This window comes from Monodelphis domestica, chromosome 2 (genome assembly GCF_027887165.1).
Source record: "Monodelphis domestica isolate mMonDom1 chromosome 2, mMonDom1.pri, whole genome shotgun sequence".
Taxonomy (NCBI): domain Eukaryota; kingdom Metazoa; phylum Chordata; class Mammalia; order Didelphimorphia; family Didelphidae; genus Monodelphis; species Monodelphis domestica.
Genome location: NC_077228.1, coordinates 327,342,714 through 327,597,160, shown reverse-complemented (window position 1 = coordinate 327,597,160; position 254,447 = coordinate 327,342,714). Strand labels below are relative to the sequence as shown.

Genomic DNA, 254,447 nt, shown 5'->3' with positions numbered 1-254,447 from the left:
GACCAAGGGATGGGAGGTCCTGGGTTCATAGCTGGCCTTGAATACTTTCTAGTTCTATAACCTTGGTCAAGTCACTTAACCCCTATCACCCAACCCTTATAAATTTTATACCTTGGAACCAATACATAGTTTTTATTCCAAGAGAGAAGGAAGTGTTAAAAAGAAGAAAAATATGGTGAGGAGCCCTAAAATCAGAACAAACTGAGAATAACAAGGAAAGCCAAGGATAATACAACCTTTTTGTTTTGTTTCAGTTTGAGCTATATTAGAGATGAGAAAAACATCAAAGGAAGCTCAAGACTACTTCTCAAAAAGCTTTTTTTTAATTTCTTTTTTCTGTGCCAAGAAGAATGATCTTTGGACTGGAAAAGACTGAATAAAAATGGCTAATAGGGAGTCAAACCCAAGAGAAATAAGGAGATACTAAAAGATTACCTGTATGCTCTTGATGAGTTCATGCCTAGTTCATGCCTACATTGAGTATGGAAAAAAACTGGCAGATAGTATGGTTGAATCACCAGTCTTTAAAAATCTGAAGAATTGGGGAGGAACTTTTAAGTCTGGAGAAGGGTAAATATTCAAACTTTCAAAAAGAATGGAGTTTTCATGAAACAGACCATCAAGATAGATTGCTAGAACATGTTATTAAAGAGATTTCTTCTTCATTTGCCCTTCATACTCCAAGAGAAATGATGACATCACAATGTTGGGGTCAAGTACAGTGTGTTCAACTGGAGCCGATCAGTCAAATGTGAGCTGGGAACATTTGGGATGGAGATGTCTCTAGATTTGTGCATCTCCTGTTTGCTTTGTGCTGCTTCTGACCCTACTTCTGGTAAACCATTTAATTTGAAAAGCTATGAGCCAAGACTAAAGTAGAAAGAGAATTGGCAACCCACTTTTTGTTTGTGCTCTCAACACACCATTGGAGGTTGAAATGCCAGAGTCTGGATTCATTCTATGCCACTTATGCTAATTCTGGCCTGGCAATTCACACCAAGAAAATATGGATTCTCCAAAGAAATGTCTAGACATCTAGAAAAGGAAGTGTCAGTCACAAAGAACTCATACAGCTTTATCAGAAGTCATGAGTGGAGAAAGTTGGTCCTTGGTTCAAATGTGGCCTCAAACACTTCCTAGCTGAGTGACCCTAAGCAAGTCACTTAACTAATTGCCTAGCCATCAGTTCCTCTTTGCCATGGATTGTATATTTGGTATTTATTCTGAGACCAAAGGTAAGGATTTAAAAAAAAAAATCATGTGAGACTAAACTCATTAACTCTTCCAATAGGACTACTGGGCTAGATAAGAAAAATGCTATTTAGGTAGTTTCCTAGATTTTTAGTAAAGCCTTTGACAAAGTTCCTCATGTCCCATCAGGTGAAATGAAGAAGTGAGGACCAGGTAAGAGCAGTTAGATCAATTTGGAATAGGTTGAATGACCAGACCTACAGAGTTGTCATTAATGACTCAATATCCACTGAGAAAGATCTCGCTAATGTACTACCAACTCTGGGATCTGTAGCTCATATTTTCCTGTTTTTAACAATTGTTTGGATAACAGCATAATGTTATCAAGGAAAAGCATAATACAAAAGGGGGCATTTCAGCTGAGTCTTCAAGGAAACCAGGGATTCCAAGAGGGAATACATTCTAGTGCATTCTTTGTGCCCAGTACAAAGGCACAGATAATGGAAGCAGAGAATCTTTTGTGGTAAAACAGCAAGAATACAAGTATTATGGGTAACCTTTATAATTTCCTGCCATGTGTCTGCTGGGGACCATCTCAGAAAATTCCAAGAGCCCAATGCATAAAATTTGAAATAAAAAAGTCTCAAATGTCTAGGCTTCCAGAAGCTAAGATAGAAAAGGAATTCTGTCATGTAAACAAGCTTCTGAATGTCCTTACTAAATTGCAAATAGAAATGTCTGTTTTAGAACAGCATATATGCGGTTGTTATTCTATTTTTATAAAATACTCTAATGGTGCTTTTGTCTTTGCTATCTTTGCATTCCTTGATATGACTTCAAGGTCCTGCTTCCTTTAGCTATAGCCCTAAACATAGTTAAGTCACTGTACCAGGAAAAGACAATTTATGGTGTGAGCAGGTATAGAAAAGAGCTGTGTGGTTCCCTACTCAAGGCCACTGAATAACAAAAACATAAGGAGAAAGTAAATTGCCCCCTTTAATACTTCTACCATTATATGGTATGACTGGTGAGTGTTAGTGCTTATGTGGCTACCAGTAAATATCTCTATCTACCATCGATTATAGGGAAATACATTTTTTCTTTGGAAACTTAACTATGGTGTGGCAAAATGTGGCTGTTGAATAGAAATGAAAGCCACTGGAACTGACCAGGTTAAAGAACTGGTAGACCAATGTATTAAAATGCTGTCACTAATATGGTTGAGGTTGAAAATCAATTTATCAACAAGCATTTATTAAGGGTGTATTATTTTTTCTAATATTAAGAATTAACAAAAAAGGAAATATTCCCTGCTCTTAAGAAGCTTACATTCTATCAAGGGATGATGGCTAGAGACTATGCTGAGAGAAGTCTATTTCTCCAATGTTGTTAAAGATACTGAGGAAAATGTCTGAAGTCCAATAAACAAACATAAAGGATAAGAGAGAGTGGCATCAAAAGTGCAGCTGGCTCTTTTTTTGGGGGTGGGGTGGGTGTGTTCCCAATGCTTAGCAAATACATTATAAGCATTTAATAAATACTTGTTGACTGATGGTAGAACAACTTGGGAGCAACAATTAAAAGCAAGGAATTCAATGATCCCTTCTTCTAAACCCAAGAGTTAGGAAGATAAGTAAAGAAGCAGCCTCAATTGGAAAATGTTGCAAAAGATGTGATGTCAAGGGAAAAGACAAGTGATGAAAAAATGAAAAGAAAATTGAAAAGCAAATTCAAGGATACTGGGAGTGGGAAGTTTGACTTACAATAGGAAAGGAATACCAAAGGGAACACTGGAAGGAATTCATAAAACGTTTGATATATGTGGAAAAGGCTCACTTGTCTTCCTTTTATTCCATACTATGAAGAATAAACATTTATTAATTTATTTTTAAGTGTAATATACTACATTGGGCCTTGGGGAGATCCAGAAGTTCAAAAGTACTTACCCTTGAAGGGGTTCATAATCTCACTGGGGAGGCAAGAAATCTCTTTAAGATAAAAATATAAACCATGGTTTATTTATTTCTAAAGGTTTATTGAAGTCCTATCATGATGTCTTCCTGGTAGCACGACTGCTGGAAGGCCAGCCAGTGGAGTACAATTCAGAAGTTGATACAGTTCAGTTGCAGGCATTGCAACAGATTAAGATGTCTGTCTGAGACTAGCCTACCAAAAGGCAGACTCCTTTGGAAAGTGTTTGCCACAAATGACTTCCTGTTGAAGGGAACAACTGTAACCCTTAGGACAGAAAAAATACTAATTATTACTCAGGTTTAGGTGGCCCCCTTCTGTTTCCAAAATCAGTACAGTGAAACCTGATTTAGGAGAAATTCTAAGAATTGCACAATTCTTTGGCTGAATATAAACATAGTTGGGATTGTCAATATGTGATCTTATCTATTTGCCAATATGAAATACTATTAGAAATACCACCCATATTTATGTAGACATTTCATATAAACAAGACTAAAAGGTATAAAGAAGTTATTGCTAGATGAAGGGGTAGCCCACAAGTTTTCCTTGAGGAAGTAAATAAAGGATTAAAGGGGTTTGCTGTGGAAAAACAATGAAACTAATAAAAATTATAACATCATGAGATTCTTGACGATCTTTCTCCTTTTGCAAAGTTCATGATTTTAAGATAATCATAAATATTATGTCTAAGGCACCAACATTTTTTAGAAATATTAATGCCTTTTTTATACAAATTATTTTCCAATAAACTACTCCCTCCCATTTAATCTTCCTTTGTAATAAAGAAAAACAATCAAGAAAAAATGATCAATAAAATAGCTGCATCTGACAAAGTAGACAAAATATATAGCTCCTGGCTCATACTTGATCACAACTTTACTAAGAGGAAGAAAATGTGTTCTATTTGTTCTCCTATACCAAGAGTAGTCAATTATACACCAAGTGCTCTTATAAGGATGAAGTAGAGAAATAGTAAAAGCTTGACTAAAGCCTCCAAACTGACTTAATGTATACTTTGATGTTTTAGCCAAGATGGCCTCTTGCTGTTCCTTGCACACAACATTCCATCTATGTCTTCATACAAACTGTCCCTTGAGGGGTGTGCTATTGAATGTTTAACAACCTGCTCTCCAGAAAAGAAAAAAAGTATATTTGATATGGATTTTATATCCCTTAACATTTTCTTCATCACTTTTAAGTCTAGACAATTAAAACTATAAATCATACCCTAATTTGCAGCATTTGTAATTTCCAAGGTGTAAATGCTCACAATGAAAATGTGAATGTTTCTTATCTTATACTTGTGCTTACATATCTTGGAAATGAGGTCTCTATCAGAGACCTGGAGCAAATAAGTTTTCAGTTAGCTTTCATTTCTACTCAACAGTATTGGGTTTATGTAATCAATACTGTCCATCTTTTCGTGTGATTCTCTTTTGCATTTACTCATGAACTTGGCTTTTAACTCATACATCTGGAAGGAACTTCCTTGTTTTTATCAATTTATTGATGTGACTTTTTATAATTAGATCAGGTATTCATTTTGGAGCATTTGACATGTTCTGATTTCAACTAAGATCAGACTGTTTTCCAGTTTTTGTCAAATATTAAATCCTGCCTCAGATACTTCCTAACTGTGTGACCCTGAGTTAAGTCACTTAGCCCCAAAATGCCTAGCTCTTACCATTCTTTGCCTTGGAACCTGTACTTAATATTGATTGCAAGATAGAAGGTAAGAGTTTTAAAAAATTTATTAAGTCCTCACTCTAGCAGCTGAAGTTTGGAGATTATTGAACATAATCCTAAACTTCTGTTACCTAATCTATTACACAGACTTAAGTTTTCTAACCAGTGCCAAAATGTTTTGATGATTAATGTTGTGTATCATTCTTTGCATAGGTGAAATATTTCATACAATTTGCATTAGTTTTAAATGGGATTTCTCTTGATTTCTTTCTACTTGGTTTTTGTTATTATATATACCAATAATTTATGTCAAATTATTTTGGATCCTACAAATTTGTAATTACTTTCAATTGATTTTTATTTCACTCAGTGGAGTTAAGTACAGTGCCAATTTTGTTTCTTCTTTAATTATAATGGTTCCCTTTTTCTTGTTTTGTTGCTACAGTCAACACTAATTCAAACAGAAATGATGCCCATGGAATTTTTAATTTTCTCCTGATATTGGAATTCTATTACATATAATACTGGTTCTTGGTATTTGATTGATATACTGTTCAAGATGTTAATAAGCCTAGTGTTTTCCATAAAAATGGATACTCTTTTGTCAAAGCAATTTTGGTAACTATTAATTTGAATGATTTTTGTTGCCTTGGTATTAAGGCAATCTAGCATAGTTTTAACATTTCTAATACTAAACCAATCTTATATTCTTGGTATAAAGCAAACCTAGTCATAGTGTATAATCTTCATGAAATGTTGCATTCGTTTTCTTACTTATATTTTAATTTTTTGCATCAATATTAAGGATGTTGGGCAATAATTTTGTTTTGAGTCTCTTGATTTTGATACCAAAACATCATATAAATAATTTTGTAAAAACATTTTCCTATTTTTTCCAAACAGTACACGTAATATTGGGGTAATATATCTTTAAATGTTTGATAAAATCCACTATTTTCATTGTAAATCCATTTTGGTCCCAAAATTCTTTTTTCTTTAGGAACTATTTTATGACTTTAGTATTTTTTTTTCTGTGATTAGGGTAATTTCACTTTTCTTATTCTAATAACCTCAGCATTTTATTTTTGTAAAGATTCATGCAAACATCAGTTTTATTAGTTTATGATTGGGCAAAATACTTTCTGAAAATCTTAATTTCTTCATTATTTGCTGTGAACTTACCTTAATTTTTTTTTCTTTTATGTAGTGAAAATCACTAACTTTCAATAGTCATTGAGGTAAAAATGTTGGGTAACTTGCAGGGGTGTTTAATGATATATATGTACATATACATATATATATTTTACATTACACAAACACAGAATAACAGCTTAAATTGAAATGGAAGGAGGAGATATATCAGTTAAGTAAATTCCTTATCTGAATTTGTATATCTTTGTGGTAACACATTTATTTATCTATTAGCTGATATGACCTGGGATTTAGAAAATCAACAACAAAACCTATGCAATGTTCTTTAGGGGGCTATTTAGAATAATACATTCTATTTGCAGTACTTTACAAAAAGACAGTTGATTACTTTATAATCCAGCTATAAAAGGACATTTAGTTGTACACAGAGGAAAATTTCATTAGGAAGCTGATTATTATTCATTAGAAAGCTGATTATTAAGCCAAGGAGTTGGTGTCAAAAGATAGGATTATAGTTCAGATATTTCTTATGCTCCCTAGTTAATCTACTCTGGCAATGGTACATTACACATTCTTTAGCTTTGTATTCTAAGCCCTTCACAATCTGCATCTTTTCTTCCTCATTCCAGTCACCGTTCTATCTCCCTCAAACCCCAACCTTGTTTTCCATGCTTGTATCCCTAGTTCTGATAATAATCTTTCAACAATTCTTGCACTTTGAACCAATCATCCAAACTTCCTGGCCATTTCCTTCACCATATCATTGAACCACTCACTATAAACTCTTGAGTTCACTTGTACTTGTATCCCCATCACTTAATATTAGGTCTGGTAATCTGTAAGCAATGTATTAACTCCTACAACTCTTATTAACTTTCTGCTCCAGACAAATTAGCCTACTTGGAACATGCCTTTGCCCATACCATTCCCTTCACCTAGAATAACCTTCCTACCCACCAATACCTATTGAAATCCTACCCATCATTCAATGTCTAGATCAAATGCCAGTACTTTCATGAAGCCTTCCCTGATCATTCCTTGAAAAATGATCCTTTCCTCTTTTGCACTTTCAGCCTATGCTACTCATTTGGTTCTTGCCATAGACTGCCACCTATTTTAATTTTGTACTTATGACATTCACCAGATCATAAAGGTCTACAATGTAAGGGGAAGTGAGTACTTTTGCTTTTATCCTCATGGTTATCAGGAAAATACTATATAAACTTTAGATGATTATATAAAAAATCTGATTTCCCGAAGTGAAATATACATATAAAAAAGTAGGTCCACTACTCCATCAGCCTCAAGTTAAAAGACAAATTGATACATTGTATCAGTCTTAGGAAGCAAAGTCATTCCCCACTTTCATGGTTAAAGTGTTTGGGGAGGCAAAAAAGACTGAGGCCAGCTCTCTGGCAGTTTGAACTCAATTCACCTCTGCTTACCACTATCAATCTGAAGAAGTGTTTAGTCTTCAAAAGTCTATCAACTTTTGAATGGATAGGCATGAATACTTTAAAATAAATCAAGATAATTCTATAAGAGTATAATTTTCTTAAGTCATGAGAAACTACGTAAAATATTCTTGAATAAGAGCAAACTGAATGCCAGAAAGCTAGGCTGAGCAACTAAATCAGTCAATATTACTATATTATCTTATCCATCAAGGGAATATTCCATTCTCCTTTTAAAGAACTCCAGGATTTCTTATATATTCCCCATAGAAGCAAAAAGGTAAACATAAAATGATTAAAAAACAGTAAATTACCCTTTAATCATGGTTACCCTTATTTCTAATTTGCAAATTTGGTTCTATAAACACCTATGTACTTATCAATCTATTAATTCTCTACAGAAGTCTTACTTCATTTTCTTGCTGTGATGTGGCATTATGGGTTCTCAAAGAATGCCAGGAGAGTGTAAGTTCTGGTAGGATATTAAGTTACAGAGGTTTACAATATAGGTTCATGTGACTTTCTGAGGATTAACTTATATACCAGTGATTAATTTGATACTCTGCCCAGCCTCTTCAACTTCTCTGCAGTGGTGGTGGCAAAGCAGTAAAAAGATAGAAATCACAATTTTAAGATCGACAATTTATAATAATTCATTAGCAGTCTCAAAAAGCCATATCCAATGAATTGGCACCTTTTTGAAAGAACTGAACCTCATCCTTATCTACTAACCAAAAATGATAACAAGAGACAAAATTGCAGTTAAATGGAAATGGTTCCCAGGTTTTCCGAAATATTTTAGAACCTAAGATTTAGAGTTGGATTATACCTCAAAGGTCTGTCTAGTATAATCCTGAATTTTACAGATGACAAATTAAGAGTCCTAGAAAGGTCAATTTCTCAAGCAAGTATACACCTGATATTCTAAGACAACATAACATAACTGACTCCAAACCCAGGATCCGTTTGACTATATCAGATGTCTCTCCATTTAGTAGTTTCCCAAAGATAAATATAATAAAGTCACTGGGCTTTTTGTATATCTTATACAATGCTAATGACGAACATAAGCAAATAAATCATTAGTAAGATAACTGGTATTTACAAAGTTTTTCTGGAAGATTATGTTGAGATCCTAAAAATGGCCAGAAACGACAGCACTAATCATATAGACAATGGAATTTGAATAGGTTATACATGGTAGCAATAAAAACATAAAATAATAAGTAACATGGCACGGAGTAGAGAGGAAGAGAGTGAGAGAGTGAGAATATATTTTCTAAAAATCCATGTTCATTTGGGTGATTTTTAAAAAACCCATGTAATTAAGAGATTAGAAATTATTTTCTTTATCCTCAACAAGGTAAAAACTAATTTTTTTAGAAAATAATGGTGACTTTGAAAATTAAAAACAAAATCCAAGAAAACTAAGGTGTATTAACTGGAAACAACACTATTTTGGTTTTTCAATTTTCTTAAACATCATAAACAGCAGTGGCAAAGAAAACAGAATATTAAAATGCCGCTACTGTTTCTGAACCTCTAAGCAAACATTTACCTGAGATGCATACATTTTTCATGTTAAGTAATTTAAAACTCTTCTAAGAATTATTAACCAGTTATTCTACCCACCAAGGAAACCATTATCTAATTGGACACTGGATACGTTGAATGTATAAGTGAGCCATGCTGCTTCAAGTATCTCATAACAAACCTTCAGATCTTTTAAAGAAATACTGGTCAATAACTTCCAAATACAAAAACATCAAAATTAACACAATGTCTAATATTAGTTTTCTACCTGCAGAAAAACACAATTGAACCCTGACCCTGTGTCCTTCTGGACAGTTTTGAGACATTTCACAATGTCTCCTAGCAGTTCAGGAGAAATCACAATGAATACATTCAAAACTAAATTAATTTTTAAAATGTTCTTTTAAAAATAATTTTGTATAGCACTTAGAAAAACCATATTCAGTTTCATACCTTTAATTTGCGGGGGGGGGGGGGAAGCATTTATATATTTAATATTTTAGGATCCATGCAATCCTACAGGCTTTATGGTTAAAAAAAAAACACAACCCCAAAACTTTTAACTGAACTTTAGCAATGTAGAGTAGATCCAAGGGTTAAGATAGATTTTGTCTAATCAAGGAACAGAAGTGACAAGTTAATTATAAAATTAAAAAACTTTTCCTTGAAATAATGCAAAAAAGATAAATCTGCAGTTCTTTTATATTTATACTACATATTTATATTTAGAAAGCATGTGTAACATTTTTAAAGAGGTTAAATGAATCAATTTGCAATTTTCTATTAAGTTCATTTTATTAAAAAAATAAGTTCTATGTTCAACATGTATATTAGCTTACTGTAAGACTGCAGCTCTAAAAGCATCTTACCATTAACATTTATTAAGTGATAATAAAATTAAACTTTTTTTCCCTTCCATCCTGAAATGTTCCAACTAGCTCTAAGGAATTTCTAACAATTAAATAAATTTTAACATGTCACTAGAAATGAAATTTTATAATGGAGCATAGGTGTTAGCAAAGAAAATTTATAGTTGACAAAATTCTAACACTAAACTTTAAAAAATATGCAATTCTCTACTAAATAAATTTGCCAAAATTGTTCCTGCAAGGAAAGGACACAAAAGACGATGAAGAAGAAAATAATCTATGCAAATTATAATTAATTTGTCTTAATAGTTTCCTTTCTTTAAATAATCAATCTTTTCCATCCACAAACTATAAGTATGAGAATGGTCCTTGAAAGCTGCAAGAGATGCCCAAACTGAAAGCACTTAAAAAAAAGTAACTATAATTATTTTCACACTTTCTTCTTTTCCTTATAATCTATATACTTCCAATTCCTTCATAAAATACATGATGAGTGTGAGGAATCCTATTTCAATACTGAACAAAGCCTAATTTTTCTTTAGATGTATCAAGATTTCATTGGAAATGTAATAAATGATAGGGTAGAATCATGCAAGTTCAGTACATGACAGATATCGCTGATATGAATACTAACTACCTTTCCAAATTGTAAAGGAGAATGTAAAGTAGGAGCTTATTCTGCATTTTACAATGATTTACATCCTTCACATGTAAGAATAAATCATATTGTGAAAATATCTTGATTAAAAAGCTTAATTGTCTATCTAAAACCCAAGAAAAATCAATGAACAATGAAGATATTTTAAAGTAGATATTACAAAAAATAGTAATCCTGTATTTATATATGTATGCTTATACAGATTTTTTTTTAATGTTCATTATTTAACTACAGCACGTAAATTGTAGTACACATTTGGGGCTATAATATAAAACTGTAACGTGGGTGATTTTGCAACTCTAACCATACTTACCAAACAGTTCTATATTGAAAGCTTTCAAAACTTTTCAAAATACATTTGTACAACTACTATAGTATATAACTTAGGTCTACTTGAAATTATTCTTAACACTGGTTTTGATTTAAAGGTTGCCTGTGAACAGTTACCTATTAAGAGTGCATGAAATGAAAATCAAAAGGATTTGAAGCCTTTAATTTTTACTGCTACAGTATTTTAATTTGTGCCTTATAGTTCTGAATATTCATAGTTTTTACTGGGTCTCAGATGAATTTAGACATAATCTAATACCATTTAAAAACTGTCCTAATGGCATTTTAAAAACAAATGTAAAAAAGGTCAAAATAAGATCATAAAATACTGAATAGTCCCTTGAATTACATACATCACACTCACTGGGGAAATTAATATGAATTTACTAAAGAATAGCAAGTTAACCACTTTATCCTATAAGTATTTTCTTTTTATTTTGTCTTATGTTTAGAAGTTGCTATTAAGCACTATTAACAGAAAATACATAACAAAAGCTTCCTAACAAGTGAAAAAATTAATTACAAATGCTGGAAAAATTGGCTTCATTAACATATTTACAGAATTTTTCTTAATACATACTCCTTTGGGAATCAGTTATGACACATTTGTACAAACATTTTTTTAAAACATTCCCAATCTATTTTTGAGTAGTGAATACTTCAGTTCTTTAGTCTATTTAGCTGAAGGTAAAAACATTCCGTTTCTGACAGGAGAGCTAACATGCAACAGAAATGTTCAGTCTGAGCTGCTGTTGATATATTGATCTGCTTTTTCCTGTAAAGATGCTTCTGATAAATTAATATCCCTATGTCCCTTCTTCTCTTTACTCTGCTCTTCCTGTAGCTTTAAGATTATGTTTCGGATTTCTTCTCGTTTAGTTTTCATTCTTGGGCGAGGAAACCAGTCTGTCAAATTCATTGGAAGTTCAAAATTCAAAATTGGATTCTAAATATAAAAATACAAAAATGAAAAAGATGTCTATTAGAAAATAGCAAAAACTATTAACTTTTACCTCACAAGACTGTTATGAGATAATTGTTTTGTAATAAAATACCAACACTTGAGTGTATATGTTGTGAATTTCAAAACTACTCAAACCTGTTCAAACCATTCTTTAGAGGATGGGATTTGGCTATTTCCTGATCAATAACAATAGAGATACTTGGAATGACAGAATCAGGTCTTGGAAACTACAATCTCCACCCTACTCAAGCTAACAGGATTTAGAAAGGACTGCAGCAAAGCTCAAGATTTAATTATTTGAGAATATGGCCTTCAACAGACATGTGCAAAGGGGACAGACCTCTGGGGGGTCCTGGGTTAAGCTAGAGCCACCATTGGCACAGGTGAGACACAGGAAGTGAGGTAGAGGAGAGCTCAGGAGTGCTGGAACTTCCTGGGTGGAGGAGAGGGTGGTTGTTGGAGCTGGTGCTTGGAGTGGAGGCCCTCAGACTGTTTCTCCATTTTGGTCACATGAGTGAGAGGGACTGATCTCTTTTCTTTGCCTCGGCTATCCAAGGCCTTGGGCCTTTGGCCCAGCCTAAGCAGAGTGGGTATTTAAGCCCTATTCCCTTCCCTCCCTCCCCCCACCCCCCCCTTTTTCATTTAGGAATTACATAGCTGAATTCCTTGGCGACCTTAAATTAATATATATCAGTCTTTTAAAGAGATTTCCATATCACAATGTACATATGTTTGCTGTGTATAACAGAATGTAATGAATTTTTTCCAGAATTTCCTTTACCATTTGAAATGAGGATACCATTGTACTTCAATAAATAAATCAAAAGTAAATGTAACAAAATTATAAAGATCAAGTGGGTTCAAATCTGGCTATAGCTATTTCCTAGATGTGTTACCCTGGGCAAGTCAGTTAATCCCCACTGCCTAGCCCTTACCATTTTTCTGACTTGGAACCAATGCAAAGTATTGATTCAAAGACAAAAGGCAAAGGTTAAAAAAAAAATCAAGTGGGACTCAGATGAAAAAAATATAGGAAACATTCCCAGCTATCTCTTGGTGAAGATGGAAGGTTCACTGGTGATAATTATAATGCACATATTTTCAGACTCTTCCAATGTATTGATAAAGTTGTGCTAGCTTTTCTCCTCATCTCTCAAAAAAATTCTATTTGTCATATGGGGTAGCTCTCTGAAAGGTATAGGGATACATTAGATACTACAGCAATGTAAAAAAAGAGAACACCAACGAAAATAAAGGAAATTTATAAGAAAAAATCTGGTAAAGTTATCAGTAAATTAAATGTCATAGAATCTTCTGGTTCTCAATTTTATCTCTTTCTGTCAGATTTTTTAAAAAAGTATAAAATCCTGGTTGCCTTAATTTTGAATATGATTAAAAAATATATTAAACTGCAACTGTTAAATGAATGAACTGAAACTCACCTCAAAAAAGCTTTCCACATATTGTAATACATACACTCCACAATCACTGAAGTTGTTTTGTTGTGGTACTTTTGGATTAGAGCCTTTCATGAGATCTTTGGAAAAACTTCTTTTACTTCCTTTTCTTACTTCCCATTCCACTTCCAGATACCTGTGATATTGCATACATAGTAAGGCTATTTTCCTACTTGCTCCGCAAAATTTATTATTATGTAAAAGTGCAAAGCATGAGATTTAGAACTTACTCTCTAAGTGTTTTCACAACATTTGATCGAGAAGGGCCTCGAAGTGAATCCATAAGCAAAATACAGGGTCTTTTTTGTGTGTATGAGGGTAGAAAGGAAAGAAGGGAAGAGAAAAAAATTAGTCATTAAGTGAAATAGCTAATCTGCAAAGATGTGAAAAATTATACTAAAAAATAAAAAGTTTAAAGATAAAACATTACTAATTCTATAGCCCTTAATAAAGACATTAAAGAGAAAATAAACTCTTATAAACTGTTTACTTAATTATTTAGGGCTTCAAAGGAAATTTAACATCTTAATATCATATGATATATCTTAAAACTTCAAGATCTGTATTTGGAGACTGTATCAAAGATACTCTGCAATTATAACAAAGTTTTTCTAGTCTAAATTCAACTTCCCACCTGCAGGTAATCCTTTAATATCATGAAATACAAAAGTTGATGTTTACACATAGAAAAATCCTTAGAACAATTGAATCACAGATTTGGAATAAACATCTCTACCTCTAGCCCCACCAAAAGAAATGCTTAAAAATACTGTTCTTTTTTAAAGAACATACCAAAACCCAAAATAATTTCTATTTCTAGAATTTGAACTGAATTGAATTTGAAGGGCCCTAAAAATTCAGGGAACATGCTTCTTTTTCAAATGAGTTAACTAGAAGAACAGGGTGTCTTGCTCAAGATCACAGTAAGCATCAAAAGTAGGAATTCAACTTGGGACTTCTGACTCTAAAGTAGTATTTATTTCATTGTAACATTACTTTGGAATTCAGGTTATGGACTAATTCTAAATTTAAAAAAAGGGTAGCATAGTACAAGATGAATTAATCTATGTAAGGTTCCTTATCTATTGCTAGCTAATATACTGATATATGTGTTCAGCAAAAAATTCTTAATTCAAACTAAAAGTTGTTATAATTAATTACCAAAGAAATTTCCAAAGAAAAATACACATTAGCTGCGGGAAGTTCTATTTCTGTAGTATCTTGTTACCCAAACTGTGCTACAGTGTACATAAGATATGCTGAAAAATAACTAGCTCAAAGGAGCTTTCCAGTCTTCTGTACCTATCAGCTTGGTTTTAGTTAGGGACGTCATGGAAGTGTCAGCAAATCAAGTGTATTTGGGAAAGAATGAAAAAGTCCATATATAGAAGAAATTCAAAATTAACCTTTCAGTGACAGGAAATGTCTATTAAAAAAAATCCAAATCTTTTATGAGTCGCTCAGATCAGAGAAAGTCAAAATCAGTCTATGTGGGGCTGGAGAAATATAGGCTAGAGAAAATACTTGTGAAATACTCTCACCCATCAGAATAATGATGGAAGCTAAGGATTCTCACTTTTATCTTTTAATAATCCGGCTTTAAAAATTTTTAATCAAATATTTTCACTGTGTTGATTGTAAATGAAATGGTGATGAATATTTGACTATTTCTGATGAATGAAATGAAACTCAATCTAATTCACTCAGGAATGAAAGGAAAATTCACATATTAGAGTAATCTCAAAGCAAATGTTCAATGAGGTGGAGTCTGAAAAAGGATCCTACATCCAAAGAGTGAAAATGGCTCTGGAACAAGTCTAAATTGAGATGAGCTAGAAATCCATATGTCTAAGGATTTTCATCTCATGTTACTTCTCTGCTTCCAAGTTGTTATTTAAATTCTCTATCAATTTTTATTGTCTATCCTATAGAGCTTACATTTTGTTTTTAGATAGTCTCACTTTGTACTCAAGAAATATAATTTGATACTTACTGTTTACAGATTGTAGGCTTTAGATGCCATTGTCCTAATTCAGAACTGCAGGTATCATCAAGACCCCCATCATCACTGCTATCTTCCTATAAAAAGAAATCATATTATTTACATTTGTAAAATATACAAAGCTAAACACTGTTTTGTCAAAATATTAAATGTAGAATCTTTCCTATAGAAAATAAATTTTAAAAAGTATATTTAGTTGAAGAAATATTATATAATTTCATGACCAATATTAGACGTATGTCTTACATTGGTTAATATTATTTTCACCTAATCCAATTCCACACATGGCAGTGTCAACATATAAAAAACAAGATTACAAACCAGATGTCTAAGAAGCTTTTTTACTAAACCATGAATAAGATCCAAAGAAGTGATTCCTAAAGACTACTAATAGTTATTAGATTGTAAAACACAGGTATGGCCTTCCACAACTGCACAGATTTTAATTTTTAAGAGGTAAAAAAAAAATTATACCAGTGGTTTAGATAAAACTATTTTACCACAGGATATAACCTATATTAAAAACACATTTTTAAAAAGAAAAAAAAGTAATATCAGATCTGTCTAGAGTAGTAATACTTATAGGATTTCTAAAGAAACTTAAAGGATTTCTAAAGAACGATTTATTTTTCTTACAAGGACAGGCCAATGAGAGGGCAGCTTTTTAAAAAGTATATGATAGATCTAAAGTTGAAAAGGATCTCAGAATTCATCTAGTCCAATTCTCTGATGTGAAGAAACTAAAGCCTAGGCATATAAAATAGACTGCCAAAGATCACAGAAATGTTAAAAGGTAAACTTTGAATCCAGCTGTTCTTATCCCACATTGAATGCTTTTCCTACTGTACCATACTGTTTTTAATAGTGCTCATATTTCATAAGTTCTTGCCTATCCTTGTTGCAAGGTCCCTTTCCCCCCAAAATCATTTTAATGGTTTTTTGGCTTACATAGGGAAGCAGCTCAAAACAAAACAAAATGCCTCCTAGTTTATGGAGTGCTTTAACCAAAAAGCAATGCCATTAAGCCAGTCAGGAGAATAATTGTTGGACTGTTGTTTAAGGTTGATTAGTTTTTAGAAGCAATGCAAAGACCCAGGACAATTCTGAGGGACGTATGAGAAAGAAAGCTCACCACATCCAAAGAAAGAACTGTGGAAGTAGAAACACAGAAGAAAAACATTTGCTTGATCACATGGTTCGATGGAGATATGATTAGGGATGTAAACGCTACACAATCATTCTATTGCAATTATTAATAATATGGAATTAGGTCTTGATCAATGAAATATGTAAAACCCAGTAGAATTGCTTGTTGGCTACAGGAGGGGGGAGGGAGAATGGGAGGGAAAGAACATAAATCATGTAACCATGGCAAATATTCTAAATTAATTAATTAAATAAAAGGGTTTTTTTTTTTTAAGATATTGGTTAGTTTTTAAAGGAAAAATTCAGATCTATAACTAAATGCAATTGGTGGTCCAAAAAGAAAAAACAAAAGAAAGTAGATGGCCCTCAAAGGAGATGCCATCACCAGTACTGAAAAACAATTCAAAGACAGAAGTATCAATTATTATTAGCATTCATTAGCACCATTAGGTGGTGCATCAAATATATAATAACTCACATAAAGTGATTCATACACACACAAAAAAGCATTCAGATAGTTTCCAAGAAAAGATGTCGGCATCTTCCCCCCTAATTGTATGAACTTCAATGTTTTAGGGAATGTAACTGATTGTAGGAATAATCACATGTAAATAAATTGGGGGGAAATTTAGCAAATATGCGAAAAGTGAATAATATAGATTATGACAGTCATTCTAAATAAACCAAGTTTAAAAAGTCATTGGAGAAACCAAAATGAAAAAGACTAAAAAATTGTCCTATGTTTCCTTCTCCCCTCATTCCAAATTTGAGATCATGTTCAACTCTATCCAGTAGCAGCCAAAAGGCTAGATGTGAAACAGAAATACTCCCGTAGGAGGAAAGTAATCTAATTAGCATATGCAAGTTTAAGTAGCTATTTAACATTTAAGATAAATTAGTTCATAGAACCTAAAGAGAATTGTCCTAAAGACTTATAAAGAAATTGAGGAAAAGTAAGTAGTTTTGCTTTGAAATTAACCCAAATCCATATGCAGAATAATTTCAAAATTTCTTTTCTTTATAAGAACAACTTTAAATTGACAGCAAGATACTATAGTCCTCTCTTTTTTTCTACCAAAGTATTATTCTTCACCTGGTTATCCTGATCTTCTGAGAAGTCAATAAGTTCATCTTCAAGCAATTTATTACCAATATCAGTTGGCTCATCACTGTAGTTTAATCTGATTCTATTCAAACCATCTATAAGTAAAGAAAACAAACATATGAGAAAAAAGTCACATATATACTTCAAGAATCCTATGGGTTAGAGCTAGGCCTAGAGACAGGAGGTTCTAGGTTCAAATTTGGCCTCAGACACTTCCCAGTTGTATGACCCTGGGCAAGTCACTTTACCCCCATTGCCTAGCCCTTACCACTCTTCTGCCTTGGAGTCAATACAAGGCAGAAGGTAAGGGTTTAAAAAAAAAAAAAGAATCCTATGGGTTAAATTTCATAATAGATAGTTATTTATTAAATTCTTTATGTGTAACTATCAATTTCAAGTTAGAACCACATAAAAACTGGACCTAATGAAGGAGAAACGTGCTTAACTACTAGCACTATAAATACAATATAATATAAAATATACCAAGTTGGGAAATATCAACACTAATAACTACTATAAGAAGGCATATTATTACAACTATAAAATATCCTTTATAGAAATATTTAAATAATATAGTGGTACAAAGTGCTCATGGTTGGGATGTGTTGACATCATAAAAATGACAGTTATAGTTTTATAGATTAACACAATTTAATGCCATACCAAATTATCAAAGGGTTACTTTATAGAATGGACCAAAATAACAATAAATTCATTTGGACAAATGAAATGTCAGAGGAAATGAAAGTCTAGTGGTAGTAGGTTTCAAATTATACTACAACATAGCAATTTTAAGAATTACATGAGGGGGCAGTTGGGTAGCTTGGTGGATTGAGAGCCAGGCCTAGAGATGGGAGGTCCTAGGTTAAAATCTGGCCTCAGACACTTCCCAGCTGTGTGACTCTGGGCAAGTCACTTGACCCCCATTGCCTAGCCCTTACCACTCTTCTGCCTTGGGGCCAATACAAAGTATTGTTTCCAAGACAGAAAGTAAAGGTTAAAAAAAAAAGGAATTACATGATATTAGCAATAAAGAAGAAAGTTTATCTGTAAAACAGATTAGTCATGTGAGATCCAGAAGTAATCAAACAAAGTAATAGAATGTCCAATAAACCCACAGACAGACAGACAAATGAATGGCTTTGAGTTAGAGCCTCAGAGTTGTTTTAATTTAAATTTCTCTTACTACCACCTTGGGTTCCGCCCCCCCCCCCCAGACATATAATATAATAAACCCACAGACAGACAAAAACTGCAGGGAAAACTAGAAAGCAGTCTGGCAGATATACGGTTTAGAATAACATCTCAAATAATATTAATAACAATACAAATAGTTTTTTAGGGAGAATATGCCATGTTCCTTTCTTCCCCAAATGCTTAGAAAGGTCCATAAAATAATAAGTCAATGTTGATTACATAAAACTGAAAAAGCTTTGCACAGCAAAATCAATACAATTAAAATTAAAGCAATTAAATGAGAAAAAACTTCTTATAGCATTTTTCTAATAATTTTTGATTTTTAAGATCTATAAAAAATTGACATAAAATTCATGAATAAAGATTATTTCCCCAAATATAAACTGAGAGAGCATATGAACAGGCAGTTTTCAAAATAGAAAATTCATCTTCATCAACAATCATTTGGGGGGGAAAAAAAACAACCCAAGGTGGTAGTAAGAGAAATTTAAATTAAAACAACTCTGAGGCTCTAACTCAAAGCCATTCATTTGGTGAAGATAATAAAAAAGGAAAAATAATAGTTGGAGGACATGCATTTTAAAATACTCTTAGTGGAACTCTGACTTGGTGTAAAACTTAGAGAAAGCAATCAATGCAATCAATCAATATTTACTGAAAGTCTACTAGGTGTCAACAGGCAACATGCTAGGTTCTGGGAATATAAGAATAAATAATGAAAAAATCCTCATCTACAAAAGTCTTACATTCTAATGAGGGAGATCACAAAAATATAGAAACACACATCATGCATAAAAATAAAATATAAATATAATGTGAATAAATAAAAATATATACAAAGTACTAAAGGAGGGCTGGATACAAGAAGTTTGGAGATTGCGGAAGGATTCATTAACAAAACACACTACATGACATGTGTTAAAGGAGGGAGAGAAGGACTACATGTGATAGAGGTAAAGAGTAATGCATTCCAGGAATATAGGGTTAGCCAGTTCAAAGGAAAGGAGTTGGCAGACGGAAGTATTGTGTGTGAAAAACAGAAGGCCAGTTTGCTGTATCAGAGTATGAGAGGGAAAGGAATGTTTAATTAGGTTGGAAAGACAGACTGGTATCAAATTGTGCGGGGTTTTAAAAGGCAAAAATAAGTTTTTACATTTTATCTTGGAGACAACAGGAAACCACTGAAGATGACTGATTTTTGAACAGGGCAATCGTGTGTGTGTGTGTGTGTGTGTGTGTGTGTGTGTGTGTGTGTGTGTGTGTGTGTGTGTGTGTGTGTGTGTGTGTGTGAGTGAGAGAGAGAGTGTGACAGAGACAGAATAGGAGGAACAGAAAGGGTCTTCCTTTCTCAGTCAGGTTAGAAATGTGGTGGCTATTCAAGGGTCTGGTTCCATCTACTGATAGGCATAACAATATTTTTATCTCATGGAAACTTTGACCTACTAAGCTTCCAACTGAGGCAGATTTGTCCCATCTTGGACAGCTTGGTGGCATCCACTTTTGAGGACTATGATATTGGTGATGAATTTAGTAGTGCTTAATGTAATGCAGTTCAGAAATTCCTAGATCACATGACCCATTGGACTCAAGCTCTCTAACAGCATAGATAATAAATAAGAGCCACCACTAACAGAGGTCTCCTCTGTCTTTAAGGAAAAGTATCTAGGCAGTAGTGTGTAAGATAGATTAGAATAGGGAAACTTATGGAAGGAAGACAAATTAAAAGTCAGTTGAAATAATGAAAGTGAGAGGTGTTGAAGGCCTTAATGAAGATGGTAGAGAAAAGATACAAAATATTATATATGCTGGGAAATATCTGGCATTTGATTCAATATATGAGGATGAGGGACACTGAGGACTTAAAAAATAATTTCACAGTCATGATCCTGGTAGTGCCTTTGACAGAAATAGAGAAGTTATATAAGAAGATATTGTTTGAGTAGAAAGATAATGGATGTAATTTTGGACTTGTTGAGTTTGCTGTGTGAAAGAGGTAAAGGAAGAGTCTAAAATTGACAATGGAAAGGAGTAAGGAATGCTCCTGCTCTCCCTTCCAGGAACAAAGAAACTAAAATGTGCATACTCTCTGAAACAATATCATTACTGAGCATATATGCTGAAGAGGTAAAAGACAGATGGAAAGAACTCATTTGGTCAATAATTATTATATACATATCATTGGGGAAGGGGGGCAGAAAACACCTAGAAGCAAAGTGAGTGTACATTATTTGGGGAACAGCTAAACAAATGAGGGTATTGAAATATAATGGAGTATTATTGCTCAGTAAGAAATGATGAAAGATACAGAAAAACCTGACAAGATTTGTACAAAATGATGTAATTATGAGTAGAACAATTTACAAAATGACTATAATAATGTCAAGGAAAATACCTTTGAAAGATTTAAGAAATCCTACCAATTATGACTTGAGAAGACGGATGAGGAAGCATGCTTTCTCACCTCTTAGTAGAGATGTGATGGGCTATGAGACATAGAATGAGATATATATTTTCAGACACTGTTAAATCAATCTATTGATTTATTTTGCTTGTTATACTTATTTGCTTCTATTTGAAGAGAGGAGGAAAGGTGGATAGTGATAACAGTGCCAGAAAAGAGCAGCAATGAAACATTTCTAAAACACATAGGAGAGCAAAAGGAAGTTAAGAATGATAGAGAAAGCAAGGCAGTTTTGTTACTAGCATGTTAACTTCAAAACAGTTATGGCAAAAATAGATATCAGAGGACATCTAGGTAGGCCTGAAGATAGGAGGTCTTGGAAATGTGGCCTCAGAGTTTCACAGCTGTTTGAAACAGGGCAAGTCATTGAACACCCCCACTGCCTAGGCCTTACTGATCTTCTACCTTAGAACCAATACACAGTATTGATTCTAAGATGGAAGGCAAGGTTTGTTTGTTTTTTTAATGGAGATTACATGCTTTTTATAAAATACTGAAATGTTCATTATTACTAATGCTTGTTGAGTTCATAGAGAACAAGGAAAATATTTTTAAAAGTTAAAAAGAGCAAAAGAGAATTACAAGACCATAAGCCTATATTAGCATTTGATATAATTTTCTATAAAGCCAAAATGTTTCAAGGAAATAAAAGATGCTTTTAGTGCAGCTTATTAAAATTTTTGCAAATTCTTAATTTAGTCAAGGTTAAACTGATCTTACCTTGATTCTATTTTGTGCAGAAATGGTTTGCTAAGCAAAGAGTATAAACAAGATTAAGGTAAGGATTTTATTAAAGATATACCTCAATTTGCATGATATTGGGTCTTGAAAAGTTGCATATTAACTGTACTTGTGAATAACTCCACTTTAAATGTACAACTGCTATTTGAAGGAGTACTAAGGCAAATTCTTTTAGAATGTAAACAAATACCTCCATATTTATATTTTCTGTGAAGTTATATCCTTTCCCTTCAGGTTTATACAAAAGCAAGGTTCAGTTGTAATAAATTTTTCATAAACCCACAAGAAATTTAAAAGCATTGATTTATACAGAATTGATAAACTTGTTCTAAATTTTAACTCTATGTTCATTCATTATGAATGGATATTGAAGGAGAGAATGACCAGTACTAGAAGTAGCACCTGAGCTGTGTTCTGAAGGAAGACAGAGAGTTTGTAAGGCAGAGGTAAAGTTAAGAGCACATTTAGCTATTTTTATTAACTTACTCCCATTTCTTGTATGTACTTAATACTTTCCCTCAAGGTACAGAGCTTAACCTGGAACTTCCATTTAAGGAGGATGCTGAAGCAGACTGTGTCTCATTCTTAGGGGCAGCTAGATGGTAGAGTACTGAGTTCAAGGGATCTGAATTCAAATCCAGATTCAGACACAAGATGTATAACCATTGAACCCATGTCTGCTTTAGTTTTCTCAAATATAAAATGAGGATGACAATAATAGAATGTCCCCATCCCTCAATAACTGAAGGATAACATAAAGCATTTAATATTTATACCCTTCCTCTTTTCATCTCTCTAGACTTCATCTCAGACTTTCTCTACCATGCCTCTATCCCAATTATCTTCATTTTCCCCAACCCCTGCTAATATATGCCTAGTTCTACTGGATTTCCTAAATTGTCCTTATTACTTGAATATTCAGCAACTTGCACCCCAAATTAGCTGTAAAATATCTGTTGCAAACATCAAAACTATTATATAGCTGTCAGCTTTTTGTGGTTTAATTTCTTAATTCTCATGAATTCTTGAATTTTCTAAGAGGGATAGTTCATTAACATCTTAAAATGTTACAAGCATAAAGGGAATTGTCAAAAAAGCAAACTTTTAAAATAGATAAATATTTCAGGGATAACTAGGTGGCTGAGTGAGTAGACAGCCAGGCCTGGAGAAAGGTCTTGAGCTCAAATTTGGCTTCAGGAATTTCCTAACTGTGTGACCCAGGTTAAGTCACTTTATCCCAATTGCCTAGCCCTTCCTCTTCCTCTTCCTCGAAACTTATCAATACTTAAGTATTGATTCTGACATAGAGAATAAAGGTTTAAAAAAATTAAATACATACTTCAAATCTGGTCTCAGATACTTCCAAGCTATGTAACTCTGGGCAAGTAACTGAACCCCAATTGTGCAGCCTTTAAATGCTCTTTTGCCTTGAAAACGATACTCAGTATTGATTATCAGAAGGCAAATAGAATAAAATAGATAAACACAAGGCAGTCATAGGATCAGTAAGATTTCTTTCTCCAAAACCCTTCAACCACAAAATAAATTACTTGCCAAATGTAGGGTAATTACAACTAAATTTTTAAAAAATCATATAACCCTCTAGGAAAAATATTTAATTATTAATACCAGAGAACTGTAATGGCAAACCTTTTAGAACTTTTTAGGGACCCAGTAGCCTGGCCCCCAATCTCCTCTAGATTGAGTACATGTGTTCAAACCCCCATTGTGTGCCATGCCCTGCCCCCAACTGTATGCAGTACCCTACCAACCCCTGCACTCCAAGGGGAGGCTGACATTGTCTCATACCCTTCCTTTGCATTTGGGAGGCAGGGCCAGGCTACCAGCCCCTGGGATGGTGGAGAGAGGCTACAATGTCCTACCCCAACCCCACCATGTTCAGGGTGGGGCCAGGCTCCCCAGGCAGCCAAGTCAAGGGCCTGGGCATACTCACAGAGAGGTCTCTGCATTCCACCTTTGGCACACCATCATAGTCAGAGAACTTTAAATATTAAATATTTAGGATGTTCCTTAGCCAGGTAAAGGAAAAGAAAAAAGAGCAGACAAATGGGGAAGGCTGAAAAAGTGCTAGCTTAGGCAGCAGTGTCAAGAGAGAATCAGATGAGTTTATTGAGGGGGCAGACTTCAAACTTTCTTCTCCCCAAAGATGAGTAAGCTGAAGTTATCCTTTAAGCCTAGGCTTTGGTCATTAATAAAGGTCATTAATAAAGTGACAAAGAATGATAATTTAAAAACTTAACAAAAATGAAAAGATCTTAATAAATTCCCGATGTATGAGCAGGTAAACCAACAAAAAGAATCCTAAAAACAGAAGGAAGATTGAATAAAAACAAGAGAAAATATCTTGGCAAACATTATATGAAGTGAAATAACCTGATAAAAGAAAATCCTGTGAATGGCCCAGAGAGCAAAGAATAATAACATGGAAGAAAAATAATGGAAAAAGAAGTAACAAATATTAGTCAGAAAATTAAAGCTCTCAATACAGAAATTTTTCTTTAACAACAGCAGCAACAAAAATAAATAGCAGATGAGGAAAACTGAACTAGACTGATCTAACGGAAGTAGAATGCCTGAAGTAGAGAATGAGGTACCTGAAAAATACCAAAATGGAGGCAAATACAGAAAAGATGAAAAGGAAAAAAATGCTAAAAGAACATGATTTTTATTCAGGTCTAAGTGAATGATCTTAAAGATAATCTACAAAAGAACATTAGTATCCTAGGGAGTAAAACAAAACAGAAAACATGAATGCCACAAAAGGAAAAAATTACTAAAAGAAAATAATCCAGAGAACTTCTGAATACAGATCATCAATGCATCAAATGGATGGATCTAAATTGCTGCCAGTTAAAAAAAAGCTTCAAACTTTAAGACAAAATAGCTAAATTTAACAGTTTCAGTGATAAAAACCACACTTTTATAAAATCCAGAACATTAAATATGAAGGAAATCTGAATAGGATTAATCTGCTTTCAGGGGAAAAAAAAATCACAGGTGTGGGAAGTAGAAGGAATGGTGGCCAGAGGGTCTGGGTGAAGAGCTTCCCCCAAAGGTGAAGCAAGACTAGTCAAGAATAGATGAGCAATTAGTGGCTTGCTGGATTGAGTCAGTCCTAGAGATGGGAGGTCTTGTCAAATCTAGCAATTAGTGGCTTGCTGGATTGAGTCAGTCCTAGAGATGGGAGGTCTTGTCAAATCTAGCCTCATTTACTACCCAGCTCTATGACCATAGGCAAGTCACTTAACCCCAATAAGCTAGTCCTTGATCTTCTGCCTTAGAATACATCTATTCTAAGATAAAACTTAAGGGTTTTTAAAAAAAAAGATTGTTGAAAAGCATCTTTATTGGAAGTTGGGGCAAGGAAAATGGAAAGATTGGTTTGAAAGGAGTTTAGATGGTGGTAGGCTATTTTCTCTGAGTACTGTGCCTCAATGACCCAGAGGATATAAGAGTATTTAGGGAAACCTGTTCATGGGGAGGGCATGGTTGAGACCAAGCATCAGAATCTGGCTACACAGTAATTTCTACCACCCTACACTACTGCTTCCCTCAGCTGACATTTTCAAAAGTGAGGGATCTCTGAGTCATGTCAAGAATCTTTTGGTCAAGAATCCTCATGACTTCTCAGACCCACCGAAAACATAAATTATGCATCAAAGACAAAGTAATTTGAGCTGTCTCTATGTTCTAAGACAACCAAAATCCAAAGGAAGGTTAAAAAGCAAAGCAAAACAAAAAGTCCTAACCTCATGTACAGTGACTCTAAACTCACTTAGTACCCTTCTCATTCTTAATAGCATATAAAAGTCTGTAATAAATGACTCAAGGATACAACAACAACACAGTCTTACATCAAAATCTACTTCTATGCTGAGTTCACCCCAACTGCCCCTCCTCCCAACGTCCTGGAAATACTGAAGTTTGCTTGAATTTCATGGGATGGTAATCTCTGGAAAAAAGTCTGTCTCTGTCTCTGTCTCTCTCTCTGGCAGCTGGGTAGCTCAGTGGATTGAGAGCCAGACCTAGAGATGGGAGGTCCTAGGTTCAAATCTGGCCTCAGGCATTTCCCAGCTCTGTGACCCTGGGCAAGTCACTTAACCCCCCATTGCCTAGCCTTTATCACTCTTCTGCCTTGGAACCAATATACAGTATTGATTCCAAGATGGAAGGTAAGGGTTTAAAAAAAAAAAGAACTGAAAATAGAGTAGATATCTATCAATTGGAAAACAACTAAGCAACATAAATATAATGGAATACCACTGTACTGTGAGAAATTATCTGTGATGAATATAAAGAAGCATACAAAGATCTATTGCTAGAAAGTAAAAGCAGAGCCAAGAAGCAATATACACAGTTAATTACAACAATGGTAATAGAAACAATAGAAAGAATGGCACATCAAAAAAAAAATCAAAAGTATATGGAACAAAATTAAAGGTCAAAAGGAAACCAGTGAAGAAGTATGAAATGACATTTCTAATCTATTTCTTCATAGAAGTGGGAAGTCTATAAGTGTAATTATAGACTGTATGTATGTTTGGGGATTTTTTTCAATTTTCACTTGTGCTAATTCCCCCTCCTCCCTCTAAAAAATTGTATTTTTAAATAAGGGATGGTTTTCTAGAAGGGGAAAGCAGAAAGAAAGGGTAGGCAAATGGGAGCAGGATCAAAGCAGCAGGAATAGAGTAACCTCAAAATAGTTTAAGCAAAAGTAAGTCCAGGCATCTAACCGGGGGAAGGGTTTTTGAAAACCAGAGACATACTATTTTATGACCAAATATTAAATAGCAAAAACTTTCAGAAGAATGCTAACATGTAGAAACAAAACATTTTGGAATAGTGGACTTATAGATCACATGGTCCAAAGGTCCTAATTTTTTAATAAAGCTTTTAATAATGCCAGAAAATAAAATTAAAGCAAAGAATAAAATTCAATAATGCCCAATTGTAATTAGGTGAACTTCAATTAACATGCCCAATACTTAAGTTTCTAATCTCGTCTCTATATACATAGTTTTTTGTCTTTATAGTTATAATCAATATGTTATGATGTTGCCTTTTGCCTTATTGCATTTTTTAAACATAAATTCACCCTTTACTTTAAAAATATCAAGTTAGCATAAAGGTATACATAATTCCTGATAACTTTATTTGCATATATGATGCTATATCTCATTTATGATTTTGGTGAATTCTCTCTCCAGTCTGTTTATTCTTTATCAGTTTTGATGACATTAAAGTAATGGGCATTAAAAATTCATTTTTTCCTTTGTTTTCCATCTTATTAATTTAATATTAATCTTAAAGTTCTGCCTTCTGCTCTCATTTACTTTATTAATGTGTTTCTGATCTAGTACATTCTTATTATTTTAAGAATTCAATGTTTTAGAAATAGGTTTTGATCAAGGACACATGTAAAACCCAGTTTAATTGCACATTGACTATGGAAAGGGGTAGGAGAAGGGAGAAAAAGAATATGATTCTGGTAATGAAGGGAAAATGTTCTATTTTGACTAATTAAATAAAATTCTCAAAAATAAAAAAAAGAATTCAATGTTTTAAATTTGTCTCTAATGATTTTGCTATGTCAGATATTTTGAGAATATTAAAATACTACTTTAATACTGTTACAACTATTTCTTGAAAACAAAATTTCCAGAAAGTCCTATTATTTTTCATCTTGGTCTGGAAGTGAGCCTACAGTATTGAAGGCTATGCTAGAAAAGTACAAATGCTAATAGGAAAATCTTCAAATATAATTCCAGTACCAGACTGTCTGCTTTCCAAATACTCAATTAGCTTCATTGAGAACATAGTATAGAGAAGCCCTTTGTCAGTAAATCAGTCCATGGGTGACCAATCCTTTGGCCATGCCAACTGATAAAAAGAGAGAAATGAAGTAAACTGCCCTCATTCTTGAGTAAGCTTTCTTTATGTTTCATCAGTATTCTTTCCACAGGTGGGAAAAGGAAAGTGATATAAAGATCATCTCTAAAAAATGAGTGCTACTTTAATAGTGAAATTTTAATGACTAATCAAATAAGCATTTCTTAAAAGCCTTCTTCTATATTCATGAGGTTCTATTCTATGTACTAGAGATGCCAAAACAAAAATTAAATAGTACTTGCTTACAAGGAAATAATCCTGGCTACAGAGCTTACAACAAATAGAAAAGCACACCAAAAAGTAAATTAAAGTGATTCTTAGAAGGGTTACAGTAACAGCAGGTAGGAAACAAGAAAGCTATCATATAGGAAATGGCACCTGAGCCTAGCTTTGATTATGAAAGACACATATTTAAGGCTATTTCAGGCATGGCGGTCTATATTTGAAGGCACTGAATGAGAGAAGGAAGGCTGTATGTACATCAATAGTGGTAAATCAGTTAGGCTGGAACATAAAGTGTGTAGGTAACAAATTTACTTGGAAAGATAGATTGGGAAAAGGATTACAAATGCCAAGCAGAGGAGTTTTTATTTAATCCTAAAGAAAAGTGGGAACCACTTTAGATCATAGGGCTAGGTATAGCCATTAGGAATGTCAATTTGGGACATGTAAGAGAGGAAAGAGACTGAATACACTAATAGAAGGCTATTGTAGTAATAACAGTTAAGTGTGAGAAAGACTTGAAGAACTTGGGTGGTAGCTTTGTGAGTTAAGAAAGGGAAACAGATGTGAGACTATGGAGGTAAAATTCCAAAAGACTGAATACTGTTGGGGGTGGAGGGTAGAGGGAAACTGGAGGATAACTAAAGATTATTCTGAGGCTAAAAGTAAGAGAGCTTGCTTACAGAGAAAGATAATTAATTCTATTTGGAAAGGTTAAATTTGGGTAGTTATGGGACATTCTGGACATGCCACAAATAACTGAATGATATAAGTCCAGAAATTATCCCTCATGAAAGATCAGAGTACAAACATAAGCAATCTAAGAATTCAGTAAATGTGAAAGTTGTGCAAAAGCTGTTTGCAAATAGCACTTGATCATCTTCTTACTTTTGCATAAGCCATCTTTATATTTGGAAAGTACATCCTTACATCCCCTTTACTTCCTTCAAGACTTAAGTATCATCTTCTAGAACAAGACTTTTCTAATCCAAATGCTAGCCTCCTCCCTTCCTAAACTACTTTGTACTTATGCTGTGTATACCTACACATGCACACTTATCTTTCCTGATTGGAAAAAAAGGATTAATTTTTGTCTTAGTATTCCCAAGAACCTAGCATAATGCCCGGCAAATATACTGGTGATGAATGAAGGGAGAAGAGGATAGGAAAGGAGAAGAAAAAGAAGGTGTAGGGAAGTTTGAACTGATTTAAGAACAGGGTAGGTTCAAAGATATGAGTATCCCTGTGTTTGGATGAAGTATAAAGTTAAGAACACAAAAGATTGACCTACTGGGAGACACTAGCAGTCTCTTTCAAGCCTCAGCATGGGTTGAAGTGAGGCAGTTCAGTGGCAGCAACACTGAGAAAGTCAGTCAATTAGCACTTATTAAGCACCTACTCAGGCATTGTGCCATGGGAAAGAAATACAAAGAAAGGCAAATGACAGTTCTTACTCTCAAGAAGCTTACAATCTAATGAGGGAGAAAACTTGTGATTAATTTATATATAAACAAGATATACACATGATAACTTGGAGGAAAAACTTGAAATGGAAGGCACAAGAATTAAAGGGGAAGGCTTCTCTATAGAATGTGGGACTTTAAGACTTGAAAGAAACCAGGGACTAGGAGGCAGAGATGAGGAGGAAAAACTGGGAAACAGTTTCTAGTTCAAAGAATAGCAAAAGAAGCCAATATCATTGGATCACAGAGTATGTAGATGGGTGAAAAGTGTAAGAAGACTGGAGAGGTAGGAACCAGCCTGGTTATGGAAGGCTTTAAAAGCTGAACAGAAGATTTTATATTTGATCCTGGAAGTGATAATCACTGGGATTGCCTAAGTAGATCAGATATACTTTAGGAAGATTAATTTGACAGCTGAGTGGAAAAAGCACTAAAGTGGGATAAGCCTTTGGGCACTGAGACTTACCAGAAGAATAATGCAATACTCAGGCATGAGGTGACAATGTCAAAGGAGAGAAGGGGGATATATAAGAGATTACAAAGATTAAAAACCAATAGAATTCAGCAATTGATTTGGGTATAGAGGTGGCATTGGGGTTGAAAGTAAAGTGCTGAGGTTGATGCCTAGGCTGAAAGTCTGGGTGACTGGAAGGATGGTGGCAGTAATATCAAGAGGGAAGATGGTTGTTTGTTTGTTTGGAGAGGAAGGGGAGAGATAGGGTAATTCATTTCAGGACATGCTAGGTTGGAAGACAGTAGAAAAGGTAGACCTGCATGAATAGATATGAAAATCATCTTCAAAGATATGATAAATGAATCCATGGGAGCTGAGGAGACTACAAAGTCAAATATTGTAGAGCAGTGGTTCTCAACCTTTCTAATGCTGTGAGACCCCACAATACAGTTCCTCATGTTGTAGTGACCCCAAACCAAAACATTATTTTGGTGGCTACTTCAAAACTGTAATTTTGCTTCAGTTATGATTCGGAATGTAAATACCTGATATGCATTATGTATTCTCATTGCTACAAATTGAGAAGTTGAGAACCGCAAAGATGCTGGTAGGGATCAGAATAGATATTCATGGTGTGCCATGTGGCCTAGTTGAAGATCCAGATAAGATGGCTAAGATGTAATGGTCAAAAACAAGTGGGAGAAAAACCAGCAGAGAACAGTAACATAAAAAACTATAGAAGAAAATATAAAGAAATGGCTGACTGCAAAGGATGCAGTAAGGTCAAGAAGGATGAGGATTGAGAAAAGACCATTAGATTTGCAAATTCAATTGGTGACTTTGTAGAGAGTAGTTTCAATTGAAGGATAAAGTAAGAGGAAAATATAGAGGCACATATTGTAGATGGCCTTCTGAAATAGTTTAATCATGAAAGGGAGGAAATATATAGACAAATACCTAGTGAGGAAAGAAAGATCAAGTAAGGGGTTTTTAAGGATAGGGGAATTCATCAGAATGTTTGTGGGGAATGCAATGGAAAAGTAGACAGCAGATAGAAGAGATCAGAATAGGAGTGGTAAGGGAATAATCTGCTAGAGAAGACAGAATGGAATGAGATTACTTATGATATAGAAGAGATTTGCCTAGACAAGAAGGGACAGACACCTCTTTATGCAGAGGAAGGCATTTGAGTGATGTGAGATGAAGTAGAAAAAGTCAGCTCTCCGTGAATAGTCTCAGTTTTCTCAGTAAAAGAGAAGGGAAGGTTTTTAGCTCAGAGGGTTGAGGAAAGGGGAAACTATGCATGGAAGATTAGAGAAGAAAAGATTTAGAAGTGCCACTGTCATGAGTAGGATAGTGAAATGATTAGAAAGATTTAAGAACTGTTGCCTTGTCACAGTGAGGGATCAGATGAGATTATAAAACATAAATTTGTAGTGGACCTAGTCAGCACAGTATGTTTAAGAATAAAATCAGCTAGCTAATGGTAAGAATAATCAAAATTTGGAGTTTGGAAGGGCAATATCAGTGATAGGATAAGGAGACAAGGAATGGTGGAGAAGAGATATAGAATTTTTTTTAAAATTCAAAAATGGGTAAAAATACCTAAAAAAATAAACAGATTGGGTTTTAAAACTTTTTTTTTTTAAAATCAGGTATATTTGAAACTCAAAATTTCTTTTTCTCATATCAACACTAAAAATGATCATAGTAGGACCTGGAGATGCACAAATGACCTTTTAGGGAATATTTCATACCATATGCATCATCAGTTTTCAAATGAGAAATGGAGTGATGAGCATGAGTAAAAACAAAAGATAAAAAAAGAATAATACCCCTCTAACTTTTCTTTATGTCTTGGATTAGCAATGTCTAGGTATAACATCAAAGTTAAGGTTGTATACTGACAGGCATAGACAAGTTTAGTATGCTCGATATTATTAGTTTCTTCAAATTCCAAATAACCAATTTAAACTCATATTCTATAGAACATAATCTGCAAGCCATCTACAAACTATTCATGTAAAACACGACAAAAGCCTCTTGCTAGGAATGGCTGGAAAACTTATTAAGGCTTTACATATTAAAAAACTCAAATGGAAGGTATTTTTTAAAATGGGAAAGGACCTGTTTGTACAAAAATATTTATAGCTATGTTTTTTGTGGTGGCAAAGAATTGGAAACTAAAGGGATGTCCCTCAATAGGTTGGAATGGCTGAACAAATTGTGGTATATGTTGGTGATGGAATACTGCTGTGCTATAAGGAATGATGAACAGGATGATTTCAGAAAGAACTGGAAAAGACCTATTAAAGAACTGATTCAGAGTGAAACAGAATCAGGAGAACACTATATATACTAACTGAAATATTGTGAGACAATCAAATATGATAGACTTTGCTACTAATAACAATACGATCCAGGACAATTATAGGGATTTATGAAAAAGAATGCTACCTCTAAAGAAAGAACTGTTGGGAGTAGAAATGCAGATGAAAACATATGATGTCACTTTTTTATTTGGGTATATGATATGGGGTTTTGGCACAAAAAAATGAATAATATGGAAATATGTTTTGAGTGATAATACATGTAATAACCGAGTGGAACTGCTTGCCAACTCCAGGAGGGGACAGGGTAAGAGAGTGGGAGATAACATGAATCATATAACTTTGAAAAACTTCATAATAAAATAGATTTAATAGACTAGAAATAGATTTAGAAATGGAATAGAATAGAAAATAGATTTAATAGAATAAAATAGATTTGTAAAAAAAAAAAAGGAATTGCTTGTCAAAGCCAAATTTTCAAAAAGCTAGCAACTGAATAAGAAACATAAACTACATATTTTACTATGCTTTTAGCTAAGTAAAACAAATAAAGATATAATAGGGTAATGATTCTGACAGATAAAAAGCAGTCAAGTTATAGAAAACAATGATGAGATGAGGTTTCATTAACATCAAAATCATAGACTTTAAACCATCATCAACACCTAAGTATTTTAAATTTTCAAATGTAAGAAGGTCCATTGTTTTTCATCTCAAGGAAGTGTGCTCAGGAAGTCAAAAGAAGAGGGGGCTCAATAATATTCATTCATTTGTCAAATGGATTATCCATGACTTCAATGCATAAAAAAGGCTCCTTTTTGCTTAAAATATTCGTGTCTCCCCATAAATAAGCTTATTTCATATTAATCTCTTTCACATAATCTACACCTACAACATAATCTTAACTGTTCCCTGAACTCAACATTCTAGTTCTTATTTCTATCTCTTGACATAGGCTGACATCTCTGGAACATTCCTTTCTCAATAGGGTCTCTTGAATCTCTATTTTCCTGGAAGTGTTAATACAGAAGTCTTTCTGGACTGCACCCCTTACCCCCTCCCTGGAACTATTTCTCTCTTTTCTCAAATGATCTTATATTTGTTTATCTGTGCATATTTTAGAATGCAAGCTCTTTGAGCAAAGTGTTTGTTTCCTTTGCTTTTGTATTCTTAGCACAATGTCTAGTACCATAATAAATACCTAACAAGTATCTGCTAAACTGAAAGAATAGAGGCTTAAGAATTTGGATCATCTACCCTATTCTTCCTTATTATTACTATTTTTAAACCACCCCCATTTTATCTACCTTTGTTTTCTCTTTCAAATATATTCATCTTCTATTTTCTGATACATATTCTCTTCCCTAATTACTATTTTTTGCTGCTGTAAAGTTTAAGTTATTATTTATAAAATGCTTCAAATTCCTGAGAAATAAGCAGTATATGTTGAAACTTTTTAATCTGCCTTAAAGTATTTGCTAAAATCAATACATTTTACTTTAATTCAAATGAAGAATATATAAGCATTTGAGGTTGTGTATGTGTGTTTAAGACCAAATATTATATATTTAAACCATTAATTATATTCAACTCTAATACATGGCTTTCTGGAAAGAAGCAAATTGCAATAAAGCAAACAAATTACAAAAATTACTCAAAAAACAACTTCTACAATCATATATGCTAGTGGATACTGTCAACATGGAAATCTAGAAATCCCCAATTTAGTTAGGAGGTAGAAACCCCAGGTTTTGACCTTGTCACAGGAGTTTTCTCCCTGAGGAAAAGTCCTACTTCACTGGTCTCAGGCTAACAATAGACAATCCACTTCAGATGGGAGCTAATCCCAGTGAAGAAGGACTTCCCTCAGGGAGAAAACTCTCCTGTGACAAAGTCAAACCCTGGGGTTTCTACCCCCTAACTAAATTGGGGATTTCTAGATTCCAACATTGACAATACTACAGACTCCAGGGAATCTTCCACCTTCTCCATTTTGCTACTCTATAATAAGAATGGATATTAAGAAGTTATCTCGAAGCACTATAAAGTCTTTTCTTACCAGAATTTCTTAAAACAAGACTAAAATAGAAATTAACCAGTAATATTCTATTCAGTAAGCATTTAGCTTAAAGTTTTATTCTACTTCATTATTGAAGTATTTATTTCAAAAAATATTCTTAAATGTCAAAATTTCAAAAAATATTCTTAAAAATTAAATGGAATTTATTTATAATGTAGATATCATACTACTGTAATTAAATGAGAAATTCTTTCTTGTCATTTGAAATTAAATACATTTTCCATTATAATTCATGACAAATTTCAAAAAAGGCTGAATGGAGAAGGGACTAGCCATCTTAGGGCTCAATATATGAATGAGAATGAGGGAGATGAGAAATTAACATGAGGGATATTTTAAATAATTTATTTTTGGTAATAAGCAGCCTTAATATCAGCTATTTAATTTACACTACATCATATGCTATATTGAAGGTTCAAAGAATTACTGAATTTGATTTTTCTTTTACCATTTTTGTACAAATACTTTGTTCTGGCTTTGATTCCAATGCCAATATGATTTTGTTTCCATTTTAAAACAAACCTTAACTCCTAAATTTGCTCATAAAAACCATCACAATTACTCCTAATTTTAGTTTAAAAAAATAAAAACACGTACCTGTATGATGTGATGGTAGAAATTCATTCTGCATGCCGTTCTCATCTTTAGTTCGATTATTAAGTTTCTGACAAGCAGACTCTACTTTAGTTTCACATTCTATATGATTTGTTTTTTTCAAAATACTTTTCCCACTATAAGAACTTCTTCGACAGTACAAGTCACTTTCTTCACTTATAATGCTTGAGTCAATTAAAGCCATGTTCTGTTTTTTGTTTGGTATTTTCTTTATTACAGGCTTGGCAGGAGAGTTTTGCAAACTATCCATTTCATTTGATGAAGAAGAAGAAGTACAGCTGTCCTCTACAGTTGAACCTTTTTGGTTTGCAATATTTTCATGGTACTGAGGATTTGGTTCATACTTGGGTTTTTCCAAGCCAGGAAAACAAACAACAGCCAAAAACCAATGTGCGCTACAAACAAATTAACAAGAATGTTTCAACCACAACAAAACTATTAAATGAATTACTGCAATTTAAAGTTAGAAATGAATTTCAGTAAGTTGTTTTTTTCCTGCTCTGAACAAATTAGAAAAGCTTAGTATTTTAAAAACTAATTCATGTGTTCATTTCCCTAACCAAGTTTTCCAATTAGGCAAATCTTCTTTAAAAAGACATCTTATATCTATGTATTTTTAGGTTTATGAATAATACAAATATGCAAAGTTTTTCAAACTATGGTCATTTTTCTATTTAAAATGCAACCACACTATAAAGTAATCTTCATCTGTAAGCATAGCTATATTAATGCTCATCCACCAATATCTAAGTCAGATGAAGGTAGTCATCATTGCGGGGTGGGGGTGGGGGTGGGGTGGGGTGCTGCCATGGTAATTAATTTGAGTGAACTGAAATTTTTCACCCTATACAGAGTCGGACAATTTCAATGTCTGTTTAAATTGGCATATGCTATCAATATGTTGATTATTCATTTGTCTGATCCTATATAGATGACCTTAATTTCATTTCCACCTTTCTAGAACTTAATCCCATGATCTGCTTGATATCCTAGTCATAACACTATGGACCAAGATATCTGTCAAATCCACCATACTAAAGTGACTTCTGGGTCTTTATCCTCTGGTAAGCCCTTCTTCTTTCCCTTCCTCATTCTTTACTAGCATTTATTTTCAAACTTCTGGTTTTGCCCTGGTAATTTTAATTCTTGGCATCTGAGTGACCATAAAACCCTAATTTTTAGTAAAACAAATCATAGGAGGTAAGAATGGTATACCTATTAATAGAAATTAATTTTCCAGGAAATCACCTTAATATTTCTCTATCCAACTATTTTGTTGTCTAAATATGCATCTGCAAGAGTCAGGATTATATATGTATTTATTTGTGAGATATATGGAGCATTTTATAATTTCACAAGGGAATACTGAGGAGTTAGTCCCAACAAATCCTTTCACTGGCAGCCACCAGGAAAAGTCTTAGGCTCTGGTACCACAACTAACTATAATTTCTAATTATTGATCTTCATTCTTATGGGTTCAGGGTAGCCTGGTGTGGAAAGCCAAATGGCACTCAGAACCCACAAAACTGGCATCCTAAACTTTCACTTTAGTTAAAAATAATAGTGGCTACCATAATAATATATGTGCATTTATAGCATTTATAAAGTGCTTTAAGTTTCATAAGTGCTTCATTCATTATTTTACCTGATCCTCACAATAACTCTCTGAGGCAGGTGCTTTTATCAATCTAACTTGATGGATAAAAAAATCGAGACTGACAAGGACTAAGTGACTTGGCCAGGATCACATAAGGAGTAAGTGATAAAGGCATAATTTGAACAAATTGAGACCTTTGAACTTTTCTTTCCCTAATCTTCTGGCAATTTGGCTCTGATTATCTCTTCTCCTTAATTTTTATCTCTCCTTGCCAAATAATTCTTTCTTTGTTGCTTCTAAATATGCTCAATTTCTCTTATAATTAAAAAGCTTTGATATAGTTATCCCCTCAAGCTACCATCACACATCTTTCCTCTATAGAGCCAAAGTGCAGAATTAAAAAAAAAAACAACAAAAAACATTGCCTACATTTATTGCTTCTACTTTTTTAACCCCTTCCTGAAATTCACATTTCACCCCTCCCTTGGCAACTGAACTTTGATTTCATTACTTAACTGAAGTTGTAATATCTAGATGAGGGTTCAAACAGCTTTTCTCTCAGGGTTTTCTTCATACTACTCTATAGTTCTCTTTTCAGTACTGGGCTTTTCTTCTTTCTCTATTCCTTCAGTGCTCTCATAGCCTCTCCTTGATTCAATCATCACTTCTGTAAAAATGATTCCCAAATCTAAATATTCAGCCCTCAACTCTCTCTTGAGCTGAATATATTCAAGACTATTCCAAATTCTCTATTATCTGTCCCATTCTCTCTATGTCAGCATCTCTCAAATGTATTGTTTCAACAGAGGTCTTTCTACAATCCACATAGCTGCCAAAATGATATTCTCAGAGCAGAGGCCTGATTGATTATATTGCTCCTCAAAACAAAATACTTCAGTGGTTCCTTTCTGATCTGGATTTAACAATACTGGAACTATTTAAGAAAGAAGATATTGATTGATAGCAAGGGAAAAAATCCCTATATTTGAAAATGTTTACAGTAGCATTTTTCATGATAATAAAAAGATGGAAATAAAGCTATGTGACCATAGCTAAAAAATGCTTGAATCAATTATGCTATAGTAATGTGCAAAAATGTTAAAATCTATAAATGAAATTTTCTACTTAATCTCAATATGAGAAATTCTCAATGAGAAAATTCTCAATAGCTTACAAAACTAATGAGACAACAAGAGCATACATAAATTCTTACTAAAAAAGTTATTATGTTAAAATAACTGACAGTTTATTTGCATTTACCTAAAAACAAGAATTCTAAAAAAACTGGATACAAAGGAAATTTCTACTCACGCTTCATTGAGGGGAACAAAAATAAAATCTTTTTCAAAAATATCTACATGCCGAGTCCATGTTTTAACACGCCCATGTCGCTTTTGTTGTATCCTATAAGATTAAATAAATGATATAAGTATTTTTTATTTATCAAAAGGTCTCTCAACTGTTTTATAGCTATATTCATTAAACAAAACAAAACCTGTTTACCTACTGTATTAGTATTAATTCTAAGAAAGAAGAGACAAGAGGGCTAGGCAATTGGGGTTAAATGACTTGCCCACAGTCACATGACTAGGAAGGATATGAAGCCAGATTTGACCTCAGGCATGTCTGCCTCCACTGTGCTATCTAGCTGTTCCCATATTCATTTTCAAACTAAAACTTACATCCTCCATGAGCTATAAAACTTTTAGGAGTCAAACATGGAAGAAAGAAAGGTTGAAACCAAGTAAAATCTTCAAACTAATATACTTCTGGGAAACTAGGATAATAAATATGCCCTTTACTTCTTATTTGTTATCACAAAAATTGTCATGCCACCTCAGTATTTTGTCTCTGGTGTGAAATACTACCCTCCCTCCAAAAAACCAAAACTCATCATAATACATAAACTGCTTTTAGTTTTGGAAAAAAAAAAAAAAAACCAGGCTGCAGCGTAGCACTCCTTTTTTATTTTACAATCTAAACTCAGTAATTAGTCTTTGTGATATTGCCAAAAACAGTTTTCCAATTAGAATATATTAATGATTTTTATTAAATTGTAAATTAAAAAAGCTTTTCAATCCAACTTACGAGAGATTTGTTGTTTCATGAAGATTTCTCCTCTCTCTTTGATTAAGGCGTTTATAAAAAAAAGAACTAAATATATGAATTCGGTCAGCATCTTCTTTATTCAATTTTTCAAGTACCAAATACCTAGTTCAGAAAAAGTAATTTCATTGAGATTCCCTGTGTTAATTTATTATTTTGATGAAAACTAGATCTAAATGCAGGGATCAAATAGGAATTTAATTGTGTGTGTAGACAGATTTAGAAAGATACACACACACACACACACACACACACACACACACACACACACACACACACACACACACTCACACACACACACCCCTTTTCCTGGAATGAAAGTGACTGATGTTTTACTTAGAAATAAACACAAATATAGAGAAGTGAAACAATGACTTGGAGATTTTAAATATTTTTATGATCCTTTAAACTATCTATTCTTACCAATTTACATTCATTCTTCAGTCATAAAGTTGGTATCATTAGATCTAAAGCCTTTACAGTTTAATTCCATACCCATACTCAGCACTGAGTAGATACTGAGCAGATATTCAGGACTTTCTACATTAAATAGGGCCACAAGATTTAATATTCATGTTTTTATCATGGAGTTGCTTATGGTTTAAATGGGCTCCCTCCAAAAAGTCATTCTACTTGCTGTTTATCATAATATTTACTGTATTTTTAATGCTTTTAACTCTATTGCATCCTTCAACTATTACTTTTTTCTGGTTTAAAAATAAATAGAGCACTATAGCAAGAATGAGGAGGCAGAGCTCTACTCTTGACACCAATAATGGTGCACAGTATTTTAAAAATCCCAGTTTCGTTTTCTGTGTAATAGAAACAACAAAAGCTACTATATCTCATTTCTTAGCAGGACACTGTGGGAAAAAGAAATCAATGTCTGTCAATATGTTCTGAACACTAGGATTATTTTCTTCATCTGTAAAAAGAGTTTGGATTAATCAATGGATCCTTTTTAGTGCTAATTCTTTGCTCTTTAGGAACAATACTCAAATTCCATTAATCATTTAAAAAAAATAATTTATGAAAAAAGTACTGAATCTTATGTAAACTAGCATTTTTGAATATTCATTGAATTGTTTTGATATTATCACTGAAATATGATCCCTATAAATTTCTAGTATCACATTTGAAAGCCACACAAACTGGTAACTAGTTCAAAAAGGTATAATACAAAATACTTCTAATTATAGGTAAACCAATGCTTCATTTCTTATGAATTAGGAATCTGAATGCATTTCTTAAATTTGCAACAATATAATTCTACAATATAACTCTGAATTCCCTGAGCAGCTTAAGCACTGAAGCCTAGAGCTTATTGTTACTGAGAAAAGCACACCACACATATCTGAGCAAATAAAAGAAAGGAAAGACCCTGGAGAAGTATAAAAAGTGCTTCCGACAAAAAAGCATGTATTTCTCCCTCTTTCTCTAAATGGCTGAGTTCAGAAGCAAAAGTTGTTTCATAATTCTAAATATTAAATGGTAAATAAGGAAACTAAACTTGGAAGAATGAAAGATTAGAGCTGGGAGGCATCAACTGGGGTGGAAATGTGGAGTCTCATTACAAGTGACACGGTACAAATTTCCATTTGCAATCAAAATCTGCTCTAGTCATAAGAATGCCCATTGTCAATCTCTAGAGGCCTTTGGATCTTGTTTTTGTATCCAAAGCAGTTTAACTCCATCTCTAATCTTTCTTGAACATTGTTTCTATATTCCTTCTATGTAAACAGATGCTAGAACTGAATGTTTCCAAAAGAATGGATAGTCATATAGATGAGAAAAATAGCTCTGATTAAAAAGAGGTTCATTTTATAGTCAACTTGTTAGGATTGATTTATTTTGTGGTTGGAAAATAAAGTCAATATTCTTTTCCATTTGTTTGATGTATTCCTTTTTAATATAATTTAGTAAAAAGTATAACATATAGAAAATGAAAGACAAAAAAGTTACAAGAATTTTTCATTACACTGATTCATGTCACTAAAAATATAACAAAAAATTAACTTACTTTAAATAAAAATCTATAATAACATCATTTAAAAATTCTCCTTCATTCAGACAGTGTAGATCCTCATTAGTAACACAGATGCCTCCCTTAGCTGGAGGTGGTGGATAAACTATTAATCTGAAAGGGAAAAATAAATAAATATACACATACACACATAATACATATGTGCATGTCATAAAGAGAAAATAATATAATGCCACTTAAAGAGTACAGAAACTTTCTCACTTTTGTATAGGACCAATAAATACAGTATGTGGTTCTCCAATTTCCTCCTCCTCATCAAAAAATTGGAACTGTGATGTTACATTTCTTAACTGTATTTTGGGTTCAAACGAAACCTTGTAGAGAAAATAAAAGTAAGAATTAGTTTCCAAAGCTGAGAAAAAATTCTTTTCTTATTTTCATTAATAATACAAGTGAGTGGAGAAGAATCATTTGGATTTTGTTTTTAAAGCCAAATAACTAAGGCTGGAAATGAATCAAGAAAACATTTTTCTGTATTAAGACTCAAAACAGGCAACAAATATACTAATTTTCTCTATTTCTGATCAAGTTAAATTCGACCAATGTATACTTAAGCATTCATTACCTGAAAAGCATTGTACTGACTGCTAGATCTCCAAAGATAAAAAGTAAAACAGCCCTTTCTTTAGGGGAGCTTACCATTTACTGATGAGGGGGAAGGTGAATGGATTATTTACACTGAAAAATGTGGTGCTATGATACAAGGAAAATATGATAGGAAAAAGGAGAGTATAAGACAAAATATATTTGAAAACTTATGTACTTTTGGATGGTTAGGATATGAAAGATTACATTTGTTCTTCTGGGAGAAATTATATTCCAGCTTGGCTGTTGAAGAGCAGTCACAGCAGATACTTCAAGTTCTCATTTATCTTTCTTTTAACAAGGGTTTAAAAGGGGTAAAGATTCACTTCCACTGTTTCTCTGAACTCACTCTTCAATTTTGTGGGTTGTTCAACTTTGGCCTGTGCCTATATTATTAGTACTTATTGAATCTATTCTATTTATTTAAATCTATATCATTTCTAATGAACCTAGATCTCGAGTCCAGAAGATCTGAGTCCAAGTTCAACTCGGGCACCAGGCATTTACTGGCTATTGTGTCACCATGGGTAAGTCATTTTACTTCTATTTGCCTTGGTTCCCTCATCTGTAAAATGGGGATAACAATAGCACCTACCTCTCCCAGAGTTATTGTGAGATCAAATAAGATAGTAACTGAAAATGCTTAGCACTGTGCCTTAGGACTAGATACATATTCACTAAGACAGTCAGGTAAAGCATGTGACAAATAAATATGTTCGCTAAATTTAGCTTTGCCAAGTATTGTAACCTTTATAAGTAGTTGGCTATATTTAGTTGCAAACTTAACATAATTTTATATTTGGCTCTTTTGGTTCAAAATGACTGCAAATATATCTCCAAAGTCAGAGAAGCAAATTTACTGCCAAATAAAAATACATAAGTTATCATTTTACATATTACATCCTGCACATGATAAAGAGATGAAGTATGCCAAGGTCAATGTCATCTGCAAGCTGAGGTATGAAAGAAAGGGAAAGTAAGAGGAAATAGGTATTTTTTTTTAAAATGAGTGGGGGAGGAGGAAACAATAAAAAATTTGAGTGGTATTTGTGACCAGTAAAGTACCAAAAATAAGAAGCTCTGGTGTGACTATTACCATACCCTACCTGCACAAGAAAAACTTATCCCTAGACTATTTAATACAACAAAAAGCTTTCTGATAAACTATATTTATGATTTTAAAATAATAAGTATTCCAAGAAAGGCACCACAATTATAAATCTATTTTTCCAAGAAAATACATTACATTTTTTATTTTGCTTTCTTTTTGTAGAGAACTTGCTTTGGAAACTTCTTCATAGGTTTTTGTAAAAGCAACTAGTCTTCCATTGGCTTCTTCAAATGAGATTTTCACAAAAAAATCAGGAATGTTATTTCTGATACCAATTTCGGTAATGATATTTTCAAAAACTATATTTGCCTGGGTATCAAGACCAGTTTCAAAAATTAAAATAATATATTGTTCTTCAGGACCTAAAAGGAAAGAAATATGGACATTAACATATTTTGCTACTTCTAACTGGTAGCAAATAAGTACACTAAACTAACTGCAGGGTCCTTTGTCAGGGACATCCAAGAATAATATCTAATTGCTCATCACAGAGTAAATATTGAGTATTTTTTGACTAATTGCAATAGCATAAGGATAGCTGTTAGCTAGAAAGGAAGGAACAGGCTTGTGGTCAAAGACCTTTTGAGGTATCCCTGGAGTAATTAGAAAAGCTGGACCAACCTACAAAGATCTATTATTTGCTCACAAGTTTATCTACTTCAAACAGTCTTACTTTCCCTAAACAGACTTGGTGAAAATTCTATCAAGTATTATTCAACAGCAATAATAATATATGTGACATATCCAATACCTTAAAATATACACTGGTAAGCTTGTAGTAAAAGTTTAAGAGGCTACATACAAGTTGGTTTCAAAATATTCTAAATAATTCTGTCCAAAGGGCTATGAAACTGTCCCTATTCTTTTGATCTCAGTCTATTAAACCTCAAAGAGATCAAAGAAAAATGACTTATTTGTGAAAATATAGGACCACATTTTGTCATGGCAAAGAACTGCAAACTGAGGAGATGGCCATCAATTGGGAAATGGCTGAATAAGTTGCACTATATGAATGTGATGGAATACATGGTAAGGAATGGTGAAGAGGATGGCCTCTGGAAAACTTATATGAAATGATACAAAGTGAAGTAAGCAGAACCAAGAGGACAATCTACATATTAAGAGCAAAACTTTCAAGCTAACCCAACAGTGAATGACTTAGGAAATCAGAACAATACAATGATCTACCACTACTCCAAAGGACTCATGATATAATAAAATGCTATCCAACTCCAGAAAGAAAACTACTGGACTCAAGAGTATTGACTAAGGTCTGTCTGTCTCTGGAAATAATGTTTTTTACATGACTTCATATAGGTATCATTTCTTGCTTTTTCAATGGGTAAGGGGGAAGCTGAAGGGTAGGAAAGAATTTGGAACTGAAAATTACAAACAAAAAAAAAATTAAGAAAATATCTTATCATTTTAATCACCTTATTTCGAGAGAAGCTGAAATAGTAGTAAAATTGGACAGATGTCAGCTCACAAATACTGAACATCTGTTATGAAGAAAGGACTAAACTAGTGCTAGCTTAAGAAAAATGGTTTCTGATCTTATTTAATCCCCTCCCCTCTACACCAGTCAGAAGACAAGTTTCCTTTGCCCACCCCAACTCTCCATTTGCTAATTTAACTTACTTTCTCCTTCACAATCATACCAAGAATTATCTCTCTCTCGACTCATCTTCAGTTGCATTCTGAGGCTATGACAAGCAGCTGGTATTGTTTGTAGAAATACTACAGGTAACTTTCTGACACTACACCATTCACATTTAGTAAGTTCAGAGGTTTTCAAATCAATCTCTTGTATATCACCACTTTCAAACTCTGGAGGGAAAATCAGAAAAATATTCAATTCTTTGTAAAATTTAATATAGAATTATTAAGAAAGTAATAGAAAAATAAAGCAAGAAATAAACAATGAAACAGACGAAGCAACTGTCATGATTCAATTTTCACTTCAACCATTTCTTAATACCAAATTCTAAAGTTTGGAGAATTATAAATCATGTGTGCAAATTTATGATTTATTATAGCGGATTAAATGAATTTTTTTTTTCAAATTGGTTTTAAAATGTGGTTGCCATAAAAACTGAAATAGATGAAAATACTTATAGGCACAAGGAAAGTGGCTTTTAGGAAACAAACTAGCAGATCTCCATTTACAAATAGGGAAAACTTTTCTAAACAATACTAGAATGAATCAAAAAGTGAAAAAGTTACACAATTATATAATTAGTACCTATGCTTAGGGAATATTGGCTATAGCTACAAATCAGAGAAAAAGGGAAGCCAAGTTCTTTTTATTAAAGAATATTCTTAAAAGAAAAAAGTATGTTGCTAATGGAACTCTTAAAATAATAGTATGGGTCAGCTGGGTTGCTCAGTGAGAGCCATCCCAAGAGATGGGAAGTCCAAGGTTCAAATCTGGCCTCAGACACTTCCCAGCTGTGTGACCCTGGGCAAGTCACTTAACCCCCATTGCCTTTCCCTTACTGCTCTTCTGCCTTGGAATCAATAAACAGTATTGATTCCAAGATGGAAGGTAAGGGTTTAAAAATAAAATAAAATAATAGTAAGAACTGATACTTTAAAGTGTATTAAAACCGACAATTCTATAGAAGGTAAATGCAAATACTATCACCTATATTTCAGAGGTAAGGAAACTGAAACTTGAGAAGGTTAATGGCTTGAAGCACTGTGATCAAGTGGAGATGACACTGGATTTGGAGCCAGGAAAATCTGAGTTTCAATCCTACCTTAGACACTTTATGTCAACCCAGGCAAATCACATAACTTTTCTAGGTCTCAGAAATCTCAATGTAAAATGAGAGTACTGAATTCAATGTCTTATAAATTCAAGTCTAGCTCTAAATTTACAAGATAACAAATTGATAGAACTTTTATATCAATAAGTTATAAAGATCTAAGTCTTGAATTCATGTCTTCTAGCTTTGACTAGCATTCTTTAGCTTATACTATAAGATCAATATTAATCATTCTTCCTGCTTTAAGATGATTCTTTATTAGACTACCTTATTTATCTTTGTATTCTTCCTTATAAAGGAAATATTATATTTGAAGAGTACTTAAGCATCTAGTGGATGAAGACAACGAATTGATTAGTTACTTTCAGTAAATGCTCCTTAGCATCACATCTAATAATGTCTTTTTATAAAATATACTTTAATTAATGGAATGATAATGAAAACAAAAAAGCAAAAGACCTTACCCTCTAGATGAATCTTGATAAAATCTAAACAAAACTGTAAAAAAGGGATAATATTAGCACTTCATATTGGCTCAGCTATAAAATTTAAAAACAATGATAAAGCAAAAATAGTTCATGTTTCTAAAGTATTTGACTCATTTTTTAAATAACAGGCATTTACATGTATGTCATGCCATGTAATCAGAATGAATCCTATATAACAAGAAATATCAGCTAAAAACCAGATAGAACATGCAATATTAAACAGTTAAAGACTATTGTTTCATCTTTTGCCTACGACCAAGACTTAAATACAAAGAAAGGAGGTTAAATTGCCTTTAAGTGGTCTCACTTGCATTATAATACTTATTATTACTTCACTCCCCATTAGATCACACAAATCTTCCCAAATTTCTCAGAATTCCTCAGATTTCTTATTTTTGTATAAGTAGTATTTCATTACACTAATTACACATTACACAGTCTAATCACCTATTCCTGAATTTATGAGCAACTGCTTGTTTTTTCAATCACAAAACATGTTATGACAAATTTTTGTATTTATAGGGTTGCTATTTCTGTCTTTGAAGTAGGGGGTAGTAGCAAATAATAAGAGATTTAGTAAATCTATACAATATTCCAAAAATTTTTCTAGAACAGCCTAATGGGTTTTGTTACTATACTAACCCTGCAGTGCCCCTTCAACACTATTTCCATCTTTTCTCTTCTTTGCCACTTTTATCATTGTGAAGTAAAACTCCACAGTTGACTAAACCTTTATTTTGCTTATACTGATTTGGAAGACATTTGTTCAAATTACAGTTTTCATACTAACTATGGGACCCTGGACAAGTTGTTTCTTCTGAGACCTAATCTTTTTTAAAATTTCCTTACTTTTGTTTTATTTTATTTAGGTGACAGAGCTTGTACTGTAAGAATTTCATGGGAACTCCTGCTATGGAAGGAAAATTTCCTATATTGTTACAGAATATATAAAATACTTGGTCTTCTAAAACTGCCTAATTAAGAGAAATATGAATTCCTTGGGGGAAAGCTATGTCACTATAATAAAAAGGACAATACTATCTATTTTAATTTGCATATTCAGTATCACCTCAAACTACCAGAGTATTACTATGTAAACTTCAGGAAAAAATTTCACTTGGAGGTGTAAATGGTAAAAAAAATCTCAATAGAAATAACAAAAAAATGCTAGGGAAAGGAGCACAGAGGTACCAAATCTCAAACAATGCTACAATGCAAAAATCACCAAAATGAATTGATGTTACTTAAAAATTAAGATTTTCAAGTGGAACAGACTCATTAAATTACATACAAAAACTAATGAATTTTGTAGTCTAGTGTTCAATAAACCCAATAATTCTAGGTAAGGAAGACCAGAAAACTATAAAGCAGTTTAGAACAATGTATCATACATACATATAACCAAAGTAAGCTCTAAAGTAGATACTAATATTTAGATTTTAAAATGACCATAAACAAACTGGAAGAGTAAATAAGAAATTAGCTTTCAGAGTATATAAACGGGGGAAGAGCTCATGACCAAAAAAGAGAATATCACAGAGGACATAATAGACAATTTTAATAAAATTTAAAAGTTTTTGCAAAAACAAAATCAATGCAGATGAAAATCTATACCAAGTTTTGTCTCTGATAAACATTATAAAAGATTCAAATCAGAAATAAAAGCTATCCCCAATTGATAAATCGACATGGGTATCTTTTAAGGAAAAAAAATTAAGCATTTAACAGCAAGATGAAAAAAAAATGAACTCACTAATAATTAGAAAAAAAGAATAGGACTTTTTTTGACATTTCATGGGAAATTAGGAAGGGGAGAAAATAAATTTTTCTTTAAGAAATAAATAAAATTGGGACGGGGACAGAAAGAACTCACCACTACCAATGTAGATTTGTAACTTGTAGTCTTGGAAAGTTGTACAAGTGTAGTAAGAAATTACTCTCCTTTAATCCTCACAATAAATTGGGGGAAATCAGTGCTATTATTATCACCATTTTATAGATGAGGAAACTGAGGCAGCCAATGCTTAATTAACTAAGATTTTAACTAGGCTTCCTAGATTTCAGGTATAGCATTACATTTTTTATGTCATGTAGTTATTTTATCTAAGATACTCTTAAGTACTGACTAACTTAGCTAGTGACTGATCAAAGTGATCAAAATATCTATTATCAAAGTAAGCATTTGTTTTTTTTCCTGACAATTATTTGGCCACTTTCTTTTGTAAGGCCATAGATTTCACTGAAGACGAACTTATGCTTTTCTGAGCCCAACATGGCCATTTGCAAAAAGGAACTTCTGGATGAACCCAAACATTTACAGGAATTGCTTCATTTGTAATGTAAGGCAATCTCACTAGTGATGATTTCTTGAACATATCTCCCTCTTGATCATGACAGAGGATGACTTAAAGTTACTTCTTAAATATATCCAAGGATTCTTGAATGATCCTTGGAGGAGAGCCTTCATGACTTCATTTTCCTCTACCAAAACAAATGCTTTAAAACAAATAAAATGTAATGCTATATACATATATATAATTTTTACTTCCCTAGTCATTGATACAATGTTTTTCTTAAAGCATCATATTTATAAGTTTAATTGAGTTAAGTTAGTTTAAGACTATACTATTTAGAGTTTCTACATTACAATGCTGACTCATACAAAGCCCCAGATCCCCACCCCACAAGTTTTGGCTAGCTATACCCAATTCAACTATTTGAATTCTGAAATTGATTTTGTGAACCTAAGTATAGTAACATTTATCACCATAAAATTGAATCTTATAGATTTGGGCTCTAGTTAAACCTTTGAGATTCTCAATATGTCATCTGTTATGTTAGTCACTCCACCTAGCACTGTGTAATCTAAAAATAAAAATCTGCTTTAGTCAAGTCACTGATAAAAATGTTAAATAACAAAGTGCCAAACAGAGATATCTATCCACTAGAACAGACACCTTCTTCCAAGCTGATACTAAATCATTAGAGATAATTTTTTGGTTTCAAAAGTAAAACTAATTTCAAAACACCCACTAATATGATAATCAAAAGCAGAGAATAACTTCACATTGACTTCATTATCTCTATATGTGACATGTGCCACAAGATGAAGTAGAAATGGCACTAAAGGGAATTAAATAAACAATAACTAAACCTGTTAGAGTATATGTACTCAGAGGAAGTTTGTGTTGCAGGTGATAATTTCAAAAGCATTCAAATTATCTTTAAAAATCTTTAAAAAAAGATTCCTTATTGTCTAGCTCAGATTCCACTAGGAAAAGGCAATTCTATACCGCTACATCTACTGTCTATGTAGCTACATCATGGACATAATATGAAGATGGACGAATAATAAGAAAAGAGGAAACTGGAGTGTATTTGGGAAAATGTAGTGATTTTAATAACCTACAACCTCTCCTGGAAACAAAAGTCTCTTCTATTGAATACTAATATACTGCTGGTGCTATAAGGCTACAAATCACATAACCTAATGACTTAAAAATAACTACATTTGCAGGTGATCTAATAAGCAATGCAATGACTCATAGTAACTTTCAAACAGCTGTAGCATATTAAGAAATATTATTTGCAAGAAAGAAATGACATTAAAGACTTTGGACTAATCAGGTAATAAAAGTGAGAAATTGACTTCCTATAGATTTAGATGGTACAAATACAGTAGCAAAAAAAAATACCAAAAGAAATGCTAGTGTTTAGGAGTCTTCTGTAGATATATGGAGAGATAACAAAAAAGTTCATATAGAATTGGAAAAGGTCAATGGGTTATGATCTTGACAGGTGAAGGGCACACCTACCTCAATGAAATCACCTATTGAAGTGTTTAAGTATAAAGTCAGAAAGTCAATTTTTTTTTCTAAAAATACAAATAACTTGGAAATATGAAGCTAAAAATAAGGTCTTTGGAGCATCTTTTACATAGTAAAACATTTTCATGGACATGAGAAATTATTAAAAATATCTACTTTTTACTTATTTAGCTCCCTCAATCATCTTTTTACAAATGATTCCTAAAGTACATGTGTTTTTCTTCACCATCCCATTAGAATGCTAGTATTTGATCATCAAATAACTCCTTCCAATTGCTTAAATAAAGTTACCTCTCTAGGTTTCTCTGGTCTCTTGTGTCTGTATAAGTTCCTACTCAATGCTGTTCTTTTTATCATAAACGTTTGAACATCCTTATTCCATTAAAGATCCATTCTCCCCTTATATATATAAAACTTAAGTTTTGTAAGGTAATATTCTTGATGCACATTTGTCTCTTTTGCACTTTTCGAAATCCTGAAATTTTAATACCTTGCATATATGATAGGGGCTACAAGGTCTTAAGGTGATCCTGACAGTAGTTCTTTGGTACTTAAATTAGCTTTTTCTGAATGCTTGCAGTATTTTTTTAACCAATTTAGGAACTTTTGATTTTGACTCTAACATTCCTGGGAATTTTCCTTTTGGGATTCCTTTCAGGAAGCGATCATTGGATTCTTTTTACCTGTACTTTTCTTAAGTGACAAAACACTTTAGAATTGACTGCTATACTATGTATTGAATTTTAAATTATGGAGCTTGAACTTATAACATTAAAGCAAATTATTATCATTGTATGCTGGCTGTAGATACCAAAATTTTTACACTGTAATTTAAAATCTCATATTAATAATTTTAAAAAGCCAAAAAAAATGTACTCACAATTACAGGCTCTGCTACCATACGACGCAGAGTTCCTATGCGTATACTTCGACAATTCAGAATGACACTTTCAAAGTGACTTTGGAAATTTAAAGGTGTAGTATCAATTAAAGTTTCTGGAGATGTAACTTTACGACGTTTTAGGGGTGTATTTGGTACAGAATTGCCAAACTGAAAGAGAAAAATATTTTTCATTTGGTTTCTTAAAAAAAAAAAGGGGGGGGGGCCAAAATGATCCATTTCTTATATATATACACACACAAGAATAACATTCAGGAGAAATTAATTCTTTATAACATAAATAGGTTCATCCCATAATATCCTAACCAAATGGAACTTAAGTGCTATCTATAATGCATCACTGTGTTTGAGCCTCATGATAATCTTGAAGTAAAGACAATCATCAATATTCAAGTATTCATTTTCAGTGACTTCAAGCATTCCTGAAATTTTATTATTAAATAGTATTACTTTTACTTTTGTGATGACAACTGTGTGCATTTGTAGCTATGTACAATTGGGAGAGGCGGGAGAGGAATGCAAGCAAATTTGTGGAGCAGCTAGAAATTAAGGGTTTTATTGAATATTTTCATTGCATTTAAAACTCAAGTTTTGTGTTGCAAGTATTCCCCCCCAAAGAATAGTTATTAAGTCCCTTGGGCTCTAAGACTAAGTATGCAAAGTTAGTAACAGGGCTTAGAGAAAATAAAGGTGTTATATAAACTTCATATGGGAACACTTTATTTCCACAGAAAGGAGGAAAATATCTACAAAAGTGTTTATGATTATACCAGAAAGAGCAACCTTAGGGGGAACCTCCTAAGTATGTGATGAATGAATTAGTAAAAACCAGCTAAGTTGGTAGATAAATGAGGTGGTGGCCACCACCACCCCCCTCCCTCTCACCTCAGGTATATGCTTTTCATCAGGAACAACAGTTCAGCCAAAAGGGAGATTAGAGATGGCAGGTTGTTCCTTTCCCTTTTTTACATTGGGTTCTTCTAAAGTCCCTGCCCATCCAGCTGTTGCCTTTCATCTCCCCTGAATTTTATGGGTTATTTCATGATTACTGCTTTAGGAAAAGTGCATATTATCAGAAATAATGCTTTGCTACAAAGAATTAAATGCAGAAAATTATATTTATACCAATCTAGTTAAAGATTAGCTTTTGGTGGTTGCAGGAAGCTAACCCCCTATTTCCTGTATATTTAATGTATCAACTTTTTTAAAATTTTGTGCAGTCTAAGAACTTCATCCCTATGAAAGTTGAGGAATGATCATGTTCCAGAGGTAATATTATCCATATCTTACAAATGAGGAAACTGAGGTTCAAGAGATATTCAATGTCTTGCCCATGGTCACACAGCTGGGAAGTGTTATAGGCATGATATGAACTCAAGTCTACCTAACTGAAGTAAAAAGATATTAAACACTATCTGGGCTTGAAAGTAAATAAATGATAACTGAATTACATTTGAAATTACACAAAGTAGTGTATGAAAATTAAATTAAATCAGATGTTATATATTAGAAATTAGTACTTGATTACTTAAATTAAAAAGGAACTTTTCAAAAGGATAATTCCTTTAGAACTAGAACACTGAAAATATAGGCATGTAATCTAAGATTTAAAATATAGTGTGTGCTAAGTACTATATTAAGTCTGCAGAAGATATTTTAAGATAATATATGCTCCTTAACTTCAAGAAGCTTAATCTACTTTTCCTATCCATTTGTGAAAATGGATGGATGTGGGGTAACTAGGTACTAGGATGGATAGAAAGCCAGGTCTGGAGTCTTGAGGAATTGGATTCAAATCTAATCTCAAGACACATCCTAGCTATGTGATCCAAATTACTTATTCCCAACTTCCTTAGAATTAATCCATTTGTTAATTAATCCAATCTAAGACAGAAGATGAGGGTCAAAAGAAGAGGGAGAGAGGAAGGAAGGAAGGAGGGAAATAGATGGGGTAAGCTTTAGGAATATAAGAATTAAAGAATACCTGATCTTTCATTCTTGCTTTTCTTGGTATTGTGACTACCAGATCTGATTCTGTTGCAGTGCTTCTCATTCTATGTTCTATTCCACAGCTATTCTCTTTTAGGGCAGCTTCTACTTTTCCTGTAGAGGGTGCTGGAGAAGATTGTGCTGAATCTGCTGGCCGAGGTGATATACTTTCTCTTCTATTAGTATTCCCATTGTCAATGTCATCCTCATCATCACTGGACAAAATTACTAAAAAAAGAAATTGGTGCTGGAGATATTTTGCTTTCAAATTTTATTTTAAAAACATAAACATGACTATGATAGCTGGAAAATACCCTGGACAATATCTGCCAACACAATGAATGACTGAATAGTTAATTTTGGGAGCAAGTAAAGCAGGAAGAGAATAGTGCTATTTTGTTTTCTTAAACCCTTACCTTCTGTCTTAGATTTAATTTTAAGACAGAAGAATGGCAAGGACTAGGCAATTAAGAGTTAAGTGACTTGCCCAGGGTCACCCAGCTAAGAAGTGTCTGAGGCCAGAATTGAACCCAGGTCCTCCTGACTCTAGAACACGGTGACATTTTCTAAAAGAGGAAAAGGTGGAACTATGCACAAAAGGCTTTAAAAGAATGCCTTTTATTTATATATTTATATATAAATTTTTATATTTATTTATTTATATATATATTATATTTTTTGATTTATATATATATTATAAATATTTATAGCTGTGCTCTTTGTGGTGGTAAAAAATTGAAAAATATGGGGTGTCCATCAAAGGGGGAATGGCTGAATAAATTGTGGTATATATCTGATGGTGATGGAATATTATTGTGCTGAAAGGAAAAATGAACTGGAGGAATTCTATATGAACTGGAAAGATCTCCAGGAATTGATGGAGAGCAAAAGGAGTAGAACAAGGAGAACATTGTACACAACTGATACAGTATGGCACAATCAAATGATCTAGGACAATCCAGAAGAACTTATGAGAAAGAACACTATCCACATCCAGAGAAAGAATTGTGGAAATGGAAATGCAGAAGGAAATCATATGGTTGATCACATTGCTCAATATGGATGTGATTAGGGTTTTGGTGTTAAAAGATCACTCTACTGCAAATATGAATAACATGGAAATAGGTTTTGAAAAATGATACATGTATAACTGCTTCTTGGCTTGGGGGGAGGGGGAAGGAGGATCATGAATCATGTAACCATGAAAAACTATTCTAACTTAAAAAGGGGAAAAAATAAAGTACTTTACAACCTAAAAAAACAAATACTCATGTTGAAAATCTGACTTTTATTGGGGGTGGAGCAGAAATCATCTTTTATCATTTGTCACATACAACTACTTCTTTGAATCATGATTAAAAACAAAATATCCTTTCAAATCTCAAAAAAAAAGAAAGAGAACAAGACAAAATCTATTCCAAACTCCCTTTGTCCAATTATAATATATAGAGCCACAAATTATAAGCAATTGCCACAGAAGAAATGTGATCAAGGGGGAAAAAAACTAATTAGATAAAGAAGAATGCATAATAAAGGGATCCCCAATAATAATCCTGCACATAGTAAACTGCTGACAAATAGTACTAATTCATTTTGTGAAATACTCCTTACTATATCCTTTGGAAAACAAAAACGTCTCATTTTTGAATGATATTTTATGGGATTAACTCTTTAAACCTGATTAAACCAGATGTTCTGCCTTCCACAGAAGAAAGATACTCTCCTTGAAACTTGAATAGTCTACTTTGGGTCATGGATATATAAATCCAATTTAATTTCATATTTATTCATTAAGCTCCTGGACTAAGCTCTAGAGGTAAAATTTCTTTTAAAGTCCTGTTACTCAGGGACTTTATGGGGAAATGGAAGGTATATGAGGCATATCCAGATAAAATATGTAAGCTCACAGAGGAAAGGGATTGTCTTCACTTTTTTATGTTATATCAACAAGACTTAATAAACATTAAATAAGTGTTTTATTATTTCATTCACATAACTATATTTAGAAACCCTATATAATTTAAACCCAACCTATAAAGATAGGAAAGCCAGGCTCTTTGGACATTATTTCCTATCTCCTATCATGTGATATAGTAAACTGGCTTTCCTTATGTTCTTCATAGAAGGATACTTGACCAGCCATCCCAATATTTTTACATGGGGCAACCCTATGCCTAGGATAAATTGCCTCCTTACCTTTGGCTCAGTTTCCTTCCTACTTTATAGATGCAACTGAAGCACCATCTCTGCCATGAAATCTCCCCTGCCTCCCCAATTGTTAACTTGCAAAACACCTTGTATTTAGTTGTTTTGAATGTATTTGTATCTATTATTGGTTTATTTGAGCTATATAGATTTATATGTTATATTTTACTCTTTGTACTCATATCCCCTAGCAATTTTTTTGGGTTTTCAATTTTTAGACACCAACAATGTGGCGATTTGTTTTAAGTATACATTTGTTAAAACATATGTTCATCTTTTTTTTTTTTAATTTTTAATGAGGTATGGGAATAGAAAGAGGTAGGAAAGAAAAAAATCTTAATTCAAATAAATTTTTTTTTAAAAGAAAGAGATATATAGGTTATGACATTAAGGCTGAAATTTTTTAAGGAATTAGGAAATTTAAGAGATGAAATTGGGGAGGTAATACATTTTAGGAAAGGGATATGGCCAATACAAGTCACAGTGACAGAAAGAATGTCAAGTTCAAGGTAAAATTTGGTAGGAACAAAGACTACACGAAGAGAATCATGCATGGGAAGAAAGGTTGAAGCCAGATTGTGGGGAGCTTTAATACCAGGTAAGTGAATGAATCATTTATTAAATATTAAATGATAAAGTAATGAGGATGCAAATATAAAAGTTAAGACAGTCCCTGAACCTTCAAAGCACTTATAAGACAAGATTAAGAGTCAGATGGTCAGGGAGGGATATATTGATTGATTTAGAAAATCACAGAGATGGCCGACACACCCTTTCTAGGGACAATGATTTGATTACAGCTCTAGGCTTAGAGAAGGGGTAGAAGACTATATACGTAATGGCATACTGGCTGAAGGGTTATATTTTATCCTAGGGGCAACAGAAAGCCTTTGAATATTTTTTAAAGAGGGAAAGAAAAAGGAATATTAATGTGACAGTTGTGAAAAGGATAGATTGGAGGGAGGTTAGATACAAAAAGAACAATTAGGTACTACTGCAACAGACTAAGCTAAAAGTATATAATAATACTTCAATTAGGATAATGGCTTTGAGCAGAAAGAGAAAGACACATAATATGAGAAAAGATGTAGCAGAATAAGAATCAATTACATTTACAACTATGCTATGTTGTACCTGAATGATAGAAGGATGGTGGTACTCTTAACAGAAAGAAGCTAGGACAGGAAGTTTGGGAAGGGTTGGAATGAGAGAAGACACCAAGTTACATTTCTAACATGTAGAATTTGAGATGCAAACAGGACATCCAGAGAGAGAGATGTTCAGAGGCCAGTCCAGAATTGACAACACAGAAAAGAAATTAATGTATGTTTTTTTGGATATTTCAAGTATTTGTATAGTCAATAACTAAATCCATTAAGACTGAGCAAGTGGGGGTTACTTATCCTTCTTAGATAGCAATATAGATAAGGATCCAACTTTAGAGATTGAGAATGACCACTCAGAGAATAGTGCAACAAGTGGTAAAAGAAAGAATATCTATGAAAAGTTTACACTGACAAAAAGGTCAAGGATGAAGAAAAAAAAAACACCAGATTTAGCTGTTTTCCAAGGAATTAAAATCACCACTGGTAATACTGAATAGAATTTCAGTCAAGTGGTGGGTTTTGAAGTAATATACAAAGGACTGAGATATGAATGAGAGAAAAAAGGAAATGAATTCTTTCTAGGAGATTGATGGCAAAAGGAAAATATCTTGAGAAGTCAGGTTGTCAAGGTTGTTCTTAGGAGATGAGAGAGACCTGGGAATACAGGCATAGGAAAGAGCTGGTAGAAAAGGAGTGTATGAAAAGGAAAAGAAGAATGAGGTAACTTGTCTGAAAAAGAAGCAAGAACATCAATAAAGGGTAACCCCTTTAGCCTAACCCCTAAGCCTAAGAAAGGAGGACCATCTCTGCTAAAAATTAGAGAAAAAGAAAAAAATAGAGGATGGTAGAGTTTTAAAAAGAGAAGACAGCTCAAGTCAACTAATCAACAGATATTTAAAGTATCTCTTATATCGAGGTTCTTGGGATATAAAAACTGAAGTGAGGTAGGACCTGTCCTCAACAAAATTAACATTATGCTGTCTGATACATGTTCAAAGACAAATAGAGTGAAAATACAGATCCAATTTTGGAGATGGAGAGTGGCCCGCAAAGGGAAGAAGGAATGGGGAATAGATAGGACTAACAACAAGGAAATAATAAAGGCTTCCTGAAGGAGGTGGCACTTGAGCCGAGACATGAAAGGAGCAAGGGATTCTAAGACACAGAGGTAAGGAGGAAAAATGCTCTAGGAATGGGAGAGGCATGTACAAAATGAGAGATGAAATACTGTGCATAAAACAAGTAGGTTGTTAAGTTTGGAGTGGATAAGCTGAATGGAGACTATAAAGTGATTTAAATGCCAAAAAAAGGAATTTGTGCATTTCGTTGTACAGTGAGGCGTCACAAAAATTTCTTGAGCAGGCCAGTAGCATAACCTTGGGAATATCAGTTTAGAGCAGTGTGAAAGATGTATGGAAGAGGGAAATAAGCCTGTGGAAGAGAGGTCAAGTATGTGACTACTGAAATAGTGCAGGGGAGCTGATAAAAGTTTAGACTCAGGCAACTAGAGTATGAATAGAAATAAGGGGAACATGTTTTGATGAGACAACTGAAAAAATTTAGCAAATGGAGGCAGGAATGAGATAAGATCAAAGGATGAATGAGTTTTGGAATTCAAATAACTGGAAAAATGTTGGTTAAAAAATTACAGGGAAGGGGGCAGCTGGGTAGCTCAGTGGATTGAGAACCAGGCCTAGAGACGGGAGGTTCTAGGTTCAAATCCGGCCTCAGCCACTTCCTAGCTGTGTGACCCTGGGCAAGTCACTTGACCCCCATTGCCTAGCCATTACCACTCTTCTGCCTTGGAGCCAATACACAGTATTGACTCCAAGACGGAAGGTAAGGGTTTTTATTAAAAAAAAAAATTGCAGGGAAGTTAGGAAGAAAAGAAATTTAAGAGAGAAGATTCTCTTTTGAATAGGTAGGTTTTGAGGTATGTTTGAGATATTCAGATGAATATGTCCAACAGGGTACTAGAGACTTCAGACTGGGGCTTGGAAAAAGAAGTTAAGGTTGGATATATAGATTTTTGAGTTGTATCATAAAGGTAAAGAATCATTAAAGGACTTGTGGGTAGGTGAGAAATTATCAAGTCGAATGCCCAGAATGCACACAAGCAGCTGACAAAGAATGTAAGGAAACCTGTAAGGAGGTAAAGAATGAGCTCTAAGGCCATTACATTTGGCAATAAAGAAGTTATTGGTACGTTGGAGAGAATAATTTCAACGGAGTAGTGGCGCAAAAAGCAAAATGAAGAAAGAAACCATATATTTTTCTCTCAACTTCCTCAGTAAAGTAGAAGAGGCAAGGTTATCTAGAGTTTAAAAGAGACTGGAGGTTGGAAACAAGTACTCAAGTCTGATATGGTCAATCATAGAAGGAAAAAAAAAGGAAGTCTAAGCATTTGATTGGGGCAGGGGACTCTCTAGAGCAGCAGAATCAACAAAAGATAAAGTGAAACTTTTCTAGCTCCAGACAATATAAAATATCAACAAGACCTGTCTCACTGGGGCAGGTGGAAAGAGCAATCAAGCAATTGGAATCCAGTCAAACCAGCATTGAGTGTCCAGGCAACAGGAGAGGGGGAGTGGCAGTAGAGAGAGTGAAATATTAATTCAACTTAGCAAAGGCAGTGTTGGGTCAAAATAGCTACAAGCTAACCCATAGCACATCAGCCCAGATATACCCATCCCCACAGAGGATCCAAGTTGCCCCTGTATACTTAGAATAGGCCCCAATATAAGAAAACAAGGTCAATGCTCAAGAAAAGAGCTAATCATAATTCCAGGGGGCCAATGATGACACCGGCTTCCTATCTCATGATAGAGAAAATTCTGAGCACAGAATGAGATCTAACTATCCATTTATATGACACAGTCGATATGGACATTTTTCTGAATTGACTGTACATATTTGTAATGGTGTTTATTTTTCTTAAGTTGGGGGTGGGAGATGGGTGGGATTAAAAGGCAGGTTGTGACTGATAGCAAAATAAAATACAATTTTAAAAAATGTGAAAGGGACATTTCACAGAAACATTTGTGAATCATTACTACCTTATGTAAAACAACTGGGATTTCTTAAAATGATGACAAAAATGGCTATACATTTTCACCTAGAGACTTAATTCTAGAATACAGTCCAAGAGATTTAATAACAAAAGGGAAAAGCTGCATATAAAACAAAATATTTCTAATAATATTTTTATGGTAGCAAAGCATTAGAAATAAAGTAGATACCTACCAACTAGGGAATATCTGAACAAATTATGGTATATGACTGTAATAGAATGTTACTGCCTTAAGAAAAATTAAGATGAATATGGAGCAACATGGGCAGATTCATATTAATTAATTCTGAGTAAATTAAGCAAAACTGTGAAAACAAAGTAAATGGAACACAATAAAGAAAGTGAAACAAAGAGCTAAGAAATTAAAAAAATCAAGCTACACCCTAAAGAAGAGATATAAGAAGAAAGTCTCTGTTAAGGTATGCAGGGAGGAATACTGCATTGTACTGTCAGACATTTTCAATATATTTGTTCTGCTAAATTGATATTTTTTCTTTTATAGTTTTTGTTTATAAGGAAGATTGATCTCTGGATAGGAGAAAGGGAAAATACTGGTAAAATTTGATTTAAAAACAAAATATATCAGAATGATTTATTAAGAAAAACAGCTAACTTTCCAAATATTCCAATTAAACAAGCAGCCTTTTATCACTCGCCATATCCTCCTTTACATAAATTGAAAAAGGACAAAAGTCCTCAAAAAACCAAACCATTTTAAGATGTCAGGGAATATCCTAAGAAGTGATTGTTTATTTTAGAAAAGGGTTTCAAAATAAGAAGATATACAAAATAAAAACATACTTACTTGGATCATTTAGATCAGATGGTTTTGTATTCCGTTTTCTTAAGTTTGTAATTTGGGGTATTTTTGCACCAGGTAAAATGATTTTTCCGTTTGACTGTAGAAAATTCTGTCCAACATAATCATGACTCACAATAATATCAACTGGAACCTTTCCCAAAGTATTGCCATAAAATTTTTTGGCATTTAGTCCAGTGTTTTGAGACTTTTGTCCTCCTGAATTATGATGAATGGATGTTCGTGATAAAGGTACTGCTGCTTCATTTAATGCTTGCCTACAATTTCTTTGTAAATCCTTAGAAAAAGTAACCCCGCAGTTTTGGCATTTGGTCTGATTTTTTCTTTCTTTCCCGCACTGTGGACAATATTCAGTTTGTGCAGAAACCTAAAATTCCCATTGAAACAGGGTGGGGAAAAAAAAGATGTCTCCATCAACAGCAAAACCCTGAAAACATCTCAAAAAAATAATGCCCCATTTACTTTTACTATCAGTATACCAACTAAGAATCTAGTAAATAAGAAAAAAGAAAAAGGAGAGTGTCATAAAGCTAAAGATTATCTACTGGGGGTTGAAAGTCACTGTTGGTGTAGTAAGTAAATGGAGAGGTAGATCAGAGTCAGGAAGACCTAGCTGTTCAAATCTCATCTCTCACAAATATTGGTTGCATGACTCTAGTGTACCTTAACCTTTTAGTGCCTTATGGCACAGAAGGAGCTGAGATGCATTAGAAGTTCTTCAACTCAACTTCCCTATCTCAATGAAATTAAAAATCTAGTTAAGGGAGAAAAAATTGGGATAGGAGAGGTTGGAGGATATTCCATATTTATTGGCTGATACTTCTTGAATGTCCTTATCACAAACAGTATGATGAAGGTTGCTTTGCTCTCCTGAGAATAATGTTTTGAAATGCACAAAATACATACCAACACAAAGGAAATAAATTATACCATAATATAATGATCAAAATACATTAAAAAAAAAAAGAGGTCAAAGACTCCCTGAAATTCTATAACTGGACTCCTTGGGTTCTTCACAGACCCAAAATTAAGAATGTCTCACCTAGTCAATTACTTTCTATGTGTGCAAAAGAAGGAGGAGGCCCACAAAATACCTCTTTGGGATTAAAATCCATAGAAACTGAGTCATTTAACCAAATTTCTAAAAGTAAACAACTGGCAAAATAAGAGTCATTAAGCTAGGGTATCTCTTCTCAGCATAAAGGTACAAAAATCAAGTCAATGTTTTCTCATTTAAACAAATACAACAAATTTACTATAATTATCTTTAACAATTAAGTTACCATTGGTACATAAAGATTTAATCAAGACAAGCTAGATGGGCCAAACCCAATCTTATCTCTAAGGGAACATAATTTGTTATGAAAAAATAAATGAAATAACTCTGAGGAAGAGAATGTGATTTTAGACAGGAGAGGAAACTCAGAGCTATTGTATTATATTGGGCAAAAGTGTCATTTACCATAAGAATATGGTAACTGAATGGAAGTCAAGTTTCTATATCATAAGGTTTAAAAAAGTCTTCAACAAACAAGCTAATAAATAGCTAGATTAGTGGTTATTGAGAATAATTTCCTAGGAATCCAAATAAAAAGCTAATTTTAATATATAGTGAATATTCCCAATACAAAAATAAAAATACCTTGGAAAAGTGTAGCTAGCATACCACTCTTGGAATACAGCTGAATTTAACTGGGGTTATCTTTTTACAAACCAGAAAGAAACTGCATATGTTGTATAGGACAATAAATAACATTAATAGTGCAGTCTTACAATTTGGTATACTTAACACTGTTTTTATCCACTCAAATACTGAAAAATATAAGACAATCAGGATATTATGTCAGCAGACAGTTTAGGACGTAACTTTTGAAAAAGCAATGTAGATCTCTTCAAGTTTAGCCTTGGACATAATGCTGATATAAATTCTCAACCATTTTTCAATTGACAAGCATTACAATGGCATCAAAGAACACAGATTACCAAAAATAATTTTTTGCCTTGACTGAATAAACATTTTGTAGATCTGTTATCTAAATAATTTTTATTTCTCAGTGATAAAATATAATAAACATGCTATTTTCTGTTAAACACCAATGATTGTGCAGCCTAATTATTAAATAGCACTAATTCAAACAATACTTCAAATCACATGGGAAACTATGAGTTAAGGAAATGTGATTCAACAATAATCTTTATTCAAAAGATATATAGAGGATGGTAACTGAGAAGAAATTAATAAGTAGTAACTGCCATAGAGGGCTTATTTTAATTGGGAGAAGCCAGGCTTATGAGTTTATCAATGTGGAGATACCCTACAATGTGTACAAATTCATTTATGTATAAGTATTAGAGAATTAGTTGTGGGGAACTGAGGTTAAGCTGACTTACACATGATTACATAGAATGTGTCAGAGGAAGGACTAACAACACCAGTTCGAATGCTCTCTCAAGAGCTTATCCATTCATATGAATCTAAATGGAATTTGTTTCAAATATGCCAACATAATGCTAAATTAAATTAAATGCTAAAAGAAGTTTCAATAATAACACTAATTAAATTTTCTAACCCACCTCTAAGTGGGTTAAACTTTTTTTTGAAGCAGGAGACAGCTGGAAATCAGACTGATATGAATTGCAGTGACGTTTTGGTTGTACCTTCCTCTTGATTTCAGACTCTGATTCTGATTCAGACTCTTCCGTTTTCTCTATTATGCTTTCTAAAGGAAGATAAGAACAGAAATTATTTTTTATGCTTCATGATGTATTAATACAGAGAATAAAAAGATTGATATATTTTTAAATGTCTCTCAAGTTAAATATTAATTAGTCCAGGGTCTGTCAGAAGATGACATCTCGGGTTATCAAAATGTGAACACCTGGCCCTCATTTGGTTTTACATATTTACATTATGTTATGCTCATTTTCTCTTCAGGTTTTCCTCATTTAGTCAATACCATAAGGATTCCATACTACTCTCTTTTGCTCATCTAAGTTGAAGGGCATGGTAAAGTGCCATTTTGAACTCCACTCTCCACCTTCAACTTGGAATTTATTTCTCCCCTGGGGTTCTAGGTTTTTAACTTCTGAGCATTCACCCATGGCTTCTCTACTGTGACCATACACGTACCTCCATTTATCCTTTCCAACTGGAGTGTTAAACTACCATTGAAGGATTGGCATTTCTCAAAAAAGGATGTGTCAATCAATTGCCCTATGATTATAGCTGCCATCTCTCTCTAACTTTCTTATCCAAAATGCTTTTTTCTCACTGCACACCATTTCCCATATACGTTGTCATCCCTTTGGGCACTATAGGGAATAAATTATCCTATTCTACATCACTTCAGCACATTCTTAAAGAGATATCATTGTAAATTGAATTTCTGATCATTTTGAGAACTTGAATTATATTTAATATTACTTTAGAGAGGTTTCTGTATAAAAGACATGAAACAAAAAAACTTTGTACCCAAGAATTAAAATGGCAACTTTATTGAAACTATATTGAATGACTCATTCCTAAGGGATCGTATTCTATGTTAACATCTTTTTTTTTTTTAAACCCTTACCTTCTGTCTTGGAGTCAATACTGTGTATTGGCTACAAGGCAGAAGAGTGGTAAGGGCTAGGCAATGGGGGTCAAGTGACTTGCCCAGGGTCACACAGCTGGGAAGTGGCTGAGGCCAGATTTGAACCCAGGACCTCCCGTCTCTAGGTGTTAACATCTTTAAAAAGAGGAAGGTTGGAGATGATTGTTTGGGAAGTAGAAGAGGAAGAGTTGGGGGGAAAAAGTCTGTTATAGCATCAAACTTTTAAAATGGAGGTCTAATTTAAAACTACTCTTCCAAAAATGGAGTATTCATGAGTCCCTTTTTCTTTACTTTTCAGTAAATATTTAAAAGTCAAAATCTGAGGCCTCATCATGGTACAGATGGAACCTAGATTTACAAATCTTTGCCATCAGAGCATAAGCTCTAATAGTTCTCAGGGATAATTGAAGATTAGAGTTATATTATTACTAGGAAGCTGTCGAAAGGCATTATAATCTTCAGCAATGACGGGAGATATACATTATGATGGATCTTTTTAGATATTGTAAATAATACTAACAATAACAACCATTTATATACTCCCTACTATGCATCAGGTACTATGCTAAGCACTTTACAAATATCATCTCATTTGATACTTAGCACAATCCTGAGAGGTATGTGCTATTAACCTCATTCTACAGTTTTGAGGAAACTGTGACAAATAGGTTAAGTAATTTGCCCAAAGGAACACAGTAGTGTCTGAGGCCACATCTGATCCCTAAGCAGAGCATTTAGTCCAATGTATCATATACCTGCCAAGACATAAAATATTTTAAAAAATGAAGTATAGCAACACAAATCTAAACATTCACTCGCATTTGATTTCCCACATATGATTAAGCAACTGGTATAGCAGACTTCATCTTATTATTGTGATTCCTTATTTCCAAATATATTTCAAAATAAAAATACCTAAATATTAAAGTCTCACCCAAAAAAGGGATAAACTATCTCAAAAGTTTGTTTCTTTTAGGGAAAAAAATAAATGCTTGTGCAAGGTAGCTAGGTAGCTCGATGGATAGAGAGAGCCAGACCTGGAAATGGAAGATCCTGGGTATAAATCTGACCTCAGATATTTCCTATCTATGTGACCCTGGGCAAGCAACTAAACCCCAATTGGCTAGCTCTAACCAATCTTTTGCCTTAGAACTGATACTTAGTATCGATTCTGTGATGGAAAGTAAGAATTAAAAAAAAAAAAGTAGTTTCCTGCTAACATCTTCCATGCCTAGCTGCACAAAAAATGGATGAAATACTATTTTAAGTTTAGAAAGAAGCAGGGGGGGAAGGGGGGGGCGTGCGGGCACCAATACTTACCTATACTTTGGGGTCGTGGTAACCTAACATGGTCAATTTCTATTTTCGGAACATGAGGGGGGTATTCTTTCCTGGAAAAGAACAGATTACATTTTTCTTTTACACAGTAATTTCCCCGCCCTCCCACCCACAAAAGAGGAGAAGACAGGAGAGAGGAGAGGAGAGAAGAAAGGAAGACATATTAAGTGTATTTTTTAAAATAAACATTCCTTCTTTGCCAGATAAGAGACTATATAAATGAAATGAGACTGGGGTTTGTTTGTTTTTTTAACTTCAGAAATGCAAGTAGTTATTTTCCCAAGTGGCTGCATTGCAAATTTACTCCCATTATCTTACTAATTATTGGAGAGCATATAGGGATTTTATTTAAATCTTTTCAGATATATCTGTAGAAATGAAATCACTGTTACTAGAAAGTATAGGATAAACCTTTAGCATCTATTTTATACTAAGGGAATGAATTAACGAGACCATCAATCCCAAAAGTCACACAATCTGAGAATAAAATCATTAAACTGTGGGATAAAATATGGCAACAAATTGAAAGGCAACAAAGAGTAATGGGCTCAACTTAAGACAGTTTTATGTGCCACCTAGGCTATTTGTATATAGCATGTAGGAATAATCTATAGACATGGGTTAAATTAGAATAGAACTTCGAGGTGAAAAAGAGAGATTCCAAGTGTTGAAAAACATTTTAATACCTATTTATATTTTAAGAAGTCTGTTCAGGTGTGACTATACATTTAACTACTAAGAAAAATGTTAAGGATTTTCTACTAATCCCATATTCCTACATTAATGGATTAATACTATACATGCCATAGTATTATTAAGTCACAGGGGGAAAAAATGTTTCAAAGCCCTAGAGTCAAGAATGAATATCATTTTACATTACTATGATTCCAACCTATTTTACTACCACACTATCAAATGCAGCCCCCTTCCATGCCTGGAATAGACTTTTAAGATGTCCCCCCCCCCCCCCTGACTTAAGGCCTGACTCAACCACTACCCCAAATGTGAACTCCATAGGCATCAGTAAATTCTTACTAAGTTTTTCTTGAAGATGAAGTACTTATTCCTCCTCTCCCATGCAGTACCAGTCTATTACATCTTCAGCCCAAATAGTCACGCTTCTCCCCTAACAGGATAAGCAGAGCCTTTGTAAAACAAGCCTGGGCAGCTGACTTTGTTTTAATGAAATCTCTTTGCTTTTTTGCAGAAAAAGCTATTTATTTAGGCAGGACCAAAATTTCCAGTGAAAAATAAAAGTTAAGGCAAAATTGGGTCTGGGTATCAGGTGCAGAAAAATGGTACTAAAAGAAAATTCAGAGTTTGGGGGTCCATTTAAGATGAATTTTGAACAAAATGAAAAATTTAAGTATATTTATATTTTAAGGCTATGGCATTGAGCTATAAGAGTACTTTATATTTAACCAAATGAGGTTTGAGAAAAAGCAGCACCACTAAGGTACCAGATAGAACACAAAGGGAATCTAACATGACTGCAATAAAATCTACATACAGAAGCTTAATATCTTTAAAAATAATGTTTTGCATTCTGTAAAAAGTGTTTGCAAATCAAACAAAAAAAATATAGGCACAATGCCATTCTTTATCAAAACTAGATGGAACTATTAACAAAGACTTGGTTTACTTTCTTGTCTATTTAAAAGAAGCAATAAAACAGAATTTTTCCTTGTTATTTTAAAGGAAATAAATACAGAGGGGAAGAAATTCAAGTTTTTAATTGTAAGTTAAAATAAATTCATATGTAAATTAGGGATGAGGGGACATATCAATTTTCTGGCTGTCAAGTAATTTCCTCATTTTCTATTTCCTAATATATTAAAGCTATCATTGTAAAAGTTTTGAATACAGTAGAAAACACCAAAACAGATTGTTTCCTTTTTTCCATGAGTTACTAAAAATTACCACCTGTTATTTATTAAATATACAATGCAAGAGCAATACTGAAAACCTTCCTATATCCCCAAGTTTCCCCCTTCTTCCTTAACTATAAAACTATGATGCAATTCAATACATATTTATTTAGGGGCTTTATGGGGCAGGCACTGTTGTAAAGGCTATCAAATATGGTTAAAAGGGTCAAAGTAATTATTTTTAAATGTGGTTTTTAAAGGTGGACCAGTCTGCCTGTCCTCAATTATTTCCTTTTTTTATTACCAGTTATAATTATATGATCTAAATTATCTCTCATCATCAAAATAATCCTTTTAATTGCTTGCTTTGTTTTAGTGTTAAAACACTCATAAAAAAGATTATATTTTTCTAACAAATTCACTGGGTCTAGACACCCAAAACTGTCTTATTAAGAGACAATATCAAATATTAAAAATTTTAAAGCCATAAAAAAACCCAAACATGTTAGGTTAATATATTTTTTAAATGGCAAAATGTTGATCCCATTCTCCTCATTCCATAACTCCATTACTGTTATTAAATCTGAAAGCAGGCAACTCACTCTACTAATACAAAATGGAAACAATTGTTTAAAAATAATAAAACTATTAGTGAAGCATATAAAGTTGATACTTTTTCAGGAATATGAAAGATGTTAGCAAAAAAAAAAAAAAACAGAATTAAAATCACAAGACCAGGTGCTAGTTCTTGGTCTGCCAATAAATAATATACCATTCATTTCCGTTTCATCATCCTTTTTAAAATGTCTAAAATTTGGGAACAGCTAGGTGGCTCAGTGGATTGAAAACAAGGCCTAGAGTTGGGAGGTCCTGGGTTCAAATCTGAATCCAGATACTTTCTAGTTGTGTGTGTTCCTGGATAAGTTACTTAACTTCCATTGCCAATTCCTAACCACTCGAGGAAGAGGTAGGGGAATGGGGGTGGGGGGAGGGGGTAGAGGAAAGAAGGAAGGAAGATCTAAAATTCTATGGTTTAAAAACATGTAAACATTTAGTTTTGGAAAAACAGTTGAAATAATCATCAATCCTCTCCCATTGGTTCCTCCCTTGTTGCTATTAGAAAGACCATTAGATTTGAGCCCCCCATACCTCTTGTTAAGTATAAGTAGTAAGATTTTGGTCCAAATCTTATCTCTACCAGTTACCCATATGACCTTCATCATGTCACTTAACCTCTCTGTAAAATAAAGGGTATGAATTCAGAGATCTCCAGAGTTGCATAAAACTCTTTATGATCTTCTCCGGTCTTTTAAAAAACAACCCTAACTACATTCTATCAGGCCTTGAAGTTATGGTCCTGAATCTTTCCTTTCTGAGTTCAACTCTTACACACATAAATAGAAAAGCTGCCCATACCCCTTGTCTCCATTTTCTCCCTTCTCACTCTTCAATACATGGCAATCTAATTTGGCTATTAACAACCTTATCAATGTACTGAAGTTACTTTCTAAAGTTACCAGTGATCTCCCAAATGATAAATCTGAAGATCTTTTTCTTATCCTTTCCAACCTCTAGGGGCAACTGACACAACTGACCATTGTCCTTTTGAATACTCTTTCCTTTATGGGGCTTTGTGACACTGCTATCTCTTGGTTCTCCAATCAGTTCTATTGTTCCTTCTCAGTCTTTTTTGTCAAGTTATACTGCTTAGGAATGAATGTATCCCAAAGACTCTATCATGGTCATTTTACTTACCATAGTCTCTTTCACTTGGTGAGCTCACTGGTTTCCATGGGTGCAATTATTATCTTTATGAAAATGATTCCTATGCACCAACATATCTAGTCTTCATTTTGCTCCCGAGTTTCAGTTTCATATCACCAACTGCCTATTGGGCATTTTGAACTGTATGTGCCATGAGACCTCAAATTTACCATGTTTAAAACAAAGCTCATCTTTTTGTGAAACCTCAAACTCTTTTCTGACCTTCCCTATTTCCACCAAGCAAAGAACAATCCTTCCAGTTACCCAAGTTCTCAACCATAGCAATATCCTTGATTCCTCACCCTAGCTTATCACGCATAATCAATTAATTTGTTGTCAGGTCTTGTGAATTCTACCATCCACCATATCTCTCACATCTGTACCCTTTCTCTATACAAACAGCTACAATACTGTAATGGTATCTTAATTTTTTCTCCTAACTTAAACTCACCCCATTTTAATTCATTCTCCACAAAACTGTCGAAGTGACTTCCCTCCAATGTTTGGCATATAGAGATATACTATTTTCCAGATGAGCACTTATTGTTCCTCATATACAATAATAACACTCCATCTTCCAGTTTCTGTACCTTTACACTTGCTGGTCTTCTTCCCTAAAATGCACCTTGCCCACTTCATCTGTTATATTTTAGAATCTCTGGTTGCCTTTGAAATTTCATACAAGTAAAAATTAATTGGAAATTAAGTAATATGATTCTCCAAAATCAGGTAAAGAACAAATCATGAACAATTAATTTCACTGAAGAAAAAAGACAACGACGAGACATCCTTTCAAAATCTATGGGATACAGCCAAAGCAGTACTTAGGGGGAAATTTTTATCCTTAAATTAATATATTAACAATTTAGGGAGGGCAGAGGTCAATGAATTGGGCATACAAATTAAAAAACTAGAAAGTGAACGAATTAAAAATACTCAGATGAAAACTAAATTAGAAACCCTAAAAATCAAAGGAGAAATTAGTAAAATTGAAAGTCGATTTATTATATCATTTATTATTTATTATAACTATTGAGTTAATAAATAAGACTAGAAGCTGGTACTTTGAAAAAAAACAAATAAAATAGGCAAAGCACTGGTCAATCTAATTTAAAAAAAGGAAAGAAGAAAACCAAATTAACAGTATCAAAGATGAAAAGGGAGAACTCACCTCTAATGAAGAGAAAATTAAGCTAATCATTAAAAACTATTAAGCAACAATCATATTGAAATAAATATGACAATCTAGGTGATATGGATGAATATTTACAAAAATATAAATTGCCTAGATTAACAGAAGAAATAGAATACCTAAATAACTCTGATATCAGAAAAAGAAATTGAACAAGCCAAAGAACTCCCTAAAAAAAATCCTTAGGACCAGATGGATTCACAAATGAATTCTATCAAACATTCAAAGAACAACTAAACCCAATATTATACAAACTATTTGACAGAATAAGCAAAGGAGGAGGTCTAACCAAATTCCTTTTATGACCTTCCCTATTTCCACCAAGCTCTGGTACTGATTCCTAAAGCCAGGCAGGTCAAAAACAAAGGAAAAAAAAAACTATAGACCAGTTTCCTTAATGAACATAGATGCAAAAATCTTAAAATAGAATACTAGCAAAAAGACTCCAGCAAGTGATCACAAGGGTTATTCATTATGATCAGGTGGGATTTATACCAGGAATGCAAGGATGGTTCAGTATTAGGAAAATCATCCACATAATCAACCATATTAACAAGCAAATGACAAAAATCACAATTATCTCAATAGATGCAGAAAAAGCATTTGACAAAATTACAACACCTATTTTTATTGAAAACACTAGAAAGCATAGGAATAAAAGGGCCTTTCCTAAAAATAATAAACAGTATGTATCTAAAACCATCAGCAAACATCATCTGCAATGGGGATAAACTAGAAGCCTTCCCAATTAAGATCAGGAGTGAAACAAGGATGCCCATTATCACCTCTATTATTCAAGTAGCAATTAAAGAAAAAGAAATTGAAGATATTTAAATAGGCAATGAGGAGACCAAGCTCTTTGTAGACGATATGATGGTCTACTTAAAGAATCCTAGCGAATCAACTAAAAAGCTCATAGAAATAACAACTTAAACAAAGTTTCAAGATACAAAATAAAACCCACATAAGTCATCAGCATTTCTATATATTTCCAACACATCTCAGCAGCAAGAATTAGAAAGAGAAATTCCATTTAAAATCACCCTACAGTGGGCAGCTGGGGGCTCAGTGGATTGAGAGCTAGGCCTAGAGATGGGAGATCCTAGGTTAAAATCTGGCCTCAGACACTTCCCAGCTGTGTGACCCTGGGCAAGTCACTTAACCCCTATTGCCTAGCCCTTACCACTCTTCTGCCTTGGAGCCAATACACAGTATTGACTCCAACACAGAAGGTAAGGGTTTTAAATAAATACAATAAAATAAAATCACCCTACACAATATAAAATACTTTATCTTATTATTTTTATTTTATTTTAGCTATCTGCCAAGACAAACACAGAAACTATATGAACACAACTACAAAACACTATTCACACATCTAAAACTAGATCTAAACAATTGGAAAAACATTGATTGCTCATGGGTAGGATGAACTAACATAATAAAAATGACAATCCTACCCAAACTAATTTACTTATTTAGTGCCACCCCGATTGAACTATCAAAAAAAACTTCTTTATTGAATTAGAAAAAACCATAACAAAGTTCATTCAGAAGAACAAAAGATCAAGGATATACAGAGAAATAATGGAGAAAAATGCGAAGGAAGGTGGCCTTGCAGTCCCAGATCTCAAACTATATTACTATAAAGCAGTGGTCATCAAAACAATATGGTACTGGCTAAGAGACTTAAAAAAAAAGGGGGTTGGGGGAATCAGTGGAATAGACTTGGGGTAAGAGACCTCAGTAAGACAGTCTATGATAAATACAAAGATCCCAGCTCTGGGGACAAAAATCCACTATTTGACAAAAACAGGGAAAATTGGAAGACAGGATGGGAGAGATTGGTTTTAGATCACATCTTCCACCCTACACCAAGATAAACTCAGAATGGGTGAATGATTTGAATATAAAGAAGGAAACCATAAGAAATTAGGTGAACATAGAATAGTATAGTTGTCAGATCTTTGGGAAAGATTTTAAGACCAAGTAAGAGTTAGAAAAAAAATAATCACAAAATGTAAAATAAATAATTTGGATTACATTAAATTTAAATGGTTTTGTACAAACAAAACCAATGCAACCAAAATTAGAAGGGAAGCAACAAATTGGGGGAAAAAATCTTCATAACAAAAACCTCTGACAAAGGTCTAATCGCTCAAATTTATAAAGAACTAAATCAATTGCACAAAAAAACCCCCAACAAAAAACAAAACAAAAACAAAACAAGCCATTCCCCAATTGATAAATGAGCAAAGGACATGAATAGGCAGTTTTCACATATAGAAATCAAAACTATTAATAAGCACATTAACAAGTATTCTAAATCTCTTATAATCAGAGAGATGCAAATCAAAACATCTCTCAGGTATCACCTCACACCTAGCAGAATGGCTAACATGATAGCAACAGAAAGTAATGAATGTTGGAGGGAATATGGCAAAGTTGGGGCATTAATGCTCTGCTGGTGGAGTTGGGAATTGATCCAACCATTCCAACAATTTGGAACTATGCCCAAAGGGCACTAAAAGACTGTCTGCCATTTGATCCAATCATAGCACTGCTGAGTTTGTACCCCAAAGAGATAATAAGGAAAAAGACTTGTACAATAATATTCATGTGCTCTTTGTGGTGGGAAAATTTTGGAAAATATGGGGATGCCCTCCAATTGGGGAACGGCTGAACAAATTGTGGTATATGTTAGTGATGGAATACTATTGTGCTCAAAGGAATAATAAACTGGAGGAATTCCATGTGAATTGGAATGACCTCCAGGAACTGGTGCAAAGTGAAAGGAACAGAACCAGGAGAACATTGTACACAGAGACTAATGATACACTGTGGGGCAATCAAATGCAATGGACTTCTTCATTAGTGGCAATGCAATGACCAGGCAATTCTGAAGGACTTATGTGAAAGAATGCTATCATCCACATTCAGAGGAAACACTATGGGAGTAGAAACACAGAAGAAAAACAACTGCTTGATTACATGGAACTAGGGGAATATGATTGGGGATTTAGACTCTAAATGACCATCTTAGTGCACACATCAGCAACATGGAAATAGGTTCAGATCAAGGACACTTGTAAAACCCAGTGGAATTGTGCATCAGCTAAGGGAAGGGGTAAGGGAGGGAGGGAAAGAATATGATTCTTGTAACCAAGGAATAATGTTCTAAGTTGACTAAATAAAATTTTCAAAGACACACGTAAAACCCAGTGGAATTGTGAGTCAGTCACAAAAAGGGGTGCGGGAAGGAGAAGGAAAGAATATGATTCTTGTAAACAAGGAATAATGTTCTAAATTGACCAATTAAATAAAACTAAAAAAAATCATACAAGGGACTCCTTTCCTACATGACACCTATTCTCCACCCTCACGTGAAGTCTATTCTGATCTCCTTTCCCCCTGCTCCCCACCCTAGCTTTTAAAGCATGTAGATGGGTGCTTTTTTACCTTCCCTAGTACCTTGTTTTTATTTTGTATGTATTTGAGTAAATATGTGTTGTCTGAATAGAATGTAAACTCTCTGCCGATAAGGATTGCTCTATTTTTGTCTTTTGTATCACTAGTCCTAGATAGAGAAAAGCTTCATTATATAAGGTTCCAAAAATTTGGGCAAATTCAGAGCTGTTCAATATTAAAAAGCAATTTACCACAAATAATTTCTAAAACCACTTAACTACTAAAGCTACTTGAATGAAGTGGGCCCAGGGCCCATCTTTATGAATACAAAATATCAGTCATCAATGACTACATTTTATTTCAGTATGGCTACTTTTGTTAGTTCCTCCCATGTACGTTATCTTCTCAAAAGAAACAAAAGACATTAATGTGAGTATCCTGCAATTTTATTGAAAAATTTCTAACTAAAAATTAACTAAGCAGTTAATCATATTCAGTTATTGTGTCCTATCAATTGTCCCTTTGCATCTCTTCTTGTATATGTTTCTTATTTTCAATTCCTATTCACTACATTAAAAGGAAGGCCCTTCATCTCACACCAGAACTACCTAAGATTCTCAACCAATATAGTTTCTTCTTCACAATCAATCTACTTTACATAAGACCACTAGCACTAGATTGCTCAAAAACTGCAGCCATTCTTCTCTACAACTTGTTCTCAACCATACCTACTTTCCTTTCAACTTCCACTCAAAACTAATCTCATTTTCTAATACACAAGTTGAACGTTCTCATTTGCACTCTTGTTTTGCCAGCTACCTGGAAAGACTTACCTCTGCTTGTGAGTTTTCACAAGTAGTGTAGGGAATATCATCAAATCTATATACTTGAGACAATGAACAAATTAGCAATAGTTCCTCATGCTAGCATCAGAAAAAGTTTTAGAACCCAGTTCATATACTTCAGGACCTGAATGTATCAAATTTGATGTCATCTACATGAGTAGTATCTGAGGCTAGAATTTCATCACTAATTGTATTCAGGATGATTTTGTTTAATTAGGGTAAAATTATTCCTATTAGTGAGTCAATCAATGCATATGGCTCATTTGACCTACCTGACTTCAGATTCCATACCATGCTTTACAGCTTCTCTGACCATCTATATTCATTATTTCTCTTTCACTTGCAGCCCTGCTATGACCTTCTCTGGACCACAGAGCTTCCTGAGACCACGTCCTGAGAAACTTATTTCATCTCTACAACTACTGCTCTAGGATTGTATTGTTTTGAATAGTGAGTTAGGCAGTATCCACACATAGTTTACTATATCTAGCTAGTGCCAGATCTATCCAGGCCTCCTTGTTTCAAGTTCCACTTGGCTATTTGCCCTGGACATTTCTTTGCCATATCCTCCTATACACACCCTTATGGTCTAATACCCCCCCAACCCCCATTCAATTTCTACATTTTGCTCTGGAAACAATAATAATCAACAGACAACTTTTGCTTGTGTTGGTATCAACTGAGTTCCTTACTTCTCAACTTACTAGTCCTGTGATTTTCCCAATTTACTAATCAGAAATCCATTACATCTAATTAATTACCCCTACCAGAATGTAAGAGGCTCTTAAAGGCAGTGACTGTCTTGATTTTCTACTTGTATCTCTAGTCCTTAGCATAGTGCTTGGTATATAGTAAGTTGTTAATAAAAGTTTTTCATTCATTCATTCTCTCTATTCATAGAAAATTAACCCCAAATCAAATCCTACCTCCTTATGCCAAGAAAATTCTAAAATATTTAAAGAATTTTAAAAAATTGTATCCTTTTTGGTTCTTGAATTGTTTTCTATATTGCTTATTTTACTGATGATACTAATTTAGAAATATTCACTTATGAATAGCCTACACAATAGAAGTAGGTTACAGGAAGCTGAAATTCCTATTCTTATCACTGACATAAATGTTAAATGGTTTTTTTATCACAATTTAAAAAATTGGAAATAACTATTGAAGGAATATCATCTTTTATGTAGATCTGAAGAAGTTTGTTGTAGGAGAGAAAGTGTGAAGATGGTGGTAGAGATATGTTTCTCGAGTGAACTCTGCACCATTTCTAAGTAGAAAGCCATATAAATGATCACCCCCTCTAGATTAAATAGTTTTGTTACCATTTTAAAGCACATCATCAGTTAAACAGTTTTGTGGGCCATTTGTGACCCTAATCACTATTTCTGCTGATATATACACGGTGTTTTGAAAGTCTTTTGAGGTATTCTGTATTTTGAGCTATAAATATCAACTTTTGGAACTAGTCCACAAACAAGTCTGAGTGTCTATACATGTTTATTTTTCTTCAACTAGATTGTAAACTACCCTGAAGATAATTCTTTAAATTCCATTTCTAATATAAAACCCCATATGTAGCTAATAGTAAATAGGTACTTATTGATAACTCATCTCAAAAGTTTTTTAAATTCCCCAACAAAAATTCAATTTACTTTCATTTTTTGAGTAAATATTATAGCTACCATGTAAAAGTATGAAAATCACTTGTTTCAAAGAATGAGTTCAATTGGAGGTATAACAATTTTATCACTTGTGAGTTTTAGTTAGAATAATGATTTAAAAAAATCAGTCTTTCCCTGTCCATGCATAGGAATTCAAATAACTACTTATCTTATTCTTTCATCAAATCAAATACCATTTCATCTAGTGCCTCATCCTGTTACGGTAACCTGAATATCAGAATGACCTTCAAAATAAGGTAGATGATAGGCTCAACCCTTTTAAAGAAAATTCTAATATTCCTTTTTGAACAAGTAACAGAAAACTAATGATCAACAAGCAGAATGTCATTATTCAGCAACCATAAAAAAATCCTTCATTAAAAAAAAAGGGGGGGGGGCAGCTGCTGGTAGCAAAAAGCAGCCAAATAGGCTCTAATATCAAATTGACGGTCTTGATTTTTAGGCCTATCTAATTCTTAAAATTAAAACTGTGTCTATCCATAGAGGTGACTCTGAAAACTCTACAATCAATTCAATTGTCATCAATTATTAGATAAATGATTCTTTAAAGCAATGTTATTGAAATCTTTTTGGTAAATGATGGACCTTTCCTTATCAATAAAAACTTTTGAGCACTACACCCATGAGGGTATATTTGTAAATTATATGCATATATTACTCTAGCTGAAGATGAAATAATCCTGAGTCAATACTGGCTTATTGAGTAGAGAGGGGAATGATATGGTCAGAACAACATTTTATGGAAATCACTTTGACAGTTATGTAGAAGATACGCTGGAAGAATAGAGATGAGGCTGGAAGAACAATGAGGAAGCTACAATGGAGTACAGATGATGAGAGTCTGACCTGAGGTGGTGGCTATCTAAGTAGCAAAGATAAAGGTGCAAGAGATGTACTGGCAGAAAAATAATAAGATTTGTCAACTAAATAGCTATAGAGAGTGAGAGAAGGTGACATTAATTAAGGCTGATGTAGAAAGATGGAGTTGGAAATGCAAGGAAGAAATCTCTGTGACTGATTCATTCTGTCTCTCCTCCAAATGAAAAGTGGGTAGGCAGTGCTCTGACTCAATGGTCTCTTATTCATGGTATAACACCTAAGCTCAACAGTATTGTGAATGAGGTGATCTGAAGACAAACAGGAAAATTTGCCCAGTAGTATCTAACCAGTAACTGCTCCAGACAGTTCAAAAGGGAGAAAAGTATGGCATCTGCAGTAGAGAGAGAGCCAGGTGAAGCAGTACTGTGAGATAAGGATATGGCATAAGTGTTAAAGATACAAATTACATAGACCTAGAGACGGGAGGTCCTAGGTTCAAATCTGGCCTCAGCCACTTCCCAGCTGTGTGACCCTGGGCAAGTCACTTGACCCCCATTGCCTAGCCCTTACCACTCTTCTGCCTTGGAGCCAATACACAGTATTGACTCCAAGACAGAAGGTAAGGGTTTAAAAAAAAAAAAAAAAGATACAAATTACAGGATTGATTATTGCAGGGAAAGTGAGATGGAAACCATCTTCCTATTCCCTAATTTGTTCATATCCCACTCTTCCTAGAACTACATTTACCTATACTTTGGACATTACTGCTCTAGAAAAAGAACGTTCATATCTGTGTGAACAACTTTGCCAACTCCAGACTTTTACAATGAAATGACAAGATTTTATAAAAATGAGATTCTGAAACTTAAAAGCATATTTTACCTGAATATGCTATTCATTTTTAATGGAAAAAAATCTGACAAAATTTAATCCTTTGCAGAAATCCAATGTTAAAATCTCATAAATAAGAGAGTAATTATGTTGTTCTGGCAAAAGATGAATTACTAAGTTTAGGAGATTTTGAATGAACTCTCATCTGTTTGGAAACTGGCTTGAAGTAGAGATCTTTCATTATTTTCCAAATACCAATGAAGAGGTAATTCTAAAGTATGCTATTATTATGCTTCAGATGAATTCCAATATAAATACAACTATGTAGAAGGCATGACAGCATCGTATTTTATGATAAAGTCAATAAGTTGTTGCTCTATGTTCAATTTAAGATTTTTCCTTTCTCTGGGATAAAACTTAACAAAACACTTCAGTAATTCCATTTCAAAATAATAAAGGGTATGAAAGGAACCAAAAGCTCAGTAATAGATTAATAAATTACACTAACTTACTAACTTATCCCAGAAACTCTCCTGTATTACTAAAATTATTACTACTTTAATAAATGTCCATATTTAGTTTAATAAGTCCAAATTTCCATCTGATGATCTCTGCCTAAAAGTACAGTGAATTTTAACTCAGTAAGTTTCATAAAAAGAATGATTTCTTAAATAATCACTTTTCAAGTTAAATAACAAAAATGCATTGACATCTCAAAAACAGGAGGTATTAGATATGCTTTTAATTTAAATAAAATCCATTTGGTGAAATTTCCCAGAAAAAGACTGGTACAAAGTTAATACACTTAAAAATATTTGAGATTTTAATTTAATGGCCTTTGATACATTTGTTTCAATATTAAATTATACTCTTGGGTAGGTTTATTCTATACTGTCTCTTTCCAGACACTTAATACTCAGGACATATCTATACATACATCTTGAGTAACTGGGCTTAATTTATTTAATAAGGTTTTTAGAAATAACTCATTTTAGCTTCTCTTCCTTTTAAAATAGTAAAAAGCTCTAAAACTTAAGATCCTCATTTAATGAAATGCCTTAAGCACTGATAGATTCCAACCAATCTAATCCACATTCAATAGTTATGAGTTATGTTACTTTTTATTGCTTTCAGAAATTATTTTCTGATTATTACAAATAAATGAAATATGATGTGATAAAACTTCAACTCCAGTGATTGCTCTTTAAGGAGAATGAATTGAGTTAGCACACTGAAATTTAAGTATAGAATATGTTTTCAGGATTAATGTTAACTTTTTTCCCCTTTACTCTGAAGCCTGTTACTCTTACTAATGAATAGCAATAAAATAAGCTTTTATAATATACAGTATAATTAAGACCTACCCTAGCTATACTGAAGAATTATTATACATTATACATAAATAGAATGATTGCACAAAAAATGTGTTTCCATGCATTATGCTGAAATACTTCTAACAAAATTGAAATCTTGTTCTTTATAACTACTTCATTTTAATAGATAATATGTAGGTTACAATGCTGGCTCCTGACTTAGCCGATTTTTTTTTTTCAAAACCAGATGATAATCAATTTGTTTATATATTATTGCTATTCCCATGTTCTAATTCCATCAATATTAAGCTTACCTTTCTTTTTGATCCAGATTGCTTAAAACATGAAAAAGAAAAAGATGTAAGAGGTAAAACCTCACTTATTCGTATATCATTGTAGTATCTGTCATCATAGTCAATAATGCAAAAATTACCATCTGGTCAGTTAAAAAAAATAAAGATACTACATATTTGTTATATGCCAAGTTTAAAATCATGTCAATGTTCACATAATATTAAATCAAAAGTGCTGAATTTAAAGTCAACAAGCAATTTAAATCTATTAATGTTAAGTAATCTTCCTTGGTCCATATTATTAGAAAAAATAGCTACAATGACATGAAAAATAGTTGTTTAACCATCAAATCTTAAATCATTTATATGCTATTTTAGAAGAGCTTTGAAAGTTTTAAAGTAGTCTTTGTGCAAGAGCAAAATTGTCCTTTGCTGTCGAATCAATAGCAGGCCTTAATCCTATATCACACACAGGATGAATGATAAATAGAATAAAAATAAGTCAATAAATGCCACAAAATATGATGTATGAAAGTATCATATATATTTATGTGTATTTGAGAGAGGAGTATCTCATGAAGGGAAAAAAAACCTTCCTGTAATCAACTTTCCAAAAGTTCCTCCAAAGAAAATCAGTTAAAAAAACTTTGTAAAAAGCAAGTCTATCAATTTGTGGACATTAATTCCTAAAGTCATTCAAAATAATGATTCAAATCTAAAAAATGAAGAAGAAAGGGATTTGGTGAATTTTATTTTTACATAGTCAACTCTTAAAAGAGCACAGAAATATAGGAAAACAATGATAGATGTTTGCTTTGTAGGGAAAAATTATTATTAGTTTCCATTAAAAATAGCCTAAAAATACGACCTTAAATTTTTAAGAATGCAAAACATGGGCCAAACATAAATAGTTTTACAGAAACGTGTTGTGATGTTTGTTTTTTAAATTGGAACTGTGATTTTATCATTATATGAGAGCTACCAATAAGAAACTCCCTCTACTCTTAGAAAGTTGGCTATGAAATGAATGAATGAAGCATTTATTAAGCTTACCAGGTACAAAATACTGTGCTAAGTGCTGGGGATACAAATTGAAAGGTAAGGGAACTGAAAGGCCGACTATGCCACATCACAAAGCCAGTATCTATCAGAGGAAGGCTTAAACTCGAATTTCTCTATTTTAGGACCAGCTTGCTAATCTTTTTTATTAACATTTCTAAATTGCCTTGATTCTTATATCTGGGAAGTTAGAAACAAATAACAGAAATACAGGTTATAGCTATTATGTTCTTCTACTCACTTATGTAGCTATCTGGGAAGAAGTATGAATTAATGTTCCTGTTCCTCCCAAGGAAAACATTCAAAATGGGGTTTACATTTATTCTCCTTAACCATAAAGAACAAAGGCTTTTAAGTCATGGTGCCAGAACAGGAATTTTTTTTAAAATGTTACCTTAAGGTTACTGTCCTCAGGGAGTTTGCATATTAAATAATGAGAAGAAAACCAAGCACAAACTATTACTAAAATGAGATTTTTGAAGGATGTCTTTAATGTTAGCATTTAAAAATTTTTTTAAAACAAAATAAAATAAAACCCACTAAGACTAAATAGACGAATATTCTATTCTAATTAATAGATTCTATACTTTTGTTCATCCTGAATCAAAACAATATAATTCTATTGGATGTTATTTCATTCTTAACAGTACTATTAAAAAACAAAATTGTCTGTAACAATAATACTACATTTTCTCCTCATTCAACATTTACTTATATGTCATCTCTCCCTCCTGCATTGCCTCAAACAGCATTGAAAAATTAGCAAGGGGAAACATATATGTGGCTCAGAGATAGGAGGTCAGGGATTCAAATCTGGCCTCCCACTTCCCAGCTGTGTGACCTAAGCAAGTCACTTAACCTTCAATACCTAGTCCTTGACCTTCTGTCTTAAGCTTTGTTACTAAGACAGAAAGTAAGAGGTTAAAAAAATAAAAGGCAGGTTGTATCATTTGCACTAAAGGGATAGAGGTAATTATGAAATCCTAGGGAATAGATAGTTTAAAAGAGGATGTTATGGGAATCGCCTTTAAATGACAGTTCAAAGCGATTTAGTGAGCAAAACGCATCTCTTGAATACATCCTTAAAAGACTAAGTGCTTGCTTTTCCTACACTAGATATTATGCAACAAGAGTCAATTTGTGCCAGTTACTAAAGAGTCCCAGCATACAACTTTAAAATAAGCAAAAAGCCTTTGCAGAGGCTGCCCAGCAACCTTAAGTTCAGCATTTATAGTAATATAATCCCTGAAGTAGACACCTGAAATGTTTATCATGTAGCAGAAACATATTTTAAGTAAAAAAAATAAATAAAAATAAATGCCCTGCATCTGCTGAATAGTTATCTTCCAAAAAAAAAAAATCATTAAGTGCAATTTCCTTCTGACATATTTTCAATTGTCATTTATGGGTATTTTTTCCCCCAAGAAGTTTAACTTGGTCTAGTTATCATGTATTACAACATTTTGCTACTATTATCTATACCTTATTTTAAAAGAGACACAGAGGGAAAGATTGAACTATAAGCAGCCAGAGCTAGATGTTTCTTAAATGAATTACTATATGCTGTATACCTGTCAATGAAGGGTATTTCTAACCAACTACATTATTTAAACTTGGGTCATTTTGACTGTGCTGTGTGCATACCCGCATGTGTCCATGCACACGTATTGGTGTATTGGCATGTGAATGGGCTACAAAGTTGTTCAGATACAGTGGCACAGATAACTGTCAAATCTATAAAATTATAGAAGGGCTGTAATCTGCCTTGGTACTCCATTGACAAAATCACAGATCCTTGATATAATTGAGGCAAATATTAAAATAAGTTTATGTTTCCCTCTAAGAGGTGACATAATAAAAGGATACTAAGTGGCAGATATAAAGAAAGCTAACAATTACAATTTACTACACGTAATCCACAAAGTGGAAACAATTCAGTGCAACTAGAATGATTAAAAAAAAAGAGAGAGAGAGAGAGAATAATTTGATTTAAGCCATCCTTTTCAGAAATGAAAGAAGGATGAATTCCAAAATCCAGGCAGTTATAAGGTGATCTTTCTTTTGTAGGCCATGCTCATCTCCATAGTAATCATGAGGAAGCATGACTCTAGGACTAAAAACATTAATGTGTTTTTAAAAGACATTATAAAAGCATTTCTGAAAGATTAACCAAGAACCTTAAAAAATTTTACTTGAGACTTAAATGAAAATTGTGACTCAGAATTAACTTATATTCCAAAATTTTATAACAGTTAATATTTTGAGACACAATAGAAAACACTAAAGATTTCTGAATAATTATCGAAGAATGCAACAATCTATCTTTAAATAGATGTCTTTGAAAATCTGTAATGATTAACTAATAACTTTTTTTATCTCAACTTCAGTCTCCAAGGTTCACAGCAAAATTGGTCTATTGTGCTTTATCAATCAAAAACATGTTGGCCTAATGAAACTAAATTTAATTACATATTTATGTGACAAGCACAGCAACATTCGTAAATATAAGGACCACAGGGCCTATATTTTAGTCACATTCACCAGGTCTAAAGACAGACATTTGGTAATCTGTGAAAATATTAAATAATTCTTATTAAGCATAACTAAAAGAAACTGTCAGTTATCAAAAATAATAGAAAATTGAACTTGATTTTGTTATATCTTCCATTTTCATATTGTTGTAGAATGTTAAAATACACATCTTAAATAAACTTTATCTAAGACATTTATAAACAAAAGAAATATCAAATATCTCTGTTTACAAACCATAAGATCACTTTTAATACTTCCTTGGAAAATAATAGGAATTTGTTTTAAGTATTAAGAAATAAAATCGTTTACATATAATCATATACATTTTCTGTTTAAAAAAAAACTGGGATTTTTTTATCCCAAAATGTGTTCTTTCCTGTTTAGTCTACAACTTTTAAGAGTTTAAACCTTTTCCTAAGAAGATATAAATGAAAATGCATACAAAGCTCACATTATTTTCCTAAACATTCATATCCATTTACATACATGAGACAATGATATTCCTAGGAAAATGTTAGTTTAAAAAAAAAGAAATTATTATCATTAAGCATTATTTACTAAATATGAAGAGTGAAACAAAAAGAAAAAATAGAATTCTTACCTTTGTGCTGCAGTTTTTACTACTGGTATCTGTGCATTAGCATGATGAAAACGTCTACCATGCACTATGGTTCCAGAACATATTGATAAAGTTTTTGCATTTTCACTGTAGAAATTCAGAAAAACAAAAACTAATAATGTTTCAACAGAGCAAAAAATTTCTAAAAAACATAAAATGGAAGGCCAAAGTGTGGTCTAAAATAGTTTGAAATATATATCAATGAATTTAATGTCATACCATTTTCTCCATTGACCTTTTGGGAATACAGTAGATCTGTGCTTTAACTTAGATCTAACTCCCCTGGTTTGAAAAAAACTCCAAGTCAACATTGCACCTAACTCAGAGTAGGGGAAGCTTACTGAGGCTCGGCAATATATATATATATATATATATATATATATATATATATATATACAGGCTTTGACTCATTTCATCCCCAACCCTTAAGACAATTAATTTCATATCCCTTACCTCTCCTTCTTGAATTCCTCCATTAAAAGCTAAGTATAAAGAACTTTAAGTTGTAATAATTCAAACATTAAACATTTCTATAGGAATTGTGATGAAACTATGTGTCATCTGAGTTAGTTCATTATATCAGCTTTAACTAATTAGTTTTTAATGTATACTCATTTATAATTTCCCATTTGGTAATATGCAAACTGATTAAAATAATGAATGTTCAATTATTAAATATTAAGTGACAATGAATTTGACTTGTCAAAGAAGCTGTAGATTTGGCATCTTATTCATAAAACTCTTCTTGAATTAACATGTTTCAGTGGGCATGGATGGCAAATACCATGCATGCATGATGCTCCAAAAGGCATTAAATAAATGCTTTTGATGTTATTCATTAACAGAACAAATAAAATTACTGCGTAAATTTGAGAAATTCCATACCTCAGTTTCTTGTTGTTGCTCAACATATTAAGGCCCATGGAGTTCCCTTTCAAAGTTCTGAAACTTCCAATCTTGTTTCGTCTTACATATGTCTTTAAGAAGTCACCCGAACTAGTACCAACAGCTTCAGATCGGCAATGTTGTGACTGTAATGCAATTTAAAAGTATAAAAGTTAATGAAACTATAAGGAAATAAAAATATCAACAAACATTTTAAATTCATAGGAAAACATATAAAATGAAAGTACTGGGGGGAGAGGGGGAAGCACCCTGCAAGCAATAGAGGTAAAATCCTTCTTAGGATATTAATAGTGAATAAATAAAACTATCTTCCTGCTTATATGAATTAACTATAATTCAAGTGGAAGCAGTGTGGTACAGTAGAGAGATCTGGACTTAAGAGTCAGAAGATTTAAGTTTGAATACACCCATGTTATCTCAAGCACATAAATAAAACACTCAAGATTTTTGGTTCTAAGTTATTTGAATGAAAAAAAATGAAAGAGTTGGTCTAGAAGATTCTTTTTTAGTTTGAAATTCTATGTTATTATGATTCTATATGTAAATTGTCTTGTTCTATCAGGTGGTGCTTTAAGAAGCCTTTAAGCAGTTAATATGTTCTAGTTAGAATGGCTACCAAAAAAGTCAAATACATTTCTATTTTAATTTATTCTTTTCAACAGATTTATATCAATGTTATCTTAAAATGAACATCTTTGAAACTTGTTCTTACTTTATTACCTTTGAATATTCCCACAAGTTCATATGAAGAAAATATGAAGTATAGAGAATATTACTAGACACACCTTTAACTAGTTCATAGGATCACAGATTAAAAATAGTAATAAAGGACCTTAGATCAGTTAATCTAACCCCATCATTTTAGTTTCCTCAAATGAGGCCTAGAAAAATTATCAAGGAAAAGTTTTAAGGGGGAAGCTGGGTAGCTCAGTGGATTGAGAGTCAGGTCTAGAGATGGGAGGTCATAGGTTCAAATCTGACCTCAGCTGTGTGACACTGGGCAAGTAACTTGACCCCCATTGCCTGGCCCTTATCACTCTTCTGCCTTGAAACCAATACACAGTATTGATTCCAAGACGGAAGGTAAGGGTTAAAAAAAAAATGTATTAAGTGCTTATTATGTCCTAAGTGATGGAGATAGAAAGATGACAAAAACCTAGACCCCACTCTCTAGGAATTCAAAATGGGAAATATAATATTTAAACTACCCACATATGAGATATATACAGAATAGATGAAGGGTAATCTCAAAAAATAGGCACTGGAGTCAAGGGCGAATGAATGAAGAAAGGTCACCTGCAAAAGATGGTAGTTAGTTCTTCAAGAAAGCCAGGAGAACTAAGGTAGAAGAGGAAAGGTGGAAGAGTATTCCAGATGTGAAGACATTAAATTAGGAAATGAAGCACCATGTACCAGGAAGAGTAAAAGGACCAATGTTATTGAACCATACAGTATGCAGAGGAGAGTCAAGGGTAAAAAGGCATAAGATTAAAGATATGGTTGCTTGGAAATGATCAAATAAAATATATTTAAAAAAAAAAAAGAAAAAGAAAAAAAAGATTAAAGATATGGTTAAAAAAAATAGGAGCAAGGTTGTAAAGAACTTTAAAAGTCAAATAGATATTTTATATTTGATCTTGAAGGAGTATGGGTGGAAAAGGAAGTGAGGTTGTGAAGAGCTTTAAAAAGCAAACAAGACATTTTATATTTGATCCAGAAAAATAATAGAGGAATTTAAACGGGAATTTTTGAGTAGAGGGATGAAATGGTCCAACACTTTATTCATGACATTATACTGTCATCCAGTTAGAGCACTGTACTAACACCAAGGTGCTACGTGATATAGGTTCACAGGCTTATTAGTTCATAGATTTAGCACTCAAAAAGTCGTTAAGAGTCCAACCTAGTCAAATCCCCTAATTTTCCAAATGAGGAAACTGAATTCCAGAAAAGTTTCCTCATGCTAAAGGTTGCAATGGTAGTAAGTAGTAAAGTTGTGAAATTGTCTGACTCCAAATGCATTTTGAAAAATGAATCATATGCAAAGTTCAGTTACAGAAAGGAAAAAGTCAAGCTCATTTTTGTGTCCCTCTCTTTAAAAAATAAAAAATACATACTTTAAAGTTCATAAAACTGTCCTGTAAATACATACAAAGGACTAAGCAGAAGAATGTGGATAAAGTGTTGTAAAACAATCATCGTTCCTAAGAATAACTTTAGGTCAATCCTCACTATTGAAGGATAAGTTAGCATTATTTTATACAAGGATAGTCAATTACTTGGACCTATTCTTCATTTTTTCTAATATCTTTTATTGTTAAAACCATGTTTCATCTGCATGAAATTTAAAAGACACACACACGCACACACACACACACGCGCGCACACACACACGCACACGCACACGCACACACCCCCCCCCCCACACACACACCTCTTATCTTCTGTTTTAACAGCTGATACTAAGTATTAAAATTCCTGGGCAGAAGAACAGTAAGGGCTAAACAACTACAGGTGACTTGCCTATCGTCTCACACTAAGTGTCTGATGCCAGAGCTAAACCTAGAACCTATCTTCAGACCTTGTTCTCTCTCTACCCACTGAGCCACCTAGTTGGTCCTGCATAGAATAATTTTAACAAAAAAAGGAAAAGAAATGCAATATAATAGTATAAAAATTCTAGCTAAAGTGTTAACCTTCTGAGAAACGTATAAACTGCACAACTTTTTTAATTGAGCAAATGGGACTGGAATATGCATTTCAACTAAAAAAACACATAGATGGTAAAGCTATCTCAGAAAAACTAAGATTTGAAAAGGCTAATAACTTTTAAAATTAGTACTATAAAATAATTTTAATGTCATTATAGAACAACTTTAATTCTAGCCTCTTCAAGGCTTATTAATTCACTGGGCCTTTATTACAATAAATCAGAGATTTACAGGGTAATATATTTACAATCCAAAGGGACATTAGAGGTCAATTCCAAACAACTCCAAGACTGAACAACAATAATTTTTGCCATTCTGGGAAATCACAGGGGTCAGATGCTCAACTGTTGTGCGATGGATTAGCATCATTCTAGTGAAACCACCTTTGAGATGGTGGAATCTACTACATTTCTCTGGAAAGGAGGGATAAGCCTTATCTTATCTCTCCTTTGAAGCCACCATTGGTTACTTACTATATTTAATATGCAATCATAAAGTGTCATTTACTTTTACATTATTGTAAACTAAAGACTGCATTTTTCTCCTGGGTCTGATTTGCCACCTTGGTATCAATCTTAAAATCCTTTCTATCTTCATCCAAATTTCTTATTTGTCATTTCTCATGGTACAATATGCAAGTGCATTCTTTTACTATAGTAAAATATGTTCAGTCATTTCTTCCCTGGGGAGTGTTCACTTTATTTCAGTTGATGTTTGGGGGGAGGATACCATAAAAAGTTGCCAGTTATTTGGTTAGTCAAGTAGAACTGACAACAGAAGTTTGTCACTTATAGGGAAGACAGGGACTAACATTTCATAATAAATGAAATGACTAGCAATAGAAGCGAGCTTTTGCAGGGAATAATATTTGAGAGGCAAATTTTATAAATGGTTGATTGATCAGTGTATATACTATAACAACTTTTACTAGCCTATACAACCTTGTAGGAAGGTAGAGTGGCACAACAGAAAGTTAAGAAAACTTCAGTTGGGAAAGATAGGGGTTTCCCCAATGAGCACACACCAATGAAATAACAGGTCTAGACTTTAACCAGAAAAATCTAAGCTCATAATTTTAGATCTAAAATAATAATGCTTTGATGTGTTATCTTTCTTTTTGTCATGGAAATCTGTGATGTACATATATAAATAGGTCAGTGTATGAAAGATTTTTCTGAGAAATCACAGCTCAAGTAGTTTTTCAACATACCTCTTTATTAAATAAATTCCAGTTCTATTGCCTCTGGTATAAAATATAAACTTACCCTTACCTTCTGTCTTAGAATCAATACTATATGTCAGTTCTAAGGCAGAAAAGCAATGAGGGCTGGGCAATGGAGGTTAAATGACTTGCCCAGAGTCACACAACACAGCTAGTAAATGTCTGAGTCTGCATTTGAACCTAGGACTTTCTGGCTCTAGGCCTGGCTCTCAATCCACTAAGCCACACAGCTGTCCCCAAAATATAAACTTCTAACCCTTCACACAACCGGGTTCCAAGGTTTCCAAACTATTTTTCCATCCTCACTGGACATAACTGTCCTCTCCCACACACTATTCTTTACCAAAGAATTTCTATATGCAGATCTCTCTGGTTTCTAAGGGGCCTTCTCTCAGGTTTGTGAAGAGTCCCAAGCTCAGTTTCCTAATCTTACAACTGCCAATGATCCTCCCTACAAGCTACATTGTAATAGCTACTTTGTATAACGTTATTCACTTTATATTTATGCTATATACACATACTATATACATACATGTGCTTGCTCTCGCTCGGACACACTCTCTCTCTCTCTCTCTCTCTCTCTCTCTCTCTCTCTCTCTCTCTCTCTCTCTCTCTCTCTCTCTCTCTCTCTCTCTCTCTCTCTCTCTCCCTCCCTCCCTCCCTCTCCTGTCTGTCCCCTCTGCAGTAAAATGTAAGCTTCTTATGAGAAGGAATGGTTTCATTCTATGTACTTGTGGTAGTCCCTTTACCTACACACAGTAACCACTTCACAACAAAAAGTATTATACTCAGGAAACAATATAACCATTTATAAGACATAATGTTATTCACTCATTTCAATCATATCTGACTCTTCATTAAACCTATGTGGTGTTTTCTTGGCAAGATGCTAGAGTGGTTTGCTACTTCCTTCTCCAGTTCATTTTATAGATAGGAAAACTGAGGTAACCAGGGTTAAGTGACTTGCCCAGGGTCACCCTGCCAGTAGGTATCTGAGGTTATATTTGAATTTAGGTCTTCCTGACTGCTGCACAGTTATATATCTCAGCTGGGCCTGGTCAGGAGGACTTGCTTTCCCAAGTTCAACTCACCTTAGACCTTATACTCGCTTTATAATATTGGGCAAATCACTTAACCCTATTTGCCTCAGTTGCTCATCTGTAAAATGAGCTGGAAAAGGAAGGACAATCCATTCATCTTTAACAAGAAAACCCAAATGGAGTCACAAGGTAACGACAGAGCAACAGCAACTTCCTGACTCCAGGTTCTGTTCTATCTCCTTTATCCTAGCTGTCCATTTAATATGGTACACTATAAAGTAAATACATGATAGTTTAGTAGGACAAAATCTGTGAATTGAGGAATAAATATTTTATTATGAATAACTTAAAAACTTGTATGGCTATATTTATACAAATCTTTAGGATATCAATTGGTTGATGCCTACTATTTTATGCTTTTTGAATGCGATCAAATAATTTTTTCTATTATTTCCTCCTGTCTTTTGTTCTATGTTGAAATACTAATGTCTACAGATTTATTTTATGACACTAAATACTGTATTTCAGTTTCTTACTTTTTTTCTCTTAAGTCTGCAAAAGAGGATAATTTTGTGTCCTTTCCTGATGCGTAGTCTACTTAATTTCTGTTAAGTGTGCTTGCTATAGCTAGAATTTCTAATATTATGCCAAATAATTATGAAGAAATATAGGTATCTTTGCTTTACTTTTCTGCTTTGATTGGAAATAAATCAGTATTTCTTTGCTGCAAGTACTATTAGCTCTTAAATTTATATATGAGCTTTTGTTTATTTTATTAAATAAAGTGTTTTTCCATGTTTCTCTTTTGACAGTTTTTTAAAAGCCCTTATCTTCCATCTTAGAATTGATACTACCTATAGGTTCAAAGACAAAAGAACAGAAAGGGGTAGGAAATTGGGGTTAAGTAACTTGCCAAAGGTCACAAAACTAGGAAGTGTCTTGAGGCCAAATTTGAAACCAGGACCTCTGATATTCAGCCTGGCATTCTATCCACATAACCACCTAGTAGTCCCATGGGAGGTTTTTAAAATTTTATTTTAAAGAATGAGTGACGTATTGAACCTATGTAATCATATGTAGCTTTCTGCTGTTTGCCATATTTATAATGCCAATTCATGATACCACTCTACTTTGATTGTAATGAACAGTTTTTTGGATACAATGTTAATCACTTCACTAATACTTTATTTTCAATGTTCCCATCAAGTTTTTAGTGATACTCTTCAGTAGTTACTTACTCTTTATTTTGAGTATCAAAATCATAAAGGGAGTTTGAGATGATGTGAGAAAATTAAGACACTAATACACTCTTGGTGGAACTGTGAACTGATAAAACCATTCTGAAGGATGATATGGAACCATACCCAATGTGCAATAAAACTACAAATACCCTATATTCCAAATTCATTAGTGATAAGGACCTTCCTGTATAAAAATAAGTTTTATAATGGTAAAGAATTGGAAACCAAGACTTTTGTTCATTAACTAGGGAATGGCTGAACAAGTTGTGGTATATGGTTGTAATGGAATACTCCCATGTGATTAGAAATGATGAACAGGATGAATTCAGGAAAACCTAGTAAGATGTTACAAACTAAAGCAAAATGAAGTGTATAGAAAAGAAAACACTGTATACAGCAACAGAAATATTCATTGACCAAAAGTGAAGGACTATACTATTATCAGCAAAACAAGATTCCAAGATAACCCCAAGGGACCCATGATAAAAAATGCAAACCACAAACAATTAAGAGAACTGTTGAAGTCTGGTTGCAGATGCTATCTTACTTTATTTCTTTCATGAATTTACTTTTTACTGTTTGTGTGGTGTAAGTCTTCTGTTATGGATTGAGAAATATGGAAATATACATTGCATGAAAGCACTGGTTTAATTCATATAAAACTATTTATTTCCTTGGGGAAGGGGGAGAAATGGGAAAGAATTGAAACTGGAAAAAAATTGTGAAAAATTGACTATATGTAATTGAAAAAAGTAAAATTTGAATTAAAAAAAAAACCATGGAGTTTGGAAAATATATCACTCATATTTTTGTAAGAGTTAATTGCTCTTTAAACATTTAAAAACATCTGTAAATTCTTCTGGAAAGGTTAATTCCTTTAAGGATTATTCTTATAATGTGGAATTAGATTAAGATATTTAATATTCTGGCTAATTTTTTATTTTTATAGGTTGTCATAATTTCCTTTAAACTTTTGTTTTTGCTGATATAGAAAGTCATAAGTTTCCAATAATTGTTTTTATTTCTTCTACTATTTTTTTCTGAATTAACCTAGCTTATTTTTTATTTTGGCAATTTAATTTTTCTTCCAATTTTTGTTCAGGTTATTTAATGACTTACAGATTTTGGCAGTATTTTTCAAAAATCCCATCCCTGGGTTGTTTAATCAAAGCTTTTTTTGTTTGCTTGTTTTCAATTTTATTTCTCTTCTAAATTTTTCTGCTTTTAGAATATTCAAAAACTTTTTGTACACAGTTCATTAATGCTTGATTTTAATGTTTAATGTTTACAAAGATCATTTTTTTAAAAACAGCAAAATGGAAATGTTTTGTATGATTATACAATATAACCGATATCAAAGTGCTTGCTTTTTGAGGGAGGAAAAGAAAGGGAGAGAATATGAATTTCAAAAAAAAAATTTACTGCTAAAAATTACATTTTACATATAATTGGAAAAAATTTATTTTGTGACTTAGGACATGATAAAATTTCATAAAGATAACATGATACTGAGATTATACATATACTTTAATATTCCCATTCAAAAACTGCCAAAAGCTTGAAAAATATTCTCCTCAATCCTTAATGAATCTGCTAATTCTCTGTTCAAATTGCCTACTTCTAAGAAAAGAATATTAAAATCTCTGTTAGTTAATAGTGGACTTTGATCAGTTATTCAGCCTTTCATTTTTTTTAGTTCATTTGATCTATTTCTACTCATGTTTATGATTTTAACATTTCAATTTCCCCTCATAATTGTTATTATAATACCACCACACTTTTCAAGTTAGCATGCAGTCCTTTTGATTCATTTTGTTAACATTGATCCAAACATCTGCCTACAGTTCCATTGTCCCTCCCATGACCCTTTATCCATTCTAATTTCTTGCTTGAAGATCCTTTTATTACTAGTTTCCCTATCTTTTAAAACCTTCTGTAGTATATATATATATATATATGTATATATATATATATATGGTATAAAATTCTCCTTGTCTTATCACTTAGTGTTATGTTAATTTGTGGTTTTCTTTTTTTCCCAAAGAACTTAATTTTTCCTTTATTATATTTTATATAGCGAGAGATTTGTTATTTTCTAGAATTCTAGAATCTTAAATAACTAGCTTCATACTTGCCAATTATTTAATTCTATTTTCTTAAAACAAGATTGAACTTCTAGAAAACAAAAGCAGAGAATTCTACTCAATCCAGCACACTCATCATTAGTGAGTATATATATATATATATATATATATATATAGAGAGAGAGAGAGAGATGTCTACCCAAAGCATCTTTTCATACCTATCTTTTGACAAAGGGGCTTTTTCCTAAGAAACCTTATCTTATAGGAGGCAAGTTTTATATCCAAAGTTAATGAGCCTGGTCCAACTCCAAGTCTGTCCACTTACCACTTTATCCTGAAGCTTGAGATCAGTAACTCATCCATCTAAAACCAAGAATTTCTTTTTTTTTTTAAATTTAACACCTAACTTATGTTTTGATATCAATTCTAAGCAGAAGGGCACCAAAGGCTAAGTAATCAAGGTTAAGTGACTTGTCCAGGTCATAAGCTAGAAAATGTCTGAATCTAGAATCGAACTCAAGTCCCCTGACTCCAGGTCTGGTGCTCTTTCCACAGTGCCATCCAACTGCCCTGTCCCATACAGGAGTCTTAATCATTTTTTGTGTCATAGTCACTTCAGGGAGTCTGATGAAACCTATGGACCCTCTTCTCAGAATGTTTTTAAATGCACAGAAGGTCAACAAAAGAAACCAATTTGGGGGGTTGGGGGAGAGCAGGTGGGTGGCTCAGTGGATTGAGAGCCAGACCTAGAGATGGAAGGTCCTGGGTTCAAATCTGACCTGACACTTTCTAGCTGTGTGACTCTGGGCAAGTCACTGAACCCCCACTGCCTAGCCCTTACCACTCTTCTGACTTAGAATCAATATTGATTCCAAGATGGAAGGTAAGGGTTTAAAAAAAATAATTTAAAAAAAAAGAGAGAGAGAGAAACCAATTTTTTGAACCCCACCTAAACCAAGGTAAAAACTTTATGCTTTAATCAATGTTCCCCTATCCAAAACATTTCTCTCCAACATGTGTCAATCCTAGAGGCTGACACTCCCTTCCCCCTACCCTCAAATTCATTATAAGGTCTTTATTATTCTCTTATCCAGAAGAAACCACAATGTCCCAAACTCTTGGTAAGATCCGTGTACTTCCTTCCCCACTTTCTCATCAACCAAAGCTATTACCCTCTTCTCTCATGAAAAGAAAAACAAAGACCCTAAAAACAAAATTGTCCAAAATCCCCCCCAAACAAACAAAACACCTTCAGTCTTTTTATCCTTTAAAATGCAGGTCAAGCAATAATGTAACTCTGTAATGAGAATTTCTTTTTAGTTATTGGTAGGACTATTATGGCCACTGAGTATGTATAGCAGGGGCTGCCATATCTATATTCCAATATCTATCTTGCAAGGCCAAAACTAAAGATATAATCAAACACCTGCTTTTTAATCAGGGGTAACCAAATGAGCAGTGGATAGTGAGTTGTGAAGGGGGGGGGGGGGGGAGGTAGGAGGGCAGCATGGAAGGGAATAATAGGATAGGACACAACTACACCACCAGCACCTTGGGGCTATTACTGCAGTAAAGTCTTTGTTCAACAAAGGGTTATATAATAATGCCAAAATATTTCTCTTTCAGGTAGACTAGAGGGAGCACGGATATTTGTATGAAGGGAGAGATGAGTCATGTACTGGGCTGGTAGACTTCATCATGTGAAGTACTACACTTGGTCTGAAACTTATTAATCATTTTTAAACTTTCTACAATTTCCCAAGGCTAAGGGCAGGTAACTGAATCATCATATAAGGAAGCTCTTTGAAGCTATGAAATTTTATGATTTTGTGAATAAGCAGTATTACTACTGAAATTTAAAATAAAATAGAGAAATTGGAACCCATAAAAGCTAACAGAAAATGCTAGAGAGCATACATAACATGAATATAAGCACATTGAACAGGCAGAAAGAACAGTTCTAAATACCCAAAGAAAGGTAAAACATCCTTTCTTGTTCCTTGGTATGGGAGCCCCTGAAATGCCTGCAAGGACTGGTTTTTGAGCCAAACTATTCCTGAGGAGGAATGAAATAGCTGGTCTACCAGTTTTGGGGGATGGAGAAGAGGAGGGGGGAGAGCCAAAGCAGAAGAAGGGGCCTTTGCTGGGTGCTAGGAGAGGTTTTGTCCTATTTAATTAATCTTTTGTTCTACTCCCTGGCTCAGTATGTTATGTTTTATAATTAAACTGTAACTACTGTAGTTAGTAGAAATTTGGTTTTCTTACTCTAAGAGCATCTAGTTGCAAAATGGTTAGAGCTCTAGACTTGGAGTAAAGAAGAAATGGGTTTGAATATAGCGTCAGGGACTTTCTATATAGTATATAACGCAGGGCAAATCCCTCATGTTCTCTTTAACCCCAGATTGTAAAATATGCAAAACAAGAATTCCTATCTTAGAAGGTGGTTTTAAAGGTCCTATGTCTAAATGAACTATGATTTTTAACGATTCTCTTTTATTATCAGATGTGTTAGCTGAAGATCATTCAGTTCAATTTTATGTAAGTTTTTTATATGTTATGCTTTTGGTTCCTAAAGTTTTCAAGAAAAGGTGATTCAGGGGGCAGCGGGGTAGCTCAGTAGATTGAGAGTCAGGCCTAGAGACAGGGAGGTCCTAGGTTCAAATCTGGACTCAGACACTTCCCAGCTGTATGACCCTGGGCAAATCACTTAAACCCCATTGCCTAGCCCTTACCACTCTTCTGCCTTGGGACTAATTAATACACAGCATTGATTCCAAGACAGAAGGTAAGGGTGAAAATTAAAGAAGAGAAGAGAGAAGAGAGAAGAGGTGATTTGCTTCATATTTCAAACACATGAAATCTATCTGATTAACCTCAAACTGTTATTGTAGCATTTGGTATAGAATTGTCTGGTATATTTAAAATTTTTATAGCATGATGTAAAAAGAGAAATTGATTCAGTTATGCAGGTTAAATGATTTGACAAAATTTCACTTTGGAAGTGGCTTTGGAAGATCTTAAGTTCACTGAAGTATTACATTAAGAAATAGAGAATATTTAGGAAACATCATTGTTTCTCCTGAACCTCTATTTCACAATTGACATTGATCAGGTTAAGGTTGCCAAAGCCAAAAATAAACTGCAGCATTCGATCAGGACATGGCATCATCCCAAGAGAAAGTAAGACCACCAACAGCTCATGGCAAATGGACTACATCAACCTAATGTCACCACTTAATGAAAAAGAAGATGGCTTAAAATGAAAAATAATTAATGGTCCATGTACCAAACTATAAAGAAAAGTGGGCAGAGATATTTTTTTAAAATCACAGTAACTTCATCAGTAGCATATGATATTCAAGTAAAATTGACATTTTCATAATTGGTTGAAAGGTTTACCTGAATACTTTATACCACATCAAAAAAGAAAATATTTTTAAAGACTGGTTACGTCTCTTATGTCAATGTAATTTTCAAAAACTAAAGAATACATGGATTCAGGAAAACAACTCTTTAAGCTTACAAGACTACATTAACAGGTACAACTCATATGGTCAAGTTGCTTTAGTGGTGATCAGTTATATTTGGAACTCTGCAGACAATGATGCAAGCAATATTACCTCCAAAGGGAAGCTGATTGACCATTATCTTGTACTGAATGAAGAATATCTAATCTTAGATGGAACATACATTGGAAAACCTGACTATATTTCTTCACTGAATGAACCAGGATCCAGAAGTTGCACAGAAAATCTGCAAATTAAATGAGAAACGAGAAGCTGATGGAAAGAAATTCTATGATCAAGAAACTAAAACAAATTACTGCTGTCTTGCAAAAGGCTAGGGTCTATCTGTGTGAGGAAAAAAAACATGGAAAAAGCACTGTGCTGAGAAAAAAAAGTCTATGACTTTGAAAAAAAGATTTTAAAAGTACAGTACTAAAGGTCATTAGCAGTGCCTTTTTGCACTACTGGTCCATTCTTATAGCTTGTACAAAATAAACTAGTGCATTCACCTCTGAGACACAAAACAAGATCGCTTTGAACATAGTAGGTACTTAATAAATGCTTGAATCTTGACTGTGCTTAGTTCTTACTATTGAATAGGATCAAGGAAATACTTGAAAATGCTCCTTGTTGTTTAAATATGGGAGCTCAATTGGATTGTCTTTTAAGTGTAGATTCTTAAATTCACTTAAGAGAATTATATGCCTTTTTGTGGAATTTCAGTATATTGAAGAAAATCCTGAAGTTTAATGTTCTTTTTTTCCTACTAAGAATCCCATTCTGAACAGAAATGCTATATTTCACTGTAACTTTAATTTATACTAATGTACTATATTTTGATGGAAAGGTTGAATAGTTTGTTTTATGTATGCTAAAATGAGTAATATGTCTGCTAAGGTCTTAAGCATTTTTAATTTGAGGTATTTGAATTTAACCTTTGAGGACTTTAGTTACTTAACTGACAGCTAAGACAAAGCTCAGGAAATCTCACTTTGTACTCTAAATAAGCAGGGTTAGGAACTACTTGCTAAATGTTACTGGAGGCAAGGGTAGAAAAGATAGAAACAAAATTTTAAGAGTTCCTTTCAGAGGGGAAATTGGCTGAAAATGCTACAAAGTACTGAAGCAAATTGACATCTGGAAATGGAGAGCAAGCTAGCTACAAGCTAGTACAGAGCCTCCACTATGGCTTGTTGCTATCTTTTAAGGAGAATTTTCTCATTCATATTTCAGAAGCTCTGAAATCCTTGGAAAAGTCATGCTACAGTAACAGCAGTCATAGGCTCCTGAGGTAGAGAGATGACAGTATCAAGAGACTAATATTCAATTTGTTAAATCCCAAATTAGCATAACCTAATGTCACAGTGTTGGAACACTTGAGAAGTTCAAACAATTTGATGATGTAGTGAATTCACAGAAAGTTTTTGCTCAGTTAATAATCTATCATATTTGCCAGCAGAGGACTTATTAGTGTTCTTAACTCAAAATCAGGATTTCTTAATTTGGGAATCTGTTTAGATGGTTAATAATCTGCCAATTTGTCATACATAATTGGGGTTCTTTGTAATATTCTGCATTTATGTATTCAAAAATATTATTTTTAAGGGGGCAGCTGGGTGGCTCAGTGGATTGAGAGCCAGACCTAGAGATGGGAGGTCCTGGGTTCAAATCTGACCTCAGATACTTCCTAGCTATGTGACCCTGGGCAAGTCACTTGACCCCCATTGCCTAGCTCTTCCCACACTTCTGCCTTGGAACCAAAACACAGTATTGATTTCAAGACAGAAGGGTTTAAAAAAAAAAAATATATATATATATATAGTTTTCAGAAAGAGCCTTCTGACTTCTACTTGCCAAAGCATCTAGTGACAAAGTTTAAGAATCCCTGCTTTAAAGTAAGTTAAGTGAGAAGTATGATACATGTTTTGGGCTCAATTTCAAGTATATACAATAACCCCAAAACATTTAATAAGCACTAAGCTAGATGCTGCCTGTTGGAAATGGCCAACAGCAGCACTAGTCAAATATGAGTCAGGGTACTAAGATACAAATTCCAGTGGTCCAAAATGTCAGCAAATTCCTATAAGAGGTGTCTGATATATTCCAAATAAAGTACTACTAACTAATGAATCATACCTGGAGAATACTATTAAACATTTAGCATTTTTATGTGCAGAATTTCTATCTAGATGGGGGGGGGGGGGGGGGAATACACACACACACACACACACACACACACACACACACACACAGGAGTAAACCTAACCAGAAACCAGAAAGCTTTTCTATTCTTTATTGCTAAGAAATTATAAATGATATATTTCTAAGTATTTGTGCACCCCTTCCAGGATTCACTAAGACAAAGGGAGAAACTAAAAGCAAAATATTTAAGGAAGCAATGACCTTGGCAGGAATTAAGTCTAGAATTAAACCTTACATCACTTGAAGAATCCCATACCCTGAACAGTTCCATCATCCCCACTGCTACCAGCACCACTACCACCACATCACTACCAAGCCTGAATATTTCAACCACACATGATGAACAAGTCAAAGACTCCGAGGCTTGAGCAGGAATTTCAGAGGTAAAAAAGTGACATTTCTAACAATCATTTTCAACTGAAACATCAACTAAAGAAGGCCTAGCTCCTAGCTATGGCCTCGCCTCAGAAAACTCACTAATGAAATGAGAAATACCATTAAGCTCAAGTTTATTATCAAGATCTTATTTACAGTAAAGAAATATTAGGCATAAAGGGAGCCCAAGAGAATGGAATAACACAAAGTATCTGAAAAACAAGCCAACTTATTTCTTCAAGGCTACAAAATATACCCAGAAAATGATGGGCCCCAAAAGACAATACACCACAATCTGTTAAATTTAAAGTTATATTCTCTGATTAGCAAGGATTAAAATACAAGAGGGACTCAAAAGAAGAAAGTGCTCAAAAGTTGTGTAAAGACTTCATGAACTAGATAATGTCAAAAGATAATGCAGAAAAAGAAATTGACTTTTGATACTATATAGAAAAGTCAAAGAAAATCTATTCTTTCTCAAATCCAGGGGGGTGGTTATTCAGATTAAGTGTAATGGGGCTGAATTTAAAGGCAGTCAGTCCCTTTTCCAGACTAGTATTCCAGCTATGGAGATCTTATAGGGAAGAGGAAACCCACAATTCCTGAAGAGACTGTGACAGCCTAAACTGCTTCAAACTTAAGACTCAATAGTGAAGCCTTGTAGTTCTACAGATATTAACAGTTGCTTTGGGCCATTCAAAAACTCAGGAAGTCAAGTTATGAGTTCTGGGCTTTTTAGGCACTTGTGGTTGCTCAGGAAACCAAATAATATCCATTGCTGGAGTGTCTGTGATGCATGATTTTGTATAAAGCTATAATATATATGTGTGTATGTATATACATATGTATATCACATATCATTATGATATTTATAATTTGTAGGCTTTTATTGTCTAGATGGTTATGGTTAATACTACTGTGCTATATGTGATAGTATTCCATATTATATATATATGCTGTTGTCTTATAGGTATTGAATATATTTCTGCATAGGATCTATGTATCTGGGTCACTCTAATTCTGCTTTGTTATACTACGGTTTTGTAGTTTACAAAGTGACTTCAGGAGGTCTTGGAATCTGGCAACATTTTAAATTTTTTTTGATATTTTTATTTTGATGTAATTGGTTTCTTTTATAATCTGATCTATTTTCTTTTATACATTTAAATATATTGCTCTGAAAAGGGGTCAACAAGTTTAAGATTGTCAAAGTGGCTCATGACAAAAAATGATAAGAACTATTGGTTTAATGTATCATATAATTCAAATTTGCTAAGTGTTTTTGTCATTACTGTTAGATTCAATAATGCTAGTTGCATTCAGTCTTCAAGTAAATGTCAATCTATATATTTTTATATACAACCAACATGATACTTATAATATCTGTTCACATTGTTCAAGTACTCTGTCAAGTCTGCAAATGTTTCACTGAAGTGAGGGGCTATTATGTTAGGATATAAAAGGACATACAGTTATAGCTATATCTGCAGTTAGCTCTAAGCACCAGTTACTCTTCTCATAATATTTCAAAGAAAGCCAAAGAAGTTCACAAAGTTCTAGCTCTAAGTACCAGTTACTCTTTTCATAACATTTCAAAGAAAACCAAGTAAGTCCACAAAGTTCTAGCTGCAAAGATGATATGTAAAGAGCCAGGGAGATGGGAGTGGCCTATGGCAGAAGTAGGAAGCTTAACAAAAACTTGAGGAAAAAGGAACAAGGACAAAAAAAGGGAAAATGAGGCAACTGGAATACACCAGAAAATACACTGGAAAAACTGGGCAGAGATCTGGGCTAATTATGCCTCACAAAAATGCTGACCTTTGCTGGTACGTAATATGAGAAATACATTGAAAGGCAGAAGGAACTATGGTGGCAGGAGCCTATTCTTTTGCACAAAATCAAAAAGTGACAATAAACTATAAACATACTTGAGGATGTTATCTTTCTTAAAAGAGACATTTCAGATATAGCACCCACCATCTTCAAGTTTTCTTGAAATTATTAAAAATTATAATATAACACAAATATAACCCCCAACAAAAAAACCTAGAAATCATACTTTCCAACCTCAAGCAATATTTAAAATTTTAATACGGCCTTCTTTGAGAACTTAAAAACGCTTGAGGTATGTCTGAACCAACTGTGGTATGTGTGGTTTATGGGTATTGTGTTGTATAAAAAAAATGGGAATAGGAAGATAAAGTAATGTAGAGTAAAAACAAGAACAAATAATACAATGATGAGGATAATATAAAGCAAAAGAACATAAAAGAATATCAGATTTCAGAACAATAATAGGTCTGAGGATGAAACAACTCTTCTATAAGAGAAGCAGCAGACTAGGGTATAGAATAAGAAATACATTATCAGATGTGGTCACTCTTTCAGATGGTTATGCTAGGGTACCATCTTTGTTATAGAAAAGGGAGATTAATTGGGGTAAAAAGATTTTTGAAAAGAGAAATCTTAGAAATATAAAACACCAAAAAGCATCAACAAAATATTAAGTGTCAAAAGTATTTCAACTTAAGTCAGTAAGTAACACAATATTTCATTTGATCTGGCACTGAGGTAGGGACCTAATGGAGTAATTTTTAAATGTCTGAGAACTAGATTTATTAATGAAAATAGAAAGTCTTCAATGAGTGCTCTAGAATAAAGTATATTGATTAGGAGAAATCTATTAAAATTATGTTGCTTATACATAATAAGCAATACTAGACTTGTAACTTCTCCAAGAAGGTAACATTCAAGAATATATTCTCTATAAAAATAAAAAAAGGGATACAAATCAACTCTTAGAAACAGTTCAGATTTGCACTTGTTGCCCATAACGAATTTTGAGAGCCTCTGACACAGTTGGAGTGAATGTTCTAATAAGGTAGTTTTAGGCACTTAATCCATGCCCCTTGTATAGTATTGTCTACCCTATTATCTAGAACGAAAGTCATCTAAAAACGTGAGGTAATAAAGACCCCATATTGTGAGCTAAATTGCTAATTCAAAATTTGTTATTCCCATTCTTCATTTCAGACCTTTTTTATTCACATTTCTTTTATCTTTTGGCTCTTAGTCACTAAGTCCAGGTTCCTCTACCCAACTGCGTATCCTTTCCCATCCACCACTAATACTACATATCTCCAGCCAACCTTTCCAATAGAGGTTGTATCCTCACTCAACTCACTGGGAGGAAAATTTTAATTCTTCTTGCTTCCCCATTGCCATGTCCAGACCTTCCTTCTCTCTCAATCACTAAGCAAACTTTTCCTCCTTTAAGGTTCACTCTATATTGATCAACAGACAGAAACCAGTAGCTGTTAAAACTCCCAATGCCAGCACATTCTTCCCTTCTCAATGTTCAACACCTCATTAATAATCTCCCACTTCTCCTCAATTCATACCCTCATGCTAGGCCTTCAAGACATATATATAATACATAAATGCTCTCTCAAATATCATAATTTTCCAGTTTTTCAATCCATTCAAATCTTCTCAATTTATCTCAGCTATACACTCAGGAATGGCAACTCTGCTATTAAGATGCTTCAGACAGCCAAGCTCATGCTCTGGTCTACTGTTATAATATAGCAAGGGAAATACTTAAACAGCGGCCGAGATATTCCATACATTCTACTCAATATAAATCTCTTTATCAAGCAACAAACATCAATAGCTACAAAGGTTTTGGTTAGATGTATTTTCTTTAGGACCAGTGGAGAACTCTACCTTTGGTAGTATCACTTTATGACAATTGTAAAGTTCAACATTAATCCGAATACAGACATAACAGAAATAGGATACATATTTTCAGCTTTGCAATTCAAGTCCTTTGTGCAGGAGGGATAGGGGGTAACAATCAAGAAGAAAACAAAAAAGAAAACAATGGCATGGCTTGAGAGTTGACTCAGAAAACCTACAAGATGGATTAATCAAGTCTGCAAATTGTTATTTGTGTGACTGGCTAAATCTTAATCTCTATTGGCCTAATTTTTCTTATTTATAAAATGAAGTTGGACTTGACTTCCAAAGTCCTTAGAACTTCAAGTCTATCATATTATAATATTCTCCTGCCTACAACCATCTTAAATTAGTGCTAAAGTATCGATAGCTGTTGAGCTACAATCACAGACAAGGCTGTAAAGACTTATACTATCTGCCACTATTTCAATATTGGGAATTATTGTGCTTTTTTACACAATCACACAATCCAAATGTAGTACTACTTGTCTTAAACACCTCCCTTTCCCCCATTCAAGACCATATCTTTACCTCTACCTCAAAGCTTGACTCCTTCTTTAGCCATTTCCCCAATGCGATTAACAGACTAATGCTTTGTTTGTTTTAGAAAAAATTTGCATCTACATTCAGCTCTTATTCAAATCAGCTAAGGTAACTTCTCTGAATTTCCTCATTGGTGAATGCACCATATTCCTTTATATATCCTAATAAACAGCTATGGGAACAATTAGCAAATGAATATTAATGCATATTCCTTATCTTGAATCCAATACTTAATATCCTCTGGAATAGGTCCAGATAAAGAAAATATTCAATTTTGTTTAAAAAAACAAACAAACAAAAAACCTTGCAAAACAACAGCATTAATAACAACAAATATCTGAAAATAAATGCTACTGTTTATATTTGTCTTGGTTTTAAAAATACAAATTTCTAGAGGTCAGAGACTTACAAATGAAAAATAGTAATTTACAGTGGTTAAAATGTGATAAATATTGTCACTTAATCATGAAAAATTCAACTTACCTTCTTTCCTTCTGAAGTGTCAGACTCATTATCTTCTTCTATGCTGAAGAGATTTGCATCACTATATTAAAAAAAAGAAAAAGGGACACATTAACATTGCCACCCCCTCAAAGCTTTCAGAACAGATTGGCTCCTCTGCTCATGGTTTGCCTCCAATTAGAGATTCTAAGATACACTACCACCTCCAACAGTCAGGTGAGGTAGTTCCCAAGTTGGGTCCAGGGGAAACTGTGAACCTTCTAATCATTTAGATTCACCAGAGAACTCTATCTACAGACACTCTGGCCAGGTTCATGTCCCAATGGTTAGTCCTTCTCAGTCTTCATTTTTCTAGGCTTTTGCAAGACTAGCTATTAAAGTCACCTTTTTTCTGTTTTTTTTTTTGTTGTTTTTTACATTGTTCTCTTTAGGATCTCCTACTCATCAGTACACTTCTGCTAAATCTTTATCCATATCATACCAACTAACTGTGGGTGTACCTCAAGTTTGACACTGAGCCTTCCTTCTTCCTGCTATATTTTTGCCCAGTCGGTGATGACATCAGCTTCCAGAGCTTCAATATTTATCTTCATGCAGATGATTCTAGAACTACATAAAGTCTCCATTCCACTGCAGGTTGTACTCTAGACTTTTTTTTTTTTTTACTAAGCCCTAGAGATTTCCTCATTCTGGAAACTCATTCAAGTCCTGAAAGTACCTTCCCTAGCTCTGTGGCCTCAACCCTGATTGGATGACTCCTTTCAAAACCTGCATTTAAAAAGGGCATTCTTGAGTTGTCAAGTCTACACTCCTCTCCAGGTAAAAACTCAGATTTTCATTCCTCCCCCTGCCACCCACTTCCACCCCTTCTACCACCATTTTCATCTTCCTTTTATGTATTGTATTCCCCCAACAGAATGTACGATATTTCTGGAGAGAAATTGTTTTTCCTTCTGCTTTTTATTTATATTCCCAATGCATATACAATAGTGCCTAATTGTACACTAAGAGTTTTTAAAAATGCTTGTAAGAACATCTAGGTAGCACAATGGATTCAAATCTGGTCTCAGACACTTCCCAGCTGTGTGATTGTGGGCATATCATTTAACCCTACTTGCCTAGCCCTTCTTGTTCTTCTGTCTTAGAACTGATACAGTAAGAATTAAATTTAATGTGCAATAATAAAAAAATACTATATTTTAGGAGATTTATTAACGATCATTAGACATGAAGGAATGAAGAGGATACAAAATAAAGTCCACGTGCCCATGGCTGATCAGCCATTTCAAAATCCCCACTCACCACTGCCACTATTGCTCATGGCAAGCCAAAGAGGGTGGGACCTTACACGTCCCAGTCTAATATTCCCTGTCTACAGGAAGTACATAATGACAGGAAGTCAGTGGGCTCCCAGGAAATGTGGTTCTTTTTTAGGGTTACAGATTTCCAATTATACAATATTTAGATAGAAGATAAGCATTAAAAAAAGCTTAACTTGTTATTTACCAAATATATATATGTATGTACCCAGCACCAGAGATTGCCTATTAGGATGTTTCATTTTAAACTGAACATGTACATAAGACAATTTGTTTTCCTTCCCTCCCAAATCTCCCCTTTCCATGCTTCCATATTACCATCACCCAGGGTGTCTTCACTCTCCTTCACCCCAGATAACCAAATGGGTATGAAATATTATCCTTTCTACCTCCACATCTGTCCCCTTACAAACTATTTCAACAGCCTCCAATTTATTTGCTTGGGCTCAAGTCTTTTCTACTCCAAACAAGTCTCCTTTCACTTTTGTTAAAAGGTGATTTTTCTGAAGTGCAATTTTGTCTCTGATTGTTCACATACTCAATCTCTGGTGAGTCCTTATTACCTCCATGACCAAATAAAAAGTCTATTTGGAATTTAAAGCTCTCCATAAGGTATACAACCATTCTGAAAAGCAATTTGGGATTATGCAGATAAAGTGACTAAAACATTCTTACCCTTTCACTCAAGAGATTTCATTAAGTTTATACACCAAAGAGGTCATGCAAAAAAAAAAATTCACATATATTCTAAAATATTTATGGCTGAAATTTTTGTGATAAAAAAAGAATTGGAAACAAAATGGTCGTTGGTTAAGGATTGGCTAGGCAAACTGCAACATATAAATGAAATACACTATTACAATCATTACTGCTAACCATACTGTAAGAAATGATAAATGCAGAAAAGCATTTGTGATTTGACAAGATAGATTAGACATTTCCTCTAATCTTTGTGACCTCTTGAACTCTCCAAATCAAAAAATTACATAGCAAAGATAAAGCAACTTCAGATGTTTCTAAGGTGTACGACAATAGTCAAATGCAAATAGAAATGGAGACAACTAAACCACACATAAAGATCTCTATGGGATGTAATACTGAGTTTGAAAATTTAATATTACCTATGATTTGTTTTGATTAACTTTGTCAAATGTTTCCAGGTGCATTTTAACATGATTCAAGTGCACACATATCAGAATAAATGTCTAGCCCTCTATCTTGTTGGTCACATCATTATAAATTATATTTTGAAAGAAAAAAGTAAGCAAAATGGATCAATGAAGCAGAGGTGGGGTGTCTTCATATTTCTTCTTTGAAGCCATGCTTATTCTTTATATTTTACAATATTTACCTTTCATTGTTTTGTGGTTCTTTTTTGGCTCTGTTTACTTCATTCTGCATTTCATTATGTAAATCTTACCATGCTTCTCTGCATTCATCATTTCTCATAGCACTGTAATATTAATGCTTGGGTCATGGCAGACAGACACCACGGAAGCATCATTCTATACACAAAAGATCTCTACAGAGTTATAAAAGAACAGGTCTAGGCTTCATTTGGAAATCAACCTCACCCTTAAATCCCCTCTCAGAGGCTCACAAATGCAAAAATCAATCCTCTAGCACTAGTGTGGTGATAGACCAGAGAACCAAAGAATAGAGGAAGCATGGAGACACCAGGAAGAACACCATGGTGGGAATGGGGAAAGGGAGCACTCCATTAAGCTTGAGGGAAAGAGCTCAGCATCCAGCTGAGGCCACTTCTGTTCCCATTGAAGTCACTTGGGGAAAGACCTAAGCCTCCCATTGAAGTCACTTGGGGAAAGACCTAAGCCAGTGAACAATGACTGCCCAGTGTGGGAAGATGCTGAGAGCTTAAGATCCAGCCTTAAGAAAACCATCATTAGAGGAAAAGAGTGAACAATAGAAGAAAATGGAGTAGGGGAGGGGGCACATGAAGAATGAAATTACTCTGTATCTCCAGGAGAAGAAAACTCAAAGACCTTGAATATAAGTAGCTTAATCAACAGAAGGCACTCTGGACTCCAGATCTAGTGCATAATTCAGGTATCTACAAATAAACACTGCAAAACAAGAGAACAAAAGAATCCAACCCAACATTTGGTGAGATAGAGTAACCTGTGGAGTGAGAACATAAAATAACAAGTTTTCAGGAGTGGTTCAAAAAAGAAATGAAAATTAATGCAGAAGTATTTATGATCTGCACAGTAAAAATAATGGGTAAAACAGGAAAAACTCAAATCTACAATGAGGGAGAAGGAATTAGGTATGCAAATACATAGTAGTGAATAAAGTAAAGAAAATCTAAGAGAAAAGGGGGGAAAAAGTACATTAATAGAAAGTATGCTCATATGCAGGCAAAACATGCTGATCTCTGATAGGATATGTAGAGACAATCTAAGGATCATATATCTCTCAGAAGAATGCCAAACAAGGGGGGGAAACCTAAATGCAATAATGCAAGAAATAATTCAAGGGAGGCAAGTGGGTGGCTCCATGGATAGAAAGCCAGGCCTAAAGATGGGAGGTCTTCAGGTCAAATCTGTCCTCAGACACTTTCTAGCTCTGTGCCTCTGGACAAGTCACTTGACCCCATTGCCTAGCTCTTCCAGCTTTTCAGTCTTAGAACCAATACACAGTATTGATTCTAAAACGGATGATATGGGTTTAAAAAAAAGAAAGAATTCTACAAAATGTCTCAACATGGAAAACAAAATATTAATGGAAAGAATTCATAAGTAGCCTCCAAGAAAAAAAAAACACCAAGGCTACAAACCCCAAGATACATATTGGTTAAATTCAATAGTTCATTTTGGAAATAATATCAATAAGAGAATTCTTTCTTAATGTACAGAGGGCATGAAGGTGGAAGCAAATAAGGAAGAGGTAGCAGTGAGTAATGAATCTAAGGCATAATAAAAAAAAATAATACCATGTCTAATCATAGGTGATTCAAGATTTTTGTGGAACTAAATTACAAATACACAAAATAAAAATGAGAGGATGGAAAAATATTTACTATGCATCAAGTGAGTCTAAAAAAGCAGGAGTTACAATCATTCTGACAAAGCAAAAATAAACATTAAAAAAATTAAAAGGTATAAAAAAGGAAACGTACTGAAATGATCAAATGTCTTACTATCTAAATTCATTAAAAAACACTAACAACTACAAGAAGACTAACACAATAATAGCAGAATCCTTTAATGAGACAAATATAGTCCTGATACCTAAACCAGGGATGGACAAAATACAGAAGGAAAACCGTAAGCCAATATCCTAAGGACTGAGACTATCTTTTTCCTCTTTTTCTATCCCCTGAGCTTAGCATGGAACCTGGCACACAGTAAGTTAATTAATTTTTGTTGATTTTTTAAAAACCCTTACCTGTGTATTGGTTCCAAGGCAGAAGAGTGGTATGGGATAGGCAATGGGGGTTAAGTGACTTGTCCAGAGTCACACAGCTGGGAAGTGTCTGAGGCTAGATTTGAACCTAGGATCTCCTGTCTCCAGGCACCAGCTGCCCCCCAATTTTTGTTGATTATTGATATTACAGAATATTGATTCAAAAATTTTAGGCAAAACCCTGTTGTAAAGGTTAAAATTAATGGTTGAACAATGATTATAGAAATTATGTGGTTTCTAGCATTTATTATATCTTATGTCAGAAATTTATTTACAAATATATACAAATAGAGTAGAAACAATAAAGAAGAGAAAAGCGGGGGTGGGGGGTGGGGTTAGAGAGATTATCTATCCTATCAACCTCTATATTTTACTCAAAGTCTGCTTAATCCAGGCTGAGATTAATTAGCTTTCAATCAGGAAGGTTGGTGGTGAGTAACCACAAGGCCTCCTTCAAGATGGAAACTAGTCTCTTAGGAAACTAGGAAAGGGGTCAGCTTTTCATTAACCCAACGAAGTAGTCCAGGAGTTAGGGTCTAAGTTGAAGCTGAGCTCCAAGCCCACTATCCAAGCCACAGTCTCCAGCAAAGCTCCCTGGAAAGACTCTGGCCAGTCAGAAGACTATATCCAGAAGACAATCTCTTCAGACTATCTTCTCAAAGACAATCTACTCTGAGGGAGATCAGGGCTTGCTTTTTTGGTGACTTCTTGTCCCTTCCCCTTTTCACAGGGGTCACAGTTTCCAAATTGTCTAGTACTGCACAGGGGGCAGTGTCTGTGGGATCAACTTTCTTACCTTCTGAAAGTTAAATTCTCATCAAAAGGATTCCCAGATAAGGGTATGAATTTTCTAAATCTCACCTAGTACTAAGTAGGATGTTCAATCTTTTGTTGATTCAATTTAAAAGTAGACATAGGAGAGTTAATCCTGTCTTCAGTCTAGTGAGGTACTAAGTAGAGGTATTTAAGTTAATGTTAACCAAAGTGTTAACTCAAAATAGACAAAGGGATTTCCTTTCACAAGTGTAAATTCAAAATGAACAAAGAATTCCCTTTTACATTGTCAAACAGATTATGATGTTTTATCCAAAAAACTTTCATTATAACCAAATGGGATTTGTTCCAAAGATGCTTCAACACTAAGAAAACAAACAACATCATATAAAAACTAAAATCATAATTATCTCCACAGAAGCAAAAAAAAAGATAAGAATTGCCACATTCCCCACTTACTAGTATATATAGTTCTAGAAATGCTAACAAACAGCAATAAGTGAAAGGAATCAAAATAGATACATAGGATATAAAGCTATCCTTATTGGCTGATAATACAATGCCAGGGAAATCCTAGAAAAGCAGCAGAGATAATAAGACAACACCTTCAGCAAAGTTGCAGGTTACAAAACAAACCCTTCCCCCAAAACCAAAAAAACTATTAGGGGCACCAGACCTGGGTTCAAATCTGCGTTCAGACACTTCCTGGCTGTGTGATCCTGGACAAGCCACTCAACCTCGATTGATTAGTCCTTTTTTGCTCTTCTGTCTTAGAACTTTATACTGTCTTGGATACTAAGACAGGCGGTATGAGTTTGTTTTTAATAAGTATATAAACATCTTCTATATAATAATGATAAAACCCAAGAATCAAAAATCAACAGAAACCCCCCCATTTCAAATGACTACAAAATGAAAAATGATCTACAAAACTGCAGAAAAGATTTCTATAAACTCAATTACAAAGTGTCTAAAAAAAAGTAAATCTTTAAAAACTGGAGGGAATATTCAGTGTTCTTACCTAGGATGTGAACAAAAATAACAACTCTATCAAAGTTAGTTTAGATTTTTTTTTTTAATCAAACCAATCAACTTACCAAGGGAACACTTTATAGAACTTGAAAAAAGAACAAATTTCTATTGGAAAAACAAAGCCCTGGAATATCAAAGGATATGATAAAGTAATAGGGATAAGAGGAAAGGATTTCCAGACCTCAAACTGTACTATAAAGGCAGTCATCAAAACCACATGATAGATAGGTTAATGAAAAATACCAGACAAGGAAAATTAGAAATAATGGAGCTGAGGGCAGCTGGGTAGCTCAGTGGATTGAGAGCCAGGTCTAGACACGGGAGGTCCTAGGTTCAAATCTGACCTCAGACACTTCTCAGCTGAGTGACTCTGGGCAAGTCACTTGACCCCCATTGCCTAGCCCTTACCACTCTTCTGCCTTGGAACCAATACACAGTAAAAATCAAGTGACTAAAACTTCCATACCCTTTGAACAAGGGACTCTGAACTTATATCCCACCCCACTGAGGTTCTGATAAGAAATCCTACATATACCAAAATATTTAGAGGAGCACTTTTTGTAATAGTAAAGAAACTAAGCAGATGTCCACTGATTGGGAAATGGATAAACAAACTATGCTATATAAAGTGGGAGACTGCAACTGGTTCCTAGGAAGTGATGTGGAAAAAGGACTATAAAAGGCAAGACCAAGGAGAAGATTGATGCCTTCCTTGGCTCTTGGGTGAGGACTCTCTAGGTTGGCACTTAGGTGGGGCAAGAGCAGTGGATTTTCAGCTTCTCCTGGCTCTTCAGATTTCAGCTTCCTAATTAGGATTTTGGATTCTGGTGAGATTCGCATTCATGGTTTGGAGACACTCAGATTAAAATTTAGGGCATTTTCCCCCTAAGTGATATTTTCTACCTCTTTCATTTATTTCCCACTTCATGGGAACCAATCACAATTCCAAATTTGCCAGGGGGAGGGGGGCAATGCTTGTGGCCTTTTGGGGGTATGAAATTTTTTTCTAGTGAGTGACTATATGAAGTAGGGGTATTTTAAGTTCTTGATAAATTAACTCAAAATAGAAAAAGGGAAGAAAAAAATTCCTTTCACAATAGTGGTCTTTTTTGGAAAAGTTCAAAAATTAGTACAATATCAGGTGACCATTCATTCAGTGGATGTTTTCTTTTACCTTTGCATGTCACTCTCTTATCTCCTCTCCAAGAACAATCTATGGCCATCCTTCCATTTAATGCAGCATTGTTCTGGTCTCACATAACAGCAAAAAGGTAAAAGTTAATATGATTCGGTTCCTCCAGCAGTATCTCCACATGGAAGGTTAACAGGATTACTGTAGGTATGGTATATAATATATTACGTATATATACCATACCTACATTTATATACATATATATACACACATATATATATAATATATATAATCCTCAGGAGCCATTTAGTCTACAGCCTACATTTGATGATGAGGTAAATGAGGGTCGGAATGGTTTTAAATAACTTTTAAATACCCAAGATCATGTAGATAAGCATCAAAGGCAGAATTTAGGCTCACGTCTCCTGAATTTAGAATCTCAAATTTATAGAGTACCAAGAATAAATGTTCAAAGACATCTAAATATTGTGCAAGTCTTAGCACTCCCTTCTCCCTTTTTCTGACATCCTTGTTGTAAAAATAAAAATGATAAGGAAATGATGAGTGAGGATCATTATAAAATTTTTATTTCTTCCAAGGCTTGCTACAATCAAATATTAGACTAGTTCTCAAGGAGTAGACATGAGCTGTAACCAGGACCTCACAGTTTCCAACTTGAAATTCTAGCATACCACAGGAAAAAAATCTTAGGTAGTCAGATTTAGAGCTCAAAGGGACCTTAAAAGGTTGTCTTGTTCAATCCCCTCATTTTATAAGTAAAATGAGGGCAGCAAAATGAATTGACCAATGTTATATAGATCCACAATCTTCAAGCAAAGCCTTTTTCCAACTTAGCGGAATGTGAAAAATTTTTAGTGCAAATTCCCCATGTTAAATTGTTTCTCTTAACTTATCTCATTCTCATAAAAGAAGCCTGACCAAGAATACTGAATAGGACTATTACCATTTAGATAGAACTAATCTAATTCAAATGCCTCAAATTACATGACAAGAAAAATGAATTTCCAAAAAGGTAGTCATTAGCCTGAAGTCAGAGGACACATATGTACGAAAGCTAAGATTAAAATAGCTGTTTCCTGATTAGAGACCTATTGTACTTTCTCCCATACCACATCTGTGCACTTTGTGTAACTCAATAAATTATTTTACTTCTCAAAAAGGAACTTATCCTACTGCTCCAAAGAAAGGTTTCTGCTATAAAATGACCTTCCTCTAACTTACGGTGAGAAACCAAAATCCATATTTGTTCAGTCAAGTCACCTCAAAATAATATATAGTTGTCACACAGTGAGTCAATAGATTTAGGTATCAGGATTCCTCAAATATCAATTCAAAATCTTCCTTACCCTCTCAGCTACATATAAAAATTCCGATGTAAGAAATAGGCCTCTGGTTATCTTAGTATCTTTTCTCTATAAGTTCAGTATTTCCATATGGGAAAATTATATATAAAAATGAACTATTTTAAAACAAGACTCTTAGCAGCAACACAGATATATGTATGTCATAAAAGCCATGATGTACATTTTTCTATTATACTCTGACTGAAAACCCCTATTTTTTTTTATTAATTGAGTGCCTGGAATTTTTTAAAACAGTAAACATTTCTTCACATAACTGGCATTAAAAATAGCATGAACAATAAAACTGGCCACAATCTAAACTGAAAAACTTTTAATAACATTTAACAAAACTCTTCATATTAGACAACTTCAGGTCAACTTCCTACTGATGGAGGCAGACAGAGTTTAAACAGAATTGTACTAAAAGAATGTGTTTGAATTAATTTTTCATATATTTTTCAATAAATAAAGAACAGAAAAAAGTAATTGTGAAACTCAACTTCTGGTCCTTGTAATTTTAAAATAAATATTATATTTAACATATTAATGTCAAAATTGTCCAGACTAAGTCTCTTTTAAACTTGTTTTTTTCTGTACATTTTTAATAAACACTTCACTGATGCTCTTTTCCTGCTATAATTTTGTTTTTGGTTTTTTCTTTCAACCACTATCCACAATGTCCTCACCCTCTCTCTCCCATATAGATGCCCTCCAGAAAGGCAATCAACCTTTTATTCTTTTTTCTTTTTTAATTTTTAAAAATATTTTCCATGTTTACATACTTTATTTTCTTCCCCTCCCCCCACTCCCAGATCCAATAAACACTTCCACTGGGTTATACAAATGTTATCACTTATACCTATTTCCATATTATTCATTTTTGCAATGGAGAAATCTTTTAAAACCAAAACCCCAAATCATATATACATATAAACAAATGATAAGTCATTTGGTTTTCTTCTATGTTTCTATTCCCACAGTTCTTTCTCTTAATGTAGATAGCATTCTTTCTCATAAGTCCCTTGGGATTGTCTTGTGTTAGCAAAGTTCATTTCATTTGTATTGTTCCACAATGTTTTACTTTCTGTGTACAATGTTCTCCTGGTTCTGCTCATTTCACTCTGCATCAGTTCCTGTAGGTTCTTCTAGTTTATATGGAAATCCTCTAGTTCATCATTCCTTATATCACAATAGTATTCCATCACCATCATATACCACAATTTGTTCAGCCATTCCCCATTCTCTAATGGGGAAGGACACCCCTTCATTTTCCAATTTTTTGCCATCACAAAGAGCGAGGCTATGAATATTTCTGTAAAACATTTTCCATTATTATGTCCTTAGGGTACAAACCTAGTAGTGGTATTGCTGGATCAAAGGATATGTATTCTTTTAAAGCTCTTTGGGCACAGTTCCAAATTACCTGGTAGAATGTCAACCGTTTCTCCTTAAAAATTAAATTAGCTTCAGAAATAGTACATGTTTCATGAAATACATGTCTAAAGGAAAATTATTTTTTTTAATACTGAATAGGAAAAGCCACAAACTTATATTTAAAACATTTTCTTTCAAAAAGTCCAAGAAAAATATCCTTACTCTTTTTCTGCATCTCCTTCACTTTCTTCTGTATCATCGAAGCTCCAATTATTTTTAAATCCTCCATCTTTCTTGAACTGTGATCTAGCCAAAGCTGAAATGAAAATAAATTGAAATAAATCCTTAAAAGAATAGAACAAACAAATGTGAAATCACTGTGTGCTTTTCCAGGTCCTTTCTTCCTTTCCCCTCCTGTTTGGTTATATTTTAGCCATTTCCCTTCCCATTCTCTTTTATACAAAATATGAAGGAAAAAGAAATTTGGGGAGGAAAATTTGTTTTTTTTTTTAAAGTTGGCTAAAATGGGCCAGTCTTTCTTTAGTGTTTCATTTATTTGTTTCCTCAAACTATAAGCACCTCCCTTTAAGAAAAGCTTTCTTAAAGACTTCATATAAAAGAGTTCCTATTTATCAGATCAGTTAAACCAGTGACTTAATTTGTGAGATTATTTTTTCTATTGGCAGTGTTTTATAAATGTCCACTTTAGCATAGCTACTTTGTTGTGACCAAAAACAAAAAAGAAGAGTCAACATTCTAATGATGAACTTCTTTAAACATAAAGCAACCTGCTTTTATTTGGAGGTTTTGGTTCTATATGACTATTCTCTTATAACAATGATCAATATGGAAGTAAGCTTTGCATGATAATACATGTATAACCCAGATCAAAGTGCTGACTATGTCCTGGAGGGAGAAGGAAGGGAGGGAGACAATTTGGATCTTATAATTTCGCATGTTGGAAATTGTTATTCTATGTAATTGTGAAAATATACATTTTAAATAAATAAATGAACTTAAGTAATCCGGCTCCTCAAGAATAGAAACACCCTGAATGTCCAGACTCAGAACCTATCCAATTTGGTAGGACTTGCCAGATCTTGGACTCAGCTGATAGAGTCTTCAAGAATGAACCTTTAGGGTTTTCTGGGGGCAGAGCCAAGATGGAGGAGTAAACGACAGCAACTCCATGTCCTCTCTGACCAAGATTAAAATATCACCATAAAGCAAATAAAGGAGTGAAAGAACCAACAAGGAGACTGAGTGAAACAACTTTCAAGAAAAGAAAAACCTAAAAGGTAGAGATCATCTGGGGACCTGGGGTGAGAGAAAACCAGAGTCAGAAGAAGGAGGTAGCAAGGAAGAACAAACCATCTTCCCCCACCCTATCTGCAGTCCCAGTTCTGGAACTTAAGCCCAACCCAACATTCAGGCCCTAAGATCCTGCCTAGGCAAATAGTGGTACAAGCCAATCCACACCCCTTGAAATTTCAAATCTTTGGAGAAGTCCAAAGATCCCAGCCAAGGACAATCTGGGCTGAAGTGGGCCCAGAGGGAAGCCAGGATTTCCAGTCTGGGCTTAGGATAAGGGCACAATTTGGGGTGGCTGACAGTAATAAGTACTGATCCTTCTGCCTAAAGTTCAGGGCAGAGACCCTAAACAGGGCAATCAAGGGTGTACCTGTTTGGATAAAGTACATAGGAGGACCAGAAACTTCAGTTTAAACCTAGGGCTAGAATTTGATAAGCCCCTGACCTGATCAAGGTCATAGTGAGATCAAAAACCTATGCCAAAACCTGAGGCAAGTCCTTAAGCCATCAGCATCAAGGGTCAATTGAGTCAGCAGAGAGAGGCGGCTCCCAGAGTTCTCAGCCCTCAGACCCAGAAAATAAACTGGGAATAACATCAAGCAAGGACTGAAGTTTAAGAATGTACCCCAACTTCCCAGAAAACAGAGCCTACCTATAATTAGATAGGAAAAATGAGCAAACAACAAGAGTGAACCTCTAACTTCATAAGGATGACCAAAATTATACTTTCTACAAAACTGGTCAAGTATGACATAAAATTTCTTACATAACTCACATCTCCTAACCTGTTCATATAAGACCCAAAATTAAGAAAAAATTTGGTTTTATAATTTTGAATAAATATAACTTTCTACTTACTCTTCCAATAATTAGATGCATAGTTAATTTTTTAAGAAGTCTGTAGCAATAGCTATGTTTTTAAAATGCTCCGAATCACCAATAATTAGAGAAATAATGATTAAAGCAACTGAGATTTGATCTCAATTACACCCAACAGATGGACAAAACTGACAAGAGGGGGGGAAAAAGAGAGAAATATAGGAAGGATTACAGGAAAAAAGACACATTGGTTAGTATAGCAATTTTGGAAATAATTTGGAATTGTGCCCCACCCCACACTATTCTGTGTTAATAATAACCCTTTGACAGTGACACCATTATCAGACCTATATACCAAAGATCAAAGAGGAAAAGGACTCACACATGTGAAAATATTTATAATGGTCCATTTTGTTAATGGCAAAGAACTAGAAAATATGGAAGACTCCATCAACTGGGGAATGGTTGAACAAATTATGGTACATGAATAGATACTATGGAGATGCAAAAAATGATACAGGAGATAGTTTCAAAGAGGCAGATATGTGAAGCAACAGAGAACCCTGAAATGGATTCTGAAAAATCGAGTTCAAATATTGACTCAAAAACTCCCTCTCTGGGTGACCCTCAGCAAATCACAACTGTCATTCAATCTTAAATTTCCTCATCTATAGAATGGAGATAACAGGACCTACCTCTAAGAATAGTTGTTAAAATCAAATGAGATAATAAAAAGCACTTTGAAAACCTTAAAAACCTATGTAAACACTAAACATTCCAAGAAACCTGGGACGACTGGCATAAAAAAGGCAGAATGAAGTAAGCAGAATAAGGAATGAATAATTTCTATAACATTGTAAAGGCTCAATTTTGAAAGAGCAATGACCAATCACAACTGCAGAGGAACAATTATGATAAAAAAAAAAAAAGTAGGTTGCTCAGTGGATAGAGTACTGAGCTTAGAGTAAGAAAGACCAAGTTCCAATCTGATTCAGACATGTTCTAGCTATGTGAACCTGGGCAAATCACTTAATGCTGTTCTCTTCAGTCCTCATCTATAAAATGAGCTGGAGAAAGAAATGGCAAACTACTTCAATATTTTACCAAGAAAACTCCAAATGGGGTTATGAAGAATCAGACATGGGCAACTGAACAACAATAATGATAAAGAATGCTACCCACTTTCTGATAGATGATGTATGCAAAATGAGATAAGAATACTTGCAACAAGGGCTTAGTTCTTTTTTTGAGGTAGGGAGGGAAGAAGGGAGAATAGAGAAAATAAAGGCTTGTTAACTGTAACCAAAAAAAAAAAGAAAGAAAAGAAAGAAAGAAAAAGTCCACTAGATTCCCCTAAAACCATTACTTAAAAATATAAAAAATCTTGAACACTGCAGTTCAAGAAACCAAGTGAAGACCATGTAAATCTATTACAACCAGAAAGAAATGTGCAAAAAATAAATAGCTCAGAAACCACAGTGACATACAGAAAGACCATTCCTCCCCACAATACAATTACCCCCTAAAACCTGGGAGCATGTGAACAATGACAACATGGTGATGCATACTTCTCTCTAGTGAGTCAACCCAAAGCAGGTTCTGAGAAAGGGACTATAATACTGTGGAAGCCCATGCTAAGTACCCCACAATGAGTTCATATATAAAACACTGGGGCTTAGTGGATGAACAAAATCTAGATAAACTGCTCTAAGAAGACAAAAATTGAGGGGAGGAATATAGAATTTATTCCTTTATGTCGTTCTGCATCATATAATCACTTTTTTCAAAGTACCATCTTCTATCTTGCCTGATTCCTCCCCAGCTGCTAATGCATTCTATCCTCTCTCCTAAATTACTTTGCAGTTTCTTTGTACTTATTTATATATTTTTGTATACAACTGTATGTGTGTATATATATAAATAAAACAAGACAATAAAGGTGTATATACACCTTTATTGTCTTCCTCATTAGAATGTAAACTAGAGATTAGAGACTTTTATTGTATTACTATCTCTAGGGCATAGCACAAAATATATGCTTAATAAAAAATGTGTAGTGATTGATTGAATGATGCTGAAAAAAAATCTTTTGATAAAACAGAACACTAATTTCTGTGAAAAACACCAAAAAGAATAGAATATAGAATATAAAAATAAATGGACCTTTCTTTAATATGATAAATAGAATGAGGGCACATGATTATATGTAATGGAGAAATAAATGTTAAGATATTTCTCCAATAAGATCAGGATAAAGCAAAGATATTTATTATCATTACAATTATTTGATATGCTGCTAAAAAATGCTAACTAGCTATGATGAGAAAAATGATTTGGGGAAATAAGCATAAGATGAAACAATTACATCACTCTTTGCAAATGATATGCTTTAGAACAGTGATGATGAACCTATGGATGGGTGTCAATGATGACATGCAGAGTGCTCTCTGTGGGCATGCCAACCACGCTCCCTCTGTTACTAGAAAGGCAGAGGGACTCAGGTGGAGCTGTTCCCTTCCCCCTTCTCTACTGTGCCTGATGACATTTTTTTCACATCCCCCACCCCTCTGGCCAACAGCCCAATGTGAGTGCTTATTCACCTGTGGGGAGTAAGAGGGTAAGGGGAGGTGCTCGGAGGTGCTCAGAGGGGGCAGGGCATGGCACGTGGATCCTGGGGGTGTTGCATGACATGCAGTCTCTAAAAGGTTCACTATCACTGTTTTAGTGCATCAGAGACTTCCCAGAGGGTCTACAAAGTCAAAACTACTGATGACAACACTGTGATATTATTTGCCCATGAAAATACTCCTCTCTTTTTACCAACTACTTGGCTGAGCAGCCAATTTTCTTTATAATACTTCAACCAAAACATAACACATTGAATACAGAAGCTGGTTAAGAAATTCAACATTTTAATATTAAGCGTGACATGTTTGCTAAAATATGTAAAACAACAGTAAATATTTGTTCTGGAAAATACTGCTGTTTAATAAAAATTTTACTTACATTAACTTATAGTGGATTTATTATTTTTAAAAGAAACTCTAAAATTTCATCAATTTTAACTTAGAATACAGTAAATACAAATCTTCATTAATTATGAATGTAAAGTATTTCTAAGACTAAAACAATGAGAACTGTTGGCTTAGAGAAACTTGAAAATTCAAATAAAATTAATTGAAACAATAACTTATCAGGTTTTCTGAATACTATTTAAAAAGGAAATAGGAATTTCATTCATAAGAACTCCAGAAAATACAAATAAATGTATAAAATACTTGGGAATATACCTACCAAGCCCACAAAGAAAAATAATGCATATTTATATACACATTCAAGTACAAAATACTCTAAAGAAACAAATAACTGAAGAAAAATTAATTGCTATTGGATACGTTACACCAATAATAAAGATGATTCTACTACTCAAATTAGTCATTTAGTGCCAAACCTATTAAACTTCCAAGGACTTATTTTATAGAACTAGAAAATGTTTAACGAAATTCATCTCAAAGAAAAAAAAGATCAAGATTCATAAGGGAAAATTTGAGGAGGGGTGATAAAGAAAGGAGACTAGCAGTACCTGATCTCAAATTATACCACAAAGGAATAATCATCAAAACTCTTTGGTATTGGCTAAAAAGAAAAAAAATTAATCAATGGAACAGATCAGGTACACAATATACAGAAATAAATTAGTATATAGTGCTAGATAAAACTTGGACTCCTAACTACTAAGATTTTACTATTCATTAAAGATTTCTAGGAAAACTGGCAGAAATGAAGTTTGGAACATCTCACACAATATACCAAAGCAATTTCCAAATAGATACGTAAATTATATATAAAAAGATATGCATAAACAAATTAAGATAGCAAGGAGGCATGTAACTTGTACACATGGATGGAAGTATATATATAATCAAACAATAGATTATCACAGAAGATAAAATATACAATTTTACTTATAACTAGTAGTGATTAAGAAAAATGGTTGTTCATAGTCCAACTCTGTAATCATTAGGCTAGAATCGATTGACATATTTTCATAATTTTAACTTAGAATAGTATGAACTTTAATATATGCAACCAATTCACAGGATTCATTGATTCACACTAATGAGAGATCTAGTAGTAGATAAAATTTTAAAAGCTTCTGAACAAAAAATTGAGGCAAAATTAAAAAGAGAAACCATTAATTGTAGGAAAAAATATTTTCAGCAAGTTTCTTTCATAAAGGTCTGGTACCAAAAATAGACAGAGATCCAATTCAACTAGGATATGAACAAGGAAGTCTCAGAAGAAGACTGGCAAACTATCAAGAAGCATAAGAAAAAATGCTTCAAATTACTGATAGCTAGAAAAATACATATTAAAATAATGCTAGTCTTACCTCACAGCTTTCAGACTAATAGAGATGACAAAAGGAAAATGACATAAAAAGTGTTCTAAATATCTTATAATCAGAGAAATGCAAATCAAAATAACTGAGGTACCACCTCATCCCTAGCAGATTGGCTAACATGAAAGCAAAGGAAAGTAATAAATGGGGGGGGGGGGGGGGGGAGTGGCAAAATTGGGACGTTAATGCATTGCTAGTGGAGTTGTGAATTGATCTAACCATTCTGGATAGCAATTTGGAACTATGCCCAAAGGGCACTAAAAGACTGCCTGCCCTTTGATCCAGCCATACCACTGCTGGGTTTATACTCCAAAGAGATCATAAGGAAAAGGCTTGCACAAAAATATTTATAGCCACACTCTTTGTGGTGGCAAAAAAAAAAAGGAAAATGAGGGGATGCCCTCCGATTGGGGAAATGGCTGAACAAAATTGTACTATGTGTTAGTGATGGTATACTATTGTGCTCAAAGGAATAATAAACTGGAGGAATTCCATGTGAACTGGAATGACCTCCAGGAATTGATGCAGAGTGAAAGAGCAGAACCAAGAGAACATTATACGCACAGACTGATATACTGTGGTATAATCGAATGTAATGGACTTCTCTACTAGCAGCAATGCAATGATCTAGGACAATTCTGAGGGACTTAAAAGAAGAGATGCTATCCACATCCAGAGAAAGAACTGTGGGAGTAGAAACAGAGAAGAAAAACAACTACTTGATCTCGGGATATTGGGATGTAGACTCTAAATCATCACCCTAGTGCAAATATCAATGATACAGAAATAGATGTTGATCAATGACAAATGTAAAACCCAGTGGAATTGTGTGTCAGCTATGGGAAGGGGGAGGAAAGAGGGGAAGGAAAGAACATGAATCTTGTAACCATGGAAAAATATTCTACATTAAATAAATTTTTCCAAGTTAAAAAAAAAAAAGACATTTCTAAATAAATTTCAATAGGACAAGAACCTGATGGGACACCTAAGGTTAGAGCCAGACAGATAAGAATCAAGAAAAGGAAACTGAAAAGGAGGGAACTTGTATAAGTCTGGGCAAGTTACAACTCCCATTGCCTAGCCCTTACCACTCTTCTGTCTTGGAACCATTACCCAGTATTGATTCTAAGATGGAAGGTATGGGCTTAAAAAAAAAATTCTACATATATCCCTTGATCCAGCAATATCACTACTAGGTTTGTACCCTAAAGACATAATAATGGAAAATGTTTGTACAAAAATATTCATAGCCTCGCTCTTGACGGTGGCAAAAAATGGGAAAATAAGGGGGTGTCCCTCTAATGGGGAATGGCTGAACAAACTGTGATATATGATGGCAATGGAATACTATTGTGCTGTAAGGAATGATGAACTGGAGGATTTCCACATGAACTAGAACAGCGGTTCTCAACCTGTGGGTCGCCTAAAGCCATCGAAAAATACATATTTCCGATGGCTTTAGCTGCTGAGAAATCACGCCACCTTACAACAGCAAGATCTCGGAAAGAACGGGGACCCTGCTGCCCACACATTGTACTAATATTAGTTACCTATCAGCAACCCTCCCCCTATGAGGGGCAATGGATTTACCCTGTTGCCGGACTCAAACAGAGACCCAGAGAGAGCATGCGGGCACTGGCTCCAGAGGGGTTAAGAATGAGTCCTAGAACAGATAACTCCTGGAGTGGAGCCGAGTGACCCCAGCAAAGTGAAGCCTCAGTTGGAGCTGGAGGGAGATGACAGCTTCTGCGGACCCCCTCCCCAGGCAGGACTTACCTTCTGCCCCAGTGCTCAGGCTGCCTCCTGCTGGATTAATATTTCTCAACATATAATTAAATATTGTTTTTGTGTTTAATCACTGTGTTTAAATTATGTTTGATTTGTAGCAATGAGAATACATAATGCATATCAGGTGTTTACATTCCAAATCATAATTGTAGCAAAATTACAGTTTTGAAGTAGCCACCAAAATAATTTTTTGGTTTGGGGTCTCTGCAACATGAGGAACTGTATTGCAGGGTCACAGCATTAGAAAGGTTGAGAACCACTGAACTAGAAGAACCTCCAGGAGCTGATGCAGAGGAAAATGAGGACTCTCTATCCCCTAAAGTAGTCCTTTGAATTTCATATTTAGGACAGATAGAAGTCAGGACAGCTTCCACAACTGACCCAGAGGGTCCTGTCTTCTGTCCTGACTTCTATCTGTCCTAGATAAATTCTTTGGGTGGATAGCTTTATGATAAAAGTCCTATCTACTCCTGTTATCTTCTACTGGATTCACTGAAGGATGATCAAGGCTCAGAGGTTCTCTTAGACCAAGCTCTCTGAAGGAGTTCCCAAAGAGAAGTGAAGTAACTGCTTTGAATCTTCTTAGCTCTTCTGTTCTTTCCCAGAATTCTCTGTCTTCTCTTGCTCCTCCCCAGCTCCAGTTGCTTTTCTTGCATGCTGATCCGACTTTCCTCTCTTACAGTTTTAAACAAATGCTCAAGTGATTGACCTACCTCTCTTTTAGACAGGCCAACCAGGAATCTAGCCTTGTGGATAGAAGAAATCTTTGGAGAAGGTGGTCACAGGTCTACTGATGCAGCAAGACTCTTACTTTTGTATGGGCTACAGCCATCAAGACCAACAGTCACAACTTAATAGGGTACTAAGGATACCACTGGAAATCCCATTGACCTGCCTCCCAGTCAGGCTAGATTACCAACATTCCAGTAACTTCTGATAATCTCATTAAAGATATAATTAGCCATAAAATACCAATACAAAAATAATGATCAAGCTTGGCTTCAACTGAGACAATTGAGAAGGCATTATCCCACTTCTTTGCAAAGGTAGAAAACTATCTTTAAGGAAATTTCCCCCTCTCCTCTATTAATATTTGTTATATGAGATAGTCTTTGGGAAGAGAAATTGAAGGAATATTATCGGAAATGTAGGTCATGTAAAAAACAAGTTTATCAAAATTGTATTTTAAAAGAATGTCAACTCCTCGAAGGTAAATTTTTTCATCTGTTGTCTTTGAATTTCCAGTGCTTTGCATAGTTACCGGTATGTAGCGGGCATTCAATAAATACTTGTTAAATTGAGTTTTGTCTTTGAAGTGCATCACAGGATTTTTCTGGTAAGCCTATCACTTTTCTAGCTATGTTTTTTTCTTAAATGATTATTTAAATGTTTCCTCAAAGCCAAAATCTGTGTGTAATATCAAGTTGAAGAAGGAAATCTAAGCAGGATTGTCCATCATTTATGTAAGTGGTCTCTCATCTATTGTAAATTCCTTGAGAGTGAATGCCATATCTTATACTAGGGTTTAAGACATTCCATCAAAGTAATAGCCAATGAAATTGGGTGTCGGCTGTGGGAAAGGTGGGCAGAGGGGAGGGAGGGAAACAAAGTGAGTATTGTAAGCAAAAAAATAAAATTAAAAAAAATTCCATCAAGTTATTTAGTAAATTAGTATTTAGTTATTGGCATCAAGTTATTTATACAATTAAATCATAGAACCAAATAGTTGGAATTCAATCTTTTTTTTTTTTAACCCCTACCTTCCATCTTGGAGTCAATACTTTGTATTGGTTCCAAGGCAGAAGAGTAGTAAGGGCTAGGCAATGGGGGTTAAGTGACTTGCCCAGGGACACACAGCTGGGAAGTGTCTGAGACCAGATTTGAATCTGGGACCTCTCATCTCTAGGCCCTGCTCTCAATCCACAGCTGCCCTTGGAATTCAATCTTATCATCTCAAAATATTTAAATATAATTTTCTGAAATTACACTTTACTGTCTCTTGAAAAGAAGCCTATAATCCTTTATAGTGGAGTTGGTGAACCCTTTAGACCTCTCATTACTGGATAGAGCTAAGGGAGAAAGTGCTTGCTTTGGGTGGCTGGACAGAGGGGTGAAGCATGCAAAAAAAATGTCCTTGGGTGCTGGGAAGATAAGGAAAGAGCAGCTCCCTGAGTGAGTGCCTGCTCTGCAAGCATATCTCATCTTCCCCAACAAGGCTATATATTAACACGGGGTGCAAGCAATGTTGGGCACTAGACTTGGAACTTCTCTAAAACTTCAGCTGCTCTAGCTATTTACCAGCCCATATTAGAGTTCTTCCTGCCCAGGGGTACAGAGCTATCAGTTTACGACCCAGAAAAATCTTGATTAGGTTCTCAGCTTTTCCCAGATCTTCCTGATTTTCATTGGCATTATATAGAACTGACAACAAATTCTGTGGATATATTGTCTCTCCTGCTGTTTTGATGAAGCTATAAGGGAAAGATTTTGAATCTGTAGTTGCACTGTAAGAAAACTCCTACAAATGCAGATCAATAACTGTTCAGCAACTTAAGAGACTCAGCATGTTGCCAGGGTCACTAGGGAGATAAGTTAACTTTCAAAGATCAAACAGCCAGTATGGGTCAGAACTGTTATTTAGATCCAAGCCCTGACTCTAAACCACCTTGCCACCAACTATATATAGTACAGTGAATTTAAGCTATTGTCCTAATTAACTTTTTAGCTTATATTCTAAGGTATTCTAAGTAAAGCATCATTTATTTTCACAAATAGAATTGACTATACTTTGTCAACTGTAACAATTAAAATTGGTTGCCAATAAATGTAACACTTAAAAAACTGCCATTTAAAAAATAATTAACCCTTAAGTCAAAATAGCTGTTAGTAACTTTTAACAATTTAGTTTAATATAAATATAGTGAGAGAGAGAGAGAGAGAGAGAGAGAGAGAGAGAGAGAGAGAGAGAGAGAGAGAGAAGTAGAAAGTATTGCCTAGCTAGATACCCTATAATTGCTGGCAAAATAAACCCAGCTCATCACCTGGCAATTCCCTATCTCCACAAGGAGTCCCAGTAGTCTCTTCAGCCAGAAGTCCCAGTGGTGTCTTCAACAAGGGTTCCACCAACACAAGCCTCTTCCTTCAGCTCCAGTCACTCCCATGAGAAGTGACTCCAAAAAGCCAAGGAATCAATCCACAAGAAAGTTCTTTCTCAAAAGACCAGGAATGAACAAATCTTCTTTTGGGTCTTGCCTTTTATGTCCACTTTTCCATGTCACTTCCTATCTCTCCCCCTGTTCACAGGAACCAATCACAGCCTTTCAATGTACTTGTGGCCATTGTGGTTGAGAAATTTTTCTGTTAGTGATTTACTCAGTGTTAAGTAGGGGTATTTTAAGTTCTTGATTAACTCAAAATATAGATTTTTAGTTCTCTCTTCACACAATACATACTTTCCTCTTTATTTTTGTCTTAGTAAGCTATAGTAATATATTAAATAACAATGACAATGGGCAACCTTGCTTTGCTTCTGATCTAACTGGGAAGTTCCCAGTGTTTCACCACTATAAAGAATATTAGTACTTGGTTTTACATAAATAAATCTTGATATCATGTTAAGGCAAGGTTCTTTTGTTTCCATGTTTAAGCATTTAATGTTTTATATTTTATTGAAGATTTTTCTGTATCGATTATTATAATTGTTTTGTTTTTCCATTAATATGATTAATGCCAGTTGATTTTCTAATTTTGAACTTTCCTTACATTGTTGATATGAATCAAACTTGGTCACAATGAATTAATTTTTGGTTAAGATACTATAATTGCTTTGCTGGTATGTTATTTATCATATCAATATTCATTAGTGATAGTGGACTGTAATTTTCTTTCTCTACAATTTCCTGATTTGGGAATCTGAACCACCTTTGTTTAGTAGATGATCTTTTCCCTAAATTTATGCAGAATGGTACAATGGCAAGTGTTATATGTGGAGTTATGACTTGGGTTCAAATCCAGGATACTATTTTCTTTTCTAGCTATGACTCTGGGCAAGTCAACACTCTTGGGTCGGAGTCTCAAATGTCCTCAACTGTAAGAAGACTAGTTGATTTATGGGGTTCTTTCCAACTGCTCATCTATATTATTAATTTTATTTTAAATGTTTGATAAAATTCATTTATAAAATAATTTAGACCTGTCTATGTATAGCTGTTTTCAATTTCCCTCAGACCAAAATAAATGCAAAATAAGTGAACAAAATGAGGATTTTGTCAGTGTATGGGGTTATACTAGATAGTTGCTGAGGTTCCTTTCAACCCTCAACTTTTAGCATCTGTGAATTAGATGAATGATACAATGTGTAACTATAATGGCTACAATCTGGCCTATTTAAAAACAATTTTCAACACTAAAAAAATGGGAAATGGATAAAAACAAATACTGACTAGAGACAATCACCATTTCCTAAGGAAATTTAACTGATACAAGTCAAACACTGCAGTGAGATCTGAAATATTAGTGAGTTATTATTGATACTCTTGTGAAGAAATATGGCAACCAAGCTACCATCCACAAATTAATTTAGAATATAAACGTATTTGTAAAAGTTTACAGAGGACAATAAAAGATTAAGAAATAATGATTTCATAGAGGTGGCAGGAAAATGAGTCCACAGAAAGGATGGAAATCCAATGCCAGATCATATCCAGGGCAATTCGAGACTAGGATGGCAAATAGATGAAAAATGGAAAAGATATTACAACATAAACCTTTCTCCTCATCAGAAAGTTGAATCACCACCTTGGTCCTGATGTACCTCATGGAAATAATAGTAACATTTAGAAATCACTTCAAAGTTTACAAAAGTGACCTACATACATGATTATATTTGAGTCCAATGACAAAGTATAAGGGAGGTATTAAAGATAAAATAATCCCCATTTTACAAATGGGAGAACTAAGGCTCAGAATGATTAAGTAAATTGGCCACAGTCACGTTGCTGATGTCAGAAGTAGGATTTGAACCTAAATTTTTGACACTTTTCAACTCTTTTCACTAAGTCACACTGCCTCCTGAGAAAAATAAGAATTTAATCTTTTAAGGAATTAGAAATAATACAAAAGAAAATAAAGGAAGAACAGCTATGGATACCCAAAGAAGGTCCATGCTGAAGGTAACAATTTCGGGAGTAAAAAAGTTCCCCCCCACCCCTGTTGTTTTGCTACACCTGCTCTTTATTATAAGGATATAATAAAATGCCTGGAAAGGACCTCAGGTCATTTGAACCCAACCGTATCATTTTACAAATATGGAAACTTGAGTACCAGAGGTAAAGTGACTGAATTTGCTTCCTATCCATTTGACCTTTCTATATACAATTTCTATATAGTTGTTTTTCTGTGGTTTCAGTCATGTCTGACCCCTCAGTGACCCCATTTGGGGTTTTCTTAGCAAAGATACTGAAGAGAGGCTTGCCATTCCCTTCTCCAGCTCATTTTACAGCTAAGACAAACAGGGTTAAGTGACTTGCCCAGGGTCACAGAGCTAGTAAGTGCTTGAGGTCAAATTTTAATTTAGGAAGATGAATCTTCCTCATTCCAGGCCAGACACTCCATCCACTAGGCCAGCTATATGTCCTCTTCTACAAGGTACTCGATGTTTTTTGGACTTTAATTCCTCATCTGTAAAATAGGGACAAGACTTTGCCTATCTCACATCATTATTATGGGGATTATTAAGTGAGATAGTGTACCATGCCAATGTATGAGGTAGAAGTGGAATTAATATATAACCTATGACTAAAAGATTTTAAGGTTCTTGGATACAGCCTTCTAGTCAGCTTAATACTCCTTTAAATGAATCTGTGACTTCATCTCGGTAAGTAGTTGTCATTCTTTCAGATCACAACTTATTTATGCCTTTTTACCCTGTGAGATTCTTCTAGACCATATTCTCACATAGAGCCTTTAGAGAGGATCTATCCAAGGTGCTGGAGGCCCTCCTCTACATCTTTTACATTTAGTGAATGCAATATATGGTTATTCATCTATATTCCCTCCTGGCTGCCATATGATCAACAAATCATCTTTTTTCCTATCATACATTTCCTTAATGATTTCCCTTGGAATACTGGTTTGATATTATTGAAAATACTATGCAATTTCCCAAATGCATTCTTGGCTCTCATTGTCCACGTGATTCTGAAAAAAAAAATCACACTTGCAACTTTTAACTGAGTAGCATTTCAGTAAGTTTATTTCATTCAATCACTATATGAAAGTTAATGACAATGGTTGACTATAATTCACTTTACCCCCCTTTAGTGACAGTCTTATATTTCTACTCTTGTTAAAATTTATTTTTTGGATAAGGAAAAATAATGCAGAAAAAACATAAGTCAACCCAGGTTCTAGTCCTGACTTAGTCACAAACTTCCTATGTGAAATCAAGAATGTAATATAACCTGTGTCTCAATTTCTATAGCTACCAAATATCAAGAGACTCAAAACAAGATGTATGAGTTAGTAGAAAATAGGAGGCAGCATGAAAAAGTCTTGAAGATCTCTGAATAGAGTAAATCCATTACCTCCTTAATCAGATTATTAAACTGAGATAACTCTGTCCAAAAATTCTTCCTTGAGTCTTTCTAAATCTTTCTTTCTGCTACTTCCATCTATTTCTCCTTTTGGGGGTGGGAGGGTAGTGCAGAGTTCAATTTCTCTTCCACATATGACAGCCTTCCAATAACTTTAAAACAGGAAAACTCCATGAATAATGGTGACACTGAGAGAAATGGTAGTCTTAGACAGGAACATAGTAAGTGCTTGATAAATGCTTATTTATTTGCCTTGATCTGGAAAAGCAAAAATCAGAGCTGGACAGAGGTGATATTTGATGCCTAAAAAGGTCTTAGGGCTGGAAAAAAGAATAGTTGACATTTACATGGTACTGCAGTGTTTTCAAAGTAGTTTATATAATATTTCATTTTATCCTTATAAAAATCCTGAGCAATACTGTCAATAGCATGTCCATTGAGCAGTGATGGCTAACCTTCATGCCCCACCACCTCAGACCTCATGCCACTCCCTCTCCCCCTCTCTTACCCCAGACAGGGGAGGAAGTTGGGCTGCTGAGCAGAAGGATAGGTGAAGTGAAAAAATGTCCTCAGTGTAGTGGAGAGGGGGAAGGGAGTAGCTCTCCCAAGTCCCTCTGCCTTTCTAGTAACCAACTCTGGTGTGTGACAGCTCCTGTGCCCACAGAGAGGGCTCTGCCTGCCCTTTTTGACATGTGTACTATAGGTTTGCCATCACAGCCATAGAGGAAACTAAGACTCTATAAGGGTTAAATGACTCATAAATGCTTAAAAAATTTATAAATGTCATAGCTAGGATCTAAATCCAATTATTTCTGACTTTTAGTCCAGAATTCTCAGAATGATTGTTGCCTTTCTTTCAAAAAGCACAAGGAGTCAAGACAAAACTGAATAAAAAGCAGTTTCAGGGTTTGGATTAAGGATAAGATGTCATTAACATAAACTTCCCAAGATCAAGAACAATCTGGAAGTTAAAAAACTATTTCCAGATCCAGAATTTGTCAGTGATATACATATGACTCTGAATAATTCTTTTTACTCTTATGGGCCAGTTTCCTCATTTGTAAAATAAAGGTGATATTAGGAGGCCAATGCAAAGCCTCCAGGTGGAGATCAATAACACTAAGAGTCTGGCCTGAACATTCCCAAAGGAAAGACCAAGTAGAAGAAGACTATCTATTGCTTAGATTTCTACATGTATCTGAATAGAAAACTTATAAAGCCTATCTAATAATGTGTATATCTGGAATAAGCAGTACAGAAAGAAAGATCTGAGTCCAAACTGAAAAAAAGGAGAAAAGCTGGTTGGATTACTTTGGGGGAAATTGCAAAATTCTCCTACAGACCCCACAAACATTGAAAAAGCAAAGGTCCATCTTTTCAATACTAACATGCATTTTTACTATTGTTATTGAGAAGTGAGATATGAAACATTTAAACTAAAAATCTGAGTCACATAGAAAGTGATGAAGAGGTGTATGGTTGGTATGAAGTCATTGCAATACATAACTAATGAGGGACTCTAAAGAACCAAAGTTGAGGACATCAAGGAATTGTATGACAAGAAGAGAAAATGGCCTGGTAAATTGATCAGAGTAAGGGAATACAAGTGTATAAGCCAGAGTTCCACTACCCCAATGTTGAAAGAAACCAGACTGGCCTGAATGGGCTGTAATCATCTCTTTTGAAAAGATCTTTGAATCAGAGTTCAGATTCCAATATATGAGTATAAGGGAGTAAGATTCTTTCAAACTCTGAAATTCCAATTACATCGCCAAAAAAAAAAGACAGGCAAGCCTGAGGAAGAAACAATTAAAGAGGAAACAAAAGTATGCTTCAAGATGCTAAACTAAATTGATCTGGTAACATCTATTCAGAGGAATATAGGGAAATGAACTAGGCTTTGCAAGACAGAAATTACTTCAGGAATTAATGGAGGGGAGGCAATTAGGGGATGGTGTGGAGGCAGGACAGAGGCAGTTGCAGCTGCAGCTGTGGCTCCTTGGTTAAGCACACTCAGCCTTGTAGTCAGGAAGACATGAGTTCAAACCCAGTCTCAGGCACTTCCTAGCCGCGTGATCCTGAGCAAGTCACTTAATTTCTGATAGCCTGACAAAAGGATCCACCAGATTCACTGAAGAAGGAAATGGCAAACCACTCCAGTATCCTTTGCCAAGAAAATCCCATGGATAGCCATGGTCCACAGGGTCACAAAAAGTCAAGACACAACTAAGCAACTGAACAACAACAAAGTTAAGATAACATGGTACTGGAATTGGAGTTAGAGGACTCAGCTCTATCACTTAGGTGAATGACCTTGAATAAGTATCTTTCTTTCTGAACTTCAGTCTTCACTGGCAAAATGGAAAAGCTGGGCTAAATGACTTTAAAACTCAAAGTTCCCTGACAACTCTAAATATATGATTCCATAATAAAGAACAGGTAAAGCAAGAAGCAATTTCTGCGAGAAAACAGAAACAAGAGTATACTTCTAAATATCTTTATTTTGGGCCATAGAGAATAAAAAGAGGGGGATTATTTAAGAACATTAAGGGAGGGAAAGGACAAAGAGGAAAAAGACAATAGGCCTTATACAGAAGCTCCCAAGAACATCAACAAGTAGAACTAAAGAAAAGGGAAAGAAGGGGAAGGACCTCTAGGTAGCATAGAATTTGATGTAAATGTTAAAAAACAAAAGGAATCAAAAGAGGAAGAATTCAAATGAAATGAAGAATAGGAAGAATCCAAAAGACAATTTTAGGATACTATTAACATGATCTTAAAGAGTGTGGGAGTATTTTAATAATTTCCTTCTACCCTAGCTATTTCACTTAGAAAGTTTCCAAGGTATCTAATAGTTGGAAATGGAGCGGAAATGATTAAGGAAATTTATTACAACTGTAACTATCAATAACAGAACTTTATAAACTTCTATTTTTACGTTAATAGTCAATAAGCATATAATTCTTATCATTTATGTGTATACAACTTAAAAAATATTTATGAGATTTCAAAGTTTGCTTTAGTCTCTAATCCCATTTGGCCATCCAGTGATTGTCCCCATTGCCATTCTTTGGGTTTCCCCACCAAGTTATACTTACTTTATTTTATCTCAGTGTTACAAGAATGAGATGAGGTGATGTCAAAGTTCTTTATAAAAATGCTATAAAAATCTAAAATATTCTTCTTCAATATCAGCAGTTCCAATAAGGTCCAGTAGATAAAGATGTGGTGAAACTAATTCCACATCAAATGTATAGAAGTGCTTAGCACAATACCTGGCACTTAATAAATATTTATTCTCTCCTTTCCCCTTTTTCTGCTCACTCAAAGGTGGTAATATCAAGTAGGCTAAGAAAGAAGTTAAAACTAACACCTAATGTGAAGTTAAAATTATCATCAATAATTCCTTTGGGTTTTTTGATTTATGTCACAAAATTCTGTTTCTTACTTATTCCTGCCTTTAACATACATGAACATTCACATCTTGAATAATCTATATGTCAGTTATCTTCACAGAATTCATTAGTATCTACAGAACCCTGATGCCTAATAATGCACACAAGTTTAATACTGATGTTTCAAGGTACAGCATAAAATTATCATTCAAGTCTCCAATCACAAAACACACCATAATGTGCATATAGCAAAGACTTAAGAGAGAAAACTTGGCCAACATTCAGATCTCTTGAATAGCCAACCTGACCAAATAACATCTTAGAGAAAACTAAACCAAGACAATTCATTAGCTTTCTCTAAATCCTGAAGATACTTTCATTACTCTTCTAAAGGCTAATATTCTAGTATGATTCAATTCTGAGTGGACAAACTGAAATCTAATGTTGAATTGAAGTCAAGTTTTTTTAAAAAAGGTTCAAAATAATGTGTTCTCCCCTCACACCGTCATATACTTAAAAATAATTTCTTCCCTTATTTAAATGGTAACTCTGGTTTAAAAAGCATCATTCATGATAGGCTCAGCAAATAAAAACAAAATACAACAAAACCATATGAATCGTGAAGTTGACTTTCAGTTTTTTTTTTAACCAATGGGGAAAGAAAACTAGCTCATCTAAAAGTTATCAGTGTAAACCAAATTATCTAAGTAAACACTAAGTACCATTTTCTGTCACTTAGCCCATAGATACAATGAATTTAATTAGAGGGTGATTATAAAAAAACCAAAATGCTTATTGTACTTACTGTAAGCATTTTTTCACGGCAACCAACTTTAAAAAGTTAAAGTACTGCCAGTTTGTTAAGGAGACTTTCGCTAGTTATTTTCTGACTGTATTCTGTTACCTCCATCCCTTCTCGTTTAAGAAAGCATATATTAAAAAATGTGAACCAGACAGTTCACAAAGAAACGAAGCAGGGCCCGAAGCAAGAGAGAAACAAACAAAAAAAATCCCATTTTGCCAAAACAATTCACCTCTCCCCTCCCCCACCTTTCAACAACTACCCCTAGCACAACCCAAACACTCTGAAACTTTCCATCAAAAATAAAGCAAGCCAGAAAACCAGTCTCATCCTACCTTCCCTCATGCCGGTGGTCCACTCTAAAGATGGAACTTTATTGCCAATGGTTTCTCTCCAAATTTCTAACCTTACATCGCCCCCTAATCGAATAGAGCCTTCTCTAGCTAGTCCTACCGCTCCACCCAGCAGCCAGGCGGTGTGTCCCTTCCCCTCCCCCAGGCCTCGCCGGCCTTCCAGGGGGCAGCAGGCCCGAGCCCAGATCCCCGAGCCCAGTAGGCTCCTCAATGTCCCATTCTGGGCCTACCTCACCCTCCCAACACATTTCCTCAATAGGCAGGAATCGAGCTCGGGAAAGGATGGGAGCTGAAGCGGATGGTGGCATTCTCAGGCCCGGGCCCGGGCCCCGGAGGCCACGTTTCCCTTCCAACTTCCCCGTGCCCACTCACCACACAAACACATACACGCACTCACACACAGATACACATTCACATACTCATTCACACAGAGACACTCTTACACCCACCTTCCAGAAAGCGGCCATCCCGAGCAGTGCTGCCGGGGCCGCCGCCGCCGCCGCCGCCGCCGGCCGCCATGTTCCTCCTCCTCCTCCTCCTCCTCCTCCTCCACCACCACTACCACTGCCGCCGCCACGGCCACAGTCTCCTCCTTACTCCATCATCGTCTTCACCTCCACCGCGCCGAACGGGAGGGGAAAAGAGGCCGCGCCACCCGGCAGTGCAGCAGCCACGTCGCAGGTCCCGGCCCGACCACTCAGCCCCGCCACCGGTTCCGACACCTCTACAGTCCGGCTAAGCTGAGGCGACCAACGCGCCGTCCTCAGGAGACGTGTTCTGTGGCCTGGGCCCCGGCCCCGACAGCGGGTGGTGCTATACCACCTAGGCCAAGCTTGGCTCCGGCTTCCACCGCACCTGAACCCGCCGGAAAAGCCCCCTTTCCTCGGCCCCAGGCGAGCGCCCCGGGGAGGCAGAGACCGCGAGAGCTGCGCGCGCTCGGGCCGGGAGATTCGTCTGTGCCCTTAGGCCGGCCAGTAAAATGGCCACAGCGAAGGCAAGAATAGCAGCTGCGCTGAGGTGGCGAAAGCGACGTGCTCCCCTCAGTCGCCCCCCAGCCCTGGCCCCTCGCTCGGGCCTCTACGCCACCGCCCGCTGACTACTGGCTCTCCCCGCTTGGTTACAATGCATCAACTCCAGCCTCTTGGGCAGTCCATGTGGGCAGGGGTGGAGGCGGGGTGGGTCTCGTCTCGGGCGGCTGCTCCTCCCCCACAGGCCCGGGCCGGGGCTTCCGCCTCCCTCAGATGCAGCAGCGAACACCTCCGCCGCTGGCTGCTTCCGCAGCAGCGCCAGCACCGGCTCAGACTAAGAAAGGAAGGGAGGGAGGGAAAGGAGGAGGGAGGCACCGCGCGCTGGCCGCCCAGGCCTCACAGCGCAGCTGCTTCGCGAGCCCCCCGAGCTCCGCGCTTCCGGCCGCCGCGTGGGCAGCTGCTGCTCGGAAGAGCTCTTGGGCTGGGGAGGCGGGGAATGCTGGTTCCCCAGTTCTCCGCAGCCAGTATCTTCTTAAGAATCTAAGGACCGTAGCGGGTGCGGGGAATGATGTATTTCTCTTAGTGACGGAAGTAAAAAGGCAAAGGTTACAAAGTGTTTGGGGGAGACAGCGTGGTGTAGTGAAAACAGTTGTGGGCCAGTCTTTCCGCCTCCCTGGATCTCTGTGCCATCAATCCTAAAATGAAAAGTACCTGCTGATCTCCTATGATCAGTCTGTTTCTAACGAGGATTTGATATTCGAAGCACCTTAGCCCCCAAAGATCAGGTTATTATTTAAATGAAGGGGGGGAAATCCGAATACATTAATCATTTGGGAGTTTTCTGTTAGACTCAACTTTTTAAAGAGGTATAGAGCCTTCTTGCTCTAGCCTACTGTTTTCACTTAGAGGTCTCCTCACCTCCCACATATTCAATATCTCTTAGCAGTCAGTTCTCTGATCTATTTATCTAGCTCTAACCTTTCTGTTGTCCTAGACTATCGCATCTCTGATTGCCTATTGGACATCTTAAACTAGATACTCCATAGATAAACTCAATGTGAAATCCAAAGCTGAACTCATCTTTCCTCCCCAAACTCTCCCAGATTCCTTAACTTAACCACCCGCTTGCCAGGCGCTCAGTCTCACAACCTTAACTCCTCACTCTTTTCTCACTCCCATTCCCAATCAGTAGCCAAGTCCTATGTTTCTACTTTCCGTTTTCAAAAGATCTCTTGTATATATCTCAACCTTTTCTTTGCTGACAACTTCTTTGGTTTGGTCTCCCTGCCATAATTTACTCCCTACTCCAATTCATCTTCTCTATCTGATCTCATAAAATCAAGCCTGATCCTGTTCCTCCAACCCATTCTGTTAATTCCAGTGGTTTCTTATTGTCCCCAGGATCACTGGATATCTTCTATTTGGCTTTTTTTTTTTAAACCTTTACCTTCATTCTTGAAATCAGTACTTTGTATTGGTTCCAAGGCAGAAGAGTGGTAAGGGCTAGGGCAATGGAGGTTGTGACTTGCCCAGAGTCACACATCTGGGAAGTGTTGGAGGCCAAATTTGAACCTAGAACCTCCCATGTAGGCCTGGCTCTCAATCCACTGACCTACCCAGCTGCCCCATCTATTTGGCTTTTTAAAGCTCTCTATAACCTTGAATATTCCTACCTTATTCCCTCACCCTTATATGCTTTCTTTTTTTAATCTTACCTCCTATTTTAAAATCCATTCCAAGGCAGAAGAGCCAGAAGGGCTAGGCAATTGGGGTTGTGACTTACCAGATTTATATAGCTAGGAAGTATCTGAGACCATATTTGAACCCAGGACTCATCCATCTCCAGACTTGGCTATCCACCGAGCCACTTAGTTGCCTTACCAATATACTTTTGTGTTCAATAAAATACCTTGATGTTCCTCAAAACGAGATGTTCCATCTCTTGACTTCATGTATTGTTGTTTTTTCTTTTAGTTTCCCCTGCCTGTCTTTCATGGCTAAATTCTCTCCCTCCTCATTTCTGCCTCCTGGCTTCCTTAGAGTCTCAGTTAAATTCTCATCTTTTGCTAGAAAGCTTTCCCAGTTCTTAATATTGGTACCTTCATCTGTGAATTATAAATGTACAAAGCACAGTTTGCATCACACTTAAGATGTATTGTGGATGAAAGATTAGAATTACACAAATTTCTGCACCAAATAATATGAAAGCTAAATAAATTTATAAAAGATAATCTTCATATGTATCTTTTTTGTGCATAGTCACTTGGATGATGTCTCCACCATTAAAGTGTGAACTTGGTGAGAACAAGGACTATATTTGGCTTTTTTTTTTGTTTCCCAGAGTTTAACATGGGCTTAGACATGTACTTGCTTTGTTATGAGTTCTTAATAAATACTTATTGATTTGACTTAACTATAGCTTTAACTGTTTTATTTTATTGCTATGAAGCTGCTGTAAAAAAAAAATAAAGCTTTGAAACACTTTATTGCAATTTCTATCTTTGAGACACAATAATCCTGACCCATTTTTGCAGATGAGGAAACTAATGTGATTTATCTCTCCTCCTCACTCCATCCCTAGACAGCGTATATCTGAAGTAGGTTTAGAAGGCCTGCTAGATCACACTGTTATAGAAGGGTTTCAAGGAAGGCTTCAATTTATTAAACACCTACATGAGAGGAGTGTAGTGGATGCTGTAATGAATAGGAGGGATAGCCTTGAATCACTAAGACTTGAATTCGTGTCCTTTCTAGGCTAGTTTTATTTGCACCAGGCAGCCAAAACCATAAAAAGGAGGTGCTAGTCTTTACTGATGATGATTCCCTAAATTATTCATATCACAAGTCTAGCTTTCTTCTTCACCCTGAAAAGCACAATTTACATCACATTTAAGATATGTAGGGTATTAAAGAAGATTAAAATTAAACAAACTTCAACGCCAAAGAATGTGAAAGCTAAATTAACTTATAAAATAAATAAATAAAAGAGCAGCAGGGAAAGTTTGATGGAGGCAGTGGTGGTTCCATACTTCAAAGAATGGGCAGAAGTTAGTGATAGGATAGAGGATCACATAAGCAAGAGTGAAAAAGCACAAGACAGCATTCCAACTATTTGGAAGAGGATATAAAAGGAAATGAGGTTGGAAAAGGTAGCTTAAAGCCAAAATTATAGTGTCAGAAATGGAAGACCCTTAATTATCTAATGCAGTTAACTCACTCTGCAGATGAAGAAAATGAAGTCTAGTGAGGGTTATTACTTCATCAAAATTACAGTTGATAAGAATTTGAATTTGTATTTCCTTTTTTAGTGTATGCAAATTTGCTTTAAAGAAAATAATTCTGAAAGAAATACAGTCCAAACAAACAAACACCAATGTTAACTTTAATGTACATCCTATTCTCTGTCTTTCGATTTCTCCCCCCTCCTACTCCCCACTCACCAAGAAATAAAATAAAAAAAAAATTCCTCAACATGTCTTCCCCCCACCCACACCAGTTTCTCCTCCCATTCAATTTTCTCTATCCCTGCCCAATCCCACCCAAGTCCATGAACCATATGTCCCTTCTCTCCACAGGTGAGCTACCCCTTCCTGCCTTCCCCTCTTCCCCACATCCCCAAAACTCTGCATTAAGTAAAAATTGCTTTACATATAAGTGTGCAAAACAATTCACTTATGTAAAGCAAAAATTGTCAGTATTATAGTGCCATCAACAAAAATGGGGTAACATCTCAAGAAGAGAAATACCTTTTGAAGGAGAAAGATAGTGGCTTTGTTTTACTACATATTGAATCTGAGATGATGATAGGATCTTCAGGCAGAGGTAACCAGACAGTTGGAATGAAGAGTTTTGAGTCCTGCTTCTAACATTTAACTAGCAGTGTAATCAGAGAGAATACTCTCAATCTTTGTAAGGCTGTTTTCTCTTCTGTAAAATGGGGTTAATTGTACTATCTACCTCATAAAGGTGATATAAGGAAAATGTTTTGTAAACCTTAAGGTGCTATACAGATTTGAGTTTGCATTATTGTAGAGGGTCCAGGAAATTCAAATTCATGGATTTTCAGATATATTCTTTAGGCATAGGTTTGTCCTTATTGCTCCGACTTTTAAATTCCTAAATATGAAACACATTGATGTTACAGGAATCATTAGCTAACTGCCTATTGGACATTTCAAACTAGAATGACCCATGGACATTCCTAATTCAACATATCCAAAACAAACCCCATAAATGTACCAAATTTCCAAGACTTCCATATTTCTGCTAAAGATACCACAATTCTTCCATTCTCTAATCACCATATTCTTGACATGTAATCTAACTCTTTACTTTCTCTCATTCCCCATATTTACTCAGGTGCCAAATTGTGCCATTTCTATCTCCCCAATATCTGTCCCATATGATCCCTTTTTTCTATTCATCTAGCAACTATTTTATTTCAGACCCTCATTGCCTCTTGCAATAGCCTCCTAATTAGCTTCCCCTTTGCAAGTCTCTCTACTCCAATCCATCTTCCACATAACTGATTAACTGATTATCATTAAAAATATTTATGATTGATGCAGAGTGAGAGGAGCAGAACCAGGAAAACATTGTACACAGAAACTGATACACTGTGGTACAATTGAATGTAATGGACTTCTCCATTAGTGGCAATGCAATAACCCTGAACAACTCGGAGGAACCTACAAGAAAAACCACTGTCCACATCCAGAGGAAACACTGTGGGAGTAAAAACACCAAAGAAAAACAACTACTTAAATGCATGGGTTGAAGGCATATTTTTGGGGATGGAGACTCTAAATGAACATCCTAGTGTAAACAACGACATGGAAATGGGTTCTGATCAAGGACACAGGTAATACCCAATAAAATTGCACATTGGCTGTGGGAAAAGTGGGTGGAGGGGAAGGAGGGAAATAATGCGATTATTGTAACTGAGGAATAATGTTCTAAATTGACTAAATAAACTTATTCAAATGGAAAAAATATTTATAGCTTCTTTTTTGTAGTGGCAAAGAATTGGAAATTAAAGGGATGCACCTCAATTGGGGAATGGCTGAACAATTTGTGGAATATGATGGTGATAGAATACTATTGTGCTGTAAGGAATGATGAATAGGATGATTTCAGAAAAAGCAGGAAAGACCTGCATGAACTGATGCAGAGTGAAATAAACAGAGCCAGGAGATCATTATATACAGTAATTACAATATTGTGGAACCATCAAATGTGATAGACTTTGCTACTAACAGCTATACAATGATCCAAGATAATTCTGAGCACTTATGAAAAAGAATGCTATCCTCCTCCAGAGAAAGAACTGTTGGAGTAAAAATGCAGATGAAAATATATTAGTTTTCATTTGTTTATTTGGATATATGTTTGGGGGTTTTGGTTCTGTAAGATTATTCGCTTACAAAAATGAATAATATGGAGATATGTTTTGGATGATAATACATATATAATGCAGGTTGAATTGGTTGTCAGCTCCAGGAGAGGTGGAGGGAAGAAGAGGGTGAGATAATATGGATCATATAACTTTGGAAAATGTATATGGAAATTTTTTGTTAAAATAAACTTTTTTAATTAAAAAAAAAAAAACTAGAACACACACACAGTCTCTGGGGAGAGTAAGTTCGAATTTGAAGTAAGATGATAGGGAGGTACATGTTTAGAGGACTCTTTATAACCAAGCCCTACCTCTTGACTCCTGTTTCTGAAAATCTTTTTTCTCCTTTGTAGAACCCCCGGGGGGAAGATCCCTTTACATGTATCTTTCTTCTTGGCTTTGAGGACTAGTGTCTTCCTAGATTCCATACCCTATGCTTCTCTCCATCACAATGGGTCACAATCCCTGAAGCTGCTGCTGAATTTAGCTAATAATCTCTCTAGCCATTCCACTGCCTTTGAGCTACTGCCATTTCCTGTGATGGATGCTTTATAACAGAAGTCCAGTGACTGTTATAAAAAGAATTTTTCTTAGTGGGTTTGGGCTTGAGAAGGAGCAAGGAGTCTGAGAAAATGAGTGATAAATAAGAGACACAGACAAGTCAATATTTTTAACAAGGGAAGGCGTGAATCCCTGATGACATTCTCCTTGAAAAGATAATTGAAGGAGAATGTGAGAAATATGCTGACACGTGGAAGTAAAATGAGATAGAAAGCACTGGCCAAGAGTGGCCTTAGGAAAGATAAAGAGAGAGAGAGATCAGGGAGAGTTTCAAGATTGCAGGAAATAAGAGAGGGAACCAGGGGCTCACCCCAGGCTTTATTGTGGATAGTGAGGATGAATGAATACTTAACAAAGCATAGTTGATTCTCATTGGTAGCATAGATAATGACAAGATCAGAGTATCTGACATACCCTTTTCAGAGGACTGAGGTTTGACAAGGGGAGGGCAAAGCCTTTATGGCTTAGGCCCAGGAATTCTCTTGCCCTTAGAACTGCCTATACATTGATCATTGACTGCTCTGATCAAGTATTTAATACCACTTCCATGCCTGATATGCTACAGGAACTTCTAGAACTATTAAAAGGATATTACCTACATATGTTTCTCAAGATTGCTGCTTGGTCACCTCCTTACTGCTGTTGCTACTACTTATAGTGGACTCTGCTATTGATGCCAGTTGCCACTGGGACCTCTAATGGTACTCCTTGATCTCCCAAACTTGCAAGGTTTCGTGAACATTCCCTTCTTGGAATACTTTTTTGTCCAAAGTCAGAGGAGAGCTCACCAAAAAAATGGAGACATCACATGCAGACTCATAGTGGCCTAGAAAGAAAGTAACTATCCTTTCTCCACCTGGAAACTCAAAACGGTCACCTTTACCTAAAACTACCAAATAAAAGCAACTGAGGGGTGGGCAGGCTATCATTCCTCTATGCACACTCAATTCTGGCTCAGCACCCTTTGAATCATTGGTTTTTCTAACTCCATAGCCAATTAGAAGCTTTTTCATCACTACCTAGTACCAGTCCCTTGGCTATTCATGGCAAGAAATGTGACAAGGAAATCACTTTAAAAGACTGATATATATTAATTTAAGGTCGCCAAGGAATCAGCTATGTAATTCCTAAATGAAAACTTAAGTCAGCAGTCAATCTTTTATGGAATTTAATTACAATAGGAGGAAGTAATTAGAGAGAGAGAGAGAAAAAAGGGAGAGAAGGAAATAGGGCTTAAATACCCCTTCTGTTTAGGCTGGGCCAAAAGGCCCAAGCCCTTAGATAGCTGGGGCAAAGAAAAGAGATCAGTCCCTAACACTCACGTGACCAAAATGGAGAAACAGTCTCAGAGGCCCCCACTTTCAGCTTCCTTCAGAGCAAGCTTCTCAGAGCACACACCAACCACACCGACCAACTTCTCCACCCCACCCCCCCAGTCTTCAGACCCCCCTATCTTTAAGGAAACCATCCAAGTTCCCTCCCCTCAGTCCTCACATCTACCAATCACCTGTCCATCAATTTCCCTGTGCCAATGGAGGCTCTAGCTTAACCCAGGACCGCCCAGAGGTTTCTGGCTTTTGCACATGTCTGTTGAAGGTCATATTTTTAAATAATTAAATCTTTGATCCTTTGCTACAGCCCTTTCTAAATCCTGTTAACCTGAGAAGGGTAGAGATTGGAATAATTAAATTTTGATCTAGGCTGCAGCCCTTACTCAATCCTGTTAGGACTGAATAGGGTGGAGATTGATTCCAAGTATCTCCATTGTATCAATTCTAAAATCAATCATGACTCAAAGAAATTCCTGTTCTATGCTTAAGCATAGGTCAAAGTCCTTTCCATTGTTCAGCAAAAGGTTTCTGTCCTAAAGTAATCTTAAGAAGGAAAGAGAAGGAACCTCCCATGCCAATGGGGTTCACATTCCAATAGTCAAGACCCACTATCAATAGGAAATTTTTCAAGTATGAAATTTCCCAATGGTGAAATTTCCAACATTTATAAGTCTAAGAAATTTTGAGGTTTACAGAAACCAGCTCTCAGAATATTTTCACATTATCATTTAGACTAAAAATGTGTAGAGAATTGCTGGGTATGTTTTAAGGACCTAAAGAAGGCAGAGGATACCTATAGGTACTTCAAAGACTTTGCCTTAACCAGTCCCCCTTCCAAATAGAACAACTCAGTCCTATTATACTCAATAAAAAAAAATCTCTTTGGTTTGTTTCAGATCCCAATCAGACCTCCTGGTGAACTGGAAAGAAAATTTCCATCTCTTTCAGTTATGTTTGAGCAAACAAAATACATAGAGAATAATGATACTGTTGAATTAAAGTTTTTATCTTAAAATGGCTTTAAAAGGCTAGGAGAACAGTAATTAAAAAATTAAAAACTTTAAGGAAAAACAAGTTCTGGAATGGTTATATACTTTTATAGAGCTAAAATAATAATAAAATTCATCTGAAGGAACAAAAAATCCAGAATCTCAGGAGAAATCATGAAAAAGTGGGAAGGAAGGGAAAGGACCTAGCAGTAGCAGATTTTAAACTAAACAACAAAGTAGTAATTATCAAAATTATTTGCTACTGGGTAAAAATAATAAATAAGTTGGACAGTGTTAATATTTATAGAACCAAATTACATATTAGGTCCAGTTCCCTTCCCCCCCCCCCATCACTTCCCTAATATCTGTCAATAAAATTTAAATATTGAACTGGCCTTTGTCATTATGACATTATTCACAGCATTCGAACTCATTAAGAGGCTTGTTTTTTTCTGGCTCACCCACTGGTATTCCTGGACTGGAACTTTCCATTTTGACAGTCACACCCTGGTGGAGGCTTGGGTACTCGGCCTAGTCTTAGAAAGCAAGAATCAAAAGGGGAATCTCTGTTCTCCCATGAGGGACTGGCTTATGCCAGGAGACTGTCAAAAGACAATTAAATGAGAGACAGAGAAGATAATATTTCTTTTGATTCCATAAAATTGTGGGGTTTTTGCACAAACAAAACTAAAGCAGATAAGATTAGAAGGGAAATATTTACCTGAGGAAAAACAAATTTTTGTAGCAAATTTCTCAAAGATCTCATTTACAGGATATATAAAGAATTTATTCACTTATAAGGAATTTGGAAAGAATCTATGGGGACATGGGGGACTTGAGGGACATGACATTTCTATTGAACTTTTCCCTAAAGAGGATTTATCTAGAATATAATTCTGGGTACTACATCTTAGTATCCCAGAGTAAAGCAATAAGTAGAATGAGGGGCTCAGTTTCATGCTATAAAAGGATTGGCTGCTGGAGGAATGAATGAATTTAAAGCATTAAACCTGATACATTTAAGTGCTAGGATTGGAATAAAAAAGAGTGCCCTACTGCTGGGTCTGTACCCCAAAGAGATAATGGACAAAAAGACTTGTACAAAAATATTCATAGCTGCGCTCTTTGTGGTGGCCAAAAACTGGAAAACGAGGGGATGCCCATCAACTGGGCAATGGCTGAGCAAATTGTGGTATATGTTGGTGATGGAATACTATTGTGCTAAAAGGAATAATAAAGTGGAGGAGTTCCATGGAGACTGGAACAACCTCCAGGAAGTGATGCAGAGCAAGAGGAGCAGAACCAGGAGAACATTGTACACAGAGACTAATACACTGTGGTATAATCGAACGTAATGGACTTCTCCATAAATGGCGGTGTAATGTCCCTGAACAATCTGCAGGGATCTAGGAGAAAAAAACACCATTCATAAGCAAAGGATAAACTATGGGAGTGGAAACACCAAGGAAAAGCAACTGCCTGAATACAGAGGTTGAGGGGACATGACAGAGGATAGACTCTAAATGAACACTCTAATGCAAATACTATCAACAAAGCAATGGGTTCAAATCAAGAAAACATCTAATGCCCAGTGGACTTACGCGTCGGCTATGGGGGGTGGGGGGGGGAGGAAAAGAAAATGATCTATGTCTTTAACGAATAATGCTTGGAAATGACCAAATAAAATATATTAAAAAAAATAAATAATAATTTGCTCTCGCCCAAGTGAGAATTCAGTGAGGTTACAAAGCATCCTGGGAACCAGAGCAAGGTCTTTTGGGGATTGGAGTTCAGGGTTCAAGTCTCCATTTTTACTGAGCTTTTCTAGAATCATTGAAGATAAGTGGCAAGACAAAAGTCAAGATGACCTACTGGTGATGGCCTGGAATGCAATGGATGACCTTAACATCTTCTATAGCTGACCAAACTCTAAATATTCCATAGCACCTGATTCATCTGCCTTCATGGGTATCATCTGCCCATTCTTTTAGGAGGAAATCTTCACTTGTTTTGGGGAACAAATTCCCCTAATTTACTGACTAGTTTGAGACCTATTAGTCACTCTTAACATGGGTTAGCCAACCTGATGAGAGAGATTTACCAAGGTTTGGTTGCTGTTCATGCTGTACAGCTTCTTGGAGCCAAACGTGAGAATTCAATGAAAGCTGAACATCAAAGGTGGATGAACAACTTTGAAAATGGCATGACATACCCCATATACTGGTTCCAAAGGTAGACTATGCAGCCTTTCTTCTGTCTTTAACTCTTCAGGATACTTGCCCAGTAGAGTAAGTGCTGGGTCAAAAGGTAAAAGCAGATTGGTGAGTTTTTACTCATAATTTCAAATTATTTTCCAGAATGATCAAACAAATCTACAACTCTTCCAATAGTACGCCTGACTTCCCATAGCTCCTCCAATGCTCATAAGTTTTCTTTTGATCAGTTTTGTTATCATAATGGGCATATAAGAATTGTTTTAATCTTTATTTTTTATTTTATTTTTTTATTTTTTATTTATTTTTATTTTTATTTTTATTATTTTTTATTTTATTATTATTATTATATTTATTTTAATCTTTATTCATATGATTATTGATAGCATGCATTTCCTCTGAAACTTATTCAACTCCTTTAACTACTACTATTAGGGAATGGCTCTTAATCTTCTTTATGTATGTCAATTTTCTAAATTTGTTAAATATCAGACTTTTGTTAGATTTGTTTCATTTAGATATTTTCCCTACTTAATAGTTTGTCTTCTTATTTCATTTGCTCTGATTGGGTTTATGCAAAACTTTTGAATTCTGGGGAGTAAAAATTGTTTAGTTTATCCTTTATGTAACCTCTCTATTTATGCCTTCTTTTGTTAAGAATTTTCCAGCTAGTCATAGTTGTAAATGGTATCTCATATATACTAATTTTTTTCTGATATGATCTTTCATTCTTAAATCATGTCTCTATTTGAATTTTATTATATGATATAAGAATATTGGCTAAATCTAAAGTTTACCTGTTTTCCAATTTTGCCAGCAGTTCCAGGTGAACCAGGGAGTCTTTCACCCATTAATTTATATTCTGAGGTTTGTCAAACACTGGATGATTATGTGAAATTGCTTTTGGATCTTATTTATTTTGTCTTTTTCACATTTGTTTAGCTAATATTTTAGCTAATTCCAAATAATTTTGATGATAGCTTCTTCTTTTTTAAACCTTTATCTTCATTTTAGAATCAATACTAAGTAATGGTCTCAGGTGGAAAAGCAGAAAGGGCTAGGAAATTGGGGTTAAGTGACTTGCCCAGGGTCACACTGATTGCTTCTTTAAATTATAGTTTGGGATCTTGAATATTATGCTTCCTTCATTCTTTTTCTTCAGATTTTAGAAATTTGCGTATTTTATATGAACTTTGGTATCATTTGTTCCTCCTACAAAACAACACTAGCAGAAAACAACTATAAAACAACATTAGTAGATCTATTGGCATAGAGTTATATCTATGAATTATTAAAAAATTTAAGGGCACTTAGATGGCTCAGCAGATAGAGAACCAAGAAGATCTTGAACTCAAATCTGGCCCAAGACATTTCCTAGCTGTGTGGCCCTCCCTAAGTCACTTAACCTCCAATTACCTAGCCCTTACTGCCTTTCTGACTTGGAATCAATACTAGATATTGATTCAAAGATGGAAAGTAAGGATTTAAGAAAAGATTCAAAGGGGCTATCTATGAATAATTTACATGGGTTATTTCTTACTCTCTTCTTGCAGGACATTGTTAGCAATGCATAGAAATGCTAATGACTTGTTCATGTTTCTTTTATACATAACTTTGCAAAAATTATTGATAATTTTGATTAATTTTTTTAGTTCTCTCTAGATTTTCTATTTATATTATTATATTATATGTAAAAAGAAATAGTTGTATCACCTCTTTGCCCATTCTTATCCTTTCAATTTCTGTTTCTTATTTCTATTGCTAGTATTTCTAGTACAATATTGGTCATAATGGATATCCTTGTTTTAATACTATATATTTAATACTATATATTTAATCCTATATATAGGGAAGTCTTCCAACTTTTCCCCATTGCAGATAATGGTTGCTGATGATTTTAAATATATATTTCTTATTAATCTAAGGGAAAATCCATTTGTACCCATGCTTTCAAGTGTTTTTAAAAGGAATGAATATTGTATTTTGTCAAAAGCTTTTTTGCATCTATTGATACAATCATATGACTTTTGCTACTTTTTTTGTTGATGTAATCAATTATGTTAATATTTTCCTTATATTAAACCATCCCTGTATAACTGATATAAATTCTGTTTGGCCACTATTTGTGATATGTTGGTTAGTATTTTATTTAGAATTCTTGCATCTATATTCATTAATGAAATTGGCCTAAAATTTCTTTATCTGTTTTTGTTCTTCCTGGCTTAGGTCTCAGTATTACATTTCTTTTATGAAAGGCATCTGGCTAGACCCCTTCTTTATCAATTGTTCTAAATAATTTATTCAATATTGATAGTGGACGATCTTTAAATATTTGGTAAAATTTACTTGTAAATCCTTCTGGTTCTGATGCATTTTTTCTTAGGAAGTTCTTTTATAGCTTGTTCAATTTCTTTTCTAAAATAGGTTTATTTAAATATTCCATTTCCTCCTCTGGTAAGCTAAGCAAATGATATTTTTTAGGTATTCATTCATTTCACTAATTTACTGACACATATTCAGGTAAATTAGTTATTTCATTTTTCTTAATGATAAATCCACCCGTATCATTTTTGAAGCTAGTGATTTCATTTTCTTCTCTTTTATTTTTAAATATTTTAACTTCTTAGTATTATTTATGTTAAGGTGAAATTTGATAAATGATTGAAAAGGAATACTGTTAAAAAGTGTTATTTCTTTTTAATATGGATTTTATTAGATCATGGACTAAACTTTTATTTTATTTTATTTATTTATTTTTTAAAAACCCTTACCTTCCATCTTGGAATCAATACTGTGTATTGGTTCCATGGCAGAAGAGTGGTAAGGGTTAGGCAGTGGGGGCTAAGTGACTTGCCCAGGGTCACACAGCTAGGAAGTGTCTAAGGTAAAATTTGAACCTAGGATCTCCCGTCTCTAGGCCTGGTTCTCAAACCACTGAACTACCCAGTTGCACCCTAGACTAAACTTTTAAAGGAAATTATACATATATACACATATATGTATTTGGAAAAGTTGTGGTATTTTTACTTCCTCAGTTGATCATGAATTGTAACATTCTAATGTATTGTTCTGACTTTGAAGTCTAATTTTGAATTTTCTAGATCTAAGTCTGAAATATTGTTTTATCTGAAGTTATTTGGCTGTTTTTTATGAAATGGTAAAATAATTTCATAAGGTTATTGTATAATATTGATAATTCTGGAATTCATCAGACATTTGATTGGCTATATTTTTAAAAGAGAAATTTGAAAAGAACAATTTAAATCTCCTTGTTTGATTAAAGTTCATAATAGCAAGTGGAACTCTTATTCTCTTTTAAAATTATTCCTTGACTAATGTAAAGGATAATTTTAGCATTGTGACTTAAAATCTAAATTAATTGTTCACCATGGGATTTCCCAAATAATAAAATACCCAAGTCAGCTGGAAATTATGGTGATTTTAATTAATATAGAGAGAAGGAATTAAGGAGAAGAGAGAGGGAGAGGGAGGAGTTAATTTAAACTGCTCCGGCTCAGGCTGAGCCAGGCAGGACTTAAAGGCCTTGGCCAAAGGGGCCTCCCTGAGCCCAGGGGAAAAGGGAGTTAGTCTTATCACTCACCACAAGACCGCCTCAAGGAAGCTGTCTGAGTGAGCTACTCCAGGCTGAGTTCCAGGATTGAACTGGTGCCCAGGATGCTCACAGGAAGTGATCAGCCAGATCCACCTCTCTGGGAAAAAGAGTGAAGGGAGGAAGTGATGTGCCCTATATAGACGGTTTTACATCACTTTCCTGTGTCTTATCTGTACCAATGGTAGCTTAGCTTGACTTAGGACAGCCCATGGGGTCTGTCAGCTGTTTCTGCACATGTCTGTTGAAGGCCATCCTCCTAGATACTTAATTCTTAAGTATGGATACAGACATTTGTGACCTTGTTAGACTAAGTAGGGTGGAGCAATGTAAAGTTCCCAAGACATTCCTGATCAAGTATCTCCATTTTTACAATCAGGAAATAGCTAAGTCAAATCTTGTAAAGTATGGTCGGAGTAGGGTGGAGTAGTTTTAAAATTCACAATCCCCCCTGATAATCATTGGGAAACTAGTCTCCCCATTGGTCACTTAACATAATCATCTTGTAGTATTAAAGCACTTCTAACTACAGATGTATACAATATTCAATTTCTAAGAGGGAATTACAATAGTTAGGGAGAAGTAGAAAAGAGAAAAAGCAAAACCAATGTTTTGCTAGGTGCATTGACAAAAAGCCAGATTAGGGACAGACCCCTTTGGCATAAAAGTATACATTTTCAATAAATGTGCAATCAAACTTCAGTTCAATCAACCACATCCAAAGTTCATTCTTGATCTTCTTGATGTAGTGTAGGTTTTCTGACAACTTTCGGCAACAGTTCAATCTCTGGATTTAGGAGTTAGAAGTTTTTTCCTTGAAGATCTTTTCTCAAACAGAAATTTCAAAATCTTGAATTTTTATTAAAATACAATTCCCCCCCCCCTTAAGTGGGTGTTAAAAAAAACAACATCCAGTTCAGCTCAGGATGCAATGTTGATTTTTGGAGGTGTATGAGTCAATTATTAAAAAGAAGAGAAAAACAAAACCAAAAACATAAGGAAAAAATGGAAGAAAGTTATACTTTTGGGAGAAAAAAAATTTCAAAACCAGAATAACAATACCAAAATCTATGTATATAAAATGTTGAGTAAGCAAGAATAAATTCATAATAGGCCCTTGTACAGGTCCAATTTATTTACTTATTTATTTTTAAGAACCCTTACCTTCCATTTTGGAGTCAATACAGAGTATTGGCTCCAAGGCAGAAGAGTGGTAAGGGCTAGGCAATGGGGGTCAAGTGACTTGCCCAGGGTCACACAGCTAGGAAGTGTCTGAGGTCAGATTTGAACCTAGGACCTCCCCATCTCTAGGCCTGGCTCTCAATTCACTGAGCTACCAAGATGCCCCCTACAGGTAAAATTTAAAGTAATCCCTATCCCACAAGTCTGAAGGATAGAATGCAGTAATATTTCACTTACTCATTTGTAGCCAAGACTACAGGAAGTTACCTTAAAATAAGAAGAAAAAGAACTATAATTTTTTATTTTGATAGGGAAATGTTATTCCCTGTTCTGATTTTTTTTTGTCATTTTCAGGGATATGGGGAGTCAGGATGATAGTCAAACTTTGGTAATTATCTGAGTATTTCACAAAGAGTGTAGATACAAGGAAGTCCCTCGACAACATTTGTCAAGCTTTGCAACCTCAAGTCTCATACTAGTTTTTCCTGTGTGCTCTTTTTGACACTATTCAGGTTAAGCCTGTGCTTCTTATTTTATTCCATTTCCTGGAATCAGACATAAACACCAATCACAGTCCCATAACATTTTTTCAATAAATGGCAGGTTCCCACAGTTTAAAGTTTATGGGTATGCATTAATATTATAGCAAGTATATATATATATATATATATATATATATATATATATATATATATATATATATATATATATAAAACTTATATTATTGCAGAAAAAATATTGATTGTATGTACCTTTAGTATAAGAAATGAGAAAAAAGGGAAAAAATAAATTATTCTAATCAAAATAAAAGAAAAGCAATAATAAAAATAAGGGGGGGAAATCATGAATTCAATGTGTTCTTGGGGGAAAAAAGCATCCACTTGACAATGGATTATTATCTATAATGCATGTGATAGGATGTAGCCAATCAGTCTCAACAAAAGATGCTCTCTTCACATGTGAGCAATGAATCCAAGCGTCCTTCTCTCCAATCTTTATAGATGTTGGAGTAGTCAACAATATTTGGAATGGCCCTTCCTAGGAAGCTGAGTTGCTTCAGTATGCTGGAAATTCTTAATACACACTTTGTCTCCTGGGTTCAGGTCATGAAGTGAAAAGTCTAGTTGTCCGGCTTGTACTGCAGCTCCAGATTCATGGAATTCACTCATTTTGTGCTGTAATTCCTGTATATAGGAAGCAATAGTAGTATCTCCCCCTAATAGTGATGTATATGCAGGGGGAAAAGATTTAGCCTCTATAGGTGGATGTCCAAAGAGCATCTCAAATGGTGAAATGTGTAGATCTCCTCTAGGCCTGCTTCTATGATAAAATAGGGCCAGAGGAAGAATTTCAGACCATTTTAAATGTGTCTCAGTGCATAATTTGCCAATCATAGTTTTAAGTTCTTTGTTCATCCTTTCAACTTGGCCTGAGCTCTGGGGATGATATGGAATGTGGAATTTGGGAGTTATCCCCAAGCAAGAATATATCTGATTTAGGACAGAATCAGTAAAATAGCTTCCTCTATCTGAATCAATACATGCTGGCAGGCCAAAGCAAGGAATAATTTCTTTTAAAAGCACCTTAGCAACAAAAGCCCCTGTGGTTTGGGTCACAAGAAATGCTTCCGGCCATCTGGTCAGTTGATCTACTATGACTAGACAAAAATTATAGTGTCTGGCCTTTGGCATTACTATGAAATCTATCTGTAGATGTTCAAAAGGTGTATAAGGCAGAGGACACCCACCAAAGGCTTTGCCACGAAAGGCATGTTGGTATGTGTGGCAGGTAGAGCAGGCTGTATACACTTTAGAGGCTATAGAGTTATATCAGGGTCTATCCATACTCTCTTAACAGTCCATGATGCCCTAGGTGCCAAAGTGACCATTTTTATGAATAGTTTGGCAAATTTGGTGATAGAAACTTGTAGGAAGCAGTGGTTTTCCTTCATATGACACCTATACTCCATTAATCTGTTTTGCTTTAAATTTTTCCTTCCATTTTCCCACTTCCTTTTCATTATTGGAAAGTGATAAATTTAAGTCATCTGTGGTTGTTAATGTTAAAATTAATTCATGCCCTTCTATGGCTGCTAGCTTTGCAGCGGCATCTGCTCAATCATTTCCCCTAGAGACAAGGTCAGTGCTACCTGTATCTGTATGGGCAGAGCAATGAACTAGAGCTAGGGCTTTAGGCAGTTGGAGAGCAGAAATAATTTCATTAATAATTTCTGCATTAGCTATAGATTTTCCAGCTGAGGTAAAAAAAAAATCCTCTCTGGAGCCATAGCATCCTGACTGAGTGACAAATGCCAAAAGTATATCTAGAATCCCTATAAATTGTTGCCTTTTTATTGTTGGCAATTATACAGGCATGTTTCAGAGCTATGAGTTCTGCCCCTTGAGCACTAATATTAGAGGTCAGTGAAGCTGACCACTCAGTGGCAAATTCTGAGACTACAGTAGCTCCAGTGTGGCATATGCCATCTCTCATAAAAGAGGAACCATCAGAAAATAAGACCAGATACTTAATTCTTAAGTATGGATACAGACATTTGTGACCTTGTTAGACTAAGTAGGGTGGAGCAATGTAAAGTTCCCAAGACATTCCTGATCAAGTATCTCCATTGTTACAATCAGGAAATAGCTAAGTCAAATCTTGTAAAGTATGGTCTGAGTAGGATGGAGTAGTTTTAAAATTCACACTAAAGAGAAAATAACTATCAAAGAGGGAATTGTTAAGATTTGTTGTTGGGGGAAACTGCCCTCTGCTCCCCTACAAGAAAGGAAAGATAGAAAGTTATTTCCTTGGGGAAAGGAACTGAGCCGTGCGGGATGGAAGAAAGAATCAGACACCAAATCGCATAGAAATCATCGCATAGAAATCGAGCTCCACAGACTTAACTTGCCAGCCCCTCATCTCCCAGAGATAGGAAGCACTGAGGTGACTAAACACAACACCATGGGAATCAGAAATGAGTTTAGAGATCAATAGAGACAAGCCACAGTCCTTAAACCTTTTAACACGGACTGTTATGGCTTAATGGCAGGGGTTAGACAAGCAAAGGTGATTCACAGAAACAAAGGAAACTGAATGAGAAAGACTGAGCATGACCAGAGGCCCAGCTCTAAGAGAGAGAGAGAGAGAGAGAGAGAGAGAGAGAGAGAGAGAGAGAGAGAGAGAGAGAGAGAGAGAGAGAGAGAGAGAGAGAGGAGAAAGAAGTGAAAGTAAGGGAGGAAGAAAGGAAAGTGAGAGAGGGCTGGTCTGGGAGGTTCGCCTTTATTCACATACATACGCAAAGATACATAATGCATATTAATGGAGACATAGTGGATTGTTATTGGTACAGATGTACATTGTGACAAGATAGAGGCAGATCCTTTTTCAGCCTGGTGAGCACAAAGAAACCTGATTTCACGCCTAAACCTGCCGGGATCAAAGTTCAGTGTCTTTCTTGCCATGCACAAGACTGAGCATGCGCTCTCCTAAGACAATCTTTACATTTTAATTATTTCCCTTGTCCACACATAGTTGTGGACTGCTACACTTCATTTGTCTTATAGAATTGTTTTATTTTGATTTATAAATTTGTTTCTGTAGTGGAATTATAATCTGGAGCCATATGTGTTTGTATAATGTATGTATGTATATTTATATATGTTTATTATGAGACTGGCTGATGGAATTTTTGTCAATGCAATTTTCTATCTCTATGGAATTTATATCAGTCTAGGGTACTGTGAAGATGGGTTTAACTCTCCCCTGCCCACTTTTAGATTTAATCACCAGAAGTGTATACACCCCACTAACACTTGAGTGGGGGAGGTCTGTGACCCATGTATGCAATAGTGAGTGAAGAATCAGAATGAACTGACTGCCTCCTGGGCTGTCCTAAGCAAAGCTTTAGCTGTAATGGTCCATGCAAAATGGAAGGAAGTTACAGGAAATTACAAAAAGGAATGGTCTTTAAAAATGCCAAGAACTTCCTGTGAAGAGGTCTTTTGCCTTGATCTTGATCTTGAAAGAGCTCCAGCTTAAGACCTCAGATTGTTTTTTTACTTTTCGCTTAGAACTACCTTGTGGGGTGAGTTAAAAAGGCTGACTCCTTTCCTGGATTTTTCTGAAGGGACTCCCCTCTTGAAAGAGGCTTTGTGCATCCCCAGGTCCTCAGCTCAAGGCTGAGGCCCCTCCAGCTAAGGACTAATTAGCCCTGCCTGGGTAGAGTCAGGGGTCAGAGGAAAATACTTTGCGTGTTGGGTTAGATATCTTACCCAATCCTTTCTCAAATTTTCTTACTTTCACTCTTTCTATATTTTATAAATAAATTGCTAAAAAATCATTTTGGAATTGATCCTGGTGACCTATTCTTAAATAATCTAGTCCAATCTTTTATATTAACCCCTTACCTTCTGGCCCTTACAGTACCATTTCCCCCTAATTATATCTTTCTTTTTACTTTTATAGCAATTCTCTATAATTATGAAAGGTGATTAGTTAAATATGTAAACATAATACTAAATCCTCATCTGTAGACTATAACTGAAACACATTTAGGCTATTAGTTTGTAAGATAAAGCTATTCAACATGAAATCATAATTCTTTCAATATCCCTAGACAAATGAGTATTTAGGCTTGGTACCTGCCTATTACTAATTATATATACATGTAAAGAAGCCCTTCAGATAACTCAGAGTAGTATAGGACTAGTTCAACAATTTGATGATGATGTAAACCATGTAAAACCAGTATATAATTTCAATGTTTAATAAAGTTGCATCAGAAACCTTTTCCTGTATAATCTATAGGGGTATAATATCTGGTTTATTTGAACAATATTGGTACCTGGATAGTAATCACTTATTTGATATAATGTGGAATAATTTCCCTACCTTTTATGAACCTCATCCAAAGTCTATTGTTACAATAAAAAGGTAAAATATTTTTTGAGTAAATTAATTTATGTAGCCATCAAGTTTAGGCATAGAAACCACATGCTTGCAAAAAGTGTTGTCATCTGTGGTTCATGAATAAAAGCAGAATCTCATCCTTCTGAGGAGGGAATTAGAAAATTAAAGTTAGAAAAGATTAAATTGAATAAATTATTATACATAATAATAAACAATAATGCCTAATAATTAAGTGAATAAAGAGAATAAATAATTGAGGTGAAGTTATATCTGATGTGTATAATGTAAAATATAATTGTTTTTAAGGTACTGATCATGTTCTAACATTAAGTTGTAGAAATCAGGTCTATATAAATTTTTTTTCAACTAGAGAAACTAAATCTAGAGGCTAAATCCTTATAGATTCTTTTGAATTTCCTTTCATTTTGTTATTGGCAGTTTTCCAAAGAAAGTACCCATTTGGACAGATGTAAAGAACAGCAAGAAGAATATGAAATGCAAATTCTTTAGTGCAGAGGTTCATAATTTGATGTCTTTTATATTAATAGGATTAGATTGCTAAGGTTTGAGTTAACTCTCACTATATGACCCAACTTTAGGTGATGCAAAATTTTAGTGATTGTATTAAATTGCATAACGATCTATTTTTCAAGCAATTTCAGGGAAAACCATTACCAGCAACCTGTACTATGAAAAGCAGATCTGCCAGAGAAACTGCTCTAAGAGCCAGCATGATTCCAAAAGGCCTAAGGAGGGAAAAATGAGGGCAATAGATATCCTCAGAAATCAGACAGCTGCATCATGAGACTGAATCTTTGGATACAATATACTAAACAGTAGAGGTTGGATCACCTATCCCTATAATGTCTTCCTCATGTGCTCATTATTTTGTTTGTTTGTAATAACCTTGTGCTAAAAAGGGGAATACCTTTAATGGCCATCTGTCAATGTGTCATCATATTAGACCCTCACATCTAGCAGAGTGGCTAATGTTACAAGGGAATCACTTTAAAAGACTGATATATATTAATTTAAGGTCGCCAAGGAATTCAGCTATGTAATTCCTAAATGAAAACTCAAGTCAGCCGTCAACCTTTTATAGAGTTTAATTACAAACAGGAGGAAGAAAGGAATTAGAGATAGAGAGAGAGAGGGAGAGAGAAAGGGGAGAGAAGGGAATAGGGCTTAAATACCCCTTCTGTTTAGGCTGGGCCAAAAGGCCCAAGCCCTTAGATAGCTGGGGCAAAGAAAAGAGATCAGTCCCTTTCACTCACGTGTCCAAAATGGAGAAACAGTCTCAGAGGCCCCCACCTTCAGCTTCCTTCAGAGCAAGCTTCCTCAGAGCCCAGGAACCACACCGACCAAAAACTCAATCCTCCCTCATGAGTCTCCAGACCCTCCTATCTTTAAGGACACCATCCAAGTTGCCTCCCCTCAGTCCTCACATCTACCAATCACTCTTCATCAATTTCCCTGTCAATGGAGGCTCTCGCTTAACCCAGGACCGCCCAGAGGTTTCTGGCTTTTGCACATGTCTGTTGAAGGTCATATTTTTCAAATGATTAAATCTTTACTCCTTTGTTCCAGCCCTTTCTAAATCCTGTTAACTTGAGTATGGTAGAGATTGGAATAATTAAATTTTGATCTAGGCTGCAGCCCTTACTCAATCCTATTAGGACTGAATAGGGTGGAGATTTATTCCAAGTATCTCCATTGTATCAATTCTAAAATCAATCAAGACTCAAAGAAATTCCTGTTCTATGCTTAAGCATAGGTCAAAGTCCTTTCCATTGTTCAGCAAAAGGTTTTCTGTCCTAAAGTAATCTTAAGAAGGGAAGAGAAGGAACCTCCCATGCCAATGGAGTTCCCATTCCAATAGACTACCAGTAAGAAATTTTCCAAGTATGAAATATCCCAATGGTGAAATTTCCAACATTTATAAGTCTAAGGAAATTTGAGGTTTACAATCCCCCCTGATGATCATTGGGAGACTAGTCTCCCCATTGATCATTTAACATAATCATTTTGTAGTTCTAAATTCACTTCTAACTAAAGATATACACAATATTCAATTTCTAAGAAATTAGAATAGTGAGAGAGGAAATAGAAAAGAAAAGAAAGCAAAACCAATGTTTGCTAGGCGCATTGACAGAAAACCAAATTAGGGGCAGTCCCTTTTGGCATAAATGTTACAATAAATGTTCAATCAAAAGTTCAGTCCAATCAATCACATCCAAAGTTCATTCTTGATCTTCTTGATGAAGTGTAGGTTTTTGGCATCTTTCTGCAACAGTTCATTCTCTGGATATAAAAGTTTCAAGCTTCTTTCTTGAAGATCTTTTCTCGAACAAAATCAAAATCTTTGAAAATTTTTATAACAGTAAAATCTTAAACAAAAGTCTTGGATTTTTATAAAAATAAAATCTCAAACAAAAAAATTCAAAAATTCTTAGATTTTAAATTAAAATACAATCCCCCCTGAAGTAAGTATTTAAAAAAAATATCAAGTTTAGCTCAGAATGCAATGTTCAGTTATGGGGGTGTATGTGTCAATTATCAAAAGAATAGAAAAATAATCAAAAACATAAGAAAAATTCAAAATAGGCCTTGTATAGGTCCAGTTTAAAGTAATTTCTATCCCACAAGTATGTAGGACAGAATACAGTAATATTTCACTTAGCCATTTGTAGCCAAGACTACAGGAAGTTGCCATAATATAAGAAGGAAAGAATTAGAATTCTATTTTGATGGGGAAATGTCATTCCCTTGTCTGATTTTTTTCCTTCAGAGATATAGGGAGCCAGCATGATAGTCAAGCTTTGTACTTGTTTGAGTACTTCAAAAGGAGTGTAGATACAAGGAAGTCCTATGACTTAAACATAAGTTAAGCGTCGCAACCTTGAGTCTCACTTTAATATTTCATGTGTGCTCTATTGGCACTATTCAGGTTTAGTCTGTGCTCCTTGTTTTTATCCCTTTTCCTGGAATCAGACACAAACATTAATCACAGTCCTATAATATTTTATCAATAAATGGCAGGTTCCCATAGTTTAAAGCTTTTAGGCATATATTGATATTATAGCAAGAGTATATATATTAACTTGTATTACTGCAGGGAAAAAATATTAATATTAATTATGTGTACCCTCAGTACAAAAAATGAAAAAAAATCAAATATTCTGATCCTGGGTTCAGGTCATGCAGAGAAAAGTCTAATGGTCCAGCTTGTACTGCAGCTCCAGATTCATGAAGTTCACGTAATTTGTGCTGTAACTCCTGTATATAGGAAGCAATAGTAATATCTCCCCCTAATAGCGATGTATAAGCCGGGGAGAAAGGCTTAGCCTGTATAGGCGGATGTCCAAAAAGCATCTCAAATGGTGAAATATGTAAGTCTCCTCTAGGCCTGCTTCTAAGATAAAATAGGGCCAGAGGGAGAATTTCAGGCCATTTTAAATGGGTCTCAGTGCATAATTTGCCAATCATAGTCTTAAGTTCTTTATTCATCCTCTCCACTTGGCCTGAGCTCTGGGGGTGATATGGAACATGGAATTTTGGAGTTATCCCCAAGCAAGAATATATTTGATTTAAGACAGAATCGGTAAAATGACTCCCTCTATCGGAGTCAATACGTGCTGGTAGGCCAAAACGAGGAATAATTTCTTTTAAAAGTATCTTTGCAACAAAATCTGCTGTGGCTCGGGTCGTAGGAAATGCTTCCGGCCATCTGGTTAGTTGATCTACAATTACTAGACAAAATTTATAACGTCCAGCCTTTGGCATTGTTATGAAATCTATCTGTAGATGTTCAAAAGGTGTGTAAGCCAGAGGACGTCCCCCAAAGGCTTTTCCATGATATGCATGTTGGTTATATGCCTGGCAAATAGGGCAGGCTGAACATACTTTAGAGGCTACAGTAGTTATACCAGGGGCTATCCATACTCTCTTGACAGAGTCCACGATGCCCTGGGTGCCAAAATGACCATTTTTATGAATAGATTGGCAAATTTGGTTATAGAAACTTCTAGGGAGCAGGGGTTTTCCTTCAGGTGACACCCATACTCCATTAATTTGTTTTGCTTTAAATTTTTGTTTCCATTTTTCCACTTCCTTTTCATTATAGGAGAGTGATAAATTTAAATTATCAGTGGTTGTTAATGTTAAAATTAATCCAGGTCCTTCTATGGCTGCTAGTTTTGCAGCGGCATCTGCTCGGTCATTTCCTCTAGAGACAGGGTCAGAGCCACCTGTATGGGCAGAGCAATGAACTACAGCTAGGGCTTTAGGCAGTTTGAGAGCAGAAAGAACTTCATTAATAATTTCTGCATTAGCTATGGATTTTCCAGCTGAGGTTAAAAATCCTCTTTGGAGCCATAGCATCCCGACTGAGTGACAAATGCCGAAAGCATATCTAGAATCCGTATAAATTGTTGCCTTTTTATCCTTGGCAATTATACAAGCTTGTTTTAGAGCTATGAGTTCTGCTCCTTGAGCGCTAATGTTAGAAGGTAGTGAAGCTGACCATTCAGTGGCAAATTCTGAGACTACGGCAGCTCCAGTGTAACGTATGCCATCCCTCATAAAAGAGGAACCATCGGTAAATAAAATCAGATCTGCATTTTCTAAGGGAGTGTCCAAGAGATTATCTCGAGGCTTTTCTGCCATGGACACTAATGTTTCACAGTTATGTAGTGGTTCTCCTGAAGTGGGTAAATCTGGAAGCAAGGTGGCAGGGTTAAGAGTTGAACAGCGTTTCAAGGTAATATTTTCACTATTTAATAAGGTTATTTCATACCTTGTAATTCTCTGATCCGAGAATGCCTGTGTTCTATGTTTTACCAATAATGCTTCAATCTCATGTGGGCACATTATTGTTAATGGACATCCCAATACTAAATCAACGGTTTTTGTTACTAGTAAGGCTGTAGCAGCTACTCCTCTAAGGCATGGTGGTGCTCCTGCTGCTACTGGGTCTAGTTGGGCAGAATAATAAGCAATTGGGCGCTGAGAAGGTCCCAAAGTCTGAGTTAACACACCAGAGGCTACTCCTCTTCGCTCATGCACATATAAAGTAAATGGCTTGTTGTAATCTGGGATGCCTAGAGCAGGGGCAGACATGATAGCCTTTTTCAGATCTGTTAGAGCTGACAAGTGTTCAGGCTCTAATTTGAGGGGTTCAGGAACCGAATCCTTTGTTAATGCTATAAGGGGTTTAGTGATTTCCCCATAGCAAGGAATCCATTGTCTACAAAACCCTGTTGCTCCTAAAATTGCTCTCAGCTGTTTCTTAGTGGTAGGAGCACTCAATTTTTGAATGTTCTCAATTCGTTTTGGAGAAATATAACGAGAACCCGCAGTCAAGATGAATCCCAAATATTCTACTTTTTGGAGACACCATTGAACTTTATCCTTAGAGATTTTATGTCCTCTTTTGTGCAATTCCAAAAGAAGGTGTTTGCTATCTTCTTGACATGTTTCTGCATCTGTTGAAGCCAAGAGTAGATCATCTACATATTTGATTAATTTGCTATTTTTAAATGTTATATTGTCTGTGTCTTGGCTCAAAATTTGCTCAAATAAGCTCGGACTTTCGACATAACCCTGTGGCAGCCGACACCAGGTATATTGTGAGCCCTTCCAGGTGAAAGCAAAAATATGCCTGGAGTTTTCATGTATTGGTATGGAAAAGAAAGCTGAACACAAATCTACTACTGTAAAGTATGTAGCTGTGCTAGGAATAGATGAAATAATAGTATGTATGTTAGAAACTACGGAGTGTCTCTTTATAACGTGATTATTCACTGCCCTTAGATCCTGTACGAATCTATAGATGTGTTTGCCATCGGGTCCTTTTTTTGGTTTTTTAATTGGCAGGATGGGCGTGTTGTATTCAGATTTGCAAGGGATTATTATTCCCTGTTCTATTAATGAGTTAATAACTGGTGTAATACCCTCAATTGCCTCCTTTGAGAGGGGATACTGAGGGATAGAAGGAGGTGGGCTAGATTTAGTTTTTATCTGCACAGGAACAGCAGATTTAAGTAAGCCTACATCAGAAGAAGATGTGGCCCAAAGAGACTCTGGTATATCTTTAGGTATTTCAAAAATGGAAGGTTCTTTTGCCTCCTGGTTTTCCGAGAGAAGTACAGGGAGTAATTTTAAAGATTCCTCTGGTACTTCTAATGATAATGAGCCATCTGGGGAGCAGGTTATTGTGGCTCTGAGTTTGCATAGAAGGTCCCTCCCCAGCAAATTTAAAGGGGAGTCAGGCATCAAAAGGAAGGAGTGTTGTACCTCTAGGGGTCCTACAGACACCATTCTAGGAGGAAGTCTTTTAACTCTTTGGGTTATTCCTGATACTCCCATTACATTCTCTGAGCCAATAGAATAACATTGTAAATCAGGTGTTCTCTTTAATACAGACCAGGAAGCTCCGGTGTCTAATAGACAATCATAATAAGTGTTACCCACTTTTAAGGTAACATGGGGTTCATTAGTATGGGGAGGGCAGTGGATAGGGACAACGGGTAGTAGGACATCAGGGTCTGGGAAATCAAAGGTTGTATCCTCTGATTCCTGTGCCCCAGCCCCCCCCCGAGCACCATCATTGTGTTTGGGATATTCCTTGGGCACCCCCCTGAAGGGCACCTCTCTGAGGGTCATTAGTACCTCGAGTAATTTTTGGACGAGCGCCATTTCTAATATATTGTTGAGTATTATCATTAAAATTTTCTTCAATTTGAGCATTGTCATTAAATTCCCAATTCCTATTTCTATAATTCTGGTTTCTAAAGTTCTTATTTCTATATTCATTATAGTTATTTCCATAGTCATTATTATAATTTCTAGAATTCTGGTTTCTATAACCATTATCATAATTTCTATAGTTATTATTTCTAAAACCATTATTAAACTGTGTATTCCTTCCAAACATCTTAAGAAAGGTTCTACATTCCATCATTTTGTGGCCCTTCTTCTCACAGAAGTGGCAAGTAATGGATTGATAATTGGATTTCTGGAGAGGGGCAATTGTCGTTGGTTCATTATCATGCCCACTTTCTAATTTAGTTATCCTATCTATTACACATCTCATTTTTTTCTTCATTTCCTCCATGTCATCATTATTCTCTTTCTCCTTTTCTTCGTTTCCCTTAAAAACATATATAGCTGTTTTTCGCAATTCTTCAAGGTCCATATCTGACCATCTTGGGCATTGTGTTTTAAAATAATTTTTAATTACTTTGCAAGAATTGTTTACAAAGATTCTTCTAACTTGTCTTAAACTATTCTCTTTATTTAAGTACCAATCTAAGTATCTGTCCCCAAACTCGATAATTCTGTCCATAAATCTGGAGGGTGTTTCGTTTTCCTTTTGCTTAATTTTTTCCAGTTCCATCCACTTATCTGTACTGTCCGCACATTCCTTCATGGCCGTGAGGATGGCCTCTCTACAACGGTATAGTTGTAGATAGTCCTCAGGATTATTATAGTCCCATTCGGGATCCTGAGATGGCCAATGTGCTGCATTACGCCCCCGGGTTTTGTTGACATGAGCAATTATTTTATTTTTTTCACGTTCACTTAAAAAAGCCTGTAGTAAGCTCTCAACGTCCTTGTAAGATGGCTTATATTGAAAAAATATGTCTCCCATCTTTTTTGTTACTAGAAAAGGATCTTGTTCATATGTGGGGATATTTCGTGTAAATTCATTTATTTCTTGGGGAGTAAACGGTATCCTATGTCTTAAAGTCACCACATCCCCATTTCGTCCTATTTCAGGTACTTCTCTTAGAGGAAACAGGCCTCTAGTTGAATTTTGCACCTGTGGGTCAGTTTGACAAGGACAGGTTTCTCTAGGAGGACAAGATCTCCCTTGCATTGGAATTTGGTTTTCTGTAGGAGAAGGAACATGAGAAGCTGGGATTGCAGGGGAAGGGTTTTGGGGATTAAATTCAGACAAGATTTGCACTGCACGAGAGAAGCAGTCTGTTAACTGGGCTATAGGGAAGGTGTTTTCCATCTCTATTTCAGGGAAGGAAATTTCCTCATTCAAAGGTTCAGAAACAGGTCTGTTTCTGGTAGAGTGGGTGTTTGCCCATTGATCCTGTAAGAAACATTTTAGATCTTCTAATTGGGCTTGCATTTTATCCTCAATTTTTCCTATTTTATCTTCCATATCTCCCATTTTATCCTCAATATTTCCTATTTTATTCTCAATATTTCCTATTTTATCCTCAAGTTTTTCTATTTTATTCTCAATATTTCCTATTTTATCCTCAATTTTTTCTATTGTATCCTCAATTTTTTCTATTGTATCCTCAATTTTTCTATTTTATCCTCAATATTTTCTATTTTATCCTCAATATTTTCTATTTTATCCTCATTTTTTTCTATTTTATCCTCAACATTTTCTATTTTATCCTCAATATTTTCTATTTTATCCTCATTTTGTTTTATTTTATCCTCATTTTGTTTTATTTTATCCTCATTTTGTTTTATTTTATCCTCATTTTGTTTTATTTTATCCTCAATATTTTTTATTTTTTCATCTCTAAATATAGTATTGAGGAGTACAAAAATGACAGTACCTATTAATATAAAAATTTGGAGGTATCCTTCATTCCTCAATGCCCCTACTTCTTCAGCTGCCATATAATTGTCAAAGAATGTAGTACTCATTTTTATATGTATATTTTGTAATTTCACAAAACACGTGGGGAGCAGGGCAAAGCAACAAACTTTCCACAGGGTTTTTTTTTTTTAATCCAGGAAGTTGTTCCTTAAGGGAAAGGATATTTAGAAACAGTTCTTCCAGCCAGGACTTTAGAGTCCTGTTGCTGAGATTTAAAAACAGCTGTTTTCTGTCTATCAGAGTCACACAGCTGGGAAGTATCTGAGGTCCGATTTGAACCCAGGACCTTCTGCCTCTAGGGCTGGCTCTCAATCCGCTGAGCTACCCAGCTGTCCCTTAAGATTAAAGGGAAGAAAAAGAAAAAACTGCTGATTCCAATTTAACTTAAGGAGAAAAGAGAAAAAGTTTTTTATACTCACGTGTTCTAGCAGCTGTGTCTTTAAGCCAAGTTTTTTTTTTTTTAAAAAAAAAAAAAGGACTAAGTGGTGAAACAGTATAGTAAAAAGGCAAGGAAAAAGTTTTATTGAGAGGATTCTTTAGACTCCCGTGTGGTCAGCCACAATGTTACAAGGGAATCACTTTAAAAGACTGATATATATTAATTTAAGGTCGCCAAGGAATTCAGCTATGTAATTCCTAAATGAAAACTCAAGTCAGCCGTCAACCTTTTATAGAGTTTAATTACAAACAGGAGGAAGAAAGGAATTAGAGATAGAGAGAGAGAGGGAGAGAGAAAGGGGAGAGAAGGGAATAGGGCTTAAATATCCCTTCTGTTTAGGCTGGGCCAAAAGGCCCAAGCCCTTAGATAGCTGGGGCAAAGAAAAGAGATCAGTCCCTTTCACTCACGTGTCCAAAATGGAGAAACAGTCTCAGAGGCCCCCACCTTCAGCTTCCTTCAGAGCAAGCTTCCTCAGAGCCCAGGAACCACACCGACCAAAAACTCAATCCTCCCTCATGAGTCTCCAGACCCTCCTATCTTTAAGGACACCATCCAAGTTGCCTCCCCTCAGTCCTCACATCTACCAATCACTCTTCATCAATTTCCCTGTCAATGGAGGCTCTCGCTTAACCCAGGACCGCCCAGAGGTTTCTGGCTTTTGCACATGTCTGTTGAAGGTCATATTTTTCAAATGATTAAATCTTTACTCCTTTGTTCCAGCCCTTTCTAAATCCTGTTAACTTGAGTATGGTAGAGATTGGAATAATTAAATTTTGATCTAGGCTGCAGCCCTTACTCAATCCTATTAGGACTGAATAGGGTGGAGATTTATTCCAAGTATCTCCATTGTATCAATTCTAAAATCAATCAAGACTCAAAGAAATTCCTGTTCTATGCTTAAGCATAGGTCAAAGTCCTTTCCATTGTTCAGCAAAAGGTTTTCTGTCCTAAAGTAATCTTAAGAAGGGAAGAGAAGGAACCTCCCATGCCAATGGAGTTCCCATTCCAATAGACTACCAGTAAGAAATTTTCCAAGTATGAAATATCCCAATGGTGAAATTTCCAACATTTATAAGTCTAAGGAAATTTGAGGTTTACACTAATATGACAGAAAAGAAAATGATTAAATTGGGACATTAATGTACTGTTGGCCAAGTTATAAACTGATCCAACCATTCTGGAACATTTGGAACCATGCCCTCAATGGTTATAAAACTGTATATAGCCTTTGATCCAGCAATACCATTACAATGGATATATTCCAAAGAGATCTGGGGGAAAATGGGAAAAGGATCTATTTATTATAATGTAAGAAATAAAGAAATATGAACCACAATTTTGAGTTGGGGATCCATCTTTAACTGTGGGAAATTAGAACTGGAGGTCTCACCACACTCAGCTTTTGGAAAAGACTTTATTTAGATGTATAACAGTCTGTTTTATAGGCTTCTGACAGTCAATTAACATAAGTGATTAGTAAAACCAAATTTACAGAAAGACTATGTTACTAAAATTTAGGAAATATTTGCTAAGAGATTTAATAATTTCCAATAAAAGATTTAAGACAAGACAAGCAGCCCCATCTGCCCTTTTCCTGGCAATTTAACACCAATTAAGATTTCTTTTTGGATATCAGAAGTATGAAGATAAAATTAATTCTCCATTTGTCTATTTTTATTTAATCAGATCAAGAACTTAAAGTACCCCTACTTAGTAGTTAGCTAACCATTAGGTAAGAGGGCTCACAAGTCACTTACTAGTTTGAACTTCCTAAGGCCACAAGCACTGCCCTACCTTGGGCAGTGCTAGGCAAATTGAAAGACTGTAATTAGTTTCTGTGAAGAGGGGGAGAGACAGAAAATGACATGGAAAAAAGGAGTATAAAAGAAGAGACCAACATGGTCTGGTCCTTTTTCCTTCCTTGGCTTTTGGAGAGACTCTTCCCTTAGATTCTGTGTCAGTGAGTAGAGCTGAAGAGACACGCTTTTCCTTGGAATCATTCTGCACTGGTGGAACTCTGGCTGAAGATACTACTGGGATTTCTGGCAGAAGATGCCAGCACCTGGATTTCCATGTGGAGATCAAGGCTTGAAGGAGCGAGCCCCTGTCAGGGGCTGAGCCAGACTTCACCTGAGCAGCACTTAGGGTGGTAGGCTAGAAAAGGTTCTGTCTCCTTCCTATATTTTCCACTTTCAATATCTCTGCCTTGTTTTAAATAAAAGCTGCTAATAGTCATTTTGACTTAGGGGCTAATATTTTATAAATGACAACCACTTTTAAAACTCTCATATTGAGTCAAAACCTAATTTAACTCTTACATAAGGATTTACAAAGATGAAGGCTGTGACAGAGGCTGGCACTAGAGAAAAAGTGTCTGGCTGAAGAATATGTGAACCTGATCACCTCCATGGGGGAGGCGCCTGAGGAATTTGGAATCTGGAGAGAAGGAGTATACTCTGGCTGGGAGAGAAGTTGGTGGCTTTTGGTGTTGAGGAGCTGAAGAAAGAAGTTGGAAAAAAGACTTTCTCCTGAGGGTTACCCATTTTTTCTGCTAGTGTGGAAAGGAAACAAGACTGCCAGTTTGTGGGGGAAGGGACAACTGGGAGTGGCAGTTGGGTCTTGTGACTAGCACTTCCTTCCTGCAGGGCTTTACTTCCTTCCTGGTGTGGGAGGAGGGAGGAGCTCATTCAGTCCAGTCTGGTGTGGTGTGCATCTTCTTGGTGCAGCCTGAAGATTCAGGCCCACTCTCTTCTGAAAGTTAGAACTGTTCTTATTTGCTTTCTGTCTACTGTTAAGATTCTGAAATTGACAAAACTGGCACAGAAGACAGGAGTGGGAGAAACCCTCTGCCAGCCCGTGGGGCCTGGCCTCAGCTCCAAAAGCTGAGACAGACTCCAATCTTATTTAGGGACTTCCCTCTTTCCTGATATCTTTCCAATCCCAACTGGTTATTAAATTTTATATTATTTGAATTCACAGTCAGATAAGTGGACTATCTTTTCTGTGCATAGAGGGAACTGAACATCAGTTCAGTCATTCAAAGACAAACAGTCCTTTTCGAACCCCTGCTGCTTCCTCTCGGCAGGGGGCATCTCTCTCCTTTGACTCACCAAGCAATATTCCTTCTCTCCCCTCCACTCCTCCATACCCAGCTACAAACCTCCCATCATCTCCCATTTTTCCAATCCCCACATTTCCTTTCCCAATAAATATTACATTGGTGACTGCAAATCTTTCTCCCCAACATTTCCCAATTGAAAGGACTTTCTGAAGAGAAACCTGAGCAGGCTTTACCTCAGCTCCTGTTGTCCAGGGGTGAGTCAACCTGACTTTCTCTCAGGGGCTCAGGCTGCCAAGGCTGAGTTTCCCCTCAAACTCAAGGAGGGAGGGGAAAGGGTTTAGATAGAGACAGGGACCTGGTTTCCCCACTTTCCCTTTCCCATTCTTCCCTGCCCATTATTCCTTTTATATTAACTGATTGAGCTGACATTAAAAGTTATCTTTTCCCTAAGCTGAGTGTGAGTAAACAGATCAAGGGGAGACCCTTTGGTCTTGAGTAGTGGAGGGCGCACAAGAGGGACAAGAGTGAATCTGGGAGAGCAGCTTTAGCTAAGGAGGGAAGGCAGAAGGGAGAAAATCTTCAAACCCCCTCTCCTCTCTCTGAGCCAACCCTAAATATCAGCTGTCTCCCCTGAACCCCACTTTGAGAAAAGGAGTCTCCTCCCTTTTCCCTTCTCTATGCTGAAAGTCTTGACCCCTCAGGGTTACAAATTAATCCCCTTTTTAAAATAAAATTCATGTCTTTTTTTCCAACTTCTCTCTTCAGCTCCTCAAGGCCAAAAGACACCAACTTCTCTCCCAGCCAGAGTTTACTCCTCCTCTCCAGATTCCAAATTCCTTGGGTGCCTCCCCCATGGAGGTGATCAGTTTCACATACTCTTCAGCCTGGCACTTTTTCGCTAGTGCCAGCCTCTGTCACAAGGCCTCTGCTAAATGTTTCAGTCTCTAGAATGCATGTTTCACGGTATGTCACAAGCACAGTTCATCATTGCAGTTTGAAAATGAATAATAAAAAAATATGAGAAAGAATCTAATCAGGATACAATTTTCAATCATCTCTTATTGACATTGCAATTCAATGATCCAGGACAATCCTGAGGGACTTATAAGAAAGAACACTATCCACATCCAGAGAAAGAACTATGGGAATAGAAATGCAGAAGAAAAACATGATTGATCACATGGTTCTAAGGGTATATGATTGAGAGTTTTGGTTTTAAAAGATGACTATTATAAATATGAATAATATGGAAATTGGTTTTGAGCAATAATACATGTATAACCCAGTAGAAATGTTTGTCAACTATAGGAATGGGGAGAGAAAAGGGGAGGGAGAGAATATAAATCATGTAACCATGGAAAAAAATCAATGAATAATTAAATTTAAAATAAAAGAGTGGGGTAGAGGAAAGATGGTGGTGAATCTACTCATTCTGAAGCCATTCTAAAGGTCTAAAGGTGACTCCTGGTCAGAAAATTTTTGTCTCTTGCCCAGAGTGAGGTCAGAGTTTTCCAACTCCAACTCTGGAAAGGGGTGTGACTAAGAGCATAAATTGGAGTAGTGGGAAGAAATGAGGAAACTTTTGGCTGGGAATCCAGAGCAAGAAAATGTGCATAGGCCTGACCTCTGGCTCTCAAAAGGAGGCTACTAAGGGAAAGGCCACAGGAAGTCAATGCTCTCTCTTCTCTGGCTTGCTTTTTATTATTGAATAAACACTTACAAATTAATATGCAGTCTCCAGAGAATTTTAATCTTAATAGGAATACAATTGTGCTATAAGAAATGATGAACAGGATGATTTCAGAAAACCCTGGAAAGTCTTACTTGAACTGATGCAAAGTGAGTAAGCAGAACTAGGAGAGCACTGTTCACAGTAATAGCAATATTATATAATGAACAACTGTGAACAATATATCTACTCTCAGCAATACAATGAACCAAGACAATCTCAAGACTCATGATCCTCCAGAGAAAGTTCTGATGGAATCTGAATGCAGAACAAAGAAGACCATTTTTCACTTTATTTTCTCCATGAGTTCTTTCTTTTTTCAGTGATATGTCTTCTTCCATTCCATGACTAATATAGAAATATGTATTTTTATGATTGTACATGTATAACCTATATATATGTGCATAACATATATATTTAACAAATTGCTTAATGTCTCAGGGTGGGAGGGATAAGGGAAATAATTTGGAACTTAAAATATGGGAAAGTGAATGCTGAAAATTGTTTCTACATGTAATTGGGGAAAAATTATAAATCACTGAAAAAACTATTGTTCTGTGGTTGCTGGTGGATACCGCTACTCTATTGCTCTGCTAGTTCATCTCCAGTTTCTACCTCAGCTACAATTCTTGGTTAGAGTATTGCTATTTTCTTTTAGAAAATACAGTTACCCTGTTCAAGGACCAGCCATAACTTCACTTTCTTTGCTCCCTCAATGTCTATTCTTAGACCAGCCATTTTCTGAATTTTGAAGAGCAGGGGATAATTCAGAGAGATCTAATTCCCTTAGGCAATGATTTTTCTTTCAATGACTTTTGCTAGGTTCACTGGGGTGTGAAGCCTCACTCTGGGTTATGGTGAATACCAAATACACTTCATCAACTTATATCTCTAAAGTCTAGGGCAGTGGTTCTCAACCTTTCTAATGCTGTGACCCTGCAATACAGTTCCTCATGTTGCGGTGACCCCAAACCAAAAAATTATTTTGGTGGCTACTTCAAAACTGTAATTTTGCTACAGTTATGATTTGGAATGTAAATACCTGATATGCATTATGCATTCTCATTGCTACAAATCAAACATAATTTAAACATAGTGATTAAACACAAAAACTATATTTAATTATATGTTGAGAAATATTAATCCAGCAGGAGGCAGCCTGAGCACTGGGGCGGGAGGTAAGTCCTGCCTGGGGAGGGAGTCCGCAAGCATCGCCTCCCTCCAGCTCCAGCTGAGGCTTCACTTTGCTGGGGTTACTCGGCTCCGTTATCCACTCCAGGAGTTATCTGTTCCAGGACTCATTCTTAACCCCTCTGGAGCCAGTGCCCGCATGCTCTCTCTGGGTCTCTGAGTCCGGTCTCCAGGCAACAGGGTAAATCCATCGCCCCTCATAGGGGGAGGGTTGCTGATAGGTAACTAATATTAGTACAATGTGCGGGCAGCAGGGTCCCCATTCTTTCCGAGATCTTGCTGTTGTAAGGTAGCGTGATTTCTCAGCAGCTAAAGCCATCGGAAATATGTATTTTCTGATGTCTTTAGGTGACCTCTGTGTTTTGGTCCTTCGACTCCGGGGTTGAGAACCGCTGGTCTAGGGTATAAACCACCTGATGATCACTGGCTCAAAAATCACAAGACAGCTCTGAGGTTAAAGGATCCTTAGCTTTTTGTTTTGTTTTGTTAATTTCATATTTTACAAAACCAAACAAAACAAGTGTTTCCATATAAAAAGCAAAAAAAGATAGTACACAAATGAAATCACAAATTTCCTATATGTTTAGCTTGCCTTTCCTCATATCTACAACCCTGTAGACTAATATTCTAGCCCCTTCCCATTGTCCCTGGATCACAAAAGATATCATCAAGGAAGTCAACATATACATATAAATTAAGTCTTTCATATTTCATCTTTCTGTTCACTTTCTGGAGGTAACACTCACAGTTTATTCATTTTTTGTTTTTGTTTTTTTAAACCCTTACTTTTCACCTTGGAAGATAGAAGAGTGGTAAGGGCTAGGCAATGGGTGTTAAATGACTTGCCCAGGGTCACACAGCTGGAAAGTGTCTGAGGCCAGATTTGAACCTAGGACCTCCCATCTCTCCACCTGGCTCTCAATCCACTGAGCTACCCAGCTGCCCCCCCCCCTAGTTTATTCTAATTGGATCAATTTTTGTGGCTGTGTTCGACTCATTTCACTATTCATTATCTCATAGTGATTTCCAAGTTATTGTTTTTTTAAATCAATTTGTTCATTGTTTCTTATGGCATAGTATTCCATCATAATCATATACCACAATTTGTTCAATTATTCCCTAATTGATGGGTGTCTTCTAATTTTCCAGTTTTTCACAACTGCAGAGAGCTGCTAGAAATATATTGCAACATATGTGTTTCTTTCCTCTTTCCCTGATCTCCTTGGGAAATAGACCCAACAATAGTATTAGTGGGTCTAATGGTGTAATTGCAAATTGTTCTCCAAAATGGTTGGTCAGTCTACAGCTCTACCAATAGTGCATTAATTTTCCCATTTTTCCACTGTCAAAGTGAGAAAAAACACAGAACTACTAAATAGTCAGAAAAAAACACTCTTTAATTAAGGAAAGGAGTTTAGCGCTAAAATTAGAACTCCTCGCTGAACTGTGCACTATCACAGAGTCCCAGACTCTGGCAGCTCAGGTTATCAAACTTCTGGGAATGCCACCGAGCTAGATTGACAACTCCAAAGAGCCATTAAAGTGGGAAGCTTAAATACCTTTTTAGAGGAACTGGGGACTGAGGATGAGAGGGATAGTTGATTGACTTTCCAATGGTAAGAAAGGAAAATGAGGCGTTCCAGACAGGAATAATGGTGAGAGGCTAATGCTTTACAATGGACACAAAAGGGAAAGATCCAGCCAAAGGACAGGACTATGTCACTAAAGAACTTTGGCCAAAGGGAGGAAACCCTTGGGATAAAAAGATATACTTAACACCAGTTGGGATTAGCCATCCCCACTTAAACTACTTTAAGGTCTATTGTTAGTCTGAGACTAGTGAAGTTGGACTTTCCTTCCGGGAGAAACTCTTGTGACAAGGTCAAACTTGAGGCTTTTACCTTACCTTGAGCCATATTGGGGATGATCATTCCCAAAAGAACCAAACTCTAGGTGAGTGACTCTTATCTCCAGAAGCTTCTCCCAGTATATCACACCCTCCTTCAAGGATCTAATTTTGGACCTCCAGTTTATGAGATGCACTGCTCTGTGCCAAAGAGTCACTCAGCTTGAGTTTGGTCCTGATGGGAATGATCATCCCCACTAAAGCTCAAGATAAAGTTTATTGTTAGTCTGAGACTAGTGAAATTGGACTTTCCCTCAGGGAGAAACTCTCATGTTGGCTTTTACCTTTAAGCTAAGTAAACTGGGGGAGGGGTGTCATTAAATCTTTCTAGGCTACAAGTTTGGGGTTTCTAGGTTCCACATTGACAATTTAGAGCCGCTATGTTCCTTTCTACTGCTCTTTTTTTTCTACTGCAAATTGCATTTTTTCCCCTACATTGTGGTATCATAGGATCATAGATTTAGATATGGATATGGAAAATACTTTTGAGATAATCTACTCAAACTTCCTCATTTTATAATTAAGAAAACTGAGACTGAGGAGGTAAAATACTTTAAACAAGATTACATAGGTAGTGAATAGCAAAGCCAGGATCTGAACCCAGATTCTCTAACTCCAAATTCAGTGCTTTTGTTAAAAAATGCATGCCTCTTCATATCCATATAATATTGCTGGAAAGATACTGTGTACAAAATGTTTTTATGTTAAAAAACAACTTGATACAGTGGAAACGTCTCCATGTTTTCCCAAACACAATCTAGGTTGCTCTTATCATCCCATTCAATTCTAGGCCCAACATGTTGTCCAGCTGAAACGCCAGAGACATCTGGGAAACTCAGTAATTAGAACAGTGGGACTTCCTCAAAGCAGGCAGATCTGAGTTTGAATGTGAACTCAAGATACTTACTAGCTGCGTTGTTAAGGTCCAGAATTTCACCCACCACCATGGAAGTCCACGAACAATGCAAACAGGCAGAGAAAGGCCATTTATTGAACTGATACACGCATCAGTGGGAACCTCTATCATCAGAGTTCCGAGTTGCTTCTGACAGGCTGGGCTTTAAATACTTTTCTGTAAGCACGGTTTTCTAGCCCCTTATCTACTATACCATCCTTGGAATTTTGCCTGCATGTATGGCTCTTATCTGCTTCCTACTATTCTTGGAACTTTGACAATTCTATATTATTGGGGTCTTCCTGCAGCTGGAGTTTGGCATATTTATTGGGGTCTTCCTGGCCTTTTTCTGGTACCCACTGCAGCTGGCATATTTATGGTTCTGACAAACTCCCAAGGCCAGCCAACTTGTCTGTATTTTCAAGGCTGGTCAATTTCGCCTCCCTCAGCATGACCCTGGGTAAGTCACTCAAGTATGGTTTGCCTCAGTTTTCCCAAGTATAAAACAAGAATAGACATACTTTGCAAGGCTGTTTTGAAGATCAAATAAGATAATAATTATAAAAAAGTGTTTAGCACAATAATCTGTATTTCAATGCTTATTCTCGTCTCTTCCATCTCTAAGATGAATACTGATAAAATAAATTATTGAGCTGATAATCTAAATGAAAATCATAGTTTGGATAATAGGAATTTTTCATCCATATAGTTTTTGCTGTATGGATTGCAAGACGAGTCTCTTCTCTGGTCATGAATCTCATTGAGTAAGGCCTACATTTTGGGGCTTACTATAATCTGGGCCATATCATTTGTAAACAGACAGGTAGAGCATCTCACAGTGAATAGAGAATTTTTCTTACATTTGTACTTTATACAATACAAATTCCATGACTGAGGAAAATATGTAAGGTGAGCATATTTCTTCAGGGATTCTTAACATTTTTTTAATGTGTCCCAGGCACCTTTAGACAATCTGGTAAAGCCAATAAATCATTCTTTAGAATAAGGTATTTCAATACAAAAGATAAAATACATGAGATTGCAAAGGAAAACAGTCATATTAGAATACAGTTACAAAAAACAAACTTATAGACCCCAGGTTTGGAACTACTGATGCCTGACATAGAAGAAATTTCTAACTCTTGACACTTAGGTAGCAAAATAACAGTAAAGCTGTCCTTTCAGGTTAGGACCACGTTAAATGTAATTTGGGAAATGTTTAACAAAACAATAAAAATACAATGCAAGATTGATAATGCTAATTTGTGGCTTTCTAAGACAATATGGTTTCTGGCCCCATTTTAAACTGTTTCTATTTGAGTTTGACACTCCTAATGGAGTGGAAGAGAAAGAGAGTTTGAATCTAGAAGATAAGAGTTCAAATTCTAACTTTTACACTTTTTATTTGTGTGTCCCTGGACAAATCACTTCATCATTCTCAGACTCAGTTTTCTCATTTATAAATGGGGACGAAAACAGTATCTACCTCATAGAGTTGTTGAAAAGATCAAATGAGACTATATATATATTTATGCATGTATGTATGTTGAATGCTTATGATATTGATAGCCTGAAGATTGCTAAATAAAGTTATGATTATGATTGCAAGTACCAAAGAACCTTATATGATTTTAAATATATGTAGCATTAACCAGTCAAGATTCACTTTTTTTCTTCCCCCCCTTTAATTGCACCCTCCCAATTGAGAGCACAATCAAAACAAAACCTATTATAAATATACAGAGTAAATTAAAACAAATTTCCACATTGGCCATGTTTCCCTCACCCCTCTCAATTCTTTTGTTTCATTGTGCACCCTGAATCCTTGGTTTCTCTACCAGGAGGAAGATAGCATATTTTATCATTAACCCTCTGGAATCCTAGTTGGTTATTATGCTGATAAGAGTTCAGCAAACTGGTATTCTGTCATATTTTTATAATATAACTTTTTCAGCATCCCCCAATTTATGGTCACTTCCTCATATTCCCATCCTTTGCCACCCCCCAAAAACATACATTTTTGTTCATCCTTAGTTTGTTTTGCTTATAACCCATCCTTCTCTCTTAATCTACCCTCTCCCTAATTCCCCCTCTCCTTTTTTCTTTTTTTCCCCTGTTGATAGGTATTTTTTAAATCCAACTCTTTGTGTCTTTGTGTATGTGTATATATTCTTCCCTTAAAAAAAAAACCCCAAAAAAACCCTTACCTTCCGTCTTGGAATCAATACTGGGTATTGGTTTCAAGGCAGAAGAGTGGTAAGGGCTAGGGAATGGGGGTTAAGGGACTTGCCTAGGGTCACACAGCTAGGGCGTGTCTGAATCTAGATTTGAACACAGGACCTCTTGTCTCTGGGCCTGGCTCTCTATCTACTGAGTCACCAAGCTGCCCCCATCTTCCCTTTTTTTGACCAGTTCAGATGAGAGAGGTGCTCCCTCTATTCTACTACACATTTGTGTAGATGTCTACTTGTGCACCATTATTATGTGAAACTATTTTCCCTAATTTTCCTTTCCCTTCCTTCTTTGAAGTTCAAACTTTCTCTGCAGCTGTGGTCTTTTTAAAAATAAGTTTTTATGTATAATTTTCATTTATTCCATCACCCTAAATTCCCATGTATACCTTCCCCTCCTTCTCTCTGAGAGCCATCCCATGTGACAAATAGTAAGAAAAAAGTCAGCACAACCTATTGTCAACATGGAATCTAGAAACCCCAAACTTGTAGCCTAGTAAGATTCGATGAACCCCCAATTTTAGGACTAGCTTGTAAGTTGGAGACTCCAAAGCTTGTACTGGTTCCTTGTTCACAAGAGAATCCATCTTGAAGGGAATCTCAGGCTAGCAGTTTCTGACTGAATAATGGACCCTAAGATGAAAGACAATCCCAGTTAGGTGGGGCTAAGCAAAAGCTGAGTACCTCTTTTTGCATTAGAAGCTTCTCCCATTGTACCACATCCCCCTTTCAGGATCAAACTCAGGACCTTCAGTTTATGAATAGACTGACATACTGCCTACTGCACCCAGAAGGCACTCAACTTTTGCTTAGCCCCACCTTACTGGGATTGTCATTCACCTTAGGGTCCATTATTCAGTCTGAAACTGCTAGCCTGAAATTCCCTTCTGGGTGGATTCTCATGGGAACAGGGAACCGGTACAAGCTTTGGAGTCTCCAGCTTATCAGCTAGTCCTAAAATTTAGGGTTCATCAGATCTTACTAGGTTACATGTTTGGGGTTTCTAGATTCCATGTTGACACTACTGACACATTGAAAAGGTCAAAAACATATATAATGTATAACACTTGTGGGTAGGCTTCTTGCATCCTTTCAAAGTTCTCCATTTAAGTCATGCTTTATTTTGTAATTTTGTTTCTTTTGTTTTTGATTTTTTTGCTGTGTTCTTCTTTCCATTTACATTGTTGTAGTTGTAGTTACTGTGTATATTTTTCCTTGACTTTAATGACTTCACTGTATCAGCTCATAAAGATCTTTCCATGCCTCTCTGTATATACATAATTTCTTTCAGCAAAATAATATTCCATTACATTCATGTACCACAATTACCCAGTTAATGGGCTTCTATTTTGCTGTCAATTTTTAGCTATTTCAAAAAGTTCTATTATAAATATTTTGGATTATGTGGGGACTTTTTCTTATTGATAGCTTCCTTGGGGTATGAACCTAGGAAAAGAGATTCTGATTCAAAGAATATAGAAAATTTAGAAACCTTATTTGCATGATTTGAAATTGATTTCCAAAATGGTTGTACCACTCCACTGTCAACTTGAAATCTGGAGACCCTAATTCTGCCACTGTCCCCGGAGAATTCACCCCAAGGGAAGTCCCAGACTAGCCTATTTCAGATAGAACAATAGACCTTAAGGTAGACCTAAGCAAATGTTAAGTACCCTTTTTCTCCCATTGTATCAAAGTCCTCTCTTAGGTAGCTCAGCCTTAGGCTGGACCTTTATCTTTTGTATCCATTGAAAAGCATCAGCCTCTCCCTGATAATCCTGTCTTGGACTTCTCATTTCCTTGTAGCTATGGTAATGCCAATCAATCATATTTCCCTGGCCTTAGTCCCCCAAAGGGTATATAAGTTCCCCAAGTTCTATTGTTCTTGGGAGAATCTTCAAACATGTCAATTCTCCCAAAACATACTGTCTCCAGATCCCCAGACTCTTCCTCTTCAGAAGCTTTTCCCAGTATATCACACCCTCCTTCCTAGGATCAAACTTGGGACCTTTAGCTTTCGAGACTGATGCGCTGCCTATAGTGCCAAAGAGCCACTAACTTCGACTTCTTATGGGTTTTAGCTCCCACCTGAAGTGGATTGTCTATTGTTAGCCTGAGATTGGTGAAGTGGGACCTTCCCTCAGGGAGAATTCTCCTGTGACAAGGTCAAAACCTGGAGTTTCTACCTCCCAACTAAATAAACTGGGGATTTCTAGATTTCCACAATGACAGATAGCAGCCGATTATTGGACCTATTTCTTTTCTGATTAAAGACCTGGTTTTTTTCTGGCTACTTTAGTAGTTCTGTGTTTTTACAAGTTAACTCCACCAATCTACCAAGAATGCATTAAAGTGCCTATTTTCCTACAACCCCTCCAACATTGATTGTATCAATCATATTATGTTAAAAGAATTGTTATTATAGAAATGCTATTTGGCATGGGCATTGTACCCCTAGAAACTCAGGCAAACTATTATCAGGGAAATTCCTTTGCTCATTTCCCCTCTGATTCCCAACCCAAAACATCAGACCCTGAGAGGATTGTCCTCTTTTGATTGTCCCATTGATTTGAGATGGACAAAGACATACCTCATCCATCTCTCCTCCAAATCAGAACCACCCCATTCCTTTGGGCAAACCTCCTCCCCCCAACCCTATGCTCCAGAGTCAAGTCTTCACTGCTGTAGACAAATATAAAAAGCCTAGAATGTAGGCATTCTGGGATAAACCTCTAGGTTGTTCTACTTATTCTGTCTTGCTGGCTAAAGATTTAACATTACTAATAAATCTCTTCTAAGCTAAGTTTCGGAGTCTTGTATTCTTTTTTCCTTTTCATTTTTAAACACTATTTTATTTGGTCATTTTCAAACATTATTCATTAGAAACAAAGATCATTTTCTTCCCTACACCCCAACCCTCCCATTGGCGATGCATGATTCCTCTGGGTATCACATGTGTCCTTGATCGAACTCATTTCCATGTTATTGGTTTTTGCATTAGGTTGTTCATTTAGAGTCTTTCCTCAATCATATCCCCTCCACCCTTGTAGTCAAGCTATTGCTTTTCCTCAGGGTTTTTACTCCCACCATTTGTCCTCTGCTTGAGGGTAGTGTTTTTTTTCTCCTTGATCCCTGCAGGTTGTTCCGGGACATTGCGTTGACACTAATGGAAAAGTTCATTACATTTGATTGTACCACAGTGTATCAGTCTCTGTGTACAATGTTCTCCTGGCTCTGCTCCTTTCACTCTGCATCACTTCCTGGAGGTTGTTCCAGTCCCCATGGAATTCTTCCACTTTATTATTCCTTTTAGCACCATAGTATCCCATCACCAACATATACCACAATTTGTTCAGCCATTTCCCAATTGAAGGGCATCCCCTCATTTTCCAATTTTTGCCACCACAAAGAGTGCAGCTATGAATATTCTTGTACATGTCTTTTTACTTATTATCTCTTCGGGGTACTGGAGTCTTGCATTCTTGAGAAAGGTATCCTTCCCTAACCCCAAGGGTACATCCCTATACCCACAACACTATTGATATTTGAGGGTTTATTTAATAGCCTGCTACTTTCCTGAAACTATTCATTATCTCACTAAATATCTTTTTGATTTCCCAGGATCATCATTATCAAATAATGAATAGTATTATATCTTTGCCTATTTTTCTGCCTTTGTTTTTTTTTCTTTTTAAAAAAATCTTATTGATGTTGCTTGTATTTTCAGAATTATATGAAGTACTAGTGAAGAGAGTGGGCATCCTTGCTTCACTCTTGCAGTTACTGGAAAAGATCCTAGTGTATCTCCATTCAATAATATGCTTGCTTTTGGCTTGAGATAAATTCTTCTGTAAAAATAGATATTTGAACCCTGGACTTCAATCCCCAGAAGTTCTTGGAACCTCCCAGAATTCCCAGAATCTCACCTGAGTGCGAGATCACAAATTATTATTTAAGGGGGCTCTCCGCCTATTGGAGTTCTCTCTCTCTCTCTCTCTCTCTCTCTCTCTCTCTCTCTCTCTCTCTCTCTCTCTCTCTCTCGGCTTCTGCTTATGGGACACGCGGCTCTCTACCAGGCAGGCAAGATGTAGGTTGCACTTATTTTGTATTTTCTTTATTTCTTAATCTTTAATAAACCTCATAAAAATATAATACTTTTAGCAGAGAAACTAATTTTAATCTTAACAGTTTTGGCGACGACTAAGGGACAAAACCTCTCAATTAAAAAAAAAAGATAGCCTAGATAATGATTTCTAAGCCATGTTTCTCCAAGGCTTTTTAGCAAGCCTCTTGACTTATCTCGCTCTTGCCTGCAATCTGGACCCAGATTGTTCTCACTTGGTGCCCACCCTGCCTGGCCTGGCCCGGTCCGGCTTAGCCCGGCTCAGCTCCTGTTGCCTGTTTCTCCTCTCCAGCAATCCAGACCTGTGCTCTCGATCACCTGGCAACCCACCCACCCAGCCCCAGCTAACTCTAGCCTTGGAGAAGTTTGCTCATTGCCCCAGGCCCAGGACTCACTTCCACCAGCTGGTAAAAACTAGGGTGATTTGTTCCTTAGGCTACGATTAGCCTCCATGTAGACTGGGGGCAGGGGATAACAGGGGGAGGGAAAGAAAGAAGGAAGAGACTTTTCCAAACAGGAACTTAAAGCATGGCTACTTTAAGAGGATATCTTTTGACTATACTGATACTTTTATTTACTTCACCTGAGTGCCAGGGGAAGATTCAGCTCCCTGCAACTCTTTAGCCAAATTTGAGATTCCTCACTATGGGGAGGCAACTCAGTGGCTCAGTGAAATGAGAGCTGTTATGGTGAAAATCACCTTTAAAGATTGTTAAAATATTAATTTATGGTCGCCAAGGAATTCAGTTATGTAATTCCCTAAATGAAACACTCAAGTCAGAATGGAGTTTATGGTGGTTTAATTACAATGGGAATAAGAAAAGGGAGAGGGAGAGAAGGAGAGAGGAGGAAAGGGAAAAAGGTTAACTCAACCTTCTGATAGAGTCAGAGGGAGTTTTTAGGCCTGGAAGGCCAAGGTAAAGAAGGGAATCAGTCCTTGACTCACGTGACAGATCTGAAAGAAGCTGTCTGCGGGCCTCCTCCCTGCTCAAGCTCCTCGCAGCAACTGATGTCTCGTCCTGTCCACAGGAAGTGAGCGAATTCCAGAGGCTGTTTCCTACCTCACTTCCTGTGCCTCACAAGTGCCAATGGTGGCTCTAACTTGACCTAGGACTGCCCAGAGGTCTGTCCTTTTTTGCACATATCTGTTGAGGGCCATATTCTCAAATAATTAAATCTTGAGCTTTTTGCTACAGCTCTTCCTAAACTCTACCTGAGTAGGGTGGAGATTACTGTTTCTAAGACCTGACTCTGTTACTCCAAGTATCTCCATTGTCATTGATCAGGAAATAGCTAAATCCCATCCTCCAAAGAATGGTCTGAACAGGGTGGAGTAGTTTTGAAATTCACAGAGCCAGGCCTAGAGATGGAAGGTCCTTGGTTGAAATCTGGCCTCAAACACTTCCTGGAGGTGTGGCCCTGCACAGATCATTTAACCCCCATTGCCTAACCATTACCAACCTCCTGCCTTCTGACAATAGGCATCTAAATGTATAAAAAACCCAAGGAACTTTCAAAAGACTGGAGATTATATTTTTAAGGCATTTTAGACTCCAATGTTTTATAAAAATCTCTGTATTCTATTACATTTTGTTGACTGCTTTGTTTAAGGTTTAACTTTGTGATTTAAGTTCATATTTTAAGTTCATATATTACTGCATTCAATACTATTCTGTAACACTGAATCAGTTTAATGTACTGGGTTTTAACTACTGTTAAATTCTGTTGCTTTTCCCCTATAACCATACTGAACAAACATTATTGAGTAAGCGCACAGAAAAACAGCTTTTCTATTTTTGACTTTGTAAATTATCACTTAGAGGATAGATGGACTCCATCAGAAAATTGTTGTAACAACCTTTGGAAAATTTAATGAGCTAAATATCTCAAATTGATTTTAATGGTTCTTTAGACATGATTTTTAGAATTTTTCTTAACAATCTATGGTCATTTTGCCTGTCCCTAACACGAGGTAAGGCCAATTTTAGTAGCTGAAGTGAAATACAATTATAAACCCCAACTTCTGCATTTATAAGAATCTAAATGGAAGCTGGGAAGTTAATCCCAGGGCATATAGAACCCCTGGAAAACTCCCAAAAGCAGAGCATCTCTCATTTATAACTATTCAGCTCATTTTACTTCCACCAGAATGATATTTAGATTTCTTGATGATGTTCTAGACCAAAAAAAAGTTTTACTTTATTTAAAAATATATCTTCCAAGGTTGAAAGATTTCCTACATTTGTAAAAATTGTGTGTGAAATATGATAGTGGGTTTGTTTGCTATTGTAATTAACTGGACTATTGAGAATTTGGGGGATATTGATACCACATATTGCACTACTGTTCTTTATATTAAAAAAATGTTACCTTGTGAAATTCATTTGTTTGTACTCACAGTGGATCATGGCCAGATATGGAGAGGAAATGGATCTCATTTTTGGTGAGAAAGCCTTGTATTCTATATTTTCTTAGCTGACACAGTATGTCAATGATTATAAGCTATATTTTTATTTTAAAAGCTCTTTTATTATATTTTTCTTGCATGCGCAATGTACTGTTTCAGTTTTTTCTCTTCTTTTTATATTTGAAGCACATGTCACCAGTATTAAGATTTTCTTTAACTTTTTGATTTTGTAGTAATATAAGTTTAAAATACATTTCATATAATGTCAATGCATGCCCCAAAAGCTTGAGAGTATAAAAATGATGCCACTAATTGTTTAACAAAATTATGGGACTTTGCTTAATGATTCTGTCTGATTCCAGGACAAGATATACAAAAAAGCCAAGGCATAGGGCCAAAGATAAACCAATCCAGGATGGATTAATGTACTTCTAAGCCAATACAAAGGACTTGAACCTAGTGTGAAGACTCAAGGTTGCAACACTTAACATATGTTGAGATGTAGGCCTTCCTTGTATCCACATTCTTTGTGAAAATACTTACAGACAAGTATCCCAAACTTGGCTTCAAACCTGGCTCCTATAATCTAATACCTTTTCTATCATTCAGTGTGGCAAACTTTCTGTAGTCCTGGCTACTGACTGGGTAAATGCATCATTGATTAGATCATGTTAACTGGGCCCTTATTCAAGGACCTGTTATAGATTTATTTTTCCTTTACTTGGAATTTTTACAAATAAGACTTTGATAATCTATATTTTCATCCAGAAATTATCTTTTTTATTGGGATTTTTCTGATGTCTTTTTAATTTCTCTTACCAATTGATTCATATACCTCATAACTCAGTCATGCATCCCTAAGTGATCCTGTGTTTTTCAATCACCCTCTTCACGGGGAAATGTAAAAATATTATTATTTTAAATTGCAAAGGTTAAATTCCTTTTAAGAATTTTAGTTTAAGAAAGATGCTACGTCTCTGAATCAAAAAACTGAACTGTTTGGAGAAGACACGATGAAGATGTCTCCAGACCACAAACTGCACGAGAAGATCAAGAATGAACTTTGGGTGTGGTTGATTGAACATTTATTTGTATGTATACTTTCATGCCAAGGGGGACTGCCCCCTAACTGGCTTTTGTCAATGCATCTAGCAATTATTGGTTTTGTTCTTTTTTCCTCTTATCCTCAAATTATTGTAATCTTTAAGTTGATTATGTTTTCATGATCCTTTTTGGGGAAACTGGTTTCCCAATAACGATCAAAGGGGGAAATGTAAAAATGGAGATTTGAACCCCCGAACTTCAATTCCCAGAAGTCCTTGGAACCTCCCAGAATTCCCCAGAATCTCACCTAAGTGTGAGATCTCAAATTATTATTTAAAGGTGCTCTCCGCCTACTTGAGTCTCTCTCTCTCTCTCTCTCTCTCTCTCTCTCTCTCTCTCTCTCTCTCTCTCTCTCTCTCTCTCTCTCTCTCTCTTCACTTCTGGGACACGCGGCTCTCTACCAGGCAGGCAAGATGTAGATTGCACGTGCTTTTCCTTATTTTGTATTTTCTTTATTTCTTAATCTTTAATAAACCTCATAAAATATAATACTTTTAGCAGAGAAACTAATTTTAATCTTAACAGTTCTCAATGATATTTTTAAAAAGATCCCTCTATACTTACACTTTGCAATATTATTAGTGTAAGAGAGTGTTATACTGTATCAAAGGCTTTTTTTGTATCTATGGCAATGATCATGTTTTGGATGTTTTGATTTTTAATGAAATGGTGATTATGTTAATTATTTTCCTAATATTGACCCATCTTTTGCATTGTGTGCACAAATCATTCTTGGTCATAAGGAATGATTTCTTGTATATACCACTGTAGTCTGAGAAGATTTTATTTAGATTTTTAAAAGCAATTTCCATGAATGACATTAAACTTTGGTTTTCTTTCTTCTTTTTTCTTCTTTAAACATTTCTCTGGGTTAGATATTAGGACTACATTTGTTTTATAAAAGGATTCTGGTAGGGTGACCTCTCTCTCTCTCTCATAATTTGTGAACCATGGGATGTTTCTTTAAAAGTTTGATAGAATTCTCCATTGAAACCATCAAGGCTAGGGGTTATTTTCTTTGCTAGTTCCTTTAGAGTCAGATCAATTTTCTTTTTTGAGATTAGTTTATTTATGATCTCTGTATTATGTAAAATTTAAAATTAAATATTAATAGTAAAAATATTATATTTTAGGAGGTTTATTAATGATCATTAGAAATCAAGGAATAAAGAGGATATAAAATAAAGACCACATGCCCATGGCTGATTAGCCATTTCAAAATCCCTTTGCTTAGCTTACCACCACCACCATGTTCTCTGTATCATGCCAAAAAGAGAGAGGGGACTCTCCCCGTCCTCACATAATATCCTCTGTCTATAGGAAGTATGTAATGACAGGAAGTCAGTGAGGTCCCAGGAAATGTAATTCTTTTTTAGGGTAACAGATTTTCAATTATGCAATGGTCTTCTGATAATATGGGCATTTTATATTGTTGAAGGTATTTCTTTATTTCTTTTGGGTTCTAATATTTTTAAAAAGGAACAACTGTGAATATTACATTTTGACTTTTCTTTCTATTTCTTCTTGTTTTGTTTTTATTTCAAATTGCTCATTTTCTGTTTTATTGACTTGATTTTCTGCTCTGTTCTTTTTAATAAGATTAGCTAAATTTTATTAGATTAATTTGATTAAATTTTATTAGTCTTTTCAAAGGACTAGCCCTTGCTTTTATCTGTAATTTTGTTTTTTATTTATCTATTCCCCCTCTAATTTTGACATTTCCTTTTCTGTGCTTATTTTAAAAATTTTTGTTGGTTTTGTAATTTAAAAAATATGTTATTCAATTTATTAATTCTTTTCTATTTTGTTAATGTTTATATGGATGTAATACTCCCCTCCACATTTTAGTTGTATCCCCCCAATTTTGGTGTATGATTTTGTTACTAACATTTTCTTTTACATAGTTATTAATTGCTTTTATGACTTATTCTTTAATCTAATTATTATTTATGACTTCATTGTTAAGTCTCTATTTGGGTTTATATCTTCTGTTTCTGGGACTTGAACCAGTGAATATTTTGATGGTGCTATGGTTTATAAAGTAGATATTAACTATTTTTGCTTCTTATATTTGTAATATTTCTGGCTGCTAACATAGTCAATTTTTGTAAATATTACATGTGGACTTGAGAAACATGCATATCTTTTTGCTGTCCCATTTAGAGATGCTATAAGTCTTTTAAGTCATTTTTCCAGCAATTTGTTCAGTTTTGCAATTTGTCTTTCATTAATCTGTCTTTTAGATTTATCCAGTACTGTCAGAGGGATTTTGAAGTCTCCTATTATTATTGTGTTATTGTTTAAGTCTTCTTGTAGCTTAGATAATGTTTATTTTATATATTAAAATGCTAATTCATTTGAAGTATCTGTCACTCTTTTTCATTTTATTGGATTCTTAATTCATTCACTTATAAAGTTATAGTGTTAGCTTTATACTTCCCGATTTATCTCTAACATTTTTCAAGGTTTTTTAACTTCTATTGTACAATGTAAGATTAAAATCAATATCCAATAACTCCAAGTATTATATTTTGTAAGATTTATTAATAATCACTTGAAGTAGAGGAAATAAAAGACAAAAGTAAAAGCCTGAGTAAAGAGTTTTCCAACCACGTGAGCAGAAGTCAGTATGAGGGTGGGGTTACAGAAACTTTATCTCCAAAATGTAAGGATGTAACATGAGGATGAAAGTGAGATTTTGAGAAATGAAGTCCTGAAGTAAAAAAGTTCTAATTACACAATTCCCCCTGTGATTCCAATGGAAAATGAACATGTAGAAATCTCTCAGATTTACATGCCTAGTTTCCCCCTGGAATCAGTACACATAACCAAATTATATCTCTAAAGATCTTTAACTAGAGGTATATACAATATTGCACTCTCTAAGGAAAAATTACAATAAGTTGAGGATAAGAGGGAAATAAAAGAGGGAAAAAACCCCAATGATTGATAGGTACATTAACAAAAAAGCCAATTAGGGGGAAGTCCCCTTTGGCATAAGACTGTACATTCAAAATAAATATGTTTCAACCCCCCACAGTTCAATTTCACTAGATCCACCAACTCTTACTCCTAGGAGAATTAACACCTTTAGAGCTGAGAAGCCAGCAAGATACTTGGAAGAGCTCTACCCTTTTTTCTAATGTAAATAGCCAGAAAATTTTGAATTCTTTTTTTTTTAAACCCTTACCTTCTGTCTTGGAGTCAATACTGCGTATTGGCTCCAAGGCAGAAGAGTGGTAAGGGATAGGCAATGGGGGTCAAGTGACTTGCCCAGGGTCACACAGCTGGGAAGTGTTCGAGGCCAGATTTGAACCTAGGACCTCCTGTCTCTAGGCCTGGCTCTCAATCCACTGAGCTACCCAGCTACCCCCCTTTTGAATTCTTTTAAGAGTTCTCACACTCAGAAACCTGTGAATCCAAAGGTGACAACTCAGAAACATGTGAATCCTAGGAAAAGAGTTGCCACTTTCAGAGGATGAGAGGTTTGACAATTTTGGAAACTGTGATTGGTCCCTGTGAAGAGGGGCTGGGATAGAAAACCACCATAAAAGCCATAAAATCCTTCAGCTGGCAGCATGGTGAAGTTGAGTCTTGTGGAGAGTGTCTCCTGGAGATAGACTTCCACAGAACCTCATTGGAGACTGCAGGATAGATTCTGACTTCAATTTAGACTCTGACTCTTGAACTACTTGGTTGGGTGAGTGAAAAAACTGATTCCCTTCTTAGTTTCCTAAGAGACTAGCTTCCATCTTGGAGGAGGTCACGTGATTACTCACTACTGGCCCTTCTGGCTGAGAACTAGTATAGGTATTTTCTCTAACCTCTTTCACATTTCTCTACTTTATTGTTTCCCCTCTATTTTGGTAAAAACAAACAAACAAACAAACAAAAAACACATCCAACCATTAAATTTAACCTTTATAGGAGATAGCAAGTTTCTTATCCTAAAATTACTCTCAAAAGTATTTAAAGTTTGCATTATAGTGTATAATTTAAGATCTGTTATCCTAAAAAAGAACTACATTTTCCAGGAGCCCACTGACTTCCTGTCATTATGTACTTTCTGTAGACAGGGGATAAATTCAGTGGGCGGTCCTGCTCAGTCTCTTTGGCTTCCTGGCAAGGATTGTGGTGGTGGTAAGAGAGGGAATTTTGAACAGGCTGATTAGCCATGGGCACATGGTTGATTTTTATTTTGTATCTCTTTTATTGCTTTATTTTCTACTGATCATTAACCAATCTCTTAAAATAGGATAATTTTATTATTTGACATTAATTTTAATTTTTACAATTGGATTATAATACAAAACAGGTAGCACAATTGTATTTTATGTTCCTTCATTTATTTTACCATAATATTTTTAAAAGTGACTATAATAATCCAGCCAGTTGTTGTTATATAATTTTCCTTTGTGGGTTTTAACTTGAGAAGGAGAAGGGAGTCTGAGGAAAATGGGTGATAAATGAAGACTCAAAGACAAGGTAATTGATACGGGGAGCGGAGATTGCTCCGATATTTTCCTCTGAAAATTAATTAAAGGAAAATATGAGAAATAAGAAAACACATGGAAGAAAGAATTCCTAGGTAGAGATAAAGAGAGATAGGGGGAAAAACTCAGAAGATGCAGATATCAAGAGAGGGAAAATGCACCGCCCTCTCCCATTTATTGAGGTGTGGATTGGGAGGTGTTCAATGAATACGTTACATAGCATAGATGTTTAACATTGGTTGAATTGATAATGACAAAAACAAAGAGGTGGAGGTAAATCCAACCCGTGCGCTTTGCAAATGAGTGTGCTTTGAGCAAAAGTACATGAGGTATGTTAATGACTTGAACAGAGGAGGTGTGGCCAAGTCAAGAGCCAGCTCATGAATCATACAATGACCATCAAGAGGTCTGACCATGCTTCTGGTAATACAATATCAATACATCAATCATACTTCCCAGATGCCATTATTCCTGGTATGCTACATATCCCCCTTTTTGTTTCAAACATAAAAACAAGAGTGTATCATGTTAAAAATATAATAAAGAATTGTAAACTCAATCAAAAATAATAATAGTAGTGAGTAAAGCAAAGTTAGTAAATCAAAAATGAATTCCAACTCAAATTGCAAAAATTAAATGTAAAAATTAAGTATGATTAGTAATAAAAGTAAAAAAATTATCTTAACTTAGTAATAATTTTGTAAAAACAAGAATGGTCTTCATATCAACTTAGCAAAATCAAAGATAACAAGATTCACCAAAGATCAAAAGTAACAATAAAAAATAATAGAAAAATAATCTTCACTCTTTAGTGATCCTGAATTAATGTGATATCAGTCCCATAGTCCGCAGGACAGGTGCATTGATATATCATCTTACCCAGGTACAGCCAGGACTATAAGAAGTTGTCAAATCTTTAATAGATAAAGAAAAGGACTATATCTGGAGATGAGAGGGAATTCCTTTCTTTCCCTTGTACTGCTCATGTATAGACTTAGGGATAAAGAAGCCAAGATGTCTGCCACATAGAAATATGGTTGGAAGTTTAGTTCACATTCACAGGCCGACCTGTGAATGAGGGTGTCAAAACACTGCGTCCTTGTACCTCTAACCTTAGCAACCAGCATATATCCATCTCATATGGAATATATATCTGTCGGTGGTTTAGGCTGTCTGGCCAAGTGTGAGGTATCCATTATAATCCCTTTTTATGCACTCAGACATAATCCCTCAGAATAGTCGCTTGAAGTTTAGCAAATGCTGTCATGTTCCTGTAGTCTCAAGCTTTAGGGTACATCCAAAAATAAAAAGTTCAGATTCATAGTTCAGGATCAGAGCATTAATAGTACTTGCAATGTACTTCAAATATCACCAAAGTTATGAAAAAGGAAAATAAAATTGAATAATCAAAAGTATTCAGTGAAAATAAAGTAAAAGAGTAAACCAAAAATGTTCAATTAAAATAAGAATAGAATAATGATATCCTTAAAAATCCTCTCTCCTCCCCCCCCTTTTTTAAATATTGCAACAGGAAGAGTTCCTGTTCAAAAATGCATCTTCCATGCATAATATTAGAGGATCAATAATCATATATAAAGCATACCAAATATATTAGCATCTAACAAAATTTTCAAACATTAGTGCAATCATTAATTCAAGTCTTAAAAAGAACTATCGTTTTCTTGAACATTACATTCTGAGTGATTGTAGTTCAATATCATCATGTAATAAAGGATGAGAATGACGAGATAGAGCCAATTCTGGCTGCATATTTCTGATATAAGCCCTATTTACACAACCTTTTCTGCAAAGTATTATTAAACCAAGAACCAAAATTGTTAAGATTATAATAGTGCCAATGCTAGTTAAATTAATTCTGATGAACCAATTTCTAGGATCCATGGAAGCTAAAGTTGCTTTCCATTTGGATGCAATTTTTACAGCTTCCTGTTTGTATACAATTTGGTCTAATTTATTAATTTCTTGTTGTAGATATATAATGTCCAATGTGCTGTTATGATGTCTCCAAGCACCTTTAATATGCTCTACTACAGTTTGCCATCCATAGGAGATATTATCATATTTATTGAATCTCATATAGCCCTTCCTTGTTTATAGAAATGTTAAGATTGTTGCCCACTAACATTACATAAGGAGCAAATACACATGCAGTGACATTGATGTGAATGGTATTTTCAAAGTAAATCTCTGAATTCATTATATTCACCTTAAATTTATGTATTGACTGGGTGGCAGCTAATATCTTCCATTGAGTATTTTGAATTGGACCTACATTAATAGCAAGCCTAGGACTAGCTATATTAAACTCTAGCAAGTCTTCAATCTTATGCAGTGTTGTGCATGGAATGCACCATCTCTCATATTTCCTATTTCTATCTAAACGTGTCAATTGATCATACACACACTGTAATCTGGGTCCCCAATTATAGACTTCAAAGTCTACTTTTCCTGGCATCTTAACCTTTCTAGGAGACTGGATAGAACAATCTGTCCATGACAAATCCCTGTGTAACGTTCCTATCTGGTTTGGGCATAATTTTTTGTTTTCAGGACAGTTAGGTTTAAGCGGTGGGTGAGATGTTCTATCTCCTTTTCCTATGACACCCATACCAATTTCTATGTAAGTGTTGTCACTAGCATTTTTTATTATCCAAGCCTGATCTCTACGAGGTACACAGAATGAATTCCCTTTTTGAGAGTGCCTAGAAGACATACAAAATGGAGGGTATACAGTAGAACCTGAAGAATTGTAACTTTCAGATTTGAAAGGAATGTTTCTGGCTAGAATTGGGTACGGTAGCCATTCAGTATTATTAACATATACATCTACAAGTGGGGGCTTGTTCATCTAAGTTAACATTCTTAATATATGAGGTTTAGGTATAATGGACCAATAGACTTCAGCATGACAAGTGTCCAATAGTAGAATAATGGTAAATGTCATTGAAAGTAGTATAATTCCAGTCTTTGGTGTATACATAGTCACCAGTGATGTTTTCCAGCATGTCTGGAGTGTGGCTGGTGTGCAGCTAACTGATGTCATCAATGCTATTCGTCTGCTTCTCTTCCTGGGTCTCGAGCTGCCGGGCGCATTGTGCTCTGCCCTGGTTGCCTGTCTGCTTCTTCTGCATCTGGATCTTGTCCTTTCCATGGTTTGAGATGCTTAGTGGGAGTCCAGATGTCTCCATCATCTGTAGAGATACAAGCAAAGCCTCAACCCATTGTTATCATCCTTTTCGGTCCCTTATATTCTTTTTCTCCTGGCAATCTCCAAAAAACCCAGGGCTGCTGAGCTGTGCCAACTTTATCATGACACTAAAAATGCATTTGCATAGGAGTAGAACTCAGCCCTTCTGGGATAGAGAAGTGATTGATGGTTAGGAGTACCATTTAAAAAATTTTGTTAGGAATAATAGGCTTAGGTTTCAGAACATCGTCTTCATAAATTGTTTGGTACTCCCCCTTTTGTTTTTGCATTTGGGTTTTAAGAGTTCTGTTAGCCCTCTCCACAATAGCTTGTCCTGTGGAGTTGCCTGGAATTCCAGTTTTATGGGCAGAATTCTGCAAATCTTTTACTGGTATATGCAGCTCCATTATCAGTTTTTATTTGGGTAGGAATGCCCAAATGTGCAAATGATTCTAGGAGATGTGCAATAACATGACATACTTTTTCTCCAGTTTTAGCTGTCGCCCAAATGACATGAGAGTAGGTATCAACAACTACATGTATATATTTCCATCTTCCAAAAGGAGCATATTGAGTTACATCCATTTGCCAAAGCTGGTTGGCTTTCAAACCTCATGGATTAACTCCTGCTGGAAGAGGATTAGAAGAGAAAGGTGCACAAGAACTGCATTGCTGAATTATTTCCTTTGCTTGCCTTTTGGTTATATCAAATTGGTATTTGAGAGATTTGGCATTTTGGTGCAATAAAGAGTGCAAATTAACTGCTTCCTGAAAGGCAGAGGCAACTAATGCATCCACCTTTGAATTTCCGTCAGACGGAGGTCCGAGGAGGTTAGAATGTGATCAAATGCGTGTTATAAAAATTTTGTTTTGCCTTTGTAGTATCACTGTTTGGGTGGTACGAAATAAAAGAAATAATTCTTCATCAGGGACAGGTTTAATTTTAGCTGTTTCCAAAGAGTTAACTAAATTTACTACATACAATGAATCACATAAGATGTTGAAAGGTTTGGTTACATCCTTAAGTACACTCCTAACTGCTGCTAACTCAGCCTTTTGTGGGGAACCGTACTGTGTGTGCAGCAACAGCACATGATCATCTACTACTGCCCCTGCTTTGCCATTCTTTGATGCATCAGTAAAGACATTCACAGCATTAACAATTGGATGCATAGATGTAAGTTTTGGAAAAATTATAGGAGTTAATTTCACAAATTGTAATACTTTATTATTAGGAATGTTATTATCAATATTTCCTGTAAAATCTGCAAGAGCAATTTGCCACAGTAGTGACTGTGCAAATAAATTTTGAACCTGTTCTTGTGTCATAGGGATATGGATGGTGTCCAGGTCACCACCTATTAATTGTTGTGATCTTTTTCTAATCTGAGTGATTATTAATATCATAAGTTCTAAGTAACTAGTGAGTGATTTAGTTTGCTGATTGGCTAGATGTATCCATTCAATTATGTGCTCCCCTTGATGTATTGCACCTGTGGGTGTGTATCTAGTACTTATGACTGATGCTACTAAAGGTAGAGAAAGATCAATCCTGTATAATCTAGCTGCTGATAAAGCTGCTTCCACTATTTGCAATTCCTCTTTAGCTTTGGGTGAAAGTGTTCTGGGGGAGGATAGTGAAGGGTCTCCCCTTAGAGTGGCAAATAAGTTTTCTAATTGTCCTGTTGTAATTTTAAGAAAAGGTCTAAGCCAGTTAATATCTCCCATTAACTTTTGAAAATCATTTAATGTGTTTAAACAATCCCTACGAATCTCTATCTTTTGAGGTCTAATTTCCTGATCATATACAATTGTGCCTAGATATTTGTAAGGAAGTTCAATTTGAATCTTCTCAGGAGAAATGGATAGCTTTGCTTTCCTTAAAACGGTTGTGGTGTCCGCTAGCAGTTCCTGAACTCTGCCACTAGATGGCGCCGCTAGCAAAATATCATCTAAGTATTGGCAGATATATAGATTTTCATATTTTTTCCTGACTCCTTTGAGTGTTTGTGCCACAAATTTTTGACACAAACACGAGCTCACGAGCATTCCTTGCAGAAGTACGTTCCATTCGAATCTTTTGAATGGACTATTAAAATTTATGAAGGGACTGAGAAAGCAAACCTATGGCAGTCCTGTGGTGAAAGCGGAATGTTGAAAAAACAATCCTTTAAGTCTATTATTATCAAGTTCCAATTCATGGGAATGGGGCTAGGGAAAGGCATGCCTGGTTGGCGGGTGCCCATGTCAAGCATTTGCTCATTTACCTTCCTTAAATCATGAACTAGCCTCCATTTCCCTGATTTTTTGGGTACCAGAAAAATAGGCATATTCTATGGGCTATTGGATTCCCTAATGCGTCCTAAGCGTAGCTGCTCTTGTATTATTTTGTCTAACTGTATGAGCTTTTCTTTAGATATAGGCCATTGATCAATCCATATAGGTTTAGAATCAATCCACGTGATTGGGTCAGCACATTTAGTTGTGGAGTCTATCACAGAACCCATAAATGCTAAATGTGCCTGACTGGATGTAGTTAGTGTTATATTCATATCAGCCATGACTTCTCTGCCCCAAAGAGAATGTTGGATATCTAAAACATAAGGCCTAAATATTCCCTTGTGGCCTTCATCATCAGACCATGATAAATCTCTGATAGACTGTAGAATATTCTCGGGTACCCCTATACCAATTAACTGCTGTTGAGGTGTAAGAACTGCCCAAGATTCCAGCCAATCATTAGTAGAAATTACTGAAATGTCTGCTCCAGAATCTAAAATTCCTGTTATAATCTTGTCTTCTACATAAAGAGACATGATTAGCTTGTCCTTAGTGATTTTTTGAGTCCAATATAAACTCTGGGTTTGCGATCCAAATTGGTGTTTTCCCTCAGTGCTTTTTTCAAGGCAAGGAGCCTTAGCTAATAAAAGCAAGGAGGCTATCTCCATTCGCTTTTTGATGTTAAATGTAGAAACAGCTGTAGCTAAGATATGCAGCTTATCTTCAGACTGTTCCTCAAATACTTGTGGCAGGATTTCCATTCCTTTATCAAGGAGATCGGTTTACCTAATACTTATCCTATGTATCCTCAAGGCACAGAAAAAGCAAAGTCTGTAGGAATCGGAAAGACTCCCTCAAAAAAAGTGGTGGAGGAGAGTCAAATGTGTTAGATGGAATAGTATACCAATGATTCTTTAAGGTTGTATCGGCCATTGTAAATAAATTAGGATAAAGTGTTGGTCCTGGAGATTGTTCCTTTGTGGCCATATGCCCTGGGGGATGGAGAGGATAGTCTGAAGGAGCAGAAGCTATTTCAGTAAAAGGTGGGGGTAGGGTGGTAACCTCTGCCGATTCCGAATTTTGGTGCAACTTAGTGCTTTGGGAATTGGGGGTGGGAGAATGAGGTTTTTCCTCTTGAATATGTAAAGCTTTTTCTCCCCTATCATGGGAATACTGTAATGGCTCTGTAGCTAATGCCATTCATACAATGTTCCACGTGTTTCAATTAACTTGTGATACTTTTTGTCCCTCTTTCTGATGTTGTTTTAGCCTTTGTCCTATTTGATCCCATTCTGGCACATTAAGTACCCCTTTTGTTGGAAAATCAGGGTAGGCTTTCAATATAATTTTAAGCAATGCTTTGATCTTATCCTCTGAGATCTTAATACCTCTCTTTTCAATTAAAGACATTAATAACCGAATATAGCAAGTGTGAGAGGATGAAGTTTGACCCATTTCCTTGAAAGAACAGCACCTTACCTCACTGGCCGAGTGATGGTCTTGCTGCTCTGGCTCCAATCTCATTCCACACAAATCTTCCCAAGTGTAGCTTTTAGCACCTTAAAAAAATATATCCACTCCGGGGTGCCAAATATAACAATCCGGCCAGCGGTTGTTATATAATTTTCCTTTGTGGGTTTTAACTTGAGAAGGAGAAGGGAGTCTGAGGAAAATGGGTGATAAATGAAGACTCAAAGACAAGGTAATTGATACGGGGAGCGGAGATTGCTCCTATAATATTTTCCTTTGAAAATTAATTAAAGGAAAATATGAGAAATAAGAGAACACATGGAAGAAAGAATTCCTAGGTAGAGATAAAGAGAGAGAGGAGGAAAAACTCAGAAGATGCAGATATCAAGAGAGGGAAAATGCACCGCCCTCTCCCATTTATTGAGGTGTGGATTGGGAGGTGTTCAATGAATACATTACATAGCATAGGTGTTTAACATTGGTTGAATTGATAATGACAAAAACAAAGAGGTGGAGGTAAATCCAACCCGTGCGCTTTGCAAATGAGTGTGCTTTGAGCAAAAGTACCTGCGGTATGTTAATGACTCGAACAGAGGAGGTGTGGCCAAGTCAAGAGCCAGCTCATGAATCATACAATGACCATCAAGAGGTCTGACCATGCATCTGGTAATACAATATCAATACATCAATCATACTTCCCAGATACCAATATTTCTGGTATGCTACAGTGACTCTGACAAAAAAAGTTAAAAGGACTTATTTGTAAAAAATATTTATAGCAGCTCTTTTTGTAGTAGCAAAGTATATTCTTTCATTTATTTATTTATTTATTTTTTATTATGAGCTACAAATTCTCTCCTTTCTTCCAGCTTTCAAAAAATGTACTGGTAGTTGAAGTCTACACAGCATCCCTCAGTTATATCTTGCTTGTGAAAGTGAACTCTGTAATTTACATCTAGAGTACATCATCCTTTTCCTTTATGCTTTCCACCCAAGTGCTTGGATTTCCACATAGGTGTATATCTTTTGATATATATTGTTATTTGAATACTTCCTGTATCTAATCTTTTTCTTATGAACATAATATATCTTTCCATTGGTATATTTCTGTCATGAATATTTCCCATCAAGTCTCTGTAAAACCTATATTGTTTACTTCCTTGAGAGCATGGCAAAAATGAAGAAATGATTCCCAAAGACTAATACTACCATGCAGGCATAGTTGCTATTAGGGGACAATAGATATCAATAAAGAAGAGCCTTTACTGCCTCTCTGTCTTTCTCCCCATCTGTCTAGTGAGAAGTCCAGACATGCAACAAGCTGCATACTCTGATCCTCATCTCCCAGATTCACTCAGGGCTCTATAGAATATTAGACAAAAAGTTGAAGGGATATTATTAGGAGATTGTCCTGTTGTCTGTGGGGCAAGGCAGAGGAGTAGTCTAGAACACTTGACCCAGGGTGTTTTCTGAGATGTCTAATGAAACATGTGAACATGTGAATGAATGGTATAGTCCTAGGAAATTTAGCTCTAACTGTGCAAATTCTTTGGGAGGGAAGCAAAACTTATTTTCCAGGTCAGCTGAACCTTAGCATATATGCATTCTTGGAATTGAGTCATACTAGGCAAATTAGTTTTTTTGGATCACATCAGGTCAAGGGTTCTAATTCAGCTTTTAAGAAATTTGGGTGCTGGGGGGCAGAGACAAGATGGCAGAGAAGATACAGGAATACATCTGATTTCTACCAAATTACCATAAAAAAGCAATGATGTAATGCTTCAAAATAAATTCTGGAGCAGCAAAACCCACAAAAAGACAAGGTGAAGTAATTTTTCAGCCCAAAACAACTTGAAAGATTGAAAGATTGACACAAGGTATTTAGTGCACCAGAGTCAAGTGCACCAGAGTCAACCAGCCAGGGCCTTTGATGCAGCTGAAGCAGTAGTCAAATCTTCTGGAGCTCTTAGCCATTCACAATAAGAGTGGTCAGACAACTTCTCAGAAGGAGATTAGAAGGGTCCTTTTGCTGGATCTAGGCACAAGACTCTTGACTTACTGCCCATATGCAGAATAGGTACTGGTCCTGGTACTTAGTCTCAGGGCTAGGAGGAGCAACAGTATATACATCAGCATTTGAAGTCACACAGGAGCAGAGGACACTGATCACAGTTCCAAGGGATAAAAGAGTTCTTGGGGTTACTCATAGACTATAGCACAGGCCAGGAGAGCATTAATCACACCTCTCTTTATATCATGCCACCTTGGAAGAACTGAAAGCAGATGTATCCCCAGTGCCAGCTCTGAAGGCAACTGCATAAAGAACTTGAAGCTTGGAACAGTGTTCCCTTCACCACTGTACAGAGACCAACTTTAACATGTTTTAAATTAAAAGGAAAAGGCAGGAATATGAGCAGACAACAAAACAACAACAACATAGAATGTTATTTTGGTGATGGGTAGACTAAAACTCAGAAGAAGCCAAAGGAGTAAATGCTGCTACATCTAAAGCCTCCAAGAAAAGTATGAATTACTCTTGAGCCCAAAAAGAATGAATGGAGGAGCTCAAAAAGGATTTAAAATTAAAAAAAAAATTTTATTGTCATGTAAAACACTTACATATTGGTCACTGTTATAAGAACAAAATAATACATAATCAAAACTCCCAAATAAAACCCTAAACACACTGATGTGACAGATGATTTCAACAATTCTTTATCTGGAGTTGTATACAATTTCCTGTCATAAGTTATTCAGAATTGTCCCAGATCATTGCATTGCTGAGAAAAACCAAGTTTTCACAGATAATCATCGTCCAATATTGCTGCTATTGTTGTACAATGATCTACAAGTTCTGCTTATTTCATTCTTCATCAGTTCCTACAGTTCTTTCCAGCTTTTTCTAAAATCATCTTGCTTATCATTTAAAAAATTATTTTAGAATAATTTTCCATGGTTAAGATTTATGTTCTCTCCCTCCCATCTCCCAGAACTGACAAGCAATTCCACTGGTTTATACATGTCTTATTACTCAAAACCTATTTCCATATTATTCACATTTGTAATAGAGTAATCTTTTAAAAAGTACAACCCTAAATCATATACCCATATAACCAAGTGATTGTAATGGAATACTACTGTGCTATAAGAAATGACAAGCAGGAGTCACTTAGAAAAACCTGGAAACACACAAATTGAAGTAAAGTGAAATAAGCAGAACCAGGAGGACATTGTACAGTGATAGGAATACTGCACAATGAACAAGTGTGAATAAGAACTATTCTCAGCAATATAATGATCCAAAACTATCCTAAAAGACTCATGATTAATAATGCCATCTATTTCCAGAGAGAAAGAACTGACTGAATTCAAACCAAAGAAAACTATTTTTTTGCTTTCTTAATTTTTTTCTATTTGAAATTCCTTCCACAAAAGGATTAATATGAAAAAATGTTTTACGTGATTGGACATGTAAAATCTTTATGAGATTGTTTACTATCTCAAGTGGAGTGGGGGTTAGGGAGTAGGGAAAGAGGGAGAGAATTCAAGATTCAGTATAATTTGAAGTGTTAAAAACTCTTTTTACATGTAACTGGGGTAAAATAAAATAAAATTAATACCAAAAAAGGGTTCTAATTTTATTACTTTATACTATATGATATGTAGTCATTGATGCTATCCAAGGGTCTTTTCAGTTCTAATTCTATGATCCTATAATTTGGGCCCATAAGCATGATTCTCCATTTTCCCCAAATATTTTCAATTGTGAACTACTAGGCATCTTAATTACTGTTTTTCCCCCATGTCCTATCTCTTACTCTATATCTGAATTAACTACTTTATGAGGTTACTTCTCTCCCATCTATTTTCAATTGAAAGTCCTCTGGATGAGATCCACAAGTCTTTTGAGAAATATATTTTTCATCATTTGTATGTTCTTCTTGGTAGTAAGTGTAGATTTAAAAAAAAACATTAAATGTACTGGCATTATGATCAATTATGGCTATATAGACTTGGGAGAAATTTGATAAAATTCTGAAACTTTCCAATTTGTTGCCTGGTGACCATTCTAATATATTTCAGAAGCTTACAAAATCATGTATCATAGTATTTAGTCATCAAAATTCTAGTCAAACTCCATCATGGTTATAAAACAAACTGACAAACTTTATATTTCATATTAATGTAGTGTATTTATCAAATTCCTGTCTACCAAAGGGCAAATAGGTTGATGCATGCTGATGATTAATGGCAACCAACTAATAGGGACTAAAAAAAGAACCCTCCTTTGGAAAGAGGACACAGACCAAATCACAGTTAAAAACATAAATCCCAGGCCAGTCCAAAGCAGAGTTTGTAGAAATATCAAATCTTATTGGAGAAGGGATTCAAGGATATGCCTTGGAAATGCAGGACAGGATCATGGAGGGCATACAATGAAGAGAAGTGGTGTCAATGAAATAGTTGTCCCATATAACTTACTTGTCCAAGTTGATATCCTTTTATGGCATGGATAAGTTGGCAGAATCTCTTCTGCTCTTACATTGACATTGCTTTGAGGCCAAATAGCATGCTAATTTGTAGAACAGAGAGTCTTAACTTCATTTTGTGTTATAAATCCCTTTGGCAGTCTAGTACAACTTCTAGACATCTTCTTAGAATAAATAATGTTAAAATGCATTAAATAGAACACAGGGATATAAAGAAAATAAATTGTATTAAAAGAGTTCTCTACATGCATATATGTATAAATGTATATTACATATTCACATATATGTGTATGTACTCACACACACATATATATATATATATATATATGTATGTACTATTAAAATGTTATATTCTTAGATTCCCAATGTGATCTTTGTTAGGGATAAATTTAGGGGGTTTTTTATGACTGAAATGTAAATTTAATTGGTCTCTAGGGATTAATTCAAATTCCAATAAAAATACTCAAGTCAGTTTGGGAATTTTATGGTAATTTAATTAATATAGAGAGAAGGAATTAAGAAGAAGAGAGAGGGAAAAGGGTATAGGATTTCTCCAGCCTAGCCTGAGCCAAGGGGAGCTCAGAGACCTTCCAGCCATGAGGCCTCCTCTGAGATGAGGGGCCTCCTAGCAGGATGGCATTTTAGGAAAGGTAAAGGAAAAAAAAGAATCAGCCTAAACTCCAAGAGAGCTCAGGGAAGACGCCTCACCTGAACTAGGCTACTAAGCCTCTCCCAGTATTGTATCAAAAAATAAATATAGTCAGGCAAAGCAAATACACATATTGACCATGCCTCAAAGTGTGAGTTTCATTTTGCATATTAATCCATTACCTCTCTCATGAGGTGGGCAATATTCTTCATCATTGGTCTTCTGGAATCATGGTTGATCATTGCATTGATAGAGTGTTTCCCACACACATGAACTATATACTATTCCCACTCTATTCTTGTATAATTCATTTTTTGAAACCAAATTTACTATAGTCATTCTTATTAAATTTCATCATATTAGCTTCATCCTGTCACTCTAGCCTATTCAGAGTCTTTTTGGATTCTAATTCTTTTTTTCCAGTATTGTACCAATTGTTCTGAATTTCAAATCACTAGAAAATTTGAGAAGAATGCAACCAATGACTTCATCCAAGTAACTGTAAAAATTTTGAACAGAACAGGGCACAGAACAATTCTTTGGGGGTATTATACTTTAGGTTGGCATCTATTCCTTAATCATAACTCTCTACCCAGTTCTAAATTTAATCATATGAGTATCTAGATCATATCTCTATATCTTCTCTAATACTGAAAGATCCTATCAAATCTATGTAACCCAACTTATTACAGTCCGACCTGTGGCTATTACATAAAGTTTTTCCTTAGTGGGTTTGGGCTTGAGAAGGAGAAAGGAGTCGGAGAAAGTGGGTGATAAATTAAGAGACACAGATAAGTTAACTGAAATGGGGAGCGGCGCGTGCTTCTGTGATATTTTCCTTAGAAAAATAATTAAAGGAAAATATGAGAAATAGGAGAACACGTAGAAGCAAGAATTCCAAGATAGAAAGCACGTGGCCAAGAGTGGTGCTAGGAAAGATAAAGAGAGACAGCAGGGAGAACTTCAAGGCTGCAGGAAACAAGAGGAAGAGCAGTGCGCCTCACCCCAGCCTTTATTGTGGATAGAGTTACTTACAGGAAATAAAGAGGCCAGACCAGGAATTCCCACTGAATTTATCCCTCTGTCTACAGATTTGAACCTAGGATCAATGAATAAGTAACATAGCACATAGGTTTTAACATTGGTTGGATAAACAATGACAAGATCAGAGTACATGGGGATTCACCTGACATGCGCTTTTCAGAGGAATGAGGTTTGACAAGGTGAGCGCTAAGCCTTTGTGGCTTAGGCCCAGGAATTCTCTTGCCTTTAGACCCTATGTATTGATCATTAACTGATCTGATCAAGTATTTAATACATCAACCAAACTCCCATGCCTGGTATGTTACACAACCTCCAAAGCCCATTGGTATAGGATTATTTTCACATTTACAGAGAATAATACTCCATGACTATACGAGGGCTGAGTTACAGTTGACAAAAGTAGGTAAGAGAGATTTGATCCCTTAGTCTTTGGGGTTTTGACTTTCTGCATTGAGAGTAGACATGTGGGATTCTAATCTCTTCAGGATGTGACAAGGAAATCACTTTAAAAGACTGATATATATTAATTTAAGGTCGCCAAGGAATTCAGCTATGTAATTCCTAAATGAAAACTCAAGTCAGCAGTCAACCTTTTATAAAGTTTAATTACAAACAGGATGAAGAAAGGAATTAGAGACAGAGAGAGAGAGGGAGAGAGAAAGGGGAGAGAAGGGAATAGGGCTTAAATACCCCTTCTGTTTAGGCTGGGCCAAAAGGCCCAAGCCCTTAGATAGCTGAGGCAAAGAAAGGAGATCAGTCCCTATTACTCACGTGACCAAAATGGAGAAACAGTCTCAGGGGCCTCCACCTCCAGCTTCCTTCAGAGCAAGCTTCTCAGAGCACCTCTCCAACCACTCAGAGCCAAAACTCTTCAACCAACCACCCCCTCAGTCCTCAGACACCTCTCTCTTTAAGAAAACCATCCAAGTTCCCTCCCCTCAGTTCTCACATCTACCAATCACTGTCCATGTCTTCCCTGTGCCAATGGTGGCTCTAGCTTAACCCAGGACCGCCCAGAGGTCTGTGGCTTTGCACATGTCTGTTGAAGGTCATATTCTCAAATAATTAAATCTTGATCCTTTGCTGCAGCCCTTCCTAAATCCTGTTACCCTGAGTAGGGTAGAGATTGGAATAATTAAATTTTGATCTATGCTGCAGCCCTTCCTAAATCCTGTTAGGACTGAGTAGGGTGGAGATTGTAATTTCTAAGACCTGGTTCTATCATTCCAAGTATCTCTATTGTATCAATTCTAAAATCAATCGTGACTCAAAGAAATTCCTGTTCTATGCTTAAGCATAGGTCAAAGCCCTTTCCATTGTTCAGCAAAAGGTTTCTGTCCTAAAGTAATCTTAAGAAGGGAGGAGGAGGAACCTCCCATGCCAAATGGGGTTCACATTCCAATAGACTATCAGTAAGAAATTTTTCAAGTATGAAATTTCCCAATGGTGAAATTTCCAACATTTATAAGTCTAAGAAATTTTAAGGTTTACAAGGACCATGAAGTATAAAAACTAGACTCGAATACAGGACTACAATCCCCACAATTCCTTGCTCTACTTCCCCAAAATGCCTTGTAATCTCACCTGGGCCGAGATTGAGAAGGTATTTAAGCTGATTCAAAGGCTTTTGAGGGCTCTCTTGGGACTCTTGGACTTCCGTTTTGGGGCAGGCCTGGCTTTTTTTCATAATGTAGGTGAGGTTGTGTCTAGGCCACTCTATGGCCTGGACACGTGTTTCTTATCCTGTATTTTCTTTAATCCTTAATCTTCAATAAACCTCTAAAAAAATATAATACTCCTTGCAGAGAGAAACTAATTTCAGTCTCCCGGTCTCCCCTAAATTTTAATCTTTACAGTAGAGAGAAAGACTACAGGAAGAATCTGACATGTAGAATTTTTGTGTTTTTATTTTCAGTTTGTTACATCAGAGACTTCAGGGAATTTTCCTACTTTGGATGAGATTTGGAACTCTCTCTTAGTTGAGCTGAATTACCTTTTCTCCAGTGGGGTAGTTCCTTCACATATATTCTATGTATACTTTCTCTGATTTCTTTTTTTATATAGTCTTGGATAAATGGGTTTATTTGCTATGTGTTTTCTTTGTGGAACTGGCATTGGTGGGAGAGTGTTAAGCACTGAACATAAACCTTTCTCTGTTAAGAAATAATGTTCAGGGTTTCAGCTGGGTGGCTCAGTGGATTGAGAGCCAAACCTAGAGACATAGGGTCCTAGATTCAAATCTGGCCTCAGATACTTCCTAGTTGTGTGACCTCAGGCAAGTCACTTAACCCTCATTGCCTAGCCTTTACCACTGTCCTGCCTTAGAACCAATGCATAGTATTAACTCTAAGATGGAAGGTAAGGGTTAAAAAAAATAATGTTCCGAGTTTAGCCTTGTAAAAATTAAAATTAGTCTACAATAATAAAAAGATATTTTAGGATATTCATTAATGATCATTCCAAGTAAAGTAATAAAAAGGTAACAACATAAAAAAAAATGATGTGCCCATGGCTAATCAGCCTGTTCAAAATTCCTGCTTACCACCACAGTTACTTACAGGAAGTAAAGAGGCCAGACCAGGAATGTCCACTGAATTTATCCCTCTGTCTACAGGAAGTACATAATGGTAGGAAGTCAGTGGGTTCCTGGGAAATGCAGTTTTTAGGGTAACAGATTTCAAATTACACATATCCCCCAATGATCATTGGGAGATCAGTCTTCCCAATTGATCATTTAACATAATCAACTTCTAAATTACAATAATTTGGGGATAAAAGGGAAAAAGAACAAATCAATGATTGCTAGGCGCATTGACAAAAAGCCAGTTAGGGGGCAGTCCCCTTTGGCATATGAATATACATTAAAAAACAAATGCATTCAACTCCACACAGTTCAAATCACCACATCCCAAAGTTCACTCTGGATCTTCTGGTGCAGTGTATGGTCTGTGCAGGCATCTTTATGGCGCCTTCTCCAAACAGTTCACTTTCTGGATTTGGAGAGGTAGCATGTTTCTTATCCTAAAATTACTCTCAAAAGAATTTAATCTTTGCATTTAGATAATAATAAACCCAAAGGATAAAATTACATCCCTTACACAAACTAATAATATTTAAGGGAGCAGATAGATATAATTCTATCCCAGAACCTCTTCTCTTTGATGAAATTAAAGTGGCTGTCTTCTGGTTCCAAACTCCTACTTCCTCTCCTATAAGGGACTAAAATCTCTCTTTGAGAAAAATGGAGTTAAGAAATGTTAGAGATGTTCAGGAGTCACATCAATTCACTCCCTTGCTATCCACATGTACTTCTAAAATCCAGACAGAGGTCCCACTCTCCTGATTGATGACAGCTTACTCATCCCATTCCAACTTATCCAACCATGCCTCATTTTGCTCCCCACTTCTCTCTCCCTAGTTCTCTTTTTCATGACTGCCTTGGACCAGCATGGGACAATTTTCTAACTCCCTCTTATGTGTTGTCTTTTCCCATTAGAGAATGTAAGCTCCTTGAGGCTAGGGACTTCGTTGCTTATTTATATTTATATCCTTTTGCCTAGGCTGTAGTAAGCACTTACTGATTTCTCCCTGGGGTGTGTGTGTGTGTGTGTGTGTGTGTGTGTGTGAGGGAGGAGGGCAGGGAACTCTTTATGAATAAACTTCTACAAATGCTGAGTAGTTTGGAACACTGACATGTTAATTAGCACTCCCAGGGTCAGAGAGACAGTACATGTCAAAGATGAAAATTGAAGTCAAGTCTTTCGGGCATTTAGGCTAGCTCTCTATTCACTTATATGCTGCCTCTATAATTCCTACAAAAATGCAATGGATTCAATCTGGCATGACACGACCTTGATGAAATGTTGGCATTCAGTGACCATTACTTCTCTGTGCTCATAAACTATCTTTTTAATAATGTTCTCTAGAACTTTTCTAAGAATTACAGGGAAGTCTGTAGTTTTCAGACTTCATGGCCATTCCTCTCTGTGATCTTTTTTTTCTTTCATTTTTTATTGTCATGCAAAATACACTTCCATATTGGTCATTGTTGTAAAAACAAAGTCATACATAACCCAAACCCCAAAATAAAACCATAAATACACTGATGTGAAAGACAACTCCAACAGTTCTTTTTCTGGAGGTAGATAGCATTCCCCATCATAAGCCTTTCGGGATTGTCCCATATCACTGCATTGCTGAGAGTTCTCTGTAGTCTTTCAGAGATGATTGTTGGTCATTCAGAAGTCATAAACACCAGTCTTTTTAGTACCCTTATATATTTTTCATCTAATCTTGGTAAGATGAATACATCATTAAAGGCAGTGAAGTACTGTTTTCTCCTTACTTTTCTGAGACCCATAGCAGTTTTAGCTGGATCTTCCCAAGATCAGAGAGCATTCTAAGCAGAGAAAACATAAGCAAAATAAGAATGGTCTTCATCTTGCTCCCTGATATCATTATTATATTCAAATCCTCTGCTATTCTCCTTTAATAAGACTATGTAGAATAGTGGCTAGAACTTGGGACTTGGAGTCAGAAGCTATTTGAGTAACCTTAATATCTCTCTGCTTTCAATGAGAGCATTGTACTTGATGGCCTCTAAGATCCTTTCCACTTTTAATCTATGATTCTATCTCTATTTTTATTTTCTTGACCCCATTGTAGCTTTTAAAAGGGGGCTTTTTGGCTTTCTTTAGTTAAATGATGAAAGCACCACCCCCAGATCATTCTGAACTTTAGTGCTGCTGACACTTTTTAAAGGACTTTGAATTTTTTTTCTTTCTCACTTATTTGCCCTTGCTTCTATCTTTTATAGATGGCATTTAAAAATCTGAGGTTTTCAGTGAATTCCCTGGATATTCACTTTAGTTTCTTTAGTATGTCCAGTTTTTGCCCACATTAGAATTATTTGCACTTTTTAATTAGAATTTCATTTTTGAGAATATCTTATCTTTCTTTTAAAAAATTGATTAATTTGTTTATTATAGTAAGTTAAGTTCCCAAGCATCTCCCTCCTTCCCTCCCCTCCTTGCACTAGAGAAGACATCAATGGGAATATATATATATGTATATATATATATATATACACACACACACACACACACACACATATGTATAAAAGTATGTCTTGCTTATTTTTATTTATCAGATCATTTTCTGGAAAAGGACATATGCAAGTTATTCTTCAAACAATATTTCTGTTGCTCTATATAATGTCTTAATGTCTTCTTGATTCTATTCATTTTGCTTTTCATAATTTCATGTAGGTATTTCTATTTTTCTTAAAAAATTAGCCTGCTCATCATTTCAGTAGTATTACATCATGATCATATTCCAGAACTTGTTTAACCATTCCCCAACTGATGGGCCTGCTCTCAATTTCCAGTTTTTTTCCACCACAAAGAGAACATTTTAGAACATATCCTTCTTAGGTTGGTTGTATTCCATGGGATCCTATCCCTTTTTCTGTTTTAAACATTTGCCTTCTCTCTTAGAAATGATACTAAGGACTTCCGGGTAAACATGGCTGCAATCTAGATGCAAATCGCTTCCTCTCCCCAGCACCGAATGAAATAGACTACCTCAAAAGAGCATAAAAATCATCTTTGGAAGAATGGAGGGAATCTCCACTACCCCACAGAAATGAAGGAATGTGGGGTTTGAACATTGCCACACTATAAGAAGGAGGAAAAGCTTGCACAAAAATGTGAACTGAGAGGGGGCAGCTGGGTAGCTCAGTGGATTGAGAGCCAGGCCTAGAGACGGGAGGTCCTAGGTTCAAATCTGGCCTTAGACACTTTCCAGATGTGTGACCCTGGGCAAGTCACTTGACCCCCATTGCCCTTACCACTCTTCTGCCTTGGAGCCAATACACAGTATTGACTCCAAGACGGAAGGTAAGGGTTTAAAAAAAAATGTGAACTGAGCTGCTCTTCCCCACCCCCCACTTCCCCCACTGAACCAGAGTAGCGGATCAGAGAGCTGGGATCTAAAGACTGCTAGGAAATGACCTCTCAGGGTGGTTTCATGGGAGAACCCTGAGCACTGCAGAGCGCACAGATGGCGGGGCCCCTGAAAACTGTGAACAGTGAGGAGTCTCGAGAGTCTGTAAAAACTGCCTAAGGCCAAAGCATTGCCCCTCACTGTAGTGGGGGGGGGCACACCAGGCTCCCTGGAAACTGACAGGGAATACCAGAGATCCACCCCTCAGAGAGGTTTTATAGGAGATTCCTGCGCACTGGTGATAAGAGATCACAGAGCATGGGGGGCACGCTGAGGCTGGGAAGAACTAGTCTGAGGCAACCTAAATCCACAGAAAACCCACCCATATCACCCAGATCTTGGACCAAAAAGGAAAGGGGAAAATAACCACCAAAGGGATGGCTCACATGGCCCAAAATCAAGCCTCCAAGAAGAAAGGGGGAAAAAAGTGACTATTGAAAACTTTTATGGTGGGAAAAGAAGAGAAAAAGGATGAAATTCAAACAAATCAAAACATGCCCCCCAAAATGGAAATTATCCACAAGCTCTGGAAGAACTCAAATTGGAATTTATCCAAAAGATGGAAACCTTCTGGAAAGAAAAATGGGAAAAAAACCAGAAAGAGGTCAGCAGTCTGATAGACAAGACTTCACAATTGTAGAAAGATCTGGAAGTCTCTAACAAAAGGGTAGAACAAGCTGAAAAACAAATCCAGTCCCTAAAGACCAGAAATAAGCAACTGGAAGACAGTGAGTTTGCAAAACAGCAAGAATTAATAAAGCAAAGCCAAAAAATTAATGAATTAGAAGAAAACATAAAATATCTCACTGACAAGGTGACAGACCAGGAAAACAGAGGAAGGAGAGACAACCTGAGAATCATTGGTCTGCCAGAAAAACCAGAGATAAACAAAAATCTGGATGCTATACTACAGGAGATTATAGAAGAAAATTGCCCACATGTTCTGGAGCAAGGGGGCAAAATAGAAATAGAAAGGGTTCATAGAACACCCTCTATACTAAATCCCCAAATGACAACCCACAGAAATGTAATTGCCAAATTCAAGAGCTTCCAAGCTAAGGAGAAAATACTACAAGAAGCCATGAAGAGGAGCTTCAGATATAGAGGGGCCCCCATGAGGATCACACATGACTTAGCAGCTAACACGCTAAGAGACCACAAAGCATGGAACACAATATTTAGAAAGGCAAGAGAGTTGGGTCTCCAACCAAGAATCAACTACCCATCAAAACTGATTATATACTTCCAGGGGAAAGTATGGGCATTCAACAAAATAGAAGATTTCCAAGTATTTGCTAAGAAAAGACCAGAACTTAGTGGAAAATTTGATATCCAATCACAGAAAGCAAGAGAAACGTGAAAAGGTAAATATGAAAGAAAGGGGAAAGGGGAAAAATCTTATCTTTTTCTTTAAGTCAAACTCTCTTCTATAAGGACTACATTTATATCAAATTATATATATGAATATGTGGGGAAAATGAATTGTGTAACTCTCAAAAATTGTATGCATCATAATAATAGTTAGAAGAATCATGCATAGGGAAAGATTGGGGAATCAAGAAGATTTGGTGAAAGGTGGGGCAAAGAAAGAAAAAGGGAGGAGGGGAATTGTTGATGAAACTAAGATTTACTTCAAGAAAGAGAGGGGAGGGAACTAAATAGAATAATCTTTCCCACACAAAGATACACATGGGAAGGGGAGGGGAAGAACTCTCATATGAGAAGGAGAGGAAGAGAGTGTGAAGTGGTATTACTTAAACCCTACTCTCAGTGCAATCAACTCTGAGAGGGAAGAACATCTAGATCCATTGGGATCCTGAATTCTATCTTATCCAACAGGGTAAGAGGGAAAGGAAAATTAAGGAGGGGTAGGGGGTGGGAGTATAAAAAGGGAGGGAAGGAGACGGGGGAGGGGAGGGGAACATAAAAAGGGAGGGGCCAGAAAGGGAAGCCTATCAAGGGAGGGGACTAGGGGGACTGACCTAAAGTAAATCACTGGTTCAAAAGGTTATAGCTAAAGAAGAAAGGTCAGAATTAGGGGAAGATATCAAAATGCCAGGGAATCCACAAGTGACAATCATAACTTTGAAAGTGAATAGGATGAACTCACCCATAAAACATAGACAAATAGCAGATTGGATTAGAACCCAAAACCCTACCATATGTTGTCTTCAAGAAACACATATGAGGCGTGTTGATACTCACAAGGTTAGAATTAAAGGATAGAGTAAGACCTTTGGGGCTTCAACTGATAGAAAGAAGGCAGGAGTTGCAATCATGATATCTGACAAAGCCAAAGCAAAAATAGACCTGATCAGAAGGGATAGGGAAGGTAAATATATTCTGCTAAAAGGGAGTATAGACAATGAGGAATTATCACTAATCAACATGTATGCACCAAATGGTATAGCATCCAAATTTCTGATGGAGAAACTAGGAGAATTGAAGGAGGAAATAAACAGTAAAACCATATTAGTGGGAGACTTGAACCAACCACTATCAAATTTAGATAAATCAAACCAAAAAATAAATAAGAAAGAGGTAAAAGAGGTGAATGAAATCTTAGAAAAATTAGAGTTAATAGACACATGGAGAAAAATAAATAGGGACAAAAAGGAATACACTTTCTCAGCACCACATGGCACATTCACAAAAATAGATCATGCACTAGGTCACAGAAACATGGCATTCAAATGCAGAAAAGCAGAAATAATAAATGCAACCTTTTCAGATCATAAGGCAATAAAAATATTGATCAGTAAGGGTACATGGAGAGCCAAATCAAAAATTAATTGGGAATTAAATAACATGATACTCCAAAATAGGTTAGTTAGAGAAGAAGTCATAGAAACAATTAATAATTTCATTGAGGAAAATGACAATGGTGAGACATCCTTTCAAACCTTATGGGATGCAGCCAAAGCAGTACTCAGAGGAAAATTCATATCCTTGAGTGCATATATTAACAAATTAGGGAGGGCAGAGATAAATGAATTGGACATGCAAAAAAAAAACTTGAAAGAGAAAAAATTAAAACCCCCAGAAAAAACCAAACTATAGATCCTAAAAATTAAGGGAGAAATTAATAAAATCAAAAGTGATAGAATTATTAAACTAATAAACAAGACTAGAAGCTGGTACTTTGAAAAAACAGACAAAATAGACAAAGTACTGGTCAATCTAATTTAAAAAAGGAAAGAAGAAAGGCAAAATTAACAGCATCAAAGATGAAAATGGGGACCTCACCTCCAATGAAGAGGAAATTGAGGCAATCAGAAAAAACGACTTTGCCCAACTATATGGCAATAAATATACCAACCTAGGTGATATGGATGAATATTTAAAAAAATATAAATTGCCTAGACTAACAGAAGAAGAAATAGAATTCTTAAATAATCCCATATCAGAAAAAGAAATCCAACATGCCATCAAAGAACTCCCTAAGAAAAAATCCCCAGGACCTGATGGATTCACCAGTGAATTCTATCAAATATTCAAAGAACAGCTAATCCCACTACTTTACAAACTATTTGACAGAATAAGCAAAGAAAGAGTTCTACCAAATTCCTTTCATGACACAAACATGGTACTGATTCCAAAGCCAGGCAGGCCAAAAACAGAGAAAGAAAATTATAGACCAATCTTCCTAATGAATATAGATGCAAAAATCTTAAATAGGATACTAGCAAAAAGACTCTAGCAAGTGATCAGAAGAGTCATTCACCATGATCAAGTAGGATTTATACTAGGGATGCAGGGCTGGTTCAATATTAGGAAAACCATCCACATAATTGATCATATCAACAAGCAAACAAATAAAAATCACATGATTATTTCAATAGATGCAGAAAAAGCCTTTGATAAAATACAACACCTATTCCTATTAAAACATTAGAAAGCATAGGAATAAAAGGGTTGTTCCTAAAAATAATAAACATCAGCTAATATCATCTGCAATGGGGATAAACTAGATGCATTCCCAATAAGATCAGGAGTGAAATAAGGATGCCCATTATCACCTCTATTATTTGACATTGTACTAGAAACACTAGCAGTAGCAAATAGAGAAGAAAAAGAAATTGAAGGTATTAAAATAGGCAAGGAGGAGACCAAGCTATCGCTCTTTGCAGATGACATGATGGTCTACTTAAAGAATCCTAGACATTCAACCAAAAAGCTAATCAAAATAATCAACAACATTAGCAAAGTTGCAGGATACAAAATAAACCCGCAAAAGTCATCAGCATTTCTATATATTTCCAACACAGCTCAGCAGCAAGAACTAGAAAGAGAAATCCCATTCAAAATCACCTTAGACAAAATAAAATACTTAGGAATCTATCTCCCAAGACAAACACAGGAACTATATGAACACAACTACAAAATACTCTCCACACAACTAAAATTAGACTTGAACAATTGGAAAAACATTAACTGCTCATGGGTAGGATGAGCCAATATAATAAAAATGATCATCCTACCCAAACTTATTTATCTATTTAGTGCCATACCCATTGAACTTCCAAAAATTTTTTTTACTGATTTAGAAAAAAACTGTAACAAAGTTCATTTGGAAGAACAAAGGATCAAGGATATCCAGGGAAATAATGAAAAAAAAATTCAAAGGAAGGGGGCCTTGCAGTCCCAGATCTCAGACTATATTATAAAGCAGTGGTCATCAAAACAATTTGGTACTGGCTAAGAGACAGAAAGGAGGATCAGTGGAACAGACTTGGGGCAAGTGACCTCAGCAAGACAGTCTATGACAAACCCAAAGATCCCAGCTTTTGGGACAAAATCTACTATTTCATAAAAACTGCTGGGAAAATTGGAAGACAGTATGGGAAAGATGAGGTTTAGATCAACACCTCACACCCTACACCAAGATAAATTCAAGATGGGTGAATGACTTCAACATAAAGAAGGAAACTATAAGAAAATTAGGCGAACACAGAATAGTATACATGTCAGACCTTTGGGAAGGGAAAGATTTTAAAACCAAGCAAGACTTAGAAAGAGTCACAAAATGCAAAATAAATAATATGGATTACATCAAATTAAAAAGTTTTTGTACAAAGAAAACCAATGTAACCAAAATCAGAAGGAAAGCAACAAATTGGGAAACAATCCTCATAAAAACCTCAGACAAAGGTTTAATTACTTAAATTTACAAAGAGCTAAATCAATTGTACAAAATATCAAGCCCTTCTCCAATTGATAAATGGGCAAGGGACATGAATAGGCAGTTTTCAGATAAAGAAATCAAAACTATTAATAGGCACATAAGAAAGTGTTCTAAATCTCTTATAATTAGAGAGATGCAAATTAAAACAACTCTGAGGTATCACCTCACACCTAGCAGATTGGCTAACATGACAGCAAAGGAAAGTAATGAATGCTGGAGGGGATGTGGCAAAATAGGGACACTAATCCACTGCTGGTGGGGTTGTGAACTGATCCAACCATTCTGGAGGGCAATTTGGAGCTATGCCCAAAGGGCAATAAAAGACTTTCTGCCCTTCGATCCAGCCATAGCACTTCTGGGTTTGTACCCCAAAGAGATAATAAGGAAAAAGACATACAAGAATATTCATAGGAGCACTCTTTGTGGTGGCCAAAAATTGGAAAATGAGGGGATGCCCTTCAATTGGAGAATGGCTGAACAAATTGTGGTATATGTTGGTAATGGAATACTATTGTGCTAAAAGGAATAATAAAGTGGAGAAATTCCATGGAGACTGGAACAACCTCCAGGAAGTGATGCAGAGTGAAAGGAGCAGAACCAGGAAAACATTATACACAGAGACTGACACACTGTGGTACAATTGAATGTAATGGACTTCTCCATTAGTGGCAATGCAATGTCCCTGAACAATCTGCAGGGATCTAGGAGAAAAAACACTATCCTTAAGCAGAGGACAAACTGTGGGAGTAAAAACACTGAGGAAAAGCAACTGCTTGACTACAGGGGTTGAGGGGATATGACTGAGAAGAGACTCCAAATGAACACTCTAATGCAAATACCAACAACATGGAAATGGGTTCGAATCAAGAATGCTTGTGATACCCAGTGGAATCGCGTATCAGCTATGGGATGGGGGTGGGAGGGGAGAAAATGATCTTTGTCTCCAATGAATAATGCTCGGAAATGACCAAATAAAATAACGTCATAAAAAAAGAAAAAAAAGAAATGATACTAAATATGGGTTCCCAGACAGACCAGCCAGTTGTGGTTAAATGACTTGCCCAGGGTCACACAGCTAAGAAGTATCTGTAGCCATATTTAAACCCAGCATCTGCCATCTTCAGACCTGACTTCCTATCCAATTGATCCACCTCGCTGCCTCAATCCTATATATTCTTTCTATGAACTTTTTGAAATCTTCACCCTTAAAATTTAGGGTAAATGTCAAACTATATTCCACTTTCCTCTCCTTTATCCTAAAGCTATCCTATTCTATATCCTATCCTATTCTAAGACTGAATGTTCATTTTCTTCCAAAGTTCCCACCTCTTATATTTCCATTCCTTCTTAGTAATCAGAATCAGAGGATAGTTTCTTCCATGTTTTATAGGATAAATGCATTATCAAGGCAATGCAAGAACTTGTTAGCCATATTTGGCAGAAAAATGACTCCAGCAGATGCATTGATAGTTGAAGTCTCCCATTACTGTCATGTCTTTATGCCAGATTTATGATTTGTTTCCTGAACTCCTTGTCAATTTCCTCCTTCTGCCCAAGTGGAAATGCCTAGCATATTATATTCCCATGCTTGAATTGCTTCTGTTTCTTCTTTCGATGATCCTCATCCAAATGTTCCTCACCACAATTTCTTCTTCTTGTTCCTCAATTTCCTTACAAAAATATATTTTTAGTATACAATGTACTCTATTATACTCATTATGTATTTTGATTCTTTTGATAAAATACATCATTTCATTCCGTTTTAATCATGAGCCCCAAACACCATTCACTTATTTCTGTGAAGTCAAATTTTCTTTCTGCATTTAGGATAGCTACACCATTAGAGAGAGAACTGATCAACTTGGAGTGCAGATTAAAGTATCATTTTTTCTTCTTTTTTTCAATATAGTTAATGTGGAAATATATTTTGTATGATCTCATATGTATAATTGATATCATATTACTTATTTTTCCAATGAGTGAGGGAGAGACTGGAGGAAAGGAGAAAATGTATACATATCAATGAGTGTTTTTGAGTTTAGGATCTTGAGGAACTATTTCCATTATCCATTTCTACTTAGGGGTAACTTTGCTCTGCACTCAGCTGGTTGTAGAACAGGTTAAGTCTCATTCAGTTCTTTCAGTTAACCTGATAATCAGGAAAAAAAGGGATGAGATCTTTTTCTGACACTCCAAAGAGTATGCTTATAATCCCTGTGAGTCCTGAGAAAAATTATATAAAGCTTAGGTTTGGCTATTATCTAGGATTTTCTCAAAGGGAGAGAATAGAAATGTACTCAATGCACAATACAAATCGGATATGGGACAGCTATTTTTCCTCTATGCTACAGAAAGGCTAAATAAAAAGGCTCAAAAATACATATTAAAAGAATCTCAATACCCAATATAGTGACTTATAATTACTACCATATTCTCTCAGGAGATAGAAAATTAAAACTATCAAGACATAGTCTACCCAGCTGCCCTTCCTTAATGATATTATTGATTATTTCTATAATTTCTTTCTTTGACCCACCCATATTTTAGAATTAGATAATTTAGTTTTAAATTAATTTTTGTCTTTCCATGAGCCCTTATTGATTATAATTTTTGTTGCATTATGAACTGAACTCATTATCTTCTCTCTACCTCCTGTCTTCTCTATTACTGTTGAGGACATAGCATCTTCTGATTCCTTTAGGTTCCCAACCTAGGTGTGATCCTTTACTATTTCTTAATTCCCCCATATCCAATCTGCTGCCAAGTCCATTAATTTCATTTTTGCAATAATTCTCAAATATGTCTTCCTCTCTTTACTGCTACTGCTGCCACACTGGTACTGGCCTTACATCACCTCATCTGTACTATTGCAATAGCCTTCTGGGGGGCCAATTTGCCTCAAGTAATTTCCTATTCTAATCCATCCTCCATTTGGTCACTAAAGTGATTTTTACAAAATGCAGGACTGACTTACTCTATAAACTCTAGTGGTTCATTATTATCTCCAGGATCAAATAGGAAATCCTCTGGTTGACATTCAAAGACCTTCATAACATAGCTTACCTTTCCAGTCTTCTTACACCTTGTTCTCCAACATATTCACTTCCTTACAGGAACACTGGCCTCCTTGCTTTTCCATGAATAAGACACTCCATCTCTTATCTCTAGGCATATTTTTTTGGTTGTTTTCTATGTCTGGAATACTCTTCCTCTTCATCTCTGACTGTTGGTTTTCCTGGCCTCCTTTAAAGTTCAACTAATATTATATCTTTTATAGAAAGCCTTTCACAATCCTCAGTTTTAATTCCTTCCCTTTTATTCATTTTGTATATTTCTTGTGGATTGATTAATCAGTTATAAGTTTACTCCTTATCTCTTGCTGTTTCTTCTTTGCTCAGAGAACCAGGCAATTCATCAGCAGATGCACTAACTACTAACCCAACTTTCTCAGTTTAGAGGAATATTCATTCATGGGAGGTGATGGGAAAATTTGCTATAGGTCTTGGGTATTCTAGACATGTTAGCCCTATAACTGTAATATGCTAAAACTTCCAGACGGTTTTGTATTTTTTCTGGACAGGAAATACAGCTGAAGAGTAGAGGTATCTTTTTCTTTCTTCTACCAAAGCTGCATAGCAGTGACATAGTGCAGCTAGTGTTGAGGGGAAAAACTTGTGGAGAGTGGGACCTTAATCCTGCATCTTGTTGTCCTGGAACTCTGTCACATCTCTCGCCCATGACGATCTCAGCTAGTCTTGGCAGCAGCATCAATCTTCAATTCTTTCCAAGTTTCACTTCTCAAACTTCCCCAGTTCTTCTTCCAAAACTTCCCATCTTAGAGAGGTGCTTGTGTTGTGGGTCCACAAATGCTTTCTTTGATCCTCAAAGCCTTGTGGGAATGTAAAGGACTTCTGGAGAGACTCTTTGCATCTAATTATTCTAGCCTTTGTTTGTGTTCCATAACCCATGATTTCTAACTTTTAATGTGGTACAGAAATCGAAATCCTATTTGGATCATGAAATTATGGATTGAAAGCTAGAAGAGATCTTAGAGGCCATAAATTCAATCCTTCCTTTTTTAGATAAGGAAATTGAGAATCAGCAAGTTTAAGTGTCTTCGCCCAAAGTTACACCAAGAAGTAAACATCATAGGTAGGATTTGGATATAGTTCTTCTGACTTCTGAGGGAGTATTCTTTTTACTGCCGAAAATGCTTTAGGATCTTCAGTTGTTTCTTCAGGATTTTGCAATCGCTAGCAATGCATCCTGAATGACTTCTAGCATTATCTACTGTTCCTACTTAAACCACTAGGAGTAGATAGGGTGAAGTGGGTTTGAAAAATATTAAGAGGTTCTTCTTTTCTCCCAATAATGTTTTATTTTTTACAATAATATACAAAATAATTTATAATTGTTTTTTTAATTATGACTTGCAAATTCTCTCCCTCCCTCCTTTCCATTCCCTTTCCTTGAGATATTAAGCAATTTGATATAGATTATACATGTACTATCATGCAAAACATATTTCCATATTAGTCATGTTGTGGAAGAAGACAAATAAAAAACAAACAAAACAGTGAAAAATAGTGTCCTTCAAATCTGCATTCAGACTCTTTCTCTGGAAGTGGTTTGCATTCTTCATCATGTGTACTTTTTAATTGTCTTGGATCATTGTATTGCGAGAACAGCTAAATCATTCTCAGCTGAATATCATATAATATTACTATTATTGTGTACAACATTCTTTTGTTTCTGATCACTTCATTTTGCATCAAATTTTCCAGATTTTTCTGAAATCATCCTGCTAATCACTTCTTATAGCGGTATATACTATTACAATCATATACTACAATTTGTTTAGTTAGTCCCTAATTGATGGACATCTCCTCCATTCCCATTTCTTTGGCATCACATAAAGAGTTACTATAAATATTTTTGCACAAAGGAGCACTTTCTTCTTTTTTTGATCTGAGAGGTTCTTTTTTTTTTTTAAACCCTTACCTTCCATCTTGGAGTCAATATTGACTCCAAAAGGCAGAAGAGTGGTAAGGGCTAGGCAATGGGGGTTAAGTGACTTGCCCAGGGGAAGTCACAGCTGGGAACTGTCTGAAGTCATATTTGAACCCAGGACTTCCCATCTCTAGGTCTGACTCTCAATCCACTGAGGTACCCAGCTGCCCCAGAGAGGTTCTTCTTTTAACAACTGAAAAGAAGTCTTTCTATTTCATATGAGCACCATTTCTACTCATGCCTTCTCCCTCTGCCTCCTACAGATTGACCTTTGTTTTACAGAGTCTGTGGGTTAACTTCCTTATTTTTTAGAACACAAGAAGCATCTTCTTCCCGAGACAGTTGAAATCCTTCTATAATTAAAGTCTCAGACCTACTAATATATCAGCATTACTCTCCATCTTTTTAAATCTTTTCCCTCCTTGTTTATTATTTGAAGCACTTACCCTCTTCATTTCAATAAAGGCAGACATTTTGATATACAAGTGATGAAAAAGACAAATATATATAAAAACATGAAATTCTACTACATAATTTGTCTTTTAAAAAACTGTAAAAATTTTTACCATCTATCTTATAATCAGTATTATGTATTGGTTCTAAGGCAGAAGAATAATAAGGGCTAGACAATGGGGGTTAAGTGACTTGCCCAGGGTCACACAGTTAGAAAGTGTCTGAGGCCAGATTTGAACCTAAGACCTCTTGTCTCCAGGCCTGGCTTGTCATATGCTGAATCATCCAGCTGTCCCCCATAGTTTGTCTTTTAAAGGTATAAGAAAGAAACAAAAAAGAAGAAAAAAAAGAAGTAACAAAACTTTCCCAGGTTACCCTCTAAATTATTTTTGTTTTATATTTTTAATATGTTTTATTGAAGCTCTTTTTATTTGGCTTTATTTTCTTTGACTCCAAACATTGGCTTGGGGGATATTTACAAAGTTATATGGGCAGCTAGGTGGCTCAATGAGTAGAATGCAGGGCCTAGAATCATATAGACTCATCTTCCTGAGTTCAAATCTGGTTCCAAATACTGTCTAGTTGTGTGACCCTAGAGTAGTCACATAACCCTGTTTGCTTAGAATGATTGCTTAGAATCACAGAATGATGGACCGAATATTAGACCCAATGGAAAATAATCCAATCATCTCACTTTATAGATAATAATACAACGGTCCATAGAGATGACTAAAAAATAATTCTTTGAACCCCTTAAGTCTCACTCATTGTGTGAGGCTACCTCACCAAATCCTATTCCTTAGTCATAGTGCCTTCTTAATATAATTGTGTGTATGGTTATATTTAAATGTTTCCATTGTTTTTTTCATATATCACACTTTGTAGGGTTACACAGATCAGCTTTGCCTGGGAGAGTGTTGGTTCCTGATAATTGTAGAGCAAAATGAGATTTTAAAAGATTTGTTATCTTTTAAAACCCTTATCTTTTGTCTTAGAATTGATACTATCAAAATTCCAAGACAGAATAGTGGTAAGGGCTAGGTAATTGGGGTTAAGTTATTTGCCCAGAGTCACACAACTTGTAAGTGTCTGAGGCCAGATTTGTACCCAGGATCTCCCATCTCTAGGTCTGTTTTCTATCTAGTGAGACATCTAGCTGCCCCTTAATAAATGTTTATCTAATTGAATTTTTGGTTTTCTCCACTTTGGAAATGAGTTCAGGGTTACCATACTTTTTTTCGTCCCCTCCCAGGTGTACTTTTGAATCTTGGGATTTTACCATGAAGCCCCAAGTAGTTATCTTCTCTACCACTCCATTCCTCCTTTCAGTTCCCTTTTATATATTGTCTTACCCTATTAGAATGTAGAGTACTTGAGGTCAGGGTTATTGTTATTCTTTGGGGATCTTGATTTTTTGTGACCCTATTTGGGGTTTTCTTGGCAGAGAGATATTGGAGTGGTTTGTAATTTCCTTCTCCAACTCATTTTACAAATGAGGAAACTGAGATAAATAGTGTTAAGTGATTTGCTCAGGATTACAAAGCTATTTAATTTTTGAGTCTTAATTTAAACTCAGGTCTTCTTGATTCCAGCCCTGACACTTTATCCACTGTCTCATCCAACTGCCCTTGAGATCAGGGACTGTTTTCTTTCTTTCTTTCTTTCTTTGATATTCTTGATGTTTGGATTGAAGTTATGAGAGTAGGTTGTACAAATTATTTTATATAGGAAATGTTGGACTTAGAGTATAAATGTATTTTATAAAATACAAATTCAAATGAAGTCAAGTACTCAAGAAAGAGTCTAAAAAAAAACAACCAAAAAACAAAACTACTTTGATTTGAATAAAAATAGTTTCATTTGTGCCAATAAGGAATGTATTCCTCCCATGAATAAATTTCAGAATGTTGTGCTACTGATGAATATTAGCAAAATTTGTAGCTATTTCAGAGCATTGCCACTGAAATTACTAGACTAGCAGAAAACATTATTAAGCACAAATTCTCCCAGTAAAGAGAGAAGTGGGAATTGAAGCTCAAGTGACATTCATAAAATAGGGAGAAATCCCTTTTGGGTCAGTCCTTTTCCAGCCATAAAGCTGGTTTGGGTATTTATATTTCTGTATGACTAAATGGCAAATACCCCATTGCACCCCCGAAGAATGCATTATAACATTTTAAACTGGCTTCATCTCACAAGATCCTCCATGCAGAGCAAATATATTGAAGTCTATGATGTTATTTACAAAGTCTGATGTTACGCAGTGTATTACACAGTGTATTATATTAGCAAAACTTGATTGTAGGGAAAGACCATTTCTTCTCTTGTTCTTATATTTGATGGTGTATACAATTTTGATTTTAGAAAATGAGTATATACAACCTTGGGAAAAAGTTTTATTCCAAGCAAAACAAACAGTATCTATTCAGTGCAGAAACATTATCAATATAATATCATGTTTGAGATTTTTAAACTCACAAAACTTTAAAATTTAGATAGAAAATTCCCTTGGCAACCTCAATTCTCTCCTCAGTGTGCCCACATTATGATAGGGTCTGACGACCACAGAACAAGAGACTTTGTCTTATTTGTTTTTAGCAAGTGCAGTCTTGATTTCACAAACTGAATTGATCATTTAGGGTTAGAAAACTTGGAAATACTAAAATTAAAAAAGAGAATAGAGCAAGGAAAAATAAAATGGAAAGATAACATTTTAATTTTGAAATGGTAACTTAATAATTCTTGTCCATGATTCATTATCTCTGTCTTTCTGTCTTGTCTCTCCAGTCCTTTCCTACTTCCAAAAAGATTTGGAATCACACACATACACACATACTCACTCTCTCTGTCTCTATCTCTCTCTCTCTCTCTCTCTCACACACACACACACACACACACACACACACACACACACACACACACACACACGGTGATCAAGCAATATCCTTTATAATTTGCAAAGCAAAAAAGTTAAAAACACACTGTAAAATTCCTTTAACAATTTTGTAATACCACAGTGATTGTACTATTTATTTATTTATTTTTTATTCCCTTGCCTTCCATCTTGGAATCAATACCATGTATTGGTTCCAAGGCAGAAGAGTGGTAAGGGCTAGGCAGTGGGGGTCAAGTGACTTGCCCAGGGTCACACAACTGGGAAGTGTCTGAGGTCATATTTGAACCTAGGACCTCCTATCTCTAGGCTTGGCTCTCAATCCACTGAGCCACCCAGCTGCCCCCATGACTACTATTTAGCTGTCAACAGATGACTACTTAGCATGCCTAGATGAAAAATCTAATGTCCTGCCTAAAGCTCAATATATTTACTGGTATTCAACTGAGTAATAAATTAAAATGAAAGGATGAGATTTAGGCTTCAGAAGGAGAAGCAGCAATGCATCATTATGAATAATTTTAAGAAAGCATTTATCACTCATAGAATTTTAAGCATGATTCATTATATACACAAACCTAATTTCTGTCTCATAGAACTTATTAAGATTCAAGAGGAAGGCATGTTTCAGGGGAAAAAATGAGTTTCTAAACCCTTGACTCTTGTATTAACTCTAAAGTTTATGTGATACATAACATGTTATGCATAATTCCATCTTACATTTATGTAACACTTTGTATTTTTCAATGTGCTGTCCACACATTATCTCATTACTTGGAAGCCATAAATTGTTTTATTAATTTAGCTCAGTATTTGCAAAATATTATTCATTCCAATGCCTATTGGAGTAACTATTGGTTATAGCACTGATTCTATTTATTTAAAATAATATTTATTTTATTAAAAATAATTTAAAATAATCAAATAAGAATAGAAAAATAAAATTAGTTTTGTTATTTTAAAAAGAAAAAATATATGTAATAAACACACATATGCATGTACATCTATATATAGATAGATACAAACTTTTAAAAAATAAGCTTTTTTTCAGGATTATATTCTAAATATTTTTCCCAAATTATTTTTCTGCATCAAACAACAAATCTAGATATTTATTTAAAAAATGATCATAGTCACAGAATATATTGTTCTAATTTTTTCTTCATGCTTTATTGCTTGTGTGTGTGTATATATGTATGCATGCATGTATGTGCTTATATGCTCAGGACCTGTAATTTCATTAGCATTAGGAACTCCTGGGGTCACAAAGTATTGGATGAAACTGAACAATAAAGTTTCAAAGTACTCATCATATTCATTTAAATGAATTTGCATATGGGTAAGCATGGCAGACACTAGTTGTGGGGCTCAAGGCAAGTCACTCAACCTAATTTGTCTCAGTTTCTTCATGTGTAAAAAGAGTTGGAGAAGGAAACAACAACCATTTCAGTATCTTTGGCATGAAAACCCCAAAGGTGTGTAGAGTTGGACACAACTAATCAAAAAAATAACAAGAATATATATATATATATATATATATATTTTTATTTTCTTGTCTGCCATTTTTATGATGGCCCAAGATTCCATTCCATTGATAACATCAGTTTCTTACAAAGTTCCAACATACTCCCAAATTTAATTTTCCATAATAAATAATCCCTGAAAACAGTTAAATAAAGTAATGTAAAAAGTAATTGTTGATTAATAGTAATGCAATCTTACATTTTGTTGTTTTACATTTGTTAAAAGGAAGAATGATAGTGGCAGCTGGGTAGTTCGGTGGATTGAGAACCAAGCCTAGAGATGGAAGGCTGTAGGTTCAAATCTGGCCTCAGACACTTCCCAGCTGTGTGACCCTGAGCAAGTCACTTAACCCCCACTGCCTAGCCCTTACGACTCTTCTGCCTTGGAACCAATACAAAGTATTGATTCAAAAAAAAAAAGAAAGGATGGTTATATGCTTTATAAATTTAATATATCACTCTTTCCACCTTATTATTATTGTTTTTCCTTCCTTTCAAAGCAGAACAAGACATCACAAGGGTGATGCTTTAAATTGCACTTGAATTGGATTTAAGTGAGCAGAGTTGCACAAAGTCACCAGCCTTGCTCTTTCTTCGAATCATAAAAATCCAGAGACAAGAGAAAAGTCAGGATAACTAGAGATTGCTTATTCAAACTAGAGATTGGATGACCTTGGAATTGTTGTGTCTCACTAAGCTCTAAGCATTTCACAGTGCCTACTTCAACTACCTTTTTGGCTGTCAAAACAAATTGTTCTTATCTGTCCATTCTGTTAAGGGGAAGTCTTCATAAGCTTGGGGGCAAATATCTCCTTCATTCACCAAGAAGTTTGAGACCTGTCAGTTACCCTCAACCAATCAGCCTGCTAAGATGGTTTTACTAGTGTGACCACTGTGCCACACAGGCCCCTGAGTTTTACATGGTTTTTTGGAGCCAAAGGTGAGAGTTCAGTGAAAGGTAAACACCAAAGGTGGATGAACAGCCCTAGAAAGGGCTTGGACATTCCTTACACTGGAGGTTCTAGTTCTTTTTGAATATCCCATACATCCCATTCTTTCTATGAACCTTTACCCTTCAACTTCAACCCCCTTCTCTTTGATTGCATTTTCTTCCTCCATTAGAATTAAACTTCTTTTAAAAAAAAGGAAAGAAGAAAACCAAATTAATAGTATCAAAGATGAAAAGGGAAAACACACCTCTAATGAAGAAGAAATTAAGCTAATCATTAAAAACTATTTTGTACAATTATATGGCAATAAATATGGCAATTTAGGTGATATGGAGGAATATTTACTAAAATATAAATTGCCTAGACTAACAGAAGATGAAATAGAATTCTTAAATAATCCCATATCAGAAAAAGAAATCCAACATGCCATCAAAGAACTCCCTAAGAAAAAATCCCCAGGGCCCAATGGATTCACAAATGAATTCTATCAAACATTCAAAGAACAACTGATCCCACTACTTTACAAACTATTTGACAGAATAAGCAAAGAAAGAGTTCTACCAAAGTCCTTTTATGACACAAACATGGTATTGATTTTAAAGCCAGGCAGGTCAAAAACAGAGAAAGAAAACTACAGACCAATCTACTTAATGAACATAGATGCAAAAATATTAAATAGAATACTATCAAAAATGCTCCAGCAAGTGATCACGCGGGTTATTCATTATGATCAGGTGGGATTTATACCAGGAATGCAAAGATGGCTCAATATTAGGTAAACCAATCACATAATTGACCATATCAACAACCAAACCAACAGAAATCACATGATTATCTCAATAGATGCAGAAAAAACCTTTGAGAAAATACAACACTCATTCCTACTGAAAACACTAGAAAGTACAGAAATAAAAGGGCCTTTCCTAAGAATAATAAACAGTGCATACCTAAAACCATCAGCAAGTATCATCTGCAATGGGAATAAATTAGAAACATTCCCAATAAGATCAGGAGTGAAACAAGGACGCCCATTATCACCGCTATTATTTAACATTGTCCTAGAAACACTAGCAATAGCAATTAGAGAAGAAAAAGAAACTGAAGGTATTAAAATAGTCAACGAGGAGACCAAGCTATCACTCTTTGCAGATGATATGATGGTCTACTTAAAGAATACTAGAGAATCAACTAAAAAGCTAGTGGAAATAATAAAAAATAATAAAAAAAGTTGCAGGATACAAAATAAACCCACATAAGTCATCAGCATTTCTGTATATTTTCAACACATCTTAGCTGCTGGAATTAGAGAAATTCCATTTAAAATCATCCTAGACAATATAAAATACTAAGGAATCTATCTGCCAAGACAAACACAGGAACTATATGAACACAAGTACAGAACACTTTCCACACAATTAAAACTAGATCTAAATAATTGGAAAAACATTAATTGCTCATGGGTAGGACAAACTAACATAATAAAAATGACAATACTACCCAAACTAATTTTCTTATTTAGTGCCATACCCATCAAACTATAAAGAAACTTTTCTTTACTGAATTTGAAAAAACTATGACAAAGTTCATTTGGAAGAACAAAAGGTCAAGAATATCAAGGGAAATAATGAAAAAAAAGTGAAGGAAGGTGGCCTAGAAGTACCAGATCTCAAACCATACTATAAATCAGTGGTCATCAAAACAATATGGTACTGGCTAATGGACAGAAGGGAGGATCAGTGGAATAGACGCAGTAAGTGACCTCAGCAAGACAGTCTATGATAAAACCAAATATACCAGCTGTTGTGACAAAAATACAGTATTTGACAAAAACTAAAACTACTGGAAAAATTGGAAAACAGTATGGGAAAGGTTAGGTTTAGATCAACATCTCACACCCAACACCAAGATAAACTCAGAATGGGTGAATGACTTGAATATAAGGAAGGAAAGTATAAGTAAATTAGCTGAACACAGAATAGTATATTTGTCAGATCTTTGGAAAAGGAAAGATTTTAAGACCAAGAAAGAGTTAGAAAAAAAATTACAAAATATAAAGTAAATAATTTTGATTACATTAAATTAATCACATTAATTTAATTACATTAAATTTTGTACTAACAAAACCAGTGCAACCAAAATTAGAAGGGAAGCAACAAATTGGGGAAAAATCTTCATAACCAAAAATTCTGATACAGGTCTCATTACTCAAATTTATAAAAATCTTAATCAATTGTACAAAAAAATCAAGCCATTGCCCAATTGGTAAATGGGCAAGGGACATGAATAGACAATTTTAGGTAAAGAAATCAAAACTATTAATAAGCACATGAAAAAGTGTTTGAAATCTCCTATAATCAGAGAAATACAATCAAAATTGTCAATCAAAAGAACTTGGATGTACCACCTTACACCCAGTAGATTGGCTAACATGACAGCAAAGGAAAGTAATAAATGTTGGAGGGGATGTGGCAAAATTAGGACTTTAATACATTGCTGGTGGAATTGTGAATTGATCCAGCCATTCTGGATGGCAATTTGGAACTATGCCCAAAGGATGCTAAAAGACTGCCTACTTTTTGATCCAGCCATAGCACTGCTCAGTTTGTAACCTAAAGAGATCATAAGGAAAAAGACTTATACCAAAATATTCATAACTGAGCTCTTTGTGGTGGCAAAAAATTGGAAAATGAGAGGATGCCCTTTAATTGAGGAATGGCTGAACAAATTATGGTATCTATTGGTGATGGAAAACTATTATGCTCAAAGGAATAATGAACTGGAAGAATTCCATGTGGACTTGAACGACTTCACAGGCCAAACTACTCATCCCTGATCTGACTAACCCAAATTTATACTATCTAAATAAAACTACCACTATTATCCTTATAATTCTTAACTTTGCCTTCAAATTATAAACTAGCAAAGACTAGCTGGTTGAGAGTCCAAACCAAAGACCAGGTTTTTCTTTGGTCTTCTTAGACTTAAATCAATATATGAAAAACCACAATAGATAGTCAATAGTGTTTCCCAAGTTGGGAAAGGAAAATACTAAGTTCCTTCAGCTCTTCCCCTCAGACAGAGAGAGAGAAAGAGAGGCAAAGATGTTACCTACTCCAGCCCTGAGAGAAAGTCTCTGAGTGTCTCTGCCAACTGCCAGAGACCAATTCCCAACTGCCAGAGAGAGTAATTGACACAGAAAAATGGTTATAACTGTCAGCAATTGAAGTTAACACGTTCTCTCAGCTCTGCTTCTAACTCCAATTCCTTTCTCAAGCCAGCACTCTACTTTTTATCCATAAACTAATAAAACAATATTAATTTTCTAATATTATCCTTACAATTTATATATACACACATATATATGTATATATATATATATTTATATATAGGCATAAAAGTATATACACTCATATGTTGTAAATTACCTGGAGAAGAAAAGAAGTGACATTCATTTCTGAGGAAGGCTCAGAAGAGGAGAAAGTAATAAGTGGTGTAGGCTGTTTCTTAAAAAAGACCTATAAGATATCTCTGACTATCTGGAGTCATGAATTGACAAAGGCACATGAGTTTTAGTATTCATGTTCCACAACTTTTTTTTTTAATTAACAAGAATTGATTTTTTGTTCTCTCCCTTTCTTCCTCCCACCCTGCTCTAAAAAAATCCCAAGCCCTGGTAATAAATATGTAGAATCAAGCAAAATAAATTCTCATTGGTTATGTCCAAAAGCAAGTCTCATTCTTTCACCAGAATCTATTATCTCCACAAGAAGAAGGTGGCTTGCCTCATTATTGGCCCTTTGGAATCATTGCTAATTATTGCATTGGTAAGAATCATTGCCTTCAGAGTTGTTTTTCTTCACCATATTGTTATTACTGTATGTTATTCTCCTGGTCCTGCTTACTTCAATCTATCAGATAACATAAATCTTCCAAAGTTTCACTGAAACTATTTCATAATTTTTAATGGCACAATAATATTCCATTGCATTCATATAACATAATTTGTTCAGCAATTTCCCACTTTTAGCTTTCCCCTATTTTCTATTCCTTGCTACTTCAATAAGAACTACTAAAAACTTTTTTTGTACATTTAGTTCCTTTCTCGCTTTCTTTGATGTCTTTGAGGTATAGAGCTAGAAGTGGTATGTGGATCAGGGGATATTCATAGTTAAAAATAATTTTTTTTGGAATGGCTCCAAATTTCTTTCCAGGATGGCTATATAATTTTTCTCATTAGCGTATTTGCTAATATTTAATTAAAACTTAGCATTAATTTTTTAGAGATATTTTCCAATAGTTTTCTTTCTGTATTTAGACTTTCTCTTCTTTAACAAATTTCTATATGTATATTTTACTGTCCCACACAGATACTGTATACATTGTTGAGGGTCATGTTCAGATATACTATCTTGTCTGCTGCTTTTTGCATTTTCATTGTTCTTAGGAATCAAAAAGGGAATGTCGTCTTCTTTTTTTTTAACTTGAATTTGGTTAATAAATGAAAGGGACAAGGATTCTTTTCCTTCTTACCTAATCTGTCTCTCTATGGGAATGGGAAGGGGTTGTTGGACCACCTCTTAATTAACTATCAGCAATTAAAGATGTCTTGTCATGCTCAAAGGAAGAGCTGAATAATGAGCTTCTAAAATCTGTTTATTAAGCTGCCTGATCCAGCTGAGTTCATCCCTGGTTTTGAGAGCTATGGAGACCTATGTCACTTTTTCGGTTATGATGCTGGGCTAATCAATGAAATTGATATAATCAATAAATTTATATTCTTATCCAAAAATCAGAGTCTCAGGATAATTTTAATCATAATGGGAGGGAGAGAATTTAAGACACAATGTGAGAAAATAAATTATTTCTACATGTAATTGGGAAATTCCCTAAACTCAAAATCAATTTCCAATTAAATTAATTAGTCAATCAAATGTATTCTTTCTCACTGCTATTTGCAGCTCACCACACCATCCCTTATTATCCCTTATTATCTGCACCACACCATCCCTTCTCCTACTTCTCATATGGCAAGTGTGAACTTTAACAAAATCAGGAATGCCTTGTGAACTGTAAATTATTCCAACCTACTTTGTTCTTACTTTATGGCGAAGATAAAGTTGTAATCTCCTGATTGAACAATGACGGTACTTAGTTCTTACTTTATAGTGAAGCTAGAACTTTAAGTTAAGTCTATTTTTAGATCTTAATACAAAAAGATGTTAAGTAACTATAAAGGGTAAATTAATCACAAAAAGGTCAAGTAACTAAGAAAAGGTGAACTTAACAAAGAAGTGTTAAGTAACTCTAAAGATATAATCTAATCAAAGAAGATGAGAACTAAAGGATGGGCATTTAGAGGAGGGGACACAAGAGTAAAAGGTCTATATATTTGGCTCACTTGCTCTCTCCGGGACCCCTTGGCTCTTTCCCTGGAGAGGTGGCTCTGGCTGGCAGCGTGCTAAGCATTCCAACATCTTGGCGTGGTGGCAGCTATTGTCCTGTTTTTAGTGGTGAATTTTCCCTTGATACTATACTGGGAGAAGCTGAGTAGCTAGTTCAGGTTCAGGCATCTTAGCTGAGCCCTCTTGGATTTTAGGCTGATTCCTTTCTCCTTTACCTTCCAAACACTATCCTCTTAAAAAAGCCAATAATCTTCCCCCTGGTACAGGCCAGGTGGAAGAAATCCTACACCTTTCCCTCTCCCTTCTCCTTAATTTCTTTCCTCTATATTAATTAAAATCACCATATATTTCCAGCTGACTTGGATATTTTATTTGGGATATCCCCTGGTGACCAAAAATTAATTTAGTTAGGTCACAACCCTAAAATTATCCTTACACAAGTCAGGGAAGAGAGAGAAACAGCTTGCTTTACATACAGGTGCACACATAAATACACATATACCTACTTGTCACACACACACACACACACACATACACAAAGAACTCAAACACAAGTACAAATTTTGCCTGTCAATTGTCATGTGAGGTGAAAGGGACTGTCAGAGTAGCTATATACATGTGCTCCACAAACATGGTGCTACCAAGGATGGTACAGGACCCACATTCACCACATGCCCATGACATAGTCAATACTAATTTGAAGACAAATACTTGGCTGTGAGTAAGGGGCCTGAAATACTGAAAAGGGGAATAGATTTTTTTCACTTTATTTTCTTCATGAAGTTATTTTTTAGCAATAACTTGACAAATGTTGTAATAACCATAGATTTAAAAAATAATATGGCATAACTGGATATGATAGTGAACCTATGGCACATGTACAAAAAAGGGCACATAGAACTCTTTCTGTGGGAACACCTGCAGTTGCTCACCAGAGTTCATTAATAGAAAGCCAGAGGAACTCAGGGTGGAGTTGTTCCCCTCCTCCTCTCCATGAGGAGGACTGAGGACTGAGGACATTTTTCACTTCCTCTCTCCCTTGTCTGGGGTAAGGTGCTGGGAGAGGGGGCTCACATGCTACATGAAAATGAGGTACAGACAGTAGCTTGTTGAATCTGTGGTGGTGATTCCCTTGGTGGGGTTGGAGAGGAGCTAGGTTTGAGGGGAACATAGTTCACAGTGTGGCACATAGCTGTAGGAGAGCAGAGCATTGGGGCCACTTCTCTCTCCCTCTCCCTATGTGCCTCTCATCACCTGCCCTTCTGCTCAGTAACCCAATGGTAGTGCTTCCTCCCTCCCCTGGCTGGGGTAAGGGTGGGGGGGCAGAGCATGGCACTTGGTCTTTGGGGTTGGGTGGGGCATGACATTGATCTCTGGGGGGTATAATAAGAAATTTTAGGAAGGCAAAAGGATTACAAGGAGAGTGTGATAGAATGTGGTTGAAGCAAGACTGACGGGTTAACCCTATTAGAATCTTTGAAGGGAGGGATTGCTGGGATTCCAATGGCCAGCTTGGGGAGTTGTTCCTCGACTCTAGAGAGACAACCAGCTACTACACCCCTACTCTCACCCTTTGGAAAATGGAAACTATTCCTATATGAGAATTTGACAAGAGCCTGAAACCATCTGAAACTTATAACTCTCCTGTGACTCTGAGAAGAACAACATCTGAGAGGGAGCTGATCAGACTGGTCAATTTTCCTTTGGGGGTCATCCCCAGAGAGATACTGGATTGCTCCTGAAAGCCTGTCTCCATTTCTATTTGATCTATAATCTAGAGACTCATTCCTAAGTGAATTTAGCCTAGGTTTAGTTGAGAATAGGAGGAATTTATCAGGCAGAGAGGAAAGTCAATATAGATTCAGCTTTGGTCAAGGACTGAAGAGATTTGCCATTCACGTCAGTTGGTGGGAAAACGAGTTAGATTTTATTAGCTGTAGGGAATAAACCTCAACCCACTTCCCTCATTCCATACCCAGTTATCATCTTGATTAAACTTTGTTATCTCTGTGAAGTAGTCAGATTGGTTACTCACTGGCTATAGGTCAGAGGGCAGCCATTATTGCTCTCTGACCTTGAAGAGACTACCCAGCCAGACCAGATTATGTAAAATCCTGGTCACTCATTTATACCAGCTTAACAGGGGCTCTCTTTATCTTAACAGATGTCAGGCACAGCACTTCGTCTGGGAGGTGGTGTGGGGGTGGGATCCAGCACTCCATCTCTAAAAGATTTGCCATCACTGACATAGTGTGTTTGTCAGGAATTTCTGCTCAATCCAGCTATAGTGGCTCAAGATTTACATTTCAGAGGAATTCCTGATAGTTCTGATGAGATTAGTTGAACAGATAATGCCCAATCATATATGCTAATGAAGAAACCCCAAGACTGTGATGGTGAACCTATGGCATGGGTACCAAAGATGACATGCAGAGCACTCTCTGTTGGCATGCAACTTCCCTGTCGACTGTAAGGATAATTTTAGGGTTGTGACCTAATCTAAATTAATTTTGGTTGCCAGGGAATTGTTTTAATTAATATAGAGGGAAGGAATTAAGGCAAAGGGAGAGGGAATAGGTGTAGGATTTCTCCTGCCTGACCTGTGCCAGGGGGAGTTCAAAGTCCTCTGCCCTGAGGTCTCTGAAGAAGATTAGTGGCTTTCTAAGAGGATAGTGTTTGGAAGGTAGAGAAAGAATCAGCCTAAAACTTGAAAGGTCTCAGTAAAGATGCCTTACCTGAACTAGGTTACTAGGCTTCTTCCAGTATGGTATCAAGGAAAATTCACCACTAAACCGAGACAATAGCAGCCACCACCCAAGATGCCAAAAGGCTCAGCATGCTCCGCCAGTCACCTCTCCACCACCAAAGAGAGCCGGAGAGAGGAAGTGACACGAAATATATAGATGGTTTTTATATCACTTTCCTGCATCTCACATGTACCAATGGTAACTTAAGCTTGACTTAGGATAGCCCAGGGGTCTGTCAGTTGTTTCTGATTTGTCATTTGATAAGCACATGTCTGTCATAGGCCATCTTTCCTAAATTCTTAATCCTTAAGTATGGGTGTAGACTTTCCTGTTTTTTTTAAGAGTAAGTAGGGTGGAGTAATCTAAAGTTCACAATCCCCCCGATGATGATTTGGAGACTAGTCTCCCCAATTGATCACTAAACATAATCATCTGGCACCTCTAAATTTTTTAACTGTAGGTGCATACATAATTTCACTTTCTAAGAGGAAACTACAATACTTAGATAGAAGAGGGTAATAGAAGAAAGACAGACAACAAAACCAATGTTTGCTGGGTGCATTGACAAAAACCAATTGGGGGGCAGTCCCCTTTTGGCATAGGAGTATACATTCAAACAAATGTTCAATCAAACTTCAGTTCAAAAACCACACCCAAAGATTGTTCTGGATCTTCTTGATGTAGTGTAGGTTTTCTGGCATTTTTCTGCAACAGTTCATTCTCTAGATTTAGGAGTTAGCAAGCTTCTTCCTTGAAGATCTTTTCTTGAACAAAATTTCAAAATCTTGGAATTTTGTTAAAATGCAATCCCCCCTGAAGCAGGTGTTAAGAAGCATCCAGTTCAGCTCAGGATGGATGGTTGAGTTATGGGGTTGTATGAGTCAATTATCTGTAAGGATAATTTAGGGTTGTGACCTAATCTAAATTTGATTTTTGGTCACCAGGGGATATCCCAAATAAAATACCCAAGTCAGTTTGGAAATACATGGTGGTTTAATCAATATATAGGAAAGAAATCAAGGAGAAGAGAGAGGGAATGTTATAGGATTTTTCCCGCCTGGCCTGTGCCAGGTGAGTTCAAAGTCCTCCTCCACAAGGTTCTTGAAGATTTGAGGCTTTCTATAAGAGGATAGTGTTTGGAAGGTAAAGGAGAGAAAAATCAGCCTAAACTCTGAGAGATCTCAGAGAAGAGCTTCACCTGAACTAGGTTACTAGGCTTCCTCCAGTATGGTATCAAGGAAAAATCACTGCTAAATCCAGATAGCAGCTGCCATGCCAAGATGCTGCCATGTTCAGCAAGCTGCCGCCAGCCACCTCTCCGCTGTCAAAGAGGCTGGAGAGAGGAAATGATGCAAAATATACAGACAGTTTTTACATCACTTTCATTTGTCTCACATGTACCAATGGTAGCTTAAGCTTGACTTAGGATAGCCCAGGAGTCTGCCAGTTGTTTCTGATTTGTCATTTGCTAGCACATGTCTGTCATAAGTCATCCTCCTAAATTCTTAATCCTTAAGTATGGGTGTAGGCATTCCTATTTTTGTTAGACTAAGTAGGGTGGAGTAATCTAAAATTCACCCCCCCACCCCAAGTTGGTTACTAGAAAGGCAGAGGGACTCGAGTAGAGCTGTACCCTTCCCCCTTTCCATTGTACCTTATGACATTTTTTCACATCACCTGTCCCTCTGCCCAGTAGCCCAATGGGAGTACACAAGGGGTAAGGTGAGTAGCTCCCAGGTGTCAGAGCTTGAGGGGAGCAAGAATACTTGGGTCACTCCCCTCCCCTCTCTACACTTGCTGAGAACATTCCTTATTTCACCTACCTCTACCCAACAGCCTAATGAGAGCTCTTTCTCACTCCCCTCTGTTGGGGTAAGGTTGGAAGCAAGGTTCTCCCGGAACTTGGTGAGGTAGAGGGGCATGGTATGCAGTCACTGGAGGGGGATGGGAACAGCTCTCAGTCTGGGGGTGATATGGGGGCAAGGCCTAGCACTACATCTCTAGAAGTTTGCCATCACTTCACTTCTAGTAGCAATGCAATGATCTAGGATAATTCCGAGGAACTTATGAGAAAGGATGCTATCCACATCAAGAGAAAGAACTATGGGAGTAGAAACAGAGAAGAAAAACATGCGCTTCATCACTTGTTTATATGTATATATGATTTGGAGTTTTGGTTTTAATAGATTGCTCTATTGTAAAAATGAATAATATGGAAATAGGTATTAAGTGATAACATTTGTATATCCCAGTGGAATTGCTTGTTGGTTCTGGAAGCAGGGAGGGAGGAGGGGAGGGAAAGCAAATGAATCCTATAAACATGGGAAAACATTTTTAAAAATACAAATAAAAGGTTCATCATCACTGCCCTAAGGTGTTCTACTGTCCTCCTTTCAACTGCTGATATGCAAATGCTCCTAAATTCTTTCTCCTACTTGGGCATCCTGTTGCTTTTCATAAGCTGGTCTTTTCCTGCATGAACATCCTGTTTTCTAAAAGGAAAGGATTGTCCTTTCAAAGAACTAAAAATTATGGGCCTTTTTGAAGTACTTGTAATAATTATTTCTAGTAAATAATGCTCTATAATTGAAACTAGGATTCCATTTAGGAATACAAATTCAGGTGTAATTGAATTCTGGTTTTATTTTTAGTAGGGAGAACTAGAAATTATTAATGGTATGCATTGATAATCAATATTGTGACACTTTAGATGTATCTTTAAAATACATTATTTTAAATTGTTTTTAGTTTACTGATTTGTTGCAAATACTTAAAACGAATTTGATGTTGTTAAGAGAGTAAATTTGGATGCAAGTGTTTAATATGAATTTGGTATTAAAATAGTAAATTATTTTAAACATAGATTCTTTTGGGTTATAGATTAAGAGAATAATGTAAGTTCTTTTTATTTATAACATTTTAATATTACTTAAAATGGCTAAAAAGCAGAGAAACAAGACCCATGTATGGTGATTTCATTTTAGTTGAGAAATATTAAAAGAAAATAAAGGTTATGTGTAAAAGGCATTTAATTTAGTATAAGAATCAGGAGACCACAAATAGATTTTATTTAGAGGATAGACTCCATCTTTTGTTGTCAACTATATTCTTCTCTATTTTGCTGTTTTTCTTTTATTCACCCAAGAGAAACTAGATTATGCAATCTATTATTCCATATATATAAGTGATTATAATGAATATATTTCCATTTTGCAAATAAAGGGTTCCAAAACCTATTTCTTCTCCCTCCCAACTTAGAAGATTCTAAACTTTCTTCCAATTAGAAATTAAATCTCTTAATTTTGTATCTTGAATTATATACTAGTTAATGGTTTGTGTTATAATTAATTGATCTTTTGCACATATTTGATTATTTTGGAAATGGGGGAATACAATAATTTATTTTATTTTCTATACAGCTTAACTTTTTTATTTTTGTATGGATCCTTAAGGACTCTGCTCTTTTGAGGAGAAAAGAAAGTTAAACCTTGTGGCCTAATACTTCAAAGTTTGTAATATAATTTTCCAGAAGGTAATTGCATGTTTAGAAATTTTTTTTTGTTTTAAAGGATAATTAAGGATTTAATAAGTGGTTGTTAAGGGGTTTAATTATTAATTATTATTTGTGTATTTTAAATGTTAACTAATATCTATATTAACCATTATATTATAATCATATTACTTAGTAGTCATTATTTAGCAACATGTTAAGGTAACCAGAATTTAATTAATACATTATTTCATTTCCTTTAATTAACAATTAATACTTAAGTGAATTAATGACCCCAATGACTAACTTTTTGTGTTGGGATGTATTCTAATCTTGTGTGGTAGGTGGGGGGGGGTTGCCAGTTAGCACTCCTCTGGGTGTAGTTTGGCTTCCAATTCCCCCTTGTCCTATAAAAATCAATTTTCTCTGCCTACCTTTCAAGTTGTATTCAATGGGAAAGCCCCCCTCACTCTTTCTTTTTGTTTTTTCATTCCTGTTGTTTTGAGGAGCTATTAAAAGACTGGTACAAAAGGATTGTCAGAGCACTTTCAACTTTTGTGGCTACTGTGAAAGGGAATTCTTTATTCTCTTTTCTGAGTTTACACTTATAAAAGGGAATTCTTCATTCCCTTTGTCTATTTTGAGTTAACGCTTGGTTAAACAATAACTTAAGTACCCCTACTTAGTACCTCACTAGATTAAGAAAACAGGATGAATTCTTCTTTGTCCACTTTTGGATTGAACCAACAAAATCTTGAACTAGAAGGAGGAGTTTGCAAGTCACTTACTACAATGGGTGAAAATTCCAGAAACTTGTGAATCCTATTATCAGAATTGACACTTTCAGAGGCCTTTGATAAGAGTTCACCCCTCCTGAAGGTGAGAACTGGTCCCCACAAACACTAGTTTAGCACCATAAAAGCCATGAATCCTTAGGCTTGAGTCAGTCTTGTGGAGATAGTCTCTTGACTGGAGAGAGTATTTGAGGGAGGAATTTATTATTCCTTTCAGCACAATAATATTCCATCACCATTAGATACCAAAATTCATTCAGCCATTCCCCAATTAATGAACAGTCCTTCATTTTCCAATTTTTTTTGTCATTACAAGGAACAAGGCTATAAATATTTTTGTACAAGCCTTTTCTCCTATTATCTCTTTGAAGTACAAACCCAGCTGTGGTTGGCTGGATCAATGAGTAGGCATATTTTTTTTTTTAGAAAATTTTATTTAGTCAATTTAGAATTTTTTCCTTGGTTACAAGAATCATATTCTCTCCCTCCCCCCCCCCCCCCAATCCTTCCCATAGCCCATGAGCAATTCCACTGGGTTTTGTATTTTTTTTTAATTTTTATTTTATTTGGTCAATTTCAAACATTATTCCTTGGTTACAAAAATCATATTCTTTCCCTCCGTCCCCTCCCTCCACCCTTCCCATTGCCGATGTGCAATTCCACTGGGTATTACATTAGTCCTTGATCAAACCTATTTCCATTTTGTTGATGTTTGCACTAGGATGTTCCTTTCGGTTCTATATCCCCAATCATATACCCCTTGACCGATATAATCAAGCAGTTGTTTTTCTTCTGTTTTTCTGCTCTCACAGATATTCCTCTGAATGTGAATGATAGCATCCATTCTCATAAGTCCTTCAGAATTGTCCTGGATCATTGCATTGTCACTAATGAAGAAGTCCATTCATTCCATTGCACCACAGTGTATCATTAGTCTCTGTGCACAATGTTCTCCTGGTTCTGCTCCTTTCACTGTGCATCAGTTCCTGGAGGTCATTCCAGTTCACATGGAATTCCTCCAGTTTATTATTCCTTTGAACATAATAGTATTCCATCACCAACATATACCACAATTTGTTCAGCCATTCCCCAATTGGAGGGCATACCCTAATTTTTCAATTTTTTTCCACCACAAAGAGCACAGCTACGAATATTCTTGTACAAGTCTTTTTCCTTATGATTTCTTTAGGTTACAAACCCAGCAGTGCTATGACTGGATCAAAGGGCAGACAGTCTTTTATCGCCCTTTGGGCATAGTTCCAAATTGACCTCCAGAATTGTTGGATCAATTCACAACTCCACCAGCAATGCATTAATGTCCCTATTTTGCCACATTTCCTCCAGCATTCATTACTTTCCTTTGCTGTCATGTTAGCAAGTATGCTAGGTGTGAGGTGATACCTCACAGTTGTTTTGATTTGCATTTCTCTGATTATAAGAGATTTAGGACACTTGTTCATGTGCTTATTAATAGTTTTGATTTCTTTAACTGGAAATGGCCTATTCATGTCCCTTGCCCATTTACCAATTGGGAATGGCTTGATTTTTTGTACAATTGATTTAATTCTTTATAAATTTGAGTACTTAGACCTTTGTCAGAGGTTTTTGTTATGAAGATTGTTTCCCAATTTGTTGCTTCCCTTCTAATTTTGGTTGCATTGGTTTTGTTTGTACAAAACCTTTTTTAACTTGATGTAATCAAAAGTATTGATTTTAGTTTTTGCGATTTTTTTCTAACTCTTGCTTGGTCTTAAAATCTTTCCTTTCCCAAAGATCTGACATGTATACTATTCTGTGTTCATCTAATTTACTTATAGTTTCCTTTTTTATGTTCAAGTCATTCACCCATTTTTAGTTTATCTTGTTGTAGGGTGTGAGATGTTGATCCAAACCTAATCTCTCCCATACTGTCTTCCAATTTTCCCAGCAGTTTTTATCCAATAGCGGATTTTTGTCCCAAAATCTGGGATCTTTGGGCATATCATAGACTGTCTTGCTGAGGTCACTTATCCCAAGTCTATTCTACTGATCCTCCCTTCTGTCTCTTAGCCAGTACTATATTGTTTTGATGACCACTACTTTATAGTATATTTTGATATCTGGGTCTGCAAGGCCACCTTCCTTTACATTTTTTCCCCATTATTTCGCTGGATAGACTTGATCTTTTGTTCTTCCAAATGAACTTTGTTATGATGTTTTCTAATTCAGTAAAAAAGTTTTTTGGTAGTTCAATGGGTATGGCACTAAATAAGTGAATTAATTTGGGTAGAATTGTCATTCTTATTATGTTAGCTTGTCCTACCCATGAGCAATCAATGTTTTTTACAATTGTTTAGATCTAGTTTTAATTGTGTGGAGAATGTTATGTAGTTGTGTTCATATAGTTCCTGTGTTAGTCTTTGCAGATAGATTTCTAAGCATTTTATATTGTCTAGGGTGATTTTAAATGGAATTTCTCTTTCTAATTCTTGCTGCTGAAATGTTTTGGAAATATATGGAAATGTTGATGACTTATATGGGTTTATTTTGTATCCCCACTAGCTTTTTAGTTGATTCTCTAGGATTCTTTAAGTAGACCATCATATCATCTGCAAAGAATGATAGCTTGGTCTCCTCATTGCCTATTTTAATACCTTCAGATTCTTTTTCTTCTCTAATTGCTACTGCTAGTGTTTCTAGGACAATGTTAAATAATAGCAATTATAATGGGCATCCTTGTTTCACTCCTGATCTTATTGGGAAGGCTTCTAGTTTATCCCCATTGCAGATGATGTTGGTTGATGGTTTTAGATATATACTGTTTATTATTTTTAGGAAAGGCCCTTTTATTTCTGTACTTTCTAGTGTTTTCAATAGGAATGAGTGTTGTATTTTGTCAAAGGCTTTTTCTGCATCTATTGAGATACTTGTGTGATTTTTGTTGGTTTGATTGTTGATATGGTCAATTATGTGAATGGTTTTCCTAATATTGAAACATCCTTGCATTCCTGGTATAAATCTCACCTGGTCATAATGAATAACCTTTGTGATTACTTGCTGGAGTTTTTTTTCTAGTATTCTATTTAATAATTTTTCATCTATGTTGCTTAAGGAGATTGGTCTGTAGTTTTCTTTCTGTTTCTGACCTGCCTGGCTTTGGAATCAGTACCATATTTGTGTCATAAAAGGAATTTGGTAGAACTCCTTCTTTGATTATTCTGTCAAATAGTTTGTAAAGTAGTGGGATCAGTTGTTCTTTGAATGTTTGATAGAATTCATTTGCGAATCCATTGGGCCCTGGGGATTTTTTCTTAGGGAGTTCTTTGATGGCTTGTTCAATTTCTTTTTCTGATATGGGGTTATTTAGTTATTCTATTTCTTCTTCTGTTAATCTAGGCAATTTATACTTCTGTAAATACTCATCCTTATCACCTAGATTGGCATATTTATTACCATATAATTGAGCATGATAGTTTTTAATGATTAGCTTAATTTCCTCTTTATTAGAGATGAGTTCTCCCTTTTCATTTCTGATACTGATTATTTGGTTTTCTTCTTTCCTTTTATAAATTAGATTGACTAGTACTTTGTTTATTTTATTTGTTTTTTCAAGGTACCAGCTTCTAGGCTTATTTATTAATTCAATAGTTCTTTGATTTTCAGTTTAATTACTTTCTCCTTTGATTTTTATGATCTCTAATTTAGTTTTCATCTGAGGATTTTTAATCTGTTCACTTTCTAGTTCTTTAATTTGCATGCCCAATTCATTAACATCTGCCCTCCCTAATTTGTTATTATATGAACTCAAGGATACATATTTCCCCCTAAGTACTGCTTTGGCTGCATCCCATAGATTTTGAAAGGATGTCTCATCATTGTTATTTTCTTTAATGAAATTAATAATTAGTTTATGATTTGTTCTTTAACCAATTTTTGAGAATAATATTATTTAATTTCCAATTAATTTTTGATTTGCCTCTCTATGTACCCTTACTAATTATTATTTTCATTGCCTTGTGATTTGAGAAGGTTGCATTTATTATTTCTGCTCTTTTGCACTTGTTTGCAATGTTTTTATGCCCTAATACTATGAATTTCAAAACTACTCCACCCTATTCAGACCATTCTTTAGAAGATGGGATTTAGTTATTTCCTGATCAATAACAATAGAGATACCTGGAATAACAGAATCAGGTCTTGGAAACTACAATCTCCACCCTACTCAGTGTAACAAGATTAGGAAGGGCTGCAGCAAACTCAAGATTTAATTATTTGAGAATATGGCCTTCAACAGACATGTGCAAAAAAAGGACAGACCTCTGGGTAGTCCTAGGTCAAGCTAGAGCCACCATTGGTACATGTGAGATGCAGGAAGTGAGGTAGAGAACAGCCTCTGGAGTTCTCAGGACTTCCTGTGAGGAGGGCTAGAGTCAGTAGAGGCTGGTGCTTGGAGTTGGAGGAAGCCCACGGACTGATTTCCTTCAGATTGGTCACATGAGTGATAAGGACGGATCCCTTTCCCTGGCTTGGCTCTCCAAGGCCTTAAAGTCCGCTTTGGCTCAGCCTGAGCCAGAGTGGGTCTGAGTTAAACTTATTTCCTTCTCTCCCTTCTCTCTCTCTCTCTCCCTCTAATCCTTTCTTCCTCCTGTTGTAAGTAAAACACCATAAAAAATTGGGCAGCTGACTAGAGTGTTTCATTAGGAATTACATAAGTGAATTCCTTGGCAACCTTAAATTAATATATATCAGTCTTTTAAAGTGATTTAAATATCACAGTTTGGCTGACCATGAAAGTTTAACAAGTCCCTTTAATAAATTTCCTGAATCTCCTTGCCTTGTACTCTACTTTCTCCTCATTCAGTCAGTCCTTTTTAACAGCTAACTTGGCTTAAAGACACAGCTGCTAGAACAGGTGAGTATAAAACACTTCTCTCTTCTCTTTTTTCCTTAAGTTAAATTGGAATCAGCAGGTTTTTTTTTCCTTTTAATTTTAAGGGGCAATTGGGTGGCTCAGTGGATTGAGAGCCAGGCCTAGAGATAGAAGGTCCTAGGTTCAAATATGACCTCAGATACTTCCCAGCTATGTGACTCTGATAGTTAGATAGAAAGCTAAATATAGTTAGCTGACCCTTGTTGATTAGCAGTGAGGAAACTCTGGAAAATGGAGCTCTTGCTTTGATCTCTCACAACAGAAACAGCTAGACCACCAGAGTACAAAGCCCATTTTCCTGCTTTGGGGCCTCTCTCCTTAAATTAGATAGAACACAGCTGTTTTAAATCTTAGCAACAGGGTCCTAAAGTCCTGACTGGGAAAACTGTTTTTTAAATATCCTTTTCCAACAACTGCCTAGATTAGGAGTGGGAAAAACCTGTAGAAAGTTTTGGCTTTGTCCTGCTCCCCACATGTTTTGTGAAGACCATTAGAAAAATAATTACTATATATATATATATATATATATATATATATATATATATATATATATAAGAAAAAAATATATAAATGAATACTACATTCTTTGACACTTATATGGTGGTTGAAGAATTAGGGACATTGAGGAATACAGTGTACCTCCAATTTTTTATATTAATAGGTAATGTATTTTTAAACTCCTCAGCACTGTGTTTAGAGATGCTAACATAAAAAAATTAATTGAAGTTGAAATTCAGAAAAACACTCAAAAAATTGAGGACATAAAAAAGATGCAAGAGAACATGCAAGCCCAGTTTGAAAGAACTTAAAATGTTTCTTACAGGATCAATTGGCAAACACCCACCCTAACAGAAACAGACCTGTTTCAAAACCTTTGAATGAGGAAATTTCCTTCCCTGAAATAGAGATGGAAAACACCTTCCCTATAGCTCAGTTAACAGACTGCTTCTCTTGTGTAGTGCAAATTTTGACTGAATTTAATCCCCAAAACCTCCCCTGCAATCCCAGTTTCTCATGTTCCCTCTACTACAGAAAACCAAATTCCAGCCCAAAGGAGATCTCGTCCTCCTAGAGAAACTTGTCCTAGTCAAACTGACCCATAGGTTCAAAATTCAACTAGAGGCCTGTTTCCTCTACGATAAGTACCTGAAATAGGATGGAATGCGATGTGGTGACTTTAAGACACAGGATACCATTTACTCCCCAAGAAATAAATGAATTTACACGAAATATCCACACATATGAACAAGATCCCTTTCTAGTAACAAAAAAGATGGCAGACATTTTTTTCAGTATAATCGGTCTTACAAGGACATTGAGAACTTGCTAAAGGCTTTTTTAACTGAACATGAGAAAAATAAAACAATTTCTCATGTCATCAAAACCCGGGGGCATAACGTAGCACATTGGCCATCTCAGGATCCCAAATGGGACTATAACAAGCCTGAGGATTATCTACAACTATAATGTTGTAGAGAGGCCATCCTTATAGCAATGAGGGACTGTGCAGACAGTACAGATAAGTGGATGGTACTTGAAAAAATTAAGCAAAAGGAGGAAAAACGCCCCCCAGATTCATGGATAGAATAATCGAGGTTGGGGACATATACCTGGATTGGGACCTAACTAAAGAGAATAGCTTAAGACAAATTAAAAGGATCTTTGTCAATAACTCTTGCAAAGTGATTAAGAATTATTTTAGAACACATTGACAAAGATGGTCAGAGATGGACCTTGAAGAATTGCGAAAAGCAGCTATATGTGTTTTAAAGGGAAACAAAGAAAAGGAGGAAGAAAATAATGATGCCATGGAGGAAATGAAGAAAGAAATGAGATGTTTAAAAGATAAGATAGCTAAATTAGAAAGTGGGCATGATAATGAACCAGTGACACTTGCTCCTCTCCAGAAATCTAATTATCAATCCATTACCTGCCACTTCTGTGGGAAGAAGGACCACAATACAGTAGAGTGTAGAGCTTTTCTCAAGATTATAGGAAGGAATAAGCAGTTTAATAACAACTACAGAAGTGATAATTATAGGAATAAATATAATTATGACAATGAAAACCACAACTTTAGGAATGATGAGTATAGGAATAGATATTGGGAAAATGATAACTTAAATGAAATAACTCCACAACAATATATAAAAAATGGTACTCATCCAAAAAATACTCGAGGTGCTAATGCCCCCAGGGGGGTGCCCAAGGAACTTCCCAAACACAATGAAGGTGTCTGGGGGGGGGGAAACTGGGGCACAGGAATCAGAGGATACAACCTTTGATTTCCCGGACCCTGATGTCCTACTACCCATTGTTCCTATCCACCACCCCCACCCATACTAATGAACCCCATGTTACTTTAAAGGTGGGTAACACCTATTATGATTGTCTATTAGACACTGTAGCTTCCTAGTCTGTATTAAAGAGAACACCTGATTTACAATGTTATACTGTTGGCTCAGAGAATGTGATGAGAGTATCAGGAATACCCCAAAGGGTAAAAGACTTCCCCCTAGAATGGTGTCTGTAGGACCCCTAGAGGTACAACATTCCTTTCTTTTGATGTCTGACTCCCCTTTAAATTTTCTGGGGAGGGACCTTCTATGCAAACTCAGAGCCACAATAACTTGCTCCCCAGATAGTTCCATATTATTGGAAGTACCAGAGGAATCTTTAAATTTACTCCCTGTACTTCTCTCAGAGAGTCAGGAGGAAAAAGAACATTCCACCTTTGCAATACCTGAAGATATGCCGGAGCCTCTTTGGGCCACATCTTCTTCCAATGTAGACTTACTTAAGTCAGCTGTTCTTGTGAAGATAAAAACTAAATCTAGCCCACTTCCTTCCATTTCTCAGTATCCCCTCTCAAAAGAGGCAATAGAGGGGATTACCTCAGTAATAAACTCATTAATTGGCCAGGGAATAATAATCCCTTGTAAATCTGAATACAACATGCCCATCCTGCCCGCTAAAAAACCAAAAAGGTGGCCCGATGGCAAGCACCTCTATAGATTTGTACAGGATCTGAGGCTGTGAACGACCACGTTATAAAGAGACACTCCGTAGTTTCCAACATCAATACTATTATATCCTCTATTCCTAGCACAGCTATGTACTTTACAGTAGTGGACTTGTGCTCAGCTTTTTTTCCCCATTCCCATACGTGAGAACTCCAGGCATATCTTTGCTTTCACCTAGAAGGGCTCAAAATATACATGGAGTCGTCTGCCACAGGGTTACATGGAAATCCCGAGTTTATTTGCACAAATTTTGAGCCAAGACACAGATAATATAACATTTAAAAATAGTAAATTAATCAAATATGTAGATGATCTGCTCTTGGCTTCAACAGTCGCAGAAGCATGTCAGGAAGATAGTAAACACCTTCCTTTGGAACTGTAAAAAAGAGGGCATTAAATCTTGAAGGATAAGGTTCAGTGGTGTCTCCCTAAAGTAGAATATTTGGGGTTCATCCTGACTGCAGGTGCCCACTGTATTTCTCCCAAATATATTGAAAATATTCAAAATTTAAGTGCTCCTACCACTAAGAAACAGTTGAGAGCAATTTTAGGAGCAACAGGGTTTTGTAGACAATGGATTCCTTGCTATGGGGAAATTACAAAACCCCTTTTAGCACTAACAAGGGATTTGGTCCCTGAACCCCTCAAATTCAAACCAGAACACCTGTCATCTCTATCAGACCTAAAAAAGGCTATCCTGTCTTCCCCAGCTCTAGGCATCCCAGATTACAACAAGCCATTTACTTTGTATGTACATGAGCAAAGAGGGGATAGCTTCAGGTGTTTTAACTCAGACTTTGGGACCTTCTCAGTGCCCAATTGCTTATTATTCTGCCCAACTGAACCCAGTAGCATCAGGAGCACCACCATGTCTTAGAGGAGTAGCTGCTATAGCCTTACTAGTGACAAAAACTGTTGATCTAGTATTGGGATGCCCATTAACAATTATGTGCCCACATGAGGTAGAAGCATTGTTGCTAAGGCATAGAACACAGGCATTTTCTGATCAGCAAAATACAAGGTATGAAATAACCTTGTTAAACAATGAAAACATTACCTTGAAGCTCTGTTCAACTCTTAACCCTGCCACCTTGCTTTCAGATTTACCAACTTCAGGAGAACCATTACATAGTTGTGAAACACTAGTGTCCATGGCAGACAAGCCTCGAGATGATCTCTTGGACACTCCCTTAAACAACTCAGATCTGGTCTTATTTACTGATGGTTCTTCTTTTATGAGGGATGGCATACGCTACACTGGAGCTGCTGTAATCACAGAATTTGCCACTGAGTGGTCAGCTTTGCTGCCCTCTAATATTAGTGCTCAAGGGGCAGAACTCATAGCTCTGAAACATGCCTGTATAATTGCCAAGGGTAAAAAAGCAACAATTTATATGGATTCTAGATATGCTTTTGGCATTTGTCACTCAGTCGGGATGCTATGGCTCCAGAGAGGATTTTTAACCTCAGCTGGAAAATCCATAGCTAATGCAGAAATTATTAATGAAGTTCTTTCTGCTTTCAAACTGCCTGAAGCCCTAGCTGTAGTTCATTGCTCTGCCCATACAGGTGGCTCTGACCCTGTCTCTAGGGGAAATAATTGAGCAGATGCCACTGCAAAGCTAGCAGCCATAGAAGGATCTGGATTAATTTTAACATTAACAACCACTGATGATTAAATTTATCACTTGCCTATAATGAAAAGTAAGTGGAAAAATGGAAACAAAAATTTAAAGCAAAACAAATTAATGGAGTGTGGGTATCGTTTAAAGGGAAACCCCTGCTCCCTAGAAGTTTCTATCACCAAATTTGCCAATCTGTTCATAAAAATGGTCACTTTGGTACCCAGGGCATTGTGGACTCTGTTAAGAGAGTATGGATAGCCCCCGGTATAGCTACCATAGCCTCTAAAGTGTGTTCAGCCTGCTCTACCTGCCAGCATGTAACCAACACGCCTTTCATGGCAAAGCTTTAACTGGGTGTCCTCTGGCTTACACACCTTTTGAGCACCTACAGATAGATTTCATAAGAATGCCAAAAGGCAGACATTATAAATTTTGTCTAGTGTAAAATTTAGATTTGAACTCTGGACTTCAATCCCCACAAGCCCTTGCTCCACTTCCCCAAAATGCTTTGTAATCCCATGGAATTCTGAGGTGGGTGAGATCAAGAAGGTATTTAAGCTGATTACAAAGGCTTTTGAGGGTCTTTTGGACTTCAGTTTTGGAGCAGAGGCATCTCTTCCATGATGTGAGGTTATCTTGTCTAAGGCTCTGGCCTAGGCACATGTTTTTCCTTATCCTGTATTTTCTTTAATCCTTAATCTTCAATAAACCTCTAAAAATATAATACTCCTTGCAGAGAGAAACTAATTTCTACCTGCCTCAGGCTCCCCATATTCCTAAATTTTAACTGTTACACTAGTCATAGTAGATCAACTGACCAGATGGCCTGAAGCATTTCCTGCGACCCGAGTCACAGCGGCTTTTGTTGCTAAGGTGCTTTTAAAGGAAATTATCCCTTCGTGGTTGCCAAAAATTGTAAAGATTAAAATTTAGGGGAAACTGAAGCAGGTAGAAATTAGTTTCTCTCTGCAAGTATTATATTTTTTAGAGGTTTATTGAAGATTAAGGATTAAAGAAAAGACAGGATAAGAAACATGTGCCTAGGCCAGAGTGGCCTAGACAAGATAATCTCACCTTATGGAAGAGACGCTTCTGCTCCAAAATGTAAGTCCAAGAGCCCCAAAAGCTTTTTCAATCAGGTTAAATACCTTCTAGATCTAGTCCCAGGTGAGATTACAAAGCATTCTTGGGAAGTGGAGCAAGGAATTGTGGGGATTGTAGTCCTGTATTCGAGTCTATTTTTTACAATGTCTCCTCACCATCAGAAGCAGAGCTTCATTTTAACATAAAGTTAAAAGGAAAAATGAGCAAACAACTTCAAAAAAAGAACTTGACTATTAAAAGTACTATAGTGGTAGCTATGAAAGATTAAAACATAAACTCAGAAGACCACACATAAAAAAAAGAGCTACCAAAAGAAAAGCCTCAAAGAAAAATGCCAACTGATCTTATGCCCATTAGAATTATGGAAGAGTTAAAGAAAGAGATAAGAATGATAGAGGAAATTTTGATAAAAGAAATGATAGTGATATAAGAAACTTATGAAAAGGGAATTAGCAGTTTGGTAAAAAAGACAAAAAAAAACACTGAAGAGAACTCTTTAAAAAGTAGAAGTGGCCAAATGGAAAAGGGGATACAAAATATCACTGAAGACAATAATTCCTGAAAAATTTTAGTTGGGCAAGTGGAAACTAATGACTTCATGAAATATCAAGAAAAAGATAAAAGAAACAAAAAAAAAGGAGAAAATGTGAAATATCTCATTGGAAAAACAATTGTCAAGGAAAATAGATTGAGGAGAGATAATTTAAGAATCATTGGTCTACTTGAAAATAATGATCAAAGAAAGATCTATGACATCATATTTCAAGAAATTGTCAAGAAAAAAACTGTCCTGATATCTTAGATACTCTGTCAAGGAAGATCCTTCCCTCCTTCCTCCTCAGTAGCTTGATCTGTCCACAAAACATTCCTGACATACCACAGTTGCGCCAGGTTTTGAGTTGACGTGCTGTGCGTCAATAAAGGGCAAGGTTTTGGTCTTCTTAGGGGGAGAATAGAAAAGAATGGGGGAAGCTAGAAGAGAACAAAGAAGGAAGAAGTCAGGATGCAGAGCAGGCAACTAAGAGGGAAAGAGGAAGAGACATGCAGACTAGGCACCATATGATCAGGTTACTTAGAAGAATAATTGTCTGCCCTTTCCAATAAACTTTATAAAATATATATCTGGGTAGAAATATTATTCCAGTTCTTACAAATACAGAGATACAAATATAGAGACAGATCCAAATAGAAATTGAAAGCTCCCACTGATCACCTCCTGAAAGAGATTCCAAAATGAAAACTCCCAATTATATGACTATAATAATTAAAATGGTTTTGACAAATATAAGAATTTTAAAAATTATGGTTGCTGTTTATAATAATTAAATATTAAATCATGTGATTCACAAATGTGAATCCAAATGTGAATCTCACTAGCCCATGAGAGTGTCTCTAACCAGGCATTTCAACCACCAAAGACCTACACCAACGAGGATGAGCCTCAAAGGACAGTCTCTCACACCAAGGAGGAAAGAGTTTCACTGGAGTAAGCACCACTCTTCAACCCAAGTCTCCATTGCAGAAAGCAGAATCTTCACCAGAATCCAAAGTCTGAATCAGGAAGCCAAAATCCAAAGTCCCAAAAGATGCTGAGATGTACAATTGCTTAATCAGAGGAGGTGTCACAAGACAGCAATGAATCTCACTGGAGCTCACATTCATGAGGCAATAGACTGCCAAAAAAACCTCGGGGTCCCAGAGGCTCCCACTTATATGCAGTTTTCTCTCCCCATTAGCTCTCCTTGTTACATCTTAGGAATCAATCATACTCTCCCAATTTGCCTAGCACTGCGGGGGGGGGGGGGGGAGGAAGGGGTAGGGGTGAGGTGGGAGCAGTGCTTGTGGTCTTTTGGGATATGAACTCCCTATTCTAGTAAAAGGTTCTTACTAAGTGTTAATGACTGTTAAAGGCGGGGTTCTTCAGGTTCTTGACTGACTAATTTAAAATAGACAAAGAGAGTTTAAATTCTCTTTCATGTGACCAAATTCCAGATCTTTCAAGTGAAAGGGAAAATACCTCAAACAGCCAGAAAGAAACAATACAATATCACTGAGTCACATTAAGGATCACATAAAATTTTGTTTAAAGTTTACATACCTATATGGGAAGATGATACATTTAATTTCTAAGAACTTTATCATTATTAGGGAAGGTAAAAGGAGTTTAGGAAGACAAAGGATATGGGTATGAGTTGATTATGTTGGAATGTTCTCCAAAAAAAAAATGTAAGGGTAAGAAAGAGGGGTGCACTGGGAGAATGGGGAAGTGAGAGGTAGAATGGGGAAAATTATCTTGCATAAAAGTGGTTTATAAGAAAGAGTTTTTACATTGGAAGGGAAAATGGGAGAAGGTGAGTAATGCAGGAACCTTAGTCAAATCAGTGAAAGAGAGAAAATACACATATACACACATGCATGTAGAAATGTAATATCCAATAGGGCAATAGGAGGGAAAGGGGAGAATAGAAGGGTGAATTAAAGGAGGCAGTGGTTAGAAGCAAAATTAAATTTTTTTTGGATGGAAAGTATCAACATAGAAAGCAAAGGAGGAACAGAAGAAAATGAGATGAAAGAAAATACACAGTAATCATAATTGTGAATGGGAATGGGAAGAGCTCACTCAAAATGGAAGTGGAGAGCAGAATGGATTAGAAACTAGAATCCAACAATATGTTCTTTCCTAGAGACATTTTTAAAATGGAAAGACACAGAGTTAAAATATAGGGCTGGAAGACACTCTAACATATGTTAGGTGATATAAAAAAGGCAATAGTAGAAATTATGATCTCAGACGAAGCAAATATAAAAATTTCATTGTGGTTCAGTCATTTCAGTTGTGACCCCATTTGAAGTTTTCTTGGAAAAAGAGTGCTTTGTCTTATTTTTTTCCAGCTCATTTTATAGATGAAGAAACGGAGGCAAAGAGGATTCAAAACTTGCCCAGGATCACACAAGTAGTCAGTATCTCAGGCCAGATTTGGACTCAAGATGATGAGTCTTCCTGTCTCCAGGTCTGGCATTCTATCCCCTGCATTATCAAGCTGTATTGTTTGATCCTGGAGGGCATGGGGAACTACTTAAGTTTGTTGAATAAAAAGACATAACCCATTAAGACCCATAAATTAGGAAGATAAATTTGATAGCTGAGAGGAGGATGAACTGAAGTAGACGGAGACCTGATGCCAAGAGAGTGCATACTTGAGGTCATGAGACTTTGCACCAAGGTGATGGCAGTCTTAGAGGAGAGGAGGCATATTGTAAAAGATAATCTAATTAAGCAACTTCAGTTTCTATTCAATATTTTATGCCTCTGTATAACTGTATATTCTCTGCCTGTAATCCTATTAGATAATCCTTTTTTTTTAGAAATAAATTATAAGGAATGATTCCAATTATCAATTGATTGAATAATTGTGTGTGAGAATCAGTAACCAATAATCCTATTTTGAGTAATATGACAAAGAAAATCCTCTGAAAAGCCTTGCAAGATAGTCTCTGGGAATGCCTTCAGCATTCTTGAATGTATTCAGACATTATGATCTCTCAGTTGGATTTGAAGCTGCAAGAGTAGTTTTGGCTTTTGCCATATATGGAATGGATTATTACTTCATAGAACAGAGATAAGAGAAATAGCTAATCTTCTTGAAGATAGAGACATTTTAAAAGATAGAAAACTCTAGTTGTTCCTTCTGAGAAGAAATATTAAGAAGACCCCTCCCTTTTAGGGGGTAGATTCTGTATAATCTGGCTCTATTTATACCAGTTGACACGCGAGCTCTGGGCCTTTGCCTGAGCTGGGATGGGCCTGAACCCCAATATTTTGTAATTTACAACTTTTTTACAATAATTATCAGTTTGACTCAGATATTTGCTTCCCAGTATTTTTTTGTTCATTTTTACAATATATGAGAGATGTTGTAAAGATAGAACTGATAGTACTTGATAATAGGTTAGATTTGGGGGATGAGAGAGTGAAAAGTTGAGAATGACAGCTTAATTATGAGCCTAGTACCTAGGAAAACAGTAGTTGACTATATTGAACACCTTATGCAAGTATATTATGCTCATAGTTTCTTACCTCTTAAACAAAAGAAGAGGTGAAATGTTTCAGTTCTTTTTGGGGGCCAAGCTTGGTCATTTACAATAACACAATACTCAGTTTTATTTGTAATTCTTTCAATTTATATCATTGTCAATGGCATACAACTTTTCAGGAATACTTTTAATATGTAAAGCTGATACAATGGAATCAGGCAGACTTAGCATTGTTGTCCAGTCATTCAGTCATGTCCAACTCTTCATAACCCTCATGGACCATAACATTCCAGGCCCTTCTAGTCTCCACTATCTCCCAAAGTCTGTCCAAGTTGACATACATTGCTTCTCTAACAATATCTATACTTCTTATCCTCCTCTGATCCTTTCTCCTTTTCAGTTCCCTTTCTCCTGTCTTCTCATTATGTGACCAAAGTATTTAAGCTTCAAGTTCAGTATTTGACTTTTCAATAAATATTTTGAATTAATTTCTTTAAATATTGTCTGATATGATCTCCTTGCTGTCCAAGGGATTTTAAAAAGTCTTCTCTAGCATCATCATTCAAAAGCATTAATTCTATGGCACTTGGCTTTCCTTATATAGCCCAACTCTCATAGCCATAAAGTGCTACTGAAAAAGCCATAGCTATGACTATACAGATCTATGTCATCAAGGTGACATTTCTGATTTTATTTTTTATTTAAAAAAATTCCTTCCCTTGTACCTTAGAACCAGTACTACATATTTGTTCCAAGGTAGAAAAGCTGTAAGGGCTAGCCAATGATGGTTAATTTGTTTGCCTAGGGTTACACAGCTAGGAAATGTCTGAGACCAAATTTGAACCTAGGACTTCTTGTTTCTAGGCTTAGCTTTCAATCTACTGAGTCACCCAGTTGCCCTCATTTCTATTTTTAAGTATGCTGTCCAAATTTGCTATAGTTTTCCATTCAAGGAGTAGACATCATTAAATCTTATGATTGCAGTTGCTATACGATTTTTCAGCACAAGAATACAAAATCTGATACTTCTGCCTTTTCTTTTTCCCTCTATTTGCCAGGATTAATTGCCAAGATCTTGGGTTTTTTATAAGTTTCAAGCCATGTTTTACACTCTCTTCTTTCACTCATATTGAGAGGCATCTTTTTTCCTCCTCATTTTCTGCCATCAGAATGGTATTGTCTTCATATTGTTTGTATTTCTCCTGACAATCAATTCCCACCTTTGATTCATCCAGCCTGACATTTTGTATGATATATATTCTGCATATAAGTTAAATAGAATGATAATATATAGCTTTGTCTCCCTCCTTTATCAATCTTAAACCAATTAGTTTTCCATGTTTGGCTCTGATTGTTGTTTCTTGACCCTCATACAGATCCCTCAGGAGACAAGTAAGATGACTCCCAACTCTTTGAGAACTCATCACATTTTGGTGTGATCATTTCTGATGTCATCAATGAAGCAGAAATAAACGTTTTGTTTTTTTTTTCTTTTTCTGGCACTCCCTTGCTTTCTCCATAATCAAATGAATGCTGGCAATTTGGTCTCTAGTTCCTTTGCCTCTTTGAAAACCAGCCTGCTTTTCTGGTAATTTTTGGTTCATATATTGATAAAGCCTTGCATTCAGAATCTTAAGCATAACCTTCCTGGTGTGTGAAATGGGTACAATTGTTTGTTAATTTGAACATTCTTTGGCATTGCCTTTCTTTAGGATTGAAATTTAAAATGATCTTTTCCTATCCACTGGTCTCTGTTGAGTTTTCCAGATTTGCAGGGAAATTTAATATGTTATGGGAAAAACACACCAAAGTTTATAGCAGGGTTTCACCCCAAGAATGGGAGGCTCAAAACTTCATTCTTGTTCAGAGGTATGAAAGTATTTAAAGAAGAGGTTTTGGAGGTATGTAATTGGAAATCTTTTACCCTATTAACTGCATTTCCCAGGAGTCCACTGACTTTCTGTCATTATGTACTTCCTGTAGACAGAGGGATAAAATTCAATGGGATTCCTAATCTTACCCTCTTGGCTTCCTGGGTTGCGACCATAGTGGTAAGGGTGGTGGTGGGGGTTTGAACAAGTTGATTAGCCATGGGCACATGGTTTTTATTTTGTTATCCTTTCATTCCTTTACTTCTAATAATTATTAATAAATCTCTTACAATATAATATTTTTTAAGTATTGTAGAATAATTTTTTATTTTTACAGAGGATCAAATACCCCAAGGGCTTATAGAATAGCCCTCTAGGGAAATGGCCTTGGGGTCTGTGGAGTGACCAAAGAGGTGGATCAGGGTTTGCAAATTTATTGAATAGTTCATACCTGGGATTTTTGGGGATGTTACAGACAAAAACCCTAGCCCTTTGAATATCTTTATTTGGGTGGGGAACATAGGGAGGGCACAGTATAATATAATATCATATAACTGATTTAAATACAGAATGGAATAGTACAAGTGATTAGTAATACTCAACAGTATAAGAACGATGTAAATACAGAACAAAAAATGATGTAAATACAGAACAGAAAATGCAAGATATTATAAGTGATTAACAATATTCAACAGTTAAATGCTTAGTAATACAATTTTTTTTTGCCATTTAAGTGTAACTACTGCTAACTGGTAACAAATATAAAAGACTTCAGAACATGGAGGTTCTATTACTTCTATCACTGCCCACCTCCATCATAAAGCTGCACTTTAACAGAATCATCTTTTAGGATTTTAAATAGCTCAACTGGAATTCAGTCATCTCCATTAGCCTTATTATTAGCAATGTTTCCTAAGGCCCATTTGACTTCATTCTCCCGGATGTTTGGCTTTAGATCAGTAACCACAGCATTATAGTTATTGGTGTTGTTAAGAACGTTCTTTTATAGTTCTATATATCTTCCTTTTCCTCCTCCTCCCTCTCTTACAAAGGATCACAGCTAGAAAGTATCTGAGACCAGATTTGAATTTAGGACTTCCCATCTCTAGGCCTGGCCCTCCATCCACTGAACCCCCTAGCTTCCCTTCTGACCACCTTTCTTTAATCTCTTCTCTTTCTGTTAAGTCTCTACTATTTTTGTCTTTTATCATGATTTTTTTTTTGGCATGAAACATTCCCTTGATAGTTTTAATTTTCTTGAAGAGATATTTTTGTCTTTCCCATTCTAATATTTTCTTCTTTTTCTTTTCATTGCCAATTGAAGAAGACCTTATCTCTCCTTGCTCTTCTCTGAAATTCTACTTTCAGTTGGAAATATCTATACCTTTCTCCTTTACCTTTCATTTTCCTTCTGTCCTTAGCTATTTGTAAGACCTCATAGGACAGCCATTTTATATTTTTGTTCTTTTTTTCCTTCAGAATATTTTTTGTAGCTGCCTTTTGTAGTGTTGTAAACCTTTGTCCATAGTTCTTTAGTCACTTTACCAGATCTAATCCTTTAAACCTATTCATCCCTTGCACTTCATGTTAATTAGGTCATAGCTATATGGCCTCACCCATAGTAGGTACCTGACCATGGCAAGTTTTTTAATCTCTCATTGTCCCTAAGCAACTCTCTAACACTATACATTTAAGAACAGGTGTCAATTTGAATTAGTAAAAAAAAAATTCCTTCCTGGGGATTAGTTGGCAGAAATTTCAGAGAGAGACAGAGACAGAGAAAGAGATAGAGACAAAGAGATGAAGAAATGAAAGGAACAAGAGAGAGAGACAGAGAGAAAGAGAAAGAAAGAGACAGAGATGGAGAGAGAAAGAAAAAGAGAAAGAATGAAAGACAGATAGGTAGCAGCAGAAACAGAAATGAAAAAATATGTCAGTTTCAATTAGGACAGGAAACATAAATTTCAACTGGGACAGAGAGCAAAATTAACACTTTGCCCTAGAGTACCCTCTTCACTATTAGAAAGAGAAGTGGAATTATTCTAATATCAACAATTTTAATTTTAATACACACTCTTATCCAACAACATACATTGGTGCAAATTTTACTTCATTGAATTGCTAGATTATCCAACAGTTTCTTCATCAGTGAATGAGGAGGCCTTATTAGTTAATTTCCATCCAGTTCTAACATTCTATTTCCAGATTCTGAAGTATTTGACATCCATTAGGTACACCACCAAATAAGCCTTTCTTTGCTGAGGGAGCATATATTTCTTTTACCACTTGGTGTCAGAGTTGTACTATTTGAGTAAACTTTTGGAAAATAGTTACAATATTTGTTTATACTTTTGTTCATTATATTCTTCCTTTCTAGAATCTGGGGGTAGCAATACATTTCATTGAGGATAGAATGCTATCTATCTTTCTATCTTGGTTCAAGATTCTGAAGTCACATCAAATTTCTTGCCCAGTTCAAATTGTCAACTGGGGACCATAAAGGGAAGGGAGAAGGAAATAAGCATTTGTATAGTGTTTACCATGTGCCAGGCACCTAGTTAAGCATTTTACAAATATTATTGCATTTGATTCTTACATCACATTGAGAGATAGATGCTGTTTCCCATTTTAATGTTTGGAAAATTGCTCTACCTTCTGGGATATATGGATATCTGGAAAAGACAAAAACTGAACTGACAGATCCTTCTTTGCCTCAGGGAAGTGTTACAACCCAATATTCTCACCCACATTTAAGATGTTAGAGTAAATAATCATTCCTTTAATGCTAGATAGAAAGCGGAATTTTCTCTCTAAATTTATGGAGTTTTTAGCATGTTGGGCTGCTAATAGCTATGGGGACCACAATGTGAAAAACAGTATTTGGAATCTGATGTGTGCTTGAATCCTAGCTTTGCCACTAAGTGTGACTTGGGCAAGTTAGAACTTTTCTGGATTTCAGTTTCCTTAACTGCAAAACTTTTGAGTTGGTTAGTATCATCACTAAGTTCTTTTCTAGCCCTACATTGTAAAAATAAAAATAATAATGGTGAGCTACATAAAATAGATGTAATCAAAATTGTTCAAAATGAGTTCAAAACTGTTTGGATACTTTTGATTGAGGTAATCAAAAGTATCTTCAGTGAGGAAGTGAAGCTCAAATGTGAACTTCCTTTCAGGACCAGGCACAAGGACACTAGAGACTCGTATTATAAAAATAAAATATTTATTGATATATATACATGCATACACACACATATATATATATGGATAAAGAAGGATTTCTAATTCTAAGGGATTCTAAATCCACCCAAATAAACTCCCTGGTTCCACAAGGAACTGCTTCTCCTGTGTTTTATGGGCTACACAACTCCTCCCTGATCTGACTAAACCAAATTTATACTATCTAAATAAAAACTACCACTATTATCCCTATAATTCTTAACTTTGCCTTCAAATTATAAAATAGCAAAGGCTAGTTGGTTTAGTCTCAACAAGAATCAAGTTTTTCTTTTGTCTTCTCAGAATTAAACAATATATAAAAACCACAATAGATAGTCAATAGTGTTTCCCAAGTTGGTAAAGGAAAACACTGAGCTCCTTCAGGTCTTTCCCTCAGACAGAGAGAGAGGCAAAGATGTTACTTCCTCTAGCCCTGAGAGAGAGTCTCAGAGAGTGTGTCTCTGCCAACTGCTAGAGACCAACTCCCAACTGCTAAAGAGAGTAATTGACACAGAAAAGTGGTTATAACTGTCCCATCTGAAATTAACATGCTCTCTCAGCTCTGCTTCAAACTCCACTTCAAGCCAGTCATTCTACTTTTTATTCCTAAATGAATAAAACAATATTTATTTTAAAAATTAATTTATTTAGTCAATTTAGAACATTATTCCTTGGTTACAAGAATCATATTATTTCCCTCCCTCCCCTCCCCACACCCTTCCTGCAGCCAATGTGCAATTTCCTTGGGCATTACATGTGTCCTTGATCAGAACCTATTTCTATGTTGTTGGTGTTTGCACTAGGATGTTCATTTAGAGTCTACATCCCTAGCCATATCCCCTCTACTCATGTATTCAAGCAGTTGTTTTTCTTCTGTGTTTCTGCTCCCACAGTTTTTCCTCTGAATGTGTATAGTGTTTTTTCTCATAGATCCAGGTTGTTCATGATCTGCATAGCCACTAATGGAGAAGTCCATTACATTCGATTGTACCACAGAGTATCAGTCTCTGTGTACAAT

At 35.5% G+C, this 254,447-nt stretch overlaps 1 protein-coding gene across 4 annotated transcripts; it reads right to left on the bottom strand.

Moving 5' to 3' along the window:
• Positions 1 to 11,256: 11,256 nt before the first annotated feature.
• SENP6 (SUMO specific peptidase 6) lies at positions 11,257 to 134,253 on the bottom strand. 4 transcript variants are annotated; one of them, XM_056818511.1, is made up of 24 exons: positions 133,134 to 134,253; positions 113,444 to 113,537; positions 102,822 to 102,882; positions 83,656 to 83,801; positions 82,753 to 82,857; positions 78,582 to 78,602; positions 64,525 to 64,595; positions 62,186 to 62,331; positions 59,597 to 59,978; positions 52,406 to 52,638; positions 50,401 to 50,571; positions 45,670 to 45,703; positions 44,076 to 44,264; positions 42,573 to 42,799; positions 40,943 to 41,055; positions 40,718 to 40,834; positions 38,680 to 38,802; positions 37,903 to 37,995; positions 34,977 to 35,389; positions 17,510 to 17,616; positions 15,262 to 15,347; positions 13,499 to 13,567; positions 13,254 to 13,404; positions 11,257 to 11,793 (listed from the first exon to the last, which is right to left on the bottom strand). In XM_056818511.1, exons 1-24 carry the CDS (start codon positions 133,201 to 133,203, stop codon positions 11,584 to 11,586), a joined length of 3,432 nt encoding a protein of 1,143 aa, XP_056674489.1. In that variant the 5' UTR covers positions 133,204 to 134,253; the 3' UTR covers positions 11,257 to 11,583. The 4 variants fall into 4 exon arrangements, with proteins under 4 accessions (XP_056674489.1, XP_056674491.1, XP_056674490.1 ...); XM_056818513.1 differs by having other exon boundaries at positions 62,270 to 62,331; positions 133,134 to 134,188; XM_056818512.1 differs by lacking the exon at positions 78,582 to 78,602 and having other exon boundaries at positions 133,134 to 134,058.
• Positions 134,254 to 254,447: the final 120,194 nt, after the last annotated feature.

Excerpts from the sequence above, each read along its gene's own strand:
- SENP6 (XM_056818511.1), bottom strand. The coding sequence starts at position 133,203 with ATGGCGGCCGGCGGCGGCGGCGGCGGCGGCGGCCCCGGCAGCACTGCT. Across the intron at positions 41,056-42,572 it reads AAGAAAGCAAAATAAAAAAT|GTTTCGTTTGAACCCAAAAT; the intron begins GTAATGTATTTT and ends TTTCTCTACAAG. Across the intron at positions 38,803-40,717 it reads ATTATAGATTTTTATTTAAA|GTATTTGGTACTTGAAAAAT; the intron begins GTAAGTTAATTT and ends TTTCTGAACTAG.